Source organism: Equus quagga, chromosome 11 (assembly GCF_021613505.1).
Source record: "Equus quagga isolate Etosha38 chromosome 11, UCLA_HA_Equagga_1.0, whole genome shotgun sequence".
Taxonomy (NCBI): Eukaryota; Metazoa; Chordata; class Mammalia; order Perissodactyla; family Equidae; genus Equus; species Equus quagga.
In genome coordinates, this window is record NC_060277.1 from 65,111,785 (window position 1) to 65,398,713 (window position 286,929).

At 46.8% G+C, this 286,929-nt stretch overlaps 6 protein-coding genes across 15 annotated transcripts in view; 4 read left to right on the top strand and 2 right to left on the bottom strand.

Moving 5' to 3' along the window:
• NTN1 (netrin 1) overlaps positions 1–22,042 on the bottom strand; it is a 171,479-nt gene extending 149,437 nt beyond the window's left edge. Inside the window, exons 1-2 of the mRNA XM_046676276.1 lie at positions 21,974–22,042; positions 20,157–21,238 (exon numbers count right to left, since the gene is read on the bottom strand). Of these exons, the coding sequence (XP_046532232.1) occupies positions 20,157–21,174 (1,018 nt within the window). The 5' untranslated portion in view covers positions 21,175–21,238; positions 21,974–22,042. The remainder of the gene's footprint in view (positions 1–20,156; positions 21,239–21,973) is intronic.
• Positions 22,043–80,850: 58,808 nt separating this feature from the next.
• PIK3R5 (phosphoinositide-3-kinase regulatory subunit 5) lies at positions 80,851–158,544 on the top strand. Of its 5 annotated transcripts, none has more exons than XM_046677849.1 (20): positions 80,877–80,965; positions 126,428–126,531; positions 128,992–129,107; positions 130,989–131,089; positions 133,191–133,259; positions 134,071–134,209; positions 145,966–146,035; positions 148,699–148,873; positions 149,463–149,616; positions 150,288–150,371; positions 150,624–151,335; positions 151,467–151,629; positions 151,959–152,084; positions 152,600–152,728; positions 152,896–152,989; positions 153,212–153,288; positions 155,725–155,818; positions 155,888–155,970; positions 156,447–156,559; positions 156,673–158,543. In XM_046677849.1, exons 3-20 carry the CDS (start codon positions 129,005–129,007, stop codon positions 156,818–156,820), a joined length of 2,634 nt encoding a protein of 877 aa, XP_046533805.1. In that variant the 5' UTR covers positions 80,877–80,965; positions 126,428–126,531; positions 128,992–129,004; the 3' UTR covers positions 156,821–158,543. The 5 variants fall into 5 exon arrangements, with proteins under 5 accessions (XP_046533802.1, XP_046533805.1, XP_046533806.1 ...); XM_046677850.1 differs by having other exon boundaries at positions 152,603–152,728; XM_046677848.1 differs by having other exon boundaries at positions 152,603–152,728; positions 155,725–155,970; positions 156,673–158,544.
• A 9,062-nt stretch (positions 158,545–167,606) lies between these two features.
• PIK3R6 (phosphoinositide-3-kinase regulatory subunit 6) lies at positions 167,607–221,173 on the top strand. Of its 5 annotated transcripts, none has more exons than XM_046677458.1 (20): positions 167,607–167,744; positions 180,248–180,349; positions 187,575–187,658; positions 188,270–188,361; positions 189,096–189,164; positions 190,041–190,173; positions 190,344–190,413; positions 191,449–191,632; positions 196,506–196,671; positions 198,831–198,920; positions 200,106–200,529; positions 200,888–200,966; positions 201,712–201,831; positions 204,700–204,810; positions 209,853–209,943; positions 210,230–210,300; positions 210,768–210,858; positions 211,414–211,529; positions 219,729–219,841; positions 220,433–221,173. In XM_046677458.1, the coding sequence occupies exons 2-20, from the start codon at positions 180,337–180,339 to the stop codon at positions 220,587–220,589; spliced, it is 2,274 nt and encodes a 757-aa protein (XP_046533414.1). In that variant the 5' UTR covers positions 167,607–167,744; positions 180,248–180,336; the 3' UTR covers positions 220,590–221,173. The 5 variants fall into 5 exon arrangements, with proteins under 5 accessions (XP_046533414.1, XP_046533415.1, XP_046533413.1 ...); XM_046677459.1 differs by having other exon boundaries at positions 201,709–201,831; positions 211,459–211,529; positions 220,433–221,171; XM_046677457.1 differs by having other exon boundaries at positions 201,709–201,831; positions 220,433–221,170.
• A 1,120-nt stretch (positions 221,174–222,293) lies between these two features.
• LOC124246387 (translation initiation factor IF-2-like) lies at positions 222,294–224,064 on the bottom strand. Of its 2 annotated transcripts, none has more exons than XM_046674475.1 (3): positions 223,818–224,064; positions 223,232–223,435; positions 222,294–222,680 (listed from the first exon to the last, which is right to left on the bottom strand). In XM_046674475.1, exons 1-3 carry the CDS (start codon positions 224,062–224,064, stop codon positions 222,466–222,468), a joined length of 666 nt encoding a protein of 221 aa, XP_046530431.1. In that variant the 3' UTR covers positions 222,294–222,465. The 2 variants fall into 2 exon arrangements, with proteins under 2 accessions (XP_046530431.1, XP_046530432.1); XM_046674476.1 differs by lacking the exon at positions 222,294–222,680 and adding an exon at positions 222,695–222,957.
• Positions 223,877–228,719, top strand: MFSD6L (major facilitator superfamily domain containing 6 like). Its single transcript, XM_046674474.1, has one exon. It carries the CDS (start codon positions 224,159–224,161, stop codon positions 225,953–225,955), a length of 1,797 nt encoding a protein of 598 aa, XP_046530430.1. The 5' UTR covers positions 223,877–224,158; the 3' UTR covers positions 225,956–228,719.
• Positions 228,720–252,963: 24,244 nt separating this feature from the next.
• On the top strand, positions 252,964–271,659 carry CCDC42 (coiled-coil domain containing 42). Its single transcript, XM_046677861.1, has 7 exons — positions 252,964–253,093; positions 253,383–253,488; positions 253,788–253,892; positions 255,484–255,681; positions 259,934–260,155; positions 260,313–260,471; positions 271,450–271,659. Exons 1-7 carry the CDS (start codon positions 253,011–253,013, stop codon positions 271,525–271,527), a joined length of 951 nt encoding a protein of 316 aa, XP_046533817.1. The 5' UTR covers positions 252,964–253,010; the 3' UTR covers positions 271,528–271,659.
• The last annotated feature ends 15,270 nt before the right edge of the window (positions 271,660–286,929 follow it).

Here is a 286,929-nt window from a genome sequence, read left to right on the forward strand (position 1 = left end):
ATTCCTGGAGTGGGGGCAGGAGAGCCACTGGGATGGTCTGGCCTGTCTGTGAGCTCCGAGGACTTGGACTTGTGAATTCAAATGCCAAGCCAGGCCTGGCACGGCCAGGTTGAGCCTTCCTTTGTGTCTGAAAACCCTTTTTGTTTGAAGTTGGTGTAACTTTAAGCAGCCTGCCAAGGAGGGCCTGTGAGAAAGCTCCCAGGCCAGGCCGCTTTCCCCATCCCAGCCTCAGTCAAACCCTCCCCCTCCCGAGACGCACCTTTGCTCAGCGGCCACGCCAGGGTTCTCAGATGGCTCCTCGCCAGGCCGAAACAGCTCAGCCCAGAGGACCGAGTCTCTAGCTCCAAGATGAGAGAGAGCCTGGAGACTGCTCGCGGGAGGAGCGGGGAGAGTAGCTCTGAACCGCTGGGGAGGGCTGCAATCTCCAGGCACCGACTTTGCATTCTGCATACATCGTTTCCTTCATCCCTCCAAGGATCCTAGGACACAGACGTGACTAATCCCATTTCACAGATGACAAACTGAGGATGAGAGGCTCACAGTCTAACTGGTAGGTGACGGAGCCAGGTGTCCAGCCAGGTCTCCTTTTTCTCCTCCAGTCTGTGACAGTCCTCATTCTTTCTTTGTCTTTAATGACCTTGACATTCTTGAAGAGTACTGGCCAGTTATTTTGTAGAATGTCTCTCATTTGGGATTATCTGACATTTCTTTATGATTAGATTCAGATTACATATTTTTAGCAAGATCCCACAGAAGCGATATTGCATCCTTCTCAGAGCATCATATCAGGTGGCACAGGATGTCAATATCTCTCGTTACTGGCTGTCAGTTCTGAGCACTTGGTTAAGGTGATGTCTGCCTGGTTTCTCCAACGGAAAGTTACTATCTTTCCTTTTGAAATTGCGGGGAGAGACTTTGACACTATGTAAACTTTCTATTTCTCCTCAAACTTCACTCACCGTAGAAGACATTGTGATTCTCTACGACTACTACTGGGATTTTTTTCCAAACAGTGATTTTCTATTTCCATCACTTTTTACATTTATTGACTGGAATACTACTAAAATGGAAAGTGCACAGTGATTCTTAAACCTCTGTGCACTGGTTTCACCTAAAGTATTAACCAAAGTGCAGATTTCTAGGCCCTGCCCCCAGAGACGTGACTTCAATATGTTAGGGGAAGGCTCAGAAATACTCATTTTAACAAGCATTTCCCACTCCCCACAAGGCTTTTTTTATTAAGATATAATTCACGTACCATACAATTTACCCTTTAAAAGTGTACAATTTCATGGTTCTCAGTATAGTCACAAGGTTGTGCATCACCACTATCAAATTCCAGAACATTTTCATCACCTACCATGAAACCCCATGTCCATTTAACAGTCATTCCTCATTCAACCCTTCTCTTCAGTCTCTGGGAACCACTAATCTGCTTCCTGTATGAATTTGCCCATCCTGGACATTTCCTATGAGTAGAATCATACAGTATATGGTCTTCTGTAAGTGGCTTTCAATTATCATGAAGTTTTCAAGATATATCCATGTTTAAGCATGTACCAGTACTCCACTCCTTTATATGGCTGAATAATATTTCATTGTATGGATATACCAAAATTTATTTACTCATTCATCAGTTGATGGATATTTGGGTTTTTCCCCCACTTTTTGGCGATTATGAATAATGCCACTATGAAGACTTGTATACAGATTTCTGTGTAGATACGTATTTTCATGTCACTTAAGTATACACCGGGAGTGGACTGTTGGGTCATATGGTAACTCTGTTTACCCTTTTGGGGAACTATTTTCTAAACAGCTAAAATACTACGTTCCCAGCAGCAGTGTATGCACGAGGATCCCAATTTTTCCACATTCTTTTCAACACCTGTTATTATCTTTTTGATTATAGCCATCCTAGTGGGTGTGAAGTGGTATCTCATTGTGGTTTTGATTCACATTTCTTTGATGACTAATGATTTTCACATCTTTTCATGTGCTTATTGACCACAGGTACATCTTCTTTGGAGAAATGTCTATTCAAGTTCTTTGCCTGTTTTTAAATTTAATTTTGCCTTTTTGTTGTTGAGTTGTAAGATTTCTTTATATATTATATTCTTTATATATTCTGGACTTTTATCAGATATACGATGTGTAAATATTTTCTCCCATTCTGTGGGCTGTCTTTTCATTTTCTCGATAGTGTCCTAAAATTTGATGAAGTCCCATTTCTGTTTTTTCTTTGGTTCCACAGAAGATTTTGATGTAGATTGTCTATGGGCAGCTCTACGAGAAATATCCCAAGGGTTTGATCAAGACGTTAGAGTTACACTTTTAAAATTTATTAGCAAAAAGTTGTCCATAGTATAATATAACCTTTCTTTTTGAGTCTTTGCCAGATTTCTAGTTATGTCTCTTTTTCATTCCTAACGTTGCTTATATGTCCCTTCTCTTTTTTTCTTGACCAATTTTTCCAGATATTTGTTTACCTTATTAGTCTTTCCAAACAACCAACTTCTGGCTTTGGTTGATCCTCTCTGTTAAGTATTTGTTTTCTAGTTCATTGACTTCTGCTCTTATTTTTATCTCCCCTCTCCCTTTTTCTGGCTTATTCTGCTAATTTTTTTCTAACTTCTTAAATTAGATACTTAGCTCATTAATTTTCAGCCTTTCTCATGGTTCTGTATTCTGTGAAACACACACCTCTCTTCAGCATCCCTTCCATCCATTTCCACGAATTAATCACCCCCTGGCAGGAGAGTGAGGAGAAACAGAGGCAGGCATGGAACTGGGTCACCTGCCTGTCCCCATAGGAAGCTGTCTTTCAGAGAGCTGAGAGCTCCTGGGGGTGGGGGGTGGGCGTAGGGGGGTTGTATTCCAGAGCCAAACCAAGCCATTTGGGGTCGTATTTCATGATGGGATGTGGCACCCCATGTCAGTGAGTTCTTGCAGCCTCACCATCTTGTCCTTGCAGACTGACTGCTATTTCAGCAAACCTCCTTTGCCAGGCCAAAAGGCAATGAGGCAGATGCTCATGTAAAGACAGGAACGAGCCAAAGCAATAAACTCAGCCCCAGCTGTCGGCCCAAACTGCTCCAGTCTCAGCTAGGAAGCATCCTGTCCTTTTCTTTGCTTCCCATCTTTATTCCTAGTTAATTCCTTCCCTGGCACCACTTAGTAGGGAACCCCAAAACCATGACCATGGAATGGGAATGCTGAAAGGGACTGGGAACTCATTTGCCAACTCCCTCTTTTCACCAAGGAGGAGACAGAGGCCAGGTGATATGCATTCAAGTTCACGATACAGTGCATTTTTTCTGATATCAGTATAAAACAACCGGCTTTGTCCCATTTCATGCATTGTGCTCTTAATACTACCTTTCAGACACTATTTTGTGACCCCTGCTCTTACTTTGTGTTCATTTGCGTTATATGCTTTTGCACATCTCTTAATTTTTAAAAGCTTAGATGATTTTGTCACTTAATTTGCTAAATACTGAGAGTGACGTGTTAAAGTGTCCCACTGTTGTTGTCAGTGCTGTGGAGTTGATCCAGGCTCCTAGAGACCCTGTGGACAGCAGAGCAGAACCCTGCCCGGTCTTTTGGCACCATCCTCTCACCTTCTGGCACCATATCAGACAACGCTCTGCTGCTATTCATAGGGCCTTCATGACCAATTTTTTGGAAGTGGGTGGCTAGGTCCTTCTTCCTAGAGTCTCCTGTTAATATTGTTTTGTTGCTCCAAGTAAACAAAAATAAAAACAAGAATATAGAGTATCTGAAGAATGTAATCAATACAACATATAATAAATATACTGAACTCTGTACCCTAAAAACAGAGTTCTCTTTCAGTTCCCATGGAGTAGCGACTGAAGTGATCTTACATATATACACTTATGAGATTGTTACACATACACACAGAAAAACTGTAGCAGCTGCAATAATACAAAATTGGACATTAATAATGAAATACGTATTTTAAGGACTTAATCCCCTGGAAATGAAAATCCAATTCATAAATAACTCCAGCAGCAAAAAGAATATCAAAACTACAGTGACGCAGTCATTGTAAAGGCAGTGACAACAAGAGCAGTGCAAATGAAAACTAAGGGGAAGTGGTCAAAGCTATTCTAGAGAGGAAAAGTCATTGCCTTAAATGGTTTTACTGCTTAATAGGAATAAGAAAACAATGATGTTAGTTGAACTGAGTATTCAACTAAAAAAGTTAGGAAGACCACAAAAAAAGGCTAAATAAAAGATTAATAAAGGTAGGGGTCAGCCTGGTGGTGCAGCAGTTAAGTGTGCACATTCTGCTTTGGTGGCCCAGGGTTTGCTGGTTCGGATCCTGGGTGTGAACATGGCACCGCTTGGCAAGCCATGCTGTGGTAGGCATCCCACATATAAAGTGGAGGAAGATGGACATGGATGTTAGCTCAAGGCCAGTCTTCCTCAGCAAAAAGAGGAGGATTGGCAGATGTTAGCTCAGGGCTAATCTTCCACAAAAAAAAAAAAAATTACTAAAGATAAAACAGAAATTAGGAAATGAGAAACAATAAAAAGCATTCAAAATTAAGTGGCACCCTAAAATAGTAGCTAAGAGCACCACTCTGAGAGCAGACCAATCCTGTTTGAATTACAGTTCTGGGCTTTAAAGCTGTGTGACATCAGGTAAATTAAATTTCTGAACTTCTCAACCACCTGTAAAGTGGGAATAATAGTACTCAATGCAAAGAGTTGTAAAGATTTTAAAAATTAGACAGTGTGTGCTAAGTACTTAGCACAGGACCTGGCATACAGTGAGTATTAAATAGATACTATCAGTTGTTACTATAATCACTTTCAAAAATGTCAAGAAAACAAACAAACCGAGGCAAAAAGAGCATGAGGATAAATATTCACCATTAAAAATTAGAAAGATGATAGAGCCACATATGGAAATTTTAAAAAATATTTTCAGTGATTACTACATACCACTATGCTTAAAAAATGACAATCTGGGTAAATGATTATTTTCTTGGAAAATAAATTACCAGATTTGACTCAAAAAGCAGTTGAGAAATTCCTGAATAAACATATAAGCATGGAAGAAACTGAAATGGTTATCAAATAACTCCTTCCAAAAATGGCATGGGGCCCAGATGGACTAATTCTAGCAAATCTTCAAGGAATAGCTATTTCTCATGCTATTTAAATTATTCCAGAGCACAGAAAAGAATGGAAACTTCTCACTTCATTTCATAAGGCTAGAACAGCCCTGATACAAAGGGCAATATAAAGAGAGAAAAGTTCCAACAAATCTGACATTTGAACAAATACAAAAATCAAAAATAAAATATTAGCAAAGAATAATGTATCACCAAACAGAACTTATTCCAAGAATGCCAGGATAACTCAACCTTAGAAAATCACAAAACCATATGAGATACCACTTCACACCCACCAGAATGGCTATAATCAAAAAGATGGAGCATAAGTATTGACGAGGATGTGGAGAAACTGGAACCTTCATATACTGTGGGTGGGGAAGTGAAACGGTGCAGCTGCTTTGGAAAACAGTCTGGCAGTTCCTCAAAAAGTTAAATACAGAGTTACAATATGACACAGCAATTCCACTCCCAGGTAGACACCTAAGAGAAATGAAAACTATCCATAGAAAAACCTGTACATCCACGTTCATAGGAGCATTATCCATAATAGCCAAAACACAGAAACAACCCAAACATCCATCAAGTGATGAAGGAATAAATAAAATGTGCATATTCACACAATGAAATATTATTCAGCCATATAAGGAATAAAGTACTGACACATGCTACAATATGGATGAACCATGAAAACGTTAATTGAAAGAAATCAGTCACAAAAGGCCACATACTGTATGATTCCATTTATATGAAATGTTCAGAATAGGCAAATCTATAGAAATTGAAATTAGATTAGTGGTTGCCTAGAGCTGGGGTGGCGGTGGGAGGGAAGGAATGGGAAGTGACTGCTAATGGGTACAAGGTTTCTTTTGGGCATGACAAAAATGTTCTGGGACTAATTTTGGTGGTGGCTGCACCACTCTGTAAACATACTAAAAACCAATGAATTGTATATCTAAATGGGTGAATTCATGGCATGTGAATTATGAATTTATGGTATGTGAATTATATTACAACAAAGCTGTTAAAAATTTTAGAAATCAACTAGTATACTTCATTACATTAACAGTCAAAGCAGAAATATCATATGATCATTTTAATTGATACCTAAGGGATTAACATTCCACATATTCTTGATTTAAAACAAAAACAAAAAGAAGCAAACCTCCCAGTAAACCAGGAATAAAAATCATTCCTTTGAGCACAATAAAGAATATCTACCTGAAACTAGTAACAAATAACATACTTAATGGTGTGACTCCAGAAACATTCTCACTCAAGTCGGGATCAACACAAGGGTATATCTTACCATTATTATATACCCTTACTTTGAAGTTCTATCTAACGCATGAAGACAAGAAAAATAAAGTACAAGTATTAGAAAAGAAGAGCTAAAATATCCATGATCTGTAGATTATAGGTGAATATGAAAATAATCCAAGAGAAGAGAATTAACTGAAACACCATGAGAACTAATTTTAAAAGAGTTCAGGAAATTTGCAGGTTGCAAAATACTTACATAAAAATCAACAGCTTTCATATATGTCAGCAATACTCAGAAAACAAAATGAGAAGGGGAAAAAATCTCTTTCATAAAAGTAATCAAAATTATAAATACATAGAAATACACTTTTTTTAAAAAGTATGAGGCTAATATAAAGAATGTATACAGTCTAAAGAAGGTTATAAAAGAAGACATGAATAAATGGAAATCTTCAATGAGTCTGGATTGCAAGACAAATTTGTACAAGTAGCTACTACATACCTATTAGAATGGCTAAAATTACAAAGACTCACCATATCAAATGCTGATGAGGAACTGGAATTGGAGAAACTAGGACTCTCATACACTGCTGGTATGAGGGGAAAGTGATACAACCATTTTGGAAAACAGATACATACTACACCATTCCATTTATATAAAACTCTAGAAAAGGCAAACTAACAAAAAAACGATGGAAAGAATAATGGGGGAAAGGGGCAGGAGGTGTGGCAAAAATCCCCAAGAAGCATTAGGAAACACTTGGGTCTGATGGGTATGTTCTTTAACTTGATTGTGGTAATGGTTGCATAGGTATAGACGTATGTCAAACCCACCAAACAATACTCTTTAAATATGTGCAATTTATTGAGTTTCAATTATATCTCATTAAGACTGTTCTAAAAATCTATCTGGGGGGCTGGCCCTGTGGCCGAGTGGTTAAGTTTGCGTGCTCCGCTACAGGTGTTTCGTTAGTTCGAATCCTGGGCGCGGACATGGCACTGCTCGTCAAACCACGCTGAGGCAGCGTCCCACATGCCACAACTAGAAGGATGCACAACAAAGAATATACAACTATGTACTGGGGGGCTTTGGGGAGAAAAAGGGGGAAAAAATTAAAAAAAAAAAAGCCCTTTTAAAAAAAAAAGAAAATCTATCTGGAAGAACCAAAGAGAAACACACAATTTGTGATTTTATCCAGACATCCTACCCTTTTGATGTCCTAACAACCGTAATGGAGACATTTCAATAATCAAATCATTAAGTATAACAGTCATATTGACACAACTACAATTTAAAAAGTGTAAGATTATCAGTGATCACCAAGTTCTTTTTAACAACACTGCCATCAAATTACAACGGCATTTGTATTGAAATTTGACAACCACATCTAAAGCCTACACATATGTACATACATGCATTTATACATACACAAATATGAATAGCAATGAGAATAACTGAAAAAGAACCAATGAAAAAGAATAAATGAGCAAATACTGAGCTCACCAAATGATGAAATACACTATTAAAACAGTCAGGAAGTGGCAGGAAAATAGATCAGTCAAACAAAATGGAAAATCCAGAAAACAGTGTAAGTTTATACAATATTTAAGCATTTAATAAATACAGCATCTCAAATCACTGAGAAGGAATGATTTTTTTTTTCAATAGCTGCCATTGAATAACTGGATAAATATTTGATGAAAAAAGGGAGATCCTTACCTCACACCATATGTCACAATTAATTCCAGATGGGAGAAAGATTAAAATATATGACTTTGAGTTCTGGCAACAAAGGGCACTGAGCTAATGCAGAACCCCTACCACTGCAAACATGTAGACATACTAGATGAAATGTAATTTTAACAAATATTTAATGCATAGCAGATCTCACAAGAAATAAAAGGAAATCCCCAGGTGCTAGAGGAAATAACAAACTGAAAGCCAAAGTATTCAGAGAAACCTTGAGGCCGCGGTGATCATGGGGTGTGTATGGGTGGGGAGTGGAATGGAGGGAGGAGAGAGATGAGGAGAAAGAAGTATTTGTTATTAGACCTGGAAATAGGCCTTAATGTCTTTGGACTTGGGTTTTAGCACACACACAGACATGAGATGCGGCCTCGGGTCTTACAAGGCCAGGAGTTAGAAATGAGAGCCTGCATTCTTTCCTAATATTTAATGAGCACCTGGTATATGCCAGGCCCCCTGGGAACAAAACAGACAAGGATTCCTGCCCTGATGTAAATATACATTCTAACAAGTGTTAGAACAGAACAAGTGGGAGGATGGGAAGACAGTGAAGAAACATAACAAATAAATGAATTAAATAGTATGTTAGAATGTGGTAAGTAGTATGGGGGAAAAAGGAGAAAGTAAAGCAGAATAAGGGTGATCAGGAGTGGGCGAGTCTGTGTGGCTGCGTGAGTGTGCAGAGAGTAAGTGTGTGTGTGTGAGAAAGAGACAGACAGAGATGGATGAGGGAGCTGTTTTAGGGTACTATTAATTAGGATACTCAGAGCAGGCTGCACTGAGAAATGACAACTGATCAAAGATTGAAGGAGCCACGGGAGCCACCCATTCGGCTATCTGGGCAGAGGGAACCACCCATAAGGACAGACTCGGGGCTTGGGGGACAAGGGTAGAGGCAGGGACTCTAGTTAGGACACTGTGCCAGTAATCCAAGTGGCAAAAAGCCTGGACTTTACAAATGCACCCTAAGTGAAAGGGGGGCAAAAAATCTTTGTCAGCCTAAGGCGACAGCAAAGTTTGCCTCTACCCAAAACTCTTGAGTAAAGGAAGAAAAACCCCTCAGTGGGAAAAAGAAACCCCAGGACTGAAAGAGACTAGAAGCAAACGCATACTCCTCATTTGATACAGGAATTTTCAAGATGATTAATTAATGGAAAAATTGGTCCCAAGCCAATGATACCTCTAGGATGTCTGGCAAAATCACTTGATAGGGACATTTCCAAAACTAAGACCAATAGGATTTCCACAAAACCCCAAATAAAGATAAGCTCACAGTCAAACATTATGAAACACGTGAGGAAATCATTTACCATAAGCAAAGGTCAGCAGACAAAACAAGCAGGATGATCAGTACCCCAAGAAGTCGAGAACATCCATCAAACTAAAAAAGACTACAGGATAAGTTATGTTTATAGAATAAGATATGTTTTTATAAGACTATAGGGTAAGTATATATTTACAAGGAAATAATCTGAGCAAAAGAGGACAGATATTGAAGAGAACATGCAGTACGATTTCATTTATATAAAGTTCAAGAACAGGCAAAACTAACTCTATGGTGTTAGAAGGCAAGACAGTGGTTACACTGTGGGGTGGTGACTAGGAAGGGCATAAGGAGGCCTCTGGAAATACTTTCTTTCTTGATGGCTGAGCTATTACAGAAGTGAGTTGACTCTGTGAACATGCATCCAGCTGAACACGCATGATCTGAAGAGAGAAGACTGACGAGCTGACAGGGTGGTGGGCAGAGGAGGAGCAGGTTCCGAGTCTTCCCTCCCCCAGGGGAAGAGCTGGTGAGTGAGAAGCGGGAAATTCCCAGAGGTCTTGGCAGTTAGGTCCAAGCGAGGACCCCAGTCAGAGCCTGAGCAGTCTTTTGAGGGACCTCCAATGGAAGGGAAGGGACGGGAAATACATCATTCAAGTTGTAGAGCTTCTTCTGGTTGAGATGGGAATGGAGGGGGGTGGGTAATACAGATCGGAAAAGTCCTCAGGAAGGAGGTGCGTGCCCCCGGCACACAGGACATCAGAGATGAAGGCAGTCTTCAGGTCCCAACCCTTCACTTTACGCAAGACAAAACTGAGGCCCAGAATAGTGACGGGACTTGCCCAAAGTCACCTTTATTCCGGTATTAACAGTTTTCCTTGACAGGGTATATACAGATTAAAGATGAGAGGCAACCAGGCACAGTGGTGAAAAAGCACGACTTTAGAACCACAGGGCTTAGACACTAATTCCTACTCCACCCCTTGCCAGCTGTGTGACCTGGGGCAAGTTACACACCCTCCATGTGCCTCAGTTTCTCCACCTGTAAAATGGTGTACAAATGTAAATTTGTACCGCAACTTTCTACAAAACGTATAACCACTATCTATTAGAGCTGATCAGATACCTACCCCATGACCCAGTGATTCCACTTGTAGATACAAACCCAACCGAGATGCATTATATACACATCAAAAGACATGGACAAGTAAGGCCACCGCTGCACTATTTGTAATAGCTAAAATCTGGAAACAAGCCAAATGTCCACCATAAATGGAACAGATAAATAAATTGTGATACATTATACCACAAAACACTATATAGTAATGAGAACTAATCAAACTACTACTACTCCTGGATAAACAGCACAAAGGTAACACTGAGTCAAAGAGGCCAGAATACCATTCCACTCAAATAAAGTTCAGAAACAGTCAAAACCAATATATGGCGGGCAGGGGGCATGCTGACTGGAAGGGAGCACCAGGCAGCTTCTGGGGTGCCGGCATCTTCTTGTTGGGGGTGCTGCTATGCAGGTGTGTTCACATGGCGAAAGGTCTCTGAGCTGCACACTTAAGATCTGTGTGCTTCTCTGTATATACTTCAATAAAGAAGTTTACTTAATAAGAATAATAGGATGCACCTCACCAGGCCGTCATGAGGACTAGATGAGGTAACATTTGTAACCTGCTGAGAACAAAGCACGGCAACAGTAAGGACTACAGAAACGTGGGCTGACAGAAGCCCAAAGTCAAAGACGAGCACTCTGCCTCTAGCTGTGTGACCCCTTCCTGTCCCCCTCCTCTGAGCACCCCCCCCCATGGCTCCTCTCACTCCCCACGCCACCTCATATACCAACGTGGTCTTGACTGGAACCCTTAGGACATTAAGGCATCGAAGGCCCAGAGGGCTCAAGTAACGTGCCCAAGCTCACACAGCGCGTCTGTCTCTCGGTCACTCCTGCTCGTTACTACCCTTCTGGGGACTCACGCTCAGGTAGGGTCTAGAACCCAGGCAATCTGAAGCTAGAGATGAGTTGTCTCAACCATAACTTCTAACACATGCATTTTGGTATTTCATACAGTATGAAACAGAATGCTGTGCTCTCTGATCTTGATTCTAGAGCTAAATATTTTCTATGGATCAGGAAAATCAGAACTTGCTTTTCACTTAAATGTGAATCATATTCTTCTGCAGACATCTTTGGTTCAAAAAAAAAAAAAAACCCACAGCTCTCGAACCCTGGTTCCAACAATAAACTGGGGTGAAAAATACAGGGGAATGCCCAGTCCCCTTCTTCCCTAACATTTCTGGGCATCACGATGGCACATCTGCCTGAAAACGTGGTTTAAGAAAGACCGATCTCAGTGGATTGGCCTGAGAAGCAGCTTCCTTCCTCGTGGCAGCTGGGATGGCCGAGCACTTTCTCACCGTGAATTCTCTCCAGGTCTGAGCCATGAAGTGAGACAGGGCTGGGTCTGGGAATAAAGAGTTGGCTGAGCCCAACCTGCCCACCTCTGAGGCCTGGCTTCAGGGAGAGGAAACAAGCTGGCCGCAGGACTCGGAGCAGGGCGGCCACTGTCCAACAGCCCTGCCCCAGGGCGCCCAACCCAAAGGTACTTTCAAGTTTCGGACGCCAAAGTCTGTATCTGTAAACACAATGTGTTTCCTTTTTCATGCTGGGGTTGGAGCTGTTATTGTTCGACACTTTCTGCGCCAGCTCAGATGGAAGCAGAGCACTGAGGCAAGTGGCCTGTGCAGAGTCCTTGTGCCTCAGCACCACACAGCGTGGCTTGGGGTCAAGGACACAACGTCTCAGGTGGTTAGAGCCCAGGAGCCTCATGCACCGGGGCCCTGACCCAGGCTGGGCCGTAATTTCCTCCGAGTCTGGGGACAGTTTTGGAGTTCTCCCAGTCCAGAGGAGCCCACAGGGGGACTTCAGAGCTGACGCTCCCGGGAAGACCACCCTCCTGAGGGAAGTGCAGTCTCTCACGCTCTGGGCACAGAAGAAAACAGAAACGCTAGGACAGGACACATGCGGGAGGAAAATGTGAAGGGGACTGAAATCCAATCCTTCTGGGGTGTAGGAGCCAAACCTGAAACCCGCTTCTTCTCAAAACCTCTGCGCCTCCCGCGTCCCGGGCATTCGGCAAAGTTCCGTACTTTGGGGGCCCCCTGGGTTTATGGTTGTGTGCAAGGGTACAAGTATTCACCTTCGCACATGCACAAGCTCCCCAATGAAAGTGTACTCCACCTGCAGGGAGGGCATGGATTTCAACTTCTTTACATCCCCAGCCCTAACAGAGCCACCTGACCACTGATGGCTCCAGGAACGTCCACTTACAGGATACCTCTGTGTCTGCAGGCTGCAGGAGCGGGGGAAGGTCTTCTCGGACCAAAAACGTCCCATGATTTTCACCTCCTAGCCTAATTCTAAGTAGTAATGGCTGCCTAGGGTATTACATTGAAGAGAATTCTAATACCCTAAGACCATTTCTGGACTTAGGAGAAAAGAGTGCTGTGATTGATTAGCAATGTCTGCCCTGGTTTTGGAATGGGGGACTGGTGGTACATTTGTTAAGTACTCACCACAGCCATTCCAAGCAGGAACAAATAAACTGAAAAGCCCTGACAATAGTTATCAGGCAGGCAGGAAGCATCCGTCACTTTGGACATGCCATCAAATATGGAAGGTAACACACAACATACAAGTGCTTGTGAAACTAAAAGAGATCTATCTTATTTCCTTGTTATTAAAGACTCGGTTATTGAAATCCAGTCCCTTTAAAGGTCCCTACGGTCCTACAGATTGTCTAATTTAAGCGTGGAGCCTCTGGAATGTGTGAAAACTGAACATGATAACCAATAAACTCTCTTACTTGTAGGCAGAAAAGCACCTGGGGAAAATCCAGAAACTCTAGCAATAGCACCAGCCAGGAGGGAGCATGGATGGGACGCCAACCAGAACTCTACCACCTGCAGAGGGCTGATACCTCACATACCTCCCACAGGCTAGTCCTGAGGCCTCCACAGAGACAGACTTCCAGCTCCTTCTCCCAGGCTGAGTTGGGAAAAGTCATTGGTTATCAGTTGACGGAGTGAACTAGGGTATTGCTTTCTGCCTTTCAAGGTTCTTATCCGACAAAATGACTGTGACCTCTGAAAAGCCACCCCTTTAAATCAGCTGGAAGTCTACCATCCCTACAGAGACATCTTTCTTCTGCATCTTCTTTACATGCATAAATGCACTGCAACATGAAATCATCCCACCTTGACTACAGCTAATATACTAATCCTGACGGCAAAAGGCTCAGGGATCTCCAGGGATGGCCCCGACACGGGCAAAGGCAAAGCACACTTCTCCACTCCTTGGCAGTACTCCTGGACACCTGTCCCCTCGAACGACACCTTGCCTTTCTCTCTGAGTGTGAGTGGCCACCTCTGATAGAAACGTCCATCGTGAAGGGGTCTTAGGGCGGGCGCTCAAGTGTTGGAAGAGAAAGGCTCAGACAAGAGGCATTCTGCATCTCATCCATCACACGACCACAGTCCCCTCTCTCCGTCAGAGGGTAGAAGTGGCATAAAATAATGCAGTCAGGGATGAACACACACCGAGCCAAGGCCTCCTGGGTAGTGGGTATGAGAAGGGAGTATTATCTCTACAGGCAAAGGATTGACAGCTGGAATGGGTCTCTGCCTTCTGACGAGGGGGAAACTCACATCAATTATACAACGTTTCAAAGGCAAATGAAAGTCTAACTCTGCGTTTACAGTAGGGATACATTTTGGAATAAAAATACAGGAATGCATACTGAACTCAGTATGCTGTGCTACACAAGTCAAACCTGGGAACCACACGGAGGCAAACAGCCCTGTGTCTGGAGGACTGCCCCAGGCAGCTCGCTCATTTCAGGTGCTATTCAGAGTGACCGTCCCTCGGAGCTGGATTCTAATAGGACACGGCTTTTATGCGATCAGCCTTCAAAACAAGCGCTGCTGATACCCCCTGTTCGCAACGGCGTCGCTGAATAAGCCAAGATGTGCCCTGCAGACCTGTCCACACTTAGTTCTGTTTGTGTAAAAACTGCCCTTTGGTGGCAGGGACATGTGTCTTTGAAAAGCTTCCATTTCTGTGGCAACCTGATTAATTGCAAGAAAGCATCCAGTATAATGCCCAGCACTTAGTAGGGGTTTGTGGTTTGTCTTCAGGATGCAACCTGACAACCACCGTGGACTGACGCTCGAAACTGCAGCTCCCCGGCCGCCCAGACCAATGCCACACCTTCCGAGGCTGCGGAGACCACAAGGGCTGATGTGTGTCTTTCCAGACGACAGGCAAAATGCTGTGGGCTGCTCTGCAAGTATTAGGCTTAAATCCTAAGAATTTCAAAAGCCCTCCGAGACCTCCGGTCTCCCTCTAATGAAAGGCACTGCAGAAACCCAAGGTATGATTACCACTTCTGAAAGGAAGAAAAAAATACTGGCTCACAAAATATCTGTACTTGTGCATCAACAGATAAGGCTGTTTTATAATCCAGTTCCCCAGAGAGCCATTTATTTTGGTGAGGCCAGTGTGCATAGCAGACACTGTAGAAGCCATCAAGATAACACGAATAACAACCCAGCGGACTTTTGAAGTGTAAACATAAAAGTCTATTAAGAATACAATGTTGGTTTAATCCCAAGACAAAAAATTTACTTAATGAAAAGCACAACTCATCTCGAGAAGGAAATATCGATACCAGCTGTGAGCAGAAAATGAGGGGATTCCTTCCAGGGAACATCTGAATTTCAACCCACTGCCTTTCCAATATTTACTCTGGACATAAAGTCTCAAATACTTTTCCGAGGATCTCATCTTTCTACAGGAGGAGGTCAGAGAGAAGTCTGGGCAGGGCCAAAGGAGACCTTGGCAGAGTCTGGAAATGCACAGACCCGCCCCAGAAGGTTCACCCTGATGCAGCTCTGTGTCCCTTCTCCGGGCGGCGGGCAGCATAGCGAGCAGTCTCCCTGCCCACCAGGTGCTAATGAGGACCCCCGCAGAGACCCTCACTCCAGCTGCTGTGGGGCCAACAGAGATAAATGACAGCCTTGTGCGGCTGACACACACCAACTGCACCTACCAGCACCACGCCAACAACGAGGACATGCCATTAAACTCCTCTCTTGAATGACACTTCTCAGCCACTTCCTAGATTTTTTTTCAATATGTTTCAGAGAAGCAAGGGGATATTGAGCACTAGGGCAAAAGGAGAAGGCCCTATTAAGGCAGATTTTCCGATGACAAGCTCTGTTCCACCACCTTTGAGAGAGACCACCGGCCCTGAAATCAAGAAAGACTTGGCCATCTGCAACACTAGTGGATGCTGAGAACCCACAAGAAAGAACTTAAACCCTCTTCACTTATATTCCTAACTCCCAGCTCCCACTAGGCCTGATGGCTAAAATAAAGGACAACTTCTTAAACACAATTTCATATTTAAGTATGTACGAATATAAGAAATATTGTAATATAATATAACACAACACAACACAACTAGGGAACCACTTCCAGTTCCAGCAAGAAATAACAAGTTGTTGCAACTTTTCTCCTACACATGGCTATGTAACTGCCGTTCATGTATTCATTCATCTAGCCATCCATGCTATGGGGAGGTAGCATAGAGGATGCAACAGCACAAAGCACAAACATCAGGCTGGAGTCCCAGCTCCACCACCCACTAGCTATATGGCTTTGGGTAAACCATTTAATATCTCTAGGTTATGGTTTCCTCATCCGTAAAATAAGGATAATGATAGCGCCTATTATTAGCATAGTCACGATGATCAAACGGCTAAATTAATGTGAATGCTTGGTAAAAAATAAGCCCTCAAGGGTTAATCATTATAATGACAACAATATAATAATTACCATGACTATAAAAACATTCATTGATCTACAGCTATGTGCCAGACTCTGGACTAGGCAGCAAATAATTTTAGCCTTCTGATTTTCCAAGAGTCTTTAGCGGGGCATTGGATTTCTCAATGGCAATACCACCGACATAACCTCCCTCTCTCGCTGGGGATGATGGGAGGCCCAAGCACCAGAATGATCTACAGCATGAAGAACCCCCTCCCAAAGCCATGTTTAAACAATTACGAGCATTATGTTGCAGGTACCCAGGACCATAGGAGGCCAGCCCAGCACGGTGCTCATCTTGCAGAGACGTCTTTTGTGTGGGTTTTGGGTTTCAGCTGGGCAACACAAAGCCATAGAATGAGTCGCAAAACGAGTTTTCATAAGCTCCCCCTGTCACAAACCAGGCAGGGGTTCATGCTGACATCCCCACAGTAAGATTAAACAGCATGCTTCGTCAGGCACTAAATACTAACACAGCTCCGACGTCAGGGGGACGCTGATTAAAACTGATGTCAATAATTTATGAAACACAATATGGTCTTCAGATGCTCTTTTGAAAAAAAGGAAGGGGGGAAAAAGGGCCTAGCAACCCAGGTGGTTTAAAATTGTTCATGCATTTTCCCTTGAATGTACACACCCCCCCACCATGCATGGATGCTTCCTTACACGATGAATATAAATGCATATGTGTATAAAAGCATGTGAACACTGCTGATACATATGGGCGGAAGAAAGAATTTAGTTACTCCACCGAGAGCTGTCGAGGCTGTAACGTTATACATAGTCTTGTCTTTCATATTGTTTTGAGGGTGTTTTTTTTTTCCCCCGGAAGAAATCCAAAATTGATTTAAAATAAAATTGGGCTCCACAAAAGCTCACATTTACTCTCCGTAGAGAATTCAACCTTGAAACGACACCAAAAAGAAACCCTGACCAAAGAAAACCTATAGGATATACGGATTTCTTAGTAATCTGAAAGTACCTCAGCCCTATGAAGAAAAAACATTTAGTCAAACAACATCAACGTTTTTTAAAGTTTTAGGGGTTTTTTTTGAGCGGGGTGGGGCAGGTTAACCTGGGGAAAGATGCCATTTTAGTCTATTATAAATCACGTCTCATTATTTTATAAAGGCAAAGACAGAAGAAACTAGCATGGTGATAATGCTCCATTTTTATCAAGACTGCTTTTTTGGAATAAAAAAATATATACTTCTTTACTTTGCCTGCATTGTAAATAATCCGGGTAGCTTGACTTTATATGTCAACAGTGTGAAATTCACAAGATGGGATTATGTTGGGGGAAAAAAACCTGAGCCACTGATAGTACAAAAGTTAGTGTTTGAAGGATTTATTAATGCTTTTTCCTAGCACAGTGCCCTGTAGTGTCTCAGAACACCTGTCAAATACTAATTCATTCCGATATCTCCGCTACAGGGCCTTTTCATAAAAAGCTCGACCTTTAATTGTAAATCACTTTTAAATTGTCTTTGCTGGCTTTCTCTTTTGCAGAATGATGGAAAAATCACTAAGACTTCAATTAAAACTTTATGAGAACTTCACCCTGATGTTGCCAGCGACATCTACAAGGTATCAGAGCAACTATTCAAAAAGGAAACTATAAATAACTTTAACATAGTTGAATTGGCTCTGCTTTTAGGAGATGACTGAATAACTGCTAAGATTTAAAGATACTTTAACTACTGAGAATTAACATATCTTCAGTAAAAACTGAAAATATTGTTACCCGATTATTTGTCATGTAGATTATGTACTTATTAGGCCTAATTAAACTTTTGAACAAAAAGGCTTGCTAATTACATTAGTTAATATGTTGACTGCTCAATTTGGCTAAAAAAAAAAGGAGTCAATCTAATTTGTGCACATGGTTAGTGCTTTGGTCAAAAGACAAAATCCTAAACTATAGAGATTATTTCAAATGCATGACCATTGTTATAACAAATGCTGGTTAAGTTTCCACATCCACAGGGACTGGGAGAGGATGGGGGTGGGTTGTGAATTTGAACAATACCAACTAAGACGAATCTTCAAGCCAGTAAAATGTTACCACAACATCCAGTTTATTCTCCTCAATGTATTCACTTGAGTTTGTCCAATTAGACCCCACGGATGACAATGTGAAGTTATCTTTCATACGCGCGTACAAACTAAAACTTATAGCAAAACCCTGGGAGGCCCTTTAAATGTCAATAAAGGGCTCTTACGCACAAAAGAAAGAAAAGAAAAGAGGAAAGGGGGAAGAAGAAGAGATGGGAAAAACCAACACTTCTGAAGGAATTGAACAGATCAAAGGAATTTCATTCTCAAAGAGCCCTAACTCGGGGTGTAACTACTGTCTGGCTGTGGAATCCTGAAAAGTCTCCTCCAACTGGCAACCAGTTCTGTCCCTTAAAGGAGGGGCAAGAACAATTAGGTGTGCAAAAGCGGGACCCACTGAGTGCAAAAATGGAGGCCCTGCCATGCAGCCCAGGACGCCGGACTGGGCCTCGGTGCCCACCCGGCTCTCCAAGACATGTTTTCCATTCGCTTGCTCAAAAGTCTGCATCCACAGTCATGAGGCACAAACTATTCGACAACAACATGACACAATTAATCAGAACCAGACCTCAAAACGTGCGTTTGTGGGGACGAGCAAACTCTGCCATGTGCCTCAGAGGGTGAAGCAATTGAAGAGATTCACACTGGCTGTTTGGGGTTGAGGGATGGGGGAGGAAAAATACATATGTTCCCAAAAGATGCACACCAAATGGCACATTTGCAAACTAAATAATTTTCATTAAAATAAAACGTGGGATTTGGAAATTTACATCTCACACTGGAAAAGTTCAGTATTGTCTTCCTACCTTCTCTCTCTCTCTCTTTTTTTTTCCCCCTGGGGAGAAACTGATGCCAGAGAGTTTCTACAGAAGCAAAGTTGTACAATTCAGAAATAGAATGAATCCCTTTTTTAAGTTTCATTTCTGACTCAATAATATTCATCAGTGCCAGTCTGGTCAGTTTTCTCCTTCGGGACCCAAAACCCCATTAAAACTCGAGAATCTGGTCCCTTCGTTAATTCAAAACTGTTTAAATTTCACCAAACCCTGACGCTCACAAAAAAAATCTGGTATACTTCTTTTTGGGCCAAGATTGAATTAGTTTAAAATAATTACTGACCTCTCCTTTGTAACCTGTAGATAGTAATTAATTTAAATCACATCATTCTTCTGCTAACACAAACACGCTGTCCAAAAGAAAAAAAAAATCAAACCATAAAAGACAAATGGAGGGACCAGGAGTGATACTCGTCTGTACCGACCTGGCCCCAAACTGCAAATCCCTCTGCCATCCCCCAAGGGACTTGCAGCTGTGGAGCTGTAACTTCCCGGGACCCAGGCCTGGGTCCCCAACAGCGCGCCCAGCTGCAGCCCTAAGGAAGGGGGGATGGAGCGGATGTGGATCCCGGGGTCCCACCAAACTGAGGTAATGCAATCAGTGTTTGCATTTGGATGAGGGGTTAGGGGGACCAGTCAGCAAATTTTCTGTAAAACCCTCTCCCCGCAGCATTTCCGGCACTTCTTCCTGGCCTCGCAGAGCGCACTGGGTGAAAACCCGAGTGTCCACGGCCAGTGCCACGCGAGTGAGTGGACCCGCTCTCTGCCCTCCAGGGTCCAGGACATGCCGAAACGCACCTCCCACCAATCCCGCGACATGCACGCAGCGGGGCATCCTCGGGTGCGGCTGCCGCCGGCGCTCCCGACCGAGAACCGGCGGCTGGGAGGCCCCGGAGCAGCCTCCCGCGTTCCCCGCCCGCCGCCCGCGCCCGGGCTGCGCCCCACTCACCTACGCACTCGTTGGCCTCGCGGGCAGTGGCGCGCTGCCAGGGCCGGTCGTAGTGGAACGGCTTGCAGCGGTCGCACTCCGGGCCGGCGGTGTTGTGTCTGCAGTCGCAGACCAGGCTGTCGTCACGGTCGCGCACGCAGCGGGCCGCGTGGCCGTTGCACTTGCAGCGGCCACCCACCTGCAGGTCGGACACGGCGTAGAAGTACGAATCGCGCGCCAGCTCCGAGTCGTCCTCGTTCTCGTCGCCAAACGTGTGCAGGCGGCTGAAGGCCACGCGGATGTCGGTGGCCGTGACCCAGTCCTGCAGCACTGGCGAGTTGTCGAAGTCGTGCGCCGAGGGCCGCCCGTCCAGCGTGCTGAAGGCGATGAGGCCGCCCGAGAGCGGGCGCATGTCGGTGTGCGAGTCGGTGCACACGGCCTCCTGCTCGTTCTGTTTGGTGATGGGCGCGCGATGCGGCCGGTTGTACATCTTGCGGCACTGCGTGGAGTAGAACTGGAAGGGCACCCACGTGCGCCCGTAGTCCATGGACTTGTAGATGGCCATGGACTCGGGCCGTGGCGAGCAGAACTGGAGGCTCACGTAAGTCACCTCGAACTTCTTGCCGAGCGACAGCGTGAGCGTGACGTTGTGCGGGAACTGCAGGTAGTTCTCGGACTGCCAGCACGTCAGGTTGTGCGGGTTGTTGAGATCGGTGAGGAAGGCGGGCGGGTGCGCCTTCTTGGGGTCGGACGCGTTGCAGAGGTGGCAGGAGCGCAGCCGCTCCTCGCCGCGCTCGCTCACCACGCAGTAGCGCGCCGGGGGCCGGCCGCAGGTGCTGGACACGCGCACGTCCTTGCCGAAGGCCGCGTTGACAAAGTCGGGGATGCAGCGGCGCGGGTGGCCGTTCTCGTCCGAGCAGGGGTCGGGCTGCGCCGCCTGGCCGGCAAACATGCTGAGCCCGGGCCCGCCGCGCACCGCGCCCACCAGGCACGCCACCGCCGCCAGCGCCGCCAGCGCCTCCCACACTGCGCGCATCATGCTGCGGCCAGCGTGCCCCGGCCCCGCCGCGCCGAGGAGTCGGTCCGCCCGCCGCAGAAGGCGCCTGCGGAGAGAGGGGAGCTGCGCTCAGCCAGCCCGCCCCGCGCCCTCCACCCCCGGCGGGGCGGCGAGCGGGGGCGCGGGCAAATGCCCGGCTTCCCCGGCACCAACCTCGCGGCCGACTGCCCGCCTCGCTCCCCAAAGTCCCGGGAGCAGGCGAATCCGGGGGCCCCAAGCCCGCACCGCCCGCGCTTCTTCCCGGCCGAGCCGCGAGCCGGGGCGGCGGGCGAACGCTCGGCTTCCCCGCCACAGCCGCCTCCACGCCGCCCGAGGGGCATGCCCGCGCCCGTCCGCCCGGCCGCAGCCGGCCCGCCTAGCACCCCAAGTCTCGGGCGCAGGAGAGCGCGGAAGCCCCCGACCCCGCACGGCCCCGCGCCCCTTCCTCCCGCAGCCTGGGGTCCCTCTCGGCTGCCCCAGCTCGCATGCCCGCCGGAGAGTCCGCGTCCGGGACTTTACCTCTGGAGAGGGCAAAAGAGAAAGAAAAGTTTGCCCGGCCCCGCCGGGGAGCCCGCGCGCCGGACGGCGGAGAGCCTCTCGCTCGCGGCGTGCAGGCGCGTCCCGCCTCAGCGCGGGCTTGCCAGCTCCATGCCCGGCGCGGCCGCCGCTGCCCCAGCCCCAGCCCGGCCCGGCCGCCGCCGCCGCCTCGCTCGCCCGAGTGACGACGCGGCCGCCGGCTCCCGCCGCTCCCGCCGCGGTCCGAGTGCTGCCCAGCCCGCGCCCGGGGCGCACACACACTCACGCTCGCTGGCGCGCACTCACACACACGCACGCACGCCCCCGAAGGCGCCGCCGCCGCCGCCGCCGCCACTCGCGCTGGGAGTGGGGGGCGGAGGGGAGCGGGGGCGGGGGGCGGGGCCGCCGGGCGGGGCGCCGGCCAATAACGTCGGCGAGCAGCCGCCCGCTCGCGAGCAAAGTTTTAACCCCGGGAAAGAAGAAAGTTAAAGGGAAGCGGCCCGGGACGCGGAGAGAGCGGGAGCGCGAGCGGGTGGGAACCGGGAAGCGCGAGAAAGAGCAGCAGAGACAAAGAGAAAGCGAGAAGAGCGCCCGGGGAAACCCCGGAGAGGGGGCTGGGCCCGGCGCGCACCCCGCGGAGGGAGGAGGGGCGGCCGGGGACTGTCAGCCTCGCCCCGGCCCCGCGCTGCCCGGAGAGCCCCGCAGGTTTCCGCCGGCCCCACGCCCGGGGGAGCGCGCGGGCGGGGGGGGAGGGGACGATTTTCTCCCTCTGGGTCCCAGCCAAACACATCTGTGTTTGTTTTCTTTGCTGCGCCGAGGTCGGGCCTTCCTGTAACCCAGCCCGATGGCCCTGGTGGCACCGCGTACAGGGCCGTGCCCCATTGGGCAGACGGCCGGGATCGTGTGGAAGAGGAGGAGGATGCAGCCTCTGCCTACTCACCCCTCCTGCCCGAAGCCCCTGGGGTCCCGAGAGACGGGGCTGTTCCCTCGCCACCCCCGCATCGTTGTCACCGTGTGGTGGGCCTATCTGTCGGAACGCGGGGCCTCTCATGCATGGGGCGGGGAGCTGTGCTGGGCAGGAGACTGAAGGGGAAAGAAGCCGACAGCATCTGGGCACTGGCCAGCGCCCCTCGCAGAAGGGTCTGCCAGGCCTCAAGCTGGGGGCAGCCCAACCCTCCCCAGATCCCCGGAGGCAGGCTTATGGGTACTTCCTGGCTCACGTTTTTAAGGGTGCTATACTGTGTACTATCGCATGGGAGCCCCACAGCAGCTTTGCAAAGTAGGTATTAACTCCGTTTTGCAGATGAGCAAGCTGAGGTCTCAGGAGGTGAAGAAACTTGCCCAAGATCTCCCAGCTGGTAAAAATCGAATCCAGGAATAGAAACCTGGACTCCTTCCTCTTCTCACATTTGTCAGATGGATAATCCCACCCAATTATAGTCTTATGGGGCATCCTTCAGGCCACCCAGCTTCTCCTCCTTGTCTCATTCTCTGCCACCTTAACAAAAGGACTGAGGACAGGGACGGCATCCTTTGACCGTCTTGCAGCAGCAGTCAAAGAGCTCTGGGGAAAGAATACACTGGACCGAGAGTTTGGAAGTGAAATCCTGTTAGTTTGTTGCTTTGGGATGAGTAATCTAGTGCCAGACCTGGATTGAAAGCCCAGGCTCCTAGCTCTGGCCCAAGGGCTGACTTGCTGCATTGTCTCCACTAAGTGCCTTATTTGGTCTTAGTGGCATTTTCATAAACTCTGAGAATCTAAGAAGCGGCCTCAGGGCTCATCTGGCCTGGCTCAGTCTCCTTGAAAGAACGCCTTCCCCAGCCTCCGTGAGAGACGGCCACCCAGGCCAGCTCTTTCAGGGATGGGCGCTCACCACAGCCCAAGGAAATAACTCCTCTGCATTGCAGGACAGCCTGTATTCATCCTCTCCCCTGGACTAGCACTGTAGCTTTGCCTTCTTGTGCCATTTACCACTCTCTACGCTGTTTATTTATGCCTTGCCTTGTGGCAGAAAGGATTTCGGGTGACTTACAAGGGTACTTAAAACATGGCAAAGTAACATAAATTAGAAAGTGAGGTGAGAGGAGATAGAGGAAATGTTAAGCCATGGTGGACCGTGAAAGCCCCGTGGTATCTGAGAGGCAGCACAGCAGCCTTTCACGCACATTCTTTGGAGCCAGATTGTGATGGTAGCAAGTTTTGCATCTTTCTATACCTTGGTTTCCTCATTTGTAAAAGGGGTACAATAATATCTACCTCATAGCTTCGTAAGCATGAAATGAGTGAACACATAGGATTATAGCTTATAATATGTATACATACATATTGTACTTATATAATCTACATGAATATATGTTCACATATATGTATATGTAAATAAATGTAAAGCCAGGCACATAGTAAGTGGATGTACATGTGTTAGTTCTTAGTCTTAAATTGCTGGATCTTTATAGAAATTTAAAATTATTTAAAGAAAAACATTTAATTGCATGGAAAGATGTTCATGACATATTATAAAGTGAAAAAAGTAAATTACAAAACACTATGCCCCAAAAAACACTATCACAGTCTACTTCTCATTTTTATTTTTTTCAAAGTAGGCATAAAAAGACAACATTGTTAATTGTGGTTATCTCTGGATAGTGAGATTACAGATGATTTTTATTTATTTTTGCTTGTATGTTCTTGATTTTGTATAGTAAAATAAGAAGGAACACTAAGAGAAGAAAGAAAAACCAAGAGGGAAGACAAAATGGAGATGGGAATAAGCTGAAATGCACCCTGGAATGCCCTCTTCACCTCCTGTGGGCAGGCTACCAACTTGTCCCTAAGCTTTCCCGCAGCCAAAGTGAAAAGGAGACCATGTCGGTTACACAATTCTCAATGTCCATGAGATAAAAACAGACCTATTACTCAAGAGAATTACAACTATTCTGTACTGAAATCAGACAGGAACTTCTCCCAGGGGGCCTCATAACAGGGACACACTGTGAGGTGATGAGCAAAGGTCCTCGACAACGTCCCCACACCGGTCACCGCAGTGAGCTCGAGGGGCAGATTCTCTGGTGGCCCACAATCTAAGCTGGTGGCGTCGCCCACAAGTCAGGAATAGACGGTCTGGCAAGGAGGAGCCTGAAAGAGGCAAATCGGAGCCCAGCGCACCGCCCACCCGACTTGGGTCGATTTTGGGGTATCTACAAGACTAGATCCCCGAGTGCGCGCCAAGCCGTCCCCCTGCTTTGGCTGCTGTCCGCAGGGCTTTTGAGGGATCTTGCGTGGCAGCAGGTTTGCAATTGCACTCCGGGCGGGGGATAGCTATTCCACGTTGCCAGCTGAGCTTATGCCACTGGTCTTCAGAAGTGAGGGGTGGGGGGCACTTTCCACTTTTATTGTGGTCACTCAGGTCTAAACTGATCTTCTTTAGTAGTTCCTGGGGGGCAGACTGTCACTTTGTATCCTAGAGGTCTGGAACATTCTGGGACACAGTAGAACTGGTCTACGTCCATTGAAAACCCACGTCCCTGTCGCTCGTACAGTTGGTCCAATTCCAGTCCCACACAGCAGCCCAGACCAAGACTCTGCCTCTTCGTATTTTCGAAATCAGCCCTCTGTTGTCCTCTGTTTTCTCTCTCCTGGGCAAACTCTTCCCACTTCTTTTAATGAGTTCTCACAGGGCACTGTTTTCTGACCACTCTGAAGCCTCTCCCAGTGCCCTCTCATTTGTCAGTGTCCCTTCCTAAAGCATACTGCCTTTTGAGGGAACAAATGAAAAAAACAGATGTCCGAGTGTTGTGAGAGCTTCTCCAAGTGAGGGTTATAAATACACACCCGAAAAGGCATGTCAGGCTCTGAGCAGCAGGATCCACGGTACCAACTGGAGTTCAAAACACAATAGTGTGGCTCTTGGGTGAGAAAGCAAATTCCCAGGTGTTTCTGCAAGGAATGCGTCGGGAGGGGGAGCTGCCATTCTTGGCGCCCAGCCTTACCTGTGAAGCCCGAGGATCATCCGAGGAGGAGGAGGAGGAGGAGGAGGAGGAGGAGGAGGAGGAGGAGAGCGTGGCAGTTTCAGGGAAACTTAGAGGGAGCCAGAGCAGGAGGAAGAAACGGAGACTTAAGACTCGGTATCCTAGAGTTTCAGGGAAGGAGGGGCTGTGAGCAGTGTCACATGCCTTCAAGGTCAAGATAAGATCTGAAAGGAGTTCTCTGGATTAAACTATAAGGAAGTCATTGGTGACCTTGACTAGCAGTGGCAGAGGAGTGGTAGGGACAGAAGCCAGACTGCCTCAGGTTATGGAGTGAATGGGAGGTGAGAAAGTAGAGATAGCAAGTGTAGACAACTTTCAAGAAGTGTGAAAACAAGGGGTCTGAAAGAGATAGGGTGATAGCAGGCAGGTGGCATGCGATTGAGGGGAGGCTGGGGTTTTTTGTTGTTGTTTATAGGATAGGGCTATTTGAACATGCCTAAATGTTGACAGGAAGGAGCAGCAGGAGAGTTGAAGACAGATAAAACCAGCCTTGTAAAACTGGTGGTCAGGCGGTCTGAAGCTTCTCTTGTTTCAATGGAATAGGAAGTGACACCATCTGCTGACAGTGAGGGAGCAGGCAGGAGCATTGGAGGTTTGAGGATGGGGAGAAGGCTTGACTGGGTCATTACGGTGAATAAGATAATGCTCACTGGGCAGATAAAGGTCTTATTGAGGTTGGTGACCTTCTATGAGAAAGAATGTCAACCAGCCAAGTCAGAAGACCCCCACCCCCCAGCAATGCTCTGCAGCCCCGTGTGTAGACCTAGAGAAAGTCGAATAGTTTGATTAATGTAGAGTTGAGGGTTTGTTCCAGGAGGTGGGACAGAAGGACAAGGAGAAGAGGGTGGCTGATGTGATGGACATGGAGACAGAGCTAAGGAAAGGAGGAAGTGAAGGCAGGCCACAGATGGAAGAGGAAATAGAAAGGCCAGGGGTATAAGGCTATGCTGTGTACTATGGTAGCCAGTAACCACACGTAGCTGTTTCAATTTCAGCTTGAACGAATTAAAATTAAATAAAATTTAAAGCTCGATTCCTCAATTACCTGTGATTTGGATAGCACTCATAAAGGACATTTCCATCATCACAGAAAGTTCTATCAGACAGAGCTGGTCTAGAAGATTCAGGAAGATAGAAAAAGAGATGTGGTGGGGGATAACTGAGGAAATTGTGGTCCAAAAGTACATGGCTGAATTGAGAATCAGAGGTGGAAAATCTCTTGGTGATGGCAAGACCCACTGAAGACAAGAGGTGGGTCCTGCTGGGAAGCTGAGGGGAAGGTGACTGGAGAAACAGAGGTCAAGGTGCCCAACGGGCTGTCCACCTGGGTATTAAAGACACTCAGGACCAGCTTCAGGGCTTGGGGCAGAGACGAAGACTGAACCAAGTGCTGGTGTCTTCAAAGAAAGAGAAGAGTGACCCAGATGGGGAGGTGATTCCGAGGAAGAGATGTGGAAGGTGGAATAGCTGAGTGGTCCTGGCCTTAAAGGAGCAGGGTGTTGTTGTTTTAATGAAGATGGAAGGGACGCTGGGGATTGAGGAGGACAACAGCTCCCCGCTCCCGGGCCTTGGGTTTGTGTGGTGAGGAAGAAGAACAGCCCCCTGAAGAGGGCTGCAGTGTGAGGGGAGGCTCAGGGGAGGGCCAGGCTGTACGGTAAGCATGAAGGTGGGGGAGCAATTAGGGAACAGGGTGAGGATGCAGAGGAGGGCACATCCCAGGGATGAGGGTTACCAGATGGCACAGGCTGAGGGTTTGCAAGAAAGGAGGACAGGAAGAAAGTAAGGGCTTAGGAGAAATAAGATGACCAGAGAAGCCTTCATCTTGGGTCTTGACCAAGGGTTTTGCCTGTTAAATCAAGCATTTATATAATGCTTACTGGGTGTCAAGCACCCTTCTCAGCCCTTTATCAATCATTAACTCATAATACTCATAACGACCTTACGAGATAGGTATGTTATCTCCATTTTACAGAGGAGAAAACCGAGACACAGAGCAGTGATATGCTGAAGATCACATCACTGATAAGTAGAGGAGCAGGGATTTGAACTAAAATGGTCTGGTTCCAGTGTGTGGAGCTCTTAGTCAGCACCTATGGGCAAGACGCTCTTCGCTGACAATGAGCTTTCTGACACAAATGGGTCTCAGCCATCTCTAGACAGGGGAAGGGACTCAGGTCTGCCGGAGGTATGAGCTATGCCCTGGCTCAGCTGTGCTTCTGAGCACGTCCGGTTCAGTTAAGAGGACAGACGTTACATGATTTGGTGCCCAGAACTCCCAACATAGGCTGGAAATTGTAGCAGCAGAGGCGATCCCAGCATCCAGCCTTTCCAAAAGGGTCAGTGTGCCCTGGATTGATTGTGTTTCTTTCAGAAATGAAAGGAACTTGATGTAGGCAAATCTGGATTCCAATTCACCACTTCCTAATGGTGTGACCTTGACCAAGGGGCTTTACCCATCTGAGCATCAGTTTTCTCGCGATGAAATGGGGGTCATCCCACTTACCTTACAGGCTTGTTAGGGTGATTAAAAAGATGTCTCTGAAAGGAAAGAAGCTGGCACAGAGTAGATACTCAATATATGATAGTTTAGGGTTATTTATTATTATTTTTTGATACTCATAATCCTCAGATCTGGCTCTCAGATCCCTCACTCTGGAAGAATTAGGGGAATCCTCTCATTTCAAGGCTTCTAGAGCCCAGCTCACGTGATCAGCCTCATGGAGATTGCTCAAGAGATCCCAGGTCCCTTGACAGGGTTTCAGGAGATGCAACCATTCTGGAAAAGGTCTAGAGCACGGAAGAACAGGCCTGTAGAGTGTGTTGGGGTTCCTGGAGATTTCTCCCTTTCCTCAGTGTTCTTCATCTGCATCTTCAGCTCAGGCCTCCCCTATCGCAGGCTTCTTGGCTGAGGATTCAGGAGTTGGGCATAGAAGCCCATACAAACCCCAAATCCGCCAAATCCTTTAATCTACCAGAGTTCTTTGAAGGGGTGAAAATGCCTGTGGATAAGGGGAACCAGCAGATGTAATTTATTTTCATTTGCAAAAAGCTTTTGACAAGGTCCCACCCTGAACGCTATTAAAATAAAGAAAATGGGTCACCGTGGGGGGAAGCTTTGTCATGGATGGAAGATTGGCCCTGGAGGAAGGAAACAAAGGGTGCAAATAAAAGGACAGTTCTCTGGGTGGAGAAAATAGTGGGGGGCCTTTGAGCCCAGACTTGGGGCTCAGCTCACTGAAGATTTACACAAAATCTGAAGGGGGGACTCTGTCCCCTCAGTGAAACCTCAACGTTTAGAGGTGACGCTGGAGTGATGCCAAGAGGAAGGGGATGAGTTGGAGAATCTCGAGAGGTTGTGTGATTAGGCTGTGGAACACAGACAGGTGTAGCGGAAGGTGACGGATTTGGGAGAAAGAATTTCAAAGACTCTTACAGGGTGAAAGGTATCAGTTATGGTCGAAAAACACAATTTTAGGATTCAAGTACAAACTGTTTCCCTGAGACTGTCTGTCTGCCGAGGTGCTATTGGCATTTGGGACAGGAAAATTCTTCTCTGGGCAGAACAGTCCTGCCCACTACAGGATATTTAGCATCCCTGACCCCTGTCCACTAAATGCCAGTAGGTCCCACCCCACACACACCAGTCAACTGAAAAAGGGCTCCTCACATTCACAAATTACCCCTAGAAGAACAGCCCCCACCACCCCATTCTGATCCACTTAAAATTTAGCCCAATGTGCTACTAAGGGCAAAACAAGCTAAATACGTTCTCAGAAAGAGAACCGGAAATAAAAACAGGATGCATTTAGGATCTTTGGGGAAGTTCTAGTCATCAAATCTCAAAATGCTCGTGGAGGTGGAGATGGCCCAGACAGGAACGATTTGACTGTAATAAGTGCTAAGAGCACAATGCCGAGGAGGGGACAGAGAGTGCCAGGAGGGGAGGTGGACTTTAGACGAGGTACTGGGGGCTCTCTGAGAAGGATCCAGTAGAGCAGAGTCAAGGGAGGAAGAGAGCTGTGGGAATATGGCGGAGGGGTGGGGATAAGTGTACATTCCAGGAAGAGGAAACAGGAAGTGCAAAGGTCCTGAGGCAGAACTTGAATTGTGTGAGGAAATAGGAAGGAGGCCAGCCTGGTAGAGGCTTGGAGAGCAAGATGGGGAGCGGTAGGAGGTGACATCAGAGAAGTAGGTACAGGGTATACAGGGCCTTGCAGACACTGATAAGTAATTTGAACTCTTTGCAATCCGTCCTGAGTACCTCCAAGGGCATGGAGTTGCTTTTCTCTTAGCTTTTAATATCATAGACTATTTTCCCTAACTAATCCATGAGCTTCTTGAGGGGGGATCTGTGTCTTTTCCCTCTGAACCCCCAGTGTTTAACAGACTGCCCTGTCACAGAATAGGAGTGGACAACTGATGGTGGTGACCAGCTGTGGTAGGCTGAAAAATGCCCCCCAAAGATATCCACGTCTTAATCTCTGGAACCTATGAATGCTACCTTATATGGTAGAAAAGGGTCTTTGCAGGTGTGATTAAATTAAGGATCTCGAGATGGGAAGATTGTCATGGATTATCTGACTGGGCCCTAAATGCCACCCCAAGTGTCCTCATAAGACAGAGGCAGAGGGAGATCTGACAAGACAGAAGAGGAGAAGGCCATGCGAAGACACAGGCAGAAGTTTGAGTGATGGGGCCACAATCCAAGGAATACCGGCAGCCACAGAAGCTGGAAGAGACAAGGAGCTAATTCTCCTCCAGAGCTCATGGAGGGAGCACAGCCCTTGATTTCAACCCAGTGATCCTGGTTTCAAGCCTCTGGCCTCCAGAACTGTGAGAGAATAAATTTCTGCTGTTTTAAGCCACAAGTTTGTGGGGATTTGTTACAGGGCCCATGGGAATGGAATATACCAACAAATCTCAGAAATGCCAAAATAAAGAGAGTCCCCTGCAAGTCTTAAAAGGTGCGCTCCAAGTAAAGAAAAGGAACAAAAAGAGGGCACGTCAACGCTCTGGCCTTGAAGCATTCCTGTAGTTTTGCTTTGGGTCCTCTTCTCACGAGCACTAAGCACATCTCACCGGTCTTTACCTCTGACAATGCTGAGCTCAGCGCCTTCAACCTCAGCCCGCCAAGCCCTTGCTGTTTGTATTAAGGTATTGTAGATTCCCTTTTCTGGAGGCCAGGGTTGCATCACCCTTATAATTCAAAGGACAGTCCAGAAGGAAGTCCAGTAGTCCCCTGGGCCTTTGAGAGAAGAGCAGCCAGGATATCCAAGGATTTCGGTCCACAGCGATGCCGGAGTTCTTTACTTAGAAGTGTTTATAAACTGCGGTCAGGCATCTTCTGTTCTTCCAGGGTCACAGAGAACCACAGATGAGGATCCTTGAGGAGTGGCTGACTGCTGAACACTGACGCACTGAGAAGTGACAGCTACAGAATCTATCCCAGCCACCACCCAGGGATTCAGGACAGGCCCTGCAGCCACCCACATTCCTGAGGGCATTACCGTGAGAGGCCGGGGGAGTTAGAGAATAAGAGAGCGTCCATACAGGGCTCCGCGGGTTTACAAGGGAGGAAACTGAAGCAGGCAGGCTGAGCACATTGCCCAGGAGCTGATGTTCCTAAAGATAGCTGGGGGTCATCGGAATGGGCTGCAGGTCATTCAACCAACCTAGGGAACACCTGCTATATTTGATTCTGCTAACTTAGGTGGGGGGGAAAAATCATGATTTTGACGGAAAAATGATTACATAAAGTTTCTATGCTTAAAGGAGGAAGCTTTTGTTAACTGCAAAAATGAATTTTGTGGAATGGCTTAGTTTCCCCGAATATCAGTAAAATGAGGCATTGCTGGTCTACACATCACACAAGGAGAAAATCTAAGGGACTTAATTCCAAGAAAATCTAAGGGACTTAATTCCTTAATTTCACTGGATGAAAATAGACATGGACCATTGATTCCAAACAGACGGGGTAAGTGCATGGATTATGCAACCACAATAAGGTATTAAAGGAAGCTGGGCTTTGGGGGGAAGGAGGGGACCTCTTTCTCACTGATGCTGAGATCAGGCAAGGAGTGCCAGCAGGCTAGCCCCCAGAATGATGCCAGAAACCAGACCCGAGGCTGGCTGGACATGACCTGGCCTAGGGAGCAACTTCCTAGCCTCTGGCTGAGCACCTGGTTTATGGGGTCTCCCAGGAGCCCTGGTTCCTAGCCTTGTTCGCAGGGAGTTCCTTGGGTGGTCAGCAGGGTGGCATGGGCCCAAGAAGACTGTTTGGATTGTGCTCCAATCATGCGCTCTCCTGACCTTTACAGCTCTGTGACCGTGGGTGCCATGGACGGAATGAGTGTGTCGCTCACCCCCAGGTTCATATGTTGAAGCCCTAATCCCCAGTGTGATGGGATTTGCAGGTGGGGCCTTGGGGAGGTAATTTGGTCAAGAAGTTAGAGCCCTCATGATGGGATTAGTGTCCTTTTAAGAAAAGACATGAAATCAATATAATGTGATGTGCCAATTATATCTAAATTTCAAAAATTAAATTTAACTAAATTTAAAAAAAAGAAGAGAGATTCTCTCTCTCTCTCCCACGTGAGGACACAGCCAGAAGGCAGCCATCTGCAAGCCAGGAAGAGCTCTCACCAGAAACCCATCAGCCAGCACCTTGATCCTGGACTTCCCAGCCTCCAGAACTGTAAGAAATAAATGTTTGTTGTTCAAACCACCCATTTTCTGGTATTCTGTTACAGCAGCCTGAACGAATTAAGACAGTGGATAAGTCATTTCATCTCTCTGAGCATCAACTTCCTCTTCTGAAAAATGTGGATAGTAATATTATTTGTCTCCTTCCCTCCTTCCTTTCTTCCTTCCTTGCTTCCTTCCTCTCTTGCATGGATATCAGGAATACGGAGTGAAAAAGCACGTACAAAAGACCCTGAAGTGTCCAAAGCCCTAAACAAATATAACTTTTATAAAGTTGTGTGGAACTAGCTGGCTCAGTGACACTACCATCACCATGGTTACCACAGGGACGCCACCCTCTTGAGAAGATGACAAACTGCCCTGGGCAACTGGAGATCACGTACAGGACAGTGACAACAAGCACTACAGAAAGACTGTACTTGGGTGTTAATAAGCATCAATAATACTTTACTAATTACCAATTACTAATTAATAAGTCAATGAGAGTGAATAATAAGTATCAATAAAAAGTATCCACTTCAGCTTGGGGTCAGGGAGATCCCTCCCGAGTGGAGTGTCATAATCCCCATCCCAATCATAATCCCAATCACAACCATGGTCACAATCATCGTCATAATCAAATCATAGTGGCGCTCACACTTAGAGAACGCTACTCGCTGTCAGGCCCGGTCTGGGAACTGGTATGCTGGGTCTCAGCCAGGGAGCTTGTTGAAGTGATGGTGGCAGTGGAGAGGCTAGAAGTAAAATTGTGAAAAGTTTCTCTTCTTGGGGAAGACAGGGAGGGGGAGGATAAGCCGGACTGTAGGCTCCATGACTGGGGGGTGGGGGGGACATCTTTCTTGCTCACTGCTATATGCCCAAAACATAGCACAGAGCTTGGCATGTAGTAGGGACTCAAAAATTGTTTGCTAAGTGAACACAGAGGGGCCCAGCCAGGGTGTGCACATGTGAGGAAGGGATTTCTTGGTGTCCAGCAGCATATCTGGGCTTGAGATTAGTGGGTCTAACTCGGTTCTGCATCCATGCACCTTTGTTTCCCATCAATCCTTTGCTCACATGAAGAAGACTCGCATTGTAGGTCATGTGGCCTCATTCTAGAACTTCGATGATCCCTGGAATCATCAAAACCCCGTAATCTGTGATACACACACACACCACGTCTCCTGGCTCCAGAGTGGGAGCCAGCCCTTTTCAACGGGAGCCAAGGACTCTCCCTCGGCTGGGTGCCCTCACCCTGGATCCCAAGGGCTCAGGAGGCAGCTGCCTGCTGCCTGGGCCCCCTCAGCTAAGATCTGATTTTCTCATCATCTGGATAGTCTCAGCGACTCGCAGCAAAGGGATGAACCAGGCTGACCTTTCTGGAGGTTTGTTTAAAGCAGAACAATGTTTGTCTTGTCCAAACACTATGAATTACTCCAGAGAATCCTGCCCAGTTTTACAATCCACAGCTACAAACGCCTTACATAAATAGGGACCTGTCCCCTCCCCGGCCCCCCTCTCTGTTCCTGACGGCTTCCCCCCGCCCCCAACTTTCTTCCACTCTTCCAGGCCTCCCCCCTGCCCCTCCTCGGCACACACCTTCTCTCCTCTGAGCCCCTGAGTTGGGAAGAGGCAGGTGTGAGTATTCTGGGCCACAGCTCACACCTGGGTTATTGCTGGCACGGATCCCCTCTGGCGGGCTGCTCTGTCCCTGGTGTGGGCAGGCTTTGCTTTGCTAAGGGGGGCCTCTGGGTACATTTGTACTGTCTGTGTGGGGCCCGCGGTGTGCAGTGTTAGGCCCGGCTGTGAAAGCCTGTTGGTAGGAGGAGGCCTGTAGATTTGGAGGCTCAATGTCCAGTCAGCCTATGGCCCACTTAGACCATTCCTCACCTGGTGGGGTGCTCAGGTCACCCACAGCTGCCCCGTCAGAGGCTGCACATTTGAGGCATCCCGATGTACCTCCTGGAAGTAGACCCACCCACTGTGGGACTCCAATGGGGATAAGAGAAAAGACTGTTCTGCTGATCAAGTGTGAGACGTAGAAGGCAAGTAGGGCTCATGGTCCTGGAGGAGAAGGGGCTGCTGGGGAAGGTGTTTCTCTAAATATCATCCCTGTACCACCTGCACCAAAATGCTTTGGGAAGCTTGTTTAAAATGCAGATTTCTGGGCCCTTCCCGGGTCCAGCGAACCTCTCTCTGGGGGTGGGGCCAGGGCTGATGCCCAGAGTCTGAGATTCGTGACTCTGCCATGAAGTCCACTCTGGTTCAATTCCTCTGATTAACTAGCTGGGTGACACTGAGAAGCCACTTCAGGTCTCCATATCACCATCTGTACAACAGCTCCAGAACATTTGAAAGGCCCCTTCCAGCTCTTACTTCGAAAGTGTGGCTTCAAGGAGAGCTGGCTACCAGAACCCAGAGGCAGCAAGGGGGGTGGAAGCAGCCTGGGGAAAATCTGGGGAGTTATTAAAGCTCCAAGGAGAGGTGCTGGTGATGACTTGGAGAGATGCCAGGGAGTATGGGGCAGCATTGGGGGTTAGGGGTGTGAGCGGTGTGTGGGACCCTGTTACTGAGGGTCCTACACTTGGGGCCAAATATGGTCTCATTTCGTCCTTGCTTTCCAGACAAGGAAACTGAGACTTAGAATGGAAGAGTGACTTCCACTCAGGAGTTAGGGAGTGGCATGGGATTCGATCTCCCCTACACCCTGGGACACCCATCTAGCTATTCCAGAAATGCCCCTTCCCGCCAGTTGCTTCCCTGGTCATTCCAGCCTCTCAACCCAGCTGAGGTTCGACCTTGGAGCCACAGCTCCTTCTCCTGCCCCGGCCGGAGCGTCTCACTAGGAGGAAGGGTCCAGGGCTAAATGTGCCCAGCAAGATGGTCATACGATGAGACCCGATGGCAGGAAAATCAGGCGCCTGGAGCTTCACCCTGGATAGAGCCAAGCAGGCCCTGCCCGCCTGGAGGCTCCACAGCCCGGCTGGTGGCGCTGCGGGTGCGCGGTCCGCGGGGTTAGGGCTGCGGCTGGAGCGCACGATGCCGCTCGGTCAGAGGGCAGGGGCGCCGCCAAGGAAAGGCCCCAGCTTTCCGACTCCGTAGGCCGTTCATGTCCAACACTGAGGGGGTCAGAGGAAAGCAGCCGTCACCCACTCAGCTGATGCCCGCGGGGCGGACCCTCGCGTCCGGGCAAGGGTGACGAGAAGGAGGCCGCAGAGGACACGGTGTCAGCTCCCCGGCCCGCGCGCGAAAGAGCTGACATCACAGGGAACCCGGCACGAAACTTCTCGGGCGGCTCGGGACTGCACCAGCCGGGCCCGGGCTCTACGACCTGTGCCTGTGGATTAGATTCCATCTACAGTTTGGGACGGACGGCTGTGGGCTGCGAGTCTTCCTCTTTTGCAAAACGCGGGGTTCTGGACGGCTGCTCCCCAAGCTCCAGCTCCAGCGTCCACGCCTTGAATGAGCTGCGCCTCCTTCTAGTTTAGCATTTGATTTTCTAATCAAGCTCTTTGTCCCCTGCGGCCTTAACCCAAGCCCCCTGCCTCCCCGTTTCCCCTCGGCCCCCGCCTGGCTCTCGCTCTCGCCCGACTTTCCCGTCGAAGGCGCTCGAGTGAGTGATTCCCGGGAGCCGAGGCCGAGGCCGGCGGGTCCGCGGCGCGGGCCGGAGCTGTATGGAAATGGCCAGAGAAGCGGCGGGCGCGGCGGCGATTTATTCTGGGAGTGACAGCCCCTTTGAGCGCCCGGCGAATGGCATTTTCTGTCTGTGAAAGCCTTTCTTCCCACCTCTGTTCAGATTAGCCCGGGGGATGAATGCGCCCATTATCCAGCCCGCTGACCATTCTGAAACGCCAAATTAATTACTAAGCACTGAATCGGGCGCCGGGGCCGGGGCACCGGGAGGTGTGAAAATAGCAAGCGGCTGGAGATGAGGAAGGCGAGGGGCGCAGCGCCGAGAGGCCGGGCGGGGTGGCCCGGGGCGCGGGCGCGGCGGGGCCGAGGAGGGCTTGGCCGGCCGCCGAGCGCGACCTGCCGGCGTGACCCGGCGCGACCGCGGGGCGAGCGAGCGGCGAGAGAGCCGGGCGGGCAGGAAGGCACGGAGCCGGGGTCGCGGCTCCAGCAGGCAGGGGCTCGCCGGGACCACGGCCCGAGCGCGCCAAGTGCGCAGGGCGCCAGGCGGGGGTCGGGCGTGCGCCGCGCGCGGGTGCCTCTCCCCGAAGCACCGCCGGGGGGGACCGCCCCCAGACGGCCCAAGCTCGCGGCCACCCGCGCCATCCCCGCCCAGGCGCTGCGCCGCTCCAGCTGCCCTCCGAGGCCTTCAAAAAACTTGGGCGCCGCCCTCCAACCGCAGCCCCAGCCAGAGCTTCCTGAGCGCGGGGCAGCCCCGGGCCGCCCGCACCGGGCCCGGACTCCGGCTCGGCGGCTCGCACTTACCTCCCGAGGCGCCGGGCGGGAGAGGGAGGCGAGCTCTCGGCGGCTCCCGCTGGAGTGCGCCGGGTGCGGAGGAGCGCGCGCCTTTAAGACTCTTCCCCAAGACTCCGCCAGGTGGTGTCAGGCCGGCCGGGCCCTGGCGGCTCCTCACCCCCGCGGCCATCCTGCTTCCCAGCCCGCCCCGGGCAGAGCCCTCGCCGCTCGCTCGCACTCCGCGTCCGCAGCGCCCGCTCCAGCGGAGCTGAGCCAGAAGCCCAGGCGGACAGGATGGATATAATCTGGGACGCACGGATGCCCAGGAGAAAGCCACCAATCCTACCCGCTCTAGCTTGGGTTGGCCACGGGGTTGGAGGAATCTATTTTCTGACCAGGTGCTGGCGGTGGGAGGGGTGGGGAGGAGAGGTTTGAAGAGTGTCGTCCAAGGATATGCGACTCTGTCCCCACTGTCATCACCTCAGGACGCGCCTTAGGTCCGTGCTAAACTAATCCTTTAGCCCTTGATCCAAGATGGCGAGTGACACGCCTCTCCCAGCCACCACTGACAGAGAGAGAGACCTGTCGCCACTTAAAACTAGGGAAATGTGTCATTCACACTCTTGAAACAGAAAAGTTTAAGAGGACCCGAGGGAAGGTTGAAGGAACTCCAATTCATCAGGCGAGAAGCAGGAGTCAGCCTGGGAAGAGCGTGGAGCAACCCTCTCTCCCGCGTGCCTCCTCCGAGCTCGGGGTGGTGAGGCGGTTCACACGCGCGGCCCCACCCGGGACCCCGCCGCAGAGCGCACCGCTGCCACGGGGCACGGGTGTGCAGGCATAAACTGCGATTCAAGCTTCAGGCGATTATTAAAATTTTACGTCGTGTCTTCTCTTTCAAAAAACATTTTTTGACATTTGTGTTGACATTTCAAACTGCATTAATAATTAACTCAGCTTTTCTGTCTTCATTGTTTACTGTTATTTCTGTATATAAATGTCTTCCTCACTCCTGAGATCCTTATTTTGATTCATTTCTCACACAACTGAAATGCTACTTTGAGTGACCCTTGGGAGAAGAGCATGTGGAGGGCGGACTTTTTGAGTCTTTGAGTGTCCAAGAATGTCTCTCAGATAACTTATCGGCAGACGCTAGATAGAGAATCCTGTAGGATATAGGATCCGTAATCCTTTATTTACACTTACAACTCTGCAAGACAGGGATGTTGTTAGCATTAAACAGGGAAGTGATGGAGAGTGCTTCCTCTGCTCTGTGGCTAAGACACATAGCGGATCTGTGAACATGACTATGTCATTGTGACTACCAGTTATTAGTTAATGATTTGTCATCTTCTGGTTTTTATAGTTGCAGAAACTTCCTAGGTTCTAGAGAATAACATCATTCAGACCTTTTTATGTTGTTTTTGGCCATCTGGCTTTAGGTTTCTTTACTTTCTTAAAAGAAAAATGTATATAGGTTCTGTGACTGCCTCCTTTTACTAACTGTGACCTTGCATCAGTGTTCTCCCTTCACCTTCACTGCTTCTCCTGTAAGATGAACAAATTGGGCTACAGGATTGCTGTGGTTCCATCCACCTCCAACAGTCTGGGAGTCTATTAGACTATGATTAAAATGCAATGGCCCCACCGCAATGAGAGCCCACTTCACACCCGCTAGGATATCTGTAATAAAAAAGACAGATAATAGTAAGTGTTGGCAAGGATGTGGAGAAATTGGAACCCTCATGCATTTCTGGTGGGAATGGAAAAAAATGGTGCAGCCATTGGAACACAGTCTGGCAGTTCCTCGAAAGGTTAAACATACAGTTGCCATATGACCCAGCAATTTCACTCCTAGGTGTATACTCAAGAGAAATGAAAACATAAGTCCACACAAAAACTTATACACAAGTGTTTGGAGTAGCATTAGTCATAATAGCCAAAAAGTGGGAGCAGCCCAAATGTCCCTCAACTGATGAATGGATAAATAAGATGTGACATATCCATATAATGCAATATTATTTAGCCATAAAAAAGGAATGAAATGCTACAACATGGGTGAACCTTGAAAATAATATGCTAAGTGAAGGCAGCCAGTCACCAAAGGCCACATATTATGCGGTTCCATTTATTATGAAATGTCCAGCATGGGCAAATCCATAGAGACAGAAAGCAGATTCGTGGTTGCTTAGGGCTGGGGATGGAGGTTGGGGGTAATAGGGAGTGGATGCTAATGGGAATGGGGTTTCTTTTCAGAGTGGTAAACATTGTGGTGATGGTTGCACAACTCTGTGAGTATACTAAAAACCATTGTACACTTTAAATGGACGAATCGTATGGTATGTGAATTATATCTCAATATAGATGTTGTATTAAAAAATACTTATGGAGTGCTCAGTACATGTCAGGTGGGATAACTACCGGTGATATAGAAGTGAACAAGGAGATGTGGGCTCTGCCCTCATGAAGCTACAGTGTCATTGGGTTTTAGCCATGTCAGGACCCTACTATGTATCGAAAGGGTGAAACACCCTCCCGACACTTCTGCAGGAAGATTTCCACGGGCCATAAAAAGGCAAGAGTTTTCTGGATCTTACCAAATCCCGACACCTAGGTGTTAACTTTCAATTCTCCTTCCTCTCTCTTGACAATCCTCCTGCCCTGGAAGAAATGGCTGCAGGTGGCCCCGCAGACGCCCAGTCTTTGACTCTCAGAATAGTGTCTCCCAAGAGAGCAACCACTGGCAAGACCATAGCACAGTGGTCAAGAGCAGCACTTGTGGAGCCAGATGGCCTGGGTTCAAATCCCAACCCTGCCTCCCGCTAGCTACTTGAATATAGTCAAATCACTTACCTTCTCTGTGCCTCAGTTTCCCCAAGTGCAAAAGGGGGATAACAGTTCCTATATCATAAAGATTATGTGAAGATCAAATGAGTTAATATATACAAAATAATAGCATGTGGTAGGCACCCCATAAGTGTCAGCTGAAATATTATTCAGTTATTATTGTTATCCATCTGCAAATTAACGTGCTTAACCTCTCGCAGACCTGCTACTTTCCCATGTCCCACTAGGTGGCGCAGGCGCACCACTTCGGGCAACGAAAATGGCCCCTGGGTCCCTCCTCCAGTTAACTCTGGGCTTTGATAAACCGTGCAAATAGTTTGCCGGCTGTGGTTGTGGTTCCATCTGTGAGCTATATATAGCAATATCACGTATAATGCGGCAAATTTCTCTAATCAGTGCCACATCACTGGAAAAAGTTTTCTCCAATCCACGGAAAAGAGTGCAGGTCTAAATACAGTGCATGGTCTGGGTAAAATGTTACCTCCACCCAAACTCGTGCACTGCGTCCAACCACGGCGGTGAAGCACGTGGGTGAGTTTTCCTATGCCACTCTCCCTTTTATCACAATTTTGTAACACCCTCCCTTATCATCCTGAAATGAAATTTATAGACAATACAGTTTTCCGACGCACATAATTTCCTCCCGCATATCAACATAATGCCCTGATAGTAATATAACAAAGAAATAAAAATAAAGTCATGTACAGTAAAATAACATGCATTTCAACATTCAAATGCTTGGGCACCACTACAGTAGATGACATAATGAAATAGTCGATGCTCACATCCGTGAGTAGAATTACCGGGAAGACAGTAACAAACAACGTCTGATCGAGGCATGTTGCTCTGGTGATTCAAACACCTAGAGTGGCAATGCCCCGGGGAACACGATTTTCCAAAGTGGTCAACAGTTCTTGGTCAAGTTGCCTTCCTGGAAACGTTAGTGTATGTTAAAATTGTGAATCAAGAAAAAACAAAACAAATTCTCTGTGTTTATCAACAAAGTAAAATTAGGCTCTGGGCACAGCTGATTTTTCGTCGTTAGGAATGTCCAGTGGGACACTGAAAGTTGCATGGGAAGCCATGTTGTACACGATGGTCGCCTATAAACATTACAGGTATCTGGCACCTCTGGTCCCTGACTACTAAATAGTAGTAGTGGCCCCAAATTACTGTGACAGCCAAAACCACTTCACAAATTTTCAAATGAACAATAGCATCTTGGGAGAGAACCACTGGTCCAGGATCAAAATTGCTTTGGGCATTCCTAGCAAAGCTGGCACTCGGTCTGCTTAGGGCTCAACTTGTAAAGGGCATTTGATTTTCTCTATTCCACACAAATACACTTGTCTGGGGCCAGAGCCTGGACTCAAAGGGGTTCCAGAGAGAGGGAGAGGCTGTGGGATGGGGCCTTTTCCTCTGAGTGTCTCCCTTCATGTTAGCTTTTTGTCCAGATTTGGTGGGGGGGGGGGGGGGGGGCGGTGCGGTCTGAGGGAGATTGGTGCCGTCTGCCAATCTCGGGTACAACCCAGTGGTCTTTTTGAGGCTTTTCCTAAAACCCAGCTGAGAAGTCAATCAGCACAGACATAATCCTGATTTTAGCCACAGGGGTCAGGGCCTCTGAGCAAACCCCTGGCTTATGAGAATTTCCTGCGGTACATTTGCTGGGCGTGCCAATCCAAGCTATTCTTGCTCTGCTTTCTCGGGGATAGGGCTAGCAAGACCAGGGCTCCTTGGAACAAGGTTTTGACATGTTGGCATGTACAGGCTTGCTCACTGGGTTCCATTAATTATGTCCACCTCCACCTGCTGTGGGGCTTTTTCCGGTCTGTGCATCTGGCTCTTCCTTTCTCTAGGCAGTTCTGACACCTCCTCCCCAGCTCCCAGCCCAGCTTTCAGCTTGTTTGTCTTGAGAGGCAGGTATGACATGACCTGATCCCCCGCTGGTATTCCTGGAATTCAGCTGGTTTAGCAAACCAAGACTGGATCTCTCCTGAGCAGGGCAGCTGCATCTTTCTGTACACATTCCATCACCTCTGCCAATTGATGTCTCAAGGCCAGCTGGTCATCTACAACACAGGTTTTGACACCTCAAGAATTCCCTTCCAGACTCTCTGGTCTAAAAAGGGCAGCTGGAGGGCTCAGAAGCCTGCCCGTCATCAAACGAAAGGGTCAGACGCCTGTGACTATGTATTTCTGCTCTGCAGACAACAGTCCAGATGGCTTCTCTCCCAGGCATCACGCACCTGCAGCTGTAAGTCTGTGCGTTTTATCTAGGGTGCGGACACTTATTGACCACCTCCTGTATGCCATGCGCTATGGCGACAGTGGGAACTGGGCAGACACAGACACTGTTCTCATTGAGCTTACGGCCTGGCGAGAAAGGCAGACACTCAATAAACAATAACACAAACAGCTACGTGATTGCAATTAAGATGAGCATTACAAGGAGCACGGGGGCCCCGTGAGGGAGGATAACAAAGGCTGGCATGGGCCGGGGCGCTGGGACGCCAGGCACACTGAGGAAGTGACATTTATGTTGAAACCTGAGTGCTGAGAAATTGTTAGCCATTTGAAGAGAGTGGGGAAGAGCCTTCCCAGGGGCGGGAACAGCACAGGTGAAGGCCCTCAGTCAGAAGTAGCTGGGTGTGGTCAAGAAATCACAATGAGAGTTGCCATTTATGGATCGTGTACTCTGTGCCCGGCCCGTCCCAAGAGCTTTACAGGCATTAGTTCTTCCAACGCCCATGATGCTATGAAATAAGACACTAACAGCCATGTTTTACAAATCGGGAAACTGAGGCACACAGAGATTAAGTAATTGTCCCAACGTCTCCCAGCTACAAAGTGTGAGAGCCAGTCATCTGACACCAGAACCTGTATCCTTCTTTTTAACATTTTTTTTCCCCTCCAGCTTTCTAGAGATATAATTGACATATAACCTTGTGTAAGTTTAAGGTGTACCATGTGATGACTTGATTACCACCATAAGGTCAGTTACCACATCTTTCACCTCACATAGTTACCATTTTGTTGTTATTGTCGTTATGGTGAGAACAGGAAAGCTCTACTCTCATAGCCACTTTTGAGTATACGATCCAGTACTGTTAGCTAGAGTCACCGTGCTGTGCCTTTGACCCCCACTCTAACTGAAAGTTTGTACCCTTTGACCAACCTCTCCCCATTTTCCCTACCCCCCAGCCCCTGGCCACCACCATTCTACTCTCTGTTTTGATGAGTTCAATGTTGTTAGATTCCACATATAAATGAGATCATATAGTATTTGTCTTCTTCTGTCTGACTTATTTCGTTTAGCGTAATGCCCTCATGGTCCATTCATGTTGTTGCAAATGGCAGGATTTCCTTCTTTTTTATGGCTGAATAATATTCTGTTGTTCCATACACAATATTCCGTTGTGTACATACCACATTTTCTTTATCCATTCATCCATCAATGGAAACTTAAGTTGTTTCCATGTCTTGACTATTGTAAATAATACTGTGTGAACATGGGAGTGCCCATATCTTATTGAGATAGTGATTTCATTTCCTTTGGATATATACGTGGAAGTGGGATTACTGCATGATACGGTAGTTCTACTTTTAATTTTTTGAGAAACCTTTGTACTGTTTTGCATAGTGGTTGCACCAATTTATATTCCCACCAACAGGGTGCACAAGGGTTCCCTTTTCTCTACATCCTCGCCAACATTTGTTGTTTCTTTTCTCTTTGATAATAGCCATTCTAACAGGTACACAGTGATATCTCATTGTGGTTTTAATTTGCAATTCCCTGGTGATTAGGGATGTTGAGCACGTACTTGTTGGCCATTTGTATGTCTTCTTTGGGAAAATGTCTGTTCAAGTCCTCTGCCCATTTTTTAATCTGATTCTTTGCTTGGTTTGTTTGTTTTTGCTATTTAGTTGTATGAGTTCCTTGTATATTTTGGATATTAACTCCTTATCAGATAGATAGCTTTCAAATATTTTCTCCTATTCCCTAGGTTGCCTTTTTATTTTGTTGATTCTTTCTTTTGCTGTGGAAAAGCTTTTTAGTTTGATATAGTCCCACTTATTGTTTTTTTGCTTTTGTTGCTGGTGCTTCTGGTGTCATATCTAAAAAATCATTGCCAAGATTGACGTTAAGGAATTTTCTCTATATTTTCTTCTAGAAATTTTACAGTTTCAGGTCTTATGTTTAAGTCTTTAATCCATTTTGAGTTAATTTTTGTGAGTCGTGTAAGATCAGGGTCCAATTTCATCCTTTGGATGAGAATATCCAGTTTTCCCAATGCTATTTATTGGAGAGACTATCTTTTCCCATTGAGTATTCTTGGCTCCCTTGTCAGATATAAGTTGACTATAGGGGCTGGCCTGGTGGAGTGCTGGTTAAGTTCAGGTGTTCCGCTTCAGCGGCCCGGGGTTCACCAGTGCAGATCCGAGCACCGACCTGCACACCGCTTATCAAGCCACACTGTGGCAGCGTCCTACATATAAAATAGAGGAAGATGGGCATGGATGCTAGTTCAGGGCCAGTCTTCCTCAGCAAAAGGAGGAGGATTGGCAGCAGATGTTAGCTCAGGGCTAATCTTCCTCAAAAAAACCAAAGAAATTAGTTGACTATATACTTGTGGGCTTGTTTCTGGGCTCTCAGTTCTGTCCCATTGGTTTATGTGACTGTTTTAATGCCAGTACCGTACTCTTTTGATAATTATACCTTTGTGGTATAGTTTGAAATCAGGAAGTGTAATGCTTCCAGCTTTGTTCTTTTTCAAGATTGCTTTTGCTATTCGGGGTCTTTTGGGATTCCATATGACTCTTCTATTTCTGTGAAAAATGCCATTGGAATTTTAATAGGGATTGTATTGAATCTATAGATGGCCTTGGGTAGGATGAATATTTTAACAATATTAACTCTTCTGACTGATGAACTTCAGATATCTTTCAATTTATTTGTGTCTTCTTTAATCTTTTGCATCATTATCTAATAGTTTTTGGTATATAGATCTTTTACTTCCTTGGTTAAATTTATTCTTAAGTATTTTTTTGTTTTTGATGCTATTGTAAATGAGATTTTTAGAATTTCTTTTGCAGATAGTTTATTGTTAGTATATAGAAATGCTACTGATTTTTGTATGTTGCTTTTGCATCCTGAAATTTTACTAAATTTATTTACTAGTTCTAACAGCTTTTTTGTGGAGTCTTTTCTATAAACAAGATCATGTCATCAGCAAACAGAGACTTCTCCCTTTCTGATTTGGATGACTTTATTTCTTTTTCTTGCGTAACTGCTCTGGCTAGGACTTCCAGTACTGTGTAGAATAGGAGGGGTAAGAATGGGCATCCTTATCTCATTCCTGGTCTTAGAGGGAAAGCTTTCAACCTTTTACTGTTAATTATCATATTAGCTGTGGGTTTGTCGTATGTGGCCTTTGTTATGTTGAAGTATTTTCCTTCTGTACCCAATTTGTTGAGTTTTATCATGAAAGGGCATTGAATTTTGTCAAAATTTTTTTCTGCATCTGTTGAAACAATCATATGATTTTTGTCTTTCTTTCTATTAATGTGGTATATCACCTTCATTGATTTGTATATGTTGAACCCTCCTTGCATCCCAGGGATAAATCCCACTTAATCATGGAGTACGATCCTTTTAATTTGCTGTTGAATTTGGTTTGCTGGTATTTTGCTGAGAATGTTTGCATCTATACTATTCAGGGATATGGGTCTGTAGTTTTCTCTTCTTGTAGTGTCCTTATCTGGCCTTGCTATCAGGGTAATGCTGGCTTTGTAAAATGAGTTTGGGAGTATTTCTTCCTCTTCAATTTTTTGGAAGAGTTTGAGGAGAATTGGCATGAACTCTTCTTTAAATGTTTGATAGAATTCACCCATGTTGAGAGGTTTCTGATTACCAACTCAATCTCCTTACTTATTAATGGTCTGTTCAGATTTTCTATTTCTTCACGATTCAGACTTGGTAGGTTGTATGTTTCCAGAAATTTATCCATTTCTTCTAGGTTGTCCAATTTTTTGGCATATAATTGTGCATTGTGGTCTCTTAGGATCCTTTGTATTTCTGTGGTATCAGTTGTAATGTCTAATCTTTCATTTTTAATTTTACTTATTTGAGTCCTCTCTCTTTTTCTTGGTGAGTCTAGCTAAAGATTTGTCAATTTTGTTGATCTTTTTAAAAAACTAGTTCTTAGTTTTGTTGATCTTTTTAAAAAATCAGTTCTTAGTTTTGTTGATCTTTACTATTTTTCTGTTCTCTGTGTCATTTATTTCACCTCTGATCTTTGTTATCTCTTTCCTTCTGCAAACTTTGGGCTTAGTTTATTCTTGTTTTTCTAGTTCCTTGAGGTGTAAAGTCAGGTTGTTTGTTTAAGGTTTTTAAAGGTAGGCATTTGTCACTATAAAATTCCCTCCTAGAACTGCTTTCGCTGCATCCCTTCAGTTTTGACATGTTGTGTTTCCATTTTTGTTTGTTTCAAGATATTTTTTGATTTTCCTTTTGATTTTTATCTGTGACCCATTGGTTGTTCAGGAGTGTATTGCTTAATTTCCACATATTTGTGAACTTTCCAGTTTTCCTCCTGTTATTGATTTCTAGTTTCATACCACTATAATCAGAAAAGATGCTTGGTAGAATTTCAGTCTTTTAAAATTTGCTAAAACTTGTTTTGTGACCTAACATATAATCTCTTCTGAAGAATGTTCCCCGTGCGCTTGAGAAGGATTTGCATTCTGCTGCAGTTGAATGGAATGTTCTATATAAGTCTGTTAGGTCTATTTGGTCTAAAGTATAATTCAAGCCCAGTGCTTCCTTATTGATTTTTCTGCCTGGGTGATCCACCCACTGTTGAAAGTGTGGTACTGAAGTCCTCTATTATTGTGGTATTGCCTATTACTTCCTTCAGATCTATTAGAATCTGTTTAATATATTTAGATGCTCTGATGTTGGGTGCACATATATTTACAATTGTTATATCTTCTTGATGAATTGATCTCTTTATCAATATAACGACCTTCTCTGTCCCTTGTTACAGTTTTTGACTTAAAGTCTATTTTGTCTAACATAAGTGTAGCTCCCCCTATTCTCTTTTGGTTTCCATTTGCATGGAATATCTTTCTCCATCCCTTCACGTTAGCCTATGAGTGTCCTTGAAGCAGAAGTGAGTCCCTTGTAGGCAGCACATAGTTGGGTCCTGCTTTTTTTAAATCCATTCAGCCACTCTATGCCTTTTGTTTGGAGAATTTAATCCATTTACATTTAAAATAATTTTCATACGTAAAACCTTAACTATTGTCATCTTCTTAATTGTTTTCTGGTTGTTCTTTTATTCCTTTCTTCTCTCTTCCTCTCTTCCTTTGTGAACTGATGACCTTCTGTAGCAGCCTACTTTGATTCTCTTCTCTTTATCTTGTGTGTATCTACTATAGGATTTTGTTTTGTGGCTGCCTTGAGGCTTACTTGAAACGTCTTACAGACATAATAGTCTACTTTAAGCTGTTAACAACTTAACTTTGATCACATACAAAATATCTACCCTTTTACTTCTGCCTCATTTTATGTTTTTGATGTCACAATTTACATCTTTGAATATTATGCATCCATTAACAAATTGTAGCTATAGCCATTTTTAATACTTTTTGATTGGAGTTAACCTTTATTAGACTTAAGTGCTGAGCACACCACCATATTACAGTACTAGAGTATTCTAAATCTGATTATATACTTACCTTTACCAGTGTGTTGTGTATTTTTATATGTTTTCATGTTATTAACTAGTGTCCTTTTGTTTCATCTTAAAGAATTCTTCTTAGCATTTCTAGTAAGGCAGATCTAGTGGTGATGAACTCTCGCAGGTTTTGTTTATTTGGGAAAGTCTTTATCTTGCCTTTATTAGCTTTGAAATCATTTGAGAGGCAGTGTGATGGAGTGGCTAAGAAGCAGACTCCAGACAACCCAAATTAGAAATCCTAGCCCTGCCACCTACTTAACGTGTGACTTCAGGCTAGGCACTCAACCTTCATGCTTCCATTTCCTCATCTCCAAAATGGAGATAATAATAGTACTGACCTTATAATGTTGTTATGTGGATTAAATGACATTACACAGAAAGCACTTAGAAGGCTAGTGACCTTCCTTCGATTTCATCAGAAGCTGCCACTGTGAGCCCTGGCTCCCCACCAGCCGCAGGAGGGAGGATGGCAGAGCCCAAGAAGTTGGCCTGAAACCAGAGCCTGTGATATTCCTGTGGGTTCTTGCTGGCTTGAGTGGCCTGGAGTCATGACTATTGTTATAGCCAAGGGCCTAGACTGGGCAGCCTTGAATGGCACCTACCATGTTGGCAAACCCCTCTAAGTGCTGGTTGGCAGGTCATTCAACCCCAGGAAGCTGCTGTGTGAGTTACAGACAATTAGACCAAGAGTTTTACCTCCAATGTCAACAGGGTGTGCAGGTGAGGGTTTGGAGGTGGGTGGAAGGTGAGGAGGAGGTGGTGTGGGACTGCGAGATCTGGCGCCTGCCAGAGAAAGCCGGAGACTGTCACGGGTAGTTTACTCTCCCTCAGCTAGAGGAGTACACTCCTCTTTCTAAAATACCAGCACCCCCTAGTGGGAGCTAGTCTCCATTCACACTGCAGGGCTCACGACCTGGAGTCACTGAACTTAAAGGGGAAAAATATACATCTTAATTTTTCACTCACCTCCAACTGAAATTTAGCATTTCTTTTAATAATAAATATGTGCAACAAATCACAGTAGTGTCAACAAATAATTACCTGTGACTTTGTCATCAACAAATTAACAAGTATTTTTATATCACATTCCAGTTGTTGCAGATAACTTGAAATATCATTTACGTTTATCACTACTTTGAAATTATGCCAGCTATTAGATCTGCCACTGGATCATGTTACTTACATTAATAAAGAAGTATAGGGGCCAGCCCGGTGGCGCAGCGGTTAAGTGTGCATGTTCCGCTTTGGTGGCCTGGGGTTCACCGGTTTGGATCCCAGGTGCAGACATGGCACCGCTTGGCAAGCCATGCTGTGGTAGGCGTCCCACACGTAAAGTGGAGGAAGATGGGCACGGATGTTAGCTCAGGGCCAGTCTTCCTTAGCAAAAAGAGGAGCATTGGTGGCAGATGTTAGCTCAGGGCCAGTCTTCCTCAAAAAAGAAAGAAAGAAAGAAAGAAGTATATATGTTACTAGATTTCCAAGTTTTTAAAAAATTTATGTTGAAGCTTTAACTCAGTATAATTGTATTCCTTCATAGTCCTATGTATTTTATGTTAAACATTATTCTGAAACAAGGTCCATAAGCTTCATTGGGCTGCCAAAAGGGTCCGTGACATAAAAATGGTTAAGGACATCTGCTCTAGAAGGGGCTGGGTTAATCAGATCCTCTTCTGCTGCTGAGGAAGGTGCTGCTGACCCATGGTGCAGGTGTGGGATTCAGGACAGCTGGGATCAAGGAGAGTGGAGGGAGAGTGACGACTACACTTTTGCCTTAGAACCATGCACAGTTGACACATTGGCTTGAGTTGAGACATCAAAATTTGAAATTTCCAAATCCTGCTGGTATTAGTGCATGAAGGTGGCAATGAGGCTCCTCCCAGGCATCAGCAAATGCTGGCAATGAGGTTGCCTTTTCAGAGAAACATATGATAATATGGTGAGACAGAGCTGAGTCTAACAGGACTAGGCTGAATTACCTTAAAGAGAGAAAATAGCTTCCAGATCTAAGAAGTGTATAACGTTGCTGCATATGTTGATACAAAGAAAAAAGATATCTACCTTTAAAGAACTTTAAAAACGTTTTTATTGTGAAACACAATACACGTTAAGAAAAGGGCACATACAGCATTTGTGTACAGCTTAATAAATGATTATAAAATGTGTAACTATCACTAAGAAGTAAATTATTACTCCCTCCCCCGACAAGCCTGTCACAGGCTTCTCTACGATTATAACCCTCTCTCTTTCCTAGAGGTAGCTGCTCTCCCCACTTTTGCAGTTTTAACTTGCCAATTACTAATAAGATTGTGCATCCCCTCATATGTTTAATGGCTAGGCTTTTTACCTCCTGTGAAATGCAAGTTCATGTCTTTTGCCCATTTTATGCTCAGATATTTTCTTTAACTTATTGATTTATAAGAGTTTCTTATATATTCTGGATGTTAAATGTCAGTTATATGTGTTGGAGAGATATTCTCCAAGTTTGAGTTTTGTCTTTTTTACTTTCCTTATGGTGTTTTTTAATTAATAAAATTATTAATTTTAAGGTGGTTTAAATATCTTAATCTTATTTTATAATGAAGCCATTTTATAATGAAGACTTGTATCATGTTTAAGAAATCCTTCCTTAACTCATAGTCATAAAGATATTCTCCCATATTTTCTTTTCAAAGTTTTAAAATTTTGTTTTTCGTATTTAAGTGTTTAATTCATATGGGCACTTCTACTTCCCAGTAGAATGTAGTAAGCAGCGGTATGGTAAACTTCTGTTGCAACAACTAGAAACAACTGGATAGACGACAAAAGCCATATTTTTAAACACATTAAGGAGCTGTGGAAGCAAAGAGAATTAGTTAACTAAAATTTCAGAAAAGGAAGAATGCTTCTTATGTGAGCCAAGATCCACACCCTTGTCCAAAGGACATTAGTTGAATCTGAGCACAGACTGAGGATCAGGCTTGCCATAGAGGGAGGCTTCTAACAAGAGAAAGAGATCATCAGTGCTTTTAATGGTTGCATGGGCTGGCATGATGGACTGGAATCTAGCGTGTCCTCAGACTGAAGGCTGATTTTCTCCATGGGGTATCTGCTGAGTGTTGAGGTGGCATGGAGCCCGGGAGGTGTGTTGGAAAGGTAGCAAGAAGTCAAAGTCCTGCTGGAGACAGGGACACACAACAAACACATGATAGGTCTCGCCATGGAGACATCTGAAAGCAGAAGTAGACTGAGTGGAAGTAAAGCTGTGACCCGTTGCAGCACTAGCTCATTCCCGATTGGATTCAGACGGTCAGCTCCTCGTGGTAGGTGCCTAAGAGAGGCAAGGGCAAACCCTCACTGGGAGAAAATAACGTAGACTTCAGTCTCTGTGGTCCTATTATAAACACTGTCCAGCATACAGTAAAAACCAATGCGACATGTATGAAGGCAGGAAAACATGACCAATAATCAAGAGAAAAAACACACAACAGCAGCAGTCTGGCAGGTGATCCAGATATTGGAGTAGGCAGGTAAGGACCTTAAAATGACTATTATAAATATGTTAAATGAAACAGAAAAAAAGACAAAATGAACGAAAACATGGAGAATTTCAATGGAAAATCGTAACTAAAAAAGAATCAAGTGGACATTCCAGAAATAAGAAATAAGAATTTGAAATTAAAAACCGATGGCCTTAACGGCAGGAGACAGGATTGGTAAACCCAAACGTGGTTCAACAGAAAATCTACAACTGTAGCACAGAAGAAAACAAGATAGGAAAGGAGTAAAAGAGGCTTTATTCATGGACAACATGATTGTCTAGGTAGAAATCCCAAAGAATCTCCAAAAAGCTACGAGCTCTAAGAAGTGAGTTTAGCAATGTTTCAGGATATAAGATCAACATGCAAAAATCAATTCTATCTCGATAGACTAGCAACAAGTAATTGGAAACAAAAAACAATACCTTTTACAATAGCATCAAAAAATATGAAATACCCAGCAATAAATCTGATAAAATATATTAAAGACCTGCATACTGAAAACTATAAAACATCACTGAGAGAAATTAAAGAAGACCTAAATACAGGCATACCTTAGAGACATGGCAGGTTTGGTTCCAGACCACCACAATAAAGTGAATATCACAACAAAGTGAGTTACATGAAATTTTTGGTTTCCCAGTGTATATAAAAGTTATGTTTATACCACACTGTGGTCTATTAAGTGTCCAATAGCATCACATCTAAGAAACAATGTATATATCCTAATTAAAAAATACTTTATTGCTAAAAAATGCTAACCATCATCTGAGCCTTCAGCAAGTCATAATCTTTTTGCTGGTGAAGGGTCTTGTAAAAAATGCAGCATCTGTGAAGGTCAATAAAGCAAAGCACAGTAAAAAGAGGTATTCCTGTAAATAGAAAGATATACCATGTTCATGGACCAAATGACTCAATCCTTCTAAGATTTCAATTCTGCCCAAATTGATCTATAGATTCAATGAAATCCCAGTAGGCATCTTTTTGGTATAAACTGACAAAGTGATTCTAAAATTTATCTGCAAATGCAAAGACCATAGAATAGCAAAACAACTTTAAAATTGGAGGATTTACGCTATCTGATTTCAAGGCATCATAAAACTGTAGTAATCAAAAGAGTGGTATTGGCATGAAAACATACAAAGAGATCAATGAAACAGAATACTGAGAGTCAAGAAATAGACCCACACATAAATGATCAATTGATTTTTTTATTGAGTTATTGATAGGTTACAATCTTGTGAAATTTCAATTGTACATTAATGTTTGTCAGTCATGTTGTAGGTGTACCACTTCACCCTTTGTGCCCAGCCCCCACCCCACCTTTCCCCTGGTATCCACTAAACTGTTCTTAGTCCATAATTTTAAATTCCTCATATGAGTGGAGTCATACACAGATTATCTTTCTCTCACTGGCTTATTTCACTTAACATAATTCTCTCAAGGTCCATCCATGTTATTGCAAATGGAATGATTTTGTTCTGTTTTGCAGCTGAGTAGTATTCCATTGTATATATGTACCACATCTTCTTTAACCATTCATCTGTTGCTGGACACTTAGGTTGCTTCCACATCTTGGCTATTGTAAACAGTGCTGCAATAAACATTGGGGTGCATAGGACTTTTGGGATTGCTGACTTCAAGCTCTTTGGATAAATACCCAGTAGAATGGTCAATTGATTTTTGACAAAGAGGCGATTGTGCTGGAACAATTGGATATCCATATGTAAAAAAAAAAAAAAAATCAGAACTTTGGGTCCATACCTCACAAAAATGAATGCTAATGGATCAGAGACCTAAATTCAAAACCTTAAGCTGTAAAACTTCTAGAAGAAAAGAAAGGAGAAAAATCTTTGTGATCTTAGATTAAGCAAAGATTTCTTAGATATTATACCAAAAGCCAATTTTTATAAAATAAAAAATTGATAAATTGGACTTCATCAAAGTTAAAAACTTCTGCATTTTGAAAGATACTGATAAGAGAATGAAAAGCTATAGACTAGGAGAAAATCTTTGCAAACTACATATCTAGTAAAGGGATTGTATCTATAATATATAAAGAACTCTCAAAACTCAATAGTAAGAAAACAAACACACATACTCCCAAGTCGGAAAAATATTTGAGCAGACATTTCACCAAAAAAGATATACAGATGGCAAATAAGCACATGAATAGATGTCCAATACCATTAGTCATTGGGGAAATGCAAAGTAAACCCACAATTAGATACCACTACACACATATTAGAATGAATTTAAAAAATATATTTGTAAAAACAATACTAAATGTTAGCAAGGATGTGGAACATTGGAACTCACACCTATTGATGGGAATGTAAAATAATACAACCGATTTGGAAAACTGGCAGCTTCTTCAGACATTAAATATACACCAGCATATGACCCAGCCATTCCACTCCTAGGTATTTGCCCAAGAGAGATGAAAGCATATGTCCATGCAAAGACTGGTACATGAATGTTCTCAGCAGATTTATTTGTAATAGTCAAAAACTGAAAAAAAAAACAAACCCTCAAATGTCCATCAAAGGTAAATGCATAAATTATGGCGAATCCATACAATAAAATATTATTTTGCAATAAAAAGGGATAAACTTTTGATACATGCAACAGAATGGATGAATCTCAAAATAATTATGCTGAATGAAAGAATCCAGCATGTGGCTAAATAAGAAATATGTTTGGTCTTTGTTCCTGGTTCCTGGCACAGAGCTCCTAAAACACTTGGAACTCCTGAGTTACAGGAGTGCCTTTTGTTATTTGTACTGAGCCCTCTGGATCACACCTGAGTTTATGCTAATGCAGTGATTTAGGGTAGGGCCCCTAGATAGCCTCAGGCTGGGGCTGGTCACCAGAAAGACCAGGTGATTAGATGGTTGAAACTATCAGCCCCACCCACTAACCTCCAGGAAGGGGAGGAGAGATACCCTACAGATTAAGCTCTAAAAACTCTTGAACAATGGGATTTGATGAGCATCCAGGTTGTTGAACACATGAGGTACTGGGAGGGTGATGCTCCTGGAGAAGGCATGGAAGCTCTGTCCACCCCTCCCCCACACATTGTCCTATGCATCTTTTCCATTTGACTATTCTTGAGTTGTTTCCTTTATAATAAACTAGTCAACATCAGTAAAGTGCCTTCCTGAGTTGTGGGAGCCATTCCAGCAAATTACCAAACCTTAGGAGGCGGTGATGGGATCTCCCAATTCATAGTTGGTCAGAAGGACAAGAGCCCTGGGACTTGCAACTAGCAGTTGAGGTTGGGCCAGCCTTGTGGGACTGAGCCCTTACGCTGTGGGGTCTGTGCTAACTCCAGGTAGTTAGTGTCAGAATTGAACTGAATTGTTGAACACCCACTTAGTGTCCAGAGAATTAGAGAATTGGTTGTTGGTGTTGGAAAACACCCCAGACAGACGAAAATGAGTATATACTCTATGATTCCATTTATTTAAAATTCTAGAAAATGAAAACTAGTCTATAGTGACAGAAAGTAGATCAGCGGTTGTCTGGAGGCAGGGGGTGGGTGGGAGGAAGTGACTAAAAAGGGGCACAAGGGAACCTATGGGAGTGGTAGGTGTGTTCATTATCCTGATTGTGGTGATGTATTTTCATGGATCTACACATATAGACAAAACTTCTCAAACAGTACTCTTTACATATGTACACTTTATTGTATGTCAATTATACCTCAATAAATCTGTAAACAATTTTTTTAATCCCACAAAGAAAACTCTAGGCCCAGATGGCATTACTGATAAATTCTTTCAAATATTTAGGGAAGAAATAATACCAATTTTACATAAATTCCTGCACAGTATACAGAACAAGGAAATACTTTCTAACTCTTTTCATGAGGCTGGTAGATCCTGATATGAAAACCTAACAAAGACATTATAAGAGAAAATTACAGGACAATTTCTGTCACGAAACATAGACGCAAAAGTTCTAAACAGAATATTAGCAAATTAAACCCAGCAACATGTAAATGAGGTAATGCATTATGATAAAGTGGAGTGTTTTCCAGAATTATAAAATTGGTTTAACATTTAAAAATAAAAGTAGGGACCAGCCCAGTGGCGCAGCGGTTAAGTTTGCATGTTCCACTTTGGCGGCCCGGGGGGGATCTCCGGTTTGGATCCCAGGTGTGGACATGGCACCGCTTGGCAAGCCATGCTGTGGCAGGCGTCCCACATATAAAGTAGAGGAAGATGGGCACGGATGTTAACTCATGGCCAGCCTTCCTCAGCAAAAAGAGGAGGATTGGCAGCAGATGTTAGCTCAGGGCTAATCTTCCTCAAAAAATTAAAAAAAAAATCAATGTAATTCATCATATTAATAAAATGAAGGATAAAAATATCATATGATCATCTCAATAGATGCAGAAAAAGCATTTGATAAAATTGAACACTTGTTCAGAATAAAAATTCTCAGCAAACTGAAAATTTTCCCTAATTGGATAAAGTAGAATCCATACGCAATTAATTTTGTGTTATGTATAAGGTGGTAAGGATTCTATTTTATTTTCAGATGGATAACCAATTGAGCAAGCACTGTTTATTGGATGTGCTCCCCCTTCCCTCACTGACCGGGAATGTCATCTCCATTATAAATCGCATTCCCACATGTGTGTAGATCTGTTCTCCACTGACCTATTTGTCTACACCTGTGCCAGTACCACACAGTCATAGCTTTAATACATTCTCATCTCTTGTAAGGAAATAACCCAGCACATCTGCCTAACCACTTCTTCCTCTTCCTAAGGAGAGTCTTGGGTATTCTTAGCCCCTTGCTCTTCCCCACACAGTTTAGAAACACCTTAGCAAGCTCCATTTACAACTGTATTGGGATTTTTCTTGGGATTGCATTGAATCTTCATGAAATTTGGTGAGACATCATTCTCATACTTTCCTTTAATCCTTTAGACGTGGTTTTCTTTAGTTCTTTAAATGTATTTATGATGGCTGATTTAAAGTCTTTGTCTAGTAAGTTCAACACCGGGGCTCCCTCAGAGACAGTTTATATTGACTCTTTTACTTGCCGTGTATGGGTTATTCTTTCCTGTTTCTTTGAGTGTCATAATTTTTAGTTGAAAACAGGCCATTTTAAAGCTGGAAATCAGATTCATACCCCCTCCCCAGAGTTTATTGTTGTGGCTGTTTGTTGTTGTTGCTGTTACTGCTGCTGTTTGTTTAGCGACCTTCCTGGAGTAATTCTACAGTCTGTATCATTTGTTGTGTATGGCCAAGGAAGGCAGCTTGCTTAGCTTGGTGGTCGGCTAATGATTAGATAGAGCTTTCCTTAAATACCTTAAATCAATAAATATCCCACCCTTTGCCAGCGAGCTGTGTGTGTCTGTTGGCCACACCCCCAATGCTCTGGCAGTTTTCCGCTCTGCCTCAGCTTTCACTTCCTGCTTGAGCAGATCCTCAAGGTCAGACAGAGGTGAAGGATTAGGCTTTCTCAGGTCTTTCCTGGGCATGCACACAGCCCTGCACATGCGACTTTCTAGATCACCAGGAGTATGTCAGAGCTTTTCAAAGCCTGCTACAGACAGCCCATTACCCAGATTTTACTTTCAGTTTTTTTGTCCAGACTTTTGTCTGCCCTAACTGGTAGTGCTGCCTCAGGCGTCTGTGCTGTTCAGCAATTACTGCTGATTGTTTTCAACAAATGCCCTGGGTTAGCGCCAGCTCTGAGTCAGGTCAAATAACAACAAGCCCTGTGAGTGGGGCTTTTCTAGGGAGCTGCCAGACACATCAAATAGCGACAGTTCTTGGGGGATGGGGCATTTTGGGGTGCCCCAGACCCATTCTGCCCACCCCAGTAGCTGCAAGACTGCTGGTTTTCGCAGATACCCTGGTTCCAAGGCAGCTGGTTTTTCAGTCTACTCCAGAGCTGGGGATAGGGAGATGGGAACAGGGCAAGTTAAAAATGCCACAAAGCTCAGCGTTGTTAGTGAGAGTCAGTTGCTATTCTGGAATAAAGGCTCCTCAGATTGTCACAAGCTTTTGGTTAACTTCCAGAGTTCTGAAAAAGTTAATTTTGACAGTATGAAAGAGGACATGAGTGGAGCCATATTAAAACAGAGCCAGAGGAGCCATTTCAGAGAAATTCTCTTACACATCTTGTTTTCTTTATTGACCAAACCGCCAACATTCCAAGAAGTCAGTAAGGACAAGAATATCCTGTTTGTAAGGACTGATGAAATTGGACTTTGCTGATGACCGAATCACTAAGCAATCTATGAAGGACAAGCCTAGCCTGACCTCACATAGCACCAACGAACTCTTCCTTAATAGGACTTACCTCATCTTCCCCCCTTTTTCCCATAAAGCCCTGAACCCTCTCCTATAATTGGGACACTCTTTGGGTTTCTACCTGAATCTGTGCTCCTCCAATTGCAATTCTTTGATCCCAAATAAATGCTTTGCCTCTTAAACTGGTTTCTGTTTTTGCAGGTTGCCAATAGTTTTGTGGGTTTCTTTCCTGCCAGTCTTTTTGCTGCTTTTACGGAACACACATTTGGAGGTCTTCACTCTGCTGTTCTGGAAGGGCTTCTCCAGGATTGCTTGAACGTTATAGATCAGCTTGCAGAGAACTGACACCTTTATAATACTTTTCGTCCACGAAAATGGGATATCTTGCCAAATATTTAGGTCCTCGTAAATGTCGTTCAGTGAAGTTTTACAATATTTTGCATATGGCCTGGCACATGTTTTGTATTTATTCTCATTGCTTATGTTGCTGTTGTAAATTTTTTAAAATATGTCTTTTGTTAGTTGCGGCTATACAGCAACAGAATCCATTTTTGTACAGTGATCCTATAGCCGGGCACCTTGTTACCATCTATTCTTATTTCTACTAATTTCTCTGTGTCTTCTTTCTAGTTTTCTATATCGACAATCATATAATCTATGAACAATGACCGTTTTTCTCTTCCTTTGCAGCGCCTTCACACTGTGTGGTTGATGCTATCTTAATGTTCTGGCTAGGACCTCTAATACAATGGTGAATAGAAGCGGTCATATTGCACATCCTTGTCTTGTGCCTGATTCCTTTTTTGAATCCAGATGTTTTTATTCTAAATTCACTGCTCTTGGCAACATCCCACAGCTCATTAGCTGCTCTTTCAAAAACAGCTTTGTTGAGATAAAATTCACATACCAGACAACTCGCCCATTTAAAGAATACAATGAAATGGCTTTTGGTATATTCAGAATGGTGCAACCATCACTACAATCAACATTTTCATCACCCCAAAAGAAACCCCATACCCATCAGCAGTCACTCTCTATTTCCCCCAACCACCTGCCCCTAAGCAACCACCAGCTTACTTTCTGTCTCTATGAATTTCCCTATTCCGGATATTTCATAATAAATAGAACCATACAATATGTGGTCCTTTGTAACTGGCTACTCTCACTTAGAATAAAGTTTCAAAGTTCATCTATGTAGTAGTTTGTGCCTGATTTTAAAGAGGATGCTTCCAATATTTCCTCACTAACACTATTCATTTATTATAGGTATTTGGTAGATGCCCTACTTCAGGTTAAGGAAGTTCTATTCCTGATTTTCTAAGAGGTTTTTTTTTTTCCTCATAAATTGAGAATTTTACCAAATGCCTTCTCAGCATCCAATCAGATAATTATATGATGTTTCTTCCTTTATACTGTTGACATGAGGAATGATACCATAGAATTTTCTAATGTCAAATTACCCTTGCATTCCTGGGATAAAGCCGAGTGGTCATATGTAGAATTATTTTTGGCCTTCTAATATCTCTGCATCTAGATTCACAAATAAGAGTCGCCTATAATTTTCCTTTCTTCTACTAACTTTACTGAGTTTGGATATCAAGGTTATGGTGACCTCATAAAATAAGTTGGGGGCCGGCCTGGTGGCGCAGCAGTTAAGTTTGCACATTCTGCTTTGGTGGCCCAGGGTTCACTGTTTCAGATCCTGGGTGCAGACATGGCACCGCTTGGCAAGCCATGCTGTGGCAGGCATCCCACGTATAAAAAGTAGAGGAAGACAGGCACGGATGTTAGCTCAGGGCTAGTCTTCCTCAGCAAAAAGAGGAGGATTGGCAGATTTTAGCTCAGGGCTAATCTTCCTCAAAAAAACAAAAGAAAAAAAAATGAGTTCAGGACTATTCCTTCCCCTTCAATTGTCTAAAAGGGTTAATACACAATTGGAATGGTCTCTTCCTTGAAAGTTTGCTAGAACTCACCCGTAAAATGGCCTGAGCTTGGGATTGTCTTTGTGAAAAGATTTTAAATTACTGCTTCAGTGACGTTAGTGTCATGGTGGAGTGTGTTGTTCCCTTTGTCTCTCCCTTCTAAGTTACAGCCAGTGGGACGTCCATTGAGCAACAAAGGATTCCCTGCACAGCACACCAGAATGCCTGAGATATCCACGCATCCACACATATGAAGGTGTACTGGAACTCTGGAAGGCATCAGAACTAGGGGAGCAGCACCCCCCTCCCCCAGCAGCAACAATTCAAAACAGGGATGCTCCTGGCAGTGGTGGTGGTGCCCTGACCTGAGGTTTAAGGAGCACACTAGAGCATTCCAGAAGCCAGAGACTGCAGGAACAGACACAGCACTCATTGCTTAGCCCCTGCCACCCTCAGTGGTGGCAGGTGGCAGACATGATCTGACACTTCAGAACACACAGTGGTGCCAGCGACCCAGCCCTCTCCCCACGGCAGTGGCACTGGTCTTTCCATGACTTGAGGAAACACAGCAGTGCCAGTGAACAAGCCCCTCCCCATCCCCAGGCAGCAGTGAATCTGACCCCAGTCTTTCCAGCAGTGGGAACGACATTCAAAGTGTGGCTACCCCCAGCAGGGGTGGTAGTGCCCTGACCTGAGGTTTCAAAAAGCACACTGGTGTGTGCCAGTGACCAGAGGCTGCAGGAGCAGCAATGGCACTCACGGCCTAGCCCTTGCCCCTCCCTCAGCAGTAGCAGGTGGCACCTGTGACCTGAGGCTTCAGGAGCCACAGCAGAACCTGTGACCCAGCCCCCAGTGGCAGCACTCTCAACACTGGCTCTACCAGCAGTGGGGGCTGCATAAAAGACTCCAGGCCCCTGGCAGGAACAGCAACACCTGTGAACCTAGTGCCCCTGGCAGTGGTGCTGCCAGCACCCCCAGATAACCTGGGAGCAGGAGTGCAGGTGGTGCACAGGGAAGCAGCACCCCAGCCCGTGGAGAGCCTGTAGAGAGTCCATAGGGGAGCACAAGACCCAGGAATGCAGGAAGCAGCAGAAGCTCTCGTAGCCCAGTGATCCCAGTGGCAACACCCAAGACTGCAGCAACATCATAAGCAGCAAGGCACCAGCACCCCAGAGGGACAAGCAGCACAAGGAGGGCACTTATGATGCCTCTGGCAGAGGAAGTAGAGGGTGAAAAGTGCAGCCTCTCAAATACAAGCAGAAGAAGTTCAGAACCAAGGTATCGAAAGCCGTACCCAAATAAGAAAGGTGTTTACCACAACATAAGTGCTGGCAGAGGATTGACTCACCAAGCACCATGAAGAACTACAGTAACACAGTAGAAAAGAAAGAAAATGACAACTCTCCAGAAACCATACTTGAAGTCACAGAAGATTGCAATGTGACAGAGAATGCAAATTAGCTGTCATGAAAAAACTCAATGCGTCACAAGAAAACACAGGGGCTGGCCTGGTGGCACAGCAGTTAAGTTCACACATTCCACTTCCACAATGTGGGGTTCACTAGTTTGAATCCCCAGTGCGGACATGGCACCGCTTGGCAAGCCATGCTGAGGTAGGTGTCCCACGTAGAGAGTAGAGGAAGATGGGCACGGATGTTAGCTCAGGGCCAGTCTTCCTCAGCAAAAAGAGGAGGATTGGCAGTAGTTAGCTCAGGGCTAATCTTCCTAAAAAAGAAAACACAGAAAGACAGTTCAATGAGCTCAAGAATAAAATTAATGAACAGGACCACTTCACCAAAAGACATTGAAACTCTAAAAAACAAACAAAAAGAAATTCTGGAGATGAAGAACACAATTAACGAGATGAAAAATAAAGCAGAAAGCATTGGAAATAGAGAAGACCATATAGAAGAGAAAATTAGTGAGCTCGAAGATAGAAATCCAGAAATGATTCAGGTGGAAGAAGAGAGAGAACTAAGATGTAAAAAACTAAAGAAATTCTATGAGAAATATCTGACTCAATTAGAAAAAGCAATATAATGATAATGAGTATTCCAGAAGGAGAAGAGAGGGAGAATGGAGCAGAGAGCATATTCAAAGAAATAATAGCTGAGAACTTCCCACACCTAGGGAAGGAACTGGATATACAAGTACATGAAGCTAGTGGAACTCCTAATTATCTCAATGCAAAAGATCTTCTCTAAGGCATGTAATATTAAAGCTGTCAAAAGTCAACGACAAAGAGAGACTATTAAGGGAGGCCAGAGAGGAGGAAATAACTTACATAGGAACCCCCATCAGGCTATCAGTGGATTTCTCAGCAGAAACTCTACAGGCTAGGAGAGAGTGGAACAATATATTCAAAATACTTAAAGAAAAATACTTTTAGCCAAGAATACTCTACCAAGAAAAGTTATCCTTAATACATGATGGAGAAATAAAGGCTGTCCCAGACAAACGAAAGCTGTTCGAGTCCATCACCACTAGACCTGCCTTACAAGAAATGTGGAAAGGAGCCTTCTCACCTGAAACACAGGCAAAAGTTTACAAATCTTTGAGAAAGGTGATAAATAGACAGACAGAATCAGGAAATTGCAATTCTATATCAGAATAGGTTAGCAAACATTTAATTATAACATAAAAGCTACAGAGAAAGAAAGCATCAAAAGCAACTATAACCACTTCAATTTGGTAACAAACTCACAACACAAAAAAGGATAATTTGTGACAACAAAAACATAGAAGGGGAAGAGGAAAAGGACTAACCTGCATAAGCTAATGGAGATAAGATGCTATCAACAGAAAAGGACTATCTCATCCATGAGATCTTTTATACAAACCTTGTGGTAACCATAAAACAAGATATCAGAGCAGAGTCACAAATCATAAATATAGAGGAAATTGAGAAAAACATGACAGAAAACCACCAAACAGAAATTACAGAGAGAAATACAAAGAAAAAGAAAGAATGGAAACAGAACAACCAGAAAAGAAAGGATGAAATGGCAGTACTAAGCCCTCATATACCAATAATCACTCTAAATGTAAATGGATTGAATTCACCAATCAAAAGACACAGAGTGGCTGGATGGATTGAAAAACAAGATACAACAATATGCTGCCTCCAAGAGACCCATCTCAGCTCTAAAGACAGATACAGGCTCAGAGTGAAGGGATTGAAAATGATGCTCCAAGCAAATGGCAACCAAAAGAAAGCAAGTGTAGCCATATGTATATCAGACAAAATAGACATCAAGTCAAAAAAGATAACAATAATTGGGGCCAGCCCAGTGGCATAGGTTGCGTGCTCTGCTTTGTTGGCCTGGGGTTCACTGGTCAGATCCCAGGCATGGACCCATGCACTGCTTATCAAGCCATGCTGTGGCAGGCATCTCACATACAAAGTAGAGGAAGATGGGCATGAATGCTAGCTCAGGGTCAATCTTCCTCAGAAAAAAAAAGAGGAGGAGGCAGTGGATGTTAGCTCAGGGCTAATCTTCCTCAAAAAAACAAAAGATAACAAGACACAAAGATGGACATTATATAATGAAAAAAGAGACATTCTGGGGGCCCACTTCATGGTGTAGTATGGCATAGTGGTTGGGTTTAGTGCTCTGCACTTCAGTGGCCCGGGTTTGTGTGTTCAGATCCTGGGTATAGACGTACACCAGTCATCAGCCATGCTATAGTGGTGACCCATGTATAAAGTGGAAGAAGATTGGCACAGATGTTAACTCAGGGCTAATCTTCCTCATGCCAAAAAAAAAAAAGAGGAGGATTGGCAACAGATGTTAGCTCAGAGATGATCTTCCTCAGCAAAAAAAGAAAAGAAAAGAAAGAAACACTCCACTAAGAAGACATAACACTTATTAATATATATGCATCTGACATGGGAGCACCATAGTATATAAAGCAACTATTAACATATCTAAAGGGAGAAATCGACAGCAACACAATAATAGTAGGGGTCTTTAACATCCACTTACATTAGTGGATAGATCATCCAGACAGAAACTCAACAAGGAAACATTGGCCTTAAAGGAAACACTAGAGCAGAAGGACTTAATAGTTACAGAGAGAGAACATTCCATACAAAAGCAGCAGAGCATACACTCTTTTCAAGTGCACATGGAACATTCTCAAAGAAAGACCATATATTGGGAAGCAAAACAAGCCTCAATAAATGTAAGAAGATTGAAATCATGTCAAGCATCTTTCCAACCGCAATGGTATGAAACTAGAAATCAACTACAGGAAGAAAGCTGGAAACGTCAGAAATATGTGGAGACTAAAAACTTATTACTAAATAAGATTGAATCAATGAAGAAATCAAATGAGAAATCAAAAAATACCTGGAGACAAATGACAATGAAAACACAACATACCAAAACTTATGCAATGCAGCAAAACCAGTACTAAGAGGGACGTTTACAGCAATACAGGCCTATCTCAAGAAACTAGAAAAATCTCAAATAAATAATATAACATTACACCTAAAAGAACTAGAAAAAGAACAAAGCCTAAAGTCAGTAGAAGGAAGGAAATAATAAAAATCAGAGCATAAATAAATGAAATGGAGACTAAAGACACAATAGAAGGATCAATGAAACTAAGATCTGGTTCTTTAAAAAGTAAACAAAATTGACAAACCCTTAGCTAGACTTACTAAGAAAAAAAGATAGAAGACTGAAATAAATAAAATTAAAAATGAAAGAGGAGAAATTACAATGGATATCATAGAAATACAAAGGATTAAAAGAGAATATATGAAAAGCTATATGCCGACAAATTGGATAACCTAGAAGAAATGGATAAATTCTTAGACTCATACAAGCTCCTAAAACTGAATCAAGAAGAAATAGAGAATCTGAATAGACTAATCACAAGTAAGGAGATTGAAACAGTAATCAAAAGCCTCTCAAAAAACAGAAGTCCAGGACCAGATGGCATCTCTGGTGAATTCTATCAAACATTCAAAGAAGATTTAATACTTATCCTTCTCAAACACTTCTAAAAAACTGAAGAGGATAGGATGCTACCTAATTCATTTTGTTAGGTCAACATTAAGATGATACCAAAACCAGACAAGAACAACACAAAAAAGAGAAAATTATAGGCCAAAATCACTGATGAACATAGATGCAAAAATCCTTAACCAAATATTAGCAAATTGAATGCAGCAATACATTAAAAGGATCATACACTGTGATCAAGTGGGATGTATACCAGGGACACAGGGATGGTTCAACATCCACAAATCAATCAATGTGATACACCACATTAACAAAATGAGGAATAAAAATCACATGATCATCTCAATAGATGCAGAGAAAGCATTTGACAAGCTCTAATATCCATTTATGATAAAAACTCTCAATAAAATGAGTAAAGAAGGAAAGTACCTCAACATAATAAAGGCCATATATGACAAACCCACAGGCAACATCATACTCAATGGTGAAAAACTGAAAGCTACTCCTCTAAGAACAGGAACAAGACAAGAATGCCAACTCTCACCATTCTTATTCAATATAGTGTTGAAAGTCCTAGCCAGAGTAATTAGGTGAGAAAAATAAATAAAAGGGATTAAAATTAGGAAAGAAGAAGTAAAACTGTCACTATTTGTGGAAGACATGATTCTATACATAGGAAAATCTAAAGAATCCACCAAAAAACTATTAGAAATAATTAACAAATACAATAAAGTTTCAGGGTACAAAATCAACATACAAAAACCAGTTGCATTTCTTTACACTAACAATGAACTACCAGAAAGAGAAATCAAGAATACAATCTCATTTACCATTGCAACAAAAAGAATAAAATATCTAGGAATAAATTTATCCAAGGAGGTGAAAGACCTGTACACTGAAAACTATAAGATGCTATTGAAAGAAATTGAAGACATAAAGAAATGGAAAGATATTCCAAGCACATGGATTGGAAAAATGTCCATATTGCCTAAAGCAGTCTACAGATTCAGTGCAATCTCAATCAGAATTCCAATGCCATTTTTCATGGAAATACAACAAAGAATCTTAACATTTATATGGAACAAAAGACTCCGAATAGCCAAAGCAATCCTGAGAAAAAAGAACAAAGTTGGAGGTATCACACTCCCTGAATTCAAAATATACTGCAAAACTATAGTCATCAAAACAGCATGGTACTGGCACAAAAACAGACATACAGATCCATGGAACAGAATTGAAAGCCTGGAAATAAAACCACACATCTATAAACAGTTAATTTTTGACACAGGAGCCAAGAACATACAATGGAGAAAGGAAAGTCTTCAATAAATGGTGTTGGGAAGACTGGACAGCCACATGCAAAAGAATGAAAGTAGACCATTATCTTACACCATACACAAAAATTAACTCAAAATGGATTAAAGACCTGAAACCATAAAACTTCTAGAGGAAAACATAGGCTGTATGCTGTTTGACATTGGTCTTAGCAGTATCTTGTTGAATATCATGTCTTCTCAGGCAACAGAAACAAAAGAAAAAATAAAGAAATGGGACTACATCAAACTAAAAAGCTTCTGCATGGCAAAGGAAACCATCAATAAAATGAAAAGACAACCCATCAACTGAGAGAAACTATTTGCAAATCATATATCTGATAAGGAGTTAACTTCTCAAATATATAAAGAACTCATTCACCTCAACAACAGAAAAATGAACAACTCAATCAAAAAATGGGCAGAGGATATGAACAGACAATTTCCAAAGAAGATGTACAGATTACCAATAGGCACATGAAAAGATGCTCAACATCGCTAATTACTAGGGAAATGCAAATCAAAACTTACCTCACACCTGTCAGAATGGCAATTATTAAAAAGACAAGAAATAACAAATGTTGGAGAGCATGTGGAGAAAAGGGAGCCCTCATCCACTGCTGGTGGGAATGCAAACTGGTGCAGCCACTACGGAAAATGGTATGGCGATTTCCCAAAAAATTAAAAATAGAAATACCATATGATCCAGCTATTCCACTTTTGAGTATTTATCCAAAGAACATGAAAACACTAATTTGAAAAGATATATGCACCCTTGTGTTCATTGCAGCATATTCACAATAGCCAATACTTGGAAGCAACTTAAGTGCCTGTTAATGGATGAATGGATAAAGGAGATGTGGTATATATACAGAACGGAATACTACTCAGTCATAAAAAGATGAAATCATGCCCTTTGCAACAACATGGATGGACCTTGAGAGTATTATGCTAAGTGAAATAAGTCAAACAGAGAGAGACAAGTACCTTATGATTTCACTTATATGTGGAAGGTAAACAAACAAACAAACACATAAATATGGAGAACAGATTGGTGGTTACCAGAGGGGAAGTGGGTGTGGGGAGGGCAAAAGGGGTAAAGTGACACATGTGTACAGTAACAGATGGAAACTAGACTTTTGTGGTGAACACAATGCAGTCCATACAGAAGTCAAAATGTAATGATGTACACCTAAAATTTATATAATGTTATAAACCAATGTGACTTCAATAAAATAAAATAAATAATATTAAATAAATAACTAAATTACTGCTTCAATATTTTAATAAATTATGGAATTGTAGGCATTCTATTTCTTCTTGAGTTGGTTTTATTGTTACTTTTGCTAGGAAAAAAATCCTGTTTGACCTGTTTTAAAATGCATCAGCATAAAGTTGTTCATCATATTACATTATTTTCATAATCTTCACTGTATCTGTAGTTATGTCTCCTTTTTCACCCCTAATATTATTTACTTGTGCTTTCTATTTCTTATCCATCTTGCCAGATATGTGTTTGTCTTTTCAAAGAGCCATCGTTTGGCTTTATTTGGTTCTCTCTGTTGAATATTTGTTTTCTATTTCATTAATTTTGGCTCATTTTTATTATCTCCTTCTTTTGCGGTGGTGTGGGGACTTATTCTGTTGTCTTTTTTCTAACTTCTTAAATTAGACAATTAGCTAGTTAATTTTTAGCCTTTCTTCTTTTCTCAGATTAGGATTTAAGAGGCTATAAATTTCCTTCTTTTACCACTTTTTCTATATGCCACAAGTTTTGATATGTAATATTCTCATTATCGCTTGGTTCTAAATATTTAAAAATTTTTCTATTGTGATTTTTCTTTCTCTGACCAAGGGGATATTCAGAAGTGCCAATTTTTATGGTAATTTTCAACTTTGTTTTGTATTGACATCTAACTTAATGGCACTGCTGTCTGGAAATGTAGTCTGCATGACAGTAATTCTTGGAAATTTGTTAAGACTTGCTTTCTGGCTTCGCTCATGATTAAGTTTAGTCATTGTTGCATGTGGGCTTGAAAAGAATATGATTTTTTAAGTTATTGGGTGCAGGGTTCTATATGTTTATCAAATCAGGTTTAATTGTTTTTGATCAAATTTTCTATAGCTTTACTACATTTTTTCTTTCAAAATATTAATAATTCAGAGAGGCTTGTTGAAAGCTCCCACAATGATGGTGGATTTCTCAATTTCTCCATGTACTTCTATTAATCACTGCTTTATATATTTTTTAGATTTTTAAAGTTAGTTTCGTAAAAGTTTAATTTGTTTTATCTGTTGGTAAATTAAAGTCGTATCATGATATAATGACTATCTCTACCTCTAATACTTAAATCTATATTAATCTGAAATTAGCACAACTGAGCACCTTTATTTTAGTCACTATTTGTTTGGTATTTCTTTTTTTATCCTCTTACTTTCAACGCTTCTGTGTCTTCATACCTCAGCTATACCCCTTATCAGATGCAAGTAATTGAATTTTATTTGTTTTATCCATCCAATAATCTCCAACTGTTAATAGGTCACTTTATTTCACTTATATTCATTATGATTATTGATATATTGTGGCTTGTTTCTACTCTGTTAGTTTGCCTTCTATTTGTCTCTGTTTCTTTTATTTTTGTTTGTTTTTTGGGGGGGTTAGTTTTTTGCGGGCATGTGTGTGTGTGTGTGTGTGTGTGTGTGTGTGTGTGTGTGTTAGCTTATTGTATGTTGTTCATCTGGGAGATTTCACTTTCTTGGTTTTCCGTTTGGCTTTATATTTAAATTGTTTGCTGTTAGATTTTATCCAGTATTTCTATATTATTGAAAAGCAGGAAATATTTCCTTTATCTGTACTATCTGCCATTTTAACCAGAAGCCCATGTATGTATGTACACATCACCCCCTGACACTCCTATACAAAAATTTTTGTAAGATTGATTCCAGAAATGGAATCTCTGGGTCAAAAAGTTATGTACCATTTTGAAACTACATTTTAAACTTAATATTTCATGGATGTCTTTCCATGTTATTAAATATTCTTCTATAATAATGTTATTATTATTTAATTGTTCATAATATTTCACTCTTGTATAGATTAGCCATATTTTAAAACTAATTCTCTATTTTTAAACATTAATGTTGCTTACAATTTTTCACTCCTTATAATTATAAGCAAATTGGTGATTAATATTCTGGTGCATAGAAGAATGATTTATTTTTTCCTTTAGACAAATTCCTAGAAATAGAATTACTGGGTTAAAGAGTACATGTATTTTAATGTGTTTCATATCCAATACCAAATTTATATTTATGGTAACAGTTTATGAGATTTTGGGCCTCCAAATATTTGAAAACTCTGGGTAATATAATTTGTCTTATCTTTGCCTAGTTGTCAGATAGAAGTTCCTATCTCATTGGTTTAATTTACATTTTTCCTTATAAAGTCGAACATTTTTCACATGCTCATGGCTACTTGTATATCTTTGGTGAATTGTCTACTTGTCTGCTCAGATTACTTTTCTTTAGGGTATGTAAATTTTTTAATGTAAAAAAATATATTTTCATGTTAAAGATGATATCCTTTGTTATTTGTTGCAAACATTTTGCCCTAGTGTGCCATTTGCCTTTTAATGTAGTGTTTATGGTTGATTTTTCATGTACAGAAGTTATTTCACTTTTATATATTCAAATCAATCTTTTCCTTTATAATTTCTGATTCTGGTGTCATGCTTTAAAAGGCCAGCTACGATTCCAATATTATATACGCATTTCCCTTTTTTCTTCTGGACTCTTGTTTTATTTGATTTTTTACATATGGATGTTTAATTAGTCAGGAATTTTTTGTGGTATAAGATTTGAAGTAGAAACCACACTTACTTTTTTCTCCTAATGGTTGGTTAGCTGTCCTAGCCAATCTATGGGATAATTGATCCTATCCTCTTTATCATATGTTAAATTCCTTCAGATACCTCTGTCTGTTTCTGACAGATCAATTTGGCCCCATTTGTCTGTTACACTCTCTACATCAGTACTACGGTGTTTTCACTCTTTGGCTTTAGAGAACCTCTTCATATCTCAGATGGCAACTCTTCCCTCATTACTAAACCTTTGAAAACGTCTCTTGGCTGTTCTCACACAACTACTTTTCATGACGAAATGTAAAATCATTTTGTCAATCTCCTCCCTCTCCAAAGTCTTATTTGGCTTTTGCTTGAAGCTGCCTTATGTTGACATACTCAATTGGGGAAGGATAGATATCTTTTATAATATCATTTTCCAATCTAAGAACATGAAATGTCTTTCTTTCTATGCAAGGCTTCTTTTGTATCCCATAAAAAAAGTGTCTACGTTTTTTTAAATAATAGCTTTATTGAGCTATAACTCACATACCATACAATTCACCCATTTAAAGTGTATAATAAATGGTTTTTAGAATATTCAGAGTTGTACAATCATCATCACCACCCCAAAAAGAACTCTCATACCCATTAGCATTCAATCCCCATTTTCCTTCAACCACCCCAGCCCTAGGCAACTGCCCGTCTACTTTTTGCCTCTATGGATTTGCCTGTTCTGAACATTTCATATAAATGGAATCATACAGTATGTGGCCCTTTGTAACTGGCTTCTGTTACTTAACATAATGTTCTCAAGGTTCATCTGTGTTGTGGCATGTATCAGTACCTCATTTCTCTTTATGGCCGAATAATATTCCATTGCATGAATATACCACATTTTATTTATCCATTCAGCAGTTGATGGACATTTGTGTTGTTTCCACCGTTTGGCTATTATGAACAATGCTGCTATGGATATTTGTGTATAAGTTTTTGTGTGCACATATGTTTTCACTTTTCTTGGGTATATTCCCAGGAGTGGAATTGCTGGGTCCTATGGTAACTCTGTTTAACCTTTTGAGGAACTGCCAGACTATTTTCCAAAGCAGTTGCACCATGTTACATTCCCACCAGCAGTGTACAGTATGTATGATGGTTCCAAATTCTCCACATTCCTACCAATACCTCTTATTATCTGTCTTTTTGCTTGTAGTGGATATGAAGTGGTATTTCATTGTGGTTTTGGTTTGCATCTCCCTGATGGCTAATGACGTTAAGCATTTTTTCACATCCTTGCTGGCCATTTGTATATCATCCTTAGAGATATATTTGTTTATATCTTTTGTCCATTTTTCATTTGGGTCATTTGTTTTTTTATTATTGAGCTATAGGAGTTCTTTATATATTCTAGATTAAAATCCTTTATCAAATATAAGATTTGCAAATTTTTTTCCATTCTGTGGATCGCCTTTTTTTCCCTCTTCTCCCTAAAGCCCCAGTTCATAGTTGTATATCCTAGTTATGGGTTATTCCAGTTCTTCTGTGGGGGATATCGCCACAGCATGGCTTGATGAGCAGCGCATAGGTCCACGCCCAGGATCTGAACTGACAAACTCTGGGTCGCAGAAGCATAGTGCACGATCTTAATGACTCGGCCATGGGGTCAGCCCTGTCTTTTGTTTCTTGATGGTGTCTTTGATACACAAAAGTTTTTAATTTTGATGAGGTCTGCCTTATCTATGTTTTTCTTTTGTTGCTTCTGCTTTTGATGTCATATCTTAAAAAAACCATTGCTGGGGCCCACCCAATGGCACAGCAGTTAAGTGCGCACGTTCTGATTCGGTGGCCCGGAGTTGCCAGTTTGGATCCCAGGTACGCTTGGCAAGCCATGCTGTCGTAGGCGTCCCACATATAAAGTAGAGGAAGATGGGCACCAATGTCAGCTCAGGGCCAGTCTTCCTCAGCAAAAAGAGGATTGGCAGCAGATGTTAGCTCAGGGCTAATCTTCCTCAAAAAAATAAAAACAAACAAACAAAAAAACCATTGCTTAATCTAAGGTCATGAAGATTTACACCTATGTTTTCTTCTAAGAGTTGTACAGTTTTAACTCTTATGGTTAGGTCTTTGATCCACTTTTGAGTTAATTTCTGTGTGTAGTGTGAGGTAGGAATCCAGGTTCATTCTTTTTCATCTGGATATCCAAATGTCTCAGCACCATTTTTGAAAAAATAACTCTTTCCCCCTTTGAATTGTCTTGGCACCCTTGTCAAAAAGTCAGTTAATCGTAAATGTGAGCATTTATTCCTGAACTCTCAATTTTATTCCCCTGATTTATGTTTATCTCTAGTTTTGCGGTAAGTTTTGAAATCAGGGAGTTTGAGTCCTCCAAATTTGTTCCTCATTTTCAAGATCGTTTTGACTATTCTGGGTCCCTTGAATTTCCTATTCCTGTGAATTTTTGTTGCTGGGGTGAATTAGGTCTATTTTCTATTTGGTCACTGCTGGTGTATAGAAACTATTGAATTTCATGTATTTATTTTTGTGTCCAGCTACTTTACTGAACTCTTGCATAAGCTCTAAACATTTCTGGGTCCATTTGCTGGGGTTTCTCAGGTAGACACTGATATCTTTTGCAAATAATGATAAGCTTGACTCTTCCTTCCCAAATTTATGTATCTTAATTATTTTTCTTCTCATTGTTTTTCTTTGAATTTTAGAATATTGTTGACACTATTCACAGTGTGACATCCTTGTTTTGCTTCTCCTTTTCATAGGAATGCATTTGTTATTAAGGACTATATTTGCATACCATTCCACATCATCACTAGGCATCATATGGTTTGCTGGCTTGAGATGGATATATTTATCATCTTGACAAATTCTTTTTTATTCTTAATCATTAAGAGTTTTCATCAAAGTACATCTTATTAGGATAATTATATTGTTTTTCTCCTGAGTCCTATTCATATGATGAACAACATTAATAAACTTTTAACATTGATCCTCCTTGCATAAATGAAGTATCTCCCTAGCCAGTGGGAACAAATTAGCTCACGTTAACAGAAATAACTCAGGTTTCACTGGTGCAGGTCCCACCTATATAAGATAGAAGAGATGTCACAAACTGATAGTTGGTAGGTCATGTTTGGTTTGGCCAGCAAAGGATTTGCAAATACTGTTTTGAATTAGTTTACAGCATTTAAAAACCAGGAGATTTCAGAATAAAAATTCCACTTTTTGATTTCTCTTTAAAAATTGCAAAATTTTACCACACAAGTCCTGCAATTCCCACATGGCCACAGTGGGCTGGAGGCTGGGCCCCTAGGGGGGCCCCTTTAGAAGTAACCTCATTTGCATCCTTTCCACCGCCTATTGTCTCCACACCATATTGTTTCCCAGACATCAAGGTCAAGGATCAGTTGCCAGTTTTTGTATTTGTGCAATTGTCTTTCTTATACAGTCATGCGTCCCTTAACAACAGGGACACGCTCTGAGAAATGCATCGCTAGGTTCTTTTGCAGTTGTGCAGATATCACTGAGTCTACTTACACAAACCGAGATAGTATAGCCTGCTACACACCTGGGCTACACGGTACTAATCTTATGAGACCATCGTCATATATGGGCTCTCTCATTGACAAAAATGTTGTTATTCGGTGCACGACTGTAATGGAATTATGTGAAAATGAGATATTTCTTGTAATCACATCTCTAGCAAATGTGGGAAAACCAAGAGGGTTATGTGCTTCAAGAAAACTGGGAGCAAGCATATTTCTTAGAGGAAGGGAAGAATATTCCCACATGTTTAATATGCAAAGTGTGCCTGTTGAAAGAATACAGTGTCGGATGCCAAGAGAAAAGAAATCGTAAGAATAACATGGAAAAGCTGTGTGGGGAAAGAAAAACTAATTGAATTCAAAAAAGAGGACAGAAATTTCAACAGGGTTTGTTTCAGGAGGCTAAGAGTATAATCAATGCTGTTACGAAATGTCACAATACAGTAAGTGAACACCATCTCACCAGTTCTTTCTGAGTTTGACCTGCTTGGCTCTTGGAGACGTTTGAGTTTCTGATCCTGCTCCAGTTCTCCAGCTTCCTTCAAAGCTTCTTTCCCAGTGTGTGCTCCCCACCCCCCCCCACTCACCCAGCTGTTCTGCTGTTGCGACCCAGGTCTCCAAGATCCCAATGGAAACAGCTCCTTTTGCTTCTGCCTGAAGCTCTTTCCCCATAAGGTTCAGATGCCAACCTGCGAGGCTGACCTGGGACAGTTGTCACACTCCCATCAGTAGCAACACCGGGGTGGGGGGGGGGGGGTGAAGGTTGGCCCGACATCCATCAGCTCCTCCCAAAATGTCCAATCTAAATTTTAAAATGGTGACCAATCAGACTCTAAGCCTCTGCTTGGTTGACCTTCTGGAGCTTCCACTGGAGACCACTCCTCATTTTTGCAACCCAGGGCCCACCCCTAAACCCTTCCTCCCAGGCCTCTGACTTTTAACCACCAATGTTTGTGGGCAACAAGTTCAATTAAGGCATCACATACATCTGAGTCCCTTTAGGCTCATCCAGGATGTCAGCATTCCTTGAACAAACCCTACTTTGCCATGGCATATTACTATTTTAATTAAAAGCTGGATATAATTTGCACTTACTTTATTTCAGGTTTTTCTATCTGTATCATAAGGAAGAGTGGTCCACAGTTTTCTTTCTAAGATTTAGTAACAGAGAAAAGAAAATGGCAAGTTTTTCAAAAGTTCGTAAGATCACAACTAGAAGGACCCACAATGAAGAATACACAACTATGTACCGGGGGGGCTTTGAGGAGAAAAAGGAAAAAAATAAAATTAAAAAAAAAAGTTCGTAAGATTTGCAACATTTATGTTTGCTTTTTAAAGTTTATATTTTGAGATAATTTTGGAATTACAAAAAAAACGTTGCCAATATAGAGTTCTCATAAAACTTTCACCCAGCTTCCCAGTATTAGCATAATACATAACATAGTATGATTATCGAAATCAGGAAATTCATATTGATACAACAATATTAATGAATCCACAGACTTTAATTCTGCCAATTGACCCACCAGTCTCCTTTTTCTGGTCCAGGACCCAATCCAGAATCCCTCATTGCATTTAATTGTGTAACAATCTCTGACAGCCCCTCAGTCTTTCTTTGTGTTTCCTGACCTTTACACTATTGAAGATTTTATAGAATGTCCCTCAGTTTGGGTTAGTCCGATGTTTTCTCATGATTAGATTGAGTGAGGGCGTTTTTGACTAGAATATCACAAAAACAATGTTGACCTTTCTCATTGCATCACATCAAGAGGTAAATGATGTTGCTATGTCTTGTTACGATACTGTTAATTTTTTTCACTTGGTTAAGGTGGAGTCTCCCTGGTTTCTCCACTATAGAGTCACTATTTTTCCCTTTGTAACTAATAAGCATTTTGTGGGGAGCTACTTTAAGTCTAAGCAAATATTCCATTCATCGTCATACTTTCACCCACCACATTTAGCCTCCATTGATGATTCTTGCGTGTGAAAATTATTACTGTGATGTTTACCAAATGGTGATTTTCTAATTCTATCATTCCTTCTAGTACATTTATTCATTGTAATTCTACCATTAAGGAAGGGTTGTCTCTTCTCCATGTATTTATTTATTCAATTTTAACGTCAGTATGGATTTATTTTATTCTATAGGCTGTAATCCATAACAGTTATTATTTATTGAATCACTCAGATCATTCTGGATTTGGCCATTGAGAGTCCCTTCAAATTGGTTCCTATGTTCTTTTGACAGCCTCAATCATTTTTTGAGTGCTTCATTACTTTCTAGTATCATAAGATGTTCTAGATTCATCTTGTTCTTCAATGAGCCATTTCTCCAAGGAATGCTGGTTCCTTTTTATTTCTCGGGTCCTTTTTACCAAGATCTGAGAGCTAGGTGTCCTCATTGCTACTGGGACGTCATTACTTCTAGGCCCCTTCAGAAGATGGAGCTAGGAAATACACATACATTGGTATCTGTTTATCCGTGTATGTATCTATTAAAAACCATGCATACACACTAATACATCTGCTTCCAGTCTAACATCACAAGATTCATTCAAGCCTTCCACTTTTTCTTATTTGTATTTCTTTTATTAACAGTAAGAAACTTGGCTCTCATTACCTACAACGTTTTTATTTGTTTGTTCAATCTTACTAAACACGTAACAGAGTTTCAGAATTGCTAACTCATACCCCTATGAGAAACAGATTTACTAACTAGAGCACGGTGTGTGTGGACAGTTCCTCATGTCTCTAGCCTTACAGTATGTAGTCAAAACACAGTTTTCCTAATTTACTCAGTTTAGTTCTTTCTGTCTCCACTCTCCCCAGTGTGGTTACATTCTTCAGTTATAAATGGGTTAGGTTCATTTGTGACTGTTTGTATTCCATTTGGGGTTCCCAGCATGTCCTGATTTTATTTATTAATTTAGTTTTCAGGGGCAGGGATAGGTAAAAAACCATCACGGTTCTGAAAGTCAGAACCATAGAAAAAGGCATACTCAGAGAACTGCCATTTCTCCCATCCCTTCCATCCCCATGCCTAGTCTCCCATTCTTTCCACACAATTCCCACCCACTCCCTGTGGGTAACCAATCTTATTAATTTCTTGTTCATCCCTCCTGTACATCTCTTTGCACAAACGAGCAGATACAATCATGCTTCCTTGTATCCTCCTCTCTCTCACATGAAAGGCGACACACTCTGTTCTTCATTGCAGTATTTTTTTTAAGTTTAAAGTTTGATAGAAGTCATCGATGTAGCTATCAAGGCACAGAGACAGTCAAGACAGAATTTCTTTGTTAATTTACAAAATTTCGTGGTTATTGGTCGTTCAGATGTTGTGTCTTTTTAAAGTTGATTTTTGGTAAACTATTTTTACTGGAAAGGTTAGGATTTTGAATAGAAAATGCAAATCTTTCTTCGGTTCAGATATAATTTCTTCTACCACATATTTTGTTTTTTCCCTTTCTCTCTCTCCTTGTGGAATTCCTATTATATATATATGTTAGATCTCTTCACTGTAAATGTCATGGCTCATCTTTTCTCTCATAGTCTTAATCCTTCATCCTTTCTCCTCTGAATCCTAGGATACATTCTCAAGCTTTTTTTTTTTTTACTTTCGTGAGGAAGATTGGCCCTGAGCTAACATCTGTGCCAATCTTGCTCTATTTTGTATGTGGGTCACTACCACAGCATGGCTTGCTGAGTGGTGTAGGTCTGTGCCTTGGATCCGAATCCATGAACCCGGGCTGCTAAAGTGGAGTGTGCCAAACTTAACCACTACGCCACTGGGCCAACCCCCATTCTCAAGCTTTCAATTCACATATTCAGCTGTCTCCATTTCCCACGCTGCTGTCCACTGTCTCTACCGAGCTTCAAATTTAGCAATCCAAAAATGTTTCCTGATCTCAGCTTGAAATTATTTTAATGATTCAGTCTACTACATTTATAAATGGAATATCCTCCAAATATGATTGAAAACATGTATGAGAAATATTTTTAAAAAATTCTTTTATTTGTGGAAACTTAGTTTCAAAAGATACTAATTTTCTCTGACCATGTACCTTTCTTTTAAACTTCTGAATCTTTTTGTGTTTTCATCTCTTTGATTTTTCTCTGTTTGCTCATCTTTGCCAGAGGGAGTCTATATTTATCCAATAACAGCAATTGAGGTGGTTTTGCTAATCATCATGAACACACAGTAAGTAATGAGCCAGGTAAATCAGTGGAGAGAGGGGTTCCAAGCAGAGGGATCAGAGTGAGGAAGGGCATGGAGGTATGAAAGCCCAACACCAACTTACTTTTCCCACAAGTTTTATGTACTGAGGTATAATTCACAGAGAGCAGAATATGCAACTTTTAAGTGAATATCTCAGTAACTTTTGCACATGTACACAGCAGGTGACCATCACCCAGATTAAGATACAAAACATACCTATCACCCCAGAAAGTTCACTCATGTCCCCTTTCCAGTTAAATTGCTCCCCTCCCCCAAGATAACCATCATTCTGATGCTTATCACTACAGATTAGTTTTTTCCCTTTTTTTTTGATTTTACTTATTGATTAATTTAGTTTTCGGGGACAGGGATAGGTAAAGAACTATCATGGTTCTGAAAGTCAGAACCATACAAAAAGGCATACTGGCTCTTGAACTGCATACAAATGGAATCACGTAGCAGATCTTCCGAGTCTGGCTTCTTTTGCTTAACATAATGTTTGTGAAATTCATCCACATTGATACACGTATCAGTAATCTCTTCCTTTTGATTGCTGGATAGCATTCCATTATATGAATATATCACAATTTTTTTTTTTTACATCCATTCTACTATTAATAAATATTTGGGTTGTTGCCAGTTTGGGGCTATTATGAATAAAGTTGATATAATCATTCACATATATATGTTTCTGTGTGGACATATAAATTCATTCACCCTGGATACGTATCTCAGAGTGGAATTGCTAGGTCAGAGGGAGATGTATATTTAATTTTATTAGACGCTACCAATCAGTTTTCCAAAGCAGTTGTGCCATTTTACACTGCCACAAGCAATATATGAGTTCCACATCCTTGCCAACATTTGGTGTTGTCCGTCTTAATTTCAGCTATTCTAATTGCTGTAAAATGAGAACTCTTTTCAGGAGCTTATTGGCTGTTGGTATGTCTTCTTTTGTGAAGTGTCTGTTCAAGTCTTTTGCCCATTTGAAAATAAGATTTTGTCTTTTTATTTTTGGGTTGTAGGAGTTCTTTATATATTCTGGATATAAGTTATTTGTATAGCAAGGTTTCTAGCATTGAAACTGGGTGGATAGTAAAGATATTAAGTGAGGTAGGGAAGGCAAGAGAAAGAGTTTGGGGAAAGATGAGGAATTCATTTCAGGACACAGAGTGATTAAGGTGCCTTTGGGTATCCAGGTAGAGATGTGCAGTAAGCACTTTGAATTCTAGATCTGGAGCTCATGAGAGAAGTCTGGGCTACAGATTTGGAAGGGATCAGTATGACGGGAATGGATGAGATTGCCCAGGGAGAAGACAGGTAGCCTCAAATAAAACCTTATGGGGGCCGGCCCATGGCATAGTGGTTAAGGTTCTATGCTCCGCTTTGGTGGCTTGGGTTCATGGGTTCAGCTCCTGGGTGTGGACCTACTCCACTTGTTGGCCATGCTGGGGTGGTGACCCACATACAAAATAGAGGAAGTTTGGCACAGCTGTTAGCTCAGGGCTAATCTTCCTCAAAAAAAAAAAAAAGAGGAAGATTGGCAACAGATGTTAGCTCAGGGGGCGTCTTCCTCACTAAAAAACAAAACAAAGCAAAACAAAACTTTATGCATTCCAATGTTTCAGAAATGATGAAGAAACAAAGCCAGAAAGAGAAAACACAATTAGTGGTCAGAGTTGGAGGAAGGGAAGTCAAAGGAGTAATCATCAAATGTGGAAATGAGGACACTGGATTCAGCATTTGGGGCTTCCTTGGTGATTTTTCTCAGAGTATTGAGGAATAAATGTAAGGTGAGGAAGAGGAGAAGGGGTAGACTCCTCTTCGAAAACAGAGAAAGGAAAGAGAGAGATTACAAACAGACATATATTTTCAAATGAACCAACAACAGAGCTGTACAAAGTGGTACATAATCAGACACCACATGAGTGACAGAGGCACCTCTGAGTCTTACTAGCTGCTCTGGGGAGGTGGGAGTAGAAAAGGGTGGAAGAAATGTTCTGGGTGGCTGTAGTTCTAATTCTGGTCAATAGGTGTCAGGTGCTGGTCAGATCTCCTGGTTGGTGGTCTGCCCTCTTGGGATAGGGAGACAGGTTGAGCCAAGTGAGGGAGGAATAACATGCATGCTCAACATCTGGGTCACACCTGCTGGTGGAGAAGAGAATGCCTGCTTCTGAGGGGATGCGGGATGGGACCAGGTGGGTTTCACGGGATGCTCAGCTCCCTGGTGGTAAGCTCTAACAGGCAACTGTTTCAGCTTTCCTCTATCTTCAGGTTTAGGAATACTAAGGACCTGGAAGAAGTCAAGGATGCCATAACTTCTCCAGCGGTGTTTTTTTGTTTTTTGTTTTTTTTTTCACCTTTCAAAGTGCTCTCATAATCCAACATGTCAATTTGGCCCTTGGCCCTTCTGTCCTTCTTGCTACTCAATGCCTGATTCCAGAGCAGTTCTCTCCCTTCCTCCCCATCCTGGCCACCTCTGGGCTGTCTCCATCTTCGCCCTTCTCCTTTTCGTGGTAGAAAAAGTAGAGATTGGGGAGACTAGAGTCCTTGCCCAGCCTTATCAAATTGTATGAACTTAGGGGTGTCCTCTCACAGTCCTTCGTGGCTCTGGTTCCTTATCTGTAAAATGGTGGCAGGTAGGGGATTCAGGTGGTGGATGACGAGTAGGAAAAGTACTAGATGGTTTCTGAGTTTCCATCTCTACAGGCTGGAATCGGCCCTCCGTGTTCACCCGGGTGCTTTCTGTTTCTATGCCTTTGGGGAAGTTGCTTTTTCTTGGTATTTAGGGAGTCAGGAAAAGAAAAGTCATCGGTGTTCACATCTCTCAAAGCCTCAGGTAGGGCTGTGGTTTTTTGATCAACAGTAACGTATGACCTTGTGGTGAATTGTGAACGCCTCTACCAGAAATGGTGACACAGAGTCCCATTCAATAGTGGAAGTGGAAATTTCAGCCTGGCCCTTTGTTAACTCTGAAACAAAGTGCTATTCTTTCATCGCAAGGGCTGCCTGCACAGGAGTCAACTTTCTTATCCCCGTTTTGTAAATGAGGAAACTGAGGCGCAGGGAAATGCAGTGACTTCCAGGATTCCGCGACGAGTGCTTCCAACTCTTGGTATACAACATCTGCCACGTCGTCTGTGAGGAGAAAGCAGGAGGCAAGCAGAGGGCCTTGGCTCCGGAGACGACCCCTCCCCGCTTCAGGGGCTGAGAAATGGCTGAAGTGACAGCCATCGGCCAAGGAAGGTGAGAAAGTCAGACCAGAGGCTGGAGGTGCAGCGCTGAAAGACTGGATTGGCTGGTATGACGAGGAAGGTTTCTGCAGAAGGGTGGGGGTCAAGGTGCCCGTCTGCACAGCAGGGGTGCAGGCATTTTAAAGGTTAAGAGCACCCAAAGAAAATAGAAGTAGGAGGAGGAAGTGAGGCGCTGGGTCTCAGCGAGAGAAGGAAGCAGCTCGTCGAGCTTCCCCTTTCTCCTCCTTCCCCGAAGCCCCCACCACAATGCTCTCTCCTGCTCCGCCCACCCCTCCTGCGGGGCCAAAGCCGCGCTTCCGCCCCCCTGGACTGCCGCACCTGACTCCTGGGGGGTCGCTGGTGCTCGGTGCCGTGGCCGCCCACCCGCCAGGGCCTGTTCCTTCCGAGGACAGACGGTCTCAGAGCCGGGGGCTGCTTCTCAGAGCTCGGCGGGCTCACGCGGGACTCAGAGGATGCACCGGCCGGGCTGGCACCTCGCCGACACTGCCCGGCCACCAGGTGGCATGAGAGGCCGGCTGGGCGGCCAGCCCCTCCCGACCCCGCCCTTGACCAGGCCCCGCCCCCGCCCCGCCCCCAGCCCGCCCTTGGAGCGGAGCCCGGGCAGATGCTGGCACTGGTGGTGCGGCCTCAGCCGAGTCGCGGTGGTCGCGACCGTACCCCGAAGTGAAGGGAGTCGCCGCTGGAGAGGGGCTCGGCGCCCGGCGGGGACTGCAGGTGTGTGGCCGGGCCGCCGGGGCGGGAGGGCGCGGAGCGCGCGCGTGGGGACTCCAGGCAGAGCCGGGGCCGCTGGGGACCGTCGCGGAGCAGTGGGTTCTGAGGGCAGCGGCCGCAGCGCGTAGGCTGGACAGATCCTGCTGTCTTCCGGCTCCGTGGATCTGGTCCACTGCCCGGGCGTGAGGTCCGCAAACTCACGTTCCCAATAATCCCGGAGACAGAAGGCGTGTCCCAGGGACTGTCCATCCTTATCTAGGAAGCCATTGCTGGACGCCTCTGTGCAGTCCGAGTGTGGCCGCAAGCCTCCTGCCTCCTTCACAGGCCACGCTGTGTCGTGGGGTCGAGGTCCCTCTTCCTGGGAGCTCTCTGTGAGCGTGGCATCAGGAGTCCTTTGCCGTCGGGATCTGGGAGTCGTGGAAGTGCCTGGCGAAGGCGCCCTCCATCGGGCCTCAGCCCACCCCCTGCTAGCGAGCGTGGGCCCCCAGACGGTGGCTGCTCTTCTAGAGAACTACAAACTTGACTTTGTCAGAGGATCCGTGTTTACACCCCGGGTGTCCCTGCGTGACTGCGTGTGCGTGTGTGCCTGTGTTTGCGCGTGCGCGTGCCGGCTGGCCCATCCCAGGCCTGGGGTAAATAAGCAAGAAGTTCAGGTCAGTAGGAGGAAGGAGATCGTTCAGAGGGAAAAGGAAGGCGAGATGAAAGCAGCAGGATGTGGTATCAAGTGAGTTCACAAGTCTCGAGCAGAGAGGAGGGGTGGGTTTAGGCAAAATGAGGGCTAAAAGTAGGCCAGGTCTGCCTCAACGTTCCCTTCTTGGATTGCCCTTCCCTTCCTCCCTCCCTGTCTCTGTGTCTTCCCATCCACACTTTCTTGGCAAGGCCTTGGTTCCCAGAGTTTGTTAAAACACATATTCTCCAGGCCCTGGCCCTATAGCACAGCTTTCCAGGAGTGGGATCTGGAATCTGTGTTTTTCTAAAATTTGAATAAGCTCTTTAAGTGATGATGCTGGAGCCATTGCTTGGGAACCCGGTGTGACGTGGAAAAGAGACCTGAGTTCCAGCCGGGCCCAGCTGTGTGACCTTGAGCATCTTACTGCTCCTCTCCCAGCCTATTTCCCTACCTGTAAAATGGGCTCTAAAAGCAACCTCATGGACTTGTGGGAAAATTAAATGAGAAAATCGTGATGAGAGCGGCTCCACCTGGGAGCTGCTCCCTGGGCGTTTACCGAACGGGAGAGTGGGTGGGCATCAAGGGCTCACCTGCCTCCTTAGCGTGGCCAGGATGGTGTGAGTCTATGGAAGACAAAGAAGACAGCTCCGAGTGGTCAAGCTGTCTCTTCCTGCTTCAGGACACCCTCCCCTGCTTTTTGAAGCATAGCTCGCCAGGACTGTGGGGCAGAAAGGCTCGGGGTCTTTGTATGCGGGGCCACGTTGAAGTTTCAAGAAATCCCTCCCCCTTATCTCCAGCTTAGGTTGGGGATGACTAATTATCTTCTCTTCCCAAGCTGCAGTGCAGGCTGGCCCCCTCTGCCTCCCCTGCCTGACCTCCCTCCCTCCCGTGCACCCCTTTTCGTTTCTTGCAAGAATAATAGGTGGTACTGGGCAAAAAGTGTGTTTGGGGTTGCTGGAGGGTTAATGATGAGGAGGCTCCACAGCTGAGGCTGTGGAGGAGGCTGGCTATTGGCGGCTTCTCCGCAGTCCCAGGTAAGTCATTGATGACGGGCCTGCTGGCCAAGAACTGCAAGAGGAGGAGAGCCGGTAGCCTTTGGGCTTGGGCAACCTAGAGTTGGATGCCCCACTTTGGGTTCAGCTGAGCACTCAAGCTGTGCAAATTTGGCCTTCGTTCGAAGAGGCTCATGCCAAGAGGCTGAGCAGGCGGCCCTGGTGGATCCCTGCGAACCCGAAGACTTGTTTGGCTCAGCTGTGGGTGGGCCGAAAGCCTGGATCAGCTTCTTGAAAGAGGAAGCTTCTGGAGGGGCAAGATAGATCACTAGCAGGTCAAGGGAGAGGTGTTAAGTTTGATTTTTGAGCCTCTGGCATAGATGGGGAGTGGGGGGCCAAGGAAAGACTGCTCTGACTTCCACCCAAGGGGAAGATAAGACACTCTCATAGCAAATGTCTAGTGCATATTAGGATATTCCACCAACTTGAAGGTGTGCGGTTTCACATTTTAACAACTCTGAAATCAAGACGCATCTTACCATTATAATAGACAGCAATCTTGGCACACAAAATAATCTGCATCTTAGAGTTGGTGGCATCTTAGATGCTGTTAAACATGATGTATGTTTTACACATTTGGGCGGATACTTTAGGTGTACACAGGCACACACAGAATTATGCCATTTCCATAAGCAAATTTGCGTACATTAATTTTTCCAGTAGGTCTACCTTCAAAACACCCAAACTTTTCAGTGTATCCAGTTTTAAAGGAAATCTTTGTAAAATGTGTTGCTTGTCCTTATAAATGTAGCACATTGTACATTTGCCTGATTTAGTAATTTCTTGAAAGTATCACATGGTTCTACCTGCCATTCTCTTTCGTACCTTGGGTCTGCTCAGGACACATTTTCTGCCCTGTTTCTTTCATCTTTCTTTGTGCCCTTTTCCCCATTGGCTATAATTTCATGGTGTTGGGCACTGGGTTAAGTACTTCATGCCCTTTAATCTTCACAGCCACATTCCGAGGGAGCCACAACCATTACCCCCATTTTATGTATAAAGAAACTAAGGGTCAAGCCCACACTGCTGGAAAGTGCCAGAGCTGGACTGACTGTGGCATCTACTCTTGACCTGAGTGGCAGCCTGCATGTGCCCTTGGGTGTGAAATGCATGCCCTGCAGGGCATGACTTTTGGGGTATGAGTTGGGCTGTCCACAGGTCTTTAGTGTTTGCTTCTAGGCTAGCAGCTAGGTTCTGGATAGTTGGGGTTATCAGTTAAATGACTTCTGGATAAGTGAGATTTAGCTGGAGCAAGGTATATCCAGTAGGAGGGTGGGGGCCAATAAATGGGAAGAAGTGATTGACTTTGGTGGCTCAGAGCAGACATTGGGTCCTTCCTGGGTCTACCAATTGGGACACTAGGCTTTGGACTTTAGAGTTTGGCCTCAGTGCAAGACTCCTGCCTCCCGCCTCCCACTCCCTCCATTCCCAGTCTAGCCTCTGTCCTGCTGCCATGGTGATGGAAGATGACAAATCTGAGCAAGTTGCTTTTCAACTGCAAACCCTTCCAAGCTGCCATGGCCCTCCAGAGAAGGCCTCCTTGCACGGCTAGCAAGGCTTCTTGTGGCCCAGCCCAGGTCCACCCTACGTGCTCCATCTCCCGAAGCTCTGGCAAACCTCTGTGCCTTTGCACATGCTATTCCTTCTCCCTCACATTACCCTTCACTTTCTCTACTTGCCTGATGGACTGTGAATTCATCCTTGGATGCCCTGCTCAAGCTTCCTCATCTTTGAAGTCTTTCCCGACTCTCCTCCTCACTCCACATCACTGATGACCCCCTCTGTCTGTCCTTACGATGGCTGCTGTGTCCTCCCACCAGAGCACTGACTGCCCTGGCCCTTAGGGTGTGACCAGTGACTTGGTGGCTTGCTCACCAGAGTTACCGGATGCTCAGCGTGGCTGTCGAGCTGTCACCATGTCACTCCCCAGGATCTCATAGACAAGAAGGTTGTGCACATCAACAGTAGAAGCTGCCCAAATGCAGGACGGTGTGGGGCGCAGGAAGGTGGGGTCAGGAGGGAGTGGTGTGCTTTTCATTTTCGTGTCCTCCCGAGTCTTCTTGCTGCTGTTATTGACCTAGGCAAATGAGCCTGTGTGGTTTCCTTGTGGGGGGCAGGGCTGGGGTGCGAGGGCTGAAGGTGGCTTCTAGGTTTTTCTGCCTGCCGTGGTGTCAGGGGGCTTTGTTTTCGCCCGAGTCCTCCACTCCTGGTCATGTGACCTGGGGTAAGTCCATGCACCTCTCTGGGTGTCAGTTTCCCCATCAGGATGGAGGTGTGGCGCTGGCTGCTCTCTCCGGCCCCTTCCTAACCTCCGATGTTGCATGCACTGGCTCAGTACTTCTGCAAGGAGCACCTGCTGTGTGCCAGGCATGTGCTGGTCTCTGAGGATCCTGAGAGAGGCAGATAATGTTCCGGCCCTTGTGGAAATCATAGTTCTGGTAGCCAAGACACTAGACACTTAGACCATTTAATTACAATTGTGAGAATTATGGGGATTTGTGCGATTAAGTAAAGAAAGCCCAGTAGAGTTTGGGAGTTAAGGAAGGGCTGCCGTAAAGAAGTCATATTCTAGTTGAGACTTGAGACAAGAAATAAAAGAAAATGGTGATGCTGATAATCACCACATCTAACATTTAACAGGCGTGTGCTAAGTGCTCTTTGGGTGCATCCTCTCAGGTCTCCCTTTCAAAAACTCTGTGGGGTCTGGGGACCCCTCTCCTGTGAGAATTAGATGAGACAACTGCTGGCAAGCACTTCTCCCAGTGGCTGGCATAGACCCAGGGATCCTGCCCTGCTCCTCATCTCCTCCTTCCTTGTCCCTCCCCCACAGTCCAAGGTCCAGCTTAATGGCATTAAAGCCATAAATACTGTTACGGGGTGCCTCCCTTTTCCTCTTCACTGATTGTCACCAGAGAGCGTGTTTCGCTGCTGCCTCTGCGGGCTCCTGGCGGGAGTCCTCTGTATTTGTGCCTTCACATGGGCCACCAACAGCGAAGGGAGCCCCCATCCACAGAAAACCACCACGTTGTTTGCTAGGCCTTCTTTCTGTCCCTCTCGGGAGCCGCTCCTCTTGCAGGGTTAAGAAACCCTGATTTTCTGGACCATTTAAGAAGTCGCTTGTTCAGCCCCCACATTCTTCTTCTTCATCCAAAGTTGTATTCCCAGAACCACGAAGTCTCTGCAGACGTACCTCTGGGTTTGGGGTCCGAGCCTTTGCCCTGAATGGCTTGGTGGTTTTGACTCTAGTCAGGCAGTCTTCATACAGCCACTTCCACGTGGCCTGGCTGAGGTGACCCACCTCCTCGGTGCGTTTTCTGGTTCGCTAGCTCACATCTACACCTACAGCTCTCAAAGGAGAGTTCGAGCTCTCTCTAGAGAATGGGCCTCTTTGGAAAACTGATAAGATGATAGATCCTTTCCTCCCCCTCCCCGTAAAAAGCACACGTGAGCACACACGTGCACGCACGCACACAGTTTCTCTCCTTCTCTCTTTCAAAGTTTTGCGTAAACCTTCAGGGTCTTCTCAGGCCTCTGCGGTCCACCAAGGAGCCCAGGTTAATAACCCCTGTTCTGGAAAACAGAACCTTCTCTACACTGATGTCTTTGGATAACGCCCAGCACTGCACCGCGCGAGAGTAAGCTGTTGTCAGAGGCAAGCTGGGGGTGAAGGTGGGTAATGAAAGCCTGCAGACTGTAGAGGAGGCCGCTGGTGACTCACTGGTGAGACCTCAAGGTGGTGCGCGGGGGGCTGAGGCCCTGGCCACTGGCTGAGCCACCGCCGTGCATACACTTTCTGGATTTCTCATCAAGTCTTGAATTCAACCCATTTCCAAGAGGATTAAAGGGCATTACTTTTGCTGGTGGCGTCCTGATAAGAACTCTTCTCTGCCCCCCAACTAGAGAACTAGAATTAAGGCTGGCAATGAGAGTCGGAGAAGATGTGTGTTTGTGGCTGTTCGCGTGAATAGAGACAGCCTAGGAAGCAGAGAGGCAGCCACTGCTGTGTTTTGCCACGAATGTTCCCACAGCCTCCCGAGTCCCCAGGGATGGGAATGAACCTGGAGCTTTGTTCTCTGATGTGGTCACAGTTCTTTAGAGCCAGCACCTTGAAGTCAAGACCCATGTGTGAAGGAAGTCTTCTGCAATTCCTCATTTCCAAGGATTTTTAAAAGCAGGAATGGAAGTAAAGTTTGTCAAATACTTCTTTAAGCATCTACTAGGACATCCTTGTATTTTTGCACCTTGAGATAGATTTGTGTGACACGTTATATCATTAACTTCCTTATATTGAGCCCTCCCTGCACTTCTGGAATAAAGTCTATTTGGTCAAGGCGTTTTATTCTTTTAATACACTTAGGTATGATTTGTTGTGATTCTCTTTAGGATTTTTGCATCTGTGCTCCTGAGTAAGGTGAGCCCGTATTTTCCTTTTCTGTACTGCTGTTATCAGTTTTTGATGTGCTGGCTTTGCAAAATGATTTTGGAGGCATTTCACCTTCTCTCGCACCTTGGGACAGCTTACAGAGCAGAGGAATGACCTGTTCCTTGAAAGCTGGGAGAACAGCTCTGGTCCTTAGCTCGTGGGCTGCCAGATTCTTGGTTTCTCAAACTTCAAGGCTTCCTCTCCTTTTCTCTCTTCCTTAGTCCTCCAGGTACACACCTGTCACCTCAGTGTTCCCAAGCTGGCACCTGAGAGTCATCTTTGATTCTTGGCCTCCGGCAGTCCCCATGAATCCTCATTTTCTATGCCCTTCAGCTCTGGGCAGGCCCATTTCCACACTGAGCTGCTTAGATCCGTCTGGAGTGCCGTTCAGCTCCAGGTGCAGCATTTAGTGGGGATGCTGATAAACCACTTTACACCTAGAGAAAGGTAACCAGGATGGTGACGATAATACACGCTGAGGAAAGAAGTAGAGATGTTTTCCTCTAGGAAGAGGACACAAAGGAGAAATAATATCTATTTTTAGATATTTGAAGGGCAGCCTCCTTTGGAAAGGTGAAGACCAGCTCCATGAGGGTTATTCTCCAGGAAGGAAAAGGGACCAATGAAGGGAAATTGTAAGGAAATAGACTTCAGCTTGCTCCAAGGAAGATCTTGGGGAAATTCAGAGCAGTCAGCAATGGAATGGGTGGCCTTGTGGTAGGGAGTGCCCTGTCCGGGGAAACATTCAGAGAAAATACATGTCAGATGTAGAAGTGATAGCCGTGAGAATGGAAACTGAGATTGCTCCATTTCTAAGAGTCTAGTTCTCCAAATCATAATGACATTGTCTGACTGGTTGTATAAAAATTGGTTGTTCTGAGAATATAATGTAAATTTAAGAAGTTCATTGGCCTTGAATAAACAAATCTCAAAGCTGAGCAGTTCTCTCACAAATCCTGAAGCCCTGCTTCACAGCCTGTTCCCCTAGAGTGGGAGCACTTTGGTGGTTAGAAAACTATAGCCGTTCATGGTGAGACCCTGGAGCCATGACTGGATGCCAGGATCCTTGCCCACATCTTATGCTGGAGCGTGGGCTTTTCCTGAGGTCTCTTGTTCTTGGCTCCATCCAACACCTGATGAAATAAACCAATTGAGCCCCACTTCAGAATCACCCTCCTTTGTGGCTGTCCCAGATAAGCTCTCAGGACCAACCTACCTAACCTCCAGGTTGAGTTGGGAATTCAAGGCCTCTTGTTCTTGGGGTTTTCAAGCCAACGTTTCATAGGCCTGTGTGTTTTGTATTCACTTCTGTACTGTTATCTTGGGAGTTTCATTTTGAGAAAACTAAAAGCTCAGAGCTTTCCTTGGCTTGTTATTGTGCTTAAGAGAACCAAGGGGGCTGTGGTGTGATGTTCAGGCTATAGGAGACTGACCTCTGGTCGAGCTGTCTCTTGCTTGCCTCCTCATCTCTCTGAGACCGTTCCCTCCTGCATTCAATGGACTCTATCCTTCTGACATCCTGTGAGTTTTCGGAGTCCAGTCTCCAAGTGTAGACTTGTAGGAGTTGTTCTGAGAGCGCCACCAAATCCTAACCACTAGACCACCAAGGAACCTGTAGGAGCTGCTCTGATGGGCTGATGGCCTGCTCCTTCTCTCGTGGTCATATGGCAGGACTCCTAGAGGCTACAAATCCTTCTTCAGACCACAGTGGCGCCACGTCTCCCTCCACCCAGGCTTCTCTCCTGGATGGCTTCTTCTGAGGTCATTGGTGGCTTTGTAATGGCAAATTCTAATGGCCTCCTCCCAGCCTGCATCTCTCTTTGAAGTTTCTGTAGCATTTGATGCCCAACGCTCTCACCTGGAGTTTTTTCTCTTTCCATGGACGCCTCCTACCATTCCTCTGCAGATCCCTCTTCTTGCATCCCCGATGTACCTGCCCCGATCTCCCTCACCCAAACCCTTGTCTCCAAGTCCATACTGGTTATTTCCGCTGTTTCAGCTTCAACCCATGTCCAGAGCCCAACTGTTCATCCACAAAGCAGGCTTCCTCTACGGACTTCTCCATTTTTGTCTCTGGTGAAACCAGACTCCCAGTTTTGAAACCTTGGAGTCATCTCTGGGTCCTCCCTCCGTCTTCCTGTTCTCCACTATCCAGCCAGTTTTGATGGCACTTCCTTTCCTCAGGGTTCTTACTTCTCTCATTTCCCCATTGTTCTCTCTGCCACCCAATTCAGCTTTCGTCACCATCCGCCTGCTCATGGTCCTCCTGGGCCACAATCTCTTCCTGGCTTCACCAGGAGATTCTTCTTACGAAAACTCTTTCGTCACCATGCTCAGAAGCCTTTGATGCCAACTCACCTCATAGGGAAAGTCCAGAGTCCTTGGTCTTGTGTTCAGGTTTCAAGATTGAATCCCGCTCTTCGAGTCTTCTCCATGAATCCTTACCCTCTCCTCCAACCAGACTGTCTGACTCAGTTCCCCCAAGACCTAACTGTGTGTTCTTGCCTCTCCCATCCCCATTCTGATGAGGAAAACTTCCCAATCATTTTGTTTAGCGTTGACTCCCCGGTGCCTAGCAGGGCCAGCGTTCGGTGGTGCTCACTCAGTGTTTGCTGAATGAATGATTGCCTGGTTGAGCAGCCAGCACAGAGGAGGCCTGGGCCTCAGCCTCGGATGGCTGATGATCTGGCAGGCTGGGCTACCCCCATCTGAGATCTTTGTGGGGTTCAGTCATCCTCCCCCAACCCCCAGAGACTGCTCCCTCTAGGCATTCTGTGGGCATCTGAAGAGGCAACACCCTGTGTCTTTGCCCTCCAGTATGGGATGAGGGAGGGGTCCTCCTCTGAACTGCTTCGGGCCTGCGGACTCCAGATGCTGAGACCCTGCTCCCTAAAAATCTTCTTCCCACCCTCCGGGACAGCAAGTCTGACAGCAGGGAAGCCCTGGGGAACTACCGGCAAACAAGCCACTTCCAGGCTGGTGAGCCCTGCTTCACAGGAGCCTGGGGAAGTGTCTGTTTGCAACATGGTGTTTACACGGCAGAGGGGCTTCCTGTCCCGCCTACCCGGCAGGCTGTGGGGCAATCGGGAGCTGTGTTTACAGGGGGAATGGGGCAAAGAAATGCTTGGAGGATTTCTGGGGATTCTTCAGACATCCCGGGGGGTGCCTGGCCATGCTGATCCTGGAGGAGATCAAGGGAGATGTAGAACTCAAGTTTTTAAATTGGGAGAAAATAAAGTATTACTAATAATTGTTATTAATTTGCATATTGTCTGTTAGAGCTTACAAAGCATTTTTCACGAATGTGGCCCTGCTAGTCTAATGTGGAACACTTTAGAGCAAAAGAGGCTCCCTTCTCTCCCTCCAATTCAGGGTGAGCAAGGATGAGGTTCTTTTTTTTTTTCTTTTGGAGGGGAGTTAGGTTTTGGAGGGAAAAAAGGACTTTTTGAGCATAGGAGAGAGCAGTGGAAAGGACTCCCCAGGACAGAGAGCCCTCCCATTCTGAATCAGAGTTCACCCAAGATGGAGAGTGACACCCCTCCCCGTGACTACCTGAGAAATGGGCCGAGGAGGCGGAGATTGGCCTCCCTGCCTCCTCAAAGGGCTGTGGCAGCCCTGGGGCACACACACACCAGCCTGGAACGACTGCCATGGCACCCACAAGAACACAAGCTTACGTGCAGGACCCCTTGCTATCTATGGGCTCCAATACAAGCATCTGAAAAGGTCTGGGAAAGTGCCCCAGGCTCTCTTGGCCCCGGGGATAGGAATACTCCATGTTCCCTCTCTAGTGAGTGGGTGATCAAAGAGTGGGATCATGGGATCCCTGTTATGGGATCACCACATGACTGCTAATGACCTGAGGTTGTTTTCTGTGTGGTAAATTCTTTCTGTGAACCCATTACAGAAAGGATACAGAACATGAGCCACCCAGCTGCAGGGCAGAGATGGGCGCCCTTTAAAGAAACTGATAATAAAACTTTCTGCTTGAGAGAGGCAGAGATTGGCCTGAGGGGTGGGGTCGAGGAGGGAGGTGAAAAGTGGGGTTGAGCATGGACTAGCCTTAGTGTGGCATCAAGAAAACTCCTTTCTGAATGAGTGAGGCTAAGGAGCTCAGGTGGAAGGCATGTGAGCTATTTGGGCGTTGGGAGAGGAGGTTGTTCTAGAAGGTACCTGAGTCAGCTAGCAAAACAAGATGGCGGGGACTTGTGAGAATTGATAGACATAAGCCCACAATACTGGGCCATGTATTGGGTGCAATGGATAAAGAAGGAGGTGCCAGCAACTTCTTACTCCCCTTCTTCTCCCACCCCAGGCCCAAGGCAAGGTGCTGTCCCCATCCAACACTCTCTTCAGAGATGGATGTAGCTGGCTGAGAATGCCCCTTCTTGGGCCATGGCTCAACTCTACTGGGTTCCCATCAAGGCTCCTGCATAGGGAATGTTGAAGAGATTGGGTTGGGGCCACGGTTCTCTTCCATCTTGGGTTCAGAGCTCAGTCCCCTCACAGAGTCCCATTTCCCTTCCTCTACCTACCCATCCAGCTTTTTCGAAGATGGGAGATTACTTCTCATTGGCTGTGTTACTCCTAAGACTTGCGCAGTAGATGGAGGTGAGAACATTATTATTTCTTTTAATAAAGACAATTTTTTAAGAGCAATTTTAGGTTTACAACAAAATTGAGAGGAAAGCACAGAGATTTCCCATATACCCCCTACCCCACGCATGCATTGCTTCCCCCATTCTCAACATCACTCACCAAAATGGCACATTTTTTTTTTTCCCCAAGGATGAATCTACACTGACATATCATAATCACCTGAAGTCATAGTTTACTTTAGGATTCACTCTTGGTGTTGTACAGTCTATGGGTTTCAATAAATGTATAATGACATGTATCCATCATTATAATATACAAAATATTTTCTTTTTTTTTTTGAGGAAGATTAGCTCTGAGCTAACATCTGCCGCCAATCCTCCTCTTTTTTTTTTGCTGAGGAAGACTGGCCCTGAGCTAGCATCTGTGTCCATCGTCCTCTGCTTTATATGTGGGACGCCTGCCACAGCATGGCTTGACAAGCGGTGCTAGGTCCGCACCCAGGACCCGAACCGGTGAACTCCGGGCTGCGGAAGCAGAACGTGCGAACTTAACCGCTGTGCCACTGGGCCAGCCCCTATAAAGAATATTTTCACTGCCCTAAAATTCCTCTGTGCTCTGCCTATTCGTCTGTCCCTCTCCCCACACCCCTGGCAATCACTGATCTTTTTATTGTCGCCCTAGTTTTGCCTTAGAGACATAATTTTTCATTAAACTATTGGATCTTGTTTAAGGAGGAAAAGTTTTGTAATGCCCATACTTTATCCTCATGGTACCCTTCTTATCAACCCGTAAAAGATTATCTCTAATTCATTTACCAAAACAGTACTCTCTCAACTTGCATTGCTTCAGTAGTAGCCGGCCCACCCAGTTACTCCAAAGAATGTCTGAGCTTTAATAACTCAGTCCCTGCTGCTGCTCTCCCAGAGAGGGACACGCAGAGGTGGGCACGCCATAGAGCAAATGTCTGCCACTTCTCTGGAGGGTGACTTCAGCTTTTATGACGTGTCCCTTACAAGGGAATTTTGGGTACACCATGTGATGTCTATTTAAAGTCAGACCATAAAACATATTCCACAAATTTGGGGAAAATCCCACTAGCTATATCTAAATAACATCATAATGGACAAACAAAAACATAATTTTGCTTCTTAGATAACTCAGTGTTGACTGAAATGTTAGTTAGTATATTGGTTTTTCTATTGTGTCAGAGAAACCCAAAATGGTAGTGGCTTAAACAAGATAGAGGTTTGTTTCTCTCTCATGTAAGAGTGTGAACACAAGTGATCCAGACTGTACGACAGCTTCCTAGGTTGGGACCTACACTCCTTCTGTCTTGTTGCTCTGCCCTCCTCAACGTGTAGCTTTCATTTCATGGTGCGTGATGGCTACTCGAGCAATTGCCATCACATCTGCATTCCAGCTAGTAAGAGCAGGAAAAGGGAAGAAGAAGGCATGCCTCTTCCTTTTAAAAACATGATTTGGAAATTGCGCTCATCAACGTTTACTTATATTCCATTGGCCAGATTGTAGTCATATGGCCACACTTAGCTGCAAGAGAATTTGGGGAATGTAATCTAAAATTTTAAAAAATTGTATTCCTATAGGAGAAAGGAGAGTGGATATGGAAGGACAATTATGTCTCCTTCACATTTGAACTGTAGTAGTTTGAGATCTTTCTGAATCTTCACTGTCATGTAAGTGTTCTTTATCCCTTCTGTTGTTCAGTAAGCATGCCTTCTAAGCCCTATTGAAAATCATTAATAAAAAATGATATGCTATACAAAAGGGTGGCATCAACCCAAATGTCCAGCTACAGATGAATGGGTAAACAAAATGTGGTATATACATACAATGGAATATTATTTAGCCTTTAAAAGGAATGAAATTCTGACATATACTACAATATGGATACACCTTGAGGACACTATGCTAAGTGGAATAAGTCAGTCACAAAAGGACAAATAGTGTATGATTCCATTTATGTGAGGTCCCTAGAGTGGTCCAGTTCATAGAGACAGGAAGTAGAATGGAGGTTACCAGGGGCTGAGGGAAGAGGGAATGGGGAGTTAGTGTTTAATGGGTAAGTTTCGAAAAAGTTCTGGAGATGATGGTGGTGGTGGTTGCACAACGATGTGAATGTACTTAGTGCGCTGAGCTGTCTATTTAAAAATGGTTAAAATGGCAAATTTTATGTTATTTATATTGACCACAATTTTAAGAAAGGCATGCTCTAAAGAACCAAAAGCAGCGTTCTCTGGCATTTTGGGAGAGATGTCCTGACAGATGAAGATGCTCAAAACCCTTTGGGTGAGGTTATGAAGCCAGTGGTGAATCCATCTATCTCTGTTATCATTCAGCTTGTGTTTTCTACATCGTCATGAGACTATAGCAGGACTTGCTAAAATTCAGATATGCTATTTTTGTGCATTTTCTTGTATTACCTGTTTAGTCAGTGAATCCACTAGCCCCTGGTGGTCCCTGGATCCTTTCCTGAGTGCTCACAAGCTGCCTCTTAATGACACGTAAAGGACATTGCTAGGGAGCTGGCAAGATGAGAGACTGTAGTTTCCCACATTCTACTTTTTTTATGTTCTCCAAAATTGAGACAGCCTTTTCTAGTGCCTGTCACTGTCTCACTCTCCGTCTTTCTCTCGTACATCTTTCATTTTTTTCAATTCTTTAAAGATTATCAGTAGCAGTTCCTTTCACAACCTCAGGTTTCTTTATGACTCTGACTTGTATTTATCCTCATCTGCAGTCCTCAACTCGTTTGAAGCAACGAACTCCCTATTTGACTTCAGGGCTCTCTGTGTCAGACCCTTCTCCCCAAGTCTTGTCCTCCCCACCTTGCTGGTGTGATCTAAAAAGGCTGATCTGTCATTCACCAGCTGAAAATCTGGCGATGGCTCCACATGGCCCTTGAGTAAACCCTTAAGCACTTAGCTTGGCATATAAGGCCATTCACAGACTGCCACCCCAGCCCGTGCAGCTTCACCTCCCAGCGTACCTCGCGTCATCCTTTATCTTCCAGTAAGGCTGAACGCCTGGCCATTCCCTAAAGGAACCATGCTGTTTCACACCTCTTGCCTCTGTCCATTTTCCCACCACCATGTCTACATCTCGGAGCAGCTTCTCCTTCCTGAAGAGCTGTCTTGGGTGTTACCCTCTTGGAGAAGCTTTGCTAATTGGCCCTCTCCCTCCTCCAAGTTCCTGTTGCACCTGTCCAATGTTAACGTCCACTGGGATGCCTCGCCCATTGGGTAGTGTCTAGCTCGAAGGTAATTTTGAATGGTGCTGCTCTGAACTTCCTGGCGTTGTGTCCTTTGAGTGTATACCTGGGAGTGGAATTGCTGTGTCATGGGGTGTGCACAGGTTGCACTGTAGTGGGTACGGCTGAACGGTTTTCCATTCGGACAGCGGTTGCACCAGTTTAAACTCCCAACTGCAGTGGGGAGGGTTCAAGGTTCTTCACATCCTCACAAACAGTGTGTTCCACCTTTTTCATTTTGGCCATTCTGGTGTGTGTCAGTGGTATTGCATTGCAGTTTGAATTTGCATTTCCAGTATGACCAATGAAATTGAGCCCCTTTTCATGTTTATTGGCCATTTGGAGATCCTCTTTTGTGAAGGGTCTGTTCAAGTCTTTGCCCATTTTTCTATCGAGTTGTCTATCTTTTTCATATTTTTTATTGTTGGTCCTACCACGTTGTATGGTGACCTCTCAGGAGCCTGTCTTCCCCTCTGACCATGAGCTTCTTGAGATTTCTGGACCCCCAGTGCCTAGTAAGTCCCTCAAATAATAGATGCTCAATACACATTTGCTGTTGACTAAATAAACCATCTTTGATCTGTCCTTTCCAGCAGGATAATCATTTTCCTTGAGAAAAAAGATGGCAGAAATAGCTACCTAGCAGTTCTGCTTGTCTTGGGCATTGGTAACTGTTGCCCTGTCTGTCCAGAGTGGCTAGCTTAATCTTTCCAGGTTTAGGCTCTGAAAATAATTTTATGGGCGCTTCTTGATGTCTTCAATGTTTTTCTCAAGCTGTCTGTTTTTTTGTTAATGGGTGTTGTTTTTTTTCCTCCCCAAACTCCAGGACATAGTTGTATATTCTAGTTGTAAGTCCTTCTAGTTTTTCTATGTGAGGCACTGCCACAGCATGGCTACTGACAGATGACTGGTGTGGTTCCACGCCCGGGAACTGAACCCAGGCTGCCGAAGCAGAGTGTGCTGAACTTTAACCACTAGGCCATCAGGGCTGCCTCTCAAGCTGTGCTTGTCACATCCATGCTCATTCTTGCTCTTTTGTGTTCACTCTTAGCTGGGCACCTCACTTCCATCTTTTGCGTATGCCCCAGGGCATCCCGCTGGCCCCTTTACATTCCCCCTCTTTTCTCTTTGATGAGTCTCCATGACTTGCCTCCAGAATTTAATTTTCAGAGTCTTCTTTCTCTGTGAAGCCATCCTTGTAGAAGTCTGCTTTCTTGAAGTCTAAGATGTGTGTCTGACTACGTCTAACATTTTCTTCCATGCTTAGTCCAAATTTTGAGGTGATGTGGGCATTTTGTCCCTGTTTTCCTCTCACCCCTATTTTACAAACCTTTCATTATTCGTAGTCAGAATCAAAGACACCAGGTAGAGTGGTAGTTTTACTCATTGCTTGCTCGACCTTCCAAGCGATGGGATGCTGAGAGGAGCAAGGGTCTATCAGATGGCAGGTTTAACCTGAGGAGACTTCCAGCTGCTATCCAGGCAAAGTGCGCTGCCATCCCCAGGCCATGCTGTGGGTTAGTTTTATGATCCATGGGAGAAAAACAGCGTCCATCTCAGTCCAGCTATGTGTGTGTGATCCCATGTGCTCCTCTCTTCTCTCTTCCTCCAACCCTCTTTATTGTTCACTTACTCATTCTTTATTCATTTGTTCATCCAGCAGAAACGTGCCAGGCACTCTTCTAAGCCCTCATGGAGCTTATATTCTAATGAGCTGGAGGAGAGAGACAGACAATAAGCATGATAAATAATAAGTAACATGTATAGGGTGTCAGTTGGTAATAAGAGAGGTGGGAAAATACAGCAGCGTGTGCCAGAGGTGAGGTTTGCTAGAAGTCCTCGTTGAGAACATTACATAAAGACTGGAAAGAGGTGAGAAAGTGAGCCACACAGACATCTGGGAGAAGAGCACTCCAAACAGAGGAAATAGCAAGTGCAAAGGCCCTGAGGCAGGAGTGTGCCTAGTGTGTTGCTATGGTCATTCCAGTCCTCAGACTGTGGCAAATTCCATGCTGGCATGAGCAAAGCTCAGTATCTGAAATGGAGGGCAGTGTATTAGTCATCTTAGTATCTCCCACAGCATCCAGCAAAATATCTTGTCATATTCACTTGATAAGAAAAGTTTTTGTGTAAATGAATTTAGGTTGGACAACCTCTAAGGGCCCTTTCACCTCTGAATTGCTGTGATTGTCTTAGCTGCCTGGTGGATGACACCCATCTCTGAGTAGCTTTCTTTCTAGCTATTCCATCTGGGCTCTTCTGGACACATGGTCCAGTGACTTTTGGCCATGTGGCCTGGTCTCTGTCAGGGTATGGGGCCTACACCAGATATGTATGTTCCAGATACTATTGCTGTGTAACAAACTACCCCAAAACGTAGTGGGAGACCACATAGTGTGCTCCGGGGTCCTGTGGGCTGGGAATTCGGGCAGGGCACAGTGGGATGCCTTGTCTGTGTTCGACGATGTCTGGGGGCCTCAGCTGGGAGGACTTGAACAGCTGGGGACTGGAACTGTAAATCAGAGTGCTGACAAGTGGCCTCTCCACGTGGCTTGGGCTTCCTCACATCATGGCAACCTGCAGATGGATAGTCAGATTTCTTATGTGACGACTCAGAGCTGCAAGTGCGCGTCATCTAGCAAATGAGGCAGTAGCTGCACCACCTTAACGACCTCGCTTGGGAAACCACACAGCGTTTCCTCGACTGTCATCTTTGGTTGAAGCAGCCACAAGCCCACCCAGGTTTAAGGGGATTGGAATTCGATTCCACCTCTCGATGCGAAGTGGCAAAGCTGCATTGTAGAAGAGGCCGTGCAGTGAGAGAGGTTGTGAGCATCTTTGCAAAATACAGTCTCATAATGTACCTTCATTTCCCTGGGGAGGACTTCCCATGTGTGTTGTCACTGGGCTGTGGTGGCTTTTCAGATGTCTGCTTTGCACCCTGTCCAGCATAAACTTCCAGTGTAAGTGGCTGCTGGGACCAGTAGCCTCCTCCTCCCATTGCTTGTCCCCTGTATGGATGAGGTCCCCAAGGCGTGGAGATGGTGGGGAGTTGGGCACAGAGCAGGTGCTCTGCGGGAGTGTGTCCCCTGGGACGTAGCGGATGACACTGCATAATTATTATTCATTTGCCCGGTGTGATAACATATCCTCCTTGTTCTTAAGGGATGCATGCTAAAGTATTAGATTGAACCGTGTGAACTTGCTGATATCTGCTTGTGTTTAATATGGTTCAATCTAATATTTAGGAAGGAGTTATGATGTCCGCAACCTGCAACTTACATTCACGTGGTTCAGCAAAATATGTAAATGTGTGTGATGCTGACCTGAGGATCGGGTCTGCCCAGCTAGGGTAGCAGCCAAATAGTAATAAGGCTGAAGGCAGATCACGGCTGGGGCACTTCTGTCTCCCTTCCTTCCATCCACAATTTCCGCCCACAGCCTGCCTCCCAGCACTGCTACCATGTACCCATGGGGGCGCTGGTGGGACTCAGCAGGGCCTCTGCCAGCAAGATCCGTGCTGCGCCCAGAACTTGTGTCTGAACAGCACCCAGCCTGAATGGGTGAGGTGAGCTTGCTCAGTGTTCTGTGCAGACGAACCCCTGGTTCCCCAGCCTGGATGGGCCAGCAGGCAACGTAGCATCTTTTCTCAGGACCTGGGGCATCAGGACGTGGGTGAGGCAGCAGGAGTAGGGAGAGGATGGCTGAGGAGGATGCTCTGGTTATGGGTGGAAGAGAGAAGAGGACATGGGGTGGGGGGCAGAGAGGGGCTCTCTAGGGGGCAGCTGTGCATTCCTGGAGAGAGTCAAGCCAGCAGGGGCGGGGTGTGGTTCCTTGGGAGGCTGTGAGAGGAGCAGGTGGCCAAGGTGAGAAGGGGTGCAGATCCCTGGCTGAGGAGACTGATCTTCGGCCCCAGCTGTGGGGTCTGCCCATCCATCCAGGGGCTTTTGAAAGAGCTCAGAACCCTGTGAGACCCTCTGCACCAAGAGGGAGTGAAGGCGAGACCGTGGGAGAGGGATGGCAGCCAGGTCTCACTTGTGAGGAGTTGCAGGGTCCCTCACGTTCCTTTAGCTGTCTGCTGCCAGTCTTTTGGGAACCCTGGCCCCAGTGGGCCTCCCTGGAGCCCCCACACCCTCCTGACTGGACATTCTCAGAGAATTCAGACAGGCGTGAGGAAGCCCATCCACATAAACCCTCCGAAAACGTCCTCCAAGCTCTGGGAGCTCTTCCCGCTCTCCCCGAGCGTGTTGATGGTGCGGGCAGGCTGGGGTGGCTCCCTGGAGAGCTCCTGGCCAGCGCTCTGAGCATCCTCAAGCTGCAGGCCTTTCGGGCGGGTGGCTCTGCCACATCCTGTGCCCCGGGACTGCTGGGCGCGCTCTCGAAGCACAGGCCAGATGTGCAAATTCTGCGGCTGTGCCCAGGGCCGAGCGCAGCACAGCTTGCTTTTCTTGGAAATCATTGGTGATTTGTTAGAAAAACAGGAAACCTTGGGGCTGTTGGTGTACATTTTGACTTCTTTGTTTTTGTTTTTGAGCTCCTTTCATCTGTCTCCCTCTCAGGACATTTTAAGGGTATTTCTGCTCAATCTGCCCTTCAAGCCTGCGTCTTATCATTCCTCTCCTTCCCATGCATCCTCTCTCCTCTCTCCCTCTTGTCTTCTGCCGCCTTCTCTCCGACCCCCAGTCACTGCTTCAGGGAGGGGGACAGATCTAGGGAACCATGGCAACAGGTGTGGTGTCTTGGTGATGCATTGACTTCGGGCATGTGCTTCCCCGCACCTGTCCCTCTCCGCCCCCTCCAGCGTGTTCCCCCACCTTGATCACGGTGGTTAGACAGGAAGCAGAGTGGTCTCTGTGCACCGGGACCTGCTGCAGCTGGGGCAGCTGTCCTGTTGCTGACAAATGGGGGCGATTGTGGCTGGGAAGGGAAATCCCTCATCCGTCCGGGTCAGGCTGGAGCTGGAGGGGCCCTCAGAAGTCACTTTATCCATGGAGACGCTGAGGCCAGGAGAACGGGGCTCTCCAAGGTCCCCAGATTGGATGCCTTGATTAGAGAGGAGGAGCGGGAAGGGGGTGAGGAGGCCTAGGTCCATGCTCTGGCCCCGCCCCAGGCCATCCCCTCCCTGGCTGTGTCTCAGAAATGCAGGAGGAGGGCAGGCGCAGGAGCTGTGGTCATTTTGTTTATTGTGGTCATTTTGTGCATGGGGCATCTAGTGAGTGCCAGAAAGTATGCTGCTTCCTGGTGTCCCTGGGTCTCATCTTGTCAAGGGTGGACTCTGGGCATGTCTGATGGTAGGTTTAGGGGTGTACTCAAGCCTTTCTGCTGTCCGTCCTCCACCCCACATTTGCCACTATGGGAAGGTCCATCTCCCTTTTTACGGTTGAAGAAACTCAGGTCCAGAGAGGTTATGTGGCTTAAGCATTGTCCTCCGCTCCCCAAGCGGGCCCCCACGAGGCAAGAAGGCTGGTGGCTCTCTGCACAGGGAGCTGCTCTGCCCCCAGGGCCCCCCTTTGCGGGCTCTGCCCTGGGTTTCATTCAGCGCCTCGGCACCACACCTTCAGCTGGGGCCTCCCCCTCTCCCAGGGGAACCGCGCTTAGGGGCTGCCCTTCTGAAGTCATACAAGAAGTCTGATATGAGAGATTAGAAACTCCCCAAGCCTCTCAGAGGGTGTTGTTTTAAAAAGGCATTAAACTGTCCCAAGAGAGATAGGATGTGTAAGACTAAGAAGGAGGACCAGCATGAGAATCTGAAATACGATATAGGGAGCTTCCCAGAAAAGAAGCAGGTTGGAGGAATTCTGAACAAGACAAGGAGAGTGGGCGAGAAGGGGACCCCTCCTCACACCAGGAGGCTGACTAGGGTGAACAACCAGAGGCAACAACAGGCCCTGGGACGGGGCGGGCCTCCCCTCTCCCCAGCCCACATTCTCATTCCTCTGGGTCACGCAGCCTCCAGAGAGCAGACACTCACCCAGGGGTCCGTGAACTTGGATGGGGAACACGTGACATCTTAGTTTTCGCTCTAACTGCAGTTTAGTGTCTCCTTCCATTATGAGTGTTGGCAACAAACCCAGTCACGTTAGTAGCACCTGCGAGCTGGTCACCGGTAGAAATCCAGATGTTTTCATGTTACTTTGCAGTTGCTGCTCGTACCTCAAAGGTCGTTTATGCTTTTTACTACTTCAAAGTGATAATTGTGGTTAGACCCACTGCTAGATTTTGCTATTTAATGTGTTAATGAGAAGAACCCATACTACCATTTCACAAGTCTGATTATTTAAAAAAATTGATAATTGTGTTTCGGTGTAATCCATTTTCTTTGCAGTCCCATGTATTTTATTTCCTGCATTTCACACATTATTCTGAAGAGAGGTCTGTAGACTTCTCCAGATTGCCAAGTGAGTCTAGGGCATAGAAAAGGGTAGGAATTCTTGCCACTGGAAGAGTTTGGCAAGGAATTCCAGGTGTTACCTGGCAGCTAAGGAGGGCTCTGGTGTGAGGCAGACCTGAGTCAGCATTCTTGCTACAGACCCTGGGAAAGTGAGTTTATCTCTCAGAGCCCTAGTTTCCTTCTGTATAAATGGAGGTAAAAGAAAGTCCGCCTTGAATCATTGTTCCTCGTGCAAGTGCCTGCCTGGTCTGGTGCCCGGCAGGCAGCAGGAACTCCATCATGGGGAGTCACCGGGGGCTACAGCAGTGTATTCAAGCCCACAAGACTCAAGCAGGAATCTTTTTTATTACAGAGGAAACTCCAGGCAAGGCTCATTTGTTATTGTCCCTCATGCCGAAGGGAAAACGTGGACCATACCTGAATGATGTCTCTCATCATTTTCTTTTGCTCTGGGCTGGGAGCAGGTAGCCCCCATGATTCCACTATGAATCTTGGTCTGTAAATTGGGGTATTTAAGAATAACCATGGTATGCCCATACCATGGAATATTACTCAATCGTAAAAAAGAATAAGTACTATATACGCTACAACATGGATGAACCTAGAAAACCTGCTAATTAAAAAACAATCGAGATTCAAAAGACCACATATTGTATGATTCCATTTATATGAAATATCCAGAATAACGACATTCATAGAAACAGAGAACAGATTAGTGGTTACCAGATGGTAGGGGAAGGGAGAGTGGGAGCCACTGCTAAAAGGGTATGAAGTTTCTTTTTGGGGTGATGGAAATGTTCTGGATTTAGATTGTGGTGATGATTGTACAAAATAGTGAATACACTGAAAACTACTAAAGTGTGCACTTTGAAATGAATTTTTTGTTATGAGAATTATATTAAATTTTTTAAAAATCACTACCAATTTTATGGACATTAAAAAGATAAAGGAATATTATGAACAACTCAGTACCCCAAAATTTGATAACTTAGATGAAATGGACCAATTTCTTGAAAGACACCAAAACTCACACAAGGAGAGATCATCTGAATAGATCTGTATCTTGTATTAAAGAAATGTAATCACTAACTGATAACCTTCCGAAACAGAAAGCACCAGGCCCAGATGGTCTTGCTGGTGTATTTTACCAAACGTTTAAGGAGCAAGTGCTACCAATTCTCTATAACATGCTACAGAAAATAGAAGCAGAGGGATCACTTTCTAACTCATTCTTTGAGGCTAGTAGAATGAAAAGACAAGAAAGAAACACTAAAAGAAAGATTTTGCAAAACATATATCTGATAAAGGACTTGTATCCAAAGCATACAAAGAATTCTTAAAACTCAACAATAAGAAAATAAACAACCCAATTAAAAATTAGGCAAAAGATCTGAACAGACACCTCACCAAAGAAGAACTATAAAAAGATGCTCAATATCATATATCTTTAGGGAATTGGAAGTTAAAACAATGAGATACCACACCTATTAGAATGACTGAAATCCCAAAGACTGACAACGTCAAATGCCGGCAAGGATGTGGAGCGACAGGAACTCTGCTTCACTGGTGGTAGGGATGCAAAGTGGGACAGCCACTTTGGAAGACAGTTTGGCAGTTTCTTAGAAAGCTAAGAAGTCTTACCATATGATTCAGCAATCACACTCTTTGGGATTTGCCCAAATGAGTTGAAAACTTACGTCCACTCAAAAACTTGCACATGAATGTTCATAGCAGCTTTATTCTTGGTTGCCAAAACTTGGAAGCAACCAAAATGTCCTTCAGTAGGTAAATGGATAAACAAAGCATGGTACAGCCAGACAACGAAATATTATTAAGCAATAAAAATAAATGAGCTATGAAGCCATGAAAAGACATGGAGGAACCTTAAAAGCATATTACTGAGTGAAAGAATCTGGTCCGAAAAGTTACATAATGTATAATGCCACCTATATGACATTCTGGAAAAGGCAAAACTGTAGAGACGGTAAGAGGATCAGTGGTTGCCAGGGGTTAGAGAGAGGGGAAGAGACGAATACAGAAAGCATAGGGGATTTTTAGGGCCATGAAACTATTCTGCATGATATTGTAGTGGTGAAGACGTGACATTTTGTATTTGGCAAACCCCATAGAACTGTACGACACAAAGAGTCAACCCTAATGTAAACTGTGGACTTTAGTTAATACTTTTGTATCAATATTGGTTCATCAATTGTAACGAATGCGCCACAGTAATGGAAGATATTAATAATAGGGGAAACCGTGGGCGGGAAGCAGGTGGGGGGCAGAGGGAGTACATGGGAACTCTGTACTTTCTGTTCAGTTTTTCTGTAAATCTAAAACTGCTCCAAGAATTCAAGTTTATATAAAGAAAAAAAAAAGAAATAGCCATTTCTTTGATCTTACATCAACTGAAATCCAGGTCTGAGCCCCGCCCATCCTGCCAGGAGCTGTCCAGGAGGTCAGAGTTTTTCTCTTCTCTGCCACAAACCTTCCTCAAAGTGGTTGCCTTCTTAGCGTGGGGACAGAGTGAAGGGAGGGACTAATGTACAGAAGGAAAGAAATTCATAGCGCCGTAAATTGTCCTGCATTTGTACTCTGTGGCCTTAGGAACAGCTCCTGGAAAGCTTGGTTTCTGACCTGAATCTCTTCCGTTGGCCTCTGGCAGAGGAAATACAGGAGGAAGCTGGTCTGTGAGGCAAGCTGCCCACCCGTGGGTGCCAAAAATGACTTGTTCAACACCTCTGAGGACTGACTCACCGGGAAGTTACAGTAGACGTGATTTCCCCAATAGGAATATCCCCTATTGCTTGTATGGTCATAACGTCACGGCCACAGATTTGGGTGGGGTTTTTGGTTTTCCGAGCACATTTGCACACTCACCTAACTATCCAGGGAGAATCTGTCTGGACCTTGGGCTAGACACTGGGTTTGCAAGGTGAACGGGCCACTGAAAGTCTGGTAGAGGAAACAGTTACAGCACAGGCATAGGGGAAGCAAAGTGGGTGGGGTACCCACCTGACGTCAGGAGGCCTTCCCTGAAGAGATGACCTCGTGAGTGGAAGACAGAAGAATGCTTCTTAGGAGCCACATCAAAAGCAGGGGGAGGTTATGGAAGTGTTTTAGGTAGAGGGAGCACACGCAGGAAGAAGTTCATTAAGGAGAGGGAAGCTGCGGGTATGAGACTGGCCAGGGAGAAAGGGCCCAGACCTCTTGGGGTCTTGAAAGCCGGGTTAGGGGTCGAACTCTGTCCTAAGCCAAGGAAAAACCATTATAAAGCTTTAAGGGGCAGGGAGGGCATGACAATCAGATGTGCTTTTTCAGAGACAGCTCTGCATAGAACCATGTCTATGCTGTGATCCCATGTATGGAGGAAGAAAATGCATGTGTGTGGGTATTTATGTGGATATATAAATGCATTCAAAAGGACTGGGAAGATAACCGGCCAACTGAGGTGGCAAATGTGTGTGTGTTTGAAAAGGGAAAGTGGAGTGCAAGTGATCACGCTAAGAAAAACTTTAAAGATTTATCCTATATATTTATGTATTGCATGAGTTTTTAAAAACATTTTTATTGAAGTATAGTTTGTATACGGTGAAATGCACAAATTTCATTGTATAGTTTGATGGGCTATGGCAAATATATACACACGTGTAACCTGTACTCCTATCCAGATATAGAATATTTCCATCATTCCAGAAAGTTCCCTCATGCCCATTCTGGTCAACTTGCCCCCTATATCTTCTAGAGGCAACCACTATATTTATTTCACCATAGGTTAGTTTTGCCTGTTCTAGAACTTCTTGTAAATGGAACCATAAAGTTTCTGTCTTTTTGTATCCAGCTTCATTTGCATGGCATGTTTTTGGTATTCGTCTATGCAGTAACGTGCGTTAGTGGTTTGTTCTTTTCTATTTCTTGTGTTGCTAAGTAGTAATGTATATGAATATACGAAATATGTTTATCCCTTCTCCTGTTGATCGATGAGGTTGTTTCCAGTTTGAGGCTATTATGAACAAAGCTGCTAAGAACACTTTTGCACAAGCCTTTTTGTCAACGTATGTTTTCATTTGTTTTGGGTAAAGAAGGAGAATTATTGGGTCAAAATGGTAGGTATTTGCTAACTTTATGAAACTGCCAAATTGATTTTCAAGGCAGTTGGACCATTTTATGATTCCACCAATAATGTATGGTTACTCCATATCCTCGCCAGCTTGGTATTGTTAATCTTTTCTTTTCTTTTTGTTTTTTTGAGGAAGATTAGCCCTGAGCTAACATCTGCTGCCAATCCTCCTCTTTTTGCTGAGGAAGAGTGGCCCTGGGCTAACTTCTGTGCCCATCTTCCTCTATTTTATATGTGGGATGCCTGCCACAGCATGGCTTGATAAGCATTGCACAGGTCTGCACCCAGGATCCAACCTGGTGAACCCCGGGCTACTGAAGCAGAGTGTGCGAACTTAACTGCTACACCACCCGGCTGGCCCCGGTATTGTTAATCTATTTAATTTTAGCTATTCTACTGTAGTGTAGTCTAATTGTGGTTTTAAATCTGCATTTTCCTGATGACTAATGTTGAGCGTATTTTCATGTGTTTATTAACCATTTATATATCTTTTGTGAAGTGTCTGTTCAGTTCTAGGATATAAGTCATGTGTCAGGTAATATATATTGTAATATTTTCCTCTAGTCTATGAGCATTCTATAATTATATCTTTCAAAAATATTGTATAAATGGAATCATATAGTAGATAGTCCTTTGGGGACTGGTTTTTTGATTCAGCATAATTTTCTAGGGATTCATCCGGGTTGTTCTGTCTATCAATAATTGTTTCCTTTTTGTTGCTGAATAGTATTCCATGGGATAGATGTCCCATAGTTTAGCTGTTCACCCACTGAAGGACATCTGGGTTGTTTCCACTTTTTGGCTATTATGAATAAAGCTGCTATAAACATTCACGTACACTTTTTTGTGTGTGAATGTAAGTTTCATTTCTCTGAGATAAATTCCCAAGGATGCCATTGCTGGGCCACGTGGTAGTTCTAATGTATGTATTTAATGCTATAAATTTCCCCATCAGAACTCTTTTAGCTGTGTCCCACACATTTTATGTTGTATATTCGTTTCTATTCTGTTCAATGTATTTTTGTAATTTCCCTCGAAATTTCCTCTCTGATCCCTGGGTTATTTACACATGTGTTTAGTTTCGACGTGTTTGGAGATTTTCCTGTTATCTTTCTGCTATTGCTTTCTAGTTTGATTCCATTCTGGTCCCAGAACATACTCTGTATGATTACAGTTCTTTCAAATGCGTTGAGTTTGGTTTGATGACCCAGGATACGGTTCATCTTAGCATATGTTCCGTGGGTGCTTGAGAAGGAATGCGTGTTCTGCTGTTGTTGAGTGGAGTATTCCATAAATATTGATTAGATCCTGCTGGCTGATGGTGTTATTGAGTTTTTATGTATCCTTGTTGATTTTCTGTATGGTTGTTCTACCAATTATTGAGAGAGGGATGTTGAAGTCTCCAACTATAATTATGGATTTGTCTATTCTCCTTTCCATTTTATCAGTTTTTACTTCACATATTTTATAACTCTGTTGTTTGGTGAAAAAACCATTTAAGATTGCTGTGTCTTCTTGGTGGATTGACCTTTTTGTCATTATATAATTTCCCTCTCTGTCTGTGGTAATTTCCCTTGCTCTGAAGTTTACTTTGTCTGCTATTAATATAGTCACTGCTGTTCTCTTTTGATTAACATTTACATGATATATCTTTGCCCACTTATTACTTTCAACTTGCCTGTACCTTTGTATTTGGAAGTGAGTTTATTGTAGACAGCAAATAGTTGGGTCATATTTTGTAATCCACTACCAATCTCTATGTTTTAATTGGTATATTTAGCCCAATTAAATTTAATGTAATTTATTGATATGTTAGGGCTTAAGTCTGCTATTTTATTATTTGTTTTCCATTTGGTTCTCTGTTTTTGTTGTTGTTTCTGGGTTTGTTTGTTGGTTTGTTTGTTTTGCCTTCCTGTGGATTATTTGAACATTTTTAGAATTCATTTTGACTTATCTATAATGTTTTAGTGGTTGCTCTAGGTACTACATTTAATATATGTAACATACCACAGTCTAATGATGTCATAATTTTACCAGTTCTAATCAAGTGTAGAGGTGCATGTTTGGTTCAACTATCAAACGTAATTTAGAAAACTCAAGAGGAGAAGGAATGTCTATACTATTTACCCAGATTTTTGCTTGCCATATCCTTCAATCCTGATGTTTCAGGATTTGTTTCTTTTATCATCTTCTTTCTGTTTGGAGAATTCCCTTTAACTTTTCTTTTAGAGCAGGTCTGCTGGTGACAGATTCTCTTAGTTTTCCTTCACCTGAGGATGTCTTGACTCCTCCTTCATTGCTGAAAGATATTTTAACTGGCTTCTGGGTTGACAGTTCTTTTCTCTCAGCACTTGAAAAATCTTGTTCCATTCCTTTTGGCCTTTGGGACCTCTGATGAGAAATGTGTCGTTCGAATGGTTTTTCCTCTAAGGGGAGGTGGTGTTTCTTTCTTGCTGCTTTCAAGATTTTTTTTCTTTAGTTTAGTTTTCAGAAGTTTGACTATGCTGTGTCTTGGTGTGTATTTCTTGGCTTTATCTTGTTTGGGGTTCACATAACTTCTTGAATCTGTAGTTGTATGTATTTTGCCAAATTTTCAGCCATTATTTCTTTGAGCACTTTCTCAGCTCTGCCCTTCCTCACTGGGACTCTGGTGACGTGAATGTTAGACCTTTTGTTATGGACCCACAGGCCCCAGAGGCTCTGTTCCCTTTTTTGCAGTTTATTTCCTGTCTGTTCAGATTGGGTAATGTTACTGTTCTATATTCAAGTTCATCAATTCTTTCCTCTGTCCCCTTCATTCTGCTGTTGAGCACACCCACTGAGTTTTTTATTTGTTATTATATTTTTTCAGTTCTAAAATTTCCATTTGGTACTTATTTCTCTCATCTATTTCTTGCTGAGACTTTCCTAGTTTTCCTTTGTTTATAATAGTTCATTGAAGTGTGTTTGATGATGGCTGCTTTAAAATCTTTGTCAGATAATTTTAACATCTGTCATTTGGATGCTGGCATCTATTGACTGCCTTTTTTCATTTGGTTTGAGATCTTCCTTGTTCTTGATATGACAAGTTATTTTCTGTTGAAATGTGGACATTTTGGGTGTTATGTTATAAGAGTTATGAGGCTCTGGATCTTATTTAAACCTTCAAAGTTAGCTGACTTTCTCTAACACTTCCCTGAAATGGGAAGTGGGTGATGGGCATCGCCTCGTTACTGCCAGATGAGGGTAGAAGTCCAGGTTCCATTCACAGCTTCCATTGACATCCAGGAGATGTTCCTCATTACTGTGGGGTAGAGTGGGAATTCCGGCTTCCCACTGGGTGTCCACTGTCCCTCCCTGGCTGGGAGGGACGGGAGTGCTTCATTACTTCTCCACTGACACCATGGCAGGAGGAAATGACCTCATTACCACTGGGCAGTAGTGAAAGTCCTGAGTCCCCTCCTAGGCTTCCTCTGACATCACCCCAGAGTTGGGTGGGGGAGCTCTTTACTGTCTGGCGGGGCTGGAAGTCCAGGCTCCCCAGTGGTCTCCACTGACATCGCGGGGTGGGAGGAGGCTCATAACTGCTCGTGGGGATGAAAAGCCTGGCTCCCTACTTGGTTTTCTCAGACACCACCCATGGTTGGGGGGGAGAGGTTGGGGCACCTCATTATAGCCTGTCCAGAGTGAAGTCTAGGCTCCCTTTTTGGCTTTTGCTAGTGGAGATGGCACCATGATTTTTTCTGTGGTGTTTGGCTGGAGTAGAGCAGTTACTGTCTGAAAGTTTTCTGTCTTGCTAAGCTGCCCTTTTCCTGGTCCTTTGGCCAGATAAAGCAGGCTTTTCTTGGGGCTTTTTGTCTATACCCATTGGTGTTTCCAGGTTGCTGGCTCTTCAGCTCCAAGTCTGGGATATACGAGGCAAAAAGAAAACCCAGGAAACTCACCACCATGTCACTCCTTGTTCTCAAGGTCCGTAGCCAGTCTGCCTTCTTCTCTCCATCTTTCAGAGTCTCTTATGTTAGTTTTGTATATAATGTCCAGGGTTTATAGCAGGAGGAATAGGGAAAAGTACATCTACTCTGCTTTCCTAGAACCCTCGTCTATTTTCAATATTTTTACCTACTATTTTGTTATAAAAAATAATGCATAAAATATATATATTATTATGAAATGTTTCTGGTAAAAATAAAAATTATATCTAATCTTGCCTCCCAGACATAACCACTGTTAACACTTTGGCAAGCAACCATGTACAGTAGGGTTTTATTAGATGTAGATATAGATTTTTAAAAAACATAATTGGAAACATCTTAGGGTCCTTTTGTTCCCCACAATTACCAGAAATGAACTTGGGCTAGATAAAGGAAAAAAAAGAGGAACTTAGCAGAAGGATACGGGGGCATCTCATAAAACCCAATACTGCTAAGCAAACCTTCTCAAAGGCGTTGCCTCTCTGTCACCTCTCTTCCTCGCCTCAGCCTATTCCATTGGGTCTTCTTACCCTGTATTTATTCTTCCAAGGTCACCAAAACCCTCTACATCAGCAAGTCCAGTGGCCACCTCTCTGCCCGCGTTCTATGGATCTTGCAGCAGCATTCCACACTCCCTCCTTGAAGCACTCTGGTTTGGAGTGTCTGTGACATGTTCTCCTCTTACTTCACGCGTTGCATCTTAGCATCCTTTTGTTGACTCTTTATGTGTCACCTCTTGACAGTGGATGCCCTGGGGCCAAACTCCTGCCTCCTCATCTTCCCTCTTCCCACACTTCATGGCCTCAGAGACCACTATACTCCATTAACTCCCAAATTTAGAGCTGTAGTCAAGACCTCTCCATTGGGTCAAAATAGGATCTAAACTTGGACAAAGCAGGAGTCTTGTTTTCCCTTTCCAAATTGTCCTCCTCCCAAACTTCCCCGTCTCAGCAAATGTGACCCACCAATCCTCATTAAAGGAAAAGACAAAAGGGGATCAAGTATCCAAAAAGTTGCACGTCCGTGTGGGGGCCAAACTTTAATCAGCCATGGTATAAGCCCTGCGTACCTTCTATAGAGATTTTGGCCTGAACTGAAGCCTGGATTTCCTTGATCCATTTCCATCTGATTTAGCCATGATGTCAGTCCCTGACTCTGGCCTGTCAACACTGGTTTTCAGTTTGGACTGGGTGCATATGTCTTCCTTTTTTTCTATGTCTTCATGAGTATATTTGATAAGAAGTTGGGAAAGACTATATCAGTGCCTGCTGTCCTAAAGTATAGGAAATAGCCCCACAGTCCTAGAGAGTTCCAGACTAGTCTAAATGGGACTCTTGAAATCAGTGTCTATTTCATAAGAAGTTGTAAAAACCACACCTGGCCAAGTATTAGGAGGCCTGATTTCAGTCTTGTCCACAAACCTTAATGATTTCTTTTCTTATTAGAGAAGTTTCTCTTGCAGTAATAAACCATATTCATGAATGAGATGGAGACGGAGAAGGGGAGAGATTTTTTCGTATATAATTGGACAGGAGTTTAAAGAGAATGAAAAGAAGGAGACTAAAGAAGATGGGTATGCTGGTGTCTGACAGCAATTACCTGCTGTTGGATTAACAGAGAGAAGATGGGGTAGTAAATGGTTTTCACTCTGGGAGGGAAGAAATAATGGTCGAGGGAGGAGATAATGGGTTAGACAGTCTGTCCCAAATTTATTCCGATGGTAAAGCATCTGGAAGTCACAGTCCTCCATAAAATCTTCTTTGCCTGAAACTATGAAATATTCACATCTGTCTTACAAACTAGAAACGATTCTGCAGAAATTGAGCAGCCTGTAATGAATGCGATTTATCACGATCACAATCTTTTTCCACACCCAGAAAAATCAGAAAGCTGCCAATATATGTGAAATTGGCCTTTCTGAAGTTTTTATATTTACATTCCTTTGCCACTTTATTACTCTGCGAGTATTTGCTGGCAAACAACACAGGCTTTGAATTTGAAAGGTGGCAGGATTAAACAGTCTCCAGTGCCAGGTGCCCATGGTTTAGCCCAGGGGCCCATAGAATTTGATTGTTGTCTGGAGTTTATACCTTGGCAAATTCTCATCGTCTTTCTCTGTTTCCCCATCTTGGTAGTAATTTCAATTTGCCCGTCTCTAGCTCTATGATAATTTCCTTTATGTGCATGGAGAAGCTAAGTTGCCTAAGACGTGCCAAGAAAGGAAACATCACCAACCAGATGAGAGAACGCTCTGTGCCTCAGTCTCCTCATCTGTAAAATGGGGATAAAAGAGTGTTTCCCTCCTATGGATTCAATGAGTTAATTCATAGAATGCATCTGGAACAGTGCCTGGCACATAGTAAGCCCTCAGTGAGCATGAGCTGCTGTTATGATAATTGTCATATGCAAGGACAACATCATGCATCCTGTTTTCTTTCTAGTACACTTCCAGATGATTGCCTGGTAGAAGGGAGTCAGAGACCTGAGTTCGAATTCTGCCTATGCTACTTGCTAGTTGTGTGACCTTGGGAAAAGGATTTAGCCACAGGAGCTGCCCTTCGCTCATCCTTGTATATTCAGAGTTTGATGGAGTTGTTCGGAATAAGTGAGATCATGTGCTTCAAGCCCGAAACACAGTGTCTGGCATAGAGTCGGTGCTGCCTACATATTAGCATCTTTTTCCTTCTCTCCTTCATTGCTCATCTCATCTCTTCTTGGTCTTAACTGCAACTTTGTCTTCCTGAGCATCCCTGTGCCCTCTCCTTGGTAAAGAAGAGTGAAGTTGGGAGGCAGGAAAGGGCTTATCTGTGCTCCCTTAGTGGTTCTCCCTTTTTGCGCACTTCTACTTCATCCCACCCCCTGCCTGCCCCCCACGCTATCATCACCTACCTTTTCACGTTTCCTTCTTCTCCTGGTCCTGGCGTCCGCCTGCTGCCCACTATCTACTGTTGCTGCCGCAATAGACTCATTTGTTAGCTAAATGTCCCTCCATGAATCTTACGTTTTGAAAAATAAGCTGGGACAGAGGAAGTGAGCAACCCTAACTCATGGAGAATGAATCACTGGCAATGAGAATTCAGGCAATTTTTGTGCAAGATGTCTTCCCTGGGAGCCTCAAATTATAGCACAGAGGCGAAACCGCATACTCAGCCCTTTGGGTGTCTAGAAAAGAGAACTGATTTCCCGTGAACATGGCATAGGAAACAACGTGGGCCTTGGGAGTCAGGCCAACCTTGGACGTGCTTCCAGCTCAGGCCATAGGAACTCTGACCGCAAGAATTTGGCCAGATGAATGGCTTACCCTCCCCGAATTGCAGGAATTGTGCATAACTGTGATTCTGTCATGCGGTGATTATGATCGTCAGACTAGGTAATCAAGTGGAAGTGCCCAGCATGGTACCCGACACAGAACGGCCACTCTGTAATAGCCAGTCTGCCCGCCTGCCTTCCCTCTTTCCTTCCTCCTGTTCTCTAGGCTGAAACTTATAGAGAATTGACATTCCTGTGTAATATCACAAAGATGTCCATTAATTATTCTTCTTTGTTTTCTTTACTCTTTTTTTAAATTGTGGTAAAATGCACATGACATAAAATTTGCCGTCTTAACCATTTTTAATTGTACAATTCAGTAGTGTTAAGTACATTCACATTGTTGTGCAACTAATTTACGGAACTCTTTTTCATCTTTCAAAACGAAAACTCTGTGCCCATTAAACAACTCCCCATTCCCCCCACCCCCTAACCCCTGGCAACCACCCTTCTACTTTCTGTCTCTATGAGTTTGACTATTCCAGGGACCTCATATAAGTAGAATCATACAGTGTTTTTCTTTTTTGTGATTGGCTTATTTCACTGAGCATAACGTCCTCAAGATTCATCGATGTTGGAGCATGTGACAGGGTTTCTTTCCTTTTTAAGGCTGAATAGCATCCCATTGTATGTATATACCACATATTTTTATCCATCCGTCTGTGGATTGACACTTGGGTTGCTTCTACTTTTTAGCTATTGTGAATAATGCTGCTGTGAACCTAGGAGTCCGATATCTCAAGATAATGGTTTCATTTTCTTTGGATATATACCCAGAAGTGGGACTGCTGGATCATAAGGCAGTTTTATTTTTAATTTCTTAATTAAAGGAATCTCCATCTTCCACAGGGACTGCACCATTTTACATTCTCACCAGCAGTGCACAAGGGTTCCAGTTTCTCCACACGCTCGCTAACACTTATTTTCGTTTTGTTTTGTTTCTTGTAATAGCCATCCTAATGGTCGTGAGGTGGTATCTCATTGTGGTTTTGATTTGCATTTCCCGAATGACTAGTGATGTTGAGCATTTTTTCATGTGCGTATTGGCTATTTGTATATCTTGTTTGGAGAAATGTTTATTCAAGTTCTTTGCCCATAATTTTAATTGGGTTTTTTTGTTGTTGTTGAGTTGTAGGAGTTCTTTATATATTCTGATCTTAACTCCTTATCAGATATATGTTTGCAAATATTTTCTCCCTTTCCGTAAGCTGCATTTTCACTCTGATTGTTTCCTTTGATCATAGAGTTTTAAATTTTGATGTAATCCAATTTATCTATTGTTTCTTTTGTTGCCTGTGCTTTTGGTGTCACATCCAAGAAATCATTGGCAGAGCCAATGTGATGAAGCTTTCCCCCTATGTTTTCTTCTAAGAGTTTTATAGTTTCAGCTCTTTGTGTTTAGGTCTCTGATCCATTTTGAATTAATTCTTTATGCTATTGAATCTTCCCATCTGACAACAGAGTATACATTTTCATTTATTTGCCTTCTTTTGTATCCCTCAAAAGTTTAATTTCATTAAATCCTGCATATTTTTAAAATGTATTTTCTCTTATTTGGTTCTTTTTGTTGCTATATATGTAGAGTCTTTTTTTCCGACACAATTTCTGTTTTTTTATTTGTATAATTGAATGATAATAAGTTCTATTTTAATTTGTACCCAACCACCTTACCTAATTCTCTTCTTTGTTATAGCCACTTTTCAGTTGATTATTTTGGCTTTCTATGAACATTTTGAGGGTGAAACAATTATGAATTATGCCAATTCTATAATTGGCAAAGCTGTAATTCATAGTGAGCCTCAAGGAATAACATGTGACGAACAAAATCTTAGAAAGTACCTCACCCACACATTCTTTCTGAAGTGACTCGAAATACCCCAGCTGAACAAGAAATGAATCAAAATAAAGAACACATAAGGGGCCGGCCCTGTGGCCGAGTGGTTAAGTTTGTGGGCTCTGCTCCAGCGGCCCACGGTTTCGCCGGTTCAGATCCTGGGCGCACACATGGCACCGCTCATCAGGCCATGCTGAGGTGGTGTCCCACATGCCACAACTAGAAGGACCCACAACTAAAATATACAACTATGTACTGGGGGGCTTTGGGGAGAAAAAGCGGGGAAAAAAAAGAGAACATATATATATAGGAATGGAAGGGTGCAAAACAAACATACAAAACAGCAAGCAATGAATTAAATCAAACTTAAAGCCACTGTCCAAAGAAAACTGCCATTATCATAGCTATTCTATTTACTGTAAATGTCAAAAATAATGATGTAAGGGGTTGTGATGTACCGTAAAGATGTTTAATACAAATCCAGATCCGTATTTTAAAAGAAGACATAATGTTACAACATTAAGATAAAGAGAGGGGCTAAAATCACAGATTCAGAAGTAATTTTTAAAATTCTTTAGGCATTCGAGATTCAGATCCTTGCTAACAAGTTTTTAAATCTGATTAAAATGAGAAGGAGGAAGAGCCAAGATGGCGCCGTGAGTAGTCCTCTTTGTCTCTCGCCCTTCGAGTCTACAATTATTTGGACACTTATCACTTGACAAAGGATATCCAGACAGCATCTCAGGACGTCTGAGACACCCACGCGACTATACATCGGAAGGCGGATGGACTTTCCTCCGGGAGGATGTGGAAATAGGTGAAAACTCTCCGACCCCGACGGGCAGCCTAGTACCCGCAAGCGGCTTTCTTCCAACGGACGCCCCCAGAGGATCCACACACATCTACGGCAGGAGCAAGCACACAACAGAGGAGCGACGGTGGAAACAGGTGACCAGAACCCTACCTAAACCCCCTGCAATTACTCCTAAACGCAGAGGGAAACTTTGGAGTTGCACACCTGAGCCTGCGGGGAGAGTCTCTCCCCGCCATTGGTGGGGAGACCCAGCCTGGTGCTCGGGGCGCCCGGAGGGTCCCAGAGAGAGACACGGAGGGCACGGAGATCTCCCAGCTGCCGTTGCCTGCCCCGTGGGACTAGGGATTGCCGGAGATCTCGGAGAGGACCGGGGCCGGGTGAATTTTCAAAGGCCGGTTCTGCGACCCGGAGGGGAAGCGCCGGAGCTCCGCCCGGGCAGCAGACAAAACTCTCTGTCTGCCGTTAGCAGAGGGGCCACGCTGAGCATTCACGGCTCCGGGAGAGGCCCGGAGAGAATCCCAGAGGGCGGGGCGACCCCCAGCTGCCGTTGCCCGCCCCGTGGGGCTAGGGATTGCCAGAGATCTCGGAGAGGACCAGGGCGGGGGGAACTTTCAAAGGCCGGTTCTGCGACCCGGAGGGGAAGCGCCGGAGCTCCGCCCGGGCAGCAGACAAAACTCTCTGTCTGCCGTTAGCAGAGGGGCCACGCTGAGCATTCACGGCTCCGGGAGAGGCCCGGAGAGAATCCCAGAGGGCGGGGCGACCCCCAGCTTCCGTTGCCCGCCCCGTGAGGCTAGGGATTGCCGGAGATCTCAGAGAGGACTGGGGCTGGAGAGAGTTCCAGAGACCCAGCTTAGTAGCCTAGGGGGAAACCCTACAGGCTCACAGCAGCCTTAGGGAAAGCCTCTGCACAGCACCAGTAGAAGGCACCCAGCCGCCAGCCACAAGGCTGGAAGACCCCAGGGCAAAAGCAGCATAGCTAGGTGTACTAACCACAGACTGTAGAAGATGCCAATAGCTCTCCTGCGACCCATAGAGGACAAGTGAGATTTGGTGGGTGCCGACAGCAACGGAGCGACAAATATAAGTGATCCCACCCCTGGCCGTTGGAAAAGCCCATAACACCGTTGCAGACCCCAAGGAGAGAGCACATTTAGGTGGGCTGCAACAGTAGGCACCTGCAGCCTGAAGCCCCCCTGTGACGGCCCCCACGGCAGAGGAGGGAATCCAAAGGGCCAGTGTGGCTACGAAGAGGGGCCCAGGCCCAGTTAGCAACTACGGACAGGGTTTCTGGTTGGTGAAATATAAACAGCTGCTCCTCCCACCGCAGCAGCTGAAACAAGTGAAAGGAGCAACTAAACTCTATCTCCATGCGGAGGCACAAATCAACAACATCAAGCAATATGAAAAAATACATTAAATCTCCAGAACAGAAAGAAAGCAACAAATACACAGAAAACAATCCCAAAGAAAATGAGATATATAACCTAAATGACGATGACTTCAAAACAGCCATCATTAAGATTCTCAATGAGTTAAGAGAGAATTCTGACCGACAACTCAACGAGTTCAGGAGCTATATCACAAAAGAGTTTGATATGATAAAGAAGAACCAAACAGAAATATTGGAAATGAAGAACACAACAGAGGAGATTAAGAAAAATCTAGATGCTCTGAACAGTAGGGCCGATAATATGGAGGAAAGAATTAGCAATTTGGAAGATGGCAATATAGAATTGTTGCAGGCAGAGGAGGAGAGAGAAGCAAGACTTAAAAGAAATGAAGAAACTCTCCGAGAATTATCAGACACAATTAGGAGATGCAACGTAAGGATTATAGGTATACCAGAGGGAGAAGAGAAGGAGAAAGGGGCAGAAAACCTATTCAAAGAAATAATGGCTGAGAACTTCCCAAATCTGGTGAGGGAGATGGATCTTCAGGTGACAGAAGCCAATAGATCTCCAAACTTTATCAATGCAAGAAGACCAACTCCACGGCATATAGTAGTGAAGCTAGCAAAAGTCAACGACAAGGAGAAAATATTAAGGACAGCCAGGCAAAAGAAACTAACCTACAAAGGAACCCCCATCAGGCTATCAGCAGATTTCTCAGCAGAAACTTTACAGGCTAGAAGAGAGTGGAATGATATATTCAAAAATCTGAAGGACAAAAATCTACAGCCGAGAATTCTCTACCCAGCGAAAATATCCTTCAAATACAATGGAGAAATAAAAACTTTCCCAGATAAACAAAAATTAAGGGAGTTCATTGCCACAAAACCTCCTCTTCAGGAAATCCTCAGGAAAACCCTCATTCCTGAAAAATCCAAAAAAGGAAAGGGGCTACAAAACCAAGAGCAGAGGAGATAAGTAGAAGGACAACAACAGAGAGTAGCAGCTCTACATCAGAACAGATTAAACCATGGGACGAGAAACAAAGGAAACTGAAAAAAACCGGAAAACAAGACACAAAATGGGAGTGGTAGGCCCCCACGTCTCAATAATCACTCTAAATGTAAATGGATTGAACTCCCCAATCAAAAGACACAGAGTGGCAGGATGGATCAAAGAACAAGATCCAACAATATGCTGCCTCCAGGAAACACACCTCAGCCCCAAAGACAAACACAGACTCAGAGTGAAGGGATGGAGAACAATACTCCAAGCTAATAATGAACAAAAGAAAGCAGGTGTCGCTATACTAATATCAGACAAGGTAGATTTCAAAGCAAAACAGATAAAGAAAGATAAAGAGGGACAGTATATAATGATAAAAGGGACTCTCCACCAAGAAGACATAACACTTATAAATATATACGCACCCAACACAGGAGCACCAAAATTTGTAAAGCAACTCTTAATAGAACTAAAAGAAGACATCAACAACAATACAATAATAGTAGGGGACCTCAACACACCATTAACACCAATGGACAGAACATCCAGACAGAAAATCAACAAGGAAATAATAGAATTAAATGAAAAATTAGACCAGATGGACTTAATAGATATATATAGAACACTTCATCCAAAAACAGCAGGTTACACATTCTTCTCAAGTGCACATGGAACATTCTCAAGGATTGACCATATTTTGGGAACCAAAGCAAACATCAATAAATACAAGAGAGTTGAAATAATATCAAGCATCTTTTCTGATCATAACGCTATTAAACTAGAAATCAACTACAAGAAAAAAGCAGAGAAAGGTGCAAAAATGTGGAGACTAAACAACACGCTTCTCAACAAACAATGGATCATTGAAGAAATTAAAGAAGAAATCAAATATTATCTGGAGACAAATGAAAATGAGAACACGACATACCAAATCATTTGGGATGCAGCAAAAGCAGTCCTAAGAGGGAAATTCATCGCAATACAGGCTCACCTCACTAAAGAAGAAAAAGCTCACGTAAGCAACCTCAAACGACACCTAACGGAACTAGAAAAAGAAGAACAAACAAAGCCCAGAGTCAGTAGAAGGAGGGAAATAATAAAAATAAGAGCAGAAATAAACGATATTGAAACAAAAAAGACAATAGAAAGGATCAATGAAACAAAGAGTTGGTTCTTCGAAAGAATTAACAAAATTGACAAACCCCTAGCCAGACTCACCAAGAAAAGAAGAGAGAAAGCACAAATTAATAAAATCAGGAATGACAGAGGAGAAATCACAACAGATACCAATGAAATACAAGAGATCATAAGAGAATACTATGAAAAACTATATGCCAACAAATTGAACAACTTGGAAGAAATGGACAAATTCCTAGACTCCTACAATCTCCCCAAACTGAATCAGGAAGAAATGGAGAATCTGAATAGACCAATCACAAGTAAGGAAATAGAAACGGTAATCAAAAACCTCCCCAAAAACAAGAGTCCAGGACCAGACGGCTTCTCTGGAGAATTCTACCAAACATTCAAAGAAGACTTAATACCTATTCTCCTCAAACTGTTCCAGAAAATTGAGAAAGATGGAGAACTCCCTAACACATTCTATGAAGCCAACATCACTCTGATCCCCAAACCTGACAAGGACAACACAAAGAAGGAGAACTACAGGCCGATATCACTGATGAACATAGATGCAAAAATCCTCAACAAAATTTTGGCAAACCGATTACAGCAATACATCAAAAAGATTATACACCATGATCAAGTGGGATTTATACCAGGGACACAGGGATGGTTCAACATCCGCAAGTCAATCAACGTGATACACTACATCAACAAAATGAAAAACAAAAACCACATGATCATCTCAATAGACGCAGAGAAAGCATTCGACAAGATCCAACACCCATTTATGATAAAAACCCTCAGTAAAATGGGTATAGAAGGAAAGTACCTCAACATAATAAAGGCCATATATGATAGACCCACAGCCAACATCATACTCAATGGACAAAAGCTGAAAGCCATCCCTCTGAGGACAGGAAGAAGACAAGGGTGCCCACTTTCACCACTCCTATTCAACATAGTACTGGAGGTGCTGGCCAGAGCAATTTGGCAGGAAAAAAAAATAAAAGGAATCCAAATAGGTAACGAAGAAGTAAAACTCGCGTTGTTTGCAGACGACATGATCTTATACATAGAAAACCCCAAAGAATCCACAGAAAAACTATTAGAAATAATCAACAACTACAGCAAAGTAGCAGGGTATAAAATTAACGTGCATAAATCAGTAGCATTTCTATACACTAACAATAAACTAACAGAAAAAGAACTCAAGAACTCTATCCCATTCACAATCGCAATGAAAAGAATAAAATACCTTGGGATAAACTTAACCAAGGAAGTGAAGGATCTATACAATGAAAACTACAAGACTTTCTTGAAAGAAATAGGCGATGACATAAAGAGATGGAAAAACATTCCTTGCACATGGATTGGAAGAATAAACATAGTTAAAATGTCCATACTACCTAAAGCAATATACAGATTCAATGCTATCCCAATCAGAATCCCAAGAACATTCTTCACAGAAATTGAACAAACAATCCTAAAATTCATATGGGGGAACAAAAGACCACGAATTGCTAAAGCAATCTTGAGCAAGAAAAACAAAGCCGGCGGAATCACAATCCCCGATTTCAAAACATACTACAAAGCTACAGTGATCAAAACAGCATGGTACTGGTACAAAAACAGGTCCACAGATCAATGGAACAGAATTGAAAGCCCAGAGATAAAACCACACATCTATGGACAGCTAATCTTCGACAAAGGAGCAGAGGGCCTACAATGGAGAAAAGAAAGTCTCTTCAACAAATGGTGCTGGGAAAACTGGACAGCCACATGCAAAAGATTGAAAATCGACCATTCTTTTTCACCACACACCAAAATAAACTCAAAATGGATCAAAGACCTAAAGATTAGGCCTGAGACAATAAGTCTTTTGGAAGAGAATATAGGCCGTACACTCTTTGACATCAGTTTCAAAAGAATCTTTTCAGACACTGTAACTCCTCAGTTGAGGGAAACAATAGAAAGAATAAACAAATGGGACTTCATCAGACTAAAGAGCTTCTTCAAGGCAAGGGAAAACAGAATTGAAACAAAAAAACAGCTCACTAATTGGGAAAAAATATTTACAAGCCACTTATCCGACAAAGGGTTAATCTCCATAATATACAAAGAACTCACACTGCTTAACAACAAAAAAACAAACAACCCGATCAAAAAATGGGCAGAGGACATGAACAGACATTTCTCAAAAGAAGATATGAATATGGCCAATAGACACATGAAAAGATGTTCATCATCGCTAATCATCAGGGAAATGCAAATCAAAACTACACTAAGATATCACCTTACCCCCGTTAGATTGGCAAAAACATCCAAAACCAAGAACGACAAATGTTGGAGAGGTTGTGGAGAAAGAGGAACCCTCATACACTGTTGGTGGGAATGCAAACTGGTACAGCCACTATGGAAAACAGTATGGAGATTTCTCAAAAAGTTAAAAATAGAAATACCCTATGACCCAGCCATCCCATTACTGGGTATCTATCCTAAGAACCTGATATCAGATATCTCAAGAGTCCGTTGAACCCCTATGTTCATCGCAGCATTATTTACAATAGCCAAGACGTGGAACCAGCCTACATGCCCAGAAACTGATGATTGGATAAAGAAGATGTGGTATATATACACAATGGAATACTACTCAGCCATAAAAAAAGACAAAATTGGCCCATTCACAACAATGTGGATGGACCTCGAGGGCATTATGTTAAGCGAAATAAGTCAGTCAGAGAAAGACGAACTCTATATGACTCCACTCATAGGTGGAAATTAGTATATTGAGAAGGAGATCTGATCGGTGGTTACCAGGGAAAAGGGGGGGTGGGGGGAGGGTACGGAGGGGGAAGTGGTGTACCCACAACATGACTAACAAAAATGTACAACTGAAATTTCACAAGCTTGTAATCCATCATAACATTAATAAAAAAAAAATCTGATTAAAATGAACGATATTATCAGAAAATCTAATCACAAAGTTGACATGTGAAGAAGTTGAATGCCTAAACAGCCCAAACACTCTGAAAGAAATTTGAAAAAGAATTCCAAAAATAACCTTGAGGAGAGGAGCTGAGGTCACCCACTGCCAGGCAGCAGAGGCTGATTCCCACACAAGCCAGAGGTGCCATGACTATCCTGGGCCTTAGGCTCAGATGCTGGTTATAGATTTGCCACTTTCTAATCTGAGCAAGTCCCTTCACTGCTCAGAGCCTCCATTTTCCCATCTGCAGATGGGAGAGTTGTACTAGATGGTCTCTAAGGTGCCTCCCTTGTCTTATAGTCTAGTATATGTGTGTGTGGTGGGGGGTGTATTTGTAAAATAGAAAACATTACTTTCCAAGCCTGACTGTGCATCAGAATCATCCAGGCAGTGTTTTCTTTCTTGGCCCAATCTCAGAGCCATCTGGATTTGCACAACAGAAATGTGGATGTTAGGAAAGCGTCCCGATAGCTAATAGATAGCATTCATTGAATGTTTCTTATGTGCCAGGCACTTGTCTCTAAACGTTTTCCACGTATTAACTCATTGTGCACAACCTTGAGCTCTCACAGACCCCAGGAACACACCTGGCACACCCTGTCCTTTTAGGTGACACCAAATTGGTGATAGTCACAAATGCAAACTGGGCATCAACATCTTATGGTAATATTTGGTGGGTGTTAACAAGATGTTCCAGAATATATTAACGACTGCCTTTTTCTAGATTGCCATCAAAATGAAAATACGGTTTGGCCGTTCTCACAGAGAGCCCTCGGCGACCCTCCAAGAGCCCCAGAAATTCTCCACCCCAGTTTAGGAACTCTGGGTTTGGGGATTTTGAGGTAGCCAGCCCTGCACTGGTCCACCCACCAGTGATTAGGAACTGTGACTATAAACGAAATAACTACTTTAAACAAGTTGATGAAGGGCAGCAAGGCATTGGATAACCACCTGGAAAGATATATAAAGGGTGTGTAAGGCTACATAACTATGTTAACAAGTTCCGTGACGTGGGGCAGTTATCAAAACCAGGAAATGATCATTGGTACAATACTGTTAACTAACCTACAGACCTTATTTAGATTTTAGCCATTTTCCCCCCTAATATCCCTTTTCAGTTCCAGAATCCAGTCCAGGACCCCTGGGTCCTGCCTTCCATTTAGTTTTTCTGTCTCCTTAATCTTCTCCAATCTGTGACAGTTCCTCAGTCTTTCCTTAACTTTTATGACCTTGACACTTTGGTGAGTTACTGATCAGTTACTTTATAGAATTTCTCCCAGTTGGGTTTTACCTGATGTTTTCTCATGATTAGGTTGCATGGTTCTGCATTTTGGGCAAGAATCCCGCAGAAGAGATGTCATATGCCTCTCAGTGCATTGTATCGGGGCTACGTGATGTTGATATGTCTTATTGGCGATAGTCACCCTGGTTGTGAGGTTAGGGTAGTGCTGGGTTTCTCCACTGTGAAGTTATTATTTTCTTCTTTGTAATTGATCAATTTCTTGGGGGAAATACTCTGAGACTATGCAAATATCCTGTTTCCTCTCATATTTTCACCCAAAGATTTTAGCATCTATTGGTGGATCTGCAACAGTTATTACTGTGGTGTTTGTCTAATGGTGATTTTGCATTTCTCTCATTCCTCACACATTTATTAATTGGAATTCTTTTGTAAAGAAGACCTATCCCTTCTCCTCCATTTATTTTTTTATTTTGTTATTTATGACATTAATGTAGACTCAAGGGTATTTATTTCATCCTATGAATTATAATCCAACTCTTTCATTATTTAGTTGTTCAAATTGTCCTGGCTCTTGCCATTGGAAACTCCTTCAAGCTGGTTCCCACGTCCTTTTGACATTCCCCGTCCTTTTTCAAGTGTTGACTTACTTTCTGGCTCTACAAGATGCTCTGGGTTTATCTTGTATATTTCCTGCCCCAGTCCTAGAATCAGCCATTTCTCTAAGGGGCCCTGGTCCCTTTGATTGGAGAATGGTATTTAGAAACCAAGGTCTGGGCACTATGTGTGCTCATTGCTACCCGGACGTCATTGTTTCTAGGCTCTCTCAGCAGACAGAGCTCGAAAATACATGTATGCATGTTAATTCAAGCACACACACACCTTTTTTTACCCCTGTATGTATCTATCTGTATATACATTAAAAACCGTGAGTTCATACTGCTTTCTCCAATTCTAGTCCAACACCAATGGTGGGTTCATTCTGGACTTCTCCTTTTCCTTATCTCTAACTTCTCTCTCCAACAGTGAGAAACCAGCTCTCATTATCTATGATACATTTATTTATTTGTTCAATTCTAGTCTACACATAAAGACGTTTCAGGATTTTTAACCCATATCTTCATGAGAAACAGGTTTAATAACTAGAAAACTGTATTTTTATGTAGTGTCTTTTTTTTTTGTCTTCAGCCTTAGAGTATCGTCAAAATACTATTTCTCGAAGATACTCAGGTTAGTTCTTTCATTGCCCATCCCTTTCCATGTGGTTATGTTAATCATTTCTAATACAGTTAGGTTAATCTGTTATTGTTTCTATTCCATTTTTGTTGTTGCCGCCCCCCGCCCCCGCCCCCCGCCAGATCATGGTTGATTTACTTATTTAATCTGGGATATGTGAAGTACTTTGCTGTGGTTCTAAGAGTTGAAGCCGTGCATAAAGTTATCGCAGAGAAGCGTTGCTCCTCGTGATCCCCCATCCCATCCCCTTATCCTTTCCACCCCTTTTTCACTCCTTCTCCTTAGTTTCTGGTGTATCCTTCCTGTATTGGAAATGAAAACTAAGGCAGAAGAGATTCTGCTTTAAGCAGTCACAAGAAGGAGAGGTGGCAGAGAAGGAGCTCAAGCCACAGAGGATGACAGGGCGGGGGAGAGGGAGGAGTGACCAGGACTGAAGCAGGTGGGGCCAGCGCAGGACCACACACTTTGTAGCTTCTCTTATCCCCACCTGTGGGACTAAGGTTTCAAAGCATGGGCCTGGGCCTGGAATACTCCAGAATACCAGGGAAGCAGTGTGGAGTGCCCATCAGAGCCTGGAGGCCCACACTTCCCTCCCTATGAGATATGGGCCCTCCAGTTCGGCCATTCTGCACTGTTTTGAGAAGTCCCCCAGGAAAAGAAGCCCTCCTCCCTGCCCCGTGTTGGGCTGCCTCAGGAAGCTGGACCCACAGACCCTGCCCCTCTCATGTCCTGCACATCAGGGAAGACAACCCCTTTCTTGTACCATAGGATCATGTCAACATGTGAAGAGATCTCCCTCTGGGCACTGACCCCCCCACCCCCCCAACTCCAGGCCTCACTGTCCTGTTCAGGATCCCCACTAAGGACTCATCCTTACTGGCTCAGAAGAGGAACTTGGAGTTGGGGGCAGGCCCCACTGTTGAATGTTTCAACACTACCCCACTGCAGGTGGGGGGGTGGTCCCATTCCTGGCAGCAGCTAGAATTTCACAATAGGAGCTCCTCTTAGCTAGGTGGCAAGGTGGTTAGGAGTGGGATGCCAGGGGAAGCCAGGCCTTGCTTGCCAAGCCTTTGAAAAAAGGCATCATCCTTGGAGAGGAAGGGCTGCCACCTTCTTCCCCCTTCCTCTCTACCCCAAAGCCACTGGGGTTCTGCTGACAAGTCACAAGAAACGGCTGATGACTGACCCATCAAACGGAAATAAGCGTGCCAAAGGGCCAGGCCATGAGCCACGGTGTGCTGAATTAACCCCCGGGGCAGCTCAGCTGAGGATCCTCGGCCAGGCTCCCCTTTCCTTCATCTCTCAGGGCCCAGTGCCTTGGGCAGGTTCTGTCTCTCAGAAGAGCTTGGGGCGACTCTAGGTGGCCTCAGGACGCCAGGGAGGCTGGCACAGCAGGAACTCTGCCCAGTGCCCTGGGGATACTGGCCCAGCTGTAGAGAAGGTCTTGATTGTCTCCAATGAACAGCCAAGGACACTGAGTCCAGGAGATGGGGAAGTCACAGGGGGCCCGGAGAAGGGAAGAAGCAGGAGCCAGCAGGCTATGGAGGGAACAGCCTGTAGCCTCTCTGAAGGCTGCCCACAGCAGCCCAAGGACAGTGTGTCCTGACCCTCTAAGGATAGAGGTGTAGCAGAGGTGGTGCTGGCTAAGAATGGTCATTTGCATCTTGTGTTTGCATCAGTTATAGTGGGACACAATAGGGCGGAGTGACTCATTCCTGCCTCGTGACACAACTGACTTGTCCATCTCAGCAGGGACCCAGCAGAGAGATCTTCAAACCCAGTTCACATGGTTCAGCTTTGCTCCAAGCTAGAGAAGGCCTGAGCCCCTCAAGCCACCACCTCGGGTCATCGCCTGGTCCAACCGAGAGCCCTGCTTCTGTGAGCCCTGACCCTCTCTCTGCAGGATGCAGGGCTGCAGTGGGCAGCTGGTGTAGACAGACGGTGGGCTCAAGATTCCTAGCAACTGGGAGTCTAGGTCTCTGAGAGCAAGATCATGTTACAGTTGAGTCTCACTTGCTGGGGTAGAAACGTGAATTGGTTTTATTTTTCTTCCAGTGACTGCATCTGACTGTGCCGAGGGGCAGTGTACTGTACTGGTCAAGAGCCACACTCCCTGGGTTCATAGCCTGGCTTTGCCACCTCCTAGAGTGTGACCTTAGGCAAGTTGTTTAACTTCTCTGTGCCACAGATTTCCCATCTCTTCATCCTGCTCTCTCCAGCTTCCCTCAAAGGTGGTCCAACCTTCAGCCTCTTCCTGCTGTTTCCCTCTCCCTTCTGGGGACCCTCCAGTGTCAACAAAACAGCTCAAGTCCAGCTTTAGTCCCTAGTGTCCACCCCACACGTACATACAAGGAGCTCACATCTTTGCCTTACCCAACGGTGGACCTGCAAGCTGCCCCTCCTGCTCCTCCTCTCAGCCCTCCCATGGCTCACAGGGAGCAGGGAAGCAAGCCTGCTGGCTGAACAGAGTGAACTGAGAACCAGATGGCAGCGTCCCCACCTGGCAGGCATCCGGTCTGAATAAGGGATTCTCTGAAAGCCCCTCTGCCCTTGGCTTTGGGCAAGGAAAGGAGAGCCCTTCGGAATGGTTGACCTTTTCCCAGTCTTATATTGCTGGGGAGGTCGGGCAGCTGTGCCAGCGCTGACCTCCCCGTGAGCCCCCAGCATGGTGGCCTGCCCCATCCCTGACAGCTCACTGCGACTCTTAGAACTTGAGCATGTCGGTTGTTGAGAACCTTTTGTGCTGAGATTTGGGCCTCAGCTAATTTGGGAATATAGAAGAAGTCCTGCTTGATACCCTGGTCTGTTTATACCGGTGTTGATTCCCCCCACTCAGCCCCCACCCCCAGGCTGCCCCTTACCCTCCCTGGGTCTCAGGTTCCCCTTCTGTAAATGAAGGACCTGCGAGGCGCCACCCTCTGAGCTCCCTCCAGCACCATCGCTTTCTTCGTAGCATGCATCACCTTCTTTGATAACCTCTTTCTTTGGCTGTTAAATTATTTAACGTCTGTGTCTCCCTCTAAGGAGCGTACCAGCTTCATTCACTGCTGTGTCCTTCATGCCTGGCACATAGTAGGTGGTCAGTGAATATTTGCAAGAATGAACGCATGCAAGCTGCTTCCTGTGTGCCCACCCCCGCAACATCCTCGAGACATCACTGACATGAAGTGATGCTGGACAGCTCACAAAGGCTTTTGTCCCTCAGTGGGCACGTGATTCCTCCCAGGCTGGGGAAGTTGGAGGATTTGCCTGCTACAGCCTCTGTGAGCTGAATGCTCCAGGGTGCAGCTGGGTCCATGTTAGGATTCATAGCTCTTTGCATGTCGTTTGCATGGCTCAGCCCTGAGCTCTGTGCTTCTGCTTGTGGTTTCCTGGTCCATCCCCAGTTCCACAGAACTGGCCCACTGCTTCCTCAGCTTCCCTCTATGACCCGGCCTGACAGGCCAGCAGTGGGGTCTGCCGGGACCCAGTGAATGCCGTGAAATTCCTGAGGCAGAGAGTGATTGTGGCAAAGGCTGCGGCATGATGGCTTCGTGTCTTGAAAGCTTGCTCAGCACATCCACTCTGGCATTTAATCCTCCCAACAGCCCTATGGAGTTGGGACCGTCGTCCTCCCCATTTTACAGATAAGTAAACTGAGGTTTGGAAAAGTTAGAGAATTTGCCCAGTCACGGCTGGCAAATATCAGAGTCCAGATTTGGGTCCAAGTCTGTTGACGCCAGAGGCCAGGCTCATTCACTGTGCTAAATCACCTGTCATGGCTTCCTGAGGGACCCGGGAGCCCTCACGCACAGCTAAAGAGCTGGGCCGGCCCTACTGGAGGGCCTGCTCTGGGAATTTGGCACTTCACACAGCTCCCCATCTCGTGCTGAAACCCCTTCTTAAGTCCCCTCCTCAGCGGCCCTCCTGCCTGAGCTAAGCACCCTCGGCCTCCCCTCAGTAGAACAAGGTGGGGGAAGCCAATGAGGTCTTCGAATAATGTAACATCACCAAGCCTCAGAGAAGCAAAGAAAAATGGCCAAAGTGGAGGTGAGGGAGAAAAGGAACGGGTGCCCGTGGCCTAGATACCCAAGCAGAGGTTGTGGCGAGGTGGGGGACATGTGAAAGCAACCCGCACTGGGCCCCAGCGTTGGAGCACCCAGCACACTGACAGAGATTCTGTGGCCTTCTCATCAGGAACAGGCTCCCTGAGGGCTGGGGGATGCAGGCCTGGAAATTCAGAAAAAGTTCCCCAAGTGATTCTGATTTTTCGCTTGGGATCCTCCTGCCCAGCCCACTGGGGTCTGGCCATTCCCTGGGCACTCCCCAGGCCCTTGGAGACCCGGCGACTGCCCAGTGGGGCAGGCAGCCCCTGTCCACCTCTCAGCTGCCATCCCTGACCCCTCCCTTCCTGTAGTTCTGTGCTCTTGGGCTGCAGGAGCGCTCAGTCCTGCTGCTCAGGCAGCCCCACCAGGGGCTGTTCCAGCCTGGAGGCAGCTGTAAGCCTCCTTGTGTACACCCACAGCTCTAGCCCACTCACTGGCTGTGAGTGCCCCTTGTCTCTGTCATCTGCGCTGCTGGGCCCTGCGCTCCTCGAGCCTGGGGGTCTCCAGGCTGACCAGTGTCTGTCCCCCATGCAGGCGATGACTCAGGATGCAGCCAGGGGCCACGACGTGCACGGAGGACCGCATCCAGCATGCCCTGGAGCGCTGCTTGCATGGGCTCAGCCTCAGCCGCTGCTCCACCTCCTGGTCAGGTAGGTCCCAGGGAGCTGGGGAGGCACCCTTAGGGCCCAAGGAAGCCTCAGGGGCCGCCATGAGCACTGGACCAGGCACAAAAACTGGCAGATTCTGGCTCCAACCCTGTCTGTGTGACTTGAGCAAACCCCTGGACCTCATCTGGGCAGGTGCTCGGCACACACCTGATGGAGAGTAGGCCCTCGTGTGTGGCAGTTTCTCCTGTCTCCCATGCTGTCTTCCTCAGCCTCCTCGGGGCTGTATCTTGCTTCCTTAGCCTGTGCTGGAAGCACAGCTCCTGAAGAAGGTATTGACCTGCTTCGAAAAACCACAGCTGCTGATTCCGAAAGAGCAGCTGAGAATTCATAGACAGCTCTCCCCAGAATGCCTCTGTTTACTTGGTTTCTAGTTGCCTCCACTGTCCCATCCTCCTCTTCCACAGAGAACAAGGGCAAGTCTCAGCAGAGCTTCAGGGAGGAGGCGACCTCCACGTTCCATGCTCCCCAGGCCTGAGAAACGGGGGTATCTGCAGCCCGGGGCAGTTGTGTCTCAGAAGGCTGGTACCTAGTTGTAATAATTCCTTATGCTTGTAAAGATTTTTCACCTCACATATTTCACTTGCCTCCCTAACCACCCCATGAGATAGACATCCACTACTCCTTGAACACACCTGATTCCTTCCTACCTAAGGACCTTTGCACCTGCTGCCTGGAACTCTTCTCTGAGAACTGCACATAGCTGGCTCCTTCTCATCCAGGTCTCGGCTCAAACGTCCCCTCCTCTGAGAGGCTTTCCTTGGCTTTTGGAATTAAACAAACTGTCTCTCACTAGCTGTATAAACTTGTGCAAGTCACTTAACCTCTCAGGACCTCGCCTGCTTTGTCCATAAAATGAGAATAATAACGGGAACCACTTCCTGAAGGGACGATGAGAGGCTCAATGGAGATAATGTATGCAAAGGCCTCATACCTTATTGGCACAGAGTAGGTAGTCAATAAATGGTAGTTTTCTTCCTTCTTGCCTCCTAGCCAGGTTTTGATGGAGCCTACACTTATAGAATTAAGGGGCCATCATTAAGTAAAAGAATACAAAAATATCTGACTTTTGCAAATTTTACAAAAACCTGTGACCACATGGTTCACTGTTTGGGCCTCCACGACCTTGAAAGGAGCCCACGCACAGGAGGGAGCCTGGAGCCTAAGCTGGATGAAACTCGTGGTCAGGCCACTTCCACTCCTGCTGTTCTCACTCCCCACCACACACACACACACACACACGCACACAGAGGCCTCCGTCATCACCCCTTTAATTTTTAGGGGTTTACCCTTGCTGACTGCAGGGAAATAGAGATTGACAAAATAAGAAAGTCTGGGGAAGTTGCAGAGTGACGAAATGTTCATTGTAGCTTTCAAAATATAAATGAATGTAGCTTCCCCTTCCCAGGCTGCATTGCCAGGCGTCCTGGGAAGTCCCATGGCTGTCACAGACTCAGCCTTGTGTCCTGGGGGGGGGAGTTCACTATGGTTCCCCTCCTGATTCTTCCATTAATCTCTGCGTCTGCCCTCCTTCCCTGTGTCTTGGAGGTTCCAGCTCCCCCTGTAGGAAACCAGGGCGGGGGAGGCTGTGGGACCAGGTGCCTTCTGGAGGCTCGGGGAGCAGAACCATGGCCTGTTCACTGGCCTCTAAAGGGGATCCCATCCCATCTCTGTGTCTCTTGAGCCTCCTGTATATGCAGGACTAAGAAAGTTGTCATTATGTCTTGATGGGACATGATAGGATTGAGAGTTGATCCAGAATTTTCTGAGACTCTTACTTTAGAAAGGAAAGCCCCAGTACAGTCCCAGGGATTCCCACATCTCTCCAACCCCAAACTGACCACTGGTCTCTCTCTCCCTTTCCAGCCGGGCTGTGTCTAAACTGCTGGAGCCTGCAGGAGCTGGTCAGCAGGGACCCGGGCCACTTCCTTATCCTCCTCGAACAGATCCTGCAGAAAACCCGAGAGGTGAGGGCATTGAAGGGCAGAGTTGGGATCGGCCTTATAGAGTCGACGGATAGATCCCCAACAAATGTCATTTCTGGGGTGCCTGGACCACCAAAGGGCTTGGCAAAGGCACTGGGAACTCAGAAGCTTTCTGTTTCAGGGATGCTTGTGGGTTGAAAGTTTCTAAGAACAGGTGTGGTCTTTGCAACAAGAACACGAGATACATAAACCAAGGTCCTGAGTTTAAGCTGCTTCTTAAGACAGATATTGCTTGTAAGTCAAAGAATTGAGTAGAAAGGAAAGAGGAAGCTTGACCAAATTCCTTTCCTCAAAAAGATCCATAGGAACAAAGACACAAAAGAGAAAACTGACTAGAAAGATAAACTGAGACCTCCTCTAACAGTTCAATAAATAGGCTTTTCTGACTAAGAAGAGAAGCGCATCGAATGCTGAGCCGGGCCGGGTTCCAGAACAGCTATGCGTCCCTAAAGAGGATTCTCTCTCTTTTATAAAGCATTCTCTTTTAAGTTTTTGGGTTTTTTTAATACATGACTGAGTTGGAAAACATGTGACTTTTTCAGTTAGCTGTCCCTTTGAAAGTCTTGGTTTATCAAGAACCCCCAGGTTCCGATTCTGGCACCACCATTTACCAGCAGACCAACTCAGAAGAGCCAAACCACCTCTGGAGTGCTGAACTTACAAACCCAGATAGAAAGGATCAAGCACCACGCATCAGCAGGGGAGGGCTTTGGAGACAGGACTGAGCAGCAGGTGTATTGGACACACAGTCTGTTCAGGGTAAAGAGAAGGAGAATTCTAAGTCTGAGCCTGCTGTGGTCACAGGCACAGTGGAGATGGCGGGGCTTTCTGTGTGTCTTCAACCCCCCCGGGTTCCAGAATGGGCTGAGAGACCTTTAGCATTTTGATGAAAGCATTCTAAATCGTGTGTGTATGTGGTGTGGTGGGTGGGCTCTATCAAAGAGATGATTCAAAGAAGAGTAAACAGAACCTATAAACAAATACGGGAAAATGTTGCTTCAGTTATAATAAAATAAATGCAAAATAGAACCATAGTGAGTCAGCCTTTGCCTAGCAAATTAGCAAAAAAAATTATAATAACCAATGCAGGGAAGGGTTATAGCGAAACTGGTACTTTCATACATACGAGATGTGGTAAATGGCAAAATCCTTTTGGAAAGCAATTTGGCAATACATTTTAAAGATCGTAAGAATGTTTATAGTATTTGATCCATTGATTTCACTTCTTGAATGCTATCCTAGCATCCAAAGTATAGAAAAAGAAATGTGCACAAAGGTTTCCCTTGCAAAAGTATTTAAAATAGCAAGAAAATAATCTTAAATGTCTAAGATGAAGCTAATAAATTACAGAGATCTACCAGAAGGAATATTATGCAGCTAATAAAAAAACCAAGGGTATAAACAAAATTTAATATATAATAAAATTGGATCCGTAACATTTATTAATTGTTTTAGGGGAAATTGACTAAACATTTGGAAAAATACAGAGATTCCCAATTCACACCCTACAGCGGTAGAATTCTAGGTAGATTAAAGATTTAAATTTAAGAAAGTGAAGCTTGAAAGAAAATATATGTGAATATTTATGTGGTCCTTGTACACAAAAGCAAAAATCCATAAATGAAAAAATTAAAATTTGTAATTTCTGTACATCAAAAAAATTCATAAAATTAAAAGACAAACAACAAACTGGAAAAAATATTTACAACACAGTAACAGGTAAATGTATAACCAGAAGGGAAATAAAAGATGATCCTAGAGGCCAGGTAGGAAAATAGAAATTCATTCATAATATTATGTGTAAAAGACATTAAGAGTAAAAATGTATGCACTCTGATTACAACTTTGCAGAGGAGAATACATACAGAAAAATGGTATAAGGAGAATTCCATTGAAACACTGGCCATAGGTTGAGTTTGGAAGGGGGTTATTATGAGTGCTTTTTTTTAACTTCTATTTTTTGTCCTGTGGTTACACTGCTTTTCACTTAAAAAAGGAAGAAAAGGAAATAGAGCAAGAAAGTGCTGATCTGTTCTGCACCCTGTGAATGAGCCTCACCCCTCCTCTCTCGTCCTCCCCACAGGTTCAAGAGAAGGGCACCTATGACCTCCTTGCGCCCCTGGCCCTGCTCTTCTACTCCACTGTCCTCTGTGTAAGTTCCAGGATGGGCCAGGCTGGGGGAGGCAGGAGAGGAGAGGCAAGAATGACCGCCATGGGGGGCATAGCCTTCACACCTCTAGAGATTAACACAGAGAAAGAAACTGGCAAACATTGATGCTTGAAATGGGTGTCAACCCTCTGATGGCTTCAGAGCAGCCATCTTGAGAGGCCTCCAGTAACTCCTCATGGACGCCATTGTGCCTAGCATGTCTGGGCTCCCATGGAGGAGCTGCTGTCACAGTGTGTTCACAAGCCACAAAACAGATTCTGTTGAGAGATTTTATGTCCACCACAATTTGTACCCCAGTGGTCAGTATCACCCGATGTGATCATCCTGTGTCATCCAGGCCGGTGAGACCAAATGACTCCATGTGCATTGAGCCAATGCACTTCGAAGAAGAAACATTTGCCTCTAGTGAGGCTATTTAAATAAAGGTGGTTTAGGCATTGAAGACCATTCCCCAAAATGAGTAGCAGCAGTGGCATCTTGCTGCCACTCATTTGGATGACCACCAAGGTGACAGCTTTTCAGAGTGCCACTCTCATGTGTGGGCTAAACTGTGTTGTTTGGTAAAAACAAGGCCCTCATAACAGAGACACTCCTGTGCGCCATTTTGCCCATCTGTAACTCACTCCCTGTGGGTAACTTCCAGTTCTTCCTGACCTTGTCCTTGGACATACTGCTGCCAGGAAATGTGTGCCCTATGTGGAACATTCCTTAAAAGGAGCAGGGTCTGTTCTGGAATATCTGTGAGCTTTCTCTCACCCAGACCCCTCTGCTTGCCTCTCCCTCTCCATCCCAGACACCACACTTCCCGCCAGACTCAGATCTCCTTCTGAAAGCAGCCAGAACCTACCACCGGTTCCTGACCTGGCCTGTCCCTTACTGCAGCATCTGCCAGGAGCTGCTCACCTTCATCGACGCTGAACTCAAGGCCCCAGGTAAGCGCAGAGGCAGCTGGGACGTGGGGCAGGGATCAGACGGTCAGGAGGTTTCCAGTTCTCCTGAAACTGGCCTTTGGCCACGACCCTCCTCACCTCACATCCTTCAGCTCATCTCTGCCCGGGGCCTGCTTCACACCTTAGAGTCTCCTCCTCCTGGTGCTGTGTGCACCGTGCGTGTGAGCATCAGCTGGCTGAAAGCAGTGAACACAGGCAGTAATTCCAGGATGAATTCTTAGGGGAAGCTGAGCCGAGGTGCAAGGCAAGGAGACCCCACTACACGGTCTGTGCCTGTGCTCTGGTTAGCCAGGGGGTCTCAGGGGCTGCCCAGGCCAAACAGAGAAGCCCCCACAATATTGACAGAGGCCCTTGTTTGTTCTCTTTGCCTCAGGAGCAAATAGGGAAATGCACGTGTGGGTAGATTTGGTTCTGGCCAGGGCAGGTGGCTGGCGCTAGGAATGGACAGGTTGCTGGGCACCATGACAAGTGCAGACAGGGCCTGGTGCTGTCCAAGTTTTCATATGCACGTTCTGAAAAGTAGGAGTTCTTGAGAAATTATAGCAGATGCTATAACAGACATGAAAATGAGGTCTGAGAGAACTATTGTAGAGCAAAAGGAAACATAATTAAGTCTGATTGACTGAGAAGTGGCCCCATGTTAAAGTAATTCATCACATCGGCCGCTCAAAGGAACAGTCACATAAACATCTCAGTAGATGCCTCTGAAACATTGGATAAAACTCAACATCCATTCCTGATATTCACAACCCCTCTAATGTATGGAAACCATTAATATATGGAAGTGTTCTTAATAAGGTGATAGCCCACAGTGAAATACTAGAGGTATTTCCATTTAAGTCAATAAGTTTCCTCTTCATGCTTATAAGTATTTTGCCTATGCAAAAAGACAAAAATAAAGAGTGTTTCCTCTTCCGGGGAAGAGAAAATTTTAATTACGCAGAGATCAAACAACTGCTTATCTGTCAAGACTAAGGGAATCACCCAGAGAACTGTCAGATAGGTGGCTGAGAGCTTTCCCATATAACAACATCAACCAGTAAGAAAACATAATGAGAAAAAGAAATTTACAATGGCAACTAAAAATGTAAAAGAAATTTACAAAACCTGAATAACTTACACAGAGAAAACAAACTTAACTGAAGGATAAATAATTTAAGAGACGTGGTTAGATTGAATCAGTATTGTGATAACATCAGGTATTATGGAAATAAATCTAACTGCAATCAAAATGCCAACAGTATCTTTTAAAATTTAACAAGATAGATAAAGTCTATCTGAAAAAATAAATGCTCTACAGTAGCATTTATTTTGTATTTATTGATGTATTCTTAAAGAAGAGTAAGAATGGGATATTTCCTTTACTGGGTCTTTGAAGGTACACAAAGGCTGTAGTTATTAAAATAGTACACTATTGGTATAAGAATGGATAAAGTAATGGAACAAAATAGAATAGCTAAAAATAGATTAGATATATATAAATATTATACAACAAAGTGGCATCCTTAAACCAATGATGGAAAAAATTGATCATTTAATAAGTGGTATTAGGATAATTGACACACCATATAAAATGAGTTGGAATTCTATCTCCTGAGTTAGAATTCTATCTCCAAAAATAAAAATTGAGTTCCCTCTCAAACATAAAAATAACTTGGAGATGGATTAAAGGTTTAAGGGTGGGAAAACAAGTCCGTAAACGTAATAGAAGAAAAATTGGTTACATGAGGATAGAGCAGAGAAGAGTCACAAAACGTGACCCCCAAGGCAAAAATTATAAAAGAAAAGGCTGATATATTTGAGAGTAGAAAATTTTAAGCTTTTTTATGGAAAAACCCACTATAAGCGAAAGGTAAATGACAAACTAAGAAAAATATTATCAGTAAAAATTAATATTCACACCCATAAAGAGTTCTTTGGAGTCAGTTAAAAAATAGACAAACACACCAATGGAAATATGAATAAAAGACGTGACTCAAGCACTTCAAAAGAGAGCCATAAATGTCTAAGCAACCACCCCCAAAACAGTCATCCGCCCTCGTAATAAAGAAGATGCAAATGAAACAGTGAGACACCTTTTTCCCCCATCAAATGGGCAAAAATTAAAAAAAGAACTAAAATACCAGTGTTGGTCAGGAAAAGCGGGCTGTGTTTTCTTTTTTCTTTTTCTTTTTTTTTTTTAAAGATTGGCACCTGGGCTAACAACTGTTGCCAATCTTTTTTTTTTTTTTCTGCTTTATCTCCCCAAACCCCCCCTGTACACAGTTGTATATCTTAGTTGCAGGTCCTTCTAGTTGTGGGATGTGGGACGCCGCCTCAATGTGGCCTGACGAGCGGTGCCATGTCTGCGCCCAGGATCCGAACCCTGGGCCGCTGCAGCGGAGTGCGCGAACTTAACCACTCGGCCACGGAGCTGGCCCCTGGGCTGTCTTTTCTAAAGCACTAAGAAGAATATGCTTCCACCTAGCAATTCCATTCCTAGAAATTCATCCTGATGAATAATTAGGGATGAGCAAAGATTTAGCTGCAAGCATATTCATCGCTGCATTCTTTCTAATAATCAACCAATTCCCAAAAACCTAAAAATTGTACATAGGTGAGCATATTGTAGCAAAGTCGTTTGGTGGAATGCTATCCAGTCATTAAAAATGTATTGTAGAATGCCCAGAAACTGATGATTGGATAAAGAAGATATGGTATATATACACAATGGAATACTGCTCAGCCATAAAAAAGGACAAAATTGGCCCATTCGCAGCAACATGGATGGACCTCGAGGGTATTATGTTAAGCGAAATAAGCCAGACAGAGAAAGACGAACTCTATATGACTCCACTCATAGGTGGAAGTTAACATATTGACAAGGAGAACTGATCGGTGGTTACCAGGGAAAAGGGGGGGTGGAGGGAGGGCACAAAGGGGGAAGTGGTGTACCCACAACATGACTAACAATAATGTACAACTGAAATCTCACAAGGTTGTAATCTACCATAATATTAATAAAAAAAAAATGTATTGTAGAAATAGAGTTACTGAGCTCAAAAGATGCTGAGTAACTTCAGTAAAAAAAGCAGGCCCCCAAATACTATGTAGGTTGTAATTCCAGTTTTGTTTTTTTCTTTTAAATCTACGTATGCACCAGGCCCTGTTTAGTACTTACAGGACTTCATTCTCATCATACACACTAAACACACACAGGACAGAAGTAGCAAATCTTACTCCCCAACAACCCATGGACCCTAGAAAGCGCAGGACTGAAGCTTTGTGTGTAAATTCCTTTGGAGGGTGCACGACTTCCTTCTCCAACCAATCAGCTGTCTGCTGTTACAAAGGAGCAGAGCAGGCTGCCCTCACAGTCTGCCTATTACATAGACCTGCCTCATGCTAGAGACTTGGGTGGGAAACTGAAGAAATCAGGAAGGCCCTGAGGAGAAGGGGTTGGACTAGGAAAGGTGCTTGGGCACATGATGAATAGATAGGCTGCCAACTGACCTTTCTAGGGCGCCCTAAGTGAGCAAGCCAGTTTAAGGTTAGTCTCTTTCATTCCCTTTCTCCCCACTGCCCTGCCAAACAAACAGATGTAGATCGCTTCTGGGCTTCTTGCTGGTGACCAGAATTCCTTTAACAAGACTGCAAAGGTTTTCTTCCCCCCTGTAATTTAGACAGAAAGGGTTTAAAATGCAGATGCCTTGGCAGGGCCTTTAGTCTCTACCAAAGATCTAAATGACCCTTCTTACTTTGAATTGGGTAAGGGAGATGTGCGGTTGGGGGAGGGCTGTGCCCCGCATGCGAGGAGACCGCTTCCCAGTTTCAAATAGAACCAACTGGCTGTCTTCAGCTGGATGCACGCCATGCCTCAAGATGTTTTGTGGGCAACTGAGAAAGAACTCATCTGGGCAGCCCAGAGAGCAGATGTGGGGCAGAGGGGCCAGCTGTGGTGAGGCCCAGACCCTGGGACAATGGGGTTCTAAGCCAGGCAGAGCAGCAACCGGAGATGGAAATGGAAGGAGGGTCCTTTGGACTCAGCAGGGAGGACCCTTGGAAACTTTGTCACTCACTGCCGAGGGCCTTCCTCTCGACATTGCCCCTGGGACCATGTGAGGCCTCAGACACACTGGTGACAGGAGAGAAGGCAAAAGCTTGGGGGAGAGAGGCTCAGGCGGGGCTGCCCATGCTAGGAACCTCTCCTCTTCCAGGGAAAGCAGAACCGAAATAGGAAACCATTACCTCCTTCTCATGTCAGCGAGTCATCTTCCAACAGTGAAAAAACCTAACACATACAAATGTGTGGTGAGCCTGAGTCAAAGATGCATTCAACTTGGGACTGAGGGAACCCCCAAGATGGTAGAGCTGGTTTAAAGGAGGGAATGAGAAACTGATACGAGTTTCTCAGGTAAGCTAAACTAAGACTGCAAAATTAGACACAAAATGAGTTAATGTTATATAGGAGAATAGAACTGTAATCTTTGAGGTTATCTTTTCTACTGAATAAAAATCACTCATCTCAGTAGTTAAGTTTGCATGCTCCACTTTGGTGGCCTGGGGTTCACAGGTCTGAATCCCGGCCCTGGATCTATACATCGCTCATCAAGCCATGCTGTGGTGGCACCGTACATACAAAATAGAGGAAGATTGGCACACATGTTAGCTCAGCGACAATCTTCCTCAAGCAAAAAGAGGAGGATCAGATACAGATGTTAGCTCAGGGCCAATCTTCCTCACACACACACACAAAAATCACTCATCTCACATCCCCAAATTAGGCTCTAATTTCACAGAACCTGAGTCCTCATCAATAGCAAATAGTTAAGTTAACCCAAATTACCTTCTTCTATGTGACCCTTAAGTGGGCTCGTTAGAAAATACTTCAGTGTGACTTTTTAGAGGCAGATGGTCACATTTTTGCCTTACTGCTGAGTGCCCCACCCGCAGTAATCCTAGCTGAGGGAGGCAACGGGAAGAAGTGGGGAGGGTCTGGCAGGGAGGCCACGGACTGAGCTCTCGGAGGAGAGGCTGAGGCTGAACCACTTAGCGGTTTCCAGAACTGGGTACCAGACCTTTGTGGTTTCAAATCTTGGAGCTATGAGGCCTTAGGAGAGACATTTAACGTGGAGGAGCCTCGGTTTCCTCATCTGTAAAATAAGACTGTAATAATGCCTCCCTCTCAGAGCAGTTTTGAGGGTTAATGCTGGCTTATATTGATTTCAGGTTGCTGGGGGCAAGAGGGTTTGGGGTGGTGATGGCTGAAGAGATTGGTCCTGGCAAGGTCACAGGGAGAAGATAACAAGGGACCTGGGGAGCCGGGCCCTCCACCCATGGAGCCTTAGGGAGCCAGTTGCCATGGAGATGAGTGAAACAGTGTCTTCCACTTTGATGTGGCTGGGTGGCAGAGGAAGCTGGCGGGTCATCAAGCCTGTGGGCCTCCTCTTCTTCCTGACTCCACCCCCAACAGGGTCGCCTACTGCCTCTACTCTGGGGGCGGCAGGAAACCTCACGTCACTGCTGTCGGGGCCTGCCCACCACAGCCCTCTTGGGTTCCGCCCACATGTTTGTTGAATATTTACTCTATGCCGGCACAGCTGTGCAGACCACAATACTTGCCTACAAAGGATTTATCTGTAATCCTGAGGGGAAACAGCAGGCATCACATGTGTGGGTCACTCTGCAGTTTTCAAAGGATACAAACCTCCACGATTGCATCTCATCCAGGCCACGGCCCTCTGGAGTAAGAGGGAAAAGTGGTATCATTCCCATTTCATACGTGAGACAACCAAGACTCGGGGAAGTTCAGTGTTTCTTGCCCAAGCCATAAAGCCAGGTGTGAGAGAAGGAACACGGGCCTTGGTATGACAAGGACCTATGCTTTGTCGCTTAGTAGCCGATGACCTTGGACAGGTTACATAAGCTCTCTGAGCCTCCTTGTCAAAAGTAGGACTGTAATTGTTGATGATGACGATGGTGATGACGGCAGTGATGGCGATGGTTGGATTTACTGAGTGCTTACCGTGCTCTCTACATTACTGGGGGCTGGTCTCCTGCATCCTCAGAACACCATCCTGGGCAGTCAGTATTATTCCTATCTTACAGAGGATGAAACTGAAGGTTGGACAGTTAAGCAGCTTGCCTGTGGTCACATAGCTAACAAGACTTCTGCCACTCGAACTTTTTTGATTCCAAATCAAAATCTTTTTTGATTCCAAAAAATGTATTCTTTGACTCCCAAAGCCACATTCACACGTTTGCATAAAGCTGTTTCTACCGAGAGACGTAGGCAGGTGACTGTGCATGATGGGAAGACCCTGTGCTGTCCAGCAGCCCGGCACTTTCCGCCCTTGGGCGATGTCTCCTGCACATTTTCCTTTCACTTACTGCCTTCCCACCTCTGACCTTCTGTCAAAGCCCGAACAAGCCTGGGTTAGGTCAGTTCTGCCTATCAGCTGGTAGCAGGTGAATTCTGGATATTCTTCAGTGGCAATAAGTTTCTCTTGGGATATTACTGATCATAGGCATTTGCATTTTCCACTTTTTGTCTCTGATTATGGAATGAAAGGTTTAAACCCCTTCAAGGAAAGGAAAACATCATTGCCGAGTAGGTGGGGGTCTGTGTTGTTTTTACTCAGATGTGAGTAAAAGCTTCGACACCAGATGTGTGGGTTTTTTCCCCCACACCCAACCAATTCTCCAACTCTTTGGACAATCGTTGGGTGTCCAGCAGTTCACTTCAGTTCTGACACTAACTGCGTGGAGTTAGCACAAGTTGAGGGCTCAGTCCCACAGACTGGTCCCAAATCAGACGCCAGTCACAAATCCGGGCCTCCCTTACTTCTGACCAACCAGCTATAAATCGGGGGTTCCCATGACCCCCTCCTCAGGTTTGATAATTTGCTAGAACAGCTCATAGAACTCAGGAAAGCACTTTACTGACATTTACTGGTTTAGTATATAAGGGATACTGATGAACAGCCAGGTGAAGAGGTACATAGGGCAAGATCCAGAAAGTTCCCATGTGTAGGAGCTTCTGTCCCTGTGGACTTGGGGTGTACCACCCTTCTGGCCTGTGAATGCATTCACCAACCTAGAAGCTCTCTGAATCGCATTGTTTAGGGTTTTTATGGAGATTCTATTAAGTAGGCATGAATGATTAAATCATGGCCATTGGTGATTAACTCAACCTCCATGCCCCTCTCTTCTCCCTGAAGATTGGGTGGAGCTGAAAGTTCCAACCCTCTAATCACATGGTTGGTTCCTTCAGGGGACCAGCCTCCATCTTGAAGCTATCTAGGGGCCCACCAAGAGTCACCTCAGTGCATAAACTCAGGTCTGGTTAAAAGGGCTTGTTCTAAATAACAAAAGATGCTCCTATCTCTCAGGAAATTATAAGGGTTTTAGGAGATCTCTCCTAGGCACTGGGGACGAAGGAAGACCATATAGATATTTTTATAATATCACAATGTCATGGGGGAGATTCATTTCATTCTTGACCCACTTTGATAAGAACCCAAGGAGAGGAACACAACTGGCAGAGGTAAACTTATAATTGAAATCCAATCCCTACTTTTTAAAGTCCTAATCATGATTGACTAAAAGCAGCTTTTCTTAAAAAAAACAAAACAAAACCAAAAGCATTACAAATAACCCTTAAAAATTTGAGTATTTGAAGCACAATGTCAATGAAAGAAATTTTTACAATTAAAACTAGTAATTAGGAAGGATACAACTTCACTTCTATGGTATTCTTGCTAAAAATGCCTAATACCACTCCAGTCCTGGGATGATATCAGACACCCCAAATCGAGGGACGTTCTACTGTAACTGGTCAGGACTGTTTTGTCAAGATCCTGAAAGACAGGGGGAAATTAAGGAAACTTATAGGGGTTTATTTTTCTCTTAGATAAAAAATCTGGTAGAAGGCAGTCCAGGGTTGACACGGTCTCACGAACATTCCAGACCAGCCTTTGCCCATCTTTCTGCTCCACCATCCTTAGCAGGAAATGTCACCCTCAAGGTCACTTCATGGTCTAAGATGGCTGCTGGAGCTCTGGCCATCATCTGGCCCAGTCCAGTTAACAGAAAGGAGGAAGTGACGGGGGCACTGAAAAAAGGGGTCTTCCAGAAGCCCCACCCAACTCTTGCACGGGAGGTTGAGAAATGTGACTTATCAACTAGATCTATCATGCAGTGTCCTATTAGTAAAGAAGAGGTATGGGTGTTGGGTTGATGCCTAGAAGTCTCTGCCATATATGACTTCCTATAAGAGTAGGCTGGAAGACCCAGACTGGTCCTGTCGGGGTGACTTTAAGCAGGGTGGTGAAAGGGCTGGGGTGGCAGGTCTCATGTCACTCACCCCCAGACCTGGTGGCTCTGCAAGGCCGGAGGCCTCATCCCACAGACATTTTCCTGGGGTCACTGCACTTGTACAGAACAGCATGTCTTTTTATCCCCATTGGCCTATTTATCCCAAGGACCAAATCCGCTCTGCCTGCGTGGAGTTCTCCCCAGTGGTTTCCTTCCCCTCAGTATCTTACTCTCACCTCCTAACCTGGCACAGCCCACATCCCTTCCCACCCTCCAGGTCTCTGCTCCCAGACTCCCAGCTGTCAGGGCCTCTGAGCCTTCCGTGTTATGTCCTCCCCACCCCTACCTTTATTTATCACACCAAAGGCTGTGCTTCCCCTTCCCTCCCAGGACTCAAGTCCCCAATTCCTCCAGACTCTCTAGAACCCAGGACCCCAGAGATAGGGGGCAGGAAGGTGCCACTCAGGGGACCCCCAGAAAGGAGGAAAGTATAAGAGAAACCCATCTCCGGGAGTGTTTGTGTCAGAGTGTGGTGCAGAGCAGACTCCAGCCTTCAACCATGAGCTGACATTAATCATGGATCCTGGAGAGGAGCACAGCATCGTCTCCTGCTGGGACGGCAATACAGTTAAGGCCGGGCTTCTTCCCCTGTTCCTGTGAGCACTGTGGAGCCGTGGAATTGTGGCCCTTGCCTTCACAGGGGAAAACTAACAGGCCGGCTGGGTCAGGGTGTCGCCGCCTGCCTCCCTGCGCCACATCCTCGGCACGGATGTGTCTGTAAGAGCGTCATCAACTTGGTACCCGGTCCTGCTTGGTGACACAAGCAGTGATTGTCATGTATCCTCTGTCTTCATAGTCAGCTGTCCTATGCAGAATGGCCATTTCTAGTGACGAGTTTAAAAAAGGGCAGAAACTTAGATGGGTAGGGGAGGCTGGGATTGCGAAGGGGCTCACTTGTCTGGGCAAGGTGTTTGAACTGCACTGTGACTGCCCACTGCCCGCTCCCACTTGCCAGTCCCCAGCCTTCACCTGGACGAGGTGGCTCTTTCTGTTTCCTCCTTGCTAGGACCTGACATAGGAACAACCTAGGCACATTTTTTGTTCAGCCCTTGGACCAGCCTTTGTCTGAGGAAGCCAGTCCTAGAGAGTCGTTCCCATCTGCTGAGGTGCCCAGGGGAGGGGGCGTGATGAGATCAATGGGAGAGGGGCCCCCATCGCCCTAGGCCCCTGATGCAGCCTCCCTGTGGAGGGAGGGAGGATGGAGGGAGGGTGGTCCTGAGACTGACATCACACACCCGCCTCAGCAGTCCCCACCTCCCAGGGCCACTAGGTAACATAATGAAAACAGAGGCCCGCCTGGCGTACCAGACACTGGGAGACGATTCCAGCCTCACCACACGCACCAGCAGGTAGGGAGGTGGCCCGGCTTAAAGGAGTCAGTTTGCACAAAAGTTTAGAGGCTCAGAGCCCCCTTCACAGTGCACAGTCTTTTCTGATGGGTCCCCAGCCCAGGCCCCAGTCCAGTGCTCCATTATCCCCAAACCCTGTTAGAAGCAGGGGGGTCCATTATGAAGAGAATCCAAGGAGGGGGCGTTTGATGGGTGTCTTTGGCGGGGTGGAGGAATTCCAGCTGGTGATATCTGCCCCACTTGGGAACTATTGTATCTAGAATATTCAACTCTGCAAACAACTCCCTCTGGGGCAGGTGTACCCAGAGGCACAGACATCCTCCTAAATGCCCCCAGCAGCAAAACCAGGCAAACACAAAGTTGTACGGAGTCTGCATAGACGTGAAGCAGCTCCTGGGTCCGACTGCACTGCAGTCCCAAGATGTGTCTACTCAAGGATCCTGAGATCACCAGACTGGTAGAGAAATATATTAACAAACGTTCCTTGTCGTGGAGACTAATAGAGAAGAGCAAGCTCCAAGGAGAAAGTGGTCAACAGTATCAAACACTCAAAAAAAAGATGGTTCAAGGAGGAGGAGCAGAAGGTCGGGGCTTTGGGCTTTGGGATGGGGAGGCCATGTCAAGCTTCAGGAGGGCGGTGGGCTGGGGAGCCGAAGGCCGGCTGGCGTGCAGGGGGAAACATGATGTGGAGGGAGAGCCATCTCACCACTGCCACCCCCGGAGCGCAGCCTGCTGTGTGTCCCGGGTCAGTAGAGGCAGAACTGGAGCGAAGCAATGGGTCAGCGGGCTGTGCGTTACCTGCTAAAAACATTACAGAGTGAAAGTGCAGGAGGGTCAAGAGAAGACTTTGCTTGTCTGTGTGTTTGGTGGCCAGGAGCCCGTGGGGGGTGAGCCGTCACCTCCACTACAGCGTTTTCCTGGGGGGCTGAGGGGGCGACCAGGGGAGCTCTTCTCTGTCATGCACGTGAGCGGCCACCAGATGGTGTCCCAAGTCCTGGTAGTAATAGCCACGGTGTCAGGGACTCCCCTATCAAAACAGACCTAACATTAATTACATAATTACAGAAGAGAAACATCAAATGAAAGGCCCAAAATCAAAGCAATTAGCTCCTAAATTAGAAGAGCATAAATCGGCAATTCTCTGCCATTTACTAAACAAAAAGCATGGCCTTGTGTTTACAGCCGGCTCTAACCCCAGTCTTGGCTTCCCACTTAAACCCGAGGGAATTGTCTTCCTGCTCCCAGCTCAGCCCCAGTGCCGGGTGGCCCTGCCCCCTGGATCCCAGCCCTCGCCTCTGTTATCCTCGTCGGTGAGGAGAGCAAGCTGTGGTTTAGTCTCCTCTCCGTGGCTGACATAGAACTCAATACAGACTGTGAAGGCTCTATTTTCCAGCTACAGAACTGAGTCAAGTTGCAGGAAAAAAGGAAAAACTTTGGCTCATTTCTTCTCTGCACGTTTGAAGTCAGAGGAGATGGAGAGGTGGAAGAAGCTGGAGAGGAAAGCTGGGAGGGGGGCTGTGGTGCAGAGGCTCAGCCTTAGGGAGGGACATCAGGCAAGACCGCGGTCCCCTGAGGGTCCCCTGAGAGCACGTGCGACGCTGACGGGAAGGCAGAAGCTGCAGAAACTCACCACCTGGCTGGTGCTGAGGGTGAGCAAATAGGCGAGGGGTGCCTGGCACACCCTCTGCAGGAGGACACCTGGGGGTTGGAGAGGGTCACAGTGACAGGAACCAGGAATAACTGGACAGCAGGAGACAGCAGGAGACCCTGACCTTGGTTCTCCTCCCAGGGTGCTCCACCCACAGTCTCTGAAGAAAGAGCAAAGCTTTGCCAGGCGGGTCAAGCCAAGGTGGGGCCTGGGCATCGTCGACGGTTAAGGGCCCCAGAGGCCACAGGTCTAATCTCCCCTTGCCCTGAGCCTCATCTGGGAGTCTCCAACCAAATTCTCCAGTGCTGGGCTCGCCGAGAGGCGAAAGGCCGTGATCACTGGAGGAGCAGGTAAACCCATGAACTCTTTTTGGTTTTTGGCTGCAGGAATCTCCTACCAGAGACTGGTGAGGGCCGAGCAGGGCCTGCCCATCAAGAATCAGCGCTCCTCCACCATGTGAGTGCCCTTTGGGAGGGGGAACCAGGGTGGGGGGTGGGGGACACTCCCCACCCCAGTTTCACCATTCCTACGCTGCCCCACCCTGTGCATCCAGCATCCTTCCATCGCTGCACTCCCTCCACCCCAGCCACCAACAAACAGGCTTCAAGGGGACCAGGAAACCCCTGGAACTGCTGGTGATGTTTTGTGCACAGGTTCATTTTTCTAGACCAGGGGTCTTCCATCAGATTCCTAAACAGATCTGAGACTTAAAAAAAAAAAGATTAAAACCACCTGCATTGATCATGCCAGGTGCTGGGCACACATTACCTCACTTCACCCCCACTTTTCAGATGAGGAAACTGGAGGTCAGAGAGGTCAAGTGATTTCCCCAAGGTCACACAGCTAGTAACTGTCTGAGTCAGGAGTTGAACCTCAGTCTTACTCAAAAGCCCATGCTCTTTCTACCATATCTTTCTGCCTATTATGAAAACAGCATTTTCCAAACTTTTTGGACCAGAACCTATAATAAGAAATGCATTTTATATGACAGCCTAGCATGTATACACACACACACACACACACACACAGAGCTGAAACAAATTTCATGAAACGTTTCCCTACCCCATAGGACGAGCCTGTCCCATTCTGTTCCATTTCACTTAAAAAGCATTTCTGGTTGCGACTCCCCAAACTGATTCCATTACCACTCAGGGGTAAAGCAGTTTGGAAAGCATTAGAGAAGCTGCCTCCATTCTGAGGGCCCTTGCAGGTCCCCAGGTGTGTGGGTGCGTCTCACCTGGACTCTTGGGAGCCTGGAGCACCCAGCATCACCGGCTCACAGATCTTCCTCGTCAGCCCCTCTCCGTCCTCAGCCCTGGGGGTTCAATGCTCACTCACCCCCTGAGCAAACAGCTATTGAGTTCTTTCTAGGTGAAAACAAACACAAAAGTCCTTGGTATATTTTGAGAGGGACAGAAAGGACATAAAAATGTTTAGTAAAGGTTAGTTTAGTAAGCAAACAAGACATCTCCAGTGGGCCGAGGCAGGTGGATGGCAAGAAAACACCACTGCCTTTCCGGCACTTACTGAGGTCTGGGCACTGTTATAAGCATCGCTATATCATTCAATCCTCATGTCAACCCTTGAGAAAGATTTTTTAGATCAGGGAACTAAGGCACAGAGAGGTTAGTAGAAAGAGCTTAGAGCAAGGAGATGGTCTCACTTCTGTTATTGATAAGCGGGGAACAAGCGTGTAGAGAAAGCGAGCAGTTGGTGAGGGCGTGGGCCTGGCTGGTCTGGTCCTGCACACTGGAGCTCAGCACATGACTGCAGAAGGAATGATCCGGCACTCAGTGATGGAGAGGGGTTCATTAGAGGTTGCTTACTTGAGCTCCCCTCCCTTCTCTTACAAATAGAGCAATCAAAATTAGTTTCTCCCCAAATGATGGGGACTCGGACAGAGCCTGGTCCTGTTGCTGTGCCCTGACCCTGGGGCCCGGCTCTGGGACAGACGTCCACAGAAACTGGTGGGAACGCCTCCTGCCTGGTGCTTCTTTGCACTGGGTTTATGGTGTTTTTTTTTTTTTTGAGGAAGATTAGACCTGAGCTAACTACTGCCAATCCTCCCCTTTTTGCTGAGGAAGACTGGCCCTGAGCTAACATCTGTGCCCATCTTCCTCTACTTTATATGTGGGACGCCTACCACAGCATGGCTTTTGCCAAGCGGTGCCAAGTCTGCACCCAGGATCCCAACCGGCGAACCCCGGGCCACCAAGAAGTGGAATGTGCGCACTTAACCGCTGCACCACTGGGCCGGCCCCATGCACTGGGTTTAAACACAGCAGGTTTGTGAGAGCAAGAGCAAGTGTGAGCAGTTCATACTAAAACATTTATAGGTGTAATACCACGATGCTCAAATACGTTTCAAAAAAATGCAGTGATGGAGGGTTGGCGTGGGTGACCTGAGAACAGCCAGGTTTTGTTAACTGTTAACTGACGGATCAACACCTTAGGGTCCACAGTTCTCCTAACACTTGAGTATGTTTGAAATTTTACATGATGAAAAAATTGCAACACTGGCACCAAGAGAGAGAGGGTCAGGGGTCCAGGAAGAAGGGAGACAGAGGCGGCTGCCCCCATCCGCCCAGCCCATGCTAGCCTGTGTGATGGCTTTGGAAGTTAGTAAAGGCGTCCCCTGGGACCAGAGGAGTCAGGTGCAGCCCTGACGTGGCACCCCTTCCTCCTGGCAGATGTCACCCCGTGCCGAGAGCCTTGGCCTGAAAGCAGGGCATGGGCTGAAACTTCAGGCCACACTGCAGGACACATCATGGGTGCCCTGCTCCCTCCCCCTTCTCCCAAAATGACCACCCAGCTTCAAGCCACCTCACCTAAAATACAGTCCTGTTGAGTAATCTTGCATCCATTCAGATATCCTATAGGAAAAATATTTAGATTAAAATTAATGTAAAATTTATTTTTGAAAATTAAGTTTAATTTTTAAAAGGCCTTTGAAAACACCAGCTGAAAAATAGTCAAAAGTAGACAATGAGCTTTCTTCTTGGAACTGGGACCCTCGAGCCCCTGGCCTCAGGCCCTGCCTGGGCTGTGAGGAGGCCCGGGCCTCCAAGGGGGTGAGCTGTGGCTGCCCAGTGCCCACGACCTGTCCTCTGGGCCCCCAGCACCGTGCTCTTGCTGAACCCAGTGGAGGTGCAGGCCGAGTTCCTCGCCGTGGCCGACAAGCTGAGCACGCCTGGGCACACGCCCCACAGCGCCTACATCACCCTGCTCCTGCATGCCTTCCAGGCCACCTTTGGGGCCCACTGTGACCTCCCAGGCCTGCACTGCAGGCTGCAGGTATGTGCCTGGGGCCCTGGGGCTTAGCACCACCCCCTTCCGGCACAGTCCCCTCTCTGCTCCATGTCAGTGCTGGTCTCTCGGGTACACTGGCCTCCCTCACCCTTAGTGACATGGCAGGGCACTGGCTGGAGGGCTGGCCTCATTGAGAGGGTTTCTGTTGTGCTGGGTCCTGACCGAGGTGGGTGGCACCCTGGGCAGTGGGGCTGGGCACAGAGCCTCAGAGGACTGCATGGGCTGGGTGGTATAGGAACAAGCTTTAGGCTGAAGCTGGAAGACCTGGCTTCCAGGCCTGGTTCTGTAATAGGTTGGTTGTGTGGCCCTGGACAGCGCCTTGCCCTCTCTGGGCCACAGTGGTAACCTCTGAAGTCCCTCCCTAGTCTGCAGTGCCCTGGCTCTGGGCTTCTCTCATGACCACTTGCTGAGAATAGGGAGTGGGGGAGGAGACCTGGCTCCTTGGTCAGCTGCCGTGGGTAGAAGTGGGTGATATGGCCTGGTCACAGCTGCCCTCAATAAGACCCTGGGAGCTGGAGAAGTCGGCAGCCAGGCCGTGGTACAGGAGCAAGCCTGTCTCCTCCTGGGCTTTCAGTCCAAGACCCTGGCAGAGCTCGAGGACATCTTCACGGAGACTGCAGAGGCCCAGGAGCTGGCATCTGGCATCGGGGATGCAGCGGAGGCGCGGCAGTGGCTCAGGACCAAGCTGCAGGCGGTGGGAGAGAAAGCCGGCTTTCCTGGTGTCTTAGGTGAGGCTCCCGGGAGAGCGGGGCCCCTCTTCCCCATGGCCTGTCCCAGCTCCCAGGTGAGCAGCCCGGTCGGCCTGGGGGTTCTGCTCCACGCAGTCAGTCAGGGACACAGGTTCTTCCACATCTGGCTCCCCCATCCCCCAGGGCCGGGTTCCTGTCTGCAGCGTTAGGGTTGGGTTACCGTCACGTGAGGGCTCGTGAAAGGAGGAAAAGAGAGAGCTAATGGAGGGCAAGGGGCTTGTTTTACGCGGAAGATAATGCAGAAGTTGCACACATCACGTCTGCACGATCCCTTTGAGCCCACCTCAGTCACATGGCCCCACCTAGCCCCTGGGAAACACCCTCTCTACAAGTCCATCTAGAAGAGACACCATTCCCACAAACACCTGCTCAGATAGTGCCAGTGTTTCCCCGTTTGGACCCTGTAATATGAGGCACAGACACTGTGACTTGGCCACGTGCTCACAGCTTATAAAAGACACGGCATCTACACGGTGGGCTTGAAAGAAGGCCCTCTGCCTGCGAGCCAGCATCCCGCCTTCCAGCTCAGCCCTGGCCCACCCAGCTGTGCGGCCCTGGCTGGTCCTCTCCCATCTCTGGTCTCTTCTCTCAGCTGAGGACCGGTCTCAAGGCCCTTCCCAGCCTCACCCCCTGCCCGCCTTGTTCTTCAGGCACTGCAAAACCTGGCAAGCTGCGCACCATCCCCATCCCTGTCGCCAGGTGCTACACCTACAGCTGGAACCAGGACAGCTTCGGTAAGCAGCGGCTGGGGCTGTCTTCTCAGCCCCGGGGCTGTGCGGCTGCCTCCCACCCCTACCAGCCCTCCCACCTGAGCAGACTCTAAGCAGGGCAGGGGGCAGTGCTCTGAGTCCTGGGCTGGCTTTGACCCTCCTTCTGTCCTCTTCTCAGCTCCCTTCTGTCTGAGCCTGTCACCCCTCCCAAGGGTGTGTGAGAGGGGTTTCCAGGGCCCAGACACCCAGACACTGCCTCCCCTTGTTTCCCTGCAGACATCCTGCAGGAAATCCTGCTCAAGGAACAGGAGCTGCTCCAGCCAGGAATCCTGGGGGATGATGAGGAGGAGGAAGAGGAGGAGGAGGAGGAGGACTTGGAAACTGATGGGCATTGTGCCGAGAGGGACTCAGTGCTCTCCACCAGCTCGGCAGCTTCCCACGACTCCGCCCTGTCCTTTGCCTTGTCCCAGGCCTCAGGGCCCACGCTCTCCCGCCAGTTGCTGACCTCTTTTGTCTCCGGCCTCTCGGATGGCATGGACAGTGGCTACGTGGAGGACAGTGAGGAGAGCTCCTCTGAGTGGCCCAAGAAGCCTGGCAGCCAGGAGTGCCGGGGCCACCGCAGGCCTGGGCAGAAGTTCAACAGGATCTATAAACTCTTCAAGAGCACCAGCCAGCTGGTCCTGCGGAGGGACTCTCGGAGCCTGGAGGGCAGCTCGGATACCCTGCCCCTGCGACGGGCTGGGAGCCTCTGCAGCCCCCTGGACAGCCTGACACTGCCCCCCACCCGGGCCCAGCGCTCCCGCTCCCTGCCCCAGCCCAAGCTCAGCGCTCAGCTGCCTGGCTGGCTCCTGGCCCCTGCATCACGCCATCGGCGCCGCCGCCCCTTTCTGAGTGGGGATGAGGACCCCAAGGCTTCCACGCTACGTGTCGTGGTCTTCGGCTCCGATCGGATTTCGGGGAAGGTGGCTCGGGCGTATAGCAACCTGAGGTAAGAGCTGTAAGGGGGGGTGTCACTCTGCCCTGGGTAGCAGGGTGGTGGTACTGGTGGAATCTGGGGCTTGAGGCTTAGGGTCCAAGAGGGACCAAGGAGCTCCCTTCTCACCATCTTCTTCTTGCCAGGCAACTGGAGAACAATCGCCCACTCCTCACACGGTTCTTCAAGCTTCAGTTCTTCTACGTGCCCGTGAAGCGAAGCCATGGGACCAGCTCCAGCACCTGCCCATCCCCTCGGAGCCAGACGCCCCCACTCCCCACAGACTCCCCAAGGCACCCCAGCCCTGCAGTATGTCCCCAGCCCTGAACCAAATGGGGTGGGAGAGTAGAGTGGACATGAGCAGGTTCCACTTACCTGAAGGGGATTGGTTAGAAGTCACCAAAAGCAATCACCTGTGTTTATGGGGTACCTCCTCCTGCCTGGGCCTTACCCCCAGGAGTGGTCCCTGCCCTGCTCGTGGGGATGGCATTTTGCTGGATGACATAGACTGAAAGTTGTCAGACTTGTGCAGGGGCAGGGAGAAGCTCAGATTGGGGCTGCAAGTGCCATCGAGGGCTCCGGAGCTTTCATGGCAGGCCTCCTGAGTGACTGGGAATGACTCTCACCCCTTGCCCCAGGAGCTGGGCACGGCCCCATGGGAGGAGAGCACCAATGACATCTCCCACTACCTCGGCATGCTCGACCCCTGGTATGAGCGCAACGTGCTGGGCCTCATGCACCTGCCCCCTGAAGTCCTCTGCCAGGTAAGTCCATGGCCCCTGGGTCGGGGGAGAGGGCCCACGGGCTGCATCACCGAGCTTTGCTCGAAGGCCCTAGTTTGGGGGATCTACTTGAGGCCTCCGTGGAGGACCAGGGCTCACTTGGAAACCAGCAGGGAGGGTGGGTGGAAAGCAAGACTGAGCCTGAACCCAGGGCTGGGGTCACTACTGTGACAGGGAGGGTCCTCAGAAGGGTCCGGGGCATTAGGCTTCAGCCCTCGTCCTGAACTCCCAGCTTTGTCCAACCTGGCAGGGGCCTCCCCAGAGGCCCATGTGCTCAGTGAGGAGGATACGGGGGCCGGGCTGTGGGTCTTCCCCTGACCATTCTGTTTCCTGCTTCCATCTCACCATCCTTCTGCCTGGCTCCCTCTGCCTCTCTGTCTCTGTTCTGTGTGTGTGTGTGTGTGTGTGTGTTTGCGTTTGCCTGTCTCTCCTCCTCTCATATTCCCATTCTCACTCTGTCCGCCTGTCCCTCCCGTGGGGCCCCAACCCTCCAACAGCAGTCTCTGAAGGCTGACTCGCGGCCCCTGGAGGGCTCCCCTGCCCAGCTGCCTATCCTGGCAGACATGCTGCTCTACTACTGCCGCTTTGCCGCCCGGCCGGTGCTGCTGCAGGTCTATCAGACAGAGGTAAGGCCCAGACCCCACACCCCACGCCCCACGCTCCACGCTCACTGGCAGCCCGCGGTCAGCATCGCCCTGCAGGACCCGCCCCCCTACCGCCCGCCTGTGCTGGAGGAGCCTGGTGGGCCCCTGCGGGAGGTCCACACTGATGCCCACGCTCCTGCCCTCTCTAGCTGACGTTCATCACCGGGGAGAAGACGACAGAGATCTTCATCCACTCCCTGGAGCTGGGTCACTCTGCTGCCACACGCGCCATCAAGGCTTCGGGTGGGTGCTGCCTCAGCTCCAGTGGAAATGGGTGGGGAGGCCGGGCTAGATGGGGCTAGGAGGTGGGGCCCCCCTGGGGGCGGGGCTAGAGATAGGCGGGGCCTGGAAGGTGGCACCCTGAGGAGGAGGGGTCATCAGGGAGGTGGGGCAGGGAGGCGGAGTCCCAGGGTCTCTGAGGGGCCCCCGAAGAGAGAAGAAATGAAGGGTCTATGTGTGGCACAGGTCCTGGCAGCAAGAGGCTGGGCATCGATGGTGACCGGGAGGCCATCCCTCTAACACTACAGATTATTTACAGCAAGGTAAGACTGATGCTGTGGCCCATTCCTCTCCGGGATCTGCTGCTGATCCTTCCCTGCCAGAGCCCGACCCCCTGTCTCTGGGTCTTGAAGCCGGAGGGCCGCAGCAGGCTCCCGGGCTCCCAGGCTCTCCTGGAGGCTGAGAGAAGGGGGAGGGGAGGGAGTGGACCTCCCTCTCCCCCTCTGCCTCCAAAGGCCCCCTCCTGCTGTGTTCTCCCCTGACCTGAATGTGCTCAGCAGCTTCCATGAGGCGTTAGGGCCCGGCTCCAGGGCTGGGCGAGAGGGGGCAGGGCTGGGCCTTCCAGAGGCAGAGCAGGGAGAGGCCGGGGGCTGCGGGGCTGTGGGGCTGGCCGGGTGCATGGGAGGTGGGTTTGGTGGGGGGAGAGTTGTGGGGCAGGGGTGGGAGGGGGTGCCCATGAGCACACGAGAGGGCATGGGTCTCTGAGCGCATCACACCCCGGGGTACAGGCCAGGGAGACTTGGACCCCCAGAGGGCCCCCAGAGGGGGCGTCCTCCTGCCTCATCTCCTGCCTCCTTTCCTTGCTTCCTTCCTTCAGCCATTCAAAAGCTATTTATTTAGTACCTCCTCGTACCAGGCTCCGTGCTGGGCAAGGGGAAATAGCAGGGAGGGCTAGGCCCACCTTCACTTTCCCAGAGGAGGGAGACAGACAAGAAGCTGGGAGACAAAAATGGCCAAGATAATGCCAAAGAGTGGTGACCAATGACAAGGCAGTAAAAGGGCGGATGGGATAGTGATGATGGGGCTACCTTACACTTGGTGGCCAAAGTGGTGGGCAGGAGGGACTGACCCTCACTGAGTCCTACATGCCAGGTGTTTGTTGAACACCTACTGTGTCCCAGACTTTGTTTTGGGCACAGGAACATTCACAAGAGGGAACAAAGTGCTTCCGGTCTAGAGGGAGTGGTGGACATGGGTGAGGTGATCCCACAACGTGTATAATTACAACTGTGACACACAGATGCAGGAGAGGTAAATGGAACTGTGAGAACCTCTAGGGGGATTATTCAACCCAGTCAGGAAATTTAGACAAGGCTTTCTTGAGAAGGGACATGGAGTCAACATTAGAAAGAAAACCAGGAGTTAGTTAATTAAACTAAGAAGAGAGGGGTGTGTTCTCCAGGTATAGGGAACAGCATGTGCAAAGGCCCTGTGGTGAGAGACAACTTGAATATCAAAGGGCTCTGGAGGAAGGCCAGAGGGGCTGGAGCAGAGAGAGTGAGTGGGAACAGGATGATGAAGTGAGGCTGAAGAAATTGGTAGGGCCAGAATACCAAGGGCTTCGATTGCAATGAGAGGGGTTATGTCCTTGTCCCAAGAGCATGGGGTATCCTTTGAAGGGGTTTAAGTTTGGGGTGGGGCTAGGAATGAGTGTGATAAGATCAGATTTGATGTTGGCAGCGCCCTCTGGCAGCTCTGTGGAGAACATGTTGGCCGGGTCCACAAGGGATGCAGGAAGGCGAGTTAAGAGGTTCTGGTGGTTATCCAGTAGAGAAATGTGGGCCACCCACACTAGGGAGTGCTGGTGCTGGTGCTGGAGATGGAGAAATGGGAGCTGTATGTGGATTACTTGAGCGGCAGGGCTCAGGGCTGGCTTGGAAAAGGAGAGGGCCAAACTCCTGGATTTCAGTCTTGAGTGAGTACCATGATACTAGCATTTTCTCAGAAGCAGCCCAGGTCCAGTGGGGGAAGATGATAAGTTTGTTTTAGGTCGTGTTGACTTGGAGGTGCCTTTGAGAGGTAGAAGGAGAAAGTCAGAACAGGCAGCTGGATGGATGGGCCTGAACTCAGAGGTCCAGTGTGAAGACGGGTGTCTAGGTGGTCATGGAGCCGGGCACGGGTGAGGTCCCTAGTGGAGAAAGACCTCGGAGAAGGTCCTGAGCCCTGCATCATGGGATGGTGGGCAGAGGGAGGTGATTGCGCAGAGCAGAGGCCAGGGAGGCGGTGGGGAAACCAGGAGAGAAGACGGCTGAGCAGTATCAAAGTCTCCTGTGAGGTCGAGTAAGCTGAGCCAAGAGAAACACCGTTGGGTTTGGAGTCCCCAGTGAAAGACACATTCAGACAAGGACCCAAAGAGGGGTTCCGGCCTGGCTCTGCCGGAGACTCCAGGCCCGTGGCTGGTCTCTTCCTCGCTCTGGGCTTAGAAGGAGATCAAGACCCCACCTTGAGGTGCTCTCAGCTCCTGTGCTCACGGACCAAGCCACTGAGCTGACACTCCTCCTGGGAGTCCCCAAGCTCTGTCCAGGGGTCCAGGGGCTCTTGGTGAAGAAGCTGGCAGACTCGGGAGAATGAGAGGGCTTCCTGGGGTGTGCTGACTGCGGGCGACCCCCATCACTGGCAGGGCTGGGGTGTCCCTCCGAAGAGGAGGTGGCAGGCGCGGGGGACCCTGGGCTGAATGGGTCTGGCTCCGCTGTTTCCAGGGGGCCATCAGTGGACGAAGTCGCTGGAGCAACATGGAGAAGGTCTGCACCTCCGTCAACCTCCACAAGGCCTGCCGGATGCCGGAGGAGCTAGGTGAGGGGCGTGTGGGCCGCGGGGGGGCGGGCGGCCTCCGAGCCAGGCCTGAGCCCCCCTGCCCTTCAGACTCCAGCACGGAGGCGCTGACGCTCCGTCTGACCGAGGTGGTGAAGAGGCAGAACTCCAAGTCCAAGAAGGGCTTCAACCAGGTGCGGGCCGCCCCGGGAGAGCAGCGGGCGTGCGTGTGCATGAGGAGGGGTGTCCGAGGCCTCGGGGGGCATGTGGGTGGGAGAGAGGCCAGGTGAGGGGCGTGCATGGGTGTGGAGTGGTGGGGTGTCTGGGAGGAAGGGGTGCCCTTGGGAGAGGATGCGTTGGTGTGGAAAGGGGCTGTGGGGGATGGGAGTAGGGCCCTGGGTCCAAGGCGGAGGCACTCCTGGGGCTCTCGTGGTGAGGGCAATGGGTGGTGTGGTTTCTCCTCAGGGGCGCTTGCTTCTTCCAGACTCAGGAAAGAGCAGAGGCTGGAGGAGGCAGGGCCTGAGGGAGCCCTCAGGACCCCCCCCCGAGCCGGCTGTCCTCCCATCCCGGCTCCCCCAGACCTGACTGGGCAGTTCCAAGGGAAGGAACTGACCAGGGCTGGCAGCTCTGTGGCCGGGGCTCTGGGGACTGACCGGGGCCTCCCTTCCAGATTAGCACATCGCAGATCAAAGTGGACAAGGTGCAGATCATCGGTTCCAACACCTGCCCCTTTGCCGTGTGTCTGGACCAGGACGAGAGGAAGATCCTGCAGAGTGTGGTCAGGTAGGAAAGGGGGCCTCCGGCTCTGCTTCAGCAAAACGGGGTCCCAGGGAAGGGTCCATTTCTGCACCCACCCCCACCCACAGGCCTGCCCTTACTCCTGCCCTGCCCCACAGGTGTGAGGTCTCACCCTGCTACAAGCCAGAGAAGAGCAGCCTCTGCTCCCCACCCCAGAGGCCCCCCTACCTGCCGGCCCAGGCCACGCCCGACATCTGCTCCCTCCTCTGTCTGCCCATCATGACTTTCAGTGGAGCTCTGCCCTAGCACCGGCCTGCACGGGAAGCCCCTCCCGGCAGGACAGTCGCTGTGAGGGCCGTGCTCCCTCTGGAGAACTGAATGGCCCTGTGCTGGGTCGGGTCCTGCTGTGGGTGCTGCAATGGGCAGGGGGTGGATGGTTTCTGGGGCCTCAGGGCTCTGGGAAAGAAACAGGCATTAGGGAGAGAGGGGCCTGCCTACACAGCCCCTCAGATTCCTCACGTAGAAACGAGAGGGATGGGGAGCTCACCTCTGAAGGCCCTGATCACTGGCGTGGTCTAGGAGCCTTTCTAGAAGATCTGAGGCTCTGGTGCTCTGGAGTGTGGTGTAGGCTTCCTCTCCCAGCCTGGGCCAGGCCCACCCCTTACTTGGCCAGAGATGTGTGTGTGGAGTTCCGTCTCCCTCCTCTGGGGTTCAGGTGGTAGGAACGTGGATGAAACTCTTCTTTCTGACCTCAGTACCATCCTCCCCACCTCTCTCTCTCTCTCTCCCACACACACACACTCACACTCACACTCACACACACACTCTTTCTCTCCCTCGAATCCCCTGGGTCTTTGGAGAAACAGCACTAACACTTTACCTGTCTACTGTCAGGACCTGGAACAGCTTCTCTCTGGAGCCCTTTTCTGGCTCGAGATTTTTGGGAGACAGGACAGGCTTAGATTGAGTAGTGCCTCGGTTCCCTTCCAGCCAAAGGACCAGAAGGAAGTTAATTAGCTCCTTCAAGCCTGCCTTTCCTGAGCACTAAGATGGTGGAAGTAAGGCCTCCTTAAAGCATGGAAGGGAGGTTGTGTGCCAAGCGCCTGGCCCAGCGGCTAGCTCAGAGCAGGCGCTTAGTAACGATTCGCAGCCTTTCCCCCTAAACGCTGACTCCCCTGCCTGGCACTGGGATGCTCTCACGGCCTCGGGCATCCTCTCCATTCTCTCCTTCCCAAATCACTGATGAGGCGGAACAGAAGGAGACGAGGGCTAAGGATTGGTCAGTTTTGTTCTCTGGAGAAGGAATTTCCTTCGTCAGGGTAAGAGGAGGGTTGCACGGGTGCCCCCAGCCTTCACCTCGTCCTCTCCCAGGTTGGCCCCGGTGCCCCTCACTCCCATATCACTCCTTGGGCTGCTGCACGTTGTGTGTGGAATCTTCCAGCCCCAAAGTCCACTGGCACCATTCTGGAGCGTGGGCAAGATCCCAGAGGAGGAGAGGATGGAGTGCCTGGCCTCGCGGAGCTTAGTAACTGATTGGGGTAAATGAACGATAGCATGAGAGCCAGAAATTTAAAACTGCCAGGCTGGAGGGGTTTGAGAAGTTAGAAGCAAGTGTGAAGGGCGGCGTTTGGCCCCGGATTTGGACTGGAGAGGTGGGGAAAGTACCATGGAAGCAGACAATCGTATCCTGCACAGAGTCGCTCCTTCCCCTCCTCCCCCTGCTCCATCCTGCTCCAAAGGTTCTGGGCTTCTAGGAGCCCGTGAAACCCCAACCCAGAGTACTCACGACTTGAAAGAAGTGGCCAGAGTCAGCTGCTTCCCTGTACCACTGTCCTCCCCTGTCCTAGCCATCTGTACCTGCTCCAGGCTCCAGAAGAGTGGTCGGCCATATACCTTCAATTTTTGGTTGTGTGAGCAGGTTGGCCTACTACATGATAAACAGATGTCCTAGAATAAGCAAACGGAATTTAATATTATTGTCAAATAAAACTTGATTACTCCTGCATTTCATGACCTACAGTTATTTTGCTGCGTGACAATTCACTGCTAGTTGGACAGTTCGCATAAATCATTTCACATAGAGCAGAAATAAGATTCTTGGGGATTGTTTTCTTTATCTTTTTGTAATTTTCCTCTCTATAGAAAATATGTCTGTGCTGAAATTTTCCCTGACACTGTATCATTTAAGCCTCATCGTGCTGCTGAGAGGAAGGGAAGTGAGCTCAGTGCTGGCCCTTTGGATCTGGGGCTGTTTTTAAACTTGGCTCATAGGGAGGGAGAGAAGAGGAGGTGACGGGGTGGTGGAGGACCCCTGTGGCCCGGGAGAAGTAGGTCAGCACCAGGCCCCCAGCACCAGTGCTCGGGATGGAGGAAGGAGGAACCGTGGGATGCTCTGGCTCCTGCAAATAGTGAAGCACACCTGACAGTCAGTGGACTCCAACTGTGACCTTTTATTCTTGTTCCTGCATCTAACAGGACGTCTAGGGATCACTTGCTCTAGGCTGAGCTCAGAGCGGCTTGGCCCCAAGCTGCAGGTTGGGTTCAGGTGTGCTCTGGTGGTCCCTCGGGCACCTTAGCCAACATGGTAGCACAGAGGGGTAATCAGAGACCTGTGATGCCTCCTGGGGGCTGGGTCTGGACCGGGCACAGTCACTCTTCACCCAGCATTCAGTTGGCCAAAATCGATGAAGCTCATCAACCCATAGATTCAATAAACTCAGCAGCCGTCACACAGGATAAAAACAAAGTCACGTGAGAAGAGCATTTCACCTCTGATATTCTTTCCAAAGCTCAGTAACCCCAGTCTAATCATGAGGGAAATATCAGACAAACCCAGATCGTGAGACATTTGACAGGATCATCTGACAGTAACCTTCTAGAAGGTCAGTGTCCTGAAAACAAGGAGGGACTGAGAAACTCACAGACCACGGGAGACTGAAGACACTTGAAAACTAAGTGCAATGTGGTGCCCTGGGTTGGATTCTGAAACAGAGAGAGGATAATAATGGAAAAACTGGTGAACTCTCAATGCAGTCTGGAGTTTCATTCTAAGACACAAACACACACGCACCCCCCTCGTTGTCTCATTGTCAAACTCCTGGGGAAGAAAAGGCAATGAGAAGATTTTAAAGATACCCAGAGGAAAAAAAACATGCTTTATCTTCAAAGGATCATCAATTAAACTGAGAGCTCCCTTCTCAATTTGCCAATCTGGCAGAAGAAATGGATAGTCTGACTAGGCTAATATATGTTAAAGAAATTGAAGCCATTATTAGCTTAATTAGACAGGCAACCAAACATCTTTTACTGTCTCCATAATTATACATTTTCCAGAATGTAGCCTTTTCAGATTGGCTTCTTTCACTTGACAATATGCATTTAAGTTTCCACTGTGTCTTTTCTGGGTTTCATAGCTCATTTCTTTTTGTTGCTGGATAATGTTCCATTGTACTGATGTGCCCCAGTTTGTTTATCCGCTCACCTCCTGAAGGACATCTCAGTTGATGCCAATTTTGGCTATTATGAATAAAGCTGCTATAAATATTCCCGTGCTGGTTTTTGTGTGGACGTACATTTTCAGCTCATCCGGGTAGCTACCGAGGAGAACAATTGCTCGATCATATGGTGTAAGTATGTCTAGTTTTGGTTTTCTTAGTGCCAAACTGTCTTCCAAAGTGGCTGTGCCCTTTCTCCTTCCCAGCAGCAATGAACGAACCTTCCTGTGCCTCCACATCTTCCTCAGCATTTGGTGTTGCCTGTGTTTTGGCTTTGTCTCATTGTTGTTTCAATTTGCAATTCCCTGATGACTATGACGTGGAGCATCTTTTCATGTGTTTGTTTGCCATCTGTATGTGTTCTTTGGTGAGGTGTCTGTTCTGATCTTTTGCACATTTTTTAATTGGGTTGTTTTCGTTTTGTTGAGTTTTAAGAGTTCGTTGTATATTTTGGACACCAGTCCTTTCTCAGATACATGTTTTGCAAATATTTTCTCCCAGTCTGTGGTTTGCCTTGTCACTCTCTTAGCAGTGCCTTTTGCCGAGCAGATGGTCTTAATTTTAATGAAGTCAAATTTATTGATGTGTTCTCCTCTGCTGCCTTGGAGCTTCCTCTGAGGTCCGGAACGTAGTGGTCTGTCGCCATCCTCAGACCTCTCCCTGAGGTCCCTGACATCCGAGTCATGCCTCCTCCAGGGAACAGCTCTCCCACAGCCCCTGGGGTAGGGAACACCTGCAGCGTCCTCAGTCTGCTCGAAGCAGAGGCAGCAGAGAGGTTTCTGGCCCCTGCAGCTTCTCACACGCAGGAGATGTGTGTGTACCCTGCCTGTCTGGTGCCTGCGGGGGCCTTCAGACTCCCCCTCCCCACTGTCACACCCACCACACCCTCCAGCGCTGGGATGTTAGCCAACCCCTGGGAAGAGGGCTTCTCGGTTTTCTTGGGGGAGAAACTGCTCCCTCCTTTCCCAAATCTCTGGATCCCTCTATTTCTTCCCCAACCCTACCAGTAAAATTGGGGTAAAGGAAGCCAGCTCTCCAGGGAAGGGTGCCTTCCCCATCTCTCTGGGGGCAAAGACGGCCGGTAGCAGACTGTCCCCACCTGTGCCACCTTATTTCTCTCTTCCATGTGGCAGGCACACCTGTGTCCAGGTTCAGGTGTCTTCCTCTGCTCAGGCTGCCATTACAGGGCTAGGAGGCCTTAAACAACAGACATTTATTTCTCACAGTTCTGGAGTCTGGGAAGTCCAAGATCAAGACACCGGCAGATTCAGGATCTGGTGAGAGCTCTCTTCCTGGTGTGCAGACAGCTGCCTTCTCACTGGTCCTCATGGTGGAAGAGGAAGCTCTGGCCTCTCTTTGTCTTCTTGTAAGGACACTAATCCCATCATGGAGGCCCCACCCACATGGCGTCATCTAAACCTAATTGCCTCCCAGGGGACCCACCTCCTAATACCATCACATCGCTGGCCCACATATGAATTTTGGGTGGACACAAACATTCAGTCCACAATACCCGGCAATTCTGAGTGTGTGGTTCCTGGAAAGGTACCTGTGGCCACAGCAGCCACGTGCATGTGCCCCTCTCTGCACATGGTAAGTGGGAAGAAACTGCCCATTCAGAGAATCTGGAAGGCTGAGCCTCGTAGTCGTTGCAGCCTGGTCAGGGGAACTCCACTGAAGTCTGGCTGGCACACGCTAAGAGAGGTATCAGCAGACACTACACAGCCATTACTGCACACGTGCCAAGCATGGTCTCTGTGCTTCACGTGCTTGTGTTATCGTGCACATCCTCCCCACAGCCCCATGAGGTAGGTACTGTTATACTCCATGGAACAGATGGGGAAACTGAACTTGCCTAAAGTCACAGAGATGGCGAAAGGGGAAGCCAGGATTCAAGGCACACGGCCGGGCCCCAGAGTCCCTGCTCTTAATCACCAAGCTATGCCACTCCCTCAACCCCCTCATGTGAGTGGTGGGGAAACTGAGGCTCAGAACAGTAAAGTTCACACAGATATCTGAGAGGGATGCTTCCTCATAATGGAATTCGGGAGGAGCTGTGACGGCTTCAAAACAGAAGCTGCGCTCTCCAAGCACCCTCAGGTGGGGATGCAGAAGTGGCAGGGAGGGCGTTGGAGGAAGAGAGGGAAGCTGGGGCGGAGTGGGCTGGCTGGGCTCCAGGCAAGTCTGTGCTGTCTGATGCTGAGGGGGCGGCGGTCAGGAAGGAAGCCTTCAGCAAGTGTGGCTCCAGGCCCAAGAACCGGCTCAAGGGGGTCCCCTGAGACCTCTGGGGAGAAGGAAGTGAGAGGGGAGGGAGGGGAGCAGGGCAGCCCTACCCCACGCCCCAATCCCACCCGCACCCCATTCACCCAAGAGAAGGGGCATCTCATCACTGGGACCAGAGGCCCTCTCTAAGAAAACCATAACCCCGAGTCTTGGAGGCCAGAACCAGGATCGTCTGGAGGCTGAGAACGCTGGCGAGGGCTTTGCGAACAGGCTCTCCCTCCCCTCAGGTTACAGATAAAGAAACAGACCCAGAGAGGAGGAGGGGCCCGTGTGGCTGGAGGCAGCTCCAACGAACGAGAGCCTGGCTAGGGTGCTTGTCTCCCTTTTTGAGGCGTGTCTCATGCGCGTGTGTGTACATGTGTGTATGCATGTATGTGTGCACATGTGCATGGGGGGAAGCAATTTGCATAGATAATAAAGGCTTGGCATCTTTAAGTTTTCTCGCTGATCCTAGTCAACCTCCAACCTCTTGACCTGCTGGCCAGGCCCTCTTCCTGGTGGGAATTCATTTGTGAGAAGGAAACAGCGACTGTAGTAGGTATTTTATACAGACAAGAGGCTCCAGCACCTCCTCGGCATTCTGGGAAATTTGCAGGCCAGCCCCCCAGCTCAGCTCCTCCAGCCCCGGGGAGAACCCGTGGTATTAGGAAGCTAAAGCCTTGGGGCTGGGGGCAGGGAAGGGGTGTCCACGTGGCCTTCCTCTCCAGGCTGACCTGAGAAGAAGGGAGGCAAGGAGAGACCAGGCTGCACCCTCCACAGCAACCCCAAGTTCTCTCTGCCCCTCACCTGGTCCCAGAGGGTCCCAGAGCGGCCTGAGGGCACCAAGGAATTGGGGAGGGAGACAGGTGCACCTGCCAAGAACCCCCTGGGTAGGGAAGTTTTCTCCACCAACTTGAAGAGTGGCTTGTGGAAGAGGGAGTGGGCTGGCATTTCTCTGTATCTTTTCCATGTCGACCCATGTAAATGTCACTAGTCCAGAAAATGAGGACATTTAAACTTAAGAAAAGACTATGGTTGATCCTTACATACTGATATATAATGATCTCCAAGGAAACAAAGCGATTAGAAGAACAGTTTGTATAAATCACTCCAAGCTATGGACAGTGATGACCACTGGGTGGGGAAGGAAGAGAAACTGGGAAGGTGGGGGTGGAGGGGCTCTCTTTTTTAGTCTATATACTTCTATAACGTTTGAGTGTTTTTACAATAAAAATATATTTGTGAATTGCTTGGGTAATTTTTTTAAACACTAAAATTGTAAAAAAAGAACTTTGATGGTATTTAAAATCAAAACTTCTTCTCCTGCCCAAAATAAGAAAAATGGCTGAAAGACTGAGTGGATGGATATTAAGCCTAAATCTGCCTCTTATAGCCATCACCTCATTAGTCCTAACTCTGCGCACGTACACACCCCACAGAACAACGCTCCCACAGGTAAAGGATGGGAAATTCCCAACACCTGTACTGTTCTCCCTTTCCACACCCACAGCAGACAGTACTAGTTGCTAACAAACTCCCAGGTGATGCTGATGCTGCTGGTCCAGAGAGCACACATGGTGGAGCCCTGATTGAGAGCATGGTGTGGTCCTGCTGCCCCTGCTTCCCTGGGCCTTGGGTGTGAGGACTGGAGGGAATTCACTGGAAGCAGGGGTCCCTATCAGCTGGGTACCAGCCATGCGACTGCCCTGGTCTTCCTGGAGTGGAGTTTAGAGACAAGGGGTTCAGCCTGCAGGTCCTCCCTGGGGTGTTGTGGGACACCCCGGGACCAGGCATTCCCTCCCTCAAGTCCCACAGCCACCAGTTACGTGAGACTTTAAGCTCCAGTCGACCCATGTCCATGATTGTCCTAACTCATGAGGTGATTGTTTAGATGAAGTAAAATGTGTTTCTATAACACCTATTTTCTGGTTTATTACCTCTCACGGCTTCCTAAGAATGGGTCCTACCAACCAGAGAACCATCTGTTTTTTGGGTGTCGTTAATGAGTTTGGGGTGTAAAAACTGGGAGACAACGGAGCTGAAGTGCCCTGAAGGCGCTTCAAAGAGGACTTTGATATGTTTGTGAAAACAGTCTGGATGGGAGAAAACAGGAGTTAGCGAGTTGGGGTCTCTTGGAGAGAAAAAGGGAAAGAAAAGGGAAACCCTGCCATACCCCAGCCTACCAGGCCGATGACACGGACAGATCCATGGAGGATCTGTAAACAGCTGGCTAAGAGACGTGTAACGTACACTTCTTTTCCACCCTCTCAATGTTATCTTCAATAAAATCTCCGTTGCTTATTAGGATTTTCTGTGAGTGGATTCCTTAGAAAACTCGAAGAGAGAATGAATTCTGCGTCTGCTGCTGACTGATCCCAGAGATAACTCCCACAGAAGGGGGAGCAGGGGCAGGGGCACAGGGCACCCTGGGTTTCCTGTATTCAAAGTAAATCACCCTTGCCTGACTCCCATACCCTGGTCCCCAGTGCACCCCAGTCCCAGCATTGGTCCCCCTGCCACCACAGTAACAAGAGGATTTAATTTGTTTAAAAATTGAATTTTTAATTTAATTTGTTTAAAGCTCTCAGCTGCTTTGTAATAGACAGGAAAATAAATAAAAAGTATTTTTCTGAATAGAAGGGACTGGAGGGGCTCTTCTGAGAGGAGGAATGAGGATGGAACAGAAGGGTCGAGTGTCTGCAGGAAAGATAAGACACTTGGTAGCCCTGAGGTGTTCTGAACGCTGAGGCTGAGATGGAGGAACTTGAGAAGCCGTCCCAGCTGTGCCCAGAGGGGCGAGCCAGCTCACTTGGTGGATGGTGACAGAGGGAGGGGGAGGAGTGGCGATAGATGGGGAGCCTTCTGCGTCTGTGTCCGGGGCATTGATGGCTGCAGAGCGGCTTTGCTTCCCCTAGCTGGCCAGGTGATCTGGGAACTAGAGCAGTAAGTGCAGGGAACCCCAACTCGCTCAGTTCCCGGCAGATGGATCAAGTGGCCTTGTTGGGGCTGCTCCTAGGGGCTTGGTGCAGATGGGAAATCTGGCAACAGCCTAGCCTGGAAAACCCAGATTAAACAAACCCTAAGAAGAGCATGTGGAGAGGAAAGGCATCCCTGGGAGCAAAAGGGCAGTGTCACCCCACCTCGGTGACGGTAGGATGGAGTGCTGGGAGCAGGTCTGGGGGCCTCGGCCCTTCCTCCCTCCACCTCTATTCACTCTCTCTTTGTCCCTGGCTGGCTGTCAGCTGTGTGCCCTCAAAAATGAAGGCGCCTCAGCTCCTCCTTGCAGGGGACAGCTCTGGGGCTGTCCACCCTCACCAAGCAACCCCTTCCATGGCTACCACACCCAATGCAGTTGCAGAGACGGCAGCTGATGATAAGAGGAGTCGTGCAGCCACAAGAGGCCAACATCAGCTTGTGATTTCCGATTCAGTTAGGCCAAAGCCGATAAGGAGAGAGGCTGCCCGCGATGGCCACACTGCCCAGCCACTGCTGAGTCATGAACCCGAGGGGGCTGAGCTCTTGGTTCTTTATCCTGTCCTGGACTTATTCATTTAACTCATTAGTTCCCTTGTTAATTCATGCTCTCCTTCATTCATCCATTCATCCATTTGTTTTATTTAATGAGCCAAACGTTCTCTTCTCCCATGATGGATAGAAAAATGGATAAATGGACCTAGGCTCTGCTGTCCCAGAACTTATTGAAGGGGAGGGGAGGGATGAGGCAGACATGTGGCCTAAGAACTCAAGAACAAAGATGCAAGGTAGAAGGTGATTCCAGCCACACGAGGGGGACAGAAGAGAAGCTGATATGGGAGGGAGGCTGAGCCATAGAGCAAATGATTTAAATTTCTGGATTTTTTTTTTTTTTTCAAATGGCCTCTTCTGCAAAGGAGGGGATGGAACAGAACCCATTCAAGCCCTTGCAGAAAAAGATCAGTGACTTCTCCTTTGTTTGCAAGGGAGAAACCCAAGTGACAGAAACCCAATTCAAACAGTCTTACTTTAAAAATGGGGGAATTTATTGGATCATATTAAGAGTAGATCTAGGCAGCAGGGTCTCAGGCATAGCTAAATCCAGGTGTTCAAACAATGCTGTCAGCAATCTGTCTCTCTCCAGAGCCATTTATCCATTAGGCCAAATTGGATGATAGCAGAGAGTCTGTGAGCTTTTCAAAAGTCTAGAAATGTGAATGGAGACTCCCCAAAATATTGCTTATCTTCAAAATGTGAGGAAAGGGAAGAATATGACAAACTAGCAAACACGTCACCTTGGAGATGATCTGCTCCCTGGCGCTGCTCTCTCCTGATTGCTAAGGTCGGCTGATGCTTTTTCATTCTCTTCATTCTCTGCAGTCTTTGACACCATTAACCAGCATCTCCTTGACGCTATCTCCTCCCCCAGGTTTCGTGGCACTCCACGGCGTCTGCCTCTCCAGCTCATTTTTCACTCTTCTCTGCTGAATGAAGGATGACTAGCAGTGAGCCGGGAGGAGGGCTGGGAGAAGACTCCCACAACACATGTGAAGGCCTGGAGATGCGAGGCGGCCTGGATCATTAAGGAACCGCCATCATTCAGGATTTCTGGGAGGGGTCAGAGTGAGGGGATAAAGCCTGAGGCTGGGAATTAAGGAAGGACCACATCAAGGGCCTTGCAAGTCACGCTAAGGAGTTTGGCTGTTCTCTAGAAGGTAATAGGGAGCCATTGAAGGTTGTAACAGGGTGCAGTGTGATCAGATTTGTGTTTCACTAACAGGAAGAGACCTTTGACTGTGAGGTGGAAGCAGGATTGGTGGGAGACGTCAGGCTGTTGCAGTAATTCAGGAGAAAGACAACGGTGGCCTGATGAAGCAGGGACAGCCATGGGGATGGGAAGAAGGGGACAATTCATGAAGTAGTAACAGGTCTTGTGCCATTTAGATGTAACAGGTAAGGGAGAGGGGTGTTAAGGATGATGCCCAGGTTTCTCATCTGAGGTAAGGAGCAGAGAAGTGGGTTTAGAGGGGGAAGTGGCGAGCTTGGTTTGTTCGTGACGAGTTGGAGGAGCTTGAGGGCCATCTGGTGACAGTGTCGGGGTGTGGGGGTGGTTGGTGTGTCTGGAGCTAGGGAGAGCGGTCAGGGCCCCCTGCAACACCGCTCAGTTAGCAGCAGAGAAGGGCACTATGGAGGTGCCCCCTGCCCACGGGATCAGAATGCAGAAGCTCCAGGGACCGTGGGTGACCACAGACGCTTCTCTAGAAGCGACCTCACAGCAGGATGTGTTCTGGGAGGAGCTCTGAGGGCCATGGGAAGGGGAAGGAAGAGGCGGGGACAGAGCCAGGCTGGGGCTCTTTGCAGGTCTGGAGGCTGCAGGCGAGACTGAAGACACCCGTTGGGGCTCCTCCAAGATACCGAGGCGTCAGGGGCTGGCAGCCTCCTTGGGCAGGACAGAGGGGATCTGATCGGCAGAAGGACACGAGGAGCCCAGCTGAGCCAAGGTGGGTGCTGGCTGGAGTAGGGTGTCCAGGGAGGGACCGGGGAGAGGCAGATCTGAGCAGAGCAGATGGCGGGGCTGGGAGGAGGGATGCTGGAAGGGGAGCCCGTGAGGGGCTGAGACGCCCCTGGATCTCGCGAACACAAGGCCCAGCCTTCCTGAGAAGGGCTACCCAGACACGGTGGCTACTAGGACCACTCTGCAAGTGAAGGTTGCTCAATTCATTTTCACAAGAAAGGACATGGGACTCTGTGAGAAGACCTCTCCTTTCTTCTACAAATCCTGTAAATGCCAATAGTAATAGGCCTAATTATACATGTCTGGTGCTGTAGAGTACTCTCGCCAATACTGGATCCTCACGAGCAATTGGAGGTAGGCTGGATACGTGCTTTACGCCCACTTCATAGCTCAGGAGACTGAGGCCCACAGAGATGAAGCAACTTGCCAAAATTGCAGTGTGGGTGAGCAAGGTGCAGGACTCAGAGTGAATCTTCTGGGTCCCCATCTGCACCCCTTCTGGGACATCATCTGTCCATCCCTCTTCTGGGGAATTTGGTGACACTCATGCTGGTTAGGCCAGTTCTCTCCACACTCATGGATCGAGCATCTTCCACGTGTGCAGCCGGCACCAGGGTCTGACCAAGGCGAGGTCTCCGTCCTCGAGCAGCTGACCATCTGGTGTGGGGGTTGAGGCTATGAGTGACTAACATAGAAAGTAGAAGGCACCAGGGCCCGCATCGAGGCAAGGTGGCCTGTGCAGGCAGAGAGAGACCTCCGGGTGCAAATCAAGGAGGACTTCATGGAAGGTGGCGTCTGAGCCTTGAGAGGGAGGGTTTGCATGCAGAGACGAGGCAACAGGTATCCCAGCGATGGGAACAAAGCGTGAAACCCACAGAGCAGAAAAGAGGGTGTGAACGTCGGGATTAAAGGAAAGGACAGCGAGCGACTCCGGTTGGCTGCTCGAGCGTGGAGTCTGGGGAGACTCACAGGCGTGGGCCTGTTCCGTTTTTTTGTTTAGCTCTAAGTGGTTTTTGAGTATCATTTCACTTAGTCCTCACAATAACCGTAGAAGGTAGGTGCTATTGTTTGGTCCCCTTCAAAGATAGGGAAACTGAGGCAAGAAGGGTTTAAGAACCTAGGCCAGGTTGCCGTAGCAACAGAGAGACTCGGAACCCAGGCAGTGCAGCACCGTATGCTACCTGCCCAGCCACACTGCCACAGGGCCTCTCTCCAGGGCCTGCTGCTCACCTCTCTTATCTCCTAGAGGGCTCCTTGCCGACACAGGGGACATGAAGACCAGGCTGCAATCATTGTCATCTGTCCCCGGGGCTTCCTAGCCTGCGTCCAGGCTCCCTGCCCCTGGGAACAATGCTCCCCCTGCCAGACTAGCTCTCTCGCATCCAGGTGTTTCCTTCCCAGCCAGTGGCAGACACAGCTGAGGAAACAGGCCTGCCCCGTCCACAGGGAAGCAGGGCCCTCACCTCCCCAGCCCCTCGGGAACCTGGAAAGCCCAAGTGGGCCTCATGGGATGTGGGTTGAGGGTTGAGGGGCCCCCTCGGAACTCTGAGCTCTGCCTTTCCACTCCCTTCACCCCTCCCTGTGAGTCCAGCGACCACATGCTCTAAACCAAAGAACCAGTCTTGTCTGGCAAGAATGCCTGTCTCCACGGGCAGGAAAGCTCAGCGTCCTGGAGATAGCCTCTGCCCCTGAACCCTGCAGCCTTGAGGCAGCACCAGTGGGACGAGAGCAAAGTGGATCAACGCAGGGAGCAGCAGAGCGGCGAGTGAGCGTGGGGAGGTCCCTTCTCTCTGCACCAGAGTGGGGCTGGGACGACAGAAGGGAGGCAGAGGTGTGGTCCTGGGAGACTCCATGTCTTTCTTCCCCGGTTTGAGTTTGAGTCTGGAAGAGGAGACCATAGGGAGTGCCGGTGATATGTCCTTCTGTCTGAATGGCCTGCCCTCAGAGCCCGCAGTGGGGGGTTGGGGTGCTGGGGTGGGCAGGGGATTGTCAGAACCTGGGATTCTCACTGAGAAACACTGTGAGCCAGGCCTCTTCAGAGCCTCCTCTACATCCTTTCCTCAGCCCTTCCTTTGGCAGGGAGATCTTCCCCCTTATCTTGCACCAACTATGGGTAGCAGCAGCTGCAAATGAGCTCCCTTTGGCTTCTTTCTGCTGCATCCCCTAGAGCCACCTCCATGGTCCTATGGCCAGTCCTGGGGCCTATTTTACCCCAAGGCAGTGACCAGCTGTGTGTTTGCACCCGCCCTGAAGACTGCTCCTTGCTAATGTTCTGTGTTTAGGGAGGAATGCCCTCTGAATCCCAATTCACTCACTCACACGTGTGTTCATCCATTCATTCCTTGTCTCTGATCTTGTTCCTCTGTCAAGAACTGAGAAGGGTCTAAGATTTCACCCTACTTGTAACTAAGTTAGCCCGCCACAGTTTCAGGGACACTGGCGAAAACACGAGACTCTAGAGTCAGAGACAAAGGACTTCATCAGTCACAGCACAAAAGCATCCTGAGTGTCATGTTGATTGGTTCCCCTTGTCCCCCAGGTCCCATGGGGGCAGCACTGAGGCAGATTCACGTGGGCGCTGTGCATCACAGCCAAGGAGCCCTGAGCTTAGGCACCTCAGTTTTCACAGTGGGTTGCAAGCCAAGCTGCCCACGTTTGCCTTGGAAGCAGACGTTGTCTCTCTTATACTGGAGAGCAAGTGGGTCTCTCCTCTGCCCTGGAGGGAGACACCAGCTCTCTCTTCCAAGGCGTTCACCATACAAACCTTGAAGAGATGATCTGGAACAAAAGCTCATAAGGCAGGCACAAACCCGTGGAGAACTGTCTGCCAACACCCTCCTACTGTCCCCTCGCTTATTGCCCCCCAGCTGTACTGTCCCTTGAAAACCTCAGATCCCTCCCACTTCAGTGCTCAGCTCACTGCTGCCTTTGCTGGGAATGCGTTTCCTGCAGATATCGCCTGGCTTGGTCCCATGCTTCCTGCAGGTTTCTACTCAGATGTCACCTCCTCAGTGAGACCTCCCTGATTGCCCTTTTAAACATGGCACCCCCCAGCCCTGGACCCCCACAGTCCCCTTCCCAGCCTTATTCTTATGGTACTGATCATCATCTAATACACAGTTTAATTACTGAGTTTATTGTCTGCCCCTTCACCATCATGACATACCCACTACAGTGCAACCTTTGTGAGAGCAGGTGTTTTTGTCTATTTTAAATTATTGCCGCATCCCCAGGACCTGGAGTGGTGTCCAATATATAGAAAGGGCTCAATAAATATTCCTTGAATGAATGAGTGAATGGGTGGGTGGATGAAATCCATTTATGAGGTCTTCAATCGAAGACCCAGTTTTCCTACCTTGTGTCTGTAGGACAGTGTCAGCATGTAGTAAAGCTCAACAGCTATGGAGCAAATGAAATGATGAACGAACGCTGCAGGCAGTGTAGGGTGAGAGGCTGCAGTGAGGTGACCGTGGGGCTCCTCCCAGGTTGTTGGGAGTTGCCCCCCAGCTACTTTCCATGCTGCCTACGCCAATTGCTGGGAACTTCCCCACTTGCAGCCGAGGCTGGTGTATTTCTTTCCTGTGATGTCACATTCTTGCTGTTTGACTGGGGGAGCTGGGAGAGGGCAGGGGCATGTGAGCTGAGCTCTGACATGCTGTTTGCTTGCTCAGTGGCACAAAAGATGCTGTCGGACATTGCAGCCCAGGTTGTCCAAGATGGGACCTGAGACACATCCCCACAGATCTGTCACAGATCCCCTCTCTGTGCAGGTGGCAGAGGTGCCTGCCGTGTGATTGTGGCAGAGCACAATGTCCTTCTCGCCCCTGTGTCTGTGTCCCCCCTTCCCATGGGACTACTGTCTCCTTTGCCAGTGTTCTGAGCATCAACATAATCTCTGTTTCCTGTGCCATTTGTCATACCAGCTGTGCCCAACAGACTTGTTTCTATTCTCTAGCCTGAGAATGGCTTGGGGCAGTGACCCTGGCTTGTTTTCACCCGAGGGCCTGACAGTCATGATACAATATATCAGGTGTTATGGAGAAGTAGAGGGAGACGCACCATGAATGTTTATCGATTGACTCACCTGGGCACCGTGGGGCGACCCCAACGCCCAGCTCACGTCAGGCATTCTGCACTTAGCGCTTCTCTTTGAGAACCAGGCCTTGAGCTACAGTGTGGCTCGTGGATTGCCGACCTGTCTGCCTCCAAGAGCCCAGCAGGGAGCGTACATGACACGGTGGCCACCTGACAGTGGTGGCCACAGTCGGGAGGGTGGGCACAAGGCCCCAGGGGGCACATGGCCCTCCTACAGGAGCAGCTGAGGCTCAGGACCCACTGGTTGCTGCCACACGGAACTGTCGGCCCGCTATTGCCAGATCTTCCAGTTATTCCTTTTAAACAAAAGCTGGGAATCTTGATTTTAATGTGAAACCTGACTTTTAAATGTTGGCCAAAGATTCAAATTTTCTAGAACTGTGGCTTCTTCTGGGGAAGAGAACTGATGGACCAGCGGGCAGGTGAGATGGCTTGCCTTTCACTGTATAGCCACGTGTACCTTTTAGGTGTTTACGGTAGGTGTGGTTTTTAAGGTGAAAATTGAATTTTAGCAACGTACTAGGCAGTGCACATCTCCAGATCGCCCATGTGAATCTGTGAAACGGGTGTGTTGTCAAGCGTGTTGTGAGCACGGGGTCCGTGAGAGTGCCAGTGTGCTGACATGGACCAGGAGTGTGGCAAGTAGGGCCACTCTGGGGTCATTAAGAAGTCACAGGCTGGTAGACCCCCAGATCGTAAGGGCAAAGACAGTGTCTAAACTCTCAGGCCTTGCACAATTTCTACCACATGGATGATGTTCTATAGATGCTCTTTGATCTACTCAGCAACCTCAGCTGCTCAAAACACTGCCAGGAACGAGGAAGAGAGCCAGAGGGCCTCTGAGCAGCCCGAATGGATGTTCCAAGTCCGTGGATGGAAGTTTCACACTCTTTTCATAGGTCCATTCCTCAGGCTTTGTTTCCCCCAGCCCGGCCCCCGGCTGTGTAGGATGGAGGGTCCCTTCACCTGCCAGCAGCTCCTGAGATCTTCACCACGTGCTCGTGTGTGGTACGTGCACTCAGCTCCCGTCGAGCACAACCTCAGAGGCGTGTTTGGGGCTTAGCCGGGCAAGCTTTGTTTTCCTAAGAAATTCATGTCATTCCTGAAGGCAAATGAGAGGTGACACATTTTGAGAATGACCTAGGTTCTACTTGTTTCCATTTCCTGTCTCAGTGCAAGCGTGTCCCCTGAGGGCTCTCCCCCACGCTGGTGTGGTCAGCAGCCCCAAAGGACAGGAAGTAGATTATAAAGGTCCCTGGCAGAGGAGCAAGGGGGCAGCATGAAGCCATCCAGTGCCTGCGCAAATATATATCTAAGCACTGAATTAATGATTGATGAATGAATGAGTGAGCAAATGAATGAATCGAAGAATGAATGAATGAATGAGGAAGTTTCTAAATTTTTTTAGAATTTTACTTTCAATGAAAAATAAGCCCAGAACACCCTTAGCTTTATACAGTAAGCCCTGAGAGACGCACTCCTCTTTTTTTTTTTTTTTTTTTCCTTTTTCTCCCCAAAGCCCCCTGGTACATAGTGTATACTCCTCATTGTGGGTCCTTCTAGTTGTGGCATGTGGGATGCTGCCTCAGCGTGGTTTGATGAGCAGTGTCATGTCCCCGCCCAGGATTCGAACCAACTAAACACTGGGCCGCCTGGAGCGGAGCGCGTGAACTTAACCACTCGGCCACGGGGCCAGCCCCGATGTACTCCTCTTTTAATCTACATCTTTGTGATTTCTTTTCCTTCGAGGCTGCTTGATGTTCATTACTGGCTGAACCCACCTGGACAGAAGTCTGCCTGTGCGTTCACTTTATTTTACTAGGGCAGACGGTGCTCTGTGAGGTTCGGAGCAGGAGGAGAAGGGGTGCAAGGGGCAAGGGAGGTGGCCACAACCCCACACCCCAGGTTGAGGTTTCTGAGCTCTAGCCCCAGTTTCATCATTCTCTGGCCACGTGACTTTTGGCAAGATACTTCACCTTCGTTCATTCGTCAAATACTTCTCCAAAATATTTATTCACTGTCTACTAGGTGCCAACAGTGCGCTGGGTGCTGGACGCGCTGCAGTGAATAAGACACACCAGGACCCAGGGTTTGTGGATCTCCCATGTAAACAGTAGCCAAGAAAACTCATCATTACACAGGACAATTTCCGATGCTGATAAAAGCTATGAAGAAAATAAGAGTGTGCTAGTGCTTGACTGGGAGGGCTGTGTTAGATAGCATGGTCAGGAAAGGCCTCTCGAAGGTGGTGACACTTAAAATGAGACCTGAATGTTGAGAAGGAGCCCGCTAGGGGGGAAGGTGGTCCAGGCAGAGGCGTGTGAAGGCCCTGAGGTAGGACTGAACTTGGCAAGTGAGAGCAACACAAAGAGCCATGAGATGAGATCCTGGTGAGCCACAGGGAGAGCGGGAAGAGATGAAGCTGGAGGGGTGGGCAGGGGTCAGACCAGGCGAGATTTAGGCAGGATGAGGAGTGTGGAGTTTACCACAAGATCCAAGAGGAGCCATTGGAGGGCTTGAACCTGGAACTGAATTGTAGGGGGAAAGAGGGAAAGCCGTAGATCCATTGGGGCACTGCCAGAATCTGAGAAAGATTATGGTGTCTGGGATCCCATGGGGGCAGTGGGGTTGGAGCAGAGCTTATTAGGATCATTCTCTACAACAACACAGCTAATAGAGGAGGACCTGGGAACCTGACTCCCTAGGTCCCATTTGGGAAGCTTCTCTTGGCTTCCCCCTACAGCTGGATTTGGGGTCAGGACCCAGATCTGCCCTGCCCCCACTGCTTGTCCACCCTGTGCTGTGGCTCTGACCACCCCACGTTGCCATTTTCCAGCTCCTCCTCCTACACTGGGAAGGCCCCAAGGTCAGCCAGTCTTTCATTCAGGGTCAAATTTTCATGTTTAAATTTTCATGGTTCATTCAGATTTCGATGTCTACTCTTACCCACAAAAACACACGCTGGAGCATTTTCAGAGAGAAGGAATAGGCGTGAATGTTTGACACAGTCCTGTCTTTAGCTGGGTCCCTGATCTCCATACTCAGCCCTTTATGAAAATGGTGCCATGAACTAGTCTCATGTGGTACCTGGCGCCTTTGGGGGCACATCCCACAAAGGAAGAGGCTGCGGCTCAGAGAGGCCAGTGATGGGTCCCACAGGCGGGGGGTGGAAGAGCCGAGACTCAAACCCAATTCTTCGAACTCCAGCGGGTGACCCCCACAGCACAGCGTGAGTCCACCTTGCAGCTCAGCAGTCCTGGGAGCCGAAGAAGGGAGAGGAGAGCAATTCTTTTAATAGTTTTATCCTTTTCTGCCCCTGATTTTAAGTGAAACACACAGTGCAATGCAATGACAATGTTCTTAAGTTGAGTGGTGGGCTCACAGGTGTCCATTTTATTATTATGCTTCACAACTTAGATGTTATCTCTCTCTTTTGTGTGCCATCTGTCACTTAATAAAGTCAAACATACTTAATATTAAGAAATCAGAAGATGTATTAAATGCAAGAAATGTATTAAAGTAAAAATTACCTGTAACCCCACTGCCTGTGGGTAAGTGATGTCACTTTTTTTTTGTAGTTTAATGTGTCTCATTAAAAGATAAGAGACTCACACACACAAATAAATACAAGTAAAACCGGGGAAATCTAAACGAAATTGCTTCAATGTCAATATCCTGGTTATGATACTGCGTATCTTATGATATGGTGTCACAAGATGTTACCATCCGGGGAACTGGGTAAAGGATGTCCCTGTTTTATTTCTTATAACTGCATGTGAATCTACGGTTATCTCAAAAGTTAAAGTCTAATTTTTTTAAAAGACTGCTCTTTTTTTAAACATAACTGCAGTGCTCTTATCTCCCTCCCCCCAAACTTCTGTAGTGTTCAAATTCCCGATTGCCTTTAATGTAACAGTTTTTTGTAATACTTTGAACAGGGATCCAAAGTTCACACATTTACTTGGTTGATAACGTCCTGTAAGTTCCTTTTAGTCTATAGGTCCCCCTCCCGTTTATCCTCCTGTCTGTCCTCCCCACCACCGCCCCACCTTCCCGGCAATTTATTTGTTAAAGGAAACAGAGCATTTGTTCCGTAGAGTTTCTCGGAGTCTGGATTTTTCATCCTGATAGTATGCATCAGCGTGTTCTGTATTTCCTATTAGCTGGTAGCTGGATATAGAGGCTTATTTGCTTTTAAGATATCTAAAAACATGCACAAGTTAAAAAAAATTAAAATGGTAAAAAAAAAAAAAGGGTGTATATTGAAATGTCTATCACCTTCCGCCGCGGTTCCCCAGGCGTCTTCCTCACCGGTGCTGGTGTCTTGTCTGTAAATGGTCTGCTTTTATAAAGCTGTGAGAGCACCACTGAACATACTAAAATATTCTTGTAATGTTGAAGATACAAAGGGCATTCCTTTTTTTGGTAAATTCTAGGATTTGGTAAAAACTATATAAGCATATAAGCACTTGACGTCAGTTAGAAATTAAGATGTGGGTTTTTTTTTTTTACAGTAAAATTGACTATTTTTGCTATACAGTTCTATACATTTTAACGTATGTATAGATTATTGTGACCATCACCACTATCAGGATACAGAGCAGTTTCATCGCCCCCAAAATTTCCCTCTTGCTCCTCTATAGTCAACCCTTCTCCCTACCCCCAACCCCTTACAATCACTCATCTATATTCTGACGCTGTAGTTTTTCCTATTCTAGAATGTCATGTAAATGGAAGCACACAGCCAGTAACCCTTTGAGCCTGGCTTCTTTTACTCAGCATAATGTCTTTGAGATTCACACTTGTCATTATAATATCAATAGTTTGTCTCTTTTTATTGCTGAGTGTTCCATTTTTGGCTGTATCACAGTTTGCTTATCCATTCACTTGTTGAAGGCAGTGGGTTGTTTCCAGTTTGGGGCCATTATGAATAGAGCTGCTGTACATATCTGTGAACAGATTTTTGTATGAACATAAGCACCAATTAAATTCAGTTAGTTGATACATTATTCAGTTTTTATATATCCTTGCTGATTTTCCACCTGCATGTTCTATCACTTGCTGAGAGAGGACTGCTAAAATCGACAGCTACAATTGCAGATTTGTCTACTCGTGTTGGTTCTATTAGTTTTTCCCTTATATATTTGCAAACCCTGTTGTTAGGTGCATACATGTCTACAATTGTTATATCTTCTTCATGAATTGACACTTTTGTCATTATGTAACGTCCCTCTTCATTCCTGGTAATTTTCCTTACTCTGAAATCTACTTTGTCTCGTATTAATATCGCCACTTCAGCATTCTTTTAATTAGTATTTGCATAGTATTTTTTTTTGTCCTTTTCCTTTAAATTATTTACGGCATTAAATTTGAAGTGAATTTATTGTAGACAGCATAGAGTTGGTTTGTTTTACTTTTTTAAAAGAAATCTATGCTGACAATCTGTCTTTTAATTGGTGTGTTTAGACCATTCACATTTAATGTAATTATTGATATGTTTTTATTTAGGTCTACTATTTTCTTAGGCATTTTCTGTTTGTTATTTCTGGGTTTTGTTCCTCTGATAGAGGGAAACAAGCAATAAGGCTTCTTCCCATGCCCTTGGGACCACAGTTCCTCTAGTTAGAAAGAAGAATTGTCCCTCCTCAGAGCTTTAGGCACCTGCACTGCCACTGTCGCTGCTGCTGCTGTCACAGGATTGCCTGGGGGCTACAGCAGGAGAAAATGAAAAGAAAGAAGGAATTCTCCCATCTCTCTAATATTTAGGGGCCCGTTTTCTGCTCCTCAGACCAGAAAAAGGCTTTTCTTCTAGCTCTTTTTGTCGGCCCTCAGTGTGCACTTCTGAGTTTCAGCCTTCCTTTGTATCCAGGCCAGAGTATAACAGAGGGGGAAACGCAGAAAACTCATTGCCAGATTGTTCTTGCTTCAAGTTCTGGTTTCCTTTCCCACTCTGCCTGCTATCATTTGCTTCTCAGAATCCTTGGACAGCTGTTGCGTACACACTATCCAGAGTTTTTAGTTGCATTCAGTGAGAGAGTTACAGTGGAGAGTACTTATTCCATCTTAACCAGATCTAGAACCTCCAGTGTCACATTTTGATGTTCAGTTTTTCCTGACTTTTTTCAACGTGTACATACAAATTTAGAAATATCCTTTTTAAAATTAATGTGTTAGAAATGTGTTAACTGTTTTGTTACCTACCGTTTAAAATTAATACTTCTGAAATATTTATTTTCAATTTAGTAAATCAGATATACACCATCATTTTTGTGACTGCATAGTATTCCACTGCATAGATTACTCTAATTCATTTAATTGACACTCTATAATTGGGTCTTTAAGTTTCTCCTGGTTTTTCTCCATTACAAACAATGTTTCAATGAACATTGTTGTACACACTCCTTATTAACTGGTCCAATTATTTCCTTGAGATATATTCCTAAAAGTGGAATTACTTGGACAAAAAGTATGCACATTTTGAATTTTGATACTTATTGCCCAACTGTGCTCCAGAAAAGCTATGCCAATTTCCATTCTTACGAGCTGAGTAAGACAGCAAATTTTCTCATATCCTCACCAATAGTTGATGTTATTATCTTTTCTAATCTTTTCCAATGGTATCTTAGATTTTAATATTCATTTCTATGATTATAAAAGGCTAAAACTATTCACAGTACATTATAATTTTAACACATTGAATTCGATTAGTTGATATTTATTTTACTATTGTACGTCTATATTTATAGGTGAACCTGACCTATTTTTTTTTATTGTGGTAAAATATACATACCATAAAATTGACTAGTTTAACCATTTAAAAGTATAAATTCAGTGGCACTAAGTACTTTCACAATGTTGTGCAATCATCACCCCTATCTGTTTTCAGAACTTTTTCATCATCCCAAACAGAAACTCTGTACCTGTTAAAAAATAACTTCCTATTCCTCCATCTCCCCAGCCTCTAGTAACCTCTCTACACTTTCTGTCTCTGTGAATTTGCCTATTTTAGGTACCTCATCAAAGTGGAATCATATAATATTTCTCCTTTAGTGTCTGACTTATTTCACTTAGCACGATGTTTCCAAGGTTCATCAACGTTGTAGCAGGTATCAGAATTCCATTCCTTTTTAAGGCTGAATAATTTTCCATTGTATGTATATGCCACATTTTGTTTATCCATTCGTCTGTTGGTGGACATTTGAAGTGTTTTTACCTTTTGGCTATTTTGAATAATGCTGTTATCAACATTGGTGTGCAAGTATCTATTAGAGTCCTTATTTTCAATTCTTTTGGGTGTTTACCTGGAAGTGAAATCACTGGGTCATATGGTGATTCCATGTTCACCCTTTTGGGGAATTGCCAGACTGTATCCCACAGGAGCTGCACCGTTTTACATTCCAACCAGCAACGCACCAGGGCTCTGGTTTCTCTACATCTTTGCCAACAATTGTTATTTTCTGCTGTTTTTCTTTCTAAAATAGCCATCCCAACGGATGTGAAGTGCTTCATCTATTTTTTCTAAAACTCTCTGTATTAGATTTTGGTATCAAGGGTAAACTGGCTTCTTCAGAGACTCTTTCCTTTGTTCTCTATGCTTTGGAACAGGTTAAATAACATAGAAGTTTTCTTTACTCTGCAGGTTTGAAAGAACTTATCAGTGGAACCATCTGCGTCAGACAACACCCTTTTTTACACCTAGCTCTTTGATAGCTTTCTGTTTCCTCCCTGGTTTCTAATAGAGCAGTTTTTCTAACTCTTCTATAGCCTTTCAAGTCATTTTTATTTTCCTAGAAAACCATGAATGATATAGAGGGTTCAGATTTTCTTTTTGCTACAAGCATTTGTCATTCCCAAGATTATCTCTGTTTCTCTCTCTCTCTGGATCAGCTTTCCCAGGTATGTTTCTTTTTTTCTTCAAAGAACAAGCTCTTGGATTTGTTCAGAATTCCTCTGCTTTTCAGTTGTGGGCTTTGTTGCTCTGGCAAGCAGACTTTGGGAGTCCTCCTGCTGGGGTCACAGTGGGGCAGCCTGGGGTCATGGTTGAGGGTGTGAGCTCTACACCCAGATGGTCTGAGTTCAAATACTCATTCCTTTACTTACTAGCTACTGGACCTTGAATAGATTTGTAACTTCTCTGTGTAAGTTTCCCCATCTGTAGAGTGGGAAGAAAATAGTAGCTGCCTCGTAAGGCTAATATTCATATTAAAGAGTTGATAGTTTTTAAGTGCTTAAAAGAGTGTCTGGCACATGGCAAGCACCATATAAGTATTTCTTAAATAAATCTGGGCTTCCCTCCAGCGTACTAGAAGCCGAGGTCACCCAGGAGCCTCTCATTCCCCAAATGTACTTTCTGTACCTCCCCACCACTTATGCTAACTGCCTCTTATTTTGCAGAACCACTTCTGTGCAGAAAAACAACCACGTTACTTTCCATTCTGCCTCCTGAGACAACCACATCCTCCTCACACACTCCCCAGGCTCCCATGGAGAGCTCAGGTCAGTATGGTTGGGGGAGAGGGGTCTGGCGCACCTGGCTGCATAGTGGGGAAACCCCCTCTTGCAGGTGAGAATGCCCCCAGGGCTGGCAGGGCCAACTCCACCCAGCCAGGCTGTGAGACCCCAGTTTGGCTGCCCAAAGGTGAGAACATCTCAAGGGATGGACAACCAGACCTTTGTGTAAGCCCCAGCTGCTTACAGGTCAATGAGCTGGACATTGGGAATAATGACAATAATATCCAAGATTTATTACCAAACACTTGGATTTATTTGACAAAAACCTATATAGCACTTACAATAAATCAAGTAGTGAAAAAAGCACTTGACAATATAGCTCATTCAGTCTTCATAACAACCCCAGAAGATAATATAATTATTGCAGTCATTTTACAGAAGGGGAAACTGAGGCACAGAGAGGACAGGTGTTGTTTCCAAAGTCACATAGATCTTGTATGGCCAAATCAGCATTTGAACCCAGAAATCTAGCTTCAGCTCTGAAGGGAGTTTTCCCATCAGGACCAGGACCCTACCTGTCCTGGCTGTCTTCCCAAATTATCAGTGTTTTGAGCTTTCCCCAACCTTCCTACAGCCCTTGGAGTCCTCTCATCCTAGAGCTAAGAAGAGGGGCACCTGAGAAGTAAGATATTTATTTTGAGGGATACAAAAGAGCAACGTTTCAAGGGCACCAAAGCTATTGTTATTTTGCCATTCCTGCAAACGTTTTTAGAACAATCTGAGCCTTTATTCCGTATGGGGGTAAGAGAGGATAAGGGATGGGATGGAAGCAAAGCATGAGCAATGTTATTCCAGCCAACGGTGCATCTGGGTGCAGATCCCATGATTTCAATGAGCAGCCGAGAGGGCAAGACGGAGCTGTCTACACACCAAGGAATTCTCAGACAAGTCCTCATCTCTGGTTGGAAGGGCAGTGAGTGAGCTCCTAGTGGTCAATGTGAGGGGACCCAAGGGCTCCAGGAGGATGGACCCTGACTCAGAGGTCAGGGTCGGGAAAAGGTCACCCTCTGAAGTGGAAACAAGTAAACACAACATGTACCAAAAGACATTCACCTGTAGAGAACTCACCTACCCCAGGAGCTCCAAGTCTGAATTGGAATACACATAAACAAACCATTTTCCTTTCAGTTGTACTACGGCTTACCTGGCACGAGGTAATGCGACATGGGTTAGTGATTTTATAGTGATTTTTTAAAAGGGAGTGGACCAGAAAGAGTTCGTTGGTGCCTCTGCTTTTCCATTCCAGGAAGGGGGTGCTGATTCTGACAGCTGACATCCAGAGAGTGGAAAAGGACAATTCACCTCAACACCCTAGTTTGAGGGAAACATCCCTTGGGAATTATGAATTCAATCCCTTTGGTAATAATTTTGTGTGTACCAAGTGACACGAGGTTCCCTGTAGCCCTTTCACCTGGGCGGACATGTCCACCCTCCCACTCTCCACCCCTCAGCTGGAGAAGGCTGAGGAGATATTAAGTTCGGTTATTTCGCCAGCTTTCCCCATCCTGATGCCACGGTCCTCTGTGGGCATCTTAGTCAGGGTTCTCCAGAGAAACAGAACCAGTAGGATGTGCATACATATACGGAATGAAATTTATTATTGGCTCACGTGACTGTGGAGACTGACAAGTTCCAAGATTCGCAGTCAGCAAGCTGGAGACCCAGGAGAGGCGATGGTGTGGCTCTAGTCCGAAGGCTGGCAGGCTCAAGATGGAGGAAGAGCCCATCTTTCAGTTCACGTCCAAGGCAGGAAACAACCCATGTCCCAGCTGGAAGGCAGGCACTCAAGCAGAAGAAATTCCCTCTTACTTGGGTGAAGGTCAGCCTTTTGTTCTTTTCAGGCCTTCCACTAATTGGATGAGGCCACCTCACATTAGGGAGGGCAACCTGCTTTACTCCATCTATCAATTTAGATCTTAAACTCATCTAAATACCCTTACAGATACACCCAGAAAAATGTCTGACCAAGTATCTGGGTGCCCTCTGGCCCAGTCAAGTTGACACATAAAATTAACCATCACAAGAGGGTATGGGGTAACTCCGAGAAGACGAGGAATGGTCCGCTTGAAAAAATCTTAGAAGATTTTATTCAAGTCACGGCTGGACCCCCAGAGAGTTCGAGCACTGGTGTCTCCAAGAGTTACATTTCTGAACAAAGGTTATGCCTTTTGCAAAACAAGCTAACGAACAACAACAAAAATTAACCTTCTCCGATTGTATTCTTTTAAATCTCCTCACAGCACTATGACAGCCAGGAGCATTGCCAGGGAGGGGCCATCCTGACACTGTGACCTCATCCCTAATTCTGGGATGATTGTCCTCTGGGAACTCGGAGCATCTTGTCACTATACTCCTTCCTTGACTATCAGATCGATTATCTAGAACTCCAAGCTTATCACTTAAGACAGTAATTCTCACGCCAGCTGTACAGTAGACTCTCCTGGAGAGCTATTAAAGACATTGATTGGGCCTGGCCCCGTGGCCAAGTGATTAAAGTTCACACACTCCACTTTGGCGGCCAGGTTTGTGGGTTTGTATCCTGGGCATGGACCTACTCCACTCACCAACCACACCATGGAGGTGTCTCACATACCAAAAAAAAATGGAGGAAGAGTGGCACAGATGTTAGCTCAGGGCTAATCTTCCTCAAGCAAAAAAAGAGGAGGAGTGGCAATGGATGTTAGCTCAGGGCAAGTCTTCCTCAGGAAACAAACAAAAAAAAAGACTATTAGACCCCACCCTCACAGATATGATTTAATTGGTTTGGGGTGGGATGTGCATTGGTATTTTTTAAAGCTTTCCAGGTGATTCTAATGTGCAGCTAAGGTCGGAAACTAGGAGAAAGGCAAATATCCTAAGAAGGGGGTGGGGAGAGATTCAACTCTGTCTAGAGAGGGCAGTGGACACCTGGCATTGCCAGGTCCTAGGACAGATGTGAATGTCTGAAGTTGAGGAGCATGCCCTGAGCTATGGGGGTCCTACCATGGTCAGGACGCTGTCAGCCTGTTTTGTCCTTCCTTCTCTATTATCTCTTTAGCTATAATAACACCTACCCTGGTTTGAGAGTTGGGAACCTTTTTACAAGCAACTTTATCAGGGGCATTTATCTGCATTCAGACCCCAGGAATACATAGATAGACACACAGTCATGGGCCCACCTGGGTGTACCCTCTTCTCTCTTTTCCCGGTAAGCAGATGAATGGTCACACTGAAGAGTGAAGCTTTAGAGAACAGCACTTGACAAGGAGAAAGCTCTGTGCCAACAGCTCTGTGGCCTTGTGTAAATCGCCTCTCCCCTCTGAGCCTCATTTCCCCAACTGTAAAATGGGAAGAGAGCGTCTGAGGTCCCTCTGGGTCTGACCTCCTGTGGTTGGAGGGGCAATATGACGCCTGGGAAAAGGTTCTTGACCTTGAATCTATGAAACAGAGAGAACGGTATTTGTCCCAACAAACTCACAGGGCTCTGCTCGGAATCCGATGAGATAATATATTTGAAACAATTTGCATATCCAGGAGTCAGTCAGAGAATGTCAGCTGCTATAACTAATGGCCCCAATGTCAACGGGTGAACACAAGTCCTTGTTTCCCACTCACACCCCCATCCAATCTGGGCTCCAAACATTCTCTTGGGGATGAGCCTTCTTCGCTCTCGTGGCACCATCTTCTTCAACACAAGTCTTCCACAGTCCCCTTGAGTGGGAAGAGAGAGCATGGAGGGTAGTGCAGAGATGTATAGCCAAGCCCGAGAGTGACATACATCACTTCCACCACATTCCATTGGCCAGAACTCAGTCACACGGCTCCTGTGGAACTTCAGGAGTGTCTGGGAATGTAGTCTTCCCATCTACCTGCAACAAAAATGGATTGGTTTGATGAACATGTAACATCGTCTTGCCACACCTGTGTAAGACTGTGCATATGCCTTTCAAGTGCTATTTAAATGTTAAATATTAGTAGTAATCTGGATACCGGCTAGCAATGTCCCACGTGCCTGGATGGAGGGGAGGATAATAATGGATGTCATCTATTTATTGCCTGTTCTGAGTCAAGAATGATGTTAGACATGCATATCATATATGAACAACCAAGACACTTGAGGCACAGGAAATATCCTGTTTGTTTCTTTTGCCTAATCAAATAAAATCCAGCTTCAGGTTATCACTTTCCAAGGTCAATACAAATTCCAATGTCATTTGCTTGGGGCGCCTCCCCGCTGCCTGGGATCTTGTAAGAAGTCCAGAGCTTACAAAGTCTGGATGGTGGGGAAAGTCCGTGGGCTTCAGTCTACTGTGGCTGCAGCCCCCAGAACAGCTTGGTCAGGCTTGTAAGAGAGGGGACTCCTTTGGGGACATTCTTGTGCTCTGGTGAGAGTGACCCGGGAGACTTTTGCTGTACACTCAAGGGCATAGAGTTTAATGCGTAGCTGCCCTCGTCTGAGATCTTTGCCACCACTGGTAAGCTATGCTCCAGCCAGCCTGGTCTTCCTCATCCCCTGGGTCCACACACCCCGTGCGCCCTCGCGGTCTTGGGGAATCCACCCTCCCACCCTTGTATTGCAGTCTCCTCTGTAACTAAAAGCAGCAGCCTTCCTCCACATCCCTCTCAGACAATCCAGCTTGACTGTCTCAGTCAGCTAGCCAGGGGGCTCAGACTCAAGGGCAGGTAGAGGATATAAAGGAGTGAAACAAGGAGAGCAGGGACTGTGAATAATAATGGTGGCTGTGTCCCATCTCAAGGGGGAAGCTGCTCCCAGCCCCTGCCGATTGTCGCATGTGACAAACATGCATGCCTAGTGTCAACAGACTTTCAAGAGATTCCAGAAACCCAAACTTTTCTGCAAAATCTCCTGATTTGCAAATGTTGGCAGCTAATTCAATTTTTTTTTTCAAGACATCTACAAGCCCAAACAAAACACGTCTGCAAGCCAGATGTGGACCAAAGCCTGAGAGTTTGTTCCGGCTGCCCAGACTTTCGAAAACAAAGTTTATTTGGGGTTGTCTCCCAGGGCTACTGGCAACTTCTCTATTTTTCTCTGAAACATAAAAACTTAACTCTGTTTGCAAAGCGGGGGAAACTAGGGCTCAGAAGACAAAAGCTTGGCTGCACTTCTAGCAATGAGGCCAGGAGGAAATCACAGTTATCACAGTTTGAAGTCTTTATGTGCAATCCACAGTAAGAAAGAGAGAGAGAGCGAAGGAGGGAGGGAGGGAGGAAGGAAGGAAGATATAACGTCAATTAAATTTTTAATAACTCACCCTGTAGTAACTCATTAAGTCCTCATGCAAGGTGGAGACGGGTAGATGGAAGGACAGCTTGGGACCAGCCTTCACCCGAGGCTAAATGATCTCCTTGTCAGTTCGGGGAGATGCTGCCCTGCCCAGCAGAGTGGCCAGGTGGGCAAACGTGCACTGTGACAGCCCACTCTCAGCCTGGAGGAGACTCAGGATCGGGCCTTGACGTGGTCCAGGGGGACAAGTGAGAGGCAGGAGGAAAGTAGGGGTTTCAGAGACGCCGAGTGGCCCCGGCGGACTTTGCACAGGCCCACGCCAGAGCCGTGGAGGGGCCAGTCTGTGAGCACCAGTGCATGGGGTGCCTTGTTCTAAATACATTTTGACTCCTGGACAGCAACCTGCTGATTTTTTTTAATTTGTCATCTCTATCCTGCCTACTTCCGAAGACAACTGAGACAATCAAGAAAGATGTTAAGTAGAACATCCATCAGGGGCTCCGAAGAGGAGCAGAGAAGGGAGGTTCCCATCATTTGAGATGAGCTGAGTTTTGAGGCAGGGCCCCAGTTCGGCTGGAAGTTTCCTGACAGCTAAGGTGAAAGGGGAACCCCTGAGGCATGTGGTTTGTGTTGCCTGGCAATCAGAGAATGCACACTTGCCTACAACGAGAAACTCTTGATTGGAGTTCATCGTAAACAAGAATTTATGGTGTGGAGAGTGTCTCCCACACATCCTGTGTTAGCCCAGATCCTCCAAAAAGCAGACAGCCAGACAGGATTAAACGTGCAAGGCTTTATGTGGGGAAACACCTGTAGGACAGAAAACGGAGAGGGAGCTGGTAAAGGCTGGGAGAGCCAGCTGTCAGACCGTGATGCGAATCTGACTTGGAATGAAGGAGAAAGAAAAGCGGGGGGGGGGGGGGTGGAAATGTCTTAGACTAACAGGCGGTCAGTGGCCTCGAAGCATGGCCTTGCACAAAGTGATGGATTCTACAGCACAGCAGCACAATGCTCCCCCACCTTGGCCAATTCAACTCCCTGTAGTGGGACATCAGGGAGGTGCATTCTCACGGCTACCACATTTTCCAAATGTCAATTGTTCTTGTGTCACTTTCATCATTTTGCCATATCAACATACCACTGTTAAAGAAATTATTACTCTGACACTTGTTAAAAACAGTAAGGAAGACTTCATTTAAGACTACTGCAATAGGGGAGAGAGAGTGGACTCAACTCCAAATAAGGCAAAGACAGCTAGGGATTGCAGCCAAACAAGAGAGTGAGGGCCAGTGGATGGAAAACGGCTCAGAGGGGACATCGGGGCGGGGGTTCTTGCTAACGGGACCTAATAGGATTCTTGCTAGAGGTGGCCAAGGGCTTGAACATCAAAGGTGGAAGAACCTGATCAGATATCAAGGGTGGGAGATCCTCCATAAACTGACTTAGCAGGATTCTTGCTAAAACTGGGCTAGGCAGGACAGGGGCCAAGGTCAGGGCCCAGTGGAGAAGCGAGCTGCGGGGAGCCTAGTAAAGTTCAGTCAGGGAGAGAGTTGTCACCTCCTGTCCTAGTATTTATCTGATATGTGTCTTTAAACTTCAGCTTTATGTGTAAGTTGAAGAGCTAGTTATATATATATTTTTTCTAATATACATTAAAATAAGTGCATAATTATTCCAATTTTACGGTCATTTGTGTACACCTAAAGTTGTCCTGCTGGCCACCACTGGTTTACATGCTGCTCTTTGGGGAATGCTGGTCTTCCACAGAGCACAGAAGTGCTGAGCGGAAAGCCATGTTCCGGCCCCGGCCCACGTGCTGGCTGCCGGCTCCACGTTGATTTCTTTGGGGCCCCTCTTGAGGCTCGTAGAATGGGCTAAAGACGTTCTCAGGGAAAGTGAAGGCAGGGGCGAGGGTAAGGCCAGGGAGGCTGAGCTCCAAAGTTCCTGGCCTCAAAGCCCCCCACCCCTACCCCTGCTGCCCAGATGTGGAGCTGGACCTGGAGCGGAGCGTGCAGGCCGTGCTCCGGGAGCTTGGCGCCCAGGCCCCAGCCCTGCAGAGCAACCAAGGTAAGAGCCAGCAGGCAGGCTATCTGCTCCTCCCACCGACCCCACCAGTCCAGCCATCTCTGCCCATACGTCCTCAGAAAACACCCCAGCCTAGAGCTCACAGGGTGAGGGGCTTCTAGCCAAGTCCTCTTTCTGCTAGAAACACGTGAAGCCTGAAGGACCAAGAAGACTTCTCTGCCGCCAGCCCCCCACCCCAGCACCTGGGGCAGAGCGCACTGGGGATAAGCCGCCCTCCTTCTTAACCGCGTTCCCTGACTCCCCTTGCAAACAAAACCCCAGACTGCCAGACTGCCAGAAATGTGGCTGGGGCGCTGACCTGTCAACGATGCTGCTCCACAGCCGCACGCACACACCCATTCCCACTACTGCCCCGCCTCTGCTCCTCTCTGCCCTGGGAATTCACTGTCCACAAAGGGAAGCAGGTCAGAACTCCCACACATAGGAAGCCCACCCATATGCACCTGGAGCCAAGTGCCCAGCTGAGGGGTCAGACCTGCGCCTGGTCAAAGTCATAGTCTGGGACTCCAGGGCTCAGGGGCCTGCTCAGAGGGGTCTCCTCTAAGAGCCCCAACCCCGCCTGGTTGTGCGGGCTCGCCTTTCTCCCGGCCCAGGCATGTGGAGATGGTCCCTGCACAAGAAGGTCGAGCGAGATCCCAGCAAGAGTCCGGCACTGGTCCGCATTCTGCTCAGAGAACTGGAGAAGGTGGGTGCTCGGGCTTCGGGGAGGCAGACAGGGAGGAGAGGAAGAGAGGCTGATCCAGCCGGGGGCTCGGTCCCATCAGTGCTGTGTCCCCCAAACTTTGGTCATTTTGGACCGCCTGCAGGATTTTTACCATATTTCTCTCCCTCTTACACTTTTCTATAAGTATGGAAAATACTTATAAATATTTCTATAAGCAATATTTTCCTTACATTGACTCCCATTGTTTTACTGGAGTTATATTTTCAAAGAAATCCTATAACATGATCATAAATGGAAAACCAATATCACCTGCAGAAACAGAAAACACCTATAAACATAAATGTGTAACTATTAAAAACGTTCAAAATTATCCTGTACCACCTAAAACCATCCTCCATGCCACCCAATGCTCTGTGTGCAACTGTTTGGGAAACACTGCCCTCCAGAGAGCCTCAAGTTGGCAACAGGCTCGTCACCTCACTGCCAGCTCCTGCCTGAGTGGACGCTGCCCCTCCCCGACCGAGCTCTCCGCACCCCTCCTCCCCCACACCCTCACAGCCGGCTTCCACACCTGTGCGCCCTCCCCACCCCACCCCTCTCCCATTCTACCAGTGCAGACTGTGCCCCTCTCCACTCCCCCTGGCATGGTGGAACTTCCACCCCATCTCCTGCCCACCCCCAAACTGCCTCCTGCTAGGACATGCTGAGCCCCCCTAACCCCCAGGCCATTAATGTCATGTGATCCCGTTTTCCAGGCAGAAAGTGAGGACCTCCGGCATGTCATCATTCCCTTGCTGCACACTCTAATGTACGTGCTTACCAAGGTGAGCCGGGCCTGAGGGTCAGGGTGGTCATGGGGACCCCCGCGTGACTGGGCCGGACACTGTCCTCTCCCCTCAGTGGACAGCCACTCTCTGCCAAAGCGAGCCTAGGAGAACTCGTGGGCAGCCCGCCCCAAACTGACTTCTCTGCACTAGCTGTGCCCTCTCCCTAGCATACGAGGAGCGAAACTGGGGAGAAAATGGGGAAAGTCGGGCTGTGTGCAGAACGCACGGAGAGCCGTGAATGCCAGAATGAGATGCTTAGGTTTGCGCATATGTGCAATAGGAGCCATCGCTGGTCCCTACACAGAGAGGGACTGTCTTGAAAATGTCTTGGGAAGAGTAACCAGGAGCTGTGCATAGTCACAGGGGGCAGGGAGGGGGTGGTGGTGAGGAAGACGGGGTGCGGGGGTAGGCGGGAGGGGGGAGAGTAATTCCAGGGTTGCTGGAACCCATGGTCAGGATAGGGCTGGGCTCCGGCCAACGCAGAGGGCTTGGGGGAAGGGGATCCCCTGGGGCACAGCGGGGTATCTCATGCTTGCGGGATGCCAGGAGGAGCAAAGCAGGCCGAGACGTGACTCCAAGCTTGCCAGCCTGGAGAAGGGCAGAAATGCGCCACCCCGCAGAGCGGAAGGGTTGGGAGGGAGTGGATCCCCTGGTGGGACAAGATGAGATGGATTTCCATCTGGGTAAGTCTGAGAGGCGGACAAAGAGGAGGTCTTCCGGATGCTGGGAGAAGAGGCTGAAGGTGTAGATTTGGGACAGAAGTGTGAGCCCAGGTCTGGCTGTCAGGCCCGCCCTTCCTCCTCTCCCACCCCACCCCACCCAGGACCCTCCGTGACCTAGGGCTCTGGGCACCCCAACTCCCCCCTCACCCAGGCCACGGGCGTCGCCGAGGAGCTCTACCGGAGAACCTACGCCTTCTGCATGAGGTTACTGACCCTGCCGGCCCCCTACTGCACGGTCGCCCTGGACTGCGCCGTGAGGCTGAAGACCGAGACGGCAGTCCCAGGTAAGAGCTCCGGGTGGCTTTGTCTCCCACGCTGCTACCCCAGCTCCGCCCAAGGTCTTGCCTCGCCTCCAGGGTTCCAGGGAGCTCAAAAATCCCAGCACCTACTGTGGGAGAGTCGGGAGTGGAGGTCAGAGAGCCGGGCTGGCTGGCTGAAGGGGTCTGCTTTGCAGGGACGCTGTACCAAAGGCTGGTCATCGCCGAACAGAACTTGCCAAGTGAACTGTACCCCTACCAGGAGAGGTGAGCGGCCCCAGACAGGGCGCTGCCTTCCGCCCCCTCCAGGTGTTGGGCCGGGTGGCTGCTCCCCGACACAGGGGTGTGAGAGGAAGCCGGATTGGCAGGGTGGCCAACAGAGCTTCCCATCCACGACATGTGTCCAGCGGTGGACGGGGAGCGTCCTCTCGAGATCATGGAAAGCAGGATCGGTCTTTCCTCTTGGGCTGGATCCAGAGCTATGCCGCTCACGTGCAGAGGGTGGACGTGGCCCCTGGGCCACCCGGGAGTTCTGTTGTTCCATCTCCACCCTGCCCTTGGCCGTGCTGCCACATCACCAGTGGGCAGCCAGCGGCAGCTCCCGAGTGTCGATAGCGGAGGGAGCCCAGGTGACACTCACACCAGGAAGTCTGGGGGCTTTCGGCTGCTGGTGCCCAGCCCTTCAGATAAGATGAAGGAAATGCCCGCTGTTAGTGTGGGGAAGAGGGGCTGATGGTGTTGGGGGTGAGTGGCCTCCTCCCCTGCAGGCACCTCTGTTGACCTGGCACTGAAAGGTGTTGATGGAGGCCCTGTGCTCGCGGAGGGTCCAGGGAAGTGGAGGGGTCCAGAGGAATTAGCATTGGAAAGGCTGGGATGACACAGTTGAATAAGGAGGAGAGGGTAGATGAGGTCAGTGTTCTGGTGTGATAAGGGTGATGAGAGAAGATGGACTCACTCAGGGCTCTGGGCCCCAGCTGGGCAGGAAGGATTTAGAGTCCCTCCTACAGGCATGTGGTCAACGGGCCACGGCGCTGAGGGAGGGAGCCGGACTTAGCTTGGAATTTACCAAGACCTGAGACCAGAAGGACCAGCTGCCCCTCTAGAAGGGCCATGTCTGCTCTTATTTGCCACAGTCCCCACCAGTCCATATTGTGTCCCCTTTAGAGACTTTTGCATTTGAATCTCCTGTTTTTGCAAAGAACTAAATAACTTGGGGAGCTGCAAGGCTCTGAGGGTGCCCCTCCAGTGGCTCTCCTCCCGGTAGTCATTCTCATCAGTCCCTCTCCCCACCTCTGTCCTCAGAGTGTTCCTCTTCGTGGATCCTGAGCTGGTATCTCCCTCCGTGTGCAGTGCCCTGCTGCTGGAGATCCAGGCAGCCCAGGAGCAGCAGACACCAGAGGCCTGCATGCGCCACGTGGTCTCCCACGCCCTGCAGGCGGCTCTGGGGGAGGCCTGCCACGCAGGCGCTCTGCAAAGGAAGCTGCAGGTAATTGCCCTGCCCTGGCCCTGGTTGTCCAGCCCAGGGCCCTGCACGCCCACGGCGATGCTCACCCGACTCGTCTTCCCCCTTCTCCTGGTTCCATATCACCTCTTTCCCCTAAATCAAAAGTGAATACACGTCCGCTATGGAAAATCTGAAAAAAATGCAGAGAAGCCAAAAAAGAAAATAAACATCACTCACTCCTCTACCCAGACAGAATAGCAATTAACATTTTGGTATACTTCCTTACTAATAATGATGATACTAAACATAATAGCTACTGTTTACTGAATGTCCATTGGGTTCCAGACACTGTGTTAAGCACCTTACATATATCACGTTTAAAAATTCTCACCACAACATTGTGAAATGGATACAATTACCAAAACTAAGGCACAGAGACGCAGATAACCTACAGGTGGTCACACAGCTACAAAGTGGCTGCGTCAGAATTTGAACCCAGATCTGACTTCAAGTCTGTGTTCAATCACCTCCCAGCTCCACTGCCCAGCCATTCCCTTTTAACAAACTGAGATATGACACTCTGCATACGGCTTTCTATACCGCATGGATATATGCATATATATCATCTTTATTTTTCCCTTGCCTTTGGGATCATACCACACGGAAATCTTTTCCTTGGAAGATACGTACTTCTAATGGTTGCACGTTATTCTCTCTCGTGAGTTAGCTGTTACTTATTTAACTAGTCCCCTGTTCCTGTTGTGCGGAGTCAGTTTATTTCCAGCACTTATCCACTGGTTTCCTAGTTTTTCTCTCTGGCTCAGCCTCGGCCCCTGTCCACAGCCAGGACTCCTGCAGGCTGGAGGCTCCCTGGCCCAGGGTTGCACCAGGTGCTGGGCTTCTCGGGTAGGGGAGGATGCCGCCCAGGGCAGAGTCCAGCACTGTCTGAGGTGACCTTTTAGCAGAGAAAGGTGACCCTGTCCTCCGGGAATGCTGGGCTGGATGATGGCCAAGGTTCGGAGCTGCTCTGACTCAGGGCTGGGGGGCTGCCGTGCAGGAGGGGGCGGGCGCCAGAAGGGAGGGTGCCCTCGAGGGGTCCGCTTTCCCCTGCCTGTTCTGCCCCGGGAAGTGGCGTCAGTCCTCCTGGCAGTCCATGTCTCAGACCCTGCTTTGCCCATCAGAATGCATCGGATGTTCCCTCTTCACCTGTCCTTTCCCCATTTGGCATCCTCCACACCCGGAGCCCTACACCTTGCATCCTTCCTTTGATGGGTGTCTTTTATGCAATGCTGGGTGCCTCTTTAAACCGTGTTGATTGTCTTCTGTCATTCCTTTCCTCTAAAAGCACCCTTCACACCTTTAGACTACCATTCCTTTGTGGTCGCCCACCTGTCTAAGCATTTTGACTCTCTCCCCCCACCCCCCACCTGCACCGTCCAGCACACCTCTCCTTCTACAACACCCACTTTGAGGAGTTCACACCACACAGCCGCATGGCGGAGGAAAGCTCCCCTCTCCTCGTACCTAAGCCCCATCTTGGTTTTAGTACAGACACCTGTGGCCCCTAATGTGGGCTACCGCCCCCCACCCCCCGCAATGGCCGTGGCTCTTGGGAAGGTGGGGAGGCAGCAGCTTTCCTGTCCAATGTTGATTTATCTGCCGACCCAGCAGCCCCCTCCACCCCTGCAGCAGCTCTGGCAGTTGTTTCTGGCTCAGAAGGTGCCATTTTGACACATCCAAGCCAAACACATAAGAACAATGATTTTTGCTTCTCAGTGATATGGGGAATACAGACCCCAAGCCTCACTCCATCCCCGAGTTGGAGGCAGCTGGGGTTCAGGGGTACCCTTAGGAATGAGGCTGGCTGGATCTGAGGGTGTCAGGAACCGGGTAGGATTGGGACACACCAGGTCAAGAATGGCGGAGAGGGAGAGGGCGGTTCAGGGCTGGAATGAACAGGTTTGTTACATACACTACTTTGCAACAGCAAAAAGAAATGCTGAAAGTAAAAGCTGTATTTTTTAGGCAGAGTCGAACTGTTATGCCCCTCCCCCACTTTAAGCAGAGCCCGCTGCTCTGAGTCTCCATTTTCTGTGTAGAGCACGGGGGAGGGGCTGAAGAAGAGCAGGGAGAGACCAGAGGGAACCCATCACTGATCTTAAGTTAGAGACCCTGGGAAGCTTAGAGTTGAGGGGTCCCTAACCGTCCCCAGGCTCCCATCCTCCCCCACCAGGTGCTGGGGTTCCTAGACATCGGCCTGGTCGGGTGCTCTCCAGAGCGTGTCCGCCACCACTCCCCACCCGCTGGGACCCCTGGCCTCCTTATCTGGAATTCTTCCTCTTGAGGCAGCTTTAGAGATGCCATTCCCAGTCATAACCTGCTGGCTTGAGGACAAGTGGGGCCTGGGGGAGGTGGCTCAGCCAGTCACAGGTCTGGTGGGTCGGCCTTATCTGACCACTAACCCACATCCTGTCTGCTGAGGGCCTGGTCTAAGGCCCAGGTGGGGAGTAGATTGGTCTCCCCATGTGTGGAAACCAGCTGACAAGGCCTCATGACTGGGGGGTTCAGCTTGGGACAACCTGCCTCTCTGACCCTGTGCTGGAGGTGGGTGCTAGAGGTGGGTGTCTCTAGGTAGGGCGGCCCCATGTGTGGTCAGGAGAGGCTTCTTGGTGAGGCCTTGAAGCCAGGTGTTTCCGGAGGGCCATGGGAGCGAGGCCAAGTCAGGAGTCTGGAGACGCAGCTCTGAGAGGCAGCTCTCAGTGGCCGGCAACCGGACTGCGACCCAGCCCCAGCTTCTCAGGGTCTAATTGTCCTCATTTCTTCATTCTGCTGAGTTCGGAAGGAGCTCACCCACAGCTGACTCTGTAGGAGGCTCTGGAGCTGAGCTGGCCTTTCAGAGTCATCTCAAATTAGGGGGAGGGCCAGGCCTTTATAACTCCACGTCTACTAGTTATTGGATGTGGACTGTCCTCAGGAAGGGAGCATGACCTTGGAGAGGTGGCTTTCTTCAGCCCAGGGCAATTTTGGAGAGGGACTCTCCTGAGAGCTGCCAACTGCCAACACTCCCAGCAACAGGGCTCATGAGAGCCTCAGTCCCAAGAGTGGGAATCTGGGGAGCTGCCAAGGGGCCTACCACATCATCTCCCTCAGAGTCAAAGCCAAAGTCATTACAAAGTCATTACATTACAAAGACCCTCATGACCTTCCCCCACCTCCTCATTTCTATCGCTGATCCATCTCGTGTACCCTTGCTCTCTTTCTCTCTGCTCCAGCTACACAGGCCTCCTTATTGTTCTTGAAACATGCCAGACATATTTACACCCCAGGGCCTTTGCACTTGCTGTGCCCTATGCTTGGAATGTTCTCTCAGATATGCACATTATTTGCTCCTTCACTTCCTTTAGGTCTTTACTCAAAAGTCACCATTCAGGGCGGCTCCCCTGGTCATACTATCTAAAATTTCAGCCCCACCCCAAAATTGCACATCTTCCTGCCCTTCCTTGTTTTCTCTTCAGCACTTATTATTTATCATCCTATAAATTTTTCTTGTTTGTTATCTCCTCCCATGCACCCACACACAGAGACTAGAATATAAGCTCCATGAGGACAGGATTTTGGTCTGTTTTGTTCAGTGCTGTTCCTCAGCACCTAGAGCAGTGCCTGGCACAAAGTGGGTGCTCGATACATATTTAATTAACTTATTTATAATTAATTTATAAAATGAAGCAACAAGATGAGCTGGTCCCTGTGGCCCCTTCTGCCTCTGATTCCATCTGCCTCTCATTGCTTCTGTTCACTCAGCTGATGGTTCAGCGGATAGTCACTGGAGCCCTAGCTGGGCAGAACGGCCCACTCTCCCTCAGCCCAGGAAGCTAAGACTCTGCTCAGCAGACCCCTAGCGCAGAAGAGAGGCGAGAGCAAGCCTGTTGTGCCTGCCCATGTCACACGTGTGGGCCCTGCCTCTTCCTTAGGAGATGGGCTCAGCTGGTGGCAGGTGAGGCTGAGGGAAGACAGCAAGAGAACCGTCTCTGGGCAGTTCCCAGGGTGTCAGGGCCGTGCCCCTGGAGGTGCTAAAGAGCCTGGGGACTGCAGGGTGAGAAACTCTTTTAAACCCCGTTTCTCTTACGGAGAAATGCTCAGTTTGGTGCTTTGCCCCAAACTGCTTTAACGCTCACTGCTCTCCCTTTTTAAAAAGAGAAAGCAAGCTTCAAGCTCTAGAGCCCCGACGGCCACCGCACCTGGCTAGAATTTCCTAATCGTGCTTTGTGACCATTATATTCCTCTTAGTTATTTTCTATTTATGACAACTGACGCTAGCCTTTTTATTAAGAGTAGGGATACAAAATTTCCTTTTGGAATAATTTTGAACCAAAATAGTGAGCTGATTTAAAGAAAAATAATGAGTAAATAATAGTATAGGTGGCGGGTCAGGGCGGTGTAGGAAGGACAGAAGTTTAGGAAATATTCAACAAATATTCATCGAGCACCCACTATGTGCCACGAGACGTTCTAGGTGCACCTGTGGCATGCAGCTGTGAACAAAACGGACAAAACCCCTGCCTTCCTGGAGTTTACATCCTACTGGGGGCAGCACGTTGATCCAAGTGCTTGGTGTCGCTCGAAGGAGGCTGGCGCCAGCGGCCATCCCTGCCTCTCTGGGTTCCGACGTTGCAGGGCACCAGGGGGTGAGGGGCAGAGGGGACCCCCAGTTGCAGGCAGCATCGGGCATCAGCTGCGGCGGGGCAGGAGAGGAGCCTGGACGTGCGGCGCAGCTGCCTTCGGGGAGACGCTCCGCCCGGTCCCAGGGGCGGAGGGGCAGCCACGCTGGGCTGTCCACGCCCCGAGGACTTGGCGTCGGCTCTGGGGTGGGTGGGGGCCGGGCCGGGACTCAGGCTCTGGCGGCCCTCCCCGACAGGCCAGCCCCCGCCACGCCCTGGAGCGCATCTTCCACGCCGTGGTGGCAGCGGTGGAGCAGATGGCGAGCGAGCCCAGCCCGAGCCGGGAGGGACACCTGGAGAGGCTGGAGGAGATTTACTGCTCGCTGCTGGGGCCGGCGGCGGCCGCCAGAGGGCGCTGCGGCGGTAAGCGGCGGGCGGACGGGCGCGGGGTCTGCGGCCCGGGGACCCTGCGATGGGCCCGCAAGGGGCTCCAGAAAGCAGTGCGGTGCCTGCCCCGAGTCTGCGTGCGTGGCTGAGGCGGGGTGGGAACTGGGCCACTCCTAGGAGCGTGGGGACTGAAGGCAGCCCAGGAACTTGGAAGGTCCTGGGCTAAGAAGGTGGGTAATTTGGTCTTAATAGTAACTGACACCTACAGGGCACCTACGGTACCCCAGTTGCTGTACTAAGCCCTTTACATACATTTGAATATATCACACATATTAGATCAGTTAATCTTCACAGTAGACTTAGAAGATAGAAAGTCTTATCCCCATTTTACAGATGAGAAAACTGAGCTAGAAAGAGGCTATAAATTTTGCACAAGACCACCCAGCACATCAGTGGCAGAGCCAAGGTTCAAGGTTCAAGCTGTCTAGTCCTTGAGCACTATGCTGTAGTAACCAAAGGATGTGATGGTCCTCAGATCCTCTACAGGACATCTGAAATAGCAGCTGAGACAACATCACTAATATCTGGTGTCATAGATTTTCACTCCGCATGCTTGCTTTCTGTTTGCGTTTTCATAAGACAGTGCCAGGCACTGATGGGAAACAAGCCCGTGTGGATTGGGAAACCCTAAAGAGCCCAGAGAAGTGTCTGGAACACGTATTTCCTGGCTGTTGGAGGATTGTTCTGATTTGTGTCCTGTTCTGTGGTCGCCCAAAGTACCCATGGAATTTGTCAGCCTGCATGTCCCAGAACACACAGGTCACCCATAGGTACACAGCACCTAAGGACTGGAGACCAGGACAGAGGTCAGGGTGCCAGCCCTGGGGCTTGACCTCGGCAGCCCAGGGAGGGTGGAGGCTGCCGAAGGGAGGGTGAGGCAGTGGGATGGCCCCAGCCTCCAGATTCCCCCCGTCTTCTCGGTCTTCCATCCTTTCGCTTTGCTTTCGTATGTTGTCCTGCCTCTGATTAACATCTGGAGATGTCTGTCCACGCAGCCTCCCTCCTCCTGAATCTGGGACAAACCCCAGGGTCAAATCTGGCTTTACTCCCTTTGGGTACCACTTGCTAACACAGCAGTAACTCTGCATGGATGAGACACGACCCGGTCTGGGCCCCCTGCACCATCCCAGCCACATCCAGACACTTGCCTCCTGCATCTTAATGACCAACCAGCACCCCCACTGAGCCCCTGCTGTTAAAGGAGTAGCATGGGACAGTGCCTATGACCACAGTGTCATGGGTTAGAGCATGGACTCTGGAGCCGGGAGGCCTGGGCTCAAATTCTGGCTCAGCCACTGACTGTGTAACCTTGGGCCAGTTACTTAACCTGTCTGTGCCCCTGGCTCCTCCTCTGTAAAGTGAGGATAATAATATTACCTGTGGCCCAGGGTCACAGGCAGGATGTGGTGAGACAATGGCAATGTGTGCAAGGGGAGGAGATTAGCGCCTGGCAGCAGTAAGTTCTGTGAACATTGGTTGCTCTCCCTTAAGTTAAATCCTAAGGCTACAGGTTAGATGTACCCACTGTGCAGCCAAGATGGTCTGTGGGGAGGAACGGCCAGTAGGCCGGAGTGGTCAGGAAGGCTTCCAGAAGGAGGAGAGCAGGAGGGGCTGGCCCTTGTCTCTCCCCGGACTGCACGGTTCCTGCTGCCTTTAGCGGCTAGCTCACGAGCTCTCTTCAGCATCACCCGCAGGAGCAAATGGTAACTGAGTGTCTGCTGTGTGCAAGCCACTGGGCGAGGCCCTGAGACACACAGAGGCCCTTTCCCAGGCTGGATGTGGGCAGGGCATCTCAGAACAATGCGACAGGCAGCATGGCTGCAGCCCAAAGCTGGGGGACAGGGACCAACAGTGGGACAAAAGGTTGGGAAAGCCACTGTGAGCTGGCTTGTGAAGGGCCCCGAAGGCTGAGCTGGGATGTTTGCAGGAAACAGGGAGCTGCCAAGCATTCTTGGGCAGGAGGGGACAGCTGAAGCATCAGGAAGTGTCAGGCCCTGGATGAGCTGATAGGGGTGGGAGGCGGTCTCTGCCACACCTTCTAGGCCCCGTACCAGAGCTGGGGTGGGGGTGGGGAGGGCAGAGGAGAATCCCACAGCCCTCTCCTTCGTGGTCTCCACAGCCTGCTCCTTCCCCAGGTCATGACGCCCTGCAAGACCGGCCACCAAGCATCCCTCTGCCCAGTCCCTACATCACCTTCCACCTGTGGACGGATGAGGAGCAGCTCTGTAAGTGACATGACTTTGACTTCCTCCGTGGGGAGCTGGCTGGAAAGAGTGGCGTGTGTGTGTGTGTGTTTCTGGGGGGTCTTTGTGTGTCTGTGTGTCTATGTAGGGTGTCTATAGGTTTGTGTCTGTTTGTGTCTCTGTGTGTGCATCTGTGTGTTTGTCTATGTGGATGTATCTGTGTGTGTCTGTGTTCTGTGTATGTATGTGTGTGTGTCTCTGTGTGTGTGGCATGTGTATCTGTTGTGTGTGTGTGTGTCTCTGTGTGTGTCTGCTTGCGTATCTGTGTGTGTGTCTCTGTGTATCTATGTGTGTGTCTCTGTGTGTGTGCATGTGTATCTGATGTGTGTGTCTGTGTGTGCTATTTGTTCCTGAGTTGCTCGCACATCTAGAAGAAGGACACACGTTCTCTGTGTCAGAGTAGCTCAGTGCCTTAGCCACTGGCCTCACGTGTCTTTAAAGTGCCGCATGTCCATGATGATGCCAACAGACAATTCACGTCCCCAAGAAGGAAGCAGTCACAAGAAGTTACAGTTCATGGAGCACAGGTCCTTCCAGAGAGACTCACTCACCCTCACCTGACGCTTGCCGTCCACACTGATGTTCCCGTCCCACTGTCCCCCGGCTCTTCTCGAGGGAGGGGGAGACAGAGGCGCAGTGGGAAGTGCTGGATTGGTGAACCGTGTTCAAGTGGTTCCTTTCACGTGCTGGGCCACCCTAGATGGACTCAGTTCTCTCTCTGGGCCTCAGTGTCCTGGTGGGAAATGAAGTGAAGGTGGATTAGAAAAGCCTGGAAGTTTTCCAGGAGCTGATGGTCTGTTATCTGTGTCCCACTGGAAGCTATGGGGAGTAGGAGAATAGAGGATGCTAATGAGGAAATTCAAACCAGAGGACTCCAGGGTCAGCTAAACTCAGACGTACTGGGTTAAGCTGACTTCTTTACCGCAGGACTTCTCAGAGCCTTTAACATGTTTACTAATGGAACTCAACAAGAGGTGGAAAGAGAGTGCAGGTTTCTCAATCTTTGTTGGCCACAGAACCTCTGTTCCTTTGTGGAGCATCTTGTGGGGCTTCTGTTCAGCTACACAGTGTTTGAGAAACATGGAGCCACAGACATCTCTGAGTGAGGCCCTGCCAGCCTCACGTACCCTCTGCACACTGACGGTCCCCTTGTCCTCTGCATCCCAGGGAAGGAACTGGTGCTCTTCCTGCGCCCACGATCCCAAATGCGCCTCAGTGCTGACCTGGAGGCTTTGGATCTGCAGGGCCTCCTGCCAGACCGGGAGTTGGCCCGGGTGTCGGTACTGTCCACTGACAGTGGCATCGAGCGGGACCTTCCTTTGGGGGCTGACGAGCTGCTTGCACCCAGCAGCCCTGAGATGGAGCATGGGGGGCTGCAGCGCAAAGGGGGCATGAAGAAGCGGGCATGGCCCCTGGACCTCTTAATGCTCGGCGGCTGGGACGGGCCCCCAGGGCTGCACCGGAGGACAGGCAGGCCCGACGGGGACGGGGAACTGCTGCCCGGGGTCTCCCGGCTGCACACGGCCCGGGTGCTGGTGCTGGGGGACGACAGGATGCTGGGGCGCCTGGCCCAGGCCTACCACAGCCTCAGGTAGGGCCCCAAGGGGGGCGGCTGGGGGCTGGGGCTGAGGGGGGCACAGGTGGGCCTGGCATGGACTCGTGAAGGATCAGGGAATGGTCAGCGAGGGTCAGGAGGCAGAGGCCAGTGCCGGCTGGGGGTGGATGAAGCACAGTGTCCCCCGCCCCTCACCCTGTTCTTGGCCTTCACGGAGCCCTGCCCTCACTGCTTTACTGCACCCGTTCGAGAGACGAGAGAGCAGAGGCTCAGAGAGACTGGGTAACTTGCCCAAAGTCAAGAGATACTAAATAGCAGAGCTGGGATGTGGAACGAAGTGTGCTTGAAGCCAAAACTTCCGCCCTTACCCCTATGCTCTGCTGCCCTTTGCCAGGAAACGAGAGACCCAGAAGTTCTGCCTCACCCCCAGACTCAGCCTGCAGCTGTACTATATCCCGGTGCTGGCGGCTAAGGTGGCTGGACAGGGGCGGGGCGGGGGGAGGGGGAGAACTGGGGGACCGCCTGGAGGGGCTGTCAGGAGCAGGGGGCTGGGTCAGGGGCTGGACAGGGATACACTGCAGCCTCGTGTCCCCTGGCTCCAGGATCGCCCTTCTCTAGGACACGGAGCTAGGAGGAACCTTAGAGGTCTTCCGTTCCGGAAGCCATGGACACGGGCTGTGGGCTGAACACGGCCAGAGAGATGTTCTCTCGCTGTGGCAGCCTGCCCATGGCTGGTTCTTGTTTTGCTTTTCTAATGGAATTAATTGCAAGCCTCTCCTCAAACAGGGGCTCACACACACGCACACACAGCATGCTTCCTAGGGTCACATAAAAGGACACTTCAGGCGGTGGGAGCCCATTGATCTGTTGGGGGAGATGCAGCCACACTTGCTGGCTTTCGTTTCTGTTGCCCACTCTGCTTCTCACTGGGGAGCATTAAATTCAAAGCAATACTTGTCTCTCCCCTTTTAAGGCTGATGACCATTTTTCAGTGTCCCTGCCAAGTGGCCCTCAGTGAGGGGTATTCCAGCTTCATCTGAGGTATAAAACAGAACAGCCTTCACACAGAGCCGAAATGGAGGCCTCGAGAGGCTAAGTGATTGGACCACATTCCCAAAGTTAGTTTGCCTAGGACTTGTACCTGGGGGCCCTCTAACCAGGAGGAGAGTGCCAGAGAGAGGGCCTGATGGCTCTGTCCCATCCCCTTGTCCCCAGAAGCCCGCAGCATCCAGGCAGCCGGAGCTTGGAGAGCTGGCTGCGTTCCTGGGCCGTGCAGATCCCTGGTACCAGAACACCGTCAACACCCTGTGCCCGGCCATCCACAAGCTGGCAGAGATGGTAGGGGCAGCGAGGGAGGGAGGGTGGGAGGGATGTGGGAGGGGGCCATGCCAGGTGTTGCCCTTGACCCCTGACCTCAAGAGTTAGCCCAGGGGGCCACAAGGTGGGGTGAGGCAGGAAGAGGAGCCCTAAGCAGCTAGTGGTTGGAATTCACTCGGAACACTTACTGGGCACCTGCTTTGGACAGGACCACCATGGGAGAGACGAAGCAGAACGTTCTTTCATAAGTGTGTGGGCCAATTGTATTCCTTCCTTTGTGAGTTTCCTGTGCTAATTTCTCTGTGATTGTTATAGCTAATGCTTCCTGAGCACTTCCACATGCCAGGCACTGTCTAGGCACTCACGTGCAGCCGCCCAACCAAGGAGGTCCCCTTGTCGGCAGGTGCACCTGTTGCCATACACCCATTTTACAGATCCAGCTGAGTCACAAAGAGAGGAGGAACTTGCCCAAAGTAACAAAATCGGTAGTGGAGTCCCACTTGGAACCAGGCAGCTTGATTCCAGACACGTCATCCTCACCACAAACCAGAGTACCACCCCTAACCTCGGCCTGTGGGGGAGGGAAGTCATCTTTTACGATTTGAAATGGTCTTTACACATTAAGAGAATCTTACCCTTTTCGCTGTCATATGTGTTGTAGATATTTTTCTCCACTTCGTTATTTGCCTTTCAGTTTTTTAGTAGGTTTTTTTGACTTATAGAAGTTTAATATTTTTATGTAGCAATACGTGGATAGCACTTTTATTCTGTATCATTTCTGCCTTTGGACTCATGCTTTGAAAAGCCTTCTCCACTGATTAAATTATATCCAAGATTAAATAAATTTTCACCAGTAATTCACCTAACCCTTTTTTTTTTTTTAAGATTTTATTTTTTCCTTTTTCTCCCCAAAGCCCCCCGGTACATAGTTGTGTATTCTTCGTTGCGGGTTCCTCTAGTTGTGGCATGTGGGATGCTGCCTCAGCGTGGTCTGACGAGCAGTGCCATGTCCGCGCCCAGGATTCGAACCGACGAAACACTGGGCCGCCTGCAGCGGAGCGCGCGAACTTAACCACTCGGCCACGGGGCCAGCCCCTCACCTAACCTTTTAATGTCTCAATTTTTATACTTAAAGAAACTACCTGCAATTAATTTCAGTGTTTAGTGTGAAGTATGGAATTTTATTTCTTTCCAAATGTTTAGCCAGTTGTCCTAAAGCTATTTATTGCACAAACTGTCTTACCCCATCAATTTGAATTGCCACTTTTATCATTTACTAAATTCTTACATCTGCTTGAATTTATTTCCGGATACCTATTCTTTCTCATTTATCTATTCATTTCTGTACAAATGAGTGCTTTTATACTTTAATGTCTGGCAGAGTAAGCCTACCCCATTACTTTTCTTCTTCAAAACTTTTCAGACTATGCTTGTTTATCTATCTTTCCAGATAAACTTTAGAATTTCATTGTCGAGTTTTTTTTTAAATCCCATTGGGATTTTGATTGAAATTTGGAGAAGAATTAGCATCTTTAGTGTATTAAGGTACCTCCTCTGGAAGCAAGCGTAGCTCTTCATTTATTAACGTCTTCTTGTATATCCCTCAGGATAGTCATACAGTTTTCATCATGAAGCTTTTATGCATTTCTTGCTAAATTTATTCCACATGTTTGACAGTTTTTTCTTGCAGTTGTGGATGGTGTCTTTCTCCCATAATATTTGGGTAGTAGTTGCTGCTAGTTTAAAAGGAACTTGTCAATTTTCACTTGTTATTTTCTAACTTGCCACTTCACTGAGATCTCCACGTTGCTTTATTGCCTGATTGATTGGGATGCCTTCTTAGATCTTTTATTCTAGTAAGATATTGGAGGGAGGCATGTTTTCTGAATTATTGCTTATCTGAAAGTATCTTTGCATATATGTGAAAGACTGTTTAGCTGGGTATTAAAAAACCTTTTCCTCGACTTCGACAATATCACAGGAGGAACATCGGATGCAGGTCTCATTTATGATCCTTTGTTAGTAGCTTTTTTCCCCTACCAGGACACATGTAGGATTTTGGTTTCTCCATGCTCACTTTTCCCTTATACTTAACAATTCATATGGCCCTTACACTTACTCCAAAAGCAGCTTCCACATGAAGAGACTGGAAACAGTGTAAGCAATGACAGCATTATTAGAATAAGCTCCTAGTTCCTCAGTGTGACCTTTCTGAGGGGCACAATATTTCAATAGGCCAGACGTGAGAATTAGAAGAGGTATTATAGGATCAGATATGAGATGGATGAGATAAGCTCTGAGCTTCTTTCCGACTCTGAATACTATCAGATTCTTTGTAGATGTTCTGTTCTATTTATCTAAAAAAACCCCTATCATTTTGCTTTATAATCATATGGGGAAGTCTATAGGACATGGCACTAGTCATTTTCCAATAAGATGTAAACATTAATTAGTTTATTAATATATTCAGATACCATAAGAACTGAAAGAGAACATCAGATCATCTAGTTCAAACTCTCATGCCCAAGGTTACCTGGCTGGTGAGTAGCTACACCAAACCCAGAACCCAGTCCAGACTCTCTCCTCGTTAGTTAAATCTCAAGCATCTTGTCTACTCCAAGCACCCAGCACGTGCCTTACACATAGCAGTGACCAATATGTCTTTGGGCACTTGAAATGCCTGGGGAGATGGGGCTTTGGATAGGTTTTGGATTTGACTAGGAGTGGCAGCTGGGTGATAGGAAAGGCTTGGACGATGCTGAAGGACCAGCTGGGTTAGTGCATCACAGAGGGTATGTGGGGGAGTGGGAGCTTCTCTATGGAGAAAGTGGTACCTCCCACAGCAACATGGAGGAAGGTGGCTGAAGACATTCTCTGTCTCCCTCACAGCCTCCCTCCCTTGGCTCATCCAGGACCGTGGACCCCTTCATCCTGGATGTCATCACCTACTATGTTCGCATGGGCACCCAACCCATCTATTTCCAGATCTACACGGTCAAGGTAAGCTCCCCACCTGGGACTCCAAGGATCCCGTGTCAGCCTACTGGAGCCCAGGACCCCACAACCTAAATACCCTGGGGAGACACGAGTTACTAGGGTGCAAGTCATAAAGTCATCACCCCGACACTCTTGTTGTTAACTTTACCTTCTTAATGTCTGGGTGAGTGAGATCATTATTGACTTCTAAGACCTCAAGTCCAGGCAGAAGCAGATCTTCCTGGGGAAGGATTCTCCTTGGTCTTTGATCCCTACGGAGGATTGAGAATTGGAGATAGGCTGGTATGGACGTTATCACCAGGAATTGCTTTACCTCAGAAACCTTAATCTCTGCTTTTCTAGTCTCTGATCACAAACTCCTATCCCTCCCAGGCTCCCTCACCTCTCCCCCCACACCTCTGGTTGACCTCATAGAGACCTGCAGGGCCTTCCATTTTCTTAGTGCCCATCAGCTGCCTGCTGCCTCCCTCTCCTTCCTGCCAATCTGACTCGCTCTCTCTCCTCACCCCTCACTCCCTCAGCATCCCTTCCCTGCTGTCTCCCCTCCCAGCAAAACCCACACCCAGAGCAGTGCTGCAGTGCACCTTACCTTGTGCTAAACACAAGCTTCTGAGCACCGCCTGGAAAAAAATCCAAAGCCCTTTGGCTTGACGTCCCTACACATTCATGGTGTCCAGCCTCAGCTGGGCCCACAGCGCTCTCTTGGCAAGCTCCCTCTTCCCCCGGAACAATGGCTGTTAAAATTTTTACCACCTTCCTCAAGTTCTTCACTTTCAGCCCATGACTTTTCCACCCACTCCACTGAAAAAATAATGGCGGCCATTGGTCTCCCCAGACTTCTGTCCACACCTAGAAATGCATCCACAACCATTCACGTTGTCACATTCTTTACCAGTGCGTGTGGACTGCCTGCATTCAGGAGAAACCCCTCCATCTGTGCCCTTCGCCCATCTGCTACCACCTCCTCCTGGACCTCCTCCCCCCCCTTCTTTTTCCCCTTCATTCTGTCTTTATAACCTAAAACAAACAAAACAACCTTTCCAGACGGTGAGGCTTCCATTTATTTTCCTTTTGAGGGTGTGCATAGTCATGGGTCTTGGGAGGGGAGGTCCCGAGGGGCAGACTTTTTCCAGGTCTCAGTCTTGTCTCCTACCTGTTTTCAAGCTCCATCCCTTTACTGGCATTGAATGGTGGCAGGGAACTCGGCTCCTTAAATCCTTTAGTTCCCAAGATTAGCCAGCTCTTGTCAGCTGATACAGGCAGAAAGGACGGCTCCTGGAAGGCTTTCTCCCCTCTCTGCTCTAAGAAAGGTGAGAGGAGAACCAGGAGAGAGGGTCACAGAAGTGAAGGGCAGGTGGGCTTCACGAAGGGGGAGATGCGGGCCTTGATTCTTGTAATTGTGACACAGACTTAGATGTCTTACATTGAATTGTATACACAAAGGAAAAAAGTGTAGTGGTCCACAGTGTCCAGTGCAGTAGGGGGCCCAGTAAGAAAGGACAGAAGGACATCCTTCGGGCCTGGCAATTTGGCTTCTACTGACCATTGTCGCTTTCTTAGTGACCCTTACTGCAGACCACAGGAAGTGGCCAACACACACCTACATCCTGGCTTTATTCTATGTAGCTCCTTGAAGCCCCGGCCTCAGCAGGCACAGGGTCTGAGTCCTGAGGGATGGCGGGCAGCGCTGCTGTACAGTGGAGATTCCCAAATGTCCAGCCAGAGGTGGACGGATCCTCACTGCCCTCCACCTGCTTGGACTCGGTCACTTCCTCATTTTGTCCTCTTCACTTACAAAGTTCCACTCCGAGTTCCAGTTTTGTATTGGGGAAGACTCTTTTAGTTGCAAGTAACAGAAATCTTAAAAATCGGTTCAAGAAAAGGAGAAAATCTGTTGGGTCACATTGCTGAGAAGTGCAGGGTTGATGTGGCTTCAGAAAATTTGGATTTGAGAGCTCAAACAGTGTCGTCAGCACCGCCCCTCTCTCGCTCGCTTTGTCTCTCATCTTGGTGACAAGACCACCCCAACAGTTCCAGGTCCACATTTTTCTAGCTTAGCAACCCCAGTGAAAAGAGGCCTTCCCTTTTCCAATAGTTGCAGCAAAAGTCCCAGGATTAAGGCAAGTGCTTAGCCCTATACCCGTCACTGTGACCAAGGAGATGGGTCACATGTCCACCCGGAGCCGGAGGTGTGGGGTCAGACGGTCTGATTCACCATGGCCATTCCTTATGTCTCACTTGATCCCCAAACCGTGGCGGTCTGGCTCTTCTAAAACCATTCTTGCCAGTGACCTCCAAATTGCCAGGCCCGAAGGATGTCCTTCTGTCCTTTCTTACTGGGCCCCCTACTGCACTGGACACTGTGGACCTACACTTTTTTCCTTTGTGTATACAATTCAATGTAAGACATCTAAGTCTGTGTCACAATTACAAGAATCAAGGCCCGCATCTCCCCCTTCGTGAAGCCCACCTGCCCTTCACTTCTGTGACCCTCTCTCCTGGTTCTCCTCTCACCTTTCTGACCTCCCTCCCTTCTCTGTCACGTTCAGAGATGCTTCTTTGCCCCTTCATTCTGTCTTCGTTTTCCACACATGCCCTGATGTTGCCACCTCCAAGCCTTGGCTCATGCTGTGCCCTAACCTGGAACGCCCACCTTTCCCCCACCTCACCTCCTCACATCCTCCAGCAAAACTGCCTCACCTCTGGTCCTCTCACCTCCCACCCAGAGTGGTACTTCTCCTCTGTGACTTCATGATGCTCTGGGCACAGCTCTGGCATCTCGTCTACCACTGTACCTACCATATACCTGCAGACATTTGTCAGTCCCCGCCAAAACTGTGAGTCCCTTGAGATAAGGGACTGTACTTTGTTCATCTTTGAATCTCCTGCTATTAACACAATAAGTAGTGTGTGTGTAAATCGGAGGACCAGTCGACGTGGTACTGAAGGACCAGCCAGGAGGAGTGCGTGTGGAGTTAGAGGCAATGTGGGATTATAAAAAGTGCATGGCTTTGCTTGCTGGCTGCGTGATCATGGGCTCCACCTCTCTCTCTACAATTAATTTTCCCCGTCTTTAAAATGGGAATAGTAATCTTCACCTACCTTAGGGTTTTTGTGAGAATTCAGATGAGTAGAAAGATATAGTAAAGAGATGGGGGAGACGAGGGCCAGGAGGTGAGCCCACGAAGGATTCCCGTCCTTGAGAACTCGCATTAAAGCCCCAGCTTTGCTGCCTGTGACCCTGGGCAAGTTGCTTAACACCCCAAGCCTCGGTTTCCAGATCCCTATGATGAGGCTGAGATCTCACCTCCGAGGGTTTCTGTGAGGGATAAATGAGATCGTGTGTGTCAAGTGCCTGCCAGAGGGTCCAGTGCAGAATAAGGTCTCAACAAAAGGGACTCGAGCCCCCCCGGGTCTCCAACCCTTGTTCCTTCATGCCTTTGTGCTCCTGTTCACCCAGAGACCCAACCCACTCATATTCCCGCAGCAAACCTCTGCGATATAGACTTGGACATAGATAAGTGATCCCGGAATTCACTTGGGGTCACCCTGCTAGTAAAAGTCTAACGAATATTTGCTTGACTCCCCAGTCCACGTTGTAGGGGAGACCCAGTCCCCCTGAGATTTCTGTGAGCGCCTGGGGGCCTGTTCCTCACGGCGCCTCGCCTCCAGCCTCCTGTCTCACTGAATTCTTGTTCTTCACTCTGCACCTGTGATAGGTCTTTTCTTTATCGCCTTCCCTGTTTTGACCTAAATAAGGGATTTAGGCCTTTTTCTTGATTTCCAAAATACAAACCAAAGCAACACAAAACAAACAAATGGAAAAAACCTCTGAGGCTGGTGAAGGGAGTAAACATCTCAGCAATGCAAATAACTTGAAATCGAAGATTCGTCATCCATCGGTGCCCTTTGGCCAAAGGCCCCAGAGCACACCTGTGTGTGGACAGAGCTGGGTTTGCCGACTTGCTGCAGTGAGGGGAGCGCACACCATGGAGCACCATGAGGCATCTCAGCAAGAGGCTGTTAGAAAGAACCTGTTATAGGATTTGGGCTTATGTTGGGTGATTTGGGGGATGGTTCCAAAAAGCAGGACTTCGCTCTGGATCAGATGCTGTCAGGAAGTAGAAGTCATTCTACAACTGGGCATCTCAGTACTCTCACCATAATCCTTTGATTCTGAGGCGCATCAGTTGCTCGTATTTGCGGGGATAGAAGAGTAGAGGGTGTGGCCTGCACGGTGTTCGCATTTTTGCCTGTGTTTGGATGTAACTGTGGCGTGGTCAGGTTTCTGTCTTGACCCATCTCGGTCACCAAGTGACCTTGCCTAACAGTGTTGGGGTCTGTGAAACTGTTCACAGGCAACAGGAGAACACGAAGGCCTCGCTGTGAGTGCCAGGCCAGCACCCAGCTTTCTGAGGCCACTTTTCTCTCTCTCCATCCCTGTTTTCAAAAATCCTGTGGCCACTCTTCCCTGTTGTTCCGACATCCTCTCTCTCGCCCCACCCTGCCCACACCTTGCCTCTCCCCGTTTCTCTGCCCCTCTTCCTTCGGGAGCCATTCCTCCCCCCAAATTTCCCCTGGATCTCACGAGAGCAGTCAGCTCTCCCTAGCCCTTCCCTCCCCCGGCCCCAGGCTTCTCTGTGCCTGTCGAGGACTGTCAAGTTCTCCTCTCTGGCCCTCACCCTTTCATCCTCCCCTACTGGTGTCTACAAGAGATTTTTTTACCCCTCCATGTGAATTTTGTGCCCTGCTCCTGCCCTCCCCATTTAGACAGTAGTAGTTACAGGCAGTTTGGGTTTCAATAATAGTTTATTCTACTGTTTATACATATATTATATTTCTGTAGAAATGGACAAAGTCAGACCCAGATAATCAATGGATGCAGCTCAGAATCTAGCCTTAGCAGAAGGGATGGGAGGAGCCCTGCCCTGCTTCTGGACGCTCCCCAACCATCTTCATCCTTGGGCTCAGGGGTTCAAAGGGGGAGCTGCCTCTGGCAGACAGTCAGCTTTCTCCAAACCTCCTTTGTCCTCCCCTCCCTCCAGATCTTCTTCGGTGACCTGAGCCAAGACCCTCCAGAGGACATTTTCCTCACTGAACTGACGGTGAAGATCCAAGACTCCAAACTCCCCAAAGGTGAGCATCTGCTCCCCCTTTTGCAAAGCTCACCCTGACTCAGCTTCCTCAAGCCCCATTTCCAGGACATCCTCCCACTTCTCATCTAATGATCCCTCCATCCCATCTCTGCTGAGTACCAGGGTGCCCTTGGCTCCCTCCAGGCTCACCTCAGGGGTGCTGCCTTTCCATCCAGGGAGAGATGCTGTGAAAATTCCTCAGCTTAGCTACCAGCTCAGTGAGGTAGGGAAGCCGGGTGGGGAGCGATGGGCACCTCCCACCTTCACCAATTCTCGTCATCCCCCAGATGGTTTTTCACCCAGGAGGAAAGGCGTGGCTGAGGGCCCAGGGGCTGAGCTCTCCATCTGCTACCAGAAGGTCAGTGGGCATGGGCGTGGTCAGGAGGTACAGCTGGAAGCAGGTGTCAGGGACATTTGGCGGGGGAAGCAGACAAAGCCAGAGGAAATTTCTGCCCTTTTCTTGACACTGCCCCCAGTTTCCCAACCTTTGGAGAGTTTTGCAGGGATGGGAGGGTTATGCGTGGCCTTACATGTAGATGAAGAGGGGATCTGATTTAAGGAACAAAGGGGCTGTCCCTCAGCTCAAAAATACCTTCGTCACTAGCTGACCAGATGCATTGGAGATGTCGTCCTTTGGGTCTAGAAGGCTAAACATACCCCCTGGGGCTAATGCTCTAAGGCTTTGTCCCCTAGCCCCTTGTTGGACATTAATGACACAGACAAGACTCTTGGGGCAGGGATTGGAAGCGAGACTGTTGATGTGAGGATGCATGGGGACAGGGTAGTCCTGAGGACCCCCCTCTGTGCCTGCATCCTCCTTTCCAGGCCCTGCTCAGCCACCGGGCCCAAGAGGTCACCGTTTCCCTGCGGGCCACTGGGCTGGTCCTGAAGGCCCTTCCAGGCAGTGACACTGAAGGTGAGGAGCTGGGAAAGCAGAGCAGACAGAGAGAGAAGGACAAGAACAAGAAAGCTTGGTAGCAGTCACACAATAATGATTCTTGACACATTATGCACTATTATGAAAGTCAAGAAAACGCTCTCAACCTGTTGGGACCAGCGCCCTCCTACACCTCCTTGGTGCCTCTGCTATAGATAACCTCCTGGGTAACCTCCTGGGCCAGGTGTTCCTTCCATTCTTAGCATGCCTAGTAGCTGTGGGGAACTTCAACATAACTTTCTTCCATTGAAAAAGGGGTTCAGAAGGAAGTGAAGAAAGGGATTGAGATTGGTGATGCCTGCTATGCCTGAGGATGCAAAAACTTTGTGGATTCACCAGGGAAGGGAGGTAGATGATCAGGAGGGAACTTGGCTAGGACCAAGGTGGAGTCAGGAAGTGGGGGCTGAACAGGCATGGGCAGGGATTAAAATTGGGTGGGTCCATGGAGGTCTTCTTAGGACCTAGAATCTCCAATTCCTCTACTTCCCTGGAGGTCCATTCACAGCCGCCCACCCCCCATCTCATTCCTCCCAGTTTCAGGGCCCACCCACTGCCCCCCAACTGCTGCTTCCCTTCCAGACCACACATGCCTGAACGTCAGCGTGACAGAGGTTGTCAAGACCTCCAACTTGGCAGGAAGGTCCTTCTCTGTAAGTACTGGCTAGAACGGGAACTGGGGATATTCAAACAGGCAGGTGGCTGGGAGCCCAGCGGGGAGGGTGTTCAGAGAAAGGGATTTCAGAGCCGTTCAGAGCCTTTGCTATTGAAGTGGGCCTTTGTGATTGAAGAAGAATCTGCTTTCCAATCAATCTGTTTGAAATATGGAGCACCAACTGGCATAAGTAAGGCACTATGAAGTAAGCTCTGCCCTCTACTTACTGGCCGTCTGAGGACCTAAGACACCCAGCTAACTACAAAATGCGTGCATGTTGTCATCCCCCTGCTCTACACAGCAGCCAGACCCCTAAACAAGAGCCCAGCCTTTGACCAAATCAAACCAGCTCTTTCAGCCTCACGGCCCCCACTGCTGCCCTTTCCCTTTGCCCTTATTGGTAACTATTGATCTAGATTCCCTTACTGATACAGACATAGGGCCCAGCCATTTTCTCCCTATCTGATGGCCTCTCCAGACTTCACTTCTCTTCTCAGCTGGTCCTTGGGTCCCATGTTACACCTGAACCCTGTACTCAGACACCCTCAACTCCCCCATACCATCCACCAGGCAGACACTCACTTCAGATCAAGCCACCTACTCTGTCTGTATGCTCAGGTTGCTGAGAGCTTCTGGAATAAATACTACATCCATGTAGTTAGAGCCACAGCAAACCTATGACCTCCCACCTCAACCAGATCGTGGGCATCACTCACCCCTCTTCCCTTCCATCTCCTCTGGGCTCTTCTGCAGCTGCTTTCAGTTCTCTTTTCTCCGGCTTTGCCCTCCCTTTCCCTACTGCTCCTTCTTCTTAGCCTATAAACTTGCTCAGGTCCTTTCCATCCTAGAAAGAAAAATCTCCACCATGACCCAGCTACCCCTCTAGCCACCACTGTATCTCCTTCTTTCCCTTCTCAGTCAAGCTTCTTGAAAACCCTTCTAGAAGAGTTTCCAGTCCGTAGCCAATGACTGTCCTACCCACTACCATCACAGCCCACCCCACTGTGGCAAAGTCACCTCCATGTCACTAAGACCAAAGGTCACTTTTTAGTCCTTATATTTCTTTATCCACCCTTTTAAAAATAATGTTTTAACCTATAAACAAAAGTTTAGTTATTTATTTTGGGAATTACAAAAAAGCATGAAGAAGTAAATCCACTAGCAATCCCATCACCCAGAGAGGATGACTGTTAACTTTTTTGTTTTCTTTTTTTAAAGATTGGCACCTGAACTAACAACTGTTGCTAACCTTCTTTTTTTTCTTTTTTCTGCTTTTTTCTCCCCAAATCCCCCCCAGTACATAGTTGTATATTTTAGTTGTGGGTCCTTCTAGTTGTGGCATGTGGGACGCCACCTCAACATGGCCTAACGAGCGGTGCCATGTCCGCACCCAGGATCCGAACCCTAGGCCGCCGAACCGGAGCACGCGAACTTAACCACTCAGCCATGGGGCCAGCCCCAACTGTTAACATTTTGAGGCAGCCTTTTTTCTAAATTTTTTTACCTAATTGATAGCTACATACATACTGATCTGTAACTTGATGTTTGCACTCAAAAATATACTAAGGCATTGTGAATATGCCTTGGCAGGACCTTGTTTATGTCACGAAATATATTTCATTCAATACTTAATAAATGACGGCTGCATATGCCTGTGTAATTATTTAATTGATTTCTTATAATACATTTAAGTAAGTTCTCATTTTTCACTACTATAAGCAATACTGTGAGGAACATACCTAGGGATAAATATGTGCTAAAAATCATGGTTATGCCTTTTTAAAAAAATGCCTAGAAGTGATATCTCTCAGTCAAATGCATCCATATTTTAGGATTTTTTATATGTTTTGTCAAATTGCCCTCCAGAAAGTCTATACCAAATTCCACTCTCACCGTGGTGTTTAAGTGCCGGTTTCGCTGCACAATTAGCACATTGACTAATTGTTTCATCTTTGCAAATTGGATTGTCAAAGTTTTCATTATTTCAATTTGTATTCATTTCATTACCAATTACTGAAGTTGAAGAATTTATTGTATTTATTGATAACTTCTATTTCTTCGTTTGTGTATTTCCCGTCTATATTCTCATCCTATATTAATGTCGTGGTGTCCCTATTTGATGAGAACACCAGCCCCTTATTTGTCACATACGTACTTAATTTCACAGAGGGCTCTCAAAAGTCACAAGAATATGCCTTAGTGACTTTTTCATTCACAATTTTGGACCTTTGAAGGATATTCTCAGTCTGGAAATGCAATCCTTTGGTTCTGAGATTTTTTTTAATGTAACTTTAAAAACTATTTCCTTCCCTTTATTTCTCTGCTGTCTCTTTCTGGAACTACAGACAGTCAGGTGTTAGGCCTCCAAGAGTGAGAGTCTAACTTTCTAGTCTTTTCTCTCCTGCTGTCCTTCCCTTTCTTTTCTTCAAGTTTTGGGATTTTTCTCCAAATTCATTTATTGAATGTTTAAACTTCAAGAATTCTTTCTTGTTTTCTGGTTATTCATTTTTAATAGCATTCTGTTCTTGCTTCATTGATCCAGTATCTTCTTTTATCTCTCTGAAGATATTAATTATGGTTTATTGGGAATTTTCTTCTGCTCCCTGCAGTGCATCTATTTCCTCTGAATTCCTGTTTTCTGTTCACTTGATTAGATCTCTCCCCCCACCTTTTTTTTTTTAATGTTAGAGGCTGTCTCCAAATATCTGCTGATCCTTGGCCTTCCGTTCGCATCTAAGAGCAGGGCGCTAAAAAGCTGAGTCAATGTCGGGCTGCTCAGGAGGCAGTCAGAAGGCCATGGTCCTTTCCATGGGGCAAATCCAAATGTCAGTATCTGCAAGTCTCTTTGCTAGGGTAGTCTCGTTTTCCAGAAAAGGGTTCTACAGGCTCCTGCCTTGGGGCATGAGGGGGGCAGGAGCGGGTATAGGACTGCTGGTGTCTGTACTCTGGAGCTGGGCTGGGCGAGGGGTTTAGAGCTCTCGCCATTCAGCGAGCAAACTCTCATGTCATCCACCTGTGTGGACTACAGCACCTCACTCCATCCTGCTCTAGCTGTGGCGTCCCCAGGTCCACAGTCTCTCTGGCTCAGTTTTTCTGATCTCCGTGGCGGGGAGGGCTCATTGCTTGGCTGCTGAGGGTGAGAGAGGGAACCCGAAGCATCCAACTGCCCCTTGGACCACCTGTCAGTCACTTCCCCTTTGTCAGGCTCCATCTCCTCCCGCCGTCTGTGAATCTGTAGCCTCCAGTTCCGAAGTCTTTCCAGAGTTTTGATCCTCATGTTTGATCTTCCTCTCTCTGTGTTCAAATATTGTGCTTTAGGGCTTTAGGTGTCTTCTAGTTTCCTTAAGGATGCCCTTCCTTGTTTTGAGGCAAATTGTAAGGGGAAAGGAATGAGAAAACAGACACTCTGCCATTGACACTAACGTTATATGCTATTGGATCTTACTCTGCCATCTTACGTTGTGCTTTTTAATTTTTTTAATGCTTTTTACTATTTTTTGTTTCTTTTGCTCAGGTTTTGCTTGCTTATTTTTCCTCCTCTGATGATTTGGAAGTTATCGTTTTCTATCAGTGGTTCCCTTTAAGCTGAAAATATTTATATTTGAAGTTGTATTTATATGTTAATGCTCCAATAGAGCTGGCTTGCGACCCTGCCATAGATGTTTCCCCTAGTTTTCTCTTCCCTTGATCAATTGTGAATGAGTTCCACCACTAGAGCGGTAGCCCTGTTCTCTGAGTCTTTCAGCTCCCTGAATCTGTGAATTCTGAGTCACCATTTTTTCATAGTCCGTCTCCTACAGATCTGCTTGTTACTCTCAGCTCCTTTCCCTGGACTCTTTTTCCTAAAATAATTCCTTAAATAGCTACTGTTCTCATCTTCTATCCACAGCCCACTTCTTTTCCTATTCCCTGGACTATCAAATCCCTGGACACAGTCTTGGTCTAATTTGTTAAGGACACCCAAATCTACAGGCCCTGCTCTGACATTCACCCCTGAGTTTCTGACTCCTGCATTCAACTAAGTTAGCATGAGCTGGATATCCCTCAACACCCCAGGCTCGAGATATTCAAAACCAAAGCCAGTGCTTTCTAATAGTTAAGAGCTCTCTAGAGCCAGACTGCCTGGGTCCAGATCTTGGCTCTGCCATTTACCAACTGCGTGACTTCAGGCAAGTCCCTCAGGCTCTCTGTGCCTCAGTCTCATTATCTGTAAATGGGGATAAGAAGGGTCCCTACCTTAGCCAGTTGTTGTGAGGATTAAATGATTGCAACATATAAAGCTCTTAGAAGAGTGCTTGGCCAAGTCAGAGATCTGTTTGTGTTGGCGGTTGTTTTTATTTCATCCCTTCCTCCCCTATGTCCTGTCTCTCAGGTAATGGTACCGTCATCAACTAGTCACCTCTGCCAGAAACCTGGGAGTCATCTCAGATGCCTCCTCTTCCTCCCTGCCCCAGGTGCTGCTGGTTTTCTCTCTCAAACACTCTCAAACTGTTCCCTTCCTCTTCATCCTCCGAAGTTCTTCTGGTCCAGTTAGGTTGACCACATGTCCCAGTTTGCCCAGGACTGAGGGTTTTCCAGGACGTGGGACCATCAGTGCTAAAACCAGGAAAGTCCCAGGCAAATCAGGACAAGTTGGTCACCATTGGTCCAGACCATCATCCATCCCCTTTCTGGACAAACACAGTAATCTCCCAGCTGGTGTCCCCGATGTCGGGGAGACCCTCCGCATCTCTTAAGTCCACCCTCCACATCTCTCCCTGAATGATCTGTCTAAAACAGAACTTGGACATGTCATTCTGTACTTCAGACCCCTCTGTCACTTCCCATTCTCCATGGCAGAAGGGAAGAAAAACTCTTCTGTGTTGCACAACTTGGCTCCTCTTCCTCTCCGTCCGCAGCTCCAGCCGCCCCCTGCAGGCCCTTACACCGTGGCCTTTGGAAGTGTCCCGGCAGTCACACCTCCGGGCCTTTGCTCATGCGCTTTGCTTGGCCTGAAACCACATTCCTCCCTTCCCTTCCCCATCTTCTTTGTGTAACTTCTATTTCTCCTTCAAGATGAAACTCAGGTGTCATCTCCCCCAGGGGACCCTTCTGATGCCCTTCTCCTCCCCCCGCATCCTCCACCTCACCCCGTCCCCACTCCCTGGAGAGCTAGCTGCCCCACCTCTGTGCTCCCATAGAGACCTGGGGATGCAGCCATGGAAGCATTTGCAAGATGATAAATGACATGATCTCTGTGTGTCAACGGACTGTGAGCTCCCAGGGCTCAGGCCCTCGTCTGAGTCTTCGTGTTCTCCCCAGCACTCAGCGAGGTGTCTGGCCCACACCAGGAGCGCGCCAGATGTTTGCTGAGTCATCTACTCCAACCTCTGCCTCCACAGGATCTCATCCCAGAATGGGAGCTCACTTGTTCTAAGGCAGCCTATCCACTGCAGGAGGGGTCTGACCGGCCGAGAGATTGCCTGTACTGAGCTGAACTCTGCCTTCTTAGAGGACAGCTCTCTATTTAAGCTTTAAGCTGCAAGGTGGACCCACTTACCCTTACATATTTCCTCTTTCGAAATCAGTTCCTTACAATGGTTTCCGTTTTTAACGACCTCTTTAAACAGCCTGGTTGTGGGCTATTTGAAAATCTAAACTTATTGCCCCAGCAGCTTCCCTTTTACCCCTGCACTGACTTGCTGGGGGAAATTCTAGTGCTTTCCTCTTCGAACCCAGGCATGTCTGTCTGCAGGTTCTGTCCCAATGGATGAGATGATAAACACTGAGTGCAGGGGGAGTTCATGGTGAGCTAGAGCAAAGGTTGCCCAGGCTTGCAGGACTGCAGGCCACGGGCATTGTGGCTGGATTGGTGAGATTAAGGGGCAGCAATGATATTCCTTGGGCTGGACTGGAAGTTTGATATAGAAAAGCAGTGAGGAATAGTAGAACCGGGCTTTGGGGTGGGAAAGGCAGGAAGCCAGCAACAGAGAATAACTGGCAGCATTCTGCTCATCACCTGGTGAGCTGAGACTGGGGCCCTTTGCAGATTCTGCACCTGGCCCTTTCAAGTGGCCTCCGCGGCTGTATTTCTAGACTGAAATCCAAGACTCCCGTGGTCCTCACAGGCCAAAACCAGGCAGGTCAAGTGTGTCTAGGCGTGCAGTCCACAAAGGGGAAACAAAGGCATCTGCCTGCACTGTGGGCAGGTGGATGAGGCCCCGAGACTGCCTCTGGTTATCTAGAAGGCAGGGCCGTGGAGGCCCAGATCCTGCCGGGAGACACCTAGAGTGGCCCGATGCAGGAGAAAGAGCATCAAGTCGGGAGTCAGGGAGCTGGGTCCCATGCCTACCCCTGTGAAACCTTCAGTGGGTCCCCTTCAATCCCTCCTCTATGGGACCATCGAGTTTCCCTCACCAGCTGGGGTCCCATTAACCATCGTAAACTGAAGGCACCTGGCTTTTCCCCAACCCCCAGCCTCACTGCAGTCTCTCCAGGTATTTCTGGAAGGTCACAGATGACATCCTATGCTCACAATCATCCAGCTAGCTGTCTGGTCAGTGTCCACTAGGTTCCACTGGCTGTCCCCACATCCCCGGCCACAACTGCCCACCACGATGTCCCCTCTCCCCTTGTGTTCCCCTCTGTCTTACTGAGATCTTGGTAAATCTTTCTGTCTTTACTCACAACCCACCTGTTCAGACTCACATGAGTCTATGAATGGAGTGATGGTAGGAGGAGGCTTGGTGTAGGAGACAGACTGAGGAGTGAAAGAATCCATATGGGGTTCCCCTTCCCCTCTGACAGCTGAGGCCATTACTCATGCTTGGCTCCTTCTTGGGAAATTATAGTTAATAATCATAATAACAGTAAATTGCCAATACTAATACAGCATGTACCATGTCCCAGGCACGTAACACACACTGTCTCTTTTCATCCTCACAACAGTCCTACAAGGCAGTTGCTATTATTACCATATTTTTTTCTAAATAGATGAGAAACGAAAGCACAGAGAGATTAACACATCCAAGGGCACACAGCTAATAAGTGGCAGCATCAGGATTAGCACCGGAGCGGTCCCGCCTTGGAGTCCGGGCTCTGACCCTCCTCCCAGGAGGTTCTTGCACACTCTGCCCACAGGCTTCTGGCTGGCCTACCCCACCTCCACAAAAGTTTAGCAGAAATCCTTGACCCCCTGTTTGGGCTGCTGCTTGTGGCTCTGCTCTAAGACAGTGACAAGGTGAATGAGCTCAGTGGTTCGAAGGCCTGCCTACAATAGGGAGCTTATTAGAAACGCCCCTGCCTGGGCTCCACTCCAGACGCTTAAATCAGAACCTCTGATGTTATGTTTTGGAAAGAGGATTCCTATGAGCGGCCAGGGTTGAGAAAACTTAAATGAGATGGACTCCAAGGCTCTAGAAACTTGAGCTCTCGGGTGCTGAATCACCCAAAACGTGTGGAATGGGCCAGCAGCCTGCAAAGGCCCTCGGAAGGCCCCACCTGGAATGTTCCCAATTCTCTGCCCAGTGGGAGGGGGCCTCTCAGGAGTGACCCCCTCAGTTGGGGGGTCAGAGGGCTGCCTGGGGGCCACTTTCCTTTGGTCCTGGGAACTTTCTAGAGAAGCCACACAGGGCTTTGGGGTGGGGAGGGGAGGAACACATTGCCCCAGGTTCTCTGTGCAGAGGATGGATTCCCTCCACCTGTATCTGGCCCCCAGACGATTCCATGGTACAAACTGATACAGGCCTGGTCTGAGTCATGGGGCTCTGTGGCCACTTTCTAGACCCTCTGTCTCTGCCCTCTGTCTCTGCCCCAGGGAAATATGTAATGTGTATGTAATTCAACACCGAGAACTGGGGTCAGGACTTATAAAACCCCTGACATATCCCCAAATTGCACACATAACAACATGCCTGTCATATAGGAGGCGCTCGGGTAACTTGATAACCTGGCAAGGCCTAGCCACAGCATTCCAGGTGGTGTTCAGAACTGAGGACAACAGACTAGGAAATGAACTGCAGAAACAATGAGAGACCCAAGGGCAAGGGCAGCCTAGAAGCAGTTTCTGCAGAGTTGTCACTGCTCAGAGTCACTTGCAGGAAGAGAGCTGGGGACCCCGTGTGCTGGACTGAAGAAATACACCAGAGTCCAGGCTAGGAGATGCTGGCAGGGCCATCTGTCATGAAGGCAACACTCACACAAGCTGTCTCTGTTGCAGGTGGTGACAAACACCTTCCGAACAGCCAACATCCGGATCCAGAGCCAGGACCAGAGACTGCTGACGCTGTCGCTAGACAAGGACAGTCGGCGCACTTTCAGGGACGTCGTCAGGTGAGGCCAGGCCTGCCACCTCTAGGGCTCCACGTCCCATGGGGCAAGCTAAGCAGCAGCCAGTCCCTACCATCTGCTGCCTCTTGCCCAGGACACCTTCTCAGAGGCAGATCCTGAGGCCAGGCAGTGTTCCTAGTGGGTGGGGACTTAGGTCCTTCAAGCAGTTGAATCCAGGAAGAAGAGCAAATGAATGGCTGGCCCCGGGCAGCAGCCGATAGTACAGTTTCCCGAGATTCCTCCACATACATTCAGCCGACAGCGCTCCTGATCCAGTCCCCTGTGCTGCCACTGGCCCCTCCGATACAGGCTGACCCAGCTGTGTGCCAGCTGTGCCCCAGTTCATGCAACTCTTACTGGTCCCCCCGGGGAGATGTGGTTGGGTAAGCCAGGCATACAGAGTGACCCAGCCAGGCACGGCCTCCTCTCCCGTGTTCGCCCCAGATCCAGAGTGCTCTTTCTTGTCCTGACCCATCCTCTTCCCTCTGCAAGGCCTCCTCCTCTGTGCCCGAGGATAAAGGGCTACCTTTAAAATACCCGAGCAGATTTGACCCCTGACCTGGGCCTCCTGAGCTGGCCTCTGTCCACCCACAGATTCGAGGTTGCTCCTTGCCCTGAGCCACGTTCTGGGACTCAGAAATCCAAGGCACTGTGGCTCAGTTCGCACCAGCAGAAGGAGATGGAAAGGACCAGGACCATGCCCAAGCCCCTTCTAATGCCCATCAACACGTTCTCGGGCATCGTCCAGTGAGCCCAACGGGGCAGAGGAAGCACTGAGTCTGAGCATGGCGGGCCCAAGAGGAAGATACACTACCCCACCTGCCCCCAATGACCGGAGCAAGGCGCGGCTCCCATGGGCAGCTTCTGGCCATGTCTAGGAGCCGGTGAGTGGCCAAAACACAGGGAGACTGGCCGTGGGCAGGGGATGCAGCAGGGCCCACATGAAGCCCAAGGCTGGCTGGGCGGGCAGAGCTGTGCACACACAAAGCCCAGCTCCCTGCACCAGTGTCCACTCCTTCGTTGATTTTCAATTCCCACCTCTTCTACCATCTTCTCCCACTCAAGCTCCCCACCCAGCCCTTAAACCAACGTGAGAGCTGCTGTTTTGGCCAGGGCTCTGTGGCCTGGGGGAAGGTGGGAGGAAGGCAAAGGCAACTACAGCTCTTCCCTCCCGAATCTGTCCCCTTCCCTCTCTCGGGCCACGGCCCTCCTCCCCACTCCCAGGCAGGCATCTCTCCCAGTGGAGAGGAAAATGTCAAGTTCAATAAATACACACTAAAGTGTTTCTGCTTTCCTCTAACACCCAGCAATATTTGTGTTTTAATAGAGATCGGGGCAGTACTTAATCGAACCTAATGAATCCGCTCAGGCCACACAAGCATTTTGTGAAGTATTGACTGGGGGGTTCTGTCCACCTGCCACTCCCCTCCTCATTCACAGTGACTCAGGGCTCCCGACCAGCACTGTCCCCAGACAGAAGTGGGAATGCAAGGCAGTTTCAGAGGACCAGAGATTAAAGCCTTCAAAAGTCTTGGCTTTAGAGTTCAAAAGTTTATATCCAGATGTAAAATAGGGAAGATTAGTGTCACAGAACCAGTTCCCTGACTCCCAGGACTGGGGGTGGGGTGGGGGGAAAGCAACAGAGAGAACACAAAGGCTTGGACTTGAGTCCAGCCCTGTCATCTGGGCTGGGTCCTGGGTGATGGGGTGAGGTGGGGGAAGAATCCCTTTTACACTTGGGGATCCCAAGTAGAGAGGCAGGCACTTCACTTTTGGCCTGCAAGTCCCAGAGCACATTCTCGATGCCTGGGGAATGACGTAAGAGGGGCTGCTCAGGGCGTCTAGGCACATGGGCCCAAGGTCAGCCTGAGAGAGAGTCCCTGTGCCCCCATGGGCCATGGGAAGCAGGTAGGGTTTTCTCAGGTAGTTGAAAGCAAACAAGCCCAAGGGGTCTCACAGGAAAGGGAAGACGTGCAGCTGTGTGTGGTGCTTTGGGATCACAGGACCTGAAGCCCAGATGTGGACCATGGACACTTCAACCGACACCAGCATGGCAGAGTGCCTGCTCCTCAGTGGAGAGCAGCCCTGGACTGGTGAAGACTAAGGGGTGGATGGATGTGAAATCCTCCACTGAAGTCGCCCCCTGCAGAACCCAAGGCGGCTGAGGTGGTTTTAAACCGGAAATGACTGATATCATTGAATTTGAGTGAGTTTACCTGAACGTGGCTAGATTTTTTTTTCTGCTGTCAGGGTGATGTAAACTGATTCATAACAAGGTGGGCATTCACAATTACTAGAGTCTTTAAGTAAACATTTGCAGAGTTTACCAGTTGTTAGGGTTAGGTGAGGGCCCCGGGCCTCCTCCCCCAACAGTCTCCCTACCAGCTTACAAAGAAAGGAAGTCATAGACCAAATTTTGCTCCACACTGTTGACACAAATAGTCAATAACCAATCTATAGATAAGAGACATATTTAATGAGCAAATGTGAGAACTAGCCCGGAAGTGTTCTCTCCCCCAGGGAAGAAAGCACTCCGGAGAAGCACAGTTCACAGCATGGCTGTATACCGTTTTAGAACAAAGAACATACATCAAGCATAACAGGAATACAATTTTTTTCTCCCAAAGTCACAAGATGTTTTGCCACAGTTTAGCATATACACAGCAGGTCACCTTGACCTTGGTTCTCTGGGAAGAGAAGCTTATCTTCAAAGAAGTACTGGGACTGGCGTCAGAGTAAGGGAAACATGCACCCCTATCTTTCAAGAGGGCATTCTTTGCTTTGGGAAAATGTTTGAAGCTGATGTACAATGCATGTTCGGTGGGCCATAAGTCAGGCTGCCCTGGGAAAAACAAGTTGTAGGCCGAGTCAGATTTAAACCAGAATGGCTTCCCCATATGCCTCAATATATGAAAACTCATTATTACTTTCATCAACATTCAGACACGTGTTGGCAAGTGGCCTCCCTCACCCCCCACCTCCAGCCAAATTAGGTGCTGTGAACAAACCTTGCAATGAAGTTCACTGAATCAGTGCCTGGACACTGGACCATCTTGGAGTAAAGCCTACGGCACCATTCCAAAGGGTTTGGACTACTGGAATCTCTAGATCCTTATACCCTGCTCACCAAGGGAAGAAATGTGTCCAAAAGAATTATAACCAACCCATGTGACTTGGACACCACTAATTTCACGAGTGAAATTTCACCAGTACCTATCAGGCTAATCAACGAAACCACTTGAGTTGATCTAAGATTGTTGATATGCTCCTATTCGCTGCCCCTGGAGTGTGGCTTTTGATTAAAGGTTGGCTAACCACCTCGGCAGTGTGTGTTCTCAGTGGGACAGCTGAGCACTCTCAGGTGTGGATTAAAACCATCCAATATATACGTACTGTTACCGGGCTGGGGCGGCTGCCGGGATGGCTGCTGGAGTGCGGCTGCAAGACAGCGCTCAGCTGTTGGACCCGCTCTGGGATCGTCTCCGCTGAAGAAAACTCTGTCACCCAAAGTCATGCCTCTTCCAGGGGCAGCTCGCCTCCGATGAAACAGTTCTAGGCCCTGGGGACAAAAATAGCTGCCTTCCTGGCGCTTTGATCCTGATGGAGACAGACAATGAACAAGATAAACAGGCGAACTAGAAATGGTGATGCGTGCTGTGGAGAAAAATAAAGCAGGGTAGGGAGTGTGTGAGTCTGGGGAGGGGGTAGGGTTTGCTATTTCAGTTAGGGTGGACAGGAACGGTCCCTGAGGTTAATGGGGTGGTCCTTGATCAGGGGGCATTTGAGTAAGAACCTTAAGAAGATGAGGGAGGGAGCCTCGCGGATGTTAGGCATTCCAGTCTCGCTCCTCCCATCCCCCAAGTGTTTTACGAGCCTGAAGCAGTTCAGGGATATAATTCAGGTGCATGGGCGGCAGGGCCCCAGGCGCCTAGCTTGGAGCGCGCCCTGCGGGCCACAGGCAGCCGCGGCCCTCGCGCACCTGCGCGCATCGGCAGGTGCGGCGGCGAGCGCGCCCCGCCCCCGGGCGGAGGAGGTCGAGGGACGTGGCAGGTGCGCCGCGCAGGTGCGCCGGTCCTCCGGGCGAGGCCACTTCCGGGCCGGCGGCCGGACGTGGGGACGAGGGGACGAGGGGGCGGGGCGGCCGTTAAGCCGGTGACGGCGGCGCTGTCCGAGGCTGGAGGCGCGGTCCCACTCGCTCCTCGCCCGGAGCCTCCCTCCGGGGACATGGCCCCGCTCCCTCCCGCGCCGCCGCCGCCGCCGCGCCCGCCGCGCGCGCAGCCCCGCCCTCCGCCGGCCCGAGTCTGACGGAGCGAGGCAGCCATGAGCGCCAACCCCCAGTGGGACGTCAGCAGGGCGCTAGGGCTGGCCAGGCTCTTCCACCTGGTGTGTGGGGTCCGGGATGGCTGCGTGACCCCGTTCCTGACCCTCTACCTGAGGCAGCTGGGCTTGACCGCGCCCTGGGTGGGCCTCCTAATGGGAGCCAAGCACCTGATCGCTGCCGTCTGGGCTCCCTTCTGTGCCTTCCTGGCCAAAAGCTACCAGAGACGGAGGGCACTTCTGATAGGCTCGCTGCTTGGCTCGGCGGGAGCCAGCCTGTTGATGGTCCTGGTGCCGCCGTTGGACAAAGATCTGATGCGCCGCTCCTGTAATGGAAGCCACAGCGTGACCACCACAGTCCCACCGACGGCGGTCGCGTTAACTGTGACCATCACCTCGGCCCAAGAGCCAGCCTCAAACCACCCAGCGGGAGCGCCCAGCCTCCCAGCCAAGAGGAGTACTACCAGGATCGTGGGAGCCTCTGGCTTCGGAAAAGGACCTGGAGAAAGTGTCCAAGAACCTCTCAGTCATCTTCCTGGCTACTCTGTGGGCCCCGTTGATGGAGCCAGGATCACATCCGGAGTTCTCCTCCATCCTGTCACGTCAGGGGCGAACAGTACTGCCTGGGAAGGTTCTTTTAAGGTGGTCAGTGCTGCCCTCCCTTTGCTTGCTGGGAGCACAGCGCTACGAAGTCCAGCCAACTTGTCGGCAGCCAAGGGGAACACCAGGTCCCTTGACCTCTCCTTGCAAGGGTTGCAGTGGACTTTCATCCTCTCCTTGGGGTCCATGGTGTTCTGGGAGCTGCTGACAGCCCCTCTGGAGCAGGTGGCGGACGACAGCCTTTATGAATACCTGGATTTTGTGGACGCCACTGACCGTTACAGAAGCCTGTGGATCTGGAAGCTGCTGGGCATGTCAGCAGGCGTGTGTGGCATCACAGCCTTGGTGGGGCAGCTGGACTGCCTCCTGATGACAAATGGCGCCCAGGGTGTGGTGCACTTCTACGGCTACTCGCTGGTCAGCATCCTGGCTTTACTGGTGAGCACTGCCTTTCCCATCCCTGTCTGCAGGCAGCGGGAGCCCGACCACAAAACTGTCAAAGCACTGTCTCTGGTAGGGGGCGACCCCCGGCTCGTTCTCCTAGCCTTCACTGTCTTTCTGATAGGAGCCGCCACCAGCACGGTGCAGAACTTTCTGTTCTGGCACATGGAAGACCTTGGTAGCAGTGAGCTGGTCATGGGGCTCTCAGTCGCCCTGGGCTGGCTGGGGGAAATTCTACTTCATCCGTTCGAAACTGCGTTGCTTAGGAAACTGTCCAGGGTGGGCACGGTGGGGCTGGGGCTGGGCTGCCTCGCGGGGCAGCTGCTTTACTACTCTTTCCTCTGGAGCTGGTGGTCTGTCCTCCCGGCTCAGATCTTGAGTGTCATCAGCAACGGGGCTCTGTGGTGGGCAGTCAGGGCCTCAGTAGAGGACCTGGCCACTCCCAGAACAGAGAGACCTCTGAGTGCCATGTTCCGAGGCCACTTTTATGGGGGTGGGGCCAGCCTGGGCAGCTTTGTGGGGGGCTTCGTGGTGATGCGCTTCAGCCTGGCTGTGCTCTACCAGGCCTGCTGCGTGGTCCTGCTGCTCTGGCTGGCCTTGTTCCTGTCCATCCAGCCGAGACTGCCCCAAGAGCGGAAAATCAACTACTCGAAGCTGCTGGCTGTGGAGGCAAGTGACACGAGTGACTCTGAGCAGGAGACTGAACGGGACTGGCTTGTGAAGGCCATGAGGGAGGAACACTCAGACTGGAAAGGCTGAGAGGAAGTCAAGATGCATTGATCTGGGAAGGAGCCAAAGGACTGGACAAAGCTCAGCCCGCTGAGGACGAAGTTCTCGAGGCCTGCCTGGGGCTGCAAGGCGCCTCGGGAGAGAGAAAGCATGTCTGTGCCAAAGCCCCACAGGATCATCTCATTGCATGATTTTCTTTACTTTTATAGTAAGAGGAGACTTAACTTTTTGCTCTTCAATGCTTTTTAAATAATGGAGGAAGAATACATTTGCCAAAAAACAACAAAACGTTCCCTATGTCTTCACTATATTTTGGTGTATGAGGTTTGCAATAGGTTTCCTTGTACTGACTCTGGTGCTGTTGATTTCAGCCCTGGCTGGAGTGGCAGTGCCGGCAAGGCAGTGGAGACTGGCAGGATTCAGCCGCTGGAGGGGGCAGCTGGCTTCAATGAGTCATGTCCATTCCCATGGGTCCTAGGGGCATGAGCCTGATCTATAAAAGCCGTGCTGTGGGCTGGTAAGATGGTAGTGAAAACCGAGACTCTTCTGTCCCCCCACTGCTGCACAGGCCCGCACTCACAGCCTGGGACTTAAGTTTCCAACAAGAGAAAATGATGGGAAATGTTATCTGTGTTGCGGGGAGAGGAGGCAGAGGTTAGTAGGTTTTCATTCTTACTCCCCACTGTGTGTGTCGCCAGGGAAAGGATCCTTAGGCTCCTCTTCCATATTTACGCCAGAGCGAGGGCAATTTTGTGCCCTTTGGACTCCCTCCCACTTTGCACGCTCCACCTAGCAAGCGCACGTGCAGATTTTTTGCATCTGCCTTGATTAGGGTGAGCAGCCCCATAGGGTTAGGATGCTATAGATAGTCCACCCTGTACCTGTGCCTAGACACTTGCTGGGGTGCCTTCTGGAACCCTCCCCTTGCCCCTGGAAAGGGCCCTTTATTCCAGAGGCCAGCTCCCAGAGCCCAATTCTTCTACTTTATAATCAGGCAAGTATAGGATAGTGGATTTAAAGGGTGTCTCATTTTACAAATGCAGAAAATGTCTCAGAGCTGGAGGAAGGAAACACACACATGCATGTCCACTGGATCAGACATGGTTCTAGGAACTTTAGTCTTTTTTAATTCTCCCTGAGAAGCTTTGGGTTACAAATAACCAACAAAAATACCTCTGCCTTAAATAATTCGAGATTCATTTGTCTCACATAAGAAGTCTACTGGTAGGCAGTCCAGAGCTGTTACACCTGCTCAGTGATGCCACTGGGAACCTAAATGTTTTCATCTCTTTGCTCCATCATCCTCAGCTTGTTGGCCTCCTTCCCATATTTGTCCACTCATAATAACAAGGTGGCTGCTGCACCTCCAGGCCTCTCAGCCATGTTCCAGGCAGGAAGAAGAGGGGAAAAGGAGAGACAAGAATAAGTGCCTATATCAGGAAAACAAAAGCTTTCCAGGAAATCCTCAGCAGACTTCTGAGTGAACCACATCACATGGCCACCCTGAACTGCAAAGGAGTCTGGGGGGTCGAATATTTTCCACTGGGCACACTTAGACCCCAAGCAAAATCAGGGGTCTGTTAGAAAGAAGAGGGGACTGGATGCTGGATCATCACCTAGCAATGTCCAGCACAGTATCAGAAGTGGAATTCACATCCAGCCAGTGTGATTCCAAAGGCTATGTTCCTTTCTGCACAGTGAGCCAGCTCCCCCACAGAAATGACCTTAGCCATTGGACCCCACAACAACCCTATGAATATATCTGATTTGTTGACTGCATTTTACAAGTGAGAAAACAGAGTCTTGGAAAAGTCATTCACTGGATCCCTGGCAGAAACGTCACCAGAGCCCTGATCTCCTTACCCCAAATTTCGTGCATTTTCTGCTGTGCCAGCAGTTCCCAAACCTGGCTGGCCATCCAAGTCACCTGGAGAGCATACCCAAAAATACAGCTTCCTAGGTTCCATCAGAATCTCTCAGGTGGGGCCCAGAAATCATTTTTTTGTTTGTTTGTTTTGTGAGGAAGATTGGCCCTGAGCTGACATCTGTGCCAATGTTCCTTTACTTTATGTGGGATGCTGCCACAGTGTGGCTTGACAAGTGGTGCCAGTTCTGTGCCTGGGATCTGAACCCACAAACCCTGAGCTGCCGAAGCAGAGCTCACAAACTTAACCACTACGCCACCGAGTGAGCCCCAAGAAATCGGTATTTTTAATAGAATCTCCAAGAGATTCTGATAGGGCTAATAGGGCACTAGTCCGCTTGGTTACCCTTTCCAGCCCTACCCGTCTCACAACATCTTTGCCGAATGCTTCTGGCACACGGTGAAAACAGCTGTTGAGTGGCTACCATATGCCAGGCAGTGTTCTAAACACTTTGCATGACCAGCTCACTTAACCCTCATAGCAATCTTAGGATGTAGCCATGACCACCCCATCCACCTTACAGATGGCAAACCTGACAGCTGAGCAAATTGCCTGAGGTCACACAGCCAGTAGGTGGCAGAGTTGGGATTCAGATCCAGCCCAGTGACACTGGAGCCTGAGACTTTGATCACTACGCTCTATGGCTAAAAGATTGGACAAAAGAGGGAAAAAATAGAAACTAAGTATTAAGGAGGCTATCACTTGAAATTTACTAGATAGTCAATAGTACTTACTATGTAGACAGAGCATACAAAATAATACCAAAATACAAACAAGTGTGTGTCCCCCAACATAAACGAAAGGAAGAGTTTTGTTAGTTAAAACTTAAAACAGAGTTAAGTTAGTCCCTGTGGTTTGGCCTGAAGAAGAGGAAGAAGGAGCAGGAGGAGGAGGAGGAGGGGGAGGTGGAAGCAAGCGGATGGGACCACACGATGTAATGGTTTAAGGATCTGAAAGGTTTTATGGGCAGGATGCTGAGTTTGTGTTTTGGCTATTTAGTTAATATTTGAGTCTCCTCTATTTGTAAGGGATTATGCTGCTTGTCATGAGGAATACAAGGATGAATAAGATGCACAGCCCCTACCCTCAAGAAGTTAATAGTCCACGTGGGAGATGGACTTACAAACAGACATACATACATAAGGAATCATGGGACACTGTGAAAAATGCCACACGAAAAGCATTTCCGGAGTTTAGGAAAGGGACAGGTCATTTCTGACTCGAGAACTCAGGGAAGGTCTCAGAGAGATTACATTTGAGCTAAGCTTAAAGGATAGCTAGACCTAGTAGGTAGAGAGAGGGTGGTAACTCGGGGAAGGGCATTCTAGGCAAAGGGAAGAGCATGAGCAAAATTACAGAAATAGGAGAAACGTGGAGTCTACTTGGAGAATAGCGAGAAATATAGTTTGGCTGGAGCAAAGGATTTGTGTAGGACAGTGCTGAAAAGCAAGGCTGGAGAGATAGCTTAGGACCACATTACTGAAGGCCTGGATTCTGCAGACTGGGTGAACCATGGAAGGTCCTGGACAGGGTCATGTCAGGCGAGGACTGCACTGAACTTTCTAAGAATGTAATTAGCTTTATTGAAGTATTATTGACATACAATAAACTGCACATGTTTAAATGGTATAATTTGATAAGCTTTGACACATATATTACATACACCTATGAAACCATCACCACAATCAAGATGGTGAACATATCCATCACCCCCCCAAATTTTCTTCTGCCCCTTTGTAATCTCTGCTTCCCCCCCTCCCTCTACCCTGGTCCCAGACAGCCACTGACCTGCTTTCCGCAGCTATATAGTAGTTTGCATTTTTAAAGACTATAGTGTGTACCCTTTTATGTCCCACTTCTTTCACAATGACTTCTGACACCAAATACCCAGAGTTAGGCTAAATTCTCTGGATTAAGGTCACTTGACTACCCTCAACTCAGAGTCCCTCACTTCGGACCCCCAAGGCCACCCTCACTTCTAACCAACTGGCTACAAATTTGGAGGTTCCTACTCCCCCCCTCAGGTTCAATAATTCACTAGAATGATTCACAGAACTCAGGGAAGTGCTGTACTGATGACTACAATGTTATTAGCGCCGAAGGATACGAATCAGAACCAGCCAAGAGATGTACAGGGCGAGGTCCTGGAGGGCCACAAACGTGAAGTGTCGCCTCCTCTCCCGGTGGAGTCAGCACGCATCACACTCTCAGCACATTGATGTGTGACAATATGTGAAGCCAACCTGGGAGACACGCCAAGCTTCAGTGTCCTTGTTTTTTACTGGGGCTTCTTTATGTAGGTATGATTCATTGGCTCACTGGCCTGTGACTCACTCTTCAGCCCCCTTCTCCTCCCCAGACGTCAGGCTGATAGCATGTGGCGCAAAGCCCCAAACTTCTAACTTAGTGGTTGGTCTTTCTGGCCCAGCCAGCCCCCATCCTGAATCACCTCATTAGCATAAACACACGTGTGGTCTGGGAAGCCCACCATGAATAACAAAGACACTCATAATTCAGAAAATTCTGAGGATTTAGAGGCTGTCTCCCATGAATCAGAAACAAAAGCCAGCCAGAAGGTCTAACCGAAAACACGGAAACAAACAGAACAAGAAATGTCAAGTGACAAGTTCAAACAGTGAGTATTTCAGGAAATCTGGGGCAGGTGTGATGGGTGAGTGCTGGAACATTCAGAAGAAACCCTCTTGGAGACGGAAGCAGGCCAGCAAACGGAAGGAAGGACCGGTCCTGAAGATTAGACTTCAAGTAGTGACTTCTACTCTATTAATTAGCCAGTAAGTCAGGTAAGCTTCATAAAATCAAATGTCAATGAAATTCTTAGCTCTCAGCCTTACGGCTATCAGAGATAGTAAGTTCTAACATATCTTGGTTCCAGCTAAGAGGAAAGTAAATATTGAATGAGCCATTAACCTTTATGCCCAGGCTTCCTTAAGCCATTATTTCCCGAGTGAGTCTGTAGAACGCTTAATCCTGGTGGGGTGGGGTGGGGTGGGGTGGGGTGGGGCGCATTAAAAAAGCATTCTGTGGCTAACCAATTTGGAAAATGATGTAAATTATCGTCACCTCTTAGAAACTTACAATACATATTGTAATTAAAAACTCTGGAAAGCCATTTAGTCAACAAACTTGTGTGGCCCTGTTGGACCTGTCGTTCCCCTTATACATCTGGTATCACAACCTCCTTCCAGGTAACACCAACCCCTGTCTTGCAGAACTAGTATTCCCTGGAGGATAGTCTGGAAAACACCGATGTTGGTAGTTTTCTGTGTCACCTTTTCAACTCAGCAGTCAGCGCTCAGTGACTAATCTGGGCTCCTACACCCAGACTGGCAAGCATCCTGGGTGTTTGTGCTAAGAACTTGACAAAGCTTATCTCATTAAAGTCAGAGCATCAACTCACTTGTTAGGTGAACCAAGCAAGGTTCAGAAAGGTGGAAATTCAAAACCAGTCCTGTTTGAGCCCATCCTCTCAACCTCTGTGTTAAAACTGATTCAGATAACCTGAGAGATTATTCCTAGCAGGGGAGCGAGGGCATGGCCGGGGTGAGACATAAGTTTGCATAGGGATTTTGTATGAGGAGTGATGGAAAATAAGGTTGGAGACGTGGGTTGGAACCAGCTTGTGGACACCCGAAACGTCAGCCTGAGGGAAAGGAAGCACTGGTTGAACAGTGCCTGCCCTCTCTGGGCCTAACACCTGCATATGGTAACGCTCGTAATTCTCAAAACACCACCAATGCTCAATTTACAGCAGGGGAAACTGAGGCTCAGAAAGATTAATTTAGTTGCCCAGGGTCACAACTATTAGATGGTGGAACATCGCTTGAACCCAGATCTGACCACTGCAAATCCCACGGTCCTTCCTCTGAATAGCATGCGGCTTCCAGGACGTGAAGATTTTACCAGTCAGTGGAGTGGCTCTGAAAGGTTTCAATTCTCTCTTGATGGTTGCATTGTGAACAATGGGTCTGAGTTGGGGGAGCTTCTGGGGGCTGAGATGTCTGTTTTGGAGAGACCATTGCAATTGTCCAGGCAGGAAAGGGCTGCATCTCAAAAGAGTGAGGTCTAATGACCGGATAATGTATGTGCTATGGACTGAAACATGTTACCTCCAAATTCATATATTGAAGCCCTAACACGCAGTGTGATGGGACTTGGAGAGGGGTCTCTCTCTCTCTCTTTCTCTCTCTCTCTCTCTCTCCCTTTCCCCAACAAGTGCACAGAAGAAAGGCCCTGTGAGGACACGGTGAGAAGACAGCTGTCTACAAGCCAGAAGAGAGGCCTTACCAGAAATCGAACTTGCTGGTACCTTGATCATGAACTTCTAGCCTCCAGAACTGTGAGAAAATAAATGTCTGTGTTTAAACAACCCAGCTTGTGGGGGTATTTTGTTATGGAAGCCAGAGAAGACTAATACAGTATGCAAAAGATTTTCAGAAGTGGAATGAGTAATATAGCCCTCAGTTATTGATTGGATAATGAGGTGGGGTGGGGGTTAAGGAAGAAGGAGGTAGCAAGGATCATGGATGACTTTGCAATTTTGAATCCATATGCTGAGGGAGAAAGTCTGTAGAAATAACAGAGTGACAGGAAGCCAATGCATAGGTTAAAAAAATTAAAGACAATACAGCAGAAACATTAGTGCTAATCCTGCTGGCTTCCTGCTACAATTGCTGACTGTCACTGGGCCCAGGGACATCGCTGTTGGTGATACTTTTGATGTGGGGCAGAGCAGAAGACATTCCCAATAGCCAGAGGCTTTTCCACAGCCATGTTTATGAAACTGTACTCTCTTTTTAAGTCTGGTTGGGAAATAGCTTGGAGAACTGCCATTGGACTGAACTGAAGTTCTTTTCAATCCTGAGAGCCTGTGTCTGCGATGGGAACGTGACGTGATGAGGTGTCTTCTGCCACAGAAGCGAAGCTTAAGATATGACCCCTTGGGCAAATCACTTACCCCACCAGGTCTCAGCTTCCAAGTCTGAAAAGCAAGGGCCTTGGCCCCCATGATCTTCCAAATGTGTGCACTGGACTGTGACACGATTCTCTCCTTCGAGCCATGGTCACTCTGCCTTGGCCCATGTTACCTGGCAGAATAGCATGGTGCTCTGGAACCCAAGGGATGCCAGCTCATTTCCTTCCCTGAACCTGGCACTGAGTTCCCGGTCTGGTGAGCAGTGTAGCCACATTGAGCCCCAAGTCCCAGTCCTGGGCTAACCCGCCTGCCCTCAAAGCCAGGGCCCACGGGGTGGTGGGATGAACCAGAGGGACAATCTGTGGGGGATGGAATTGATGCCTGTGGGGGGGGGGGGGGGGGGGGGGGGCTCCAGTGCAGAGGTCTGCTATGGAAGGGGAGGCCTGGGGCAGCACGTGGGGAGGCTCCTGAAGGAGAACTGCTTTCTAGATGAGGAACGCCATCCAATTTTCCACTCCTTCCACGTGGCTCTGCTCATGTCAGCCATCACAGGATCCTGCATCCTCTCTGACCTTTGCAAGGGGTGAGGGCAACGCTCAGGCTTGAGAAGCCATGTTTTACCTCCACATGGGGTGGAGAGCAATAAGCTGGGGCTGAAGAAGGCTCCTGAGAGCAAACCAAGACAGAAAGGGAGGGAGGAGGGGATTCAACCAGCGGTTCAGAAGCCTTCCACCAGGGGGCACCAAACACTCTGGGAAAACTGCCTTCTGACTTCCTTGGGCAAACCTGGTCCTGTGCCCTTCCCAAAGCTCCAGTTGAGGGTGAGGCCAGCTCCCTGAAGACCCTTGAGCTCTTGGAGCTTGGAACTACAGAAAAACCCGAGGATCAAGTGCCATTGCTGTTCTGGTTTTGAGTGAGAGATAGGACACCTCCAGGAGAGGGGCCTGGGAAATGGGGTGGCTGCAGGGTTAGCATGGGACTCGACCAGTAGGAAACACAAGTACCACCAGCCCCGCCAGCCCAGAGCACCCCACGTATTTCTCCATGAGGAGACAGGCTACTTACTGTAAGGCTGCTTTAGTCTTAATCGGGTTGGGTGGGAGTCAGTGTAAGTGTGAAAGAAAGGAGAAATGACCATGTTCCACTTGAGTATCCTAGGGCGGAAAAGGGGCCACATGGGGTCAGGGCCACAGGATAACATCATTTCACAGATCCTCACCTCCTGCTCTTCAGCCCCCATCCCCTTCCAACCCCAGCTGCACGAGTCTCACCAATTTATATCTGGGGGCCTGCAGGGAGGGCCTCACGAGCTTTTACAAATAAGTCTGATATCACCGAGTGTTCACTGGGCCCCCATTACCAATGGAAAAAGATGAGAGCATTTGTTATGGGAGACCCTCTGACATCACCGTGATGCAATGTCTTCCTTTCTGCCTGGAAGCAGACGACATCAACAAACAGTGTCTCTTTCTATTGTTCCAGGCAAGGTGCATCAAAATTCTGTGTGCCCTTTTCCCAGAGAAGAGACTATACTTCCAGGAAGAAGAGAACCTAACACGTGCTTTTGCTTAAAGCCTCTTTTCTTGGAGGTCGTACTGCCTGCCTTTCTAGGTTTCTGTTGGAGAACAGTGAGAAGCTTAAATAAGATCCTCAAAACAAATTGTAAGAGGAAAAATTTAAAAGTTTGATTATATCAAAATCAAGAATTCCTGTTCAGAAAAGGATAAAGAGTAATGTCCTACGTTTTTCAATATTTAATAATTTTAATCTCTCACACTTAGGTCTTCAATCCATTTGGGGTTTCTTTCATATATGCCTAAGACGGGGATCCACCTTTATATGTCTCCATTTAGCCAATTTTTAAAATACCGTAGACTAAATAATCCACGCTTTCCTCCACTGATTTATGGTCCTACCCCTGTATACCTGGACCTGCTTTTCAGTTCTCTCTTTAGTTTCATTAATCTATTTGTTCCTGCACTAATATCACACTGTTTTTAGCACTTGGCTTTGTAATATGCCTCAGTATTTGGTAAGGTGAGTCCTTCCTCCTTGCTTTTCTTTTTCAAGCTAAATTTTCCCTTACAAATTTTAGAACAAGTCTGTCAGTATCCCCCCAAAAAGTTGGGAATTTTTTTTGGAATGGCATTGAATTTGGACATTCATTTGGAGAAATTTGGCATCTTCACAATGTTGTCACTTTATCCATGAATATGGTATATCTCTCCATTTATCCAGGTCTTCCTGTCTATTCATTTATCCAGGTCTTCTTTATGTTCTTTAATAGAGTTTTAAATTTTACTCCAAAAGATCTTATACAGTTTTCATTACTTAAGGTCCTAAATATTTTACGTCTTTTGATTTTACTTTCTCTTATTTTTTCTAATTGGTTACTGACTATTGCTATTCAAAACAAGCCCTATTGGTTTTTGGATGCTGAGCACAATCTCCAGCTGTCTTGCTGAACCCTCTTTTTAGTTCTGCCTCTTGAGTCAGTTGGATTTACTATGTAAATGAACATATCATCTGCAAATAATAAAGTTTTGTCTTCATCCTGTTGGCACTTGAACCTTTTGTTGTTAATGGTGGTTGTAATGTTCACAGTCTTGGTGTGTTAACAAGGACTGCTAATACCATATTAAATAGTAATGGTAAAGTAACTATTTTTGCTTTGTTCCAGGCCTTAAAAAGAATGCATCTAAGTTTTAAGTATGACATTTGCTGAAGGTTTTATTAAGTTAAAGAGGTTCCCTTTTCTTCACAGGTTTCATAGTTTTTCATCATAAACTTTATCAGGAATTTCCTGCATCTACTGAGCAGATCATGTGATTTTTCTTCTCTCGTCCATTTGTGTGGTGAATTTTACATTAATATGCTTTTGATTTTTAACTAGCATGAATTCTTAAATAACCTCTATTTGATCCTGATAAATTATGTTTTCAAAAATACACTGGATTTGGCTGGCCAATATCTTACTTGAGATTTTTGCATTAATGTTCACTTTGTTTTCTTTCCTTTCACTTCCCTTAACCACTTTTTCATTACAGTTATACTAGCCTCATAAACTAAGTAAAGCAGCTTTCCCTCCCTTTTATATTTTCTACTTTGTGGAACAACTTGCATAAAATAAGGCTTATCTGTTCAACAAATGGTAAAACTGTTTGAGACTGGAGATCAGTAGAACAAGTGTTCTTGTATACAAGAAAACTTTATATACAAATGTTTATATAGTATTACTCAGTTTCTATTTATTCATATGACATTTCTGGAGATTTATACTTTTTAGCCAAATTTTCAAATGCATTGGTGTATAGTTGTTGAGGCAGAAATGGCTGCTTTCCTACCTAATATCCATTCTTCTATCTTCTTTACTCAAGTTGTGTTCCTAGCAGCAATTGTGTTCAAGGAAAATGGTTACCTTCCCAGATTCCCTTGCAGGTGGAAATCTGGGAGGGATGTCTGGACAAGCTTTTGCATTCCCAGACATAGATTCCACCTCCCATATAGGCTCCATCTCCTCCTCTTCCTCACTCCTTAGAGGAGAAACGGCTGTCTTGCAACCGTTTCTTGTCCATAAGCTGACAAGCATGAGAAAAAAGTGTCATATTCAACTGAAACACAGTCCTTTTTGCTGAGTTACTCTTATCAAAGGTTTGTGTTTAGTGTTTTCAAAGGAACTGTTTTTGGTTTTGTTAGTTTTATCCACTGTTTTTGTTCTGTCTTTTCATTTCTGCCATTATCTTTGTGTTTCCTTCCTTCTTATTTCTGTGGGTTCACTCTGTTGCTTTTTTTTCTTCTCGAGTTGCACAATTACCTCTTTTGTTCTCAGTATTTCTTGTTTTCCAATAAACATAGCCAAAGATTTTAATTTCCCTTATGTATTGCTTTAGTAAAATTTTTGACAGTGCTATTCAGAACAAACTTTGGCATTGTAATTTAGTTCTAACTATTTCATAATTTCCCTTGTCATTTCCTCTTTAACCCAAGGGTAATTTTAATTTTTTCCTAGAAATGTGAGATTTTTAAATGTTCTCTTTTTATTAAATTCTAACTTTGTTTCATTATGGTTAGAAAATGTAACCAATATCATTCTTTGCAATTTGTGGATATTTACTTTGTTTCTTATGCATAGAGTTGTGTGTGTGTGTGTACATATATTTTAGCTCAAGATTATTAATTGTATTAGTCAGATATTCTATCCTGCTTCGTTTTGGTCTGCTTTATGTAGCTTATTCTGAAAGACTTGTGCTAAAATCTCCAAATATAATTGTTGACATATCTATTTCCCCATTTTAGCTATTTGTTGCTTTATATATTTTTGAGGCTACCTTGCTGGGTGCATATATGTTTCTGATTATTATTTCCCCTTGATTTATTATTCTTTACTAGTATACAACATCTCTATTTGTCTCTTATGTAATTTTTCACCCTAAATTCGTTCTTTCTTCTAATGTTTTTTCCACCCTGGAGTTCTTTCTTTTTTTAATGTCCCAGGATTCTTTAACCTTTTATTTTCCAATTTTGCTTAAATGATCTCTTGATAACCATATATTATTGCATCCTGTTTTTTATATCCAACCAGAGTCTCTGTATTTTGATTTGTGAGTTTAATTCACACTTATGTATATTTATTAATGCTATTTTAGGATGTGTTTCTGCTACCTCATTTTGTATTTTCTATTTACTGTACTTTCTACTTCTTTCCATCTTTGGAATTGTTCAAAATTTTCTTCCTTCAATTGAAAAGTTTAGATTTTCTACTTTTCATTGGTGGGATCAAATTATTCTTTAGAAAAATAATACATTCCATTTATACCCTTCTCATTATTAACCCTGACTTATTATGATCCTTACTTATGTTTATTCTTGCCCGCGTCAATTTCTTAAGCTTAAAAAAATCTATATGTTTCCTTAGGCAAGACAAGTACCTTAGCAAACTTCCATCACCTCCAGCCTTTCCTCCTTGTGCAAGTTCCCCACATCCCTTCCTCAGCCATACTCCTAGTCTGGGGCTTTATTTTTTAATTATCTGATATATATATTTTTTTCAGGGAAGAAACATTGCTAATTTAAGTAACATTACACTTTTCTAAAATACATTCTCCCTTTGACTTTGCATACCTCAATGCTTCATCCCAGACTCATTTCTCACCCTACTGAGGTACTTCTCTTAAAAATGCTTTCAAGGGAGATAGAGTTCTGGAATGGTGAAGTGAGGACCTTGGTGAGCCACTCTCCCACAAAAAAACCCCAAAATACTAGCAAAATCAATGATTTAAGAATTCTGGAAATGTACCAAAGCCACCAGATGAACTGAAAATCACCTATCCAAGAGAAACTACCGAACTTCAATAAGACACTGGTGTCTGTCACTCTTTAACTTGGAGCTTTTCCCGTCCTCTTTCTCTCCCCAGTTTGGTGGCCCAGAAGCCATGAAAAGTCGGCCGTCTCAGAGCTAATGGAGAAGACTGACTTCGTTCAGATCTCTGTTAAAAGCCCCGTCTCTAGTCACAGTCAACATTTTGTCCACACTAGGTACCTGGACAATCTCCATTCCCAAGGTGTTGGGGCAATTTGACTTGACGCACAGCTTAGCTCAAGGGGGAAATAAAAACTCTCCCTAGGGCAGCATCAAAAACAATCGCGATCTGCTGGCAACATCTCAGCTGCCTAAGGCTGTGATTTTGGTTGGAGCCAACAAGAGCCTAGCCAACAACAACAAACGTTTAAAAGTGAGCCCTGGAGAGCTAGAAAACCACAGGGAACTTTGAAAAGCTCCAAGTATTCCTGGGGATCTAGAGGGAGGTGCACATGTACATGCTTGGGAAACACCTTGGAAAGAAGAAAGCCCAGTCGCTCACCTCATGCTGACCTTCAGGCCCTGTGCACTCAGGACATGAAAGCTGAGGTAGCTTTGTAAACTTCCTGAAGTTTGAATGTGTGCCTTCAGACACAGATCCCCTTGTCAAAGGGTGGAAGACATATAGACAAGGCAGTTAAGGAAATCTGCAGACCAATCGTTGGCTCACTGCTAAATTATGCTGAACTGGGAGTGAGCCCTAGGAAACCAGACTTAAAAACTTTTAAAAAAATTAAAAAGGCTAACAGAGAACTCAAGGGCTGCACACTGCAGGGAATATAGAGTCTGCAAAATTAACTCAGGAAATTCACCAAACAAAGAAGCAGCCACAAGAAAAACAATAACAAAAAACCAGCAACAACAACAAACTTGGGGAGAGGGAATCTGGTTTCAAGTTGTTAACAACATATTATTTTAAATGTCTAGTTTTTGACAAAAATTTACAAAATATGTGAAGAAATAGAAAAGCATGTCACATACACAGTAAAATAAACAGCCAACAGGAAATGGGGGCACAGATTCTTAATTTAGTAGATAAAGACTTTACATCAGCTATTATAAATATGCTTAGGGGCCAGCCTGGTGGCACAGCGGTTAAGTTCGCACATTCCACTTCTCTGCAGCCTGGGGTTCACTGGTTTGGATCCTGGGTGTGGACATGGCACAGCGTGGCAAAAGCCATGCTGTGGTAGGCATCCCACGTATAAAGTAGAGGAAGATGGGCATGGATGTTAGCTCAGGGCCAGTCTTCCTCAGCAAAAAGAGAAGGATTGGCAATAGTTAGCTCAGGGCTAATCTTCCTCAAATAAATAAATATATTTAAAGAACTTAAGGATATCATGTCTAAAGAATTAAAGGCAGGTATAACAACAATGCCTCACCAAATAGAGAATATCAACAAAAAAATAGAAATAACTCCAAGTGGAATAATTCAAAGAGATCCACATCTAGACACATCATAGTCCAACTAGTGAAAGTCAAAGACAAAGAGAAAATCTTGAAAGCAGTAAAAGAAAAGCCATTTACCATGTACAAGGCAGCCTCAATAAGATTAACAGATGACTTCTGGTCAGAAACCATGGAGGCAGAAGACAGTGGAATGACAGCTTCAAAGTGCTGGCAGAAAAAGACCATCAATCAAGAATTCTATACCCAGCAAAAGTCTTCTTCAAAAAGGAAGGAGAAATTAAGATATTTACAGGTAAACAAAAACAGAGAACTCATCACTAGCAGGCCTTCCTAGAAATACTAAAGGGAGTCCTTCCAGCTGAGATGAAAGGACATTAGACAGCAAGTTGAACCCACACGAAGAAATAAAGAGCACTAGTAAAGATAACTATATAGATAAATATAAAAGACAGTATAAACATATTTTTGTTATATCTCTTTTCTTCTATCTGATCTAAAAACAACTGCATAAAGCAATAATTATAAACCTGTATTGGTGGGCTTATAATGTATAAAGATGTCATTTGTATGACAATAATAGCACAAAGAAGGAGTTAGGGAATGGAGGTATACTGGGGCAAAAGTTTTGTAGACTATTGAAATTAAGTTAGTATCAATCCAAACTAGATTGTTTGAAAATAAAATGCTAATTGTAATCCCAAGGGCAGCCACTAAGAAAATAATTTGTTAAATGGTTTCAAAGACGGTTTTGATGTGGTAAACTTTTTGAGGATTTATGTGCCTGACAATATTTTTAATTCATGGTCCTATTTAATAATAGCTAAAATGCATTAAAAAACTTCTAGAATTTGAAAACTTCTTGTCTCGTGAAGGAGAGAAATGGCATGGTCTGGACCTTGATCTTGGTATCTGGCCCTCTTCTGCTCTAGACTGCCATTTGAGAAAGACAGAGAGATGCATCCCACCACTTGCTGCCTCGCTAGGGCTTTCCTCCTAGCTTTTGTGTCTGGCTCAGGGATCCATCAAGCTTCCTCCCGCCTCTGTAGCGTCTCCAGGAACAGGAGCAAAGAGCCTCTCCTGGTTTGCAATCTTGCAGGAAACCTGAAGTTAGCCTCATTTGGAATCCTGGCTTTGCCGTTGCTAAAAATGAAGTCACATCTCTAAGTCTCTATTTTTTTTTTCTTTTACATAATGTGAAGTTTGGAGAAGATGATCTCAAGTTGTTCTAGCTCTGAAATTCTGTGATTCCATGTGGTGAATGAAGAGGCGGCAGGTAAAAGACGCTGAGATATTTTGAGACCATACAGTTTCCAAGGAGACAAAGAGACATAATGGGGAACACCCAACAAGAGAGAGTTATTAGCAAGAATAGATGTCAATTTTGGAGGATGGAATGTCAATCAAGTCTCAAGGAACACAGAGAAGAGGGAGGATGTTGGCAGAGGTTCACAAGAGAAAGGGAAAACCGCTGATTGAAGGGGGGTTTGGAGGAGAAGCAGTAAGTGTTGAGAATGACTAACATGATTAACCACCATGGGAGCAGAGGCAATATTCTCTTTTTAACTTATTAATAAATATTTCTGACATAACAAAAATACACAGAATAATATAATGAACACTTGTGTCCCCAGTGCCTGATCTAAATTATTACTCATTACCAATTTATAGAAACTTTCCCTCCATCACAACCAACAGGCAGTAACCATTATCCTGAATTTGTTGTTGATCATTCTCAGTAGTCATTCACACTTTTACTACATGTGCATGAATGCAAAGACAATATTTTTTCTTTAAACAATCAGCTTTGATGTTTGTGCAAGGCAGTGGCCTCACTGAAGCCAGCCATCTTTTCACAGAGTGATTCTGTTGTTTTATTTTGGCAGTTTGCTGAGGCTGAGGACAACAGGCCCCTTCTGAGGTGGTTTTAAGGATGTTTGAAGACCGAGAAGTATGACTATTGAAATAGTATGATTATTGTTTGAGGTAAAGCAAAGCGTCCTTACTGAAGGGGTCCCAGGCTAGGAAAACAATAAAATGGATGGAATAACTCAGATCAGAGCATGAGAAGCATCTTCCTACTCATTGGAGTCTCTCATAGGTGACGAGCTCACTGGCAGAAGCTCCCACCCACGTGGGAAAGGGCCACGCTCCTGGAGCATCGAGGTCAGAAGGAAAGAGACCATTTCAGTGCTGTTCAGCAGAGTGTTCGTTTGGACCAGTGGGAATTCTCTTCCCAGAAACACCAGCATTGGGAAACCAGGCATCAAAACACAGCAGGGAGTCATTTACCAGTTCAGGGACAAGCCGCAGAGCAGGCTGAGGCTTGGGGCCACGCTCCAAGATCAGAGTTGGCCCATGACGAGCCAGTGAGATGAATACAGACAAAGTTCTGCCTCTTCCTTTCCCTGTAAGAGGCTCTTAAAACTGCCTCTGGAGGGGCCTGTCATCCTCAGCCTCAGCAAACCGCCAAAATGAAATAACAGAATCATTCCATGAAAAGATGACCGGGTTCAGCGAGGCCACTGCCTTGCACAATTCTATTAGTGAAAACCCACCTGGGCCATCTTTAGAAGTCTGATCTGCAGGGAACATGACTAAGCCCTGGATCAGTGTTAGCAAACAGATTAAAATGCACTCCCATCCGCACTAAATGTAATTTGGGGAGAAAAAGCAAGAGAATTTTTACAATTTTGCTCTTGAAATTGTCTATGAATAACTCATTTAATTCTCAATTTGCTTTTATTTTTTCCCCAAAATCTGTGCATAACTGGGAATTCTTGAGAAGTGAGGAAATCAAATCCACAGATTACTTTCAAATGTGTGAAATGCTGTCTGAATGCTAAAGTTAACAACTCATGAAGCTGGAATATTACATTTGTATGCATTTAATTAAACATTCATTCTCTATTTTATGGTTTCCGTTCTGCATTTTAGAACCAGTAATCATTTCCAGGCTTCAAACATTGTTGCAGGTTCTTGAAAAGCTCATAGACCCTAGGCCCTGGGCCCTGGGCCCACAAAGCCTGGAGAATAAACAACCCAGTTGAGGAGATGTTATGAGAAGTGCCTGGGTCTGTGGGCACTGACTGGCTCCTTTGTCCCAACTCCCCACCCCTTCCCGCTCATGGTCACTTGAGGTGGTAGTGAGGGCAGTATCCTGAAGACAACATCCCCAGATCACCAGAGTTTGTTGATTCCCTGCTTCCTCCCTCAACCAAGGGAACAGTGGGGACCTTGTTTTGTTCCCTGCTGCACCTCCAGTCTAGAAGAGCGCCAGGCACATCGCAGGTACTCAACGTAAGTATTTGTTGCACGCATAGTTACCTCTGGGAAATGGGATCGAATGGTAGATAAATAAGGCTCCAGCTGTGTCTAGATTGTTTGAATGATGTATAACGAGAATGCATTCACTTATTATCCCTCTAATTCAAAAATAACGTAATTGCACAATGAGGTATCACCTCTCACCCATCAGGATGGCAACTATCAAAAAACGGGAATAACAGGTGTTGGTGAGGATGTGGAGAAATTGGAACCCTTGTGCATTGCTGGTGGGAATGTAAAATGGTGCGGCTGCTATGGAAAACAGTATGGAGTTTCCTCAACTGGAAATAGAACTACCACATGATCCAGCAATCCCATTTTTGGCTATATACCCAAAAGAACTGAAGAAATATTTGGCCTACATGTTTATAGCATCATTCACAATAGGCAAAAGGTGGATGCAACTCAAATGTCCAAAGACAGATGAATAGATAAGCAAAATGTGGTGTACATATATGCAACGAAATATTATTCTGCTTTAAAAAGGAAGGCAATCTTGTCACATTCTCCAACATGGATGAACCTTGAGGACATCATCCTTAGTGAAATGAGGCAGTCACAAAAGGACAAATACTGTATGATTCCACTTAAATGAGATACTGAGAGTAGTCAGAATCATAGAACCAGAAAATAGAATAGTGGCTGCAAGGGGCTGGGGGGAGGTGGGGATGGGGAGTTGTTGATTGACAGGTATAGAGTTTCAGGTTTGCAAGATGAAAATGTTCCAGAGATTGGTTGTATGACAATATGAATATATCTAACAAAACTGAACAGTACACTTAAAAATGGTTAAGATGGTACATTTTATATGTGTATTTTACCACAATTAAAAATAAACAAAATTTTAAAATAACATAATTCTAAAAGTAAATGGGTCGGAATACACTTATAATTTTAAGTTTAGAATACTTTTTTAAACAAAACAAAAAAAGTCCCCTCAAAATAAACAAATGATCAACACATTGGGCTAGATAAATATTTCAAATTTCCATGATAAATCATAAACAAAATAAAAGACAAACAATAGGCTGGGAGAAAATATTTGCATATATACATTGGGCAGTATTGATCATAAGAGAAAACTATTGTATGGGAGGAGGGAAGTGACTTGGATTTAGTTAGTAGAAATCAAATTACTAAAGTCAATGAATTCAGAGGAGACACCAGGAGAAACAAATAAGACAAGGAGGAGGCGGTTGCATAGTGTTGATGTGTTTGTGATCACAAAAGTCACCGAGCTAAGAACACAATTATTCAAGCAAATGGAACTGTGCAGGCACCACTCCAGGCTGGCTCCATCACAGGACCTCGCCTATGTCACTGATGCCATAAACCACATGCAAATAAGGCAAGTAAAGTCTGAGAGGAGTCTGGGAAGAGTTCGTGCAGTGTCAAAGAATGAGCCCACAAACAAGTGGACTTCGGTTGTTAATAAGAGTCTGCACTGAGTCTGAGAGCTCAAAACATTCTCGGGGACTGCAGGTCTGCTGTATCTCCTGTGATGTGGCTACAGGGTAAAAAGACCAAAGTTGCCTCCCCTCTTCTGCTTGGTGCTGTCTCTGCTCTCAAGAAGGTAAAGCTCATTCTCCTAGTGACGTGCTGAGTCGGCTTAGGGTACTAGGAATTGGTCACCTTGCCCTTGGTTGCCTTCCCCGCCTCTTGTTGCATCTAATGCAGGGCAATCCACTCAAAAATATTAGGGTGCGTAGAAGAGAGCATCAAAATTGTAGGATTACTATCCAGAATACATAAAGATCTCCTATAAATCAATAAAAATACAAAACAACTCAATTTTTAATGTGCATTGGATATGAACAAGAAACACACAGAAGAAATGGCTATGTATATGAAAAGATTCATAGCTTCACTAATAATCAGGGAAATTAATTTAAAACAACAATGAAGTATCATTTTCACCTATCAGACTGGCAAAAAAAATTAAAGATTGGTAACAAACACTGTTGGTAAGGATGCAGGCAAATAAAGATTCCATATACTTTTGGTCAGAACTTAAACTTCAAAGTCTTCAGAGACTCAGATATGACTTATGCACCTCATTGCATCAAGGTCATATTCCGGCAGCTCTCACCAGGGCAGAAAAGAGAATAGTGTCATTTTCATTGGATATCCTGCTACATAATTTATTTTTACATTTAACTCTAATCTGTAATTTAAATTTGTATACTCTCAAACAACCACTGGGTCAAAGAGGAAAATCAAAAGGCAACTTAAAAAATATCTCGAGACAAATGAAAACAAGAACAAAACTTACGGAATGTAGCGAAAAGAATACTAAGAGGGAAGTTTATAGTAATAAATGCCTACATTAGAAAACAAGAAAGATCTCAAATAAGCAACTTAACTTTACACCTCAAGGAATTAGAAAAAGAAGAGCAAACTAAACCCAAAGTTAGCAGAAGAAAGGAAATAATAAAGATCGAGCAGAAATAAATCTAATAGAGAACAGGAGAACAATAGAAAAAAATCATAAAACTGAGTTGATTTTTTGAAAAAATAAAATCAACAAATCCTTAGCTAGACTAACTAAGAAAAAAAGAGAGAAGACTCAAATAAATAAAATCAGAAATGAAAGGGGAGACATTAAAACAGACATCTTGGAAATAAAAAAGATCATAAGGGACTGTTACGAACAATAATATGCAAACAAATTGGATAACCTTGAAGAACTGGATACTTTCCCAGAAACATACAACCTACCAAGATTGAATTAAGAAGAAATAGAAAGTCTTGGGGCTGGCCCCGTGGCCGAGTGGTTAGGTTCGCGCGCTCCGCTGCAGGCGTCCCAGTGTTTCGTTGGTTCGAGTCCTGGGCGCGGACATGGCACTGCTCGTCAGACCACGCTGAGGCAGCGTCCCACATGCCACAACTAGAAGGACCCACAACGAGAAATATACAACTATGTACTGGGGTGCTTTGGGGAGAAAAAGGAAAAAATAAAATCTTTAAAAAAAAAAAAAAAAGAAGAAGAAGAAGAAATAGAAAGTCTGAACAGACCAATAACAAATAAGGAAATTGAAGTGGTAATCTAAAAGCTCCCAACAGGCTGGCCCGGTGGCACAGCGGTTAAGTGCGCACATTCCACTTTGGCAGCCCAGGGTTCACAGGTTCAGATCCCAGGTGAGGACATCGCACCGCTCAGCAAGCCATGCTGTGGTAGGCATCCCACATATTAAAAAAAAGCGGAGGAAGATGGGTGTGGATGTTAGCTCAGGGCCAGTCTTCCTCAGTGAAAAGAGGAGGATTGGCATCAGTTAGCTCAGGGCTAATCTTCCTCAAAAAATAAAATAAATAAAAAATAAAATAAAAGCTCCCAACACAGAAAAGCCCCGGACCAGATGGCTCCATGGCTGAATTCTACCAAACATTCAAAGAGTTAACACCAATCCTTCTTAAACTCTTCCAAAAATAAAAGAGGGAATGCTTTCAACTCATTTCATGAGGCCAGCATCACCCTGATACCAAAGTCAGACAAAGACACCACAAGAAAAGCAAACTACAGGCCAACATCTCTGATGAACATAGACGCAAAAATCCTCAATAAAACACTAGCAAACCAAATTCAACAACTCATTAGCAAACCAAATTCAACAACTCATCAGAAAGATTATACACTATGACCAAGTGGGATTGATCCCTGGGAAGCAAGCCTGGTTTAACATACAAAAGTCAATCAATGTGACACACCTTATGTGCAGAATGAAAGATAAAGACATGATCATCTCAATAAATGCAGAAAAAGCATTTGACAAAGTTTAACATGCATGCATGATAAAAACCCTCAAAAAAATAGGTATAAAAGGAAATTTCCTCAACACAATGAAGGCAATTCATGAAAAGCCCCCAGTTAATGTCATAATCAATAGGTGAAAACTGAAAGCTTTTCTTGTAAATCCATTACAAGGTAAGGATGCCCACTCTCACCACTTTTATTTGACATAGTGGAAGTCCTAGAGAGAACAATCAGACAATAAAAAGAAAGAAAAGGCATCCAAATCAGAAAAGAAGTAAAATTGTCTGTTTACAGATGACATGATCTTATATGTAGAAAATCCTAAAGACTCCATTAAAAAAATGTTAGAACTTATAGATGAATTCAGTACAGTTGCAGGGTATAAAAATCAGTTTATTTTCTTTACACCAACAATGATCTCTCCGAAAAGGAAATTCAAAAAAAAAAATCCTATTTACAATAGCATCAAAAAGAATAAAATACTTAAGAATAAATTTGACCAAGAAGGTGAAAGATCTATACACTGAAAACTATACAATGTTAATGAAATAAATTGTAGAAGACACAAATAAATGGAATTCCATGTTCATGGATTGGAAGAATTAATACTGGTAAAATATCCATTCTACCCAAAGCCATATACAAATTCAACACAATCCTCACCAAAATTCCAATGGTATTTTTCACAGAAATAGAAAAAACATTTCTAAAATTCGTGAGGAACCACAAAAGATCCTGAATAGCTAAAGTAATCATGAGAAAGAAGAACAGAGTTGGAGGTATTACACTTCCTGATTTCAAATTATATTACAAACTATAGTCATCAAAACAGTATGATACTAGCATAAAAGCAGACACATACACCAATGGAACAGAATAGAAAGTCCAGACATAAACCCAAGCATAATATGGTCAACTAATTTTCAGCAAGGGTGTCAAGGATACACAATGGGAAATGGATAGTCTCTTCAATAGAAGGTGCTAAGAAAACTGGATATCCACATACAAAGGAATGAGATTGGATCCTTACTTTACACCATAAACAACCCAATTAAAAAATGAGCAAAGGACTTGAACATTTTTCCAAAGAAGACATACAAATGGCCAACAGGTATATGAAAAGATGCTCAGTATCTCTAATCATCAGGGAAATGCAAATCAAAACCATGAGCTAACACCTCACACCTGCTAAGATGGTTATTATCAAAAAAATAAAAAATAAGTGTTGGCAAGGATGTGGAGAAAAGAGAATCCTAGCACACTGTTGGTGATAGTGTAAATTGGTACAGCCATTATGGAAAACGGTATGGAAGTTCCTCAAAAAATTGAAGATAGAACTACCATATCAGCCAGCAATCCCTCTCTTGGAAATCAATCCAAAGGAAATGAAATTAGTACCTCAAAGAGATACCTGTTCTCCTATGCTCATTGCAGCATTATTCACAGTAGCCAAGACATGTAATCAACCTAAGTATCCATCAACCGATGAATGGATAAAGAAATTGCGGTATATATATGGACAATGGAATATTACTCAGCCTTAAAAAAGGAGATCTTACCATTTGCAACAACATGGATGAACCTGGAGGACATTATACCATGTGAAATAAGCCAGACACAGACAGACACAAACTGCATAATCTCACTGATATGTGGAACCTAAAAAAGTCAAATATGTAGAAGCAGAGAGTAGAACTGTGGTACCAGAGGCCGGATGTGGGGCAAATAGGGAAATATTGGTCTAAACAAAGTTGCAATTATGTAGGACGAATAAGTCTAGAGATGTAATGTATAGCATGGTGACTATAGCTAATAATACTGTATTGAATGCTGGAAATTTGCTGCTAGTAGATTTCAGGTGCTCTCGCCACACGCAAAAATAGTAACTGTGTGAGGAGATGATATGTTGATTAGCTTGATCATTTCACTATGTCTATGTATACCAAATCATCATGTTGTACTCCTTAAATATATACAGTTATTTTTAAAATAAAATGAATAAATTGGTATATATTTTTCTTTTTTCCAAATAATTAGCTAGTTACCCTAGCACCGTTTGTTGAATAATCTACACTTTCTCTACTGGTTGAATGCCCCAATATAATGCATATTACTTACATAAACGTGTGTCTATTTCTGGGCTTTTCTATTCTGTTACATTGTATCAAGGATCACAAACTGGAGCCATGTGAGCCCAATCAGACTCCAGATGTGTGCTTTGACTTGCTTTGTTTTTGGCCAGAGGTGATTTTTAAACTGTGAGTTTTAACGACTTCAGGCAGTTCACAGAGTCAACCGTGTCTTAGGCCAAGTTACTAGCCAGAGCCCTGAGGGCATCTGAGGTTTTTCTGCCTGGAGAGAAACTAGCAACATGTTGTTTTAATATTTGTATCTTTGTAACACCTTTTAGTATGGGGCAGTGGACATTTTCTCTCATTATTCTTCCTTTTCAATATTTCCTTAAGTACTCTAATTCTCCAAATGAACTTTTACATTATTTTGTCAGCTTCTGGAGACAAAATCCTCTCTGGGATTTTGACTACAATCACATCAAATTCCTAAATTCATTTGGATGGAATTTGCATCTTGACAACATTGGGTCATCATTCAGAAATTTTGTCTCTATTCTTCTCTTATATCCCTCAGTAAAAATTTTGTTTTCTTTTTAAAGGTCCTACATATTTCTTGTTAAATTTACTTCTAAGAATTTTCTTTTGATGCTGCCAATACAAATGGATATCTTTTTCTATTATTTTTTCAAGATTACAAAAGTAACATATAGTCATTGTCAAAAATAAATAAATAAACGATACAGGAATGTAAAGAATAAAAAGTGAAAGAACCATTCAAAATACTCCCCCATGCCATTTCTGTCCCCAGAGATATGGTAATATCCTTCTAGAGCTTTTTCTATACTTACAATACACACACGTGTGCACAGACACTGACTAGATCACACTATACACACTGTTCTGCATCTTGCTTTTGTCACATGGCAATTTATCATAGATACCTCTCCACGTCCACACCTATAAATCAACTTCACTCTCCTCATAAATTGCACTGTGTTACATTAAATTCGAATCATTTTTCATTAATTAACCATTCTCTTGGATTTTCACAGTACAGGATCACAGCATTTGCCGTTATGTTAAAAAAAAAAAAGAAAGAAAAATTTTGTTGGTTTTTTGCAATTGCTAGAACATCCAAAACAATGTTAAATGATTGTAGTGACAGAAGAAAGTCCTTCATGTCCCTAACTTTAACAAGAACATCTCTAGTGTAAGTTTTAATGTTATCTGTTGGGTTCAGATATTTTTTATCATGTTAGTAAAGTGCCTTTGTATACTAATAGTTTTTTTAAAATCAGGATGATGCTGGATTTTTCAGTGCTATGTTGGCATCTATCACAATGATCTTAAGTCTTTTCTCTTGAGACATAGTGATAGAACTAATTTTATTAACACATTTCCTAATATTAAACCATTGTTGTATTCATGGTCCTGGTGAATTAGTCTCTTAACATTGCACTAAATTAAATTTGATGTTTCCGTTAAGATTTTCATACACGAGACTGTGATCAGCCTGGGGTTTTTTTTTTCTTTTTTTTTTTTCCTCTCTTTGTCTGCAATTGATTTCTTTATAAAGCTCTGCCTTCAGCTCACTTCCAAACATCCTTTTAATTCTCAAAAGGAGTGCGGCACAAACGGGTTTGATGTTCATCAAATTAGTTTCCTCTTCCTGGGAACACAGCTAAACTACGTCATTAGCCCCTTGCAATCTAACTGGCCATGTGACCCACCAAAGGTCAGTGAATGGAACTGGTGATGAACTTAAGAGCAGAAGAGCCTTTTCTGTGCTTCCTCTCATTCCCCTTCCACAGTGACCTTGGAGGTCAGGGAGCTGCAAGATGGAAGGGGCTGAGACCATTGCTCCCTGCTTGGAAGAGAATCTCCCAGGAGAGCCACCCTGCTACAAAAATCCACATGGGACCTTGTGAAGCCCTTGGGACTTGAGGTTGTTTGTTACACCAACTAACATCAATATACTTGACCAGTACAAAGAGTTTTCCATAGCATCCATTTTGAAACATACTTAATATAATTTATCTACCTGATTCCATCGAAGTGGAATATAAGACATATATGGAATGGAATACAACATAGACAAAAAGTGGTGTCCTCACACCCAATACTCATGCAATATTCAGCAAACTGGTCTCTACTGTGTATGTATGGCAGGATAATACTTTTGAGATATTAACCTACATCTTTTTTTCTGCTAATATTTACCCCCTCCCCCTTTTTAAGCAAATAATTGTCTCAGAGGGAGGATGGGACAGGACAGAAAACAGAAAATATTATGTCTATTGGTTTCTAACAACCTAAACCCATCGGGAGCTTTTACTACATGGCTCAGAGGCAAATATTAAGACGGGAAAGTGGTGTGGGGGGAGAAAGCTGGGCTCACCCAAGGAGGGAAGAGGAGGGGAGTTGGGGAGAGCACAGACTTCTGTGAATCCCAGACAGCCCTGCATCTCACCTCAGAGCCTCTGGGAAGGCAGTGAGACCGAGAGAGGGATGGTGGTGAGTGATGGGGATAAAGATTCTCACGACTCTCATGCAAGGCGCAAAGGAAGCAGCCGAAAGAGCTCCTAGACGGGAGGGGTACATGGGCAGGAGAAGAGGATGTCTTAGCAGCTACCACGTGCACCCTGGACCACTTGATTCCATAGATACAACCGAGGACATGTCCGTATACCAGGGCAAACAGGTGATTCCAGAAACAGAGAGCCTCTTCCCTGAGGGCTGGCATTACACAGCCCCCTCAGGGGAAAAGGAGGGAAACCCCAAAGGGACTGCACGACATTCTAGGGATAAACAAGGAGAGAAACACACTCCTTTGAGGAGCTTGCAATCATTATTGGTGTTCTTGTTGACACTCTGCTGGGTCTGCTTCTTTGGGGCGCTCCCAGGGGAGAACCATCTTTGGTTGAGGGGCTCAGGGTGGGGAGGGGACGGTGAGAGGGTAGGTGAGTGGCTGTGTCCTGGGTGGGGTGGGGGCTATCCTGCCTGTGCGGAGCCCACTGGGCTGGCTGGAAACGGCGGGCGCCGAGGGGAGGCAGCGGGGTGAGAACGGCAGAGCCATCCCCCCTTCCTCCTCCTCCGGGGGCGAGGGCGGGCGGCCAGCAGGGGGCGCCAGAGGACCGGCAGTGTCGCGGGAGCGGGGTGCGGGCTCGGGACACCGCCCCGGCGAGAGCCCCCGCCGGCCGCCCTCCCCCGCGAGAGGGGCCGCGCGCGCCGTGGGCCGGTGGGCCGGGACAGGGAGGACGGAGGGAGCCCGGGACTGTGCCCGGCAGCCGCGCGCTCGACGTCACGGCCGTTACCTCCCGCCAGGACCAGGGAGCCCGCCTCACACACGGTCTCGAGTTTAGACGCTGGACCTCGGGCCACGTGAGCTTATGCCCAGTGCTCTGACGGATCAAAGGAGGCAGCATCATAAAGTGATCGTGTAAAATAGGTGACATTTATGGTATCAGGTTTTGGCTTTTCTCCATATTTTAATGTTCTGAAAACCTCAAAAGATGGCACTGGCCCTCAGTCTGTTACCCTCTGCGGGGCCTTGCCCTGGGCCCTCCTCCATATCCCAGGGGGCACCCTCCTGAGTCCCCAGGCCTGTCTGTCTTCACACACACATACCCCTGCACATCCCTCACCCACCACTCGGTTCTCAACTCCAGGCCTCTTCCCATCCTCCCTCAGGCTCCATTTCCCTGCCCGCCCTCACCCCTCCTCAGCTTGGCACCCCCCCTTCCTTGGCTCCTTTTCTTCTGGGCCATCTGTCCCAGCCCCAGCCTTGTCCCTCACCCTGACACACACACCTGAACCCAGGAGGGAGGCCTCCTGGGCGGGGCTCCCTCGCAAGGACACTCCTCTACCAAAACCTGCTTCTCAGCCGCGGACACCCAGCCCCTGCCTTCCAGCCCTGAACCCCAACATCTCATTAGGCTCAACCTCTTCCCAGAGTTCCTGGGGGGTAAATGCAGGAGCAGAGAGTGGAACCCCAGTGAAAATGGGATCAGTGAGGACAGAGGTCAGCGGACAAAGCCAGGGTTCTATGTGTGGTCCACAGAACCAGGCGACCTGTTGCTAGGTAACTAGATCTCCCGTCACCTCCTGAACACCTCATCCTGAGCTGCTGATCGTCAGCCTGCAGCCATCTTCCCCTGAGTCTCTCAGACACCCACCCTCTGTGGGACTTTGAAGAGCAGGAGGAAGGGAGAAGCAAGAGCTCAGCCACCACCCCTGAACCCCCTGTGGCTCCACCACCCACTGGTTTCACTGTGAAGATTTGGCTGCCTCAGCCGTCAGGTCGCCACCACCATGAGTCTGGGCATCATGGAGGAGGAAGACCTGGCCGAGTACTTCCGGCTGCAGTATGGGGAGCGGCTGCTGCAACTGCTGCAGTGAGTGTCTGAGGGTCTGGGGCCTCCCACACCCACCCACGCCCCACCTTTCAACCTGTCCCCTCCTACTCCTATAACCCAGCACCCCAACACCCTGTCCCATCACCCTGGCTTGCTCCTCGGATACCAGCACTGCCCTCTTTCCCTCTCCCCACACCAGTCCTTTCACTCTGGCGGGGGATAAGCCCCCCTCCCCACCATGGGTATCTGTCTCCGTGGGTGGCTCCTAGTCTCAGCCTGCCCCGGGTGCTCAGAACCCACAGGCCTCTCTTGCCCATGTCTTGGGCAGGAAGTTCCCCAACATCGAGGAGCAGTTGGAGTCTCCATCCATCCAGCTACTGGAGAAGAAGAAGGAGGCCAAGATCATGCACCAGGCTATGGAGCAGAAGAAGAAGGTGGGGGACTCGGGGCGTTGGTTCAGGAAGGGCCACAGGGCTCAGGGAGAGCCTGAAGGCAGCCTTCCATTTTCTCGGTGGCAGTGGCTAGGGCCAGGAGTCCTGGGTGGTGATTTTGTGTTCCCTCTGCGGAGATGAGTCATGGGGGTACCCGTGTCCTGGGATGCTCTGCTCGGAACTAGGCATGGGGTGGAGAGTGGGAGGCCTGGGGCTAGAAGCACTGGGGCGGGAGATACCGGGGCCTCCCTCCATACCCATGTCAGGGGCTCTTCTGACCTCTCTGCTCCCCCCACCTCAAGACATTTCAGCGCAGAATGGAAACCTTGAACCTGCGCTGGGAGGAACTGGGCGTCAAGGAGGCCCAGCTGAAGGCCCACATCCAGAAGTTTGAGCAATTCATCCAGGTATGAGGGGGTCACATCCAGGTATGTGAGCAGGCCAGGAGCACCCACACTCTTTGGTTGGGCAAATTGCCCCTCCTCCTTCTCCTCTCCCTCTTGTTCCTCCCCCTCCTCTTCCTCCTCCTTGCTTTGGCTGACTCTTCCCCCTGGGTTAGAAGTCTCTTCAGTGCTCAACAATGCCTGGAGCTTCTCCCTTTATGCCCCACTTACTGCTGTTTGAATTTCCTGTTTACCTGTCAGTCTCTGCCCCTTCTCCACTGCTGTTTACCATTTCCTTGCCCACACCTGGTACATACAGTTTATCCAGTGAATGAATGAATGGATGGATGATGATGATGAATGAATGAATTGCCACACTCAGGGCTAGGCACTTGGGCATACAGAGACGAATTAAATAGGGTTTAAGTCCCCCCCAACTCTCACCACTCTTCCATCCTCATGCTGAGGGTCCAGGTAGCGAGTGGTTGAAGGACGAGGCACCAGAGTCCATTCTGAGACGACTCCTCTCAATTGGTCCTAAGGGGAGTGATTTAACCATTTTAAAATCCAGACGTCTCAGACCCACTCCGGACAGCACTGATGGAGCCCTGAGGGCCTGGCCCAGCTCCAGCGGTAATTGCTGGCCTCTGCCACAGGGGCGTCCCGCTCTCAAGTCTCTTCTCTCTCTCTCTGGGCCTAAGCCAGGTGGGAAAGGAAGCTGAGGGATCGGGCATATTCTCCAGAGGTCCAGTCCTTCCTGGCCAGAGAAAAGCTTGTGGAGTGGTTGGGGTGGCAGGAGATTTGGGGGTGAGGGGTTCTGCAAATGGCTCCTAAAGGAGGAGCAGCATCAAAATCCTGGAGCGCTGGTTACAGATACAGACCCCCGGGCTCTCTCCTCTCTGCTTGCTTTCAGCAGGCCTGAGGTCAGGCCCAGGCAACTGTATTTTTAAAAAGCTTCCCAGGGGATTGTGATGCACAGTTGGACTTGAAAACCACTGGTTTAGGGCCCCTCATTCCTCTCCTGGGCTGGGGCACTGTGCGAAGCTTCCGTGTGCCCTCCCCAGGGGCCTCAAAATCTCCTCCAAATGCCACCACCACACACACCTGTCCATGGAGAATCACAGGCACCCTGAAGAGGAAAAGGAGCCACACACGTGCATTGCGAGGGGTGGGTTTGCCCCCTAATCTTGGAGGAGGGCTTTGCAGAAGGAAGGAGAAGAAGGGTCAGGCAGATCGCAGCAGCTGAGCCTCGTGTCTTTCTCTCTGGACATCTGATTGCCTGCACCATCTCCTCCTGCTCCAGCCTGAGCTACTAGGAACATGCTCTCGAGAATGGCCTTGCCCCGCTTGGCCTTCTGGACCAGGTCCATCTCCTATCTCATCTCCCTGTAGCTCGAGCACTGTTGCCCCAGGTTTGGGAAGGAAGAGAGGAGAAACTGAGGCACCAAGTACCAAGTTGAGAAAATCCGGGCCTGCTGGCCCAGATGGGTGGCCCAGGGATCCCATCCTCAGGATGGCCCAAGCTCAGCAGACAGAGTCCTTGTGGGGGCACCACCAGCCTGGGCTCCAGGGAGGGCAGGGTGAGTGCCTGACGGGCGCCACCTCCCCGGCCCAGGAGAACGACCAGAAACGGATCCGCGCCCTGAAGAAAGCCAACAAGGAGCGAGAACTCAAGAGGCAGCGCCTGCGCGAGCTGACCAAGGCCAAGCAGGAGATGGCAGCCCTGCGGCTGGAGCACCAGCGGCTGAGCGCCAAGCTACAGAACTACTCCATCTTCAACAAGTTCCTGGAGAAGGTGGTGGAGAACTCGGAGGTGAGTGGAGGGGGGCGTGCCTTCCTCAGCCCCACCTCCTCTTCCCCAGGGCCTGGGGCTATGGGAGGATTGGGGACCATCTGCAAGGATGGTCACCTGCTCTGAGAGCAGCTGGAAAAGGCTCCTTTGAGGCTGGACTCAAGGGTCGGGGGCCTGCTGGTGATCTTTGTGTGTGTGTGAGTGACACCTGTGAAAATGTCTCGGTATGGGTGGTGTGTTTATGTCCACGTGTGTGTGTTTGGGGGGGGGGCAAGGTTTGGTTTGGGAGCACCACGGTAAGTGCTGCCCGCATCCGGACGTGGCCCACATGGATCCCTGTTTCCCCACCTCCCTGATGTCTCTTGTTTACTTGAGAGTAAGTGGAGAGAGGAAGGGAGAGGAAGTGGAAGAACACCCCACCCATCCCAGAGCTGGCGAGCTTCGTCTGCGCTAGGCACTGGGCTAGGTGCGGCGCACGGGGAGTGAGCAGTCCTCTCACTAGCGCCCGGAGGAAAGCCATCACATCACCCTGGACAGAGGAGGAAATGGAGGCTCAGAGAGGTTAGGTAGTCTGCTCAGGGTCTCACAGCTTGTAAGTGGCACTGCTCTTGCTTCTGATCACTCCTCTGTGGGCCCCACAGTGCCATGGACAGCTGCTCTTCCTAAAGTCACCTTGATGACGGAGCTAAGGGAACTTCTCGGCCCTCTTCCCAGGCACGCCTCCTGCAGGATTGGACACGGTTGATGCTCCTCCTTGAAACACACCCTTGCCCTTTCCTCTGGGACTCCTCCCTCTCTCAGCTGCTTTCTTCCTACCTCTGGTCCTTCCTCCTCAGGCTCCTCTGGGGCCTCCTCTTCCTATCTCCTTAAGTGTTCCTCGGGTCTTTGTCGCAGACCCTCCACTTCTCTCCCTGAGCAATTCCCTGGACCTCTCACGGATGCCGCCAATGTCAGTGGCTATCTACCCTGTTTCCCCCACACCCCATGTGACAGCAGCAGGTACAGCCCCTCCCCAGGGTGGAGTAAGGTATGAGGTATGCCCTCTCAGCCTGTGGATCAATGTCCTGTGGGGTGCCCCAAGGAGACAAAGGATGCACAGTTTTTTAAAGTGCTGGCAATTTCCATATAGAACTGTGTCTTCGAACTGAAGAGATTGTATCTCACCGAATTGTATCTCATCTGCCTCTGCCATCCCTAGGCCAGCCCTGCTGCTGCTGTGTCTGGTGCTGGTAAATGGCATGGCCACCCACCCACAGCTCTCCAGAACTTGGGCCTCATCTTTGACTCCTCCTCCTCCCTCACCTCCCACAGCCATCAATCAGCAGATCTGGTCTATTCTGCCTCCTAAGTATTTCTGGAATCCAGCTGCTGCCCCTTCCTCATCCAGACCACCAGTGTACCTCTTCTGGAGTTCAACTTTGCGTTATTCCTGGCCACCAGCCTGTCTGCCATTCTACAGCCAGTGTGATCCCACCCTCTCTCTCTTTCTTTCTCTCTCTTTCCTCCTTCTTTTATTTCTTTCAAAATATTTTAAGCATACTGAAAAGTATAGAGAAATATATATTAGCACCCAAATACTCATCACAGCTTTGTGAAATCTTAATATTTCTCCCTATTTGGCCCCGATTCTTTTTTCTTAAATAAAACACTGCTGGTAACTGACACCCCTTGTGTGTCCCCTTCGAAACCTCGTTCTTCTTCCTCTCTTCTCAGAGGTAACCAGCATCCTGATTTTTAAGTTTTCATTCTCATGCTTGTTTTTATTATTTTGGCAACATATTACATATCCACAAACTATGGATAGTATCGCACATGTCCTTTTGTGACTTGCTTTTCCCAATCAGTGACTTTAAAGAAAAAAAAACTTACCATGGAAAATTTCCAACATATACAAAAGTAGAGAGAATAGTCTATTGAGTGGCCATTACTCATCACCTAATTCCAACAATTATCAACTCATGGTCATATTCTCTATACTTCCCCACCTCTGCCATTTTGAAGCAAATGACATTTTTTTGTCCATAAGTATTTCAGTATATAACTCTAAAAGATAAGAGCTCTTATCTTAGCCAAAATACCATTGTCACACCTAGTAAAAATTTGACAGTAATTCCTTCATATCAAATGTCCAGTCAATATTAAAATTTCCCCAATTATTGCACGAATGCTGTTTGTACAGTTGGTTCCTTCTAAGCAGGATCCGAACAAGGGCTCCACACTGCATTTGGTTGATATGTTTCTCGAGTGTCATAGACATTGTTATGCTGAACAAAAGGAGCCAGACATAGAAGAGGGCATACTGTACGATTCTATTGATGTGTTTTAAAACAGACAAAATGAATCTTTGGTGGCAGAAGTCACGATTCTGGTTTCCTTGGTAGTGGGGGGCAGACATGGACTGCACTGGGGTCCAAGGCCTTTCTGGGGTGCTGGGAATGTTCAGTCCTCCCTTCTCACATGTTGGCTAGAATACTACCATAAAGAAAAGAGAATCTTCCCTTCCTCAACTGTTTGATTACTATGTGGATCTTAAAGAAAAAGCTTGTTAAATGCTTGATTCCTTATTACAGTTTTCAGAATAACGAGTTGGTTCTCCAGCATCCTCCAAAAGTGGCCTGTAATGTTGTATCATTACGAACTCATGGGTTTTAACATAGTTGATATGTTTCAATTCTTTGCACTTATTCTTACTAATGTGCAACGTGTCCCATCTTTGGACAGTGAGACTCTCTTCAAATTGTCACCTGAGTCCTTTTGACATCAGCATTAAGTTTTGGGGAGGTGCTCCTGGTAGCTCTGATGTAGTCCATTCATTTTAACTGTTGTATGTCATTGCATCACGTGCCAAGTGAACTTTCAGAAACACTTCTTATGGAGTTCTCTCTCTGCTTCTTAAAATCCTTCAAGTGGATGGAGTCCACACTCCTTCTCAGGGTTTACTGGGCACTTTTTTTTACTTCTCCAGGTTGATCTCTGCCTCCACACTGAACTCAGGCCATTCATGCTGAACTCTCTTGAGCATCCTGAACATGCCACACACCCATCATCTTTACCCAGGCTGCTCCCTCTACCTGTAATATTTCCTCACCTTCCCCGACCTGCCTTAGCCTGGCTGTCTTCTACTCATACCGCTGGCCTCATTTCATCCATCCTTTCCTCCAGGAAACCTTTTCTGGCTGTTCCCACCTCCCCTAATGCTGGGTTGGGTGGCCCTTCCCCACAGAGGAATATTTGGGGAAAAGACAGCAGGGCAGTTCCCAGAACACCAGTCTATCACTGGAAATGTCATGAGATGGAGAAAGTGCTCAGGGAGTGTCCCCTGGGTGGCTGGCAGGCACACTTTGATAAACCCCTGGAGAAGTGAGTTGACATCCTGGAACTGGAGCCCACACTGCCTTCTAAAGAGGGAGGGTTGCAGGGCTTCTGTTCTGCTGAGTGGGGCCTGCGAATGAGGGCCAGTGGCATGGCTCCGCACCATGCTGGAGGAGGCGGCTGAGCCTGGCAGGCCACCTGCCCCACAGGGCCCTCTCCAGTCCCTGCTGGAGGGAGAACTCAGCAAATGGTGGACAAACACCAGAGAGCACTGGTGTTGAATATCTTACCCCCAGGCTCCGCCCAGCCCCAGCCCCCAGTCAGAGATAGGGATTATCACTCTGTGTTGTAACTGACTATTTACTCCTCTGTCTGTCCTCCCTCCACACCATCCCAAGTTGTAGGCTTCATGAGAGCAGGGTCTGGCTTTCTTATCTCCTGCTCTGTCTCAAGTATTTAGCACAGTTCCTGGCTCATAAGCAGTTCTTGGTACATTCTTGTTGAATAGGATAATTACTGCCTTGGGAGACATTGCAAAATGCACCCCCTCATCCCCCCCACCCCACCCACGCCAGCATTTCTCAACCTCAGAATCAGCTGGGGGACCTTTTGCAAAGATCAGATGTCAGGGACCCCTCAGTCCTGTTTATTAATGTGAATACCTGGGGGTGGAGCCTGGCAGGTGTCCTTTTTAAAGATCCCAGGGTAATTCTAACAGGCAGTCAAGATTGAGAAGCCCAGGTCCAGTTGCACATGCCCCCAACACATGGCCCATGGCTCATACCAATCCAGGAGGAGCGAGCAGCGGGACTCCAATGTCCTCACATCCTCTGCGTCTTGACCTTGGCCCAGGGCCTCCATGCTAGGCCAAGGCGTCAAGGTCGGGAGTTGGCTGGTTAGCAGGGTGGCTGCGTCAGGCCCCCGGGGGCCGCGGTGCAGTGACCTGAGCCCCCCGCTGCAGTTCGAAGAGATCCACGAGGTGATCGCACGCTACAAGACGCTGGTAAGCATGCACCACGACCTCATGCAGTCGGCGCAGGAGGGCCAGGAGAAGATCGAGCGCGCCAAGGCACGGCTGGCACGCTACATGGAGGAGAAGGACGACGAGATCCTGCAGCACAACAATGAGTTGGCGCGCCTGCAGATGCGCTTCGACCGCGCCCGCAGCGATGTCATCGTCTGGGTGAGCGGCCCAGGGCGGCGCAGGGGCTTCTGGGCACTGGATGAGAGAGGGACGCGCGCGCGCGCGCGCGCGCACACACACACACACACGCACACACACACACACACACACACACACTCTCCCTCTATGCTCACGCCCCGCCTTCATCCTCTCCCAGGAATCTCGCTGGGCGCACATCCAGAACACTGCAGCCAAGAAGACCCTCTTGCTAGGCACCATTAAGATGGCAACGCTGAACCTCTTCCAGATCGTGAGCAAGCAGCTGAAGGAGTCGACCTACGTGTCCCTGGAGGACACTCATAAACAGCTGGACATGGTGAGATGAGGCGCCAGGGCCGGCTGGCTGGGTCTGCAGAGTCAAGATGGCTCTGATTGGTTGCGTGGAGGAATAACCCCGACGGAGCAGTGGTTCTCGAATATTAACAGGATCAGAATCACCTGGGGGCAGGGGAATATTGCTGGACCTCACCCCCAGAGTCTGACTCAGTAGGTCTGAGATGAGAACCCATGGATTTCCATTTTCAACAAACTCCCAGGTGGTGGTGCTGGTCTGGGTTCCACACTTTGAGAACCACTGCCTTACAGCTACCACCTGATTGGCCCCCAGTGATCATGGGCAGTAGCAGCAACCCACTACTGAATTCATTAGTTGTGCAAAACAGTCGTTAAATTCTAGTGAGATCCTAAACGCTTGTGCCCAAGGCCCACTGTTTGGGAAAAGAGAAAATTTGGGGCCGGGGGTTGGGGACAGGGGGTCAGCAAGGTTAGGGAAGTGTTAGAGTCGTCTTAGTATTTTTTCTCCAAAGTAATTGAAAGGTAACTGAAAAGGAAATAACTTTTTTCTCTGTATGATTCAAAGCTATCCGATGCCATGTCCATGTGCCGTCTAAAATCACCTCACTTCTGACCAAAGGCACACACATCCCGCAATTTGGGAAACTTGGCACCAGCAGGTGCCTTAGCCCTGCTTCTGGTGACGTGCAGAGGACCTCGGCTCATTATTGATTCCTTTGGCAAAAGCCTTTAGTTCTGCTGTGAAATGGGAGGAAGTCCGCCTCTGAAGGCTGGGAGTTTTGTTAGTTCTGTTCCCTGCTGTACCCGCAGCGAATAGAACAATGCCCGGCACATAGTAGGCCCTCAATAAGTGTTTGGTGAATTAATATAAAACACAAGCCAAAAAAAGCAACTGCCTGAGAGGCGCTTCCCCTATTGAACAAAAAAAAGTGAAACTCATGAAATGTAAAGGATTTCCCCCACTGACAAGGCAGCAAGAAGGATTTCCCCAACGCAGAGAGTCAGCCTGTGTGTTAAAGCCGGTTAGAGCAGAATTATTGACAGTCCAAAAACCATAAGGGAATTTGTAAGAAAGTTTGTTCTGAAGCAGCAATTCTCAAACTTGTGGGTGTTGGGAAAGCTTTAGACTCTTAAAATTTATTGAAGACCCCCCACAAAGAGCTTTCATTTATATGGGTTATATCCACTGATATTTACCATATTAGAAACTCAAACAGGAAAATTAAAAAGACTTCATTCATTTTAAAATGACAATAAGAAGTATGTCAACATAAATGGCATTTTTAATGAGAAAACATTTTCAAAAAGTGTTTGTGGGACAAGTGGCATTATTTGACACTTTTGCAAACCTTTTTTTTTTACAGTTACTTGTGGACTTTTTTTTCTTAAAGATTGGCCCTGAGCCAACATCTGTTGCCAATCTTTTTTTTTTTTTTCTCCTTTTCCCCAAAGCCCCCCAGTACATAGTTGTAAATTCCAGCTGCCGGTCTTTCTGGCTGTGCTGTGTGGGACGCCACCTCAGCACGGCTTGATGAGCGGTGCTGGGTCTGTGCCCAGGATCCGAACCAGCGAAACCCCGGACTGCTGAAGCAGAGCGCACAAACTTAACCACTCAGCCACAGGGCCAGCCCTGCAAATCCCTTTAAAGTCTGGCTTCAGAGAGGACAGGTGGATTCTCATATCTGCTTCTGCACTCATTCTGTTGTCAGCCTATGTCGTGGAAACGTCCCACTCTTGTAATAGCCACTGTACACTCATGAGAGAATAAGAACAAAAAAGACGAAGAACCTCTTAGTATTATTGTAAAATGAGTTTTGGCCTTGCAGACCCCTCTCCCCAGCAGTAGGGTCTCAGGGACTCCCGGAGGTCCTCAGGCCCCTTTCCTTCAGCTGTTATAAAGAAAGGTGCGGCAGGAGGTGGTGAGCTCTGGCTCCTTGCCCCTGCCTGAGCATTCCCTGCTCAGACAGTAGCTTCCAGTCCATCCACTCCAAATTTTGAGCTTTCTGACTCCCTCTCAACTTGATTTGCCTCTACAGGAATACAGCATATTGCCCAAATGTTATTTTTAAATATCCCACTTCATTCCCATAGGATGTGAGCCTACTGACAGAAACACACATGATCAGGTAGCCTGAAAAATTAAAAATAAGGACCTGGGAAAATATGAGTTAAAATCCGAGGTCAAGGCAAGAGAGAGAAATACAGACTGTGGATTCTTGGATTATAAGGGCCTCCAACAGGGACCGTAGTTGGCTCCGAACTTCCTGGTAACCGGATGGAAAGCAACAACACATGGTTCTTGTACCAAAATCAGAAAACATAAGGTTTCCTCAGAGAGAGAGAGAACCTTTTCCAAGCACTTAGCTCTAACAGAAATTGCTCAAGGAGGCTCCGGAGACACCCAGTGAGTAGTGTTCTCAACAGCGTCCCTACAACAGGTCCAAGCATAGCCTTCGTAAGGCAGCCGCTCATCTAGAGCTAGGAGCCTGGTGCTATTGTACGGCTTAGGAAAGATGATTCTGCAAAAGGCCGAGACACTTTGAATTCAACATACTGTGTCATGAAAGGTCCAGCCTGATCCCTGAGTAAAGCCCACACCGCCTGGAGCAGCATTTTCCAAACTGTGCTTGGCAAATCCTAGAATCCCAAGATGTCAGTAAGTTTCCTGTGGGGGAATAAGAGGACTCCATGGACTAATAAATTTAGAAAACGCCAAGTTAAACAAAGTTAGATTGTTTTAAAATACAGCACTTTGCAGAGTCTTTGCTGTGGTCCTGCCCTGAGACTCTCTAAGCACATAGCGTTTCTAAAACTTAGCTTGACCAAAAATCCTGTTTAGGGGTATGTGATCGCTTATCCTAAGAACATAGTTTGGGAAATGTGAAGCTTGTCTTCTCCGTAACCTTGGGAAAGTTGCTTTAATTCATTGATTCTTTGTTTCCTCTTTTGAAAAATGGGGATCATATCAGTAATAGTAACAATATTAGCAAGTGGGAGGGTTGTTGACAGTTTGGGAGAGTCTATGTAGTCCTATTTCTAGGAATATTCTTGAAAAGGAGAAATTTTAGAACTGAGATCTTAGAAGCCATCTAGGTCAGCCTTTTCTCCCTCTCCTCTTTTTATTTTTTTATTTTTAATTTTTTTTAATTTTAAGAGTTTATTTGAGCACAAATCGATTGGAATTGGACAGCGCCAAACCAGAAGCGATTAGGGGTGCTCCCGGCCAGGAGTCCGCGTGGACTTGCGCAGAGAAAGCACGAAGCAAAGAAAGGAGATGATCTGATTGGCTGGAGCCTGGAGCCTAGCTGGCTGTGATTGGTTGTCCTTAGCCTTTTGGTTTCGTAACCTTGAGGCATTTACAGGCTTAGGTTTCGGTTTGTGTACACAGGCCTCTGTGACATTAGAGCCACATCAGTCTAATGATCTCCTTGTTTAATTAAACCTTTCCATCCTTTCTTTTTTTTTAAATTGAAGTGTTGTAGACATACAATATTATATTAGTTTCAGGGTACAACCAAGTTATTCAACATCCATATACATTATGAAATTATTACCACAATAACTCTAGAAACCATCTGTTACCATACAAAGTTATTGCAGTATTATTGACTATATTCCCTATGCTGTACATTGCTATCCCCATGGCTTATTTATTTCATAACTGGAAGTTTGTACCTCTTAATATCCTTCACCTGTTTTGCCCATCCTCCTACTTCCCTCTCCTCTGGTGACCAACAATTTGTTCTTCGTATCTATGAGTTTGTTTCTGTTTTGTTTTGTTTGTTCGTGGGTTTTTTTAGATTCCACTAAGAGGGAGGTAATATGTTATTTGTCTTTCTCTCTCTGACTTATTTCACTTAGCATAATACCCTCTAGGTCAATCCATGTTGTCGCAAATGGCAAGATTTCATTCTTTTTTATGGTTGAGTAGTACTCCATTGTATACATATACCACATCTTCTTTATCCATTTATCTATTCATGGGCACTTAGGTTGCTTCCATATCTTGGCTATCTTGAATAACGCTGCAGTGAACATAGGGGTGCATATATATTTTCGAATTAAGTGTTTTTGTTTTCTTCAGATAAATACCCAGAATGGAATTGCTGGATCATATGGTAGTTCTATCTTTAATTTTTTGAGGAACTTCTATGCTGTTTTCCATATTGGCTGCACCGATTTACATTTCCACCAACAATGCGTAAGGGTTCCCTTTTCTCCACATCCTCGCCAACACTTGTTATTTGTTGTCTTTTTGATGTTAGCCATTCTGACTAATGTGTGTGAGGTGATATCTCATTGTAGTTTTGATTTGCATTTCCCTGATGATTAGTGATGTTGAGCATCTTTTCGTGTGTCTGTTGGCCATCTGTATGTCTTCTTTGGAAAAATGTCTATTCAGGTCCTCTGCCCATTTTTTAATCAGATTGTTTGGGATTTTTTTGATCTTGAGTTGTATAAGTTCTTTATTTATTTTGGATATTAACCCCTTATCAGATATATTGTTTGCAAATATCCTCTCCCAGTTCAGTAGGTTGCCTTTTAATTTTGTTGATGGTTTCCTTAGCTATGCGAAAGCTTTTTAGTTTGATGTAGTCCCATTTGCTTATTTTCACTTTTGTTGCCCTTGCCTTAAGGGGACAGATCCAAAAAAATATTGCTAAGACCCACGTCAAAGAGCTTACTGGCTATGCTTTCTTCTAGGAGTTTTAGGGTTTCAGGTCTTACATTTAAGTCTTTAATCCATTAGAGTTTGTGTTTGTATATGGTGTAAGACAGTGGACCAGTTTCATTCTTTTGCATGTAGCTGTCTTGTTTCCCAACATCATTTATTAAAGAGACTGTCTTTTCCTCATTGTGTATTCTTGCCTCCTTTGTTGTGGTTTAATTGACCATATAAACATAGCTTTTTTTCTGGGCTCTCTATTCTGTTCCATTGATCTATGTATCTGTTTTTGCACCAGTACCATATAGTTTTGATTACTATCACTTTGTAGTGTAGTTTGAAATCAGGGACTGTAATATCTCCAGCTTTGCTCTTCTTTCTCAAGATTGCTTTCGCTATTCAGGGTTTTTTTTGTGGTTCCACACAAATGTTAGGATTCTTTGTTCTAGTACTATTAAAAATGCCATTGGTATCTTGATAGAGATTACATTAACTCTGTAGATGGCCCTGGGTAGTATGGACATTTTGACGATATTAGTTCTTCCAATCCATGAACACGTTATATCTTTCCATTTATTTGTGTTGTCTTCAGTTTTTTTCATCAGTGTCTTATAGTTTTCAGAGTACGTCTTTCACCTCTTTGGTTAAATTTATTCCTAGGTATTTTATTCTTTTTGATGCGGTTGTAAATAGGATTGTTTTCTTAATTTCTCTTTCTGATTGGTCATTATTAGTGTATAGAAATGCAACAGATTTCTATATATTGATTTGGTATCCTACAACTTTACTGAATTCATCTATTCTGATATTTTTTGGGTGGAGTCTTTAGGGTTTTCTATATATAATATCACATCATCTGCAAATAGTGACAGTTTTACTTCTTCCTTTCCAATTTGGATGACTTTCCTTTCTTTTTCTTATCTGATTGCTGTGGCTACGACTTCCAATACTGTGTTGAATAAAAGTGGTGAGAGTGGGCATCATTGTCTTGTTCCTGATCTTGGAGGAAGTGCTTTCAGCTTTTCATCATTGAGTATGATATCAGCTGTGGGTTTGTCATATATGGCCTTTTTTATGTTGAGATGTGTTCCCTCTGTACTCACTTCTTTGAGAGTTTTTATCATAAATGATGTTGAATTTTGTCAAATACTTTTTTCTAGCATGTATTGAGATGATCATAGGATTTTTATCCTTCGTTTTGTTAATGTGGTATATCACAGTGATTGATTTGCAGATATTGAACCGTCCTTGCATCCCTGGGATAAACCCCACTTGATCATGGTGTATGATCCTTTTAATGTATTGTTGAATTCAGTTTGCTAATATTTTGTTGAGGATTTTTGCATCTATGTTCATCAGGGATATTGACCTATAATTTTCTTTCTTTGTAGTGTCTTTGTCTGCTTTTGATATCAGGGTAGTGCTGGTCTCATAGAATGAGTTTGAAAGCACTCCTTTGTATTGAATTTTTGGCAAATAGTTTGAGAAGGATAGATATTAACTACTCTTTATATGTTTGGTAGAATTCACCTGTGAAGCCATCTAATCTTGGACTTTTGTTTGTTGGGTGTTTTTTGATTACTAATTCAATTTCATTACTAGTAATTGGACTGTTCAGATTTTCTATTTCTTCTTGATTCAGGCTTGGAAGATTTTTATGTTCTAGGAATTTGTCTGTTTCTTCTAGATTGTCCAGTTTGTAGACGTATAATTCTTCATAGTAATCTCTTATGATCTTTTAAATTTTTGTGGTGTCAGTTGTAATTTCTCCTCTTCATTTTTTATTTTATTTGTTTGAGCCCTCTCTCTCTTTTTTTTTTTTAAAGATTTTATTTTTCCTTTCTCTCCCCAAAGCCCCCTGGTACATAGTTGTGTATTTTTTTAGTTGTGAGTCCTTCTAGTTGTGGCATGTGGGACGCTGCCTCAGCGTGGCTTGATGAGCAGTGCCATGTCCACGCCCAGGATCCGAACCAGCGAAACCCTGGGCTGCCGAAGTGGAGCAACCACTCGGCCACGGGGCTGGCTCCCTGTTCTTGATGAATCTGACTAAAGGTTTATCAATTTTGTTTATCTTTTCAAAGAATCAGCTCTTAGTTTCCTTGATCTTTTAGTGTTTTTTTAGTCTCCATTTTATTTATTTCTGCTCTGATTTTTTTTTTTTTAAGATTTTATTTTTTCCTTTTTCTCCTCAAAGCCCCCCGGTACATAGTTGTATATTCTTCGATGTGGGTCCTTCTAGTTGTGGCATGTGGGACGCTGCCTCAGCGTGGTTTGATGAGCAGTGTCATGTCCGCGCCCAGGATTCGAACCAACGAAACACTGGGCCGCCTGCAGCGGAGCGCGCGAACTTAACCGCTCGGCCACGGGGCCAGCCCCATTTCTGCTCTGATTTTTATTATTTTCTTCCTTCTACTAACTTTAGACTTTGTTCTTTTTCTAGTTCCTTTAGGTGTAAGGTTAGATTGTTTAGCTGTGATTTTTTGTTGTTGTTTCTTGAGGTAGGCCTGTATCAATATGAACTTCCATCTTAGAAATGCTTTTGCTATGTTCCATAGATTTTGGAACATTGTATTTCCATTTTCATTTGTCTCAAGGTATTTTTTTTTTTTATTTTCTCTTGATTTCTTCATTGACTCATTGGTTGTTTAGTAGCATGGTGTTTAGCCCCACACATGTTTGTGTGTTTTCCAGTTTTCTTCTTATAATTAATTTCCAGTTTGGTACCATTGTGGTCAGAAAAGATGCTTGATATGATTTCAGTCTTCTTTAATTTATTGAGACTTGTTTTGTGGCCTAACATGTGATCTATCCTGGAGAATGTTCCATGTGCACATGAAAAGAATGTATAGTCTGCTGTTTTTGGATGGAATGTTCTTTATATATCTTTGAAGTCTGTCTGATCTAATGTGTCATTTAAGACGAATCTTTCCTTGTTTATTTTCTGTCTGGATGATCTATCCATTGATGTAAGTGGGGTGTTAAAGTCCCCTACTATTATTGTATTACTGTCAATTTCTCCTTTTATGTCTGTTAATATTTGCTTTATGTATTTAAGTGCTCCTATGTTGGATGCATAGATATTTACAAGCATTATATCCTCTTGTTGGATTGACCTATTTATCATTATGTAGTGCCCTTCTTTGTCTCTTGTTACAGTCTTTGTTTTAAAGCCCTTTTTTTTTAGTCTAAGTATTGCTACCCCAGTATTCTTTTCATTTCTATTTGCAGGGAATATTTTTTTCCATCCCTTCACTTCAGTCTGTGTGTGTGTTTAGATCTGAAGTGAGTCTCTTGTAGGCAGCATATATATGGGTCTTGTTCTTTAATCCATTCAGTCGCTCTATGTCTTTTGATTGGACCATTTACATTTAGAATGATTGATAGGTACATACTTATTGTCATTTTGTTCATTGTTTTCTCGTTGCTTTTGCAGTTCTTCTCTGTTCCTTTCTTCTTCTCTTGCTCTCTTCCCTCAAAGTGATTTGATTACTTTCTTTAGTGTTATGTTTGTATTCCTTTCTCTTTATTTTTTGTGCCTCTATTACAGGTTTCTGGTTTGTGATTACCATGAGGTTTGCATATAACAACCTATGTATATAGCAGTCTATTTTAAGTTGATGGTTGCTTAAGTTTGAGAGTGTTCTAAAAGCACTACATTTTTACCTCCCTCCATGTTTTACGTTTTCGACATGTTTTACATTTTTTTATTTTGTGTATTCCTTAACTAATTATTGAGATATAGATGATTTTACTACATTTGTCTTTTAACCTTAATACTAGCTATATAGATGGTTAATTCATTTCTTTTACTGTACGTTTGCCATTACCAGTGAGATTTTTTCTTTCATAATTTTCCTATTTCTAGTTATGGCCTTTTCTTTTCCATTTAAAGAAGTCCCTTTAATATTTCTTGTAGGGCCAGTTTAGTGGTGATGAATTCCTTTAGCTTTTGCCTGTCTGGGAAACTCTTGATCTCTCCTTCAATTCTGAATGATAACTTTGCCAGGTAGACTATTCTTGGTTGTAAGTTTTTTTCCTTTCAGCACTTTGAATATATTGTGCCACTCCCTCTGGCCTGTAAAGTTTCTGCTGAAAGATCAGCTGGTAGTTTTATGGGAGTTCTCTTGTACATAACTGGTTGTTTTTCTCTTGCTGCTTTTAAGATTCTTTCTTTATCTTTAACTTTTGACATTTTAATTATAATGTATCTTGGTGTGGGTCTCTTTGGATTCATCTTATTTGGGACTTTGTGCTTCCTAGACTTGTATATCTGTTCCCTTTGCAATTTTGGGGAAGTTTTCAGCCATTATTCCTTCAAATAGGTCTTCTGTCCCTTTCTCTCTCTCTTCTGCTTCTGTGATGTGAATGCCATGTGAATATCCCTATAATGTGAATGTTAGTGCACCTGATGTCCCAGAGGTCCTTTAAGCTATCCTTTATTATTATTATTATTATTATTATTATTATTCCTTTTTCTTTTTGCTGTTCTGATTGAGTGATTTCCACTACCCTTCCAGATAGCTGATCTGTTTTTCTGCATCATCTAATTTGCTTTTGATTCCCTCTAATATACTTTTTCATTTCAGTTATTGTATTCTTCAGCTGTGATTGGTTCCTTTTCATATTTTCTATCTCTTTGTTGAAGTTTTCACTTTGTTCATCCATTCTTCTCCTGAGTTTGGTAGAGATCTGTAGCTTGCTTATCTCCATTTTGTTTAGTTCTTTTTCTGAGGGTTTTTTTTTTTTCGTCTTCTTCCTTCTTTTAGAACATATTCTTCTATCTCCTCATTTTGCCTAAATCTCTGTGTTTGTTTCTATGTATTAGGTAGATAAGCTATATCTCCTGGTCCTGAAGGGGTGGCCTTATGTAGAAGGTGTCCTGTAAGTCCCAGAGCACAATTCGCCCTGGTCACCAGAGGTGCTCCAGATGTGTGTCCTGTGTAGGCTGCATGCATCCTCCCCTTGTGCTTGTGCCATGATTGCTGCAGGCCTGCTGGTGAATGGGGCTGGCCCCCCAAGGCGGCAGCCACTTTGGAGGGACATCAGCTGAGGCAGGCAGGTTGTGTGGGGTGAGTCTGCAGGGGAATGCCAGAGCAGGGTGAATGGTGCCAGTAAGTTAGAGAGTGTCAGTAATGGCACCTGCCAGGGCTCGGCCAGCTAGGTAGAAGGGGAGTAAAAAAACTGGCACCCACCAGTGCTTCCATCCCTGGAGAAAGTCCCAACAGATCCCTGCCGCTCTTGCACACGCCCTAAAATTAATCAGTGAATCTCCTTCACTTATAACCCAGGCACTTTTCAAACTGCTGCTTCTGTGCTGGGATTTTGGAGTGAGTTTGTACACATGCCCTTTAAGAGCAGAGTCTCATTTTCCTATAGCCCTCTGGCACTCTCGGAAGTAAGCCCCACTGGTTGTCAAAGCCAGATGTTATGGTGGCTCATATTCCCATTGCAGGTCCCCCAGGCTGGGGAGCCTGATTTTGGGCTCAGGCCCATGCTTGTTTGGGAAGACTTCCACAATTGTGACATCCCTCCCACTTGCGGGTTGCAGTGCTGGGGGTGTGGGTTCTGACTAGATCACATCTCCATGCCTCATACCCATCTCGATGTGGCTTTTTCTTTATATTCTTAATTGTGGAAAATCTGTTTTGCCAGTCTTCAGGTCATTCCCAGAGATAATGTAGTTGTAGTTTTGGTGTGTCTGTGGGAGGAGGTGAGCTCAGGATCTTCCTGCTCTGCCGTCCCCTTTTTAAAGAAGAAGAAACTGTGTCCTAGAAAGATGAAGTGATTTCCCCAGAGTTGTGTCAGGAGCCCAGGTCTCCTGAGTTCAGAGGCAGCAATCTTTCTGCTGTGTCACACTGATTGCCTGTTCTTTAAAACAGAAGCTAGTGAATACAATTTGAACGTCTCTTGATGACTCAAGATTATCATAATGAGCATCAGTTCTGGGTTTCAAGTAAATGACCACATCGAAGGCTAGTAAATTGTGGAGAGCTCTTTTCCCTGATGCAGTATGGCCCCTGTCTGCTAAATGCTTCTAGTCCTCATGATCCTCTCTCTTTCTTCAACCTCTGTTAGACTGTCAGCCTTACTTTGTCACACTATCACTGTGTCGGCCTCTAGGAATTCCCAACTCCATTCCTACTTATTGCTTCTAGTCTGCTAAGCCTGATATTCCATTTCAACTAGAATCATTGCCAAATGAGGGAAAGTGGCCTCAAGAGGTCGGTCACAGGAAAACAGTGACTCCTTACAGGTTACGCCCAGATATGCTCCATTTTTGGATGGGGTAGCCTGTTGCTGGGTGGGGTTAACTCCAGTCCCTTTGCCTTGTTAGATCCAGCAGTTTATCCAGGACCTGTCAGACATCTGGGCAGAGGTGAAGAAGAAGGAGCAACAGCAAATTCGGGTTTAAGGAGCAGTCATGGTTCCAGAATGTTCTGAGAGAAACTGAGAGAGAATAAGTTCCTGGTGAGCTTGCAGTCCAGTCAGCCCAGCCCGGCCCTCTGGGACCCCTGTGCCTTTCTGCTGGTGAACACCCTGCCATTTTTCCCCTTGGGCTTCAGTCCATCCCGTCCCTGAAAACATTAAATTCTATAAGAAGTTTGTTCCTAAGTTTGCTCTCTTTTTGGTGGTTTATTCACGGGGAAGAGGGTCCACTGAGGGGAGAACTCCTAAAAGCACCTCTTCTCAAAGCCGCTCACTTAGGTACCTGGGGACTGGAAACCAGATCTCAGGTCTGGCGTCTCAGAGGCTCTGGACTTGCATACAGTAAGTGTTCACATGGGTAACAGACCAGCAGGGTGAGTACACAGGATGCTTCTTTCCTGTACCACTTCACAAAGTTTTTTAAAAGTTAGTGTCTCTTAACCACCGTGGCCGAGTGGTTAAGTTCGTGCGCCCCGCTGCAGGCGGCCCAGTGTTCCGTTGGTTCGAATCCTGGGCGCGGACATGGCACTGCTCATCAGACCACGCTGAGGCAGCGTCCCACATGCCACAACTAGAAGGACCCACAACGAAGAATATACAACTATGTACTGGGGGGCTTTGGGGAGAAAAAGGAAAAAAAATAAAATCTTTAAAAAAAAAAAAGTTAGTGTTTCTAATTGGGGTGCAAAGACTAGAAACTAGGAAGGCAGCTTCCCAAGTCAGAGTTGCAAAGGTGGCAAGTCAAGAACTCTTCCCTGACCTCGGGCGCAAGCCCTGCTCTCCTACCTCCCTCCCCGCCGTGGACCCTAAAACGTGCAATATGGTACCAGCAACGCTCGTGTAGGAACTGCAGGCAGGCTGCCAAATGACAGCATCTTAGCAGGCCCAAATGATGGCAAAACTAAACTGAGTAGAGATAGACGTAAAGTCTTGCGCTTAGGATCAAAAGCTCAACTGTGCATTTCTAAATCATCAATGACGAAAGTCATGTCAGAGACCAGTAGGGTATTAGTGACAAAGGAAGCCGCATTTACTGAGCATACACTCCATGGCCCTCATCCCTGTGAAAACTTGTGCGGCACCATTATCCCCGACTTACCGAATAGGACACTTGCCCAAGGACACTGGCTACAGTTGACAGGGCCATTCGAATTGGGTCGGCCTGCCCAGAGCCTGTGCTCCCTCCTGCAGCCAGGCTGCCTCTCAGAAGGCAGAGGCACTGCTGCCTTCCCCTCCAAACCAGGCTGAGGAGCAGGCCTGAACGAGGCTCCTCATTTCCTCCCTGGGCCTGTAATCCTGGAGGGCCCTCACTACCTACAGGAGATAACACTGCTGCGGCCTCCCCTGCTGGGATCCCCCTGGGTAGCAGTAACCCCTCACCTTTGTATACACCCCCTTGCAGCAGTGGTTCTCATCCCATGCTCCCGGACCAGCAGCATCAGCATCACCTGGGAACTTCTTAGAAATGCAAATTCTCAGGCCCCACCCCAGACCTGAGAATCAGAAGCTCTGGGGGGTGGGATCCGGGCATCTTGGCTTTAACAAGCCCTCCAGGTGATCGGATGCTTGCTCAAGTTTGAGAACCAGTGCTTTGCAGTGAACCAAACACTTCCAAGGACCTGACTCCTTTTGTCTCCTACCTCGTGGGGTAATGCATATCTGTAATGCAGCCTGTTTCAGCCAGAATGCAATCAGAGAAGCAGAACCCTTCGAAGATATAGATGTGTATAAAAGGCTTTCTTACAGGAATTCGACCTTAGGCTGTTGTGGGCGCTGGTTGAGCAATCTCTGCAAAGCTGATGTCTTCACTTCTGATGCTGGAGCTTGAAGCCCACGGGGGAGGTTGTTGGGAAAGAAATATGGATGTAAAGTGGGGAGATCAAGAGTAAGTTGGATACATACGCACAAGCGGGAGTCCATAAGGACAGAGGACCCAAGTCAGTTCCTATTGCTTCTGAGCTTGGTGGTGTGGGCGTCTGCAGAAGCCAGGGCCCCTCGTTGTGCAGCCGAGCACACACACCTGGCCCAGGGGTCGGAGCAGCTGAAGGAGGATCCAGGGAGCGTGGAGCAGTTGCAGCAGCCCGGCCTCACACGGATGAGGTGAACCGGCAGAGCAGCGACAGTTCGTGAGCTGCAAGGTGGCTGCCGCTTCCTTTCCGCCCTCCAGACCTCCAACAGGGGTCTCTCTGTGACCACTCCCCCTCAGAAACACCCAGGCAAAGGAATTCTGGGAAATGCAGTTCAGCCTAGCCACGCTACCCAGTCCCCAAGCCTCCACACTACTGTTGTGTTTCACAGCTGAGGAAAGGAGGAGGGAATGGAGGGGGCTGGCCTGGCCAGAGGAACTTTTCTCTGCAAGGGAATGGAGGGCAGAGGTCATCTGCAAACCCAGGACTGCGAGTTCTGGGGGTGGTGCTCAGAGAGTCTCTCACTGGAAGGAGACACCAGGGCCTCCCAGAAACAGGTTTGCGGGTGAAGGATATGCCTCTGTAATAGTTTCCCACGCCCTTTGAGCCTCCTGGGCTGTGTCCTGGAAGACAGGAGAGGGTGCAGGACAGACAGTTCCCCCAATCCTCCTGGATACACATCCCCCACCGTTTTCTGCTGTGTGTGTGAGGTGGTGGTTGATAAGTTCAGCCTGTAAGGACTGAACGCACTTCCTGGCAACGGGGTGGGGGGGGGGGGGGCCTCAGCCCCTCCCCATGGCCCCGCCAGAGAGCCAGAGGCCCTGTCTCTCCCTCCCTCCCTGCCTTCTTCCCTCTCCCTCCTCAGCTTCTCCTCACCTCTGAGTGTCAAGTTTCCCAGCTTGACAGAAATGGGGAATGGTGAAGAGTCACACTTAGAATAACTGTGATCACACACAAGTTTAACACACACATGTTTACCCACGTGTGTAACACTCACTCTGAAATTACTGCATTTTTCAGGTTTCATAAGGGGCCCAGTCCTGGGGCAGAAGAAAATCTGTGGGTCTAGGCAGATTTCTTGATTATAAGGAAAGCCACAAATCCACAAACTCATTCCCAAGCCCACAGAAAGGGGCAGAGCAAATGCAGAAGGACCAGGAATTCTTGCGAGCCTGAGTGAGAGGGCTTCCCATCAGGAGTGGGGTGGGCAGTGGTCATGGACAGACCCTCACTCCTTCCCCCCAGGCCCTCAGCATGTCCACCCTGCGCCCTGGACCCACATGAAGAGGCCCAACACTGCCCAATCAAGAGAGCTTTGGGCTCCCAGCTGCATGAGATCACATTTTAAGAAAAAGAAGATGGAGTTAAGGGCCTGACGGGAGTTTTCCCAGCAAGAAAAGACAGCAGCTCAATAAAGCAGGAATAACTGATTGGTTCCAGAAATGCATGGTTCTCATCAGCAAAGGCAGGAAGTAGGGCTCTGAGTGTTTGATGGGTAAAGGAAGGCAAGAGAGGGAAGGCCGTCAGAGTCACTCTCAGTGCTAGAATGCTCCATTCCTTCCTGAAAGAAAGGAGGAGAGAGAGGAAAGGAGGAAGGAAGGAAACGGAGGTGTAGGGCCTCAGCTATGGAGGAGCCCTGCCCACAAGCAGCCCGTAAAAGGACATTCCCATGTCTGTCACATATGCCACGTCGTCCCACAGCCCCCAGAACAGCAATTGAGGTCCTTCGGTGCTGCTGGTGAGGACGCAACTAGAACAAAGAGTTGAAAGCTTTTCGGAGCCATCTCTGTCTCTCTGGAGTAGCTAAGGAGTCCGTGCTTCTGTGGGATTAGCTGTTAGTCCTGGGAATGACCTCCCTCACATGATCTTACCTCACAGCCCTTTCCCAGACTCCAGGCTGGAGTCCCACATCTAGTGCACAAGGCTTTCAGCCAGCTGGAGGGGCCCTGGAACCTTCCTCTTCTCATTTCAAGCCATCTTAGGTTGCTCACTAAGGCTCCAGAGTGAGCTCCTCTGTTCTGGGACTTTCAATCCAGGAATGTCTGTCAGAAGTGCCGCATGTGCATAGCAGGGTGCTGAGGGCAAGTGTGGAGGGCCACAGGTCCCTGCCGGAGGCAGCCTCTTTTCCCTTAAGAGATAATGTTACCAAAACCAAAGTGGGTTCCAGCCTGGCAAGTTAAATCAGACTCTCCACAAGAAGTAGTTGTCTCACAAAGTAAGGTATGTTTGCAGCAAATAGGAGACCATGAGGAATCATTTCCAGAGTCATGGTGTCCCCAAACAAGGGAAGCATTTATTTCAGACAAGGAATGAATATTCAAAAGGGAGAGGTGGGTATTCGCTTGCGCAGGCTCAGTTGGAAAACATGCTTCCACATACACTGCAGGTTGCAGTAATAAGGCCTCAGCTCCTCCTGGAGAGGCCTTAGCCTTGGAAATAAGGCAAAGGTCACAGGTGTAGCTCTTGTGGTGAGGCTTGGTCTGGTTCAGGGCCATTAGTGATTGCATCGCCTTAACATAACAAAAGGAAAAAGAACAATTTGGAAAAACAATTAAAGTATCCAAACCCACGCTTGAGGTCCTTGGGGAAGCTAGTCAGTGACAATAAGAACCCACTAAGGGCTGTGACACTAGCCGAGTGTAGGCCTCACCTCAGCTTTCCTCACCTGCCATGGCCTGATGTCCCTCTTAACTTTAATCCTTTGGAACTTAACATTTTGAAGTTGGGACGCTCCCAATGAAGACATGGAGTCGGGAATGATAGGAGCCAGGCTCAGAGGCATCCACAGCGCGATACCACCCTCCGGGGGGGCAAATAACCATTTTAGAAATTTTATGAGGAAACAAGCTGGGATCTAGAAATATCCAACAGAATGAAAGCCAGCTGCATGGTGATGCGAAACTGATCGTATTAGTTTTCCACTCTGGGTAACAAATTACCACAAACTTGGAGTCCTAAACCCACATCCACTTGTTATCTCACAGCCGTAGGCAGGTCAGAAATCCGTGTCGGCTCAACGGGGCTCCCCGCTTAGGGCTGAAATCAAGATGTTGGGCGGGTCCAGCTCTTCTGTGGAGAATCTAGGAAAGAATCCACTTCCGAGCTCGTGTAGGTTGTTGGCAGGATCCAGTTCCTTGCAGCTGTGGGTTTGAGGTCCTCATTTCCTTGCTGGTTCCCGACTAGGGTACCCCCTTTGTTGCTAGAGGCCACCTGTGTTCCTGGCCATGTGCTATGTCCTCCATCTTCAAAGCCAGCAACGGAGTCATTGCCATGCTTTGAATCCCTTGACTTTCTCTTCAGTACCAACCAAAGCAAAGTCTTTGTTTTATTTATTTATTTTTTATTTTTTGAGGAAGATTAGCCCTGAGCTAGCTACTGCCAATCCTCCTCTTTTTGCTGAGGAAGACTGGCCCTGAGCTAACATCTGTGCCCATCTTCCTCTACTTTATACATGGGACGCCTACCACAGCATGGCTTTTGCCAAGCAGTGCCCTGTCCACACCTGGGAGCCTAACTGGGGAACCCCGGGCCACCAAGAAGCAGAACGTGAGAACTTAACTGCCGCGCCACTGGGCTGGCCCTGAAAAGTCTCTGTTTTTAAAGGACTCATGATATTAGATTAGGCTCATCCAGATAATCTCCCTTTCGTCATAAAACATGGGAATAACACCAGGGCGTGAAGGTCATGGGGGCCATATTAAAACTCTGCCTACCACACAGATCAAGAAAGGACATCAAAACAGCTTGAGAAGGAAGACGAAGCTGGGGAGAGGGCAAGAGGGACTGTGACAAGGGTGGTCAAAGGCCAAGAAGAGGCATGGATGGAAAGAAATCTTTCAGCTGTGCACCTGACCCCACATTTACTAGAGAGAGTTTCATTAAGACAGGGTTCTCCTGGGGCTTAGAGCCCTCGAGGGGGTCAGCAAATGGACTTGAGTCAGTCTGGGAATCTCCTGATGTTTCATGGAACTTTTATATACGTGCATTTATGGATTTGTCATGAGTTTGGGGAGTGGGGTTAGGGGCAGGAGAAAGGCCATATCTTTCAGTAGATTCTCCCAAGAGTCTTAACCCAACAAGATTAGAAACTACAGCTTTTTAAAAAATTAACAGCTTTATTGAGATATAATTCATTTACCATGAAATTCACTCATTTATGTACAACTCAGTGGTTAATATATTGACAGAGTGATGCAACCATCAGCACAATCAATATGAGAACATTTTTATCATCCCTCCCCCCAAAAAAACTCCATAACCAATAACGGTCATTCCCATTTCCTCCCAAACTCCTAGTCCTAGGCAACCAATAATCGAATTTTTGTTTCTCTGGACTTGCCTATTCTGGGCATTTCATATAAATGGAATCATACAATATGTTGTCTTTTGTGTTTGGCTTCTTTCACTTAGCATAACATTTTCAAGGTTCATCCGTGTTGTAGCATGTGTCCTTTTTATGACTGAGTAATATCTCTTGGATATATATACCTAGGAGTGGAATTGCTCTTCATATGGTAACTCTGTTTAACCTTTTGAGGAACTGCTAAGCTGTTTGGAACTACTGCATTTTGAGATACTCTGGGAGCATTTTCATTCCAGGAATTAATGGCAAATTAGCAAAAAGGAGGCCAGCTGGAAAGGAATAGTCAGAAGGAAAACCAGGATTTGATGAAGCAATGATCTAGGACCATTCAAGATTGATGAATAGAATACCCAATTATAGGCTGCCCAGACTCCAGGGAAAGAGGCTGGACCATGACTTAGAGACAGGCAGGCATCCCAGCCTTACCCGTAATTCACTTCATAGCCCCGACATGTGCCATCCCCCATTCCCACCCATTTTCCCCATCCTCCACCCTCACGCCTGGGCTTCAGAACCCTCTGTCAATCAACAAACAATGGTGTGATTGAGTGCCTTCTATATGCCAAGCCCTGACAGAAGCAAAGTGGACAGATTAGTAAGCAACTGATATGGTTCCTGCCTCTTGGAGCTTATGGTCTCTCGGGAAAGAGAGACATTAAACTGATAGTTCTAAATCATTAAATAACTAAATAATTATCTCTGCACAGCTGTCAAGAAGTGCTGGATGCTGAGATCATCTAAGGGGATGGAGGTGGGGAACCAACCAAGTCTTTCTAAGGAGGTCACATCATCTTTAGGAAGAGACTTATAGGATGAATAGGTGTTTTTTCAGCCAGACAATGGTGAGAAGGAGGAGGAGCAGGAAGAGGGAGTGTAAGGCTTTCCCAACACAAAATGGGAAGACCCTGGGTCTGGAAGGGATGGTCAGAAGGCCAGTGTCACTGGAACGGAGAGTGAGGACAGGAGATAGGTCATGCAGAGATGATCATGCGAGGCCTCTGGGGTACGCCTTTCCAAGGACCTGTGTTTTATTCTAAGGGGACTGAAGAGCGCCAGAGAATTTTATTAAAGAAAAAATTAAAGAATAAGAGACCGAAGGCTGGGCTCTGAATAGCAGTTTATTTGTATTTTGTTTTAGAGTGACAGGTTTAGAGATCCAATTTGACACAGCATCTAGCATCTGGGGACTGAGATTTGGGGGAGGAAAAAGGGAGTAGATCTTTAAATCTGAAAAAAAAAACCCTCAGAAACCTTCTCTGTCCTGTGCTAGAAAGGCATGTCTCTGAGTGCTGCGGGTGAAACCTGGGCTGAATCCGGCGGGCGCAGGGCTTCCGCCCCCTACACGGAGCGCCTTCCCTGGGCGCTGTCTCACAGTTTGACGCAAGGCAAGCTGCCCGACCCAGGATGATGGCATGCAGTTGTCTTAGCAGAAGCCAGACCTGCACTGCTGTCAGCAGTCTACACAGCATGTCAGTCTGAAGCCAGGGAGGAGCATGGTCAGATTTGCCCTTGGAAAAGATTGCTCTGGCCCCTGTGTGGAGAAAGGATTGGCTGGGGCACAAGGACGGCGGGAGGCTGCGGTGCAGGCGGGAGACCGTCTTGCTAAAGGACAATTTTTTTAAGTAAAATTATGACTGCCGTATAAATATAAAATGGACACGTCTTAAAGATTTTATTGAACTCATCAATTGAGAACCAGTATGATGTATAACCCACTTCAAAGGAGAAGCCAAAGAACAGACACATTTCGAACAATCTGGAATGCTGACGTTAATTTGCTAATAGATGCAAAAATGAGCTCTGCCACAGGGCAGAAGTCAGTTGCGTCTTTCCTGTACAAAATCCATTTGAATTTCTAAGAACAGAAATTATTTGCATCACCTCCATTATTTAACATCTGTCTCTACAGAGTTGCAAATGGTAAAGAAAAAAGAAAAAGAAAAGAAAGATACAAACCCCTGTAGAATCAGATAATCCTAGAAGGGTCCTCTTGAGACACCACCATTAAAAGGAAACACAGCAATATTTTTGCCTATTTCAAAGTCTTTCACGAATTTGGCTGACAATGTGGAGCTGCTACAGTGGCCCATGCACAGCCGGCCTTATGCAGAGGGACAGTGCATGAAACAGATCCAAGTGGGGTGCTGTGGTTGGGTGGGGGTGGAGAGGGTCCACAGATCTCCCTTGCTCCCGACAAGCAGATCCTGGGACTCCTCAGGAAGCCTGGGACGCTTCAGAATCCGGTTTGAAAACTTCTGACCTGGGTATTTCCTAGGTTCCTGCCTACTTAGCCTTCTGCGATACCTGGCCTTTCTAGTTCCCCAAATTTTACTTTCAGTTGTTTCTATACTATTTAAGTACCACCTTTTGCTTGTAGTTCGATATCTTAGAACGTTAAAGATGAATCGTGCAATTTTAAGAGACAATCTAGCATAGTGGTTTTAAACACAGACTCCTGGAATCAAACTCTGAACTCTGCGACCTTGGGCCTGTTTCTTAATCTCTCTGTGCCTCTGTTTCCTCCCCTGTAATATGGAGATAATAGAAGCTCATTGGGTTGCTTTGAGAATTATATCAATTTATATACATACATCATTCAGAATAGAAACTGAGACACAGGAAGTATTAAGTATTTCCTAATTGTGATTCTCATCATTGAATGAATTCACAAGCCTCATTCTGACTCACTTTGCTCATGAGAAGCCTGGTGCTTGGGATCATGATGCCAGTCTCTCACCAAAATTGTGATCTTTAACTCATCAACAAGCATCAGGAGTGAATACACAGACAGATAGGAAGATTCAGCCATATAAACAACAGCAAACATGTGGTAATCTTCAGCAGCAGCATCTTCAAAGATGTATTGAGTACCTGCAGTATCCACAAGTGTGAAATGTGAGGCACGAGAGAGGGGATGCCCGCCTAGCTGCCCTGCTAACCCATCCTTGGAATCACAGAAAACTCAGAAGGAACCCCTGGCGGCCTCTTCCCGCCTGAGGCACAGCAAATGTGATGAAGGGAGAGGTTAAGGGTTGTTCTCATGCCAAGTTTTTGCCCAGTCTTCTCTCTTTCCCAACAAATTTATCCTGCATATGCCCTCTCAGGCCCCTAATCACAGACAGAGAGCTGAGAACTGGTTAGAGGAAGGTCCATGCAGTCCCTCTCCCTGATGGGAGATGCTAATAATTATTACAATAACACTTACAAAGAGTATTCTTTGATACTCTGCTCTTCAAAGAGGTGGTACTAATTCTGCTCCTCTTGAGTGTGAGCTGGACTTAGTGACACTTCTGAAGACTAGACTATGGCAGAAGTGAAGGTGTGTGACAGCTAAGACCAGATCACAAAAAGCACTGTGGCTTCCTCCTTTCTCTCTCGGGGTTCATTCAATCGGAAGCCAGCAGCGATGCCCTGAGGACACTCGGGCAGCCCTAGGGAGAGGTCTGCATGGTGAAGAACTGAGGCCTCCCGCCAACAGCCATGTGAGTGGATCTCGGGAGCAGATCCTCCTACCCCAGATGCGCCATCCGATGCCTGCAGCCCCGCTCAACATCTCGACTGCGCCTCATGATAGACCCGGAGCCAGACTCACCCAGTTAAGCCGCTCCCAGATTTCCAATCCTCAGAAGTCATGTGAGATAATGATATTATTGGGGGTTTGGGTTGGGTTTTTTTTTTCTTTTTTGTCACTTCACTTTCTCAGAGAGCTCTTTCTTCACTGACAACCTAATCTAAAGTAGCCACCCAATCACTCTGTAGTGAATAAGCCTATTATGTTTTTTATAGCATCTATCACTACTTAATTTTCCTATTTGTTCATTTAACTAGCTCCACTATAATTTAAGCTCCATGAGAGCTGGAATAGTTTTTGTCTTCTTCAGAGAAGTGTCCTCATTGTCCAGAGCGCTGCCTGGTACATAGTAGGTGCTCATTAAACATTTGTTGGGTGAATAAAATGAATGAATTCTTTAATAGAAGCTCCTATGACGATTTTTTTGGATCTCTACAATTCTGAACACAGTACCTCGAACATGATTGGAGTGAAACTAACAGTACAGGCTAAATTCACACACTTTACAAGACGGTAAAGAGGTGAAAAATAAACAGTGGTAATCTCAGAATCCCTCATAAAATGAGTGTGATCTTATTGATTTATGCCCCTAAGTTTGAGATAATTTATCACTCAGTCATAGGTAACTATTAAAAATAGCTGGGGTTTTTTCCTTTCTGCCTAATCATTTGAAAATAAGTTGCAGACATCACGGCCCTCAGCTCTAAATACACCAGCATGTTTCTTCTAAGAACAATGACACCCAAGAATTTTATTTCAATTTATTACAAATTATCACACCCATGAATTTGAATATTGATTAAATAATGTCTAATATAGAGTTCATAAATTTCTACCCTCCCCCTCGCTCCCTCCTCTCCAGCCTCACCAGCCTTCTCCACGTCCCTCCCATATCCAAGGCACCCTCCCACCTCACAGCCTTTGCTGTTCCCTGTGTGCAGAATTCGCTCTCCCCTCCTTAAAATCTTGCCTCAAATGGCTCAGATGTCTCCTCCTCAGTGGGATCTGCCAAGCCTACCCATTCTAAAATTGCAGTCCCCACGCCTGGCCCTCCTACCCGCTTGCCCGATAGATTTTTCTCCATAAGCGCATCTTCTTCTAACATACTGCATAATTTACCCGGTGATTTTGTGTAATGTCTGTCTCTCCTATTAGAACGTAAGCTCCATGAGAGCAGGGGTTGTCATCTGTGTTTACTGCAGTGTCCCCACCTGGTGCCTGGTACAAGCATGAGTGGATTTTTGTAGGATGGATGAATGAGTGACTGAAATGAGTGGACTGAGAGAAACGCCTCCCCTGGGCACTGGAGAAGAGGACACCGAGTGGCGTAATGATAGTGAACTGAACGCCGCCCCTGCTGGAGAAGTCTGCTGCATTTTGGGGAGACCCAGACAAGATGGGGGCGAGCCTTGCTAGCCAGAGGGACTGAAGGACAAAGGTGTGTAGGGGGTGTCTTATCCCTGCCACCAGGATTACCTGTGCTCTGTCACATCCTGTATCTCAGAACATCCCTCATCTCAGAACATTTTTATACTCTCCTTGAAGAAAGAGTTAATACTAATAATTACTGGCACAGCATATTGAATGCTCACCGTGCAACAGTCATGGTGCCAAACGCTTTAAACCCAGTGTCTCATTTAATCCTCTCAACAATCCTACAAGGTCAATATTACCATAAATCTCATTTTCTAGACAAAGATGATTCAAAGGCTTAACTGACTTTTAAAATTAATATTTAATTTATTGAAATCACAATTCAAAAAACCTAGTTCTTCCTTAAGCTTCGGCTTACGAATCTTATTCTATTTGTGTCCAACATATTTTAACTATCACTTTTAAAAGGATTTTGAATGTTTGATGCCACTTGCAAAGTTAAACTCCCTTAAACATTTTAAATTGCATTTAAACATTTATTGCGTGCAGGTTCTTTTTGTCTACTTTAATGGTCTGACTTAACAAACAAAACCTTTCCAAGTGTTTAAATTTAAATTATTCATCCAATAAGTTCAACTTATGGTTAATTTTGAGTTCTCTTAAATGTTCCAGTACTCTATAAAAGATTAGGAAGTTTTCGGTTTAAAATTATAAATCCGAATCAATTACAAACTTGCTAATTTTCAGTTGGAATTTCAAGATTTTCACTCTTAATAGGCCAAATCCTATTGAGCTATAAATACCAAATGTGAACAGATTCTTTTACATAAAAACATTCATACCATGATTTGGATTCCCTTAAACTTTCTATACTTAATTTAAAATCTTTAAATACGCTCGCTCACCAAGGAAGCTGTAATATTTGTTTCACACCGTTTTGGGGGTTGCCTTCTCGAATCTTCTGAGTTTACAGAACATCCACTCTGCCCTATCATTGTTGTATCAATGACCTCATAATTCAAAGGAGGTGCCCCATGGCCTAGGACACCTAGATGTAAGGTATATGTTACACCCCTCCCCAGGAAATTCTACCACCTGATTTGATTTTGCGTATCTTTGGCCTTTAAGATTAGTCGAGTCATTTCTGTCTAAAGCTAAAGATCTTTGACCCAGATGGAATCCTGCCTTCTTTCACATTCTTCTGTCCCTTTGGACCTTGCAAGTCTTAGAGATACTAAACTGATAACTGACTGAATCGTGGCTTAGGAATCAGCCATTTTTCAGGTAGTAGTGAAACTTCAGGCATCCATCAACAATGGGAACGGACTTGGCTGGTCATCAGTTCCTTCCCAGGTCTGTGACATCACCCCCTCTACTTCCACAGCCTGCGAGGCCAGCCAGCTCTGAGGGCAGGAAATAGGGAGACTTCCTCCAGGAGCTCTGTGTCGGAGTCCCTCCTGTCCTGAAGGACAAGGGTCACACAGATGGGACCAAGAGACACAGAAGCAGCAAAATTGCTGCTAGATACGCTCCTCTGGAGGAAGCACAGATATGCCTGAGTACTTCTTTATTCATCTCCTTTTCAACTACAGTAAGCCTGGTCAGGCTGATAAGGCAGCTGGCGTTGTTCCCATTCTTCATTAAGTCATTCAACAAACATTTATTGCCCATGTATTACAGGCAAGGTCATTGCCTTCAAGAAGCTCACGGTCTCCGAAGGAAAATACCAGCCAGAGCTCAGGGCTGAATGGAATCCGCATTGCAGGGGGGCATTGATCAAGCGCAGTGGGGTCGGGGCAGGGAGAGTAACCTCTCTTGGCGGAAGGTAATTGGAGAAGGCTTAATGAAGGAGGGGATATTTGACATTCATCTGGGTGTACTGGGTACCTCCTCTATGCCCCGCACTGTTGGGGGTGAACAGGATAATTTCAGGTTGTGAGAAGCTAATGTTTATGGAGCACTTACAACGCACTGACACTGTTCTAAGTGTTGGCACAGATTGACTCGTTTAATCCTCCCAGCCCTCTGTGAGGCAGGAAACCACTAATATCCCCATTTTGTAGGTGAGGAGACTGTTTCATTGCTCTATTGCTGCATAGCAATCCACCCCAAAATTTAGCGGCTTGAAAGCAATTATTTTATTCTGTCACAATTCGGGGCTCAGCAGGGACAGCTCGTCTCTGCTGCATGTGCCAGTGTTAGCTGGGCTTCTGGCTGAGGTTGGAGAGTCAAGATGGCCTTGTCACATACCTGGGGCCTTGGGGCTGGCTGTCAGCTGGGGCGCCTCAGTCGTCCTTTGTGTGACCTCTCTCCGGCAGGATAGCCAGGACTTCTTACATGGCCAGCTTCCCAGAGTGCAAACACAGAAGCTGCAAGTGACATAGCACCATCACGTCCATCACATTCAATTGGTCAGTGAGTGTCCCAGAGCCAGCCCAGGTTCAAGTAGAAGGGAAACTGACTTGGGAGGAGTGGCAAAGTCACATTGCAAAGGGCAGGCAGGATGGAAGGAATTGCTGTGGCCACCTTTGGAAACAATCTTCAACATATACGGGGTTTAAATAAATTGCTCAAGGTCATACAGCTAATAATTAGGCTGTGGGGAGTCAGTAGGGTAAAGCTCAGATATGCAGAAATGTGAAGAAGGATATTTCAGATAAAATGAGGCATGTGAGCGAGGGCCCAGAGACACAGAAACCTGGATTATAATTGTATAGAGAGAGAGGCAAAAAAGGTAGGCTGGGGCCAGACCATGATGACCTTGAACACGAGACTCAACTCTCTGGACTTGATCCTGTAAGCAGTGGGGAGCCATGGGAAGGTTTGGAGCCGGAGAGTGAGCTGATCAGGACTGTGCTTTAGGGAGATTAAGCCAGGCCAGTGGATGAATGGAGCCAGCCCAATAAATGAGGAGACTCCTGCAGGAGTGATGAAGACATGACCTACATAGCATATGTGGGAGCAGAGTGGTGGGTATGAATGCAGGAAATATCACAAGAGTGGATTTGACCCCATCTTGGCAACTTGGTATTTTACAGATGAGGAAATTGTGGCTCTGAGAGGTTAAAGCTCCAGGATCTCTTAGCAAAGCAAATGGCTAAGGCAGACGGTAAGAGGTCAGTGGGCAAAAGAATAAGTGGAGGGTGGAGCCCAGGAGTTCAGGCCTTCGGACCACTAGTCCATTCAAGCACAGTGGGAGTGTCACAGTGGGAACCAGAAAAGTTGGGGCTCTGGTGACTTACCTGTGGGCACGTTGGCATCAGCATGGTGTGGGGGTCAATCCCACGAATTGTCCAATAAGGAGATGACTTGACTTGAGCCAAGAGAGAGAGCCCTCCTTGGTGGGTAAGCTGCACTCTTTCCCCTGCGAGGCCTGGTCCTTCTGGGCTTAGATGGGGGCTGGGTGTGGACAGGGGAATGGAGGCTTGAATTCGGCCACCTCCGCATATACCCTGAGTTGCTTTTGAGGGTCTTTCTGAATAATAAAAAAATGTTAGAAACAGCAGGGAAGAGAGAAGAGAGGATGCTATACGCAGTTCTTTCAAAGCTCTTAGTTTGAAAAGACACTAAGGTTTTTTTGGAAAAAAGAAGCCTGGTTGATCTCATTCTTAGCATCTCTGGCTGAAAGGGGGCTCCCCGCCCCCTCTGTACTAGCTGCTCCTTGGGATTTCTGTCTTCTGTTCTTCTGACACACTTCATGCAGGGAGAGCTCATTTTGGCTCCCTCAGAAATTGGACTCTAAATTTAGAACTGGCCTCAAAACTTCTGATCTTTGAGCTCAACTTGTCTGACTTGCCCCAGCCTGCAACAGCCACCTCTTATCACTATTACTGCTGTTCCTATTTGGGTCTCCAGTCGTCTTAGAAACATGAGTTGGTATGCTTGGTCACGGCCAAGAAATGCAAGCCAGAGCCCACCAGTCTACCCTACTAGGACCCTGTCCCTATTCTTCTCTTGTGAATAATGTTCTCTTGGAGCAGGAAATGTTTCCCCTTCATTTTCTAAGAGCTGGGCCCCTTGGGCCCATTCCAAATTCCTCTGGTCTCCCTTCCATCTGTTGAAAGTTCCTTCCCTGCCTTCTCATCTCTGAAATCACCAGAAAGCGGAGGAAGCAGTCCTTGGTTTGCACCTTAGCCCAGCTGCTTGCCTTGTGGACTCAGGCCCATTAACCCC

Bases quoted from the DNA above. Each gene is read 5' to 3' on its own strand.
- LOC124246387 (XM_046674475.1), bottom strand. From the start codon at position 224,064: ATGTCCCCGGAGGGAGGCTCCGGGCGAGGAGCGAGTGGGACCGCGCCT. The intron at 223,436-223,817 runs GTGCGCGAGGGC...TGTCTCCATCAG, and splicing joins GCACCTGCCGATGCGCGCAG to GATCAAAGCGCCAGGAAGGC. The intron at 222,681-223,231 runs GTACGTATATAT...TGTTTTTCCCAG, and splicing joins GCCGCCCCAGCCCGGTAACA to GGCAGCCTGACTTATGGCCC.
- MFSD6L (XM_046674474.1), top strand. From the start codon at position 224,159: ATGAGCGCCAACCCCCAGTGGGACGTCAGCAGGGCGCTAGGGCTGGCC.
- CCDC42 (XM_046677861.1), top strand. From the start codon at position 253,011: ATGAGTCTGGGCATCATGGAGGAGGAAGACCTGGCCGAGTACTTCCGG. The intron at 253,094-253,382 runs GTGAGTGTCTGA...TGTCTTGGGCAG, and splicing joins CGGCTGCTGCAACTGCTGCA to GAAGTTCCCCAACATCGAGG. The intron at 253,893-255,483 runs GTATGAGGGGGT...TCCCCGGCCCAG, and splicing joins AGTTTGAGCAATTCATCCAG to GAGAACGACCAGAAACGGAT.
- PIK3R6 (XM_046677457.1), top strand. The intron at 191,633-196,505 runs GTAATTGCCCTG...CCTCCCCGACAG, and splicing joins CTCTGCAAAGGAAGCTGCAG to GCCAGCCCCCGCCACGCCCT. The intron at 201,832-204,699 runs GTAGGGGCAGCG...TCTCCCTCACAG, and splicing joins TCCACAAGCTGGCAGAGATG to CCTCCCTCCCTTGGCTCATC.
- PIK3R5 (XM_046677846.1), top strand. From the start codon at position 129,005: ATGCAGCCAGGGGCCACGACGTGCACGGAGGACCGCATCCAGCATGCC. The intron at 133,260-134,070 runs GTAAGTTCCAGG...TCTCCATCCCAG, and splicing joins TCTACTCCACTGTCCTCTGT to ACACCACACTTCCCGCCAGA. The intron at 155,971-156,446 runs GTGCGGGCCGCC...CCTCCCTTCCAG, and splicing joins CCAAGAAGGGCTTCAACCAG to ATTAGCACATCGCAGATCAA.